Source organism: Megalops cyprinoides, chromosome 23, assembly GCF_013368585.1.
Source record: "Megalops cyprinoides isolate fMegCyp1 chromosome 23, fMegCyp1.pri, whole genome shotgun sequence".
NCBI lineage: Eukaryota > Metazoa > Chordata > Actinopteri > Elopiformes > Megalopidae > Megalops > Megalops cyprinoides.
In genome coordinates this window covers 6,166,514-6,451,842 of record NC_050605.1, presented here as the reverse complement: position 1 = coordinate 6,451,842, position 285,329 = coordinate 6,166,514, and the positions used below count along the sequence as shown (strand labels likewise).

At 46.7% G+C, this 285,329-nt stretch overlaps 13 protein-coding genes across 20 annotated transcripts in view; 7 read left to right on the top strand and 6 right to left on the bottom strand.

The window, feature by feature from the left end:
• igf1 (insulin-like growth factor 1) overlaps positions 1–11,265 on the top strand; it is a 14,631-nt gene extending 3,366 nt beyond the window's left edge. Inside the window, exons 3-5 of one of the 2 annotated variants that reach the window (XM_036517560.1) lie at positions 8,865–9,046; positions 10,264–10,299; positions 10,981–11,265. In XM_036517560.1, coding sequence (XP_036373453.1) covers positions 8,865–9,046; positions 10,264–10,299; positions 10,981–11,040 — 278 coding nt within the window. In that variant the 3' untranslated portion in view covers positions 11,041–11,265. The remainder of the gene's footprint in view (positions 1–8,864; positions 9,047–10,263; positions 10,300–10,980) is intronic. The other variant, XM_036517561.1, reaches the window with a different exon arrangement.
• A 15,310-nt stretch (positions 11,266–26,575) lies between these two features.
• Positions 26,576–36,412, bottom strand: LOC118770652 (PARP1 binding protein). The gene is made up of 11 exons (XM_036518413.1): positions 36,263–36,412; positions 35,192–35,425; positions 34,979–35,089; positions 34,653–34,661; positions 33,473–33,634; positions 32,134–32,288; positions 30,450–30,627; positions 29,959–30,140; positions 29,780–29,861; positions 27,699–27,885; positions 26,576–27,028 (listed from the first exon to the last, which is right to left on the bottom strand). Exons 1-11 carry the CDS (start codon positions 36,410–36,412, stop codon positions 26,631–26,633), a joined length of 1,848 nt encoding a protein of 615 aa, XP_036374306.1. The 3' UTR covers positions 26,576–26,630.
• Positions 36,413–36,848: 436 nt separating this feature from the next.
• Positions 36,849–53,700, top strand: nup37 (nucleoporin 37). Of its 2 annotated transcripts, none has more exons than XM_036518301.1 (12): positions 36,849–36,899; positions 37,592–37,646; positions 39,870–39,938; positions 40,334–40,526; positions 40,799–40,923; positions 42,873–42,945; positions 44,099–44,193; positions 51,606–51,696; positions 52,408–52,589; positions 52,689–52,739; positions 53,022–53,115; positions 53,564–53,700. In XM_036518301.1, the coding sequence occupies exons 4-12, from the start codon at positions 40,371–40,373 to the stop codon at positions 53,675–53,677; spliced, it is 981 nt and encodes a 326-aa protein (XP_036374194.1). In that variant the 5' UTR covers positions 36,849–36,899; positions 37,592–37,646; positions 39,870–39,938; positions 40,334–40,370; the 3' UTR covers positions 53,678–53,700. The 2 variants fall into 2 exon arrangements, with proteins under 2 accessions (XP_036374194.1, XP_036374193.1); XM_036518300.1 differs by having other exon boundaries at positions 39,866–39,938.
• A 3,877-nt stretch (positions 53,701–57,577) lies between these two features.
• Positions 57,578–63,607, bottom strand: th2 (tyrosine hydroxylase 2). Its single transcript, XM_036517772.1, has 12 exons — positions 63,086–63,607; positions 62,737–62,914; positions 62,421–62,509; positions 62,072–62,139; positions 61,766–61,816; positions 61,448–61,593; positions 60,942–61,077; positions 60,530–60,599; positions 60,094–60,150; positions 59,551–59,646; positions 58,473–58,606; positions 57,578–58,051 (listed from the first exon to the last, which is right to left on the bottom strand). Exons 1-12 carry the CDS (start codon positions 63,311–63,313, stop codon positions 57,892–57,894), a joined length of 1,413 nt encoding a protein of 470 aa, XP_036373665.1. The 5' UTR covers positions 63,314–63,607; the 3' UTR covers positions 57,578–57,891.
• Positions 63,608–64,272: 665 nt separating this feature from the next.
• On the bottom strand, positions 64,273–80,189 carry pah (phenylalanine hydroxylase). 2 transcript variants are annotated; one of them, XM_036517758.1, is made up of 13 exons: positions 80,072–80,170; positions 78,266–78,373; positions 74,420–74,603; positions 71,826–71,914; positions 70,455–70,522; positions 69,377–69,573; positions 68,920–69,055; positions 68,631–68,700; positions 68,112–68,168; positions 67,781–67,876; positions 66,905–67,038; positions 65,677–65,792; positions 64,273–65,437 (listed from the first exon to the last, which is right to left on the bottom strand). In XM_036517758.1, the coding sequence occupies exons 1-13, from the start codon at positions 80,114–80,116 to the stop codon at positions 65,382–65,384; spliced, it is 1,356 nt and encodes a 451-aa protein (XP_036373651.1). In that variant the 5' UTR covers positions 80,117–80,170; the 3' UTR covers positions 64,273–65,381. The 2 variants fall into 2 exon arrangements, with proteins under 2 accessions (XP_036373651.1, XP_036373652.1); XM_036517759.1 differs by having other exon boundaries at positions 64,274–65,437; positions 78,266–78,376; positions 80,072–80,189.
• A 5,462-nt stretch (positions 80,190–85,651) lies between these two features.
• On the top strand, positions 85,652–86,968 carry LOC118770593 (achaete-scute homolog 1a). Its single transcript, XM_036518353.1, has 2 exons — positions 85,652–86,438; positions 86,604–86,968. Exon 1 carries the CDS (start codon positions 85,829–85,831, stop codon positions 86,423–86,425), a length of 597 nt encoding a protein of 198 aa, XP_036374246.1. The 5' UTR covers positions 85,652–85,828; the 3' UTR covers positions 86,426–86,438; positions 86,604–86,968.
• A 67,396-nt stretch (positions 86,969–154,364) lies between these two features.
• On the top strand, positions 154,365–168,226 carry si:ch211-244b2.3 (uncharacterized protein LOC557230 homolog). Its single transcript, XM_036518100.1, has 12 exons — positions 154,365–154,416; positions 154,639–154,679; positions 155,493–155,637; positions 155,826–155,973; positions 156,598–156,718; positions 164,503–164,587; positions 164,863–164,965; positions 165,094–165,199; positions 166,679–166,757; positions 167,056–167,128; positions 167,290–167,410; positions 168,029–168,226. Exons 2-12 carry the CDS (start codon positions 154,652–154,654, stop codon positions 168,082–168,084), a joined length of 1,065 nt encoding a protein of 354 aa, XP_036373993.1. The 5' UTR covers positions 154,365–154,416; positions 154,639–154,651; the 3' UTR covers positions 168,085–168,226.
• Positions 168,227–171,064: 2,838 nt separating this feature from the next.
• On the bottom strand, positions 171,065–182,937 carry scyl2 (SCY1 like pseudokinase 2). 4 transcript variants are annotated; one of them, XM_036517982.1, is made up of 19 exons: positions 182,838–182,937; positions 179,742–179,943; positions 179,391–179,548; positions 178,972–179,116; positions 178,168–178,317; positions 177,804–178,025; positions 177,311–177,427; positions 176,623–176,748; positions 176,186–176,362; positions 175,525–175,536; positions 175,268–175,390; positions 174,913–175,026; positions 174,467–174,599; positions 174,147–174,265; positions 173,936–174,036; positions 173,728–173,797; positions 173,255–173,344; positions 172,995–173,114; positions 172,111–172,728 (listed from the first exon to the last, which is right to left on the bottom strand). In XM_036517982.1, exons 2-19 carry the CDS (start codon positions 179,916–179,918, stop codon positions 172,111–172,113), a joined length of 2,772 nt encoding a protein of 923 aa, XP_036373875.1. In that variant the 5' UTR covers positions 179,919–179,943; positions 182,838–182,937. The 4 variants fall into 4 exon arrangements, with proteins under 4 accessions (XP_036373877.1, XP_036373876.1, XP_036373879.1 ...); XM_036517984.1 differs by lacking the exon at positions 175,525–175,536 and having other exon boundaries at positions 171,065–172,728; XM_036517983.1 differs by lacking the exon at positions 182,838–182,937 and having other exon boundaries at positions 171,065–172,728; positions 179,742–179,918.
• A 2,038-nt stretch (positions 182,938–184,975) lies between these two features.
• On the bottom strand, positions 184,976–192,557 carry depdc4 (DEP domain containing 4). Its single transcript, XM_036518412.1, has 9 exons — positions 192,482–192,557; positions 189,967–190,384; positions 189,166–189,311; positions 188,208–188,403; positions 187,667–187,899; positions 187,394–187,536; positions 186,536–186,661; positions 186,040–186,118; positions 184,976–185,175 (listed from the first exon to the last, which is right to left on the bottom strand). The coding sequence occupies exons 1-9, from the start codon at positions 192,555–192,557 to the stop codon at positions 184,976–184,978; spliced, it is 1,617 nt and encodes a 538-aa protein (XP_036374305.1).
• Positions 192,558–199,053: 6,496 nt separating this feature from the next.
• On the bottom strand, positions 199,054–204,432 carry actr6 (actin related protein 6). Its single transcript, XM_036518228.1, has 11 exons — positions 204,254–204,432; positions 203,838–203,955; positions 203,571–203,639; positions 203,253–203,376; positions 202,827–202,962; positions 202,520–202,576; positions 202,320–202,418; positions 201,997–202,075; positions 201,410–201,581; positions 199,745–199,883; positions 199,054–199,366 (listed from the first exon to the last, which is right to left on the bottom strand). Exons 1-11 carry the CDS (start codon positions 204,319–204,321, stop codon positions 199,237–199,239), a joined length of 1,191 nt encoding a protein of 396 aa, XP_036374121.1. The 5' UTR covers positions 204,322–204,432; the 3' UTR covers positions 199,054–199,236.
• tcp11l2 (t-complex 11, testis-specific-like 2) lies at positions 203,913–215,359 on the top strand. 2 transcript variants are annotated; one of them, XM_036518227.1, is made up of 10 exons: positions 203,913–203,969; positions 208,463–208,647; positions 208,819–208,951; positions 209,744–209,864; positions 210,108–210,331; positions 210,758–210,894; positions 211,934–212,106; positions 212,498–212,679; positions 213,413–213,585; positions 213,827–215,359. In XM_036518227.1, the coding sequence occupies exons 2-10, from the start codon at positions 208,476–208,478 to the stop codon at positions 214,081–214,083; spliced, it is 1,572 nt and encodes a 523-aa protein (XP_036374120.1). In that variant the 5' UTR covers positions 203,913–203,969; positions 208,463–208,475; the 3' UTR covers positions 214,084–215,359. The 2 variants fall into 2 exon arrangements, with proteins under 2 accessions (XP_036374120.1, XP_036374119.1); XM_036518226.1 differs by lacking the exon at positions 203,913–203,969 and adding an exon at positions 205,913–206,048 and having other exon boundaries at positions 213,827–215,358.
• Positions 215,360–217,304: 1,945 nt separating this feature from the next.
• ccdc87 (coiled-coil domain containing 87) lies at positions 217,305–229,989 on the top strand. Its single transcript, XM_036518410.1, has 19 exons — positions 217,305–217,461; positions 217,758–217,909; positions 218,014–218,264; positions 219,100–219,325; positions 219,890–219,983; positions 220,171–220,250; positions 220,699–220,856; positions 221,656–221,785; positions 222,022–222,228; positions 222,396–222,512; positions 222,641–222,765; positions 223,294–223,423; positions 223,764–223,864; positions 224,536–224,648; positions 225,525–225,565; positions 226,266–226,418; positions 227,874–227,988; positions 228,266–228,408; positions 229,732–229,989. The coding sequence occupies exons 1-19, from the start codon at positions 217,305–217,307 to the stop codon at positions 229,987–229,989; spliced, it is 2,751 nt and encodes a 916-aa protein (XP_036374303.1).
• Positions 229,990–230,667: 678 nt separating this feature from the next.
• Positions 230,668–276,643, top strand: apaf1 (apoptotic peptidase activating factor 1). Its single transcript, XM_036517826.1, has 28 exons — positions 230,668–230,797; positions 232,393–232,593; positions 233,168–233,357; positions 234,089–234,286; positions 235,137–235,326; positions 235,668–235,780; positions 235,984–236,115; positions 236,587–236,825; positions 237,341–237,508; positions 237,909–238,037; positions 238,420–238,533; positions 238,990–239,174; positions 239,969–240,095; positions 240,508–240,633; positions 241,137–241,277; positions 241,368–241,493; positions 242,307–242,459; positions 245,308–245,436; positions 245,729–245,854; positions 246,256–246,375; positions 247,330–247,455; positions 250,138–250,254; positions 252,819–252,944; positions 253,523–253,654; positions 255,024–255,149; positions 258,292–258,417; positions 259,090–259,236; positions 276,013–276,643. The coding sequence occupies exons 2-28, from the start codon at positions 232,456–232,458 to the stop codon at positions 276,157–276,159; spliced, it is 3,891 nt and encodes a 1,296-aa protein (XP_036373719.1). The 5' UTR covers positions 230,668–230,797; positions 232,393–232,455; the 3' UTR covers positions 276,160–276,643.
• The last annotated feature ends 8,686 nt before the right edge of the window (positions 276,644–285,329 follow it).

Below are 285,329 nucleotides of genomic sequence, written 5' to 3'. Positions count from 1 at the left end.
CGGGGGGCTAACGTCTGCGGCGCTTCCCGTCCACTTTTCAAGGCCCTGGCAAGCGCGCGAGTCTAGAGCCACGGTATCATTCAAGAAACTCCTCCGCGCTCCCCCGGTCTCCACAGCTTCCCCCGGCACTGCCACCTGCGTTCGCATTGATTTTGGAGGCCCGTCAAATGAAAAAATGCACAGAACAACTTTTGTGTTTGCTCGAAAACTGAGCCCGCCAAGATTCGCTCACTTATTCGTGCTGACTCGTATAACATTCTGCACTCGGCGCCACGGTAACGCTCCGCTGTTTTAATCCATGCGTGTCCTGGTACTTTCGCTCCCCACTTTCCTGTTTAAAATACACTCACTTTTTGGAGCTCTGGGGAGGGGAAAGGCCCTGCGGAGCAATGGAGTGTGCATGGTAATGCCCTGTTCCCGCTGTCTGTACTCTCCGAAACGCTGTGCGTGTGTGATCTTTGGACTCGTGGGTGAGTGGAGGATAGGCAGTGTGAGCAGTTTTGGTTGCAGTCAGTCTCTACCTTGGCAGTAGAGCCTGCTTCTGTTCTCTCATATATTGGCTCTGGTAGCACTAGCCTCTGGAAGACTGTGCATTCCTTGAGTCAGGAGAGAGGGGGTGCTCTCTGCAGCTGGGGATACCTGTGGCCTTCCAGAGGCTGTCATGGCAAGTTCAGGACAAAGTGGCTTGGTTTTGTGTTACCATGGTGAGAAAGGGTTCTGTGTCTTTGTGTTCCTGAGGTGGCATCAGGGTGAAGCTCGGGGGTTTTCTGTGCACAAGGTGTGACCAGAACAAGGTTATGTGTATCTGAGTCTTCAGGGTTTGAGAAGGACAGAGTTGTTTTGTCAGGCCTGACCTCTGAAACCTGACTCGTTCCAAGGTGAATGTGCAGTCTAGAGGTGAAAAAGCCAGTGCAGTGCGCTCAGACTGCTAAGTGCAGTGTGCTGAGGGTGTACAGAGTTGAGGAAAAGCCAGCGCAATGTGCTGAGACTACACAATATAGTGAAGAGTGTCTCTCAAGCAACAAGAAGGAGCAAGTGATGAATGAGTTTGTGATTTCCTGTCCTTTCTGGGGTCAGTGCATGAGAGATCTCTCGGCCTTGGAGCACCCAAGCCCCTCTGTGGCATTACTGTGCCAATCCACCTTGCACACGTCATGGTTAAGGCAGCAACGCTCAGGTTTCACGACTTTAGATTTCACTACCCTGACAGAGACATGAGATACTACACAGTGGAAAAAAATCTTTTATTGGGACAAAATGTGGTCTGAAAAAAGGCCTGAACCGTAGTCAGTTTTTCCAATTTTTAGCTCCCCCCAGAAAATTTTTAAAGCATTGCAAAAGACAGGCCCCTGCAGAGGAGTCTCATCTGCAGTGTCTCAGTTAGAGGCGGGGTCTTGCACGGCGGATACCCAATCAGGCACAGGGTTCAGCCTGAGACACTGAGTCGGTGAAACACTTTTCTGAAACACTTTGTTCTATGGGAACAGAGGACCCTCCAGCATCAGTCACACCCAAACTGTGTCCACACACAGCTCCCTCCCCGTGGCAATATGCAATCCCGCTGAGTCAGTGCAGAGGTGTTATTAGAAGATTTTGAACTGAAATCAGACGAGAGTGCTCGTTTCAGTTTACATTTAAGTCCCGGCAAACTGCAACCGTAATTAATAACGAGGCAGCCCCTTAAGCAGTGGTGGGCGGGTTGACTAGCGCGGAGAGATCAAAGCCAGGATACGATGGATCGGCGCATAGCATTTCCTGCAGGCGCTGAAAGTAGGAGTATCTGTCCTGCGAGGTGAAGGAGGAGCCCCGCCCTCGATGCCTGCACTTTCCCGTATCTGCCAACACGCCCACAAACTCAGGATGCAGCTCCAGAGCGAGGGAGGAAAGCGGGACAGTTTCAGCAGAGTAAAAAGGCACTGGCTCAGAGTCAGCTGTGTGGAATTTCAGTCCAAAGGGTTCAATCACCTTGGAGATGGGAAGACATTGAGAGGATTCTGAATCCCTGAGGTGCTATCACACAAACCGAAGCTGTGTTATCAGATGTGAGTGCTGTTTACTGTAAGGGTTTTCAGCAGGGGCTGTGGCTTGGGTTCCTATATGAATGATATCATTGGTTAATATGAAACGACAAACATTTAAAAAACACACGTTGGAGTGTAAAGACTGAGCAGGAAAAATGAGAGGAGCTTGTCTGCAAAACTTAACTTTCTTGGTGTCGTTAGCCTTTGCTGCCTTTGAGACAGCTGGAGAACTCTAGAAAAGGATGCTGGTTAAACAAATAAACAACTGACACACAGGTGAGTGTCTCCCGTAAGTCGCATAGGTCGCCTTCAGTAACCTGGAGTGGTGGGGCAAAGACTGGGAGATGTCTGAAGGACAGGTGTCCAAAGACTCGGCTGCGAGCAGGTGCTCGATTGTGGCTGGCTCTTCCACCAGCCTCGCTGCACTGAAAACGTTCACTTTCTGCTGAAAGTTGAATCACGCTCTGAACCCCCCCGCCCACCCCCATGCACAGCGAGTGCTTAACAAAGAGGACGCCCTACACAGGCCTGCCCGTTCGGGCTGAGCTGAGAGGGGCAGCGGCCAGGGTGGGATTTTAATTGCACAACAAACGGAGGGAGAGCAGGGGGTCTGAAACGCGGAGGAAATTTAGTTTGGCCATAAACACTTTGTGGTACCAGCGATAAAGAGGTAGTTTCCAGGTCCATTGCTGCTTTTATGGCCCCCCCTCCTGCCGTAAATTGCCTGGCTCTCTGCAGGCAGCGGGCTCCAACAATCCACCTCTTTTATTGACCGGCAGCAGCCTGTAAATCCCACAGCCTGGCCGTGGCACTCCGGAGGGAGAGCCGGACCCTTTTTCCACTGCCGCTCCCAGGTGGAGTGTGTGCTTGGTAGTGGACACTGTCTTCATTACATTACATTACATTCATTTAGCAGACGCTCTTATCCAGACCGACTTCCAACACCATAGAGCGCAAGTGTATCCAGCGGTCCTCAGCAGAGATGCGCTCAGATGCAGGACAGCCCACCATCCTGTCCTCGGCACCTACCTTTCCATTGTCGTGACAAACAATTAGTAGCAAAGGAGCATTTTTTATGTGCTGCTCTCCTCAGACTTGAGCCTGTTGGGTGTGCTGTGGTAGCTAGGTGTACTGTTTCCAGGTCTAATTAATAACATGATTTTCCATGTTTAATTGTTTGTCGCTCACCTCAGATGCAAATCCTGGTAAACTTTAGTGTGTGTCATATTGTACTGGCATTAACAGAGAGGTCCGTGTTGGATTTTTTACCATCAAGCTCTACAGGTTCTCACAGTTACATCACTGGACAGTGATGCTGCTGGAAGAATCTGTATTCTCGATCTATTTTACTGATCGCTCCTGTTTCAGAGTTGTCTTGCATGCATTATCCAGAGCTCTTCCTCTAGACAGAAAGTGTCTGTCTTGTTACTGAAGGGGACCTGCTGGCTCCACCCACAAAACAGGAGGAGCCCTGTTTTTCCCTCCCCCAGATAGGAGGGGCCTTTTAACCCCACCCCCACACCTAGAGAACCCTGGTATTTTCATCCCAGATCGGAGGAACTCTGTCAACTCCAAATCCACAAAGACAGAGCCCCCTCTGCACAAAATCCCCTCTCTACCGTGGGCTCATGACAGTTAGAGAACCCAACAACTATTAACCAGAGGAAATAACTGTGGATTGCTAGAAAATGTTATATAGTGTATTTGCCATTTTGTAAGAAGCATTTTTCTCCAAAAATGCCTCCGAAATTTACCGTGTCCTTCAAAACAGCATGTTATATGTGATTGCTGGTGGACTGTACAAGCTTAGGGTTACCTCAGTTATGCCAGAAAGAAGCATATTCAGTACGGTAAAAGCAAGCCCTGATAGGATGTGTTACTCCAGAAGTCAGTGACACAAACATAGCCCTGATAGTTAGCCATGGCTGTAAGCTTGATCTATCAATGGTAAGCATACTTTAGATATAGTTTTGTGTTGTGTTTTGTTTTATAACTTAATATTTATTGCTCACAGTTGCATATACTTGTATACTGGTAAATAAATAAGTAAGAACAACTAAAAACACAGACAGACCACGCATCCCGGTCCAGGCTAAATTTGCGCAAATGGGATACACAAAAGATAGATACTCTAATCTGTGCGGAATCCCCGCGACCTGAGACATGGGCAGAAGCTGCTGCCGATGATCCCGGCGTGGGGAACGGCTGGGTGGCGGGAGGATTGAAAGGTCACTCCCCCCCCCCATGTTTGTTTACCAAAGATTCCGGGACGCAGCCCTTTGTTTACAGGGATCAGGGGCGGTAATCCCCGTAATGGGGGCGCTTTAAAGCTCTCCGCGGCTGATTAGGCTCTCCCTCCCCAGCTGTTAGCGTCGCAGGTCTGCACGTTATCCGAAGGAAAAAACCCGAGGACGGCAGTGGCTTTAATGGAACGGATTGGAAAACAGGCCAAAACGGAAAAAAAACACACGCACACACACACACACACGTACAAAAAAAAAGCCAAAAACCAGCCCACATTGCAGAAATATGGCTCCTGCAACCTGTCTGGTTGTGTAGTCGCACACTGGGCCCTCTCTTTAATGAAACTCCATTGTTTGGAGGCTGATAATGGTCAAACCAGCTGACTTGTCAGATTTATGCACAGCCCGAAGCCACCAGGCCTAAACCACTATGGTTAGAGACCTGGACGCGGGAGTGGAAACCTATAAACACAGCTTGACGACTCTGTATCGGTTGTGTGTGTCACACCACGGGCAGACAAGCGGAGCGTATCGGTTGCGTGTGAGGCTGCGCAGAGGCGGACGGGGCGCATTGCGTGCCACACGCGGGCTGCTGTCCCGCACTCGCACTCCCTGCGGAGAGAGCGTGTTATTTTTAGACCAGGTGTGTTTGGGGTAGATGCGTCTGCGCCGTCGGCCTCATCGTGCAGCGCGGGGCGTCATCGCCGCCTCCCTTTTGTCCGGATAGTTTGGTTGGGACATGCCGTTTGTTTTTCCGTTTTTGGTTTTGTGTAATGAGGTTTACTTAAGGATGACTGGAAATCCAACAGTCTTTGGCAGACGGGGTGACTATCAGTTGCATTTGTGAGCCTGTGCATCTGTGTGTGTGTGTGTGTGTGTGTGTGTGTGTGTGTGGGAGTCTACAGTTAGGAAGGGGGAGAAGAAAGATGTGGCAGATGTTGTTCATATATTGTGTTTGTTGAAGGCTGTTGAAACTGCTGAAATCCGACCCCACACAACTGACTTTGCATCTGTGAATCTGCAGCTCTCAGGAGCTGGCGCTCACAGTGCAGAAGAGAGACACGGGGCGTGGTGGAGACCCAGAACAGAGCCATTTGGAGAATGTTATATGTTAACAGGGTTATGGGGGTACATGAAGCAACGCTTTAAGAGCTGTAATGGTGCATAAATTCTGTCGTTATTATCAGCTGCATTATGCAGACAGCGCACACAGAGGAGCTGTAATGTTCCAGTTAAGGGAACACTGTAAGAATATTCTGCGTCAGCTGGGTTACTGCATATGCTCGCTTGCTCAGCCAGACCGCACCGCACGTTGATCCAGCAGCTCGCTCCGATGCTCACCGCACCGGTGACGAATCTTAAAAAGACACCTCACCCTCCTCCCCTCTTTTTACTGCATGCCGTTGCAGTCCCCCCTCGCCACCTTACCTATGACACACTGCAGCAACACCCCAAAACCCCCGGCCTGGGCTCAGTGGTCTTTGGACTAATCTGTTCCACAGTTAGGGCCCCTCTACTTCCTGAAGAGCATTGTCAGGGCAAGGTGAGCAGGGAGCAGAAGTTAATGCATTTTGTCAGTGCTGGCAGCGTCCCGAGCCAAGAGCTATTAACTCTGAAAGGGAAAGGCATTTCCTCCTTGTAAATGCCATATTAAATTATTATTTCATTTGGTAACAGGGAAAAGCCTATTGCAGCTATATTGCTCATTTTCAAAAGTGTCCTGGGCGAGCGGGGAATTGTAAGTGGAGAGCGGGATATTTCATAAAGGACATTGGATGGAGGCAGGGGAGGGTGAAGGATGGGGGAGTCAGATATCCCAGAAAACCTGTTTCACAAACTGCGAAAGTACGAAGACTCTGCTGCTCCCGTTGTCGTAAACCCTGACTCTCTCTCTCCCCCGGCGGGCTGCTGCAGTCAGGGCATCTGGCTAGGCTGCGTGCCAGTTGGAGGGAGAATGCTCAAAGCCCTGATGTCTGAACAAGCCAGAGGCATCTCCTCTCATTCTAATCTCCTCCATCAATACCTAGGGCCTCTACTGTCATTCAGGTCTGTTTCATCAATGCTTAGTGCTTCTGCTTTAATTTTAATCTCCATCATCGACACCTAGTGCCTCTGTACATTCATTCAGATCCCCTTCATCAACACCTAGTGCCCCTTTTCTCATTCAGATCTCCTTCATCAATATGTCGTGTTGTGGCTCCTCCCGCTCAAATCTCTCAATGATAGCTAATGCCTCTCCTCCTCAGATGTACCTCATCAATACATTTCTTCTTCCCTCTCATTCAGATATTCCTCAGTAACAGCCAGTGCCTCAATGATTCAAATCCCCAGATCAATGCCTACTGCAGCACCCACAGTACACACGCCAAATCCTGGTCCTTCAGGTCAGGGACTATTGCAACACAGCTCAGCTACAAACTCTTCAAATTATAGCTTACTGCAGCATTTGCAGCATTCCACCTCCAACTCTCACTTTCTGAGCACAAACGAGCAGCCATCTTTGATTCAGATTTTTGGCTTGTTTACTGTGCACCCATCGTACAGATGAAAACGGCCATTTTAAAGTCAATGGAAATTATTTATGCTCAGATAATGGCTGGGGGCCTGTGTGCCCCACGTAATGTCTGCCAGCCTCCTATGTTGAAACCCCTAATAACTCTTTTTTGTCAGTAGAAAAGGAAAGTAGCAGGGTTACCATGTTAGATTTTTTGTGAAAGAGTGATGGGCTCCATGTGGATACTCTCCTCTCTGTATGGTGAGCGGATTCCACATGACCTTGCTGGGTGGGTAGATAGATGATCCATATCTTGCACTTTAATGCCAGGATGTGACACTCTCAATGCTGGGGACATTGTGACCCCCTTTTAACAAGGGCCGATATTGTGCTATTAGTGCTATTTCCTGTGTGTTTAACACTGAGGAGTCCATGTCCTTAGTGTTGGGAGTACCATGTTAATCAGCCCAAGGCATGGCTACAAAAACAGGAAAAAGTTATTACAGACCATCAAAATGCTTTGTAAAGCTACAAACAGGCAACATGAGTATCCATATGTGTTGCGTACAAGGGGGAAGAGCACCTGTTGTTCTGCCTATGCCCAGTTTAGACTGCTTCATTAAATATGCAGGACATTTGAATTCCCCCTGAATATCCGGCATCTTGGTATCATAGAGTCAGCACTACTCAGCTATTTCACCTGAGGTCCTCCAGGGCTAGGGCGGAGTAGCCCCGCAGACACAGTAATGATGGGATTGAGAACGCTCAGGAAGCTGTAGTGTTTTTCCTTTTGTCTCTCTGAAAGGAGAGCTCTGGTCCCTGACATCACACTAGATCCCACCCAAGATGTAGTGGAATGTGGGCGTTTGCTGTAATGACAACACAGGCGAGCTGAATTTAACTCTTTGGTTTTGAGAAAAACAAGGAAACTTAAGGAGACCTCTATATATTTATATTCTCCATTGATCTTCCAAAAAGCAGGATGTATGTGTAGAGTTGTTTTTGTTGGGTTTTATTTAAAGGCTTACGAAAAGGTGCGAACAGATGTTTCCCTTGTGTGTTCTGGAATACATGATGATTGAATAATATGACTTTGCTTTGTGCAAAAGTATGATGTGAAAAAATGTCATTTTTTTGTTCCTGCTTAATCACAGGCGTGAATCAATGTGGAGAGCACCTGTATACTGTGTAGCAGGTGTGGCCAAAACATTGAGCAGTGATTGGAGAGCAACTGGAGCCACTGATGGCAAATTTGGCCAACGTGTGTTGCCGCCACATACTGTAATTGCGAGGTCATCACCAAGGATTTGATTTTAAGAATGTTATAAAAGACCACCTATTTTATTGTGCTCTGTATAAAGGAAATAAGACACAAAATGTCAAAACTCCTAAAATCCACAGAGGGTTATCATAGCAGTGAGTGAGACATGTAACAGCTGTGTTCAGTGCTTCTCCCAGAAATGCGTTTACACAGGCCTGCTGATAACACAGCAAGCAGCTGCTGTAGTGATTAGTAACCAGCTGCAGCTGCTGCTCTGTCTTTGCGTAGGTCCGGGCCTGTCCAGTGTCCTGCATCACTCCTGGTCTTGTGGACACACACCAGTATGATGTAGGCACAGATACAACCCTCTGTCTCTTCAGCCCATTCATTGATCCCACGCCTAATTTCCATCATAAATGTTTACTGCCAGAGCCCAGTTCTGACAGTACTATACCCACCCAGGTGACATCAGAAAAAGAAAATATGTGCAGAGCTAAAACAGTGTGGTTATATAGAGCCACTTTGATATTTCTTAGGAAATTGTGTTCTTGTGTTCACCTGTTTCTCTAACAAAACCCAGTCTCTCGGCTTATTCTTGTTCCTCTTCCCGTCCTTTTTTGTAGCTGCCAGGTAAATCCAGCCTCTATCCCTCTCTTTGTCTCCAAGATAAACCTCCCCTCTCCCTCTCTCTCTCACACTCACTCACTCCCAGGTGTCTCTGAACCACATTCCCAGATAAACACATTCGTGCTCCCTCAGTCCCAGGTGATCACTCTCTCTCTCTCTCTCTCTCTCTCTCTCTCTCTCTCTCTCTCTCTCTCTCTCCCTCTCTCTCTGTCTCTCAGGTAAACCCACAGGCTATGGATCCAGCTCAAGGCGGCCCCACAACCGTGGCATAGTGGATGAGTGCTGTTTCCAGAGCTGTGAGCTGCGCAGACTGGAGATGTACTGCGCACCGGTCAAGTCCGGCAAGGCCGCCCGCTCCGTCAGGGCGCAGCGGCACACTGACATACCAAAAACCCAGAAAGTGAGTGGCTGCCTGCACACACAGAACAGCCAAAAATATGGGGGGGGGGCATGACTCCACTTTGGGTTTGCATACAGGGTTCTGGCTTCTTACATGAGGTCTGGTGTTGGAGGCTGGTGGCACAAAGATCATAGGGATGCAATACTCTGTTCAAGAGGAAAGTGACACCAGGGGAACGTTTATGTGCCAACTCAAGCAGAGAAACCTGCTCTCTGTAGATGTGGTGCTTGCTTTAGATGTAGCTGAGCATGCATGTCTTTTTTTTTTGCTAAAATCTGCAACATCAAAAAGGATATCCAGATACCCTGAAAACTACTGCCAACACTTTCACAAACTGAGCTATTGTCACCCACCATGCTATAGATTGGCAGTAGTGTATGCACTAAAGGGAAAGTAGTACTAAAGAGAAGACAAAGACAACTATAATGTGCTTGTTAAGTGGTAAAATCACTGATAACACATTGCAAAGATTTGTTTCAGTGATCTGTCAGCATCTGTTGGGGTTTTAAATGAGCAGTCAGCTTCATCTAGTGGAGTTTTAATTTGCAACAACATATGTTAGATTTTTTTTCCATCATTTCGGATGCATCATTCACGATTCCACCAGAGTCTCTGTTCAAGGCTGCATAAAGTAATCATAAAGGAAATATTTATTCTCTCTGAAAATGAACAGATGCCGCTGCAGAGCGCGTTTTGATGCACAGGACTGATGCAGACACATTTTTTTGTAATATTTCTCTTTTATTTTCAGTCTTATTTAGACTGATAATGTGGGGTTAAGGGTTAAACTTACAAGATCATATCTGTTATATGTGAATTGTTTTCATTCCAGGCAGTATCTCCATAGACATTCTATGTGTTTCTGACCAGATATTCAGCTGTGGTGTTCCTTGCATCCTCTGTTGAGCTTTGTCCAGAAAGTTCTTGAAGGTAACAGGAGGATCTAGTGTTGTCTGCATTGCTATGCTAACAGTGGATGTTCTGATTCAGACCACATCCTTTCATGAATATTTATAATGAGCCTGCAGATGAGGACTCCTATGGCAGAGACTTTTCAATGTCAACCAGACGGAGTTGAATATCTTGTCAGCATATAGAATATCTATGTTGCCTCCCTCTGCTCATGACTGCCACTGCCCAGTTGACCCTCTGGGTCACATGACCATTCTCTCTAGTCCCGACCGTGTGATTGAGCCATTACTGCTCTTTTTTCACAGAAACACATGTCTGGTAATAGTCACCCATCCTGTAAGGTATGTCTCCCTTGTGACATGTGAGTTTTTTAAACCTGCATGCCTGGGCTGTGGCCCAGTGCTCCTGCGGTTGTGTCAGATATGAAGCATGCCAGCATGTCCCAAAAGCACCATGTTGTGTTTCCATGTCAACAGTGCATGCATTAAAGAGAAAGAGAGCAGAGTCGTTGCTATGTGCTCGTCGGTAACTCGATGGCCACGTCCCTCGTCGTGAATCAGACGCCGCTCAGGTGTCTCTGCAGGTGACCTGCAGGGCGATCAGAGGACGGGTCGGGTGATTTCTGTGACAGGCCCTCAGATGCACTCCCTCCGCGTGCCTGCTCGGTTTCTATATTTCATACTCCGGGACTGCGTATGGAGTCACCGCGGGGATTGCATGCCAGACTCCATCCTGGCTCTGTTTTCAGAATTGCGAGTCTCAATGAATTCATGCTCTGGCTCTGTTTCCCCTGCATAATAAATCCCCATTCATTCATGCTCTGGCTGTTCCCTGCGCATTATAAATCTCCATTCATTCATGCCCTGGCTCTGTTTCCTGCGCGTTATAAATCCTCATTCATTCATGCTCCGAGTCTCTTTCCAGTCCGGTATAGAGTTACCATTTAATCATGTCGCAGCTGGGATGCTGCACGCTGCTGCTCGAGGTGCTCTGAACCAAAGCCTTTTCCGACTCTGTTTCAGGAGGTACATCAGAAGAACTCCAGTCGAGGAAACACGGGTGGCAGGAACTACCGGATGTAGAAGAGACTGAAGAGGGAAGGACTGACGGACAGGGGGAAACATTGGGGAAAGGGAAAGGGACAGACACATGGCAGGGGAGTGGGGGGAAGGGGGAGGATTTTTTGGCCTCGGCCTGTCCTTCTTGTTGAGTGGATGGGTATCAAAGCGAAAAACTAGAACTAGGGGGTTAAATCAGAGCGTAGGGAGATCTTGATTTTACACACTGCATCAAATAATTTTGGAGAAAGCGGGGGAGGTGGAGGTGGGGAGGGTGGGGTGGAGTGGGGGCTTAATTATGACCAACCGATATACCAAACCAGTTTAGCTGCTGAGATGTGAGAAACAGCTGTGGGTGCGAACACCTTACAGCCGCTTGTTATTACAGCTCACGATGTGCGCTGTAGCACCCAGATGGCTGCTGGTACCTTCCAGCATACCCATGTAGCTGGCTTTTGGAGGGTAGGACAGTCAGAATGATTAACACTAGGAGGGGGTGTTTTCAGCTGAGGTAAGACAATCCCCTTGAACCCAAGACCAGTGTATATCTAAATTGTGTCAATATGCATCCAGTGTCCATTGGACAAGTCTACTACAGTTGCCTCAGAAGACTGGCTGAGTGTGTTCATGACTGATTGGCTACGTTCAGAAAACACCCATCATTCCTGTGATAAAAAAGTCCAATAAAAATATCGTATAATACCATCATTTCTTGTGAACAGGTTCAAGTCCTGAATTGCCAACATTGCAGCTGGGGCACTGTTTGTGGAAATACCACACATGGAAATAGGTAGTTCACAGCTAAAGGTAAATTTCTCGCCATGCTGCTGTGAAACTGTAGTAATGTTACCGCAACGTAACAGGAACGCAGTTAAAACGTTACGCTTCAAAAAAAGCAGTTCTGAGAAGGCACAAAGGTTTCCAAAGATCTCCATTGTTTTTCTTTAGGCCTGACTTCTCTCTCCAATAGATTTCATAAGGCCAGGCTTGAAGACAGATATCTGCGTTTGAGCATGGTCATGATTGTAACTGGAACCTTGTGCAGATGAGTGAGGGGGTTATTAAAATAGCTACCCAGAGGCAGACGGTATATGATTAATTCCACTTGGTCTGCATTTTTTTTATTCTGCTAGCATAGGGAGGAACGTTTGCTTTTTTCGTTGACAACACGCTTCGTCATCCGAAACAAAAAGATCAAGAGAGCAGAAGCAGTATGCAAACAGCATCCGAACCAAAGCGCTCACAAGCACACACCGGACTGAATGCAAGAGTCAGTTCTCGCACCCAAGCGCACACATTCCCTCATACAGTACTGCAACCCACAACACACACACACACACACACACAATACTGCAGTCCAGAACTATATTGTGAGCTATATTCAGTGGCTTCCAAAGCCAGAAACTGGCTCGGTTCCAAGGGTTGTGGCAGTTTGTGCGAGCTCCCATGCAGATAAAGTGCGCATTGTTGAGTGACCTGAGATTACATCACATCACACCACACTGCCTCCTCTGTGCCTGTGTATAATCCACCAGTACTCCCACTTAAATTATTTTATGCATCGTTCTACTGTCATTGTACATGATGGTGTCATATAGCAAAACTGTATTACGAACTTTTATCCACTGTATAATGGTGCTATTTTGTAGCGTGTTACTTGCAAGGGTTAGCTAAAGCGAAGATGGAGCTAGTGGTTGGAGCTCTTCTCTTTTGCACAGCCGCGTGGCCACGATTTTTCATTTGTGTTTTTTTTTTTATTTTATTTTTTATTTGTAAGCTATTTCAATCAGTTAGTTGTGTAAGTGAGCAAATGTATTTCTGTGAAATCTGTGAATGCATGGAAAAACGTATCTGATATGATCCCAAGAAGGCTAATTGCCAGTTTTTTCTACTGTTTGTAAATTATTATTATTATTTTTTATTATTAATGATATTCAATATTGATCCCTATGCCAAATGACTTGACAAAAAGTACTGTGAACTGTTATCTTCCATTAGTATCGAGGTGTTTAAAGTCATAGTGTACTTTTGTCTGTCGTGCAACATGTGTACTGCATGAATTGGAAATGTTGACTTCAGTAAACACGTGCGCAACATGCAACACGCACAAAATGGACACGAGAGGCGTGGCCAGCTGGACACCACTGATTGGCCACCCTTGGCAACAACAAGCCAATAAACACACACATTCTTGAGTTGTTTCCAAGGGCAGCCTATTGGAAGGTTCCTCTCCTGAAGCAACATAAAGGCTGGTTTATGTGGTACTGAAGACCCATTTCTGCAGCCCACCCTTACTCACCTTGTTGGGTGAGGGGACTGGTTTAACGTACCTTGAGTCTGTATGTGACACGGGGAGCCAATGAAACTTGTTCTGCCTGGCAGTTGGTCATGATAAGGGTGTTCAGTTTGTTTTGTATTTTGGCAAATCCATTCACCCCCTCTGTCAGAGACAGACTTGTAGGTGCAGTTACACAACCTAAAGCTGGAAGTGCAGCAGGAGTTATCTGCTGCATAACCAAGAAAAGAACATCTGGTGCAACTTATTATCAAGTGGCTGTAAGCAGAATTCTGGGGTTTAATCAACCAATTGATTGATCTACAAAAATAAAGAAATGTATGTCTGAATCAATTCACAAAATTTTACACAACACACAAAAAATGCTTAAAATGGTTCTTTCAAGAAGCGCAAAGGTGAGAGTTTGGTCTGAATCAAGCCCTAAGCTAAGTAAATACATTCAAAAAAGAATATAAAGCTGTCCATCAAAGGACCAAGGTGACTGTTTGATTAAAGCGCTTATTATTATTGGTGCTCTATTATATTCTGTAGAAAATGTTTAAATACTGACAGATTGTTCACAATTCCTGCTGAATAAACCACTTGTCAATATAACTCATTTGCCTGGGGTGTGATTATATACTCAAATACTTTCTCATTAGTTGTTCCAATTGTGCTCACCCTTCGGGCTTCAGTGTCTTGCAGATACAGGAACCGCATTAGCAGCCAAATAACACGTACCTCAACATAGACTCCCTTTTGTTCTTGATGATTTGCGCCATTGACAGAACAATTTCTACAACCTGAGTGTACCTGACTCTTAACAGCAAACATATCCCCCTGAAAAGGCAAGTCTTTTCATCCTCCACACTTGGGCTGTGCCTAAATGCTGGTGCAGAGCACAGCAATCTACCAAGCACCGTAATGCAATAACATAATCAAATCAGACTCCCTTAGGTGAACGGAGGAAACCGTTCATACAGTTACCAGATGGAAGATGACATTCAATCGCATATGTCTAGGTCTGAATGGATGTACACATGAATGTAAACTTGTCTTTATGAACCCCAAATTAAATCACAGCAGCTTCTATCATATATTTAGAAGACCAGCCTGTTCAAAATGTGCACCACTCAGCTTGCTTCATTATAGACAGCTTGCTTACCTTTGCTTTCTATCAGATGTTAACACAAGTAACTTTATACCTACAAATATACCTACAAATGTACATATATAAATGACTTGTATAAGGATATTAGTAAAAAAGAAGGCACTAGTGGCACCAAATTGGGAAAAGACATAGTGTGGAAGTTAACAGATGTGGAAATGAGAGCTTACTACAACACAACATGTCTTTCACAAAGTGTCTTTCAGATTCACGTAATGCTTCTTTCGGATGTAATTTTTCCTTGTGTAGCATTTCAGAGTGAAAGAACCCAGGCATTGTTGCTTCTTAAAAGAAATGGTTCAGATCTCTTACCACAAGATTGCAGACCACAGACTGCCAGACATTGCATTTTGTCATTTAGCAGACGCAACTTTTCTGGAGCGACTGACAATGATCGAGATCAAAGTGCATCTAATGAAGATGCATGACAAACAGTTGGCACAACTCAGCATGTGTGAATATGTGTCAGGCCCTTACATAGTGCTGTGACAACATGTGTGTACATGCTCTGATACATGAGAGCAACCCTACAGTGAAACATCACGCCCTACAGCAAAACTACAAAACAATATTATGCCCTACACTAGAACTACAGCATACCTTACAATAAAACTGCACAAATAAGGCAATGTCACTTTGCTGTAGGGAGTTACATTTGAAGCACACAGCAGCATACATGAAAACTATTTTTGCCGACAGGGAGGGCTTAGACTGTGGATCAGCGCCTCAGCATCACTATAACAGAGTTTTTCTGCCACTGCAGAGATCTCCACTGCCCCATATGCCCTTTCCTGTCTAATGCACTAATGCACACATAATGCTGTCTGCTGAGGACATAGGTTTTTGCCCAAAGGGAACAGATGCAATAAACACCCCACAACATCTTTCTCCATGGGCCTCCAGTGGTGCTTACTCCTACCTGGGGAACCCCCACCAGAGGATACACCTGGGAAGCTGGGATGAGAATTAAGTACACACAAACACACACACACACACACACACACACTCACACACACACACACAGTACCAATCTTATAGATAATTTCTAGAATTCATTGTAAATTTGTTTGCAATGATAGAATTTCCCAGCCATATGAACTTTTTTTTTTTTTGAGCGCTTGAAAATGCTCGAAAACGCTCAAAAAGACCCTGAGCGTGCATCCACATATCCGCCTGTTGGAATACAAATAGGTCCCTTAGTTGCCCTTCAAGCTGTTTTGCTTGAGTGGAAATTATCCAAGCAGACAGGCAGTTCAGCAGCCAGGAACATATACACAGGAGACCACAGTTCTTTGTTAAAGCTACATTAAACAACCCTCAAAATAATAAGTAGGAGAGTTGTTTAAACAGGGCCTAGAATCTTACAACACATTTACAAAGAGACAAGCTTGGACATGGCCCTCGTGTTCCTGGGATGAATGCCCATCTGAAAATAATTTAATCTTCCCTTCCCCTGCCCTGCAGCTTCAGTGTCTAAGTTCTAGTGGGTGTCCTGTGGGCTCCCTAACACACTGGCTGAGTGAGCACACTGGCTCTCACAGCTCACCCTTTCAGCTTTGGCGCTTGATGACATCACGCACGGCCACTCTGCACGCCATCCTCTCACTCCTGAGCCATTTCCCACTCTCCCCTCTGCACCCAGGTCAGCATTTCAGAAGCAAAAGACTACCTTATGCCAGCGGCTCCGCCAGCATCACAGGGTGTACCTCACAGGTGCACCTCCATGCTCCCCAGCTCCTATCTCATCACCCCATAATCCTTTGCCCTGCTTCAAGGCACGCTTTTCTCAGGACCCTGACATCATGCAGAGGCAAAAACAGTCAATTTACACAAATTGGACGGGTGAGATTGCATCTCGTCTGCTGTATCAGGTTCAGCCTTATGTCTCGGACTTTGAGCTCCGACGGATCTGTGTCTGCCCTCCGAGGGAGAGATGAAAAGAGCGAGAATGAGAAAGGGGGGCATGTCAGACAGAGAGAAAGAGCAGGCGAAAAGGAAACAAGATAGCAGAAGGAGTGAAGGAGAGAAAGGAAGAGAGCAGACAAAGAGAGGGAGAGAGGGAGAGGGAGAGAGAGGGAGAGATCACAGACAGGAAGGGAGGCTTAAGTGCACAGTGGATGGTCATTAATAAATCAATGCTGCAACAAAAACCTGAGAGGAGAGAAAAGATGTTGGCATCCTTATCTCAGCTTTTTATCTTTCTTCCTCCCCACCACCCCTCCTTCTCTACAGATATACCTCACTGCAGCATTAGAATTACTAGCCTGCGAAAACATCAGACACAAGCACAGATACAGTAAGCTGTGATATTAATGTATTGTATAACAAAGATTTTTTTTCCATTGATGGTTCATATTTTCTCCACCCTCTGTTAGAATGACAGAATAAATATGCATTTCACCCTTTTCCCCTCACATTCATCCATATGTGTCTATCAATGTTAGCTGTCAATGAATGTGTATACTTCAGAGATGCAGCTGTATCTACAGAAGGGGCCCAAGGGTGACAACCATGTCAAATATCATGGCATGCACATGAAAGCATGTGTTATACCACTCTACGTCAGCTGTTATAAGGTATGTTTCTTTATAACTACTTTGTAAGATGATAACACTACTGTCATAAAGGTGTTATACATGCTTTATGAATGCCCTGTGAAATAACACCTAATATAAAAATATGGCCCAACAAGCTTATCTGCTGTCCTTGCTGAACATGGCAGAAAAGGTGTTTTCTTTCTATGAGGCAGCATTGAAAAAAACACACAAAATAAACTGTTTTTTATTAAGGCGCACTCTAGCAGAATAGCACCATCTACAGGTTTGGTGCAGCAAAACGTTGAAGGAAATAGGGTGCAAAGACAATTGCGAAATGTGGAGAAACCAAATGTTCTGAAGGCAGAGGGGAGAAATGCTTGCATGAGCATGTGCGTTATTAGAGAATTCAGCAAATGCAGTATACTAACCAGTGTTGAGAAGGTCACCTCAACCTCTGAGAAGGTTAAAACCAATTCACAAATTAACACTGATCATTTTGCCGCGCCAGGTCTGGTGTGTGTCGTTACGCCGCTTAGTGACAGAGCTGACTAACGTGCACTGTAACAGACTGAAAACTCAGGCCTTCAGGGCTTGTATCCAGCCTGAAACTGGACCCTCTCTCAGTGCATGATAAAGTGATACTTCCTAAAAGATGGGCGGCTCGGCCAAGGCAAACAAAGCAGAGTGTGGGATCGCGGTGGGGAGGGAGATGGGGGGGGGAGTGGTGCGGCTCGGCCCTCCAAAGAGCGACAGGTCAGAGTCTTTGTCCATATTTTAAACGAATGCGCTCGGAAAAGCCTTTTAAAGCAACGGTTGCGGTCATCGTCAGGGTCAGATGTCCTGGTCCTTGTTCCATCCATGCATAGTAGATGCAGTTTGTCCAATTAACAGTGAGACATTTAGGATGTACAGTCCTGCGACATAGCTTACAATGTTTACTTGCTACCCCTTGCAGCTGGGTACTTACTGAGGTGATTCAGGTTAAGTACCTTGGCCAAGGGTACAACAGCAGTGATCCATAAGGGAACTGAACCGGCAACATCTGGGTTATGAGCCCTGCTCTTTACCCCTATACTACACTTCTGCCATTCTGAGTTCTGTAACTATGAGCTCTGTAACATTACAAATGCTGTAACATTCTGAGTGCTGTAATTGTGAGGTCCGTAACATTGCAAGTACTGTCGTATTCTGAGTGCTGTAACTGTGAGCTCTGTAACATTAAGAGCACTACCACATTTGCAGAAATACTCTGGATTCCTGATCTGTGAAGTTCTGATGTGCAAAATCAGTGCCAATTGAATAAATCACATATCTATGAAAGAGGTTACAACGGCTTGAGGGAAGGAGGCTTAGAGGAGCATTCAGTACCAGCATTCTGTGCAGGAGCAGAGCTTTGAATGAAGGCAGGCAGAGTGCAGATCCAAAGCCTCATTTCAGTGGCGGGCTGAGAGGGATTCTGGGAGAAAGCCGTTTCCAATGTTCCTTCGCTGTTGGGTTCTGGGCTCGGTTCATCCGAGGACACGCTTCCTGGACCGTGCTCTGAAACAGAGGCTCCGCTGCTTACGCGCGCTGTTGTCTTTAAAACGACCTTGTGGTCTACTTTAGCACACTCTCCAGTTTCGCAACTTTTCCCTGGGTTGTTTTAGAGTGGGGGTGGGGGGTGGGGGGTGGGGGGGGGGAGTGAAGCTGGCAGAACCTTGCCTTCATCGCTAATGAATGCTGAAGATCATTTACCTTAACTGACTGGCGAACACATTGCCCAGGATTCGGTTCGCTCGCGTGTCGTCCTTCGTGAATCTGAATTCACAGTTCTGAAATGTCTGTTTTTGTCCCTTTCTTTCTCTCATGAGACCATGGACAGTACTTTCAAGAGGCTGCCATTTTGCGATGGATGTGGTGTGTCTGGTGATTTGGAGGAGAATTTGTGTGCACATGTCAAGATTTGGGGAGAGATGAGGAGATACCTGTTTTAGGAGCAAAATGCATGGGTATGTTACCAGATTTGCAGGATGACCCCACTATATTTCACTGCAATGGCAGGGTGATTTCTGCACAATTATGAAATGGGAAAATTTGGAGGGATTCATGTACACATAACAAGACTAGTAGGGATGCCCATATTCTCCTGGTCAGATCTCCACAGAGCCTTCAGCACAGAACATAGAGGAAACACAGTAGAAATGTTTCTGTGAAGGACGTGTCCTTATCCTTCATTTACACTGTCAAAGCAGCAGACTATAGATTCAACGTGCTGTAATAGTGTCCGTCTGGCAGGTTTGAAACGTGTTTATAGCTTAAGTTTATCAGAACTGTCTCAGCAGAACAAGACACAGGCAGAACACTGTGAACAAGAGGACACGTCCCCCCACCCCCCCGAGCAATACTGACCTCCAAATGAGACAGGGTCAGCCGAGCCCAGCAGAGCAGATTGCCCCCCTCCTCCTCTGTTTTTCTCCCACCTTTTCTACCCCCCAATGCCTCCCCTCCCCATTTCTGTCTCCCTCCCTCTCGCTCGCTCTCTGCTGTAGTGGAAATTCACTGAGAGCTGATTGTGGCAGGAGAGTGCTGGCTCAGCTGTGGGCTTTAAGAACCCATGATGTCAGAGCGATATTTTCCTTGGAGTCTCATCAGCTGCATTGTTCCTGGAAACCGGGGCTCATTCACCAGGCAACAAAAGGAGCCTACCCCCATTGCAACCCCCACCCTGACAGGACACAGAGAGCATCCCGGAGCCGCAGAGGCACACAGCCCCCCCCCCTGGGGGGGCACTGCTTTCCCTTCATAACCACCACGACTGTGTTTAAACGAGGTTCCAGCGTCCCCGAGATGAAGCAACAGAGAGCTGTTTGCTTGGTGACACTCCGGGAGAAGGAAATTGTGTTTTTTTATTGCGGGAGTTGAGGGCCGGTGATGAAATGATCGGTGACATCATGGCAGTGGGGACAGGATGTGCGTGGTGCAAGGTGATGCTCCTCATGATGTCGTCCACTTGGCCCTGACTTCTGAGGGTTTCACTGGCCCCCCAGGACGGGCCCTGACAGATGATCCAATGAGAGGGGAGCAGATATGAGATACACTATACCCAAAAGCAGCTTTCCATGGCCTAAGCAAGTCGGCCCTCTGACGCTGACGGACACATAAGAAAACGCCTCTGATGCCTTAGGGCTAGAACAGTTTGTTCAGAGCGCTCTCACTTTTCAACTTGCTGACGAGGAAATGTTCCAACAAGATTGCAACCCATCAAGAGATGGTTTTAGCTTTTCAAGGGAGGGTTTAATATTTTATGTAACCTTCATCTAAACAGGAAATCTCCTGAGAAGAAAATCCACCTCAACAAAGAGAGACATGAAAATGGCAAAAGAAGAGTCAGGAGTAAGAGCCCACTCAGGGGACCCCACTCCATCACAAGGCAGTTATCACAATCCATATATGCGTTGCCAAACAAAGGGGAAGGTGGTTACAGGTCGCCGCAGAAAGATACAGCATCTCTGACTGTGAGCAGCAGAGTCTGCAATTGTCACCGCCAAGGAGCGGTCAGTGTCCTCTCCAAGGAGCAGAGGGGGAAGCTCCCAGCTGATACGCTACACGGCGCAGACAGCGGTCATCCCGGAGAGAAGGGAGTAATCAGAGCCTGGTGGAGCCGGGATGTCACAGGAGTCCAGCGAGACCAGACAAAACAAAGTGGACGGCCCGGCCCAGGAGGGGAGACCCGAGGCACGGTTCAGCTGAAGTTCTCATCGGGATATGTAAATGCTCGCAGCCGACTGGTCGATGGCCAAAGGAAACAGATGGGGGTGGGGGGGCTAGCTAACACACTAACATTCTCATCCCCTCTGCGCTTCAAAGGGGACCCGGCAGTGCATGGCCTGCCGACATGCTGAAATCACATCCGGCGCTTTAAGATTATCTTATGCCCCCTCCTCTCCTGTGCTAATGCTCTCCGTTTGAGAATTATGGTAATGCGTTCTTAGAAATTTATCTCAGAGGGGAAAAAAAAGGGAAAACCGCAAGATAATGAGCCTCACCCTGCAGAAGAGTTCACTGTTAAAGGGGAAACTCTAGAAAGAAGGGAGGATAGGAAAGCACGGCTGTACACAAGCGTAGCACCAGTGTGGCACGGGGGGCTTGGCACAAAGGTTGGGGGGGGGGGATATCAAAAACACCCCACACACACAATAGGGGTGGGGTGGGGAGTGGTCAGGGCTTGTGTGTTGTTGCGTGCGAAGCTTGCAAAGTGGGCCAGAGGATTCTCCGGTTTGAAACAGCTCAGTGCAGACTGCTCCAGGCCGCAGTGCTGGTGGTGGCAGTGGCGGCGGGAGGGAGGGGAGGGGCGGCGCAGGAAAGAAAGCCGCATGAGCAAGTCTTCATTAAAACACATGGAAGCTGTCATTCTCAAAGGTCACGGCAATTACAACGAAAACCTCAGGAAAAACAAGCAACCTGTTCCAGGGGAATAATGCCCCAGTAAGTTGCGCTTTAACTCCAGGCTCCAGCTGTCTGAGCGGCCAGCTGCAACCCAATCAGGGTCTCAAATGGCCTCCAGATGATCCCCGCTCCTGCTCTGACAATCGGCTGTCAGTCAGATGAAAATCGGGGCTCTGGGATTGCTTACCCGTGTCAGCGCTCTTGAGGCCATGCCACACACCTTGATGCAGGCCTCCTACACAGCAGTCAACAGGACAGCAGTATACCGACACCAGCTGGTATCATACACAGCTTCCCCAGCCTTAAGAATGGACACACCTCTCGTGATACAAATTGATTGGGAATGGAAAGAAACTGGGGGATCAGAAAAAAGCCCTGATTGTGTTGAAAGCCTTCTGTGTTTGTGAGGGAGAAAGAAAGTGGGAAAAAGGAACCAGAGGAGAGAAGGAAGGGGAAAATATGGAGAGAAGAGAGGCAGACAGAGTGTGAGAGGAGGGATGGAGATAGAGGGAGGGAGAGAGAGCGGGAAGAAGGGGTTAGAATAACAGCGATCGGTGCGCGTAGGCTTGGTGTAGCTGCCGCTGGAACACACGTCCCCCTTAAGACCAGTTGAATCCTTCAGTAGAGCCCCTCTCTCTCTCCAAGACAAACACTTACAAAATAGAGGCCCGGCTCTCCAAGCAAAATCACTACAGCTGAGCTCAATGACTGTTATTCATGTCCTATTCCTTTTCGCCTGAGCTGTAGCTCCTGTGATGTTAATAAGGCGAGCCCTCTTGTTTTCCTGAGAACAGAAGTGGATCTTGGGAAGGTCAGAGAGCTCTATCAACAGGGCCTTTTGTTTTCTTAGATAAAACGCCTGCCTACCTGACTGTCTAATTAGAGACTTCAAATGAGATGCTTTCAGGATGAAAGGGGATAGCAGTGCCGCTCTTCAGACAGGTGTAGTCTCCACAGGTGCCACTCTGGACCGTGACCAGCAAACCACACCCGGTAAGGACTGTGACCAGTACATCCCATCCTGTGAGGTTTGTGAGCAGTAAAACATCCATAGTAATGGCCGTGAACAGTTAAACACAGCTGGTAATAACCGTGACCAGGAAACCACACCCAGTAAGGACCGTGACCAGTAAATCTCACACAGTAGGGCCTGTGAACAGCAAAGCTTCCATGGTAATGACCGTGACCAAAAAAACAAGTCCAGTAATGACCATGGCCAGGACCTATACCCAGTAAGGATAAGGACCAGTAAAGCACCTCCATTAAAGGCACAGGGTAAAGGCACAACCACCATTCTCAATCAGGGTCAAACTTTCAGGGACCGCCAGTGATTGGTGCTAACCAGAGTCTGACCTGTGTCAGCTCAGGACCCATCTCATCATGACCTTGAACCCAAATGTCCAATGCATCATGTATGTCAGCCCTTGAGCCAACACCCACCTGGTGATTCTGCCTGGATCCAGCAAACGGTCGATGGATCTGCTGGAGGCTTCCCACAGCCTGTAGACTGGTATGTGGAGCAGACGGCTGGCAATAGGAAGTTTGGGCTTGGTTTAGGTTGTGATCATTATGGTGTCCACCTAGGAGATGTCTAATGGCCTGGTGTTCAGTGTGAAGGCCGCTGTGTGGACTGCATCGGGGGGGGGTTGATCAGTTGGATTCATCATCCCAGTTTGTTGTGGCTTTATCTCCTGTGGTCCCACTGAGGTCATCAAAGAGTCATCCCTCCTCAGAACATCCTGTCCAAAAACCCCAGCAACCTCACCTCTCCACAATGACCGGGAGCTGCAAGGGGCTTTGACGTCTACATCCCTCCCAATGACTCAGTCTGAGCCCCTTTTCTCTCAGTGCCGCATGGATACGTGACCACTGACCCGCTTAAGCTTCGTGGTCCCTGAACCCTTGCTGGGCTAGAGAAAAGGTCTCAACCCCTTGCCGAGCCCCCATTTACTAAGGCTATAAACATCCTTACAGTCTGAGTATTCACTAACCCTGGTGTACCCTGCACATATTCTCAAAGGAGAGGTGCACTCCAGAGATAATCCCTTAGATTGGATCCATCGCTAGGTACTCCTCCTCAGTACCTCTCCACAGGGGAAGGGAACTCTTGATCCTCTCACCCAGCGGCCCCTCATTCTTCAACCCAGTCCGGTCACTGAACAGAAGGGCCCGGCCCAGCGTGGGGCCTCTGTCATCGGCCCGCGCCATTTGTCGGGCCTTATGATTCATTAGAGGCTCTTCGTTTCGCCCGTGGGGCTATATAAGGGGTAGCCGTTTGATCTCAGTCACAGATCTCACTCGAGAACGCGTCTCCTCCCTGAAAATGGCAAGGCTGACCCTCTCCTCATACTCCGTCGTTTTCGCCGTGGTGCTCTTCTCTGAGTGCTACGCCTACGCGGTCTCCGTGGCGCTGGCCGCGGGCAAGCTGGATGAAGGTGGGGCGGAGCCGGGCTTTAGCCAGCTCCTGAGCGGGGAGGCAAGATCCGACGACCCCGTCAGTGCCCTCTCCTCCAGCCGCTACCCTGAAATGGAGAATGGTTTGGTGGAGGACACAGGGAGAGCGAAGATCTTCATCATCACAGTAAGTGGCTCTGTCTGAAATGTCATCATCATCATCATCTAGCAAAGCTCACAAATCAAGTAAATCTTAGGCATATCTTTTTTTAGAGAAACACAAAACCATTAGTGTCTTTTACTGAGAGTCAAAACCATCAACATATAGTATAATCTATTGAAGATTATGTTGCGTAAGGAAGCTACACTTGAACATTTAAAGTTCAAGCCTTAAAATGTCTGGATGGAGTCAGCCCACTGCTGCATGGATTAGCTATGACACTGGCTGCTATCCATGAAATACCGTAAAACTTCCAATAATAGCCGAGTCCCCAATAAATGCAGGCCTCTTATAATCGCTGGTATGCGCGACCCTTTCAGTGAAATAAATGCCTGCCTCAAATAAACGCCGGGGAAAATTATATTTATTTTTCGTGACTATAAAACAAAAAAGCAGTTGGTTAAAATGCATACAGTAGTCCTATTTATTTTTTGTGGCTAAAAATGAAATAACACAAATAATTTTACATTAGGCTAAATGAGGTTGTTTTAGTGAATTATATTTGCCTCATGCGTGTTCATCTGTTCAGAAATGGTGTGTAACCATCCATGAATATTACTGAATGAAGATATCAAAAGCTGGATCTATCTCTCACAAATTCATTTGGTATATTTAGATGCTTTGACTGGGTACAGTGTTACTGAGTACATTAGAAAACCATGTACATCAATATGTCAATATTCTAAAGTTTGTATGCCTCAGGCTCCTGACAGCAACTGTCCCCAAAAACCTTCAGACTGTAGTAACTGGCCCTGTCTGTCACACACAAGTATCCAGAAGCATTAAGTCAGTAAAAATACACTACTTTATTCAAGATGTAATGATAAAAATAATAATTCATTTTATTTATACAGTGCTATTCTCACACTCAAAGCACTTTACAAGTAATGTGCCGTGCAAATTCGCATTAATTTGATTGGTGGGTGGTGTTCAGAGCTAGCACGTTACATATTTTGCTGAATTGAGGGATATTGGTGACCGTTCCGGCTAACCGCCCCTGTCCCACAGGACGTGGGTCTGAAAGGCCACTCCAGGGGCGTCCTGACTCCCTCTCTGCTGCTACATAGCCCCGCCTTCCTCCAGCCCCGGGACACGGACCCGGCGGCATCCGAGCGGATCCAGCCCGAGCAGCGCAGAGACACAGACGAGTTCATCCCGGGTGGCAGGAAAGACTTCGACAGTGAGTCCCACCTCCCCGTCCCCCTCTCAGGGGGTCAGAGGTCACCACAACTATATTAAAGGTGGCATAGAGGCGTTGTAGTGGGGAGCAGGTCCCATGAGCCAAAAAGGTTGCTGAACCAATTTCCAGGAGCGACTTTAGTCTTGTACTCTTGGGCAAAGTACACAACCTGAATTGCCTATGAATATATGTGTGTGTAATATATATATATATATATATTACACATTATATATGTATATAATGATAAATATAAATTGTAACCTTTGCATGTAGCTCCGAATCAGAGGGTCTGCAAAGCAAAGTGAACGTAACCCTACTTGTCTGTCTCAGGCAGAGATGAGAAGGTTCATTATTAATACTGAAATGCAGTATTAGGCATCTTGCTTGTCCAGTAGTGAGAGGTAATGCAGGTCATAAAGTTGGGCTATTCCATCACAGTTTTTTTATGGCAGAGGGTGCTGTGCTGTGGATTCTTTGTATTATTCCTGATATAGTTAGCTACTCAGCCAAAAATCTGCTTGTGAAACTTGTTAAAATGGAATTACACATTAACCCAGGACTGATGAGTGAGGAAAATAGGAGCCTGTTTTGTATTCTCATTGGGCACATGTATGCATATATAAACGCATTCATCCCCTGTCCCTCTCAGTGCTCAGATGCATGCTGGGAAGAGTGTACAGACCCTGCTGGCAGCTGTAAGTGTGGCACAGGAGAAGAGCGTCACCTGGCAGTCGGCAGCTGCACACCCCGGTCTCATCATACTTGGACCCATTTTACTCCACTGTGGCACTTATATTACAAAATAAAAGACACGTGTAAAAAAACCATGAATTTAATAAAGTGATCTTAAAGTCTGCAATGAGAGTAGTGCATTGTGTCAAAAGCTCTAAAACCAGGTTTAAAAAGTCAGTCACACACACACCTTAATATTACTCTGCTAAATACTTTCAAGGGCATCTAAAAACACTGTCTGCAAACACAAGTCCAGTATCACTGCAAATACACACAACCGCTACTTTCCATTCTGATTGCAAGCAATGCAGTCTCCTGTCCAATTAAGCAAATTTCTCCATTAAAAGCCTCAATTAATCAATACACAGGGACAGTATCTACATCCTGCATCACATACAGGGGAGAGGGCACATAGTCTGCATCATTTACATAAATGAGGGAACATCTTTGATCGCTCCCTCCAGTTCACAGTCCCAGAGAGATCCGACAAGGAACAACTGATAACTTGTGATGTGATCATCTTGAATTACATTCACCTGCCTGATTCCTTAAAAAACACTGACATGCAGGGAGATGGGGCTCTAATGTAGGTAGCGGCAGATGGGACCCCTGGGGCAGAGGCTGCTGTTCTCTCAGGAAGCCTGATCTGAGATCAGGCGTGGGGCAGCAACTGCTGTGTGGCGCTACAGTCTCAGGAAGCTGGTGAGGGTACCCTGGCCGGCGATCAGCTTCCTCTTCTTGGTGGCGGTGATGCTGCTGCTCCTCGCTGCTGCTCTGGGAGGCTGCTCCGAGCTCAGGGCCTTCGCCACGGGAGCTCTCTTCCGGGGAGGCTGATTCTCTGCCTCGCCCCACCCGCTCCCGTCTGCTTGCTTCCTCTTGCCCGCCTTGCTTCCTGCCTGACCTCGCCCTCCTCCACCTCCTGCATCGGACACAGCGTCCCGGACCCCCCGGCCCCCATTGGTGCGGGGGTTGGCGCACCGCGACCCCAGCGCGGCTCTCTGGACGGCATGTTCTCCCTCCGCTCGCTCGGTCTCCACGCCAAGCTCCCCGGGGTGGACGGGGGGAAAGGGGGCACATGTTCCTGAAAGCGGTGGAGAAAAGACGGGGGGGGGGGGGGGCTTGGGGGGGTGGAAACAATTCTGAGAAAAACTGCTGACGTCAACTGCCTCACGTTTAACAGACAGCGTGTTTATTCTAAGGAACTGAAACTGAACATGTGTCATACAAACTGAAGGAGCGGAGCTTGTTTCCCAGAGAAGGGGGAGAGCGAAGGAGAGAGAGAGAGAGAGAGAGAGAGAGAGAGAGAGAGAGAGAGAGAGAGAGAGAGAGAGAGAGAGAGAGAGAGAGAGAGAGAGAGAGAGAGAGCGAAAAGAGCAAAAGAGAGCGAGAGATGTTTACTACAGAGGAGGGGGCGGCCAGGATTCACAGGATGGGGAACCGTTTAAAGGTTGATGTAAAGGTTGGGTCCCTGTGCAGGGACTGGGCAGGGTTCGAGTCCCTGGCTGGGGGCGAGAGGGGAGAGTGTGGGGGGGGGGGGGCCTGCTGCGGTTGGATGTCTGGGCACCTGCCCGATTGTGTGGCGTCAGAGGAAGCAGGATACGTCCCCCCGAGACAGAGGGGGAGGGGAGGCTTCGTGTGAATGGAAACCAGACACACTTTCAGCGTTTGACTGCTGCTAGTAAAACACAAGCTGCTAAAGAGGCCGTACCTGAGGGCAGTGGTTGGAGGGGGGTACGCGAGGGGGGCAGTACCTGCTTTGCCTGCATCTTGGTCCCGCGCCTCCTCTGTTCTGGGTCCGTGGGCGCGTTTCGGGGCGGGGTGCACGCAGGTCGGGGCCTGGCTGGTGCTCGGGAACTGCAGCACGCGGTTGAGGGGCGGGTCCTCGTCCTCGTCTCTGTACGTGCAGGCGAACTGGGACCGGACGGCCTTCCCTTTCACCTGCAGAGTGGGAAAAGGCTGCTGTCACACCAAGCCTCATTTGAAAGGGGAGGGGGGGTTTCAGTGCCTGAGCAACAAGTCCATTTGACATTCTCCACATAGCTCCCACTAAGAACAACGTTTTGTATGCACATACGTGTACGTGCATTCGGCAGCTCCCCGAACCCAAATAACTCCGGCAGCTCCCAAACTTTCTTTCACCCCAGGGCACCCCCAAACAACTCCTTCAGCTGGCCCCTTTCACCCTGCAACACGTTACTGCCCTTCTAGGATGCCTCCCTTCCAACAAGCTGGCTGTGGCAGGAGAAAGGCGCCTGAGGTGTGACCAGAGTGCCCCTATTTATAGAAATATACCATCAAACATATATACCTCAGCACAGTGTTTATACAAATATACCATTAGTTACACTACCCTTGGCACACAATATTTATACAAACTGGCCATTAATCTCATAGAACTCAAACTGTTTATTCAAATATTCCATGTGGCAGCATATACATTACCATTAAAATGATGTTCCATTAATGTATCATTAGGGTTTCAGAAACAGAAATAAAGACAGAAAGCTAAAATTTGTACAGGTCCTTTTGTGTGAGGACATGACATGATGAAGCTTGTGGAACAGTCAGGTTGCCATCCTGCCCCAGAAAACATGAAGTGACAATTACTGCTCACTAAGCTCAGGATCATTACAGCGAACTGAGACAGCTCAGGGCCGTTACAGCACACTGACACAGCTCAGAACCGTTACAGCAAACTGAGACAGCTCAGAACCGTTACAGTAAACTGAGACAGCTCAGAACCGTTACAGTAAACTGAGACAGCTCAGAACCGTTACAGCATACAGACAGCTCAGAACTGTTACAGGAAACTGAGATAGCTCAGGGCTATTACAGCGCACTGAGACAGCTCAGAACCATTACAGCACACCATCACAGTTAAGGGCCCCATTACAGCACAAAGAAACAGCTCAGGACCCTATTATAACCCCGAGAAAGAGCTCAGAGCCCCTTTACAGCACAGTGAAACGTCTCAGAGCCCCATTACCGCACACCAAATCAGCTCAGGGCCCCATTACAGCACACTGACACAGCTCAAGGCGCATTATAGCACAATGAAACTCAAACAGGAAGACACAGCGAGAGCAGCCAGCTAAACTGACATCTGCTACAGCTATCAAATAAAGCAACAGAATGCATTTCACATGCTTTTGAGATTTTTCGCTTCCTTAAAAAAACGTTTAATGACAAGTGTAAGTTTTAAACGGCTGTATTACATTTTTAATGAACAGGGTCGGTTTCAGATGCACGTTTTACGCGTACAATGAAAAGTGTCAGTTTTGGACGCAGGTTTTACTTCTGAATGGAGCAGGGTGTATTTTATATGCAGGTGTTTCACGTGTAAATACTTTTACAGCCCGAGTGCGATACCTCCCACAGCAACAGGCTCATGTCCAGGAGGAGCTTGGCTCTCTGTGTCCATCAGGTTGCTAGGAATAGCTGTAAACTTAGTGGACTTTACATGTGTGAACTCCCCCTCCCTCCCCCCCCGATCAACTGCAGTTTTACAGCCCCTACTACTGCCTGAAACCTAAGCAGGAGCAAACCATTCTGAGTCCGGGGGTGGGGGAAGGCTGCTTTGGTCAGGATTTTAGTGACTATCCTTGATCACACAGGCCGTTAGGGAGTGAATGATTTGGAAGGTCAGGGATATGAGAAGTTGCTTCTTCCTCTGTTCCCAGATCTGCAGTGTGGGGTCCTGGATAAACAGAACTCCTTGGTGTTTAATAAATGAAGTACATTCAGTCCTAAAACAGGCACTGGCCTTTCAGAAAACAATAGCGGGGGAGTCTAATGTAGTTTAGTTTCTGTGCGCGGAAAGTAGGAGAGTTACCTTGGGCTTGTCTTGGTCCCGTCGGGCCTGGACACGGTGCTGGAGGGGTTTGGGAGAGGACCCTGTGGGAACCTCAGGAGACCTGAGGAGAAGAAAACACAGAGGAGAGAGGTGACATGTGAGTCAGGGCCCCACCGTGGACAGTGACAAGTCGCCAAAGCGGGGGTGACATAACGTACCGGAAGAGCACTAGGGTGCTCGCCCCCACAGCCCCATCGAGGGAGTCCAAGTCTCCGGACAGCAGCGATGCCTTGTTCCTGCAGGGTGCGGCCAGTGCCTCCTCATCCAGGAGAGCCATGAGCAGCTTCACCGTCTCCCGCCCCCCGTACGCTGTGGCGTGGTTTATCGCATACGCTCTGGGCTGAAAACCATAACAAAAATTCACTAAAATTAACATCAGCAGCTCTCTCATGCATTCCCCACAGGAGAAGTCTTAACCTGCTTGCTCATGAGCATCACTTTAGAGAAAGTGTGGCACAGATCAGTTGATCTGCATATCATCAGGATGGGCCGATGGTGGCCACAAGTGATTACATCCACACAATATATAAATCAGTGTAATTAAGGTAAATGGATCTGTGCAGTGCCTGTTCTAAAGTGATGCATGCAGAACATATCTGCTGCCTGCTAGGGAGCTGACTGAGAGAGGAGGTCCCGGGAGGGCTGTTACCCGCGCTGGGCTGATCCCGGTGCTGTGAGCCTGCTCCCTCAGGGCCGTGTGGATCCGCCCGATCCCCTCCTTCAGATCGCGGGCCGCCTCCTCGACTGCCCCGTACACGGGATCCCCGCTGCTCCGCCCCTTCAGCAGGGCTGCCCTGATAACGGACACCATCCTGACCCCTGCTGCACTGAGGGGGGGGCAGGTTTGCAGCTCATCATTATCACTCAAAACCATGGTCACTTCATACATCACCACAAAATGCTTAGGCAACACAAATATGGATACGGTCATGCCAATAAAGCAAACTGAGCTGAACTGTGAGACTTGTAATTACACACCCAGAGAATACATTTTTATAATACCCTGTCCAACAGAAAATAAACCTCATATTTAGCAACATACACCAAAACATACAAGACACATACAGTGACAGACAATTGAACTAATCAAAAACATAGGAAAAAGTATAAAAAGGAAAGTGCTGTTTAAGCAGGGATGTCCCTGAACGATACCTGGAAAAAACATAACATTATAAAGGATAATATTTAATACAAGCATCTTTTTAGTGTTCACGGTTTTTGTTGAAGATGTTACAAATTGACTAGCAAATAGCTATGATCATGAAACATGTTATTAAAATTGGTAAATCCACTTTTATTCATTTATTTAGACTGTATTCATATAATCCCCTTTAAAATTTTATGACCTCATTCTAGCAGAGAACCTTCGTAATGTCATGACTCCTGCATACGTCCCTTCAAAGTGGCGTGGACATGAGCAAAATAAGTGCTCAAATTTAAATTCCCGATGAAAGCATTCTCAAAGTTCCCACAAGTCCAGCGGGAGGGTAACAGGGGTGACATCATTCCACCAGGAGGGCGGAGGCTGGGGTATCCCTTGATGGAGCTCCAGGTCATTTAATCTCCAAATCTCCAAGGATATCAAGTGGGAGCAGAATGAAAGTGTTGGATCTTGTATTTTGTTTGTGTTGCATTAAGAAAACCTCTTTACACCCTGATAGTGCTGCTCCAAGCATGATCTGAATTTTTCCAAAAAAATGTATGAGGGATATGGGAGTAATCATGAAATACTTTAATGTCTGTGGAATTAACCGGCTTCTTGTAATCAAAACAACAGAGGTGGACCAAATGACCACGTTCTGTTTAAAAATGCACTTTGATGGAACTCAGATAACTTTTGAATTGTTAAAACATGTTTATCAAAAGAGCTGAAAGTAGAGTCGGACGTCATTAAGATATCTGAAGAAAGGAAAGAGGGAAAAAAGAAGACAGAAAAAGACCGGGGGTGGGTCAGCATGCGGCCAAGGGTTCAAGGGGGAACAATGTCCCGAAGTGAGGAAATCCTGGAGAGCAGTGTCCCCTACGGCCATCAACATCTCAGTCCTCCCTGCTTTAAGACCAGTCCTACCGACTACAACCACACATACCCCAGTGCTGCCTGCTTCAAGCCAAATCCCGTCCATCCATATAGTGTAGTTCTGCCTTTTACTATAAAAGGTTCTTCTCACTACCACCCAATACACCCTAATCCTGCATGAATGAAACAGTGCCAAAACTCACATGTGTGGACCTGTGACATCCCCTGTTCTCTCACACAGGTCCATCAGGACAGTACGTGGCTCCAGAGGGGACAGGTGTAAGGGTGTGTGTGTGTCTGTGTGTATTGGCCGTACCTGGGGTCAGGGGTCTCGCCAAGGATCTCCTCCAGGTTGTCCATAAAGTGCACAAAGTCAGAAAATCCCTTCTGGTGCTTCCTCAGGGGGTCCGACTCAGGTGGGGCATACCCCTTGCCCCCCAGCTGGATCGCTCGCACAAACGAGGTCACCGCCTTCCACAAAAGCACACCCGTCGCACAATTAACACATCACTTCCTTTAACAAATACCTAACAGCCAATCAGAGAAGCCCACTCGCTACCTTTAACAGAAAAAAACCCACAAAAAAAAAAAAAAAAAAAAAAAAAACATTTTTAGCTGATTAACTCTAAGTGAATCCGCATGTTGACGTTCAGACATAAAACAACCCTGAGGTATGCTGGATTCATATTTGTGTTTAGTAATAAAGCAGTCAAAGGAAACTTGGCTTATTTTCCTCCACACAACTGTAAAATGACTTTCCATTGTGATGGTTCCCTGGATCCAGGCAGCAATTCTGCTACGCAGGTTAATAAACTCCTCACTGGCCTCTGTGCCATAAATGCATTTTCCCATGCTGCTCTGGGGTGCACCTTCATCATCATCATCATCATCATCATCATCATCCATGATTCTTACAAGAGAGCAGTGCTACTCCAGTGCATCACCTACAGCATGTTCAGGCACTGTACTATACTTCTAGTGACAGACTGGGATTATTCGATTACTGTTCAATTTCAGACCGTTCACTCAAACCCTCACAGATTTGTCACACTCCATATAAGTGCATTACACATTGAGGATGTCATCTATCATTTCCAAATAAACAGAAACAAACTGTTTTCGTTTCCTAATGCTACCCGTTGTGCTTGTCACTAATTACACTGATCTATACAGCAAGTCAAAACCAAATGGCACACGGCTGCCACATCGCCCGAGATCAATCTGGAAGGGGTCTGCCGAGGCTTTTGTGACGTCTCTCTGAAGATCCCTTCCACCAAGTCAGCATTGCTCTTCTTCTCTTCAAATGACGGTTCTATCTAAACCAATTTAAACTTGAACAGCTAGACTGCTGTTTGAAGGTGTATCGTATTAGTTGCCCTATAGGCTGTAATTGTACAAATCTGATAGTACTGTGTCCTCAAACAGACCTTGCTCTCAGCTGAGAACTGTCTCATTGTGGAACTGTACACACCCTGTCCCCGTACTGTCGATATACTTGCTGTATGCACTTTGTAAGTCGCTTTGGTTAAAAGCGTCTGCTAAATAAATAAATGTAAATGTAAATGTACAGACTGAAACACATCCTTTGGGGCCCACTCAGTTCCGCCTCCCAAACGAGGGTCTGAGGTAATAAGCAGAGTGTCAGTGTCTCTTACCAGGAAGAGGGAGGTGCTTTTAGCGCGCGCGGCGTGCTTCAGGTCGGTGAAGGCTGTGCGTCCTAGCGCTCTGTTGGGAACATCCAGTGCGTGTGCCAGGGCCAGGTCGTTCCTGGCGTTCACCAGGAGGTCAAAGTAGGCACAGAAAAGCCTCCTCACCCCCTTTTGTAAATGAGACAGAAAAACAATACTCACAACACAATGCACAGTGTAGCTTAACGGTAAGGAGTAGGGCTCATAACCGAAAGGTTACTGGATTGATTCCCCATTAGGGCACTGCTGTTGTACCCTTGGGCAAGGTACTTAACTCAGTTCCCTCAGTGAATATCCAGCTGTATAAATGGATAAAATGATGACCTATGTAAGTCGCTCTGGATAAGAGCATCTGCTAAATGACAATAATGTAATGCAATGAGAAAAAGTGTTCACTTAAAAAAGGCCTCACGCTTGCCCCCCCCCCCCCCCCCCTCTCCACAGCCCCACACCCTATTATGTCACATTAAATAAAACTAAGGGAACAACACTTCAAAATTTCTCTTGCTAGATTTACAGCAGGTTAAAACCAGTGACCACACCATTAACACAGTAACACCATTAACAGATTGTACTATTTTTTTTGGGGGGTGGGGGGGTAAGAGAAAGGGGGGTTTTTGATTGGGTGCTGATGGGTAGCCAGGTCACACTTTTTCATGTACCCCTGTGTGGAATGCTGATCAAACGGCGCAAAACTGCTTGTGCACCATCGGGTCAGCAGAAGGGGGGGCGGGCAGCAGCAGCCACATCGCACCCCGCTTTAAAGCATCCGCCCCGTAATTGAATTCACATTTCCCTCTTAAATCTAAGCGATGTGATTTAGCGCCGCGATTAACGGGAGGGGGGGAGCGAGTGCCGGGCCAACCTAGGGGTGGGGGGGACGAGAAACGAGAGAGCTCAAAGGGCCAGTATTCTCCTCAGCTTCACAGTTCACGGCCCGGCGGCAGAGAACGGTCTGTTTCTGTGCTTGATACGTTTCGGCGGAGTGTGAAAACCAGCTGTGTGAGAGCGCGCAGCGTGGAACTCCAAAGCCAGCCCAACCCCAGACTAACCCAAACACACGGTCCAGCGCTCTAGGCAAGCAGCGCTTGGTTAAGACACAGTAAGGGGAATGAGCTGCTTTACCTTATATATGTCAATACATAACACGGTTAACCTGCAACATGATCTGTGACAGCATGGGTTTACTTGTAACATAGACTGAAATGTTTAATACGGCTTGGATTGTGATAGTATTTGGTTTACCTGCATGTACCCTGCATTATGGCAGTACGGGCTTTCCCTACTGTAACATGAACTAGATAAAAATGTGGTTTAGCCCTCTGTACCATAGACTGGATCAGAATTTAGGTTACTTACCTTCTGACCATCTACTAGGGAGCCTACCTGTTTCTGGTGTGGGTAACTGCATTAGAATATGGCTTACCTGTCCTGTTGACCATCTAGCACAAACTGGAGTAGGATGGGGCTTACCTGTGAGCTGCACTGGGTGGGCCTGCGGGACGGAGTTGTGGGACACAGGGGAGCAGGATCCTGCTCTTCGCAGCTCTCCTCATTGCCCAATAGGAATTGCAGCAGATTTACCTGGATGGAGGAAGGAGACATGAGAAAGATCAAATCAGGTGAGCCTGATGGCAGCATCGTATTAGGCGGGCCATACCGTCAGCCAATCGCAAGGCCACTCACAGCATGCAGAGGCTCCTCTGGGTCAGCATCCCCTCTCAGATGTTCATACATGCTGTGCACATCTACCAGATCCACCGTGTTGGTCCGCTTCAGGAAGGCGTCGTACTCCTTCCGGATGACGGCATAATTCAGGGGACGAGGGGAGCCGTCTTGAGGCAAGCGCAATTTATCCCACAGTAAGTGTTTCCAGGCCCCAATGACATCACTTAAAGACACACCGAACTCTCCAGTGTCCTACAGAAAGGGAAAAGAAAATAGACCCTGGTGCATAAAAAGGCGGAAATTTGCTGTGAAAGAGAAATCTGCGACCCCCAAGAAGAAAACGGAAGTAAATTAACTTAAAAGCTTAAAGCCCCACACACTCTGTCCACTGAAAACTATCTGGTGTTTTTTTTTTTTCTGTTTAACAACAGCCATTTTTTTCTCTCATTTGCAGTCAAGAGTCACTGACGTTTCTCTGGAGAGAGAGGGGAACCTGAGGCAGGCACCAAACTGGACTAAAAACACGGCTGGGACGACAGCGCACTGCTAAAACACAAGACTGAAAAACAATGACTGTAACACATTCAACTTTCAACGCCTGCTGTGACCTTTAAAGTCACGTTTGGTGGTAAAGGACATCAGTTCCACTTTCTTCACGGCTTTTTGTACTGCAGCCAAAATTCTCTCTTTCCTTCCCTCCACACAAGCACACGCCCAGAGCTTGTTGACATTACCCCTACGTAGCCAACGACAGGGGGGACTCACAGTGGCCACTTCTATTGCAGGGTGACTTTCAACACTTTCAACTAAAACAGCAGGTAAGCATAGCTACAAAATAACGAAGTGCAGCTGGTAAAACAGTTAGCGTGCTGGCTGGATAACTATCTGGAACGTTTTTAACCGTTTCCTCCAAAGCACAGTTATGGATAGCTATTGCAATGATCCCTCACATTACTTCTCCCAATCTGGCAATATCCTGGGATAGCTGTGATACACTGTTTCGCTCGCTAGCTAGGTAATCTAGTGTATTTATCCCCAGGCAATTAGGTGGTGCTTTTGTTTAACGTTGTTAACGAGCTAGCTAGCTACCTCTTTGTTTAATTCCGCCATCACCAGTTGTAGCACCACAAGCATCCCGTCTGCTCCGCGGATGGTGGTCCTCTCGGACTCCACAACTCGGTGACACTCTCTCCTGAAGATTCTAACCACGGTCTTCAGATTTTCCTTCAATGTCGCCATTTTCTTGTTGTGTAGTTAGCTATACATTAAATGTGAATGCAGTATTCAAATCGGCAGCAGGACAGCTTTAAACAGCTGAAAACCAAGATGTGATAAAGTAGTTTAGCTAGATAGGTGTACCTATGTATTAAATGTCCGACTTGCTGGCTTGTAAGGAGTTATTTCACAAGAAGCTAGACGAGCTAAGATATTGGTCTGCATAACATAATCAACAACAAATCAATATCGTCAGAAAAGGTAAGGCATAAATGGATCAAATGTACCTCGACAGAACTGCAACTATCAGAAGGCAACTACTATTCTAGCCAGCTTCCACTGTCCACACTGACCTGTACAAGGACGAATAATGTTTTGAAAATTTAAATCTCTCGTCCTTTCATTTTCTGACCAATAAGAACAGGATAACCTTTAACCCGGAAAGGAACGAGCCGACCAATGACAGAGTTGCAATTTCAAGCATGAATTCCAGGCGGGTATAGTTAGCAAGGTACCGCAACGCTCCGATTGCATTAACCGAAAGAAAGGAAGAAATTGCTTGATTTTAATACAAGTCAGTTGGCGACTCCGCCAGTTACATAACGTGTTATATCTGGGGGAAATCGTGTTTTTTATGGCACTTGTTATGAATGACCTCACTGAGGATAACCGCTACCTAGCTAGCAGTGTGGCTAGCCAGGGTGCCGAAGGTGGTGGTTTAGAGAAATGCCGCTTCGATGCAGATTTTTTAAACAACTAATTAGCTTGCTGACATAGCTAAACGTGTTTCTGTCATTGCAGTGAACGATAAGCAGCTTCCAAAACGAGCATCTAGCTAATTCCCAGGTTGCTCGTTTTGTAGATTACTTCACCTAGCAAATTACAGTCATATACCGAGCAAACAGATTTCTTGATGACGTGCCACCGGTGTACTACTCCAGTACTGTCAGCTGTCTGGTTAGTTAGTTATGTACCCAACAAATTACATCCATTCGATTAAATGGCTGACTAGCAGCAGATTGTTTAGCTAATGATGTGCATGACACCGGGAAGGAAATTCTACCTCGCTATCAAGTAACAGGTTCGGTTAGGTAGATAGTGGTATTGGCTGGTGGTTTGATGTATGGCCGCATCAAGGGATGATAATTGATGCAGTAGTAGTTTTGTCTAACTCAACTAATACAACATGTTTGTGTCCATCAGATTATTTCCATTATCCCTGGAGCTGCTGGAGCTGAAGTTGGCTGCGTAGTGAATTGTAAGTGTATTCTGGATGAACTTCTGTGTAATAAACTGCGAAGGTTTACACGTTCTTGTGAATACACTTAAAACACGTACTGTTCCCCAGCTCTTTTATTTCTGGGCAGCTATTTGAACATTTCGCAAGATTGTTATAGCTAATTGAACTGTCAGATGAGCTGTGGTTGTGAACCATACAGCCCGTGATCTCTGTTCAGAGTTCGTATCGGTAATCTGGCCTTGCCTCATTATTTTTCCGTCTGCTGCTATTCTTGGGCGATGGGAAGAATGGTAGCCGTATGCCTGCGTAAATCTTCGGTGTCTTTCCAGGGTTGTGTTCCTGTGGGTGGGTGGTTGTCACATGGATTTTTTGCGGTCTCAGACATGGCCAATTGTGGATGTCTTAAGAAAAAAAAAAGTGTTTTTGTGTTCTTACTGGTTACGTGGTGAAGTATCTACGTTTTTATCTTTTTTTCTGTTGCGCGTTTCTAATTACATGTTCATTGCTTCAGAGAACATCAATTTTGCACATGTTGCAGTCTTGTCTTTACATAATAGATGACCGTGTCATGTGTCCACCGGTGCTAGTATACCTACGTACCCCACTTCTAACTTCCAATTCTTGGCACTCTGGTGATGTTATGAATCCCCCAGTCCTAGTTCCTGTTCTGTTCTTTTTGAATATTTCCATTCTGGCTGGGCATAGTGACGCATGTTGTTCCTGGCCACAGCAATGTCACATTTTCAAATCAATCCATCAGCTGGTGCTCGTGACCCCTTTTCACACTTCTTAAAAGCTTCCATCTGTCTGACCCCTGACCTCCTTTGGGGGTGGGAGGAAGGCAGTCTTACTCCATGCTCCTGGAAAAGTTTCCTCAGGCAGCGCCTGTGTTGGGTTAGGCTCTGTTTCCATGGCGATGGCTCAGAGTGGGTAAGCAGGTAGGGGTGAGGTGTGGATGCTGTTTGCCTGGGCAGTATTGGTAACCCTCCAGGGTTATCAATTCCAGGGTTCACGTGCCTGGAGTGGCAGTGCTCCTTGTATAAAAGACTGAAGGGTACCTTGACTATCTGAGACCCAGGGACTCAGCCAAGCCCTTAGCGCAAGTGGAGCGCTGGACGTGTGTAACACAATGCAGAACCCCCAGCCGTAATGATTTGTTTGACATTTAGCGCAAACGGCAAATGTTTTGTAATGGATTGTTTTCCCGAAAGGTTCTGTAAAGTCCTCGACTTTTTCCTGGTAACGGGTCTGGCCTCTGGGTTGCATGGACGCGGGCCGAAGCGTGAATTCTCAGCAGGGTTTGGGCTGCGTTTCCGTGTGGCTGGCTGGGTATGAGAACAGCAGGTCGCACATGCAGGTTGTTTCCTGTGCAAAAATGGAAAAAAAAAGCAGTGAAGTAACTTTACTCTCTGATCACATCTCTATGAGAGTTCAGTACAGTGTGTATGTTGCAAAGTATCATTACATAGCAATTGCAAAATTGGATTTTAAAAAAAAGAGTGAAGGTGTCTTGGACAGGCCTTGTCTTGTTGTCTTGTTTGATTGACAGATTTAGATACAAACCCTTGGTGTTAATTTTGCGTAATTTTGTCAGCAGGACAGGTCTGGGATATGAGCCTGCGGCCATGCTTAGGCCAGCATCGAAGCTTTGAAGCAACAGAAACTGTGTGGAACTGCACACAGACTAGAGCAGTTCTCGATATGTAAGAGCAGTAAGGTAGCCCTGTCAGAGCAGAGACACAGTAGTTCATGTTAATCAGTATTGGGATCTAGACTTGTAGCTGTATTAAGATGGGGGAAAGTACTGTGATGTAGACCAGTAGCTGTGTTAAGCTGGGGAACAGTATTAGGAGCTAGGCCTGTAGATGCATTAAGACTAGGACTTAGTCCCGTAGCTGTATTAAGCTGGGGGACAGTCCCAGGGCATGGAACAGCAGTAGTAGGAGTAAGGAGTGGACAGATTTGGATAACGATCTCAATAATTCAGTTTTTCCATGCTTTCGTACAGTTCGCACGTATTTGCCCTAGGTGTCTAATGATGGCCAAAAGTTTATTAAGTAAAATGGATTTTGCACTTTTTAACACTAAAATGAAGACAAAATGTGTTATTTGTGTTCCAATATCATGACAGATAGAAGTGCAACAATGTACAAGCATTTCAGTCGACAAACTGCCAACCTCGACAAATTGTCACGGTTTTTTTTGTTTGTTTGTCTTGTTTTTTGTTTTTTTGACAGACAGGAAGAAACTACTGGTGTAGGCCAACGTGACGAGTTGGGAACTTCCTCTGTAAGGTTGTGGAAGTATCAGGTTGGTACAACATTTCAATGATGTTGCATGGTGTGCTCCGTTTGCAGTTTGGCAAAAAGAAACCTTTTTGACCAGTTGCAGTGAACTATTTTCATGTTGCAGTTTTATCCAGTATCAGACAGCAGCTATGGAGGGTGTATTTCAAAAAGCAGTTCCTCTTCCTCATCAGTATGTCAGTTTGTGTCATGGCCACTACATGCAAGGGATGATTGCTCCAGTCAGGGTTTTTTTAGAATATCAGATGTAAAGATCACATTTGTATTTTCTTTGACTTAAACTGACACAGCTGACCACATTGGAACATGTGTCAGCCCCTTACATAGTGATGTGTTATGCATTAGACATTTGATTTCATGTCAATCACGTGTCTCCTCCCCTTGTTCTTACCCTGATAGGTGAGATCAGGTGCTGGAGGCGTGGCCTAAGATCAGGATGAAGCCGGAGGACAGTCGTGGGCCCAGCTACACGGTGCCCTGCGAGGACTACGTGCACGTGGTGGAGTTCAGCCCCTTCGACAGCGGCTCACCCGCCTCTCTCCTGGCCTACGGAGGGAACCAGTACGTGGTGGTGGCCACCTGCCGCTTCCAGGTTTGTCTGAGGGAAGAGTAGCTGAGTGGGTCTTCTTTAGACACATGTTTGCTTCCTGTATGTTCTGTATTCTATGCGTGTGTGTATCTGTGAGTGTGTGTGTGTGTGTGTGTGTGTGTGTGTGTGTGTGTGTGTGTGTCTGTCTGTTTATCTGTCTGTCTGTCTCTCCATCCATGTTTTCTGTGTGTTTTATCTGTTTGTCTGTCTATTTCTCTGTCCGTCTCATGAATTCTGTGTGTGTTTTATCTGTCTGTCTCTCTCCGTCTGTCTAGGAGGAGGACACAGAGGTGGAGGGGGTGGAGTTCACCACTCTGCGTGTGTTTCATCACGGGTTGCGCGTGGACGCCCTGGCCTGGAGCCCTGAATCCCGACTGGACCAGCTGCCCCAGGTCATCAGGTACCCAGCTCTCCAACCGCACCCCTGCTGTACACACCTGCCTATCAGGTACCACACTCCTGCTGCACCCGGGCATTTCTGACCACTCCATTTTGTTTGGCAAGCTGCACCTGGGCTTCAGGTCAGAGACCCAACTCAGAGCGGTCAGGTCTGTTAGCCACCTGGTTATGGTCTCTGTCACCTCTGTCAGGGGGATTTCAATGCAGTCAGGGTGATTTCAGTGCAGGAGGACTGAGGATACACTCCCTCACTGCATTCGTCTCAGTAGTTAACCCTGCTGGGGTTCTCTAAGGGTCAGTGTTAGGGTTTTGCAGACGGTAAGGCTACCAGGGCAGCTCTCTGTCTCTCCCTCTCTCGCTGTCTCTCTCTCTCTAACGGTTAAGCTCGCAGTGCTTGCGGTGATGGCACCCCGGTCGCGTTCCTTCCAGGAAAAGTGCCGCGTTCCCGCAGGCATGCCTGAGGCTACGGGGAGGCCTGCCTCTGGGAGAGGAGGCCCCGCAAGGGGGGAAAACCTGGGCCCCGGCCAGCTCTCCTCCGCCAGCACACAGTGCAGCCCACAGCGCTGAGCACCAGTCTGCAGAGAGAGAAACCTCTGGTCTCACACGCGCAGCCTGGGTTTGACCGTAGCAGGACCGCACCGGGGAGGTCCAATCGGGAGCCAGAAGCAGCCCGACCAGATCTCTGCCAGCTGGGACTGCCGGTGCAAAAAAGTTACCGTCAGCATCGCTAACACAGCATCAACAGCATCGCTAACACAGTCTGAGCAGTCATGGTTGTTCTCCCGGCTCGTACAGTGATGGCAACAACACAGCAACGTGACAATGTCAAGCTTCTCCTGGCAGAACCGAGCACTCAAGCAGGCAAAACAGCAGCTGTGACAGGCAGCACTGCGCAGTATAAAACGTCCGGCACCTAACCGGGGAGAATCGGAAAGGGACCATCTAACGAGAGGGTGCAGTTTGACAGTCTGTCTCACAAGGCTGAGGCCTTCACTGCACCTCACGTCCCGAGACGCTGAAGGTCCACTCTAAATTCATTCCACGCCATGTGATTCTCCCGCCCACCTGAGCCAGACCTGCAGATAAAGAACAGTTTCAGCAGCCTGTTGTATGGGTTCATGTGGTAGTGTATGTGTAACACTGTGGGTTTGGCCATATGTGTGTGTGTGTGTGTGTGTACAGTGACCCTGTTCGAAACCTATCCACCCCTACAGCTGCAAATGAAACAGGTATGCATATAGTGTGGGTGTGTGATAGTGGTGGTTTCTGTGTTTTTCTTGCACAGTGTGTGCTTGGCACTGTGTTTCTTTTTCTGTCTGTTTGTGTGTGTGTGTGTGTGTGTGTGTGCGCGCGCGCGCGCGCGCGCGTGTGTGTGATTGTGGGTGCTTGGGGGTTTGTGTCTCTTCCGCAGTTTGCAGTTGTCTGTTTCTTTTTGTGAGTTTCTAAGGTGTATTGTGTTTGTCTTTTGTTCCTCTGGTGCTGTGTGAGTGGCTTTTTGGAGTGTGTCCCTCACAGTATGTGTGTGTAATGTGTAGTGTGAGTGTGTGTATGTTTTGTACAGTGTGTAGTACTAGTGCAGTGTGTGTACAGTGTGGTGTGAGTATAGAGTGCAGTATGAGCGTGTGTACAGTGCACTGTGAGCGTGCGTTCGGAGCAGGTTGAGTGATGCAGTGAGTCGATTTTGTCGGAAGTAGCCATAATTGTGTGAGTCAGGACAGGCTTTGGCTGATTAGGAGTGGCATGAATCATCATGTTTGCAGGAGTCATATTTATCTTTGCAATTAGAATCAATGGGGCAGTGTTTCCATTGATAGCTGCCCAAGTCATTAAGACACACACGCACACGCACCATGCCTCATATGCGAATAAGAAAGGCTTTGTCCAGGCTTGTGAATCCTAAGGCCTTGTTTTTAAAGAGGTGTGTTTAATTACCGTGCGTCCTCTCTCCAGGCTCTGCACTGCAGCAGCAGATAGAAACCTCAGACTGCTGACCTCAGATCTGCAGGACACGAACGAGGTGAAGGTAAGCAGTTCTCAGGCCCCTTCCGTCCACAGACCCGGGACCTGTGACGGTCTCGGGCACTGGCACAGCGATCTTTGTGTGACACTCGCCCTTTGAACTTCTGAGAGGAGAGGCTCCCAGTTCAGCCTTAGGTGAGAGGCTGGCGTTGCAGAGACGGTCGTGCCGGGCTGCACGTTCTCCGCCACGCTGGACGGCACATTCTCGGTCACGCTGGACTGAGTGTTAGAGGAACATTGCGCAGAAATATTAAAACGCCCAGTTTGAGATCCTCCAGAGGCAACATTTTGGTGTGCCCGCCTGCTCCATGTCTCACCAAAAAAAGAAAAAAACAACTTTGATTATGTACTACCCTCCAGAAACGTAAAAACCAAATGTTAATTGAGTTAATATTGGGGTTTTATGTTGTTCTAATGTTATAATATAATATCATAATTGTAACCTGTCAGTATTCCATTGGCCATAGTTTCTAAATGAAAACTACGCTGGGTTTTCTTCAGGGCAGCTGCTTCATACATAACTGTGTTATTGGCAGAATGTGGCGCGGCGTGTTCAGATGGAGGGCTGTTATTTCGTGTTTATAGAGGAATAATTACAGCATTACCATTTCAAGTGAATGTGGTGTCCAGGCTAGAGCTGGAAGCTAACCTCAGCTGCTTGGACGGTGGTGCTCTGAGGGACTGGTGTTTAGTCTGTCACACTGACACACAGAGATACACCCACAGAAACGCACTGACTATCACACACACACTGTCACTACATACTGTAGATAGAGTGACGCAGTGTCTGCTGATGGTGGTTGTCTTGCATTACATGCATTTAGCAGATGCTCCTATCCAGAGCAACCTCCAGCATATGGGTAACAGTCTCAGATCAGGTTAACAACACTCACAGACCAGTGAGTGTGAGTATAACACCATGCAAGCCCTACCATAAGTTAAGATAGCCTAGATACTATGGGGGTTGTTAAGTACATACTACATACATACTATATGTTACAGTGTCACACAATAACCACATAATATCCATTACTCTTGGTATTTAAGCTGTGTTAATTGTAAGCTGTCTTAAAGCTATGTACCTGCACGGTCTCAGGAGTGCATCAGGTGTCTCTCCGTCAGACCTGGCCATTACAAACAAGTTGTGTGTTGTGTAGGTGTTGGACGGCCACACCGACTATATCAATCATTTGGTTTTCGAGCCCACGGAGGGGAAACAGATCGCCTCTGTCAGCGACGACCACACCTGCAGGTGAGTCCCGCCTGTGGAGCACGCGCACACACACACCCGAACAGGAGCACGCGTTCAGGCAGAGCGCACCTCTGAGCACACAGTCATGCAGAACGCGTAAGCGTCAGTTCACCCTTCGTCATGCAGGCGCACGCGCTCACGCCCGCCCGCGCCCCGCCCACACACCACGGGCTGACCCCGGGGCGAGGGTGTGGCGCGTTGAGAGCACGCTCTGTTCTCTGCTAATGGTGCAGAAAGCCCCTGACGCCGCTCTTCCACAGCGAAACCCGAGGCGGCGAGGAGCGCCCTTCCTCCTCTACACACACACACACACACACACACACACACACACACACATGCTCTCACACGCACACGTGTCGCGCGGTGCCCCCACGGCCCCATCGGCCCGTCTGAGTCATCGCCCAAATGTGGAAACCCCAATCAGCGGCAGGGTCTCCGGGCCCCCGCTGTTCCGCTGGGTAATTGTTACCACGTTGGTCAGATGGAGCATCTCACGGAGCAGCAGCGGGGCAGTCCGCACCCATGAGCCCACCTGACACCACAGTTCTCTACCTGCTGCGCTCCGAAATCTCCGGGCAGAGGCGATGCACAGCATGCTTGACTCCCCAACCCCCCCCCAAGCTTGGATCATGAAATAATTATTTGCTAAAGCGTATTTAATAATGCATTTTGGCTATTTCGGAAGTGCCTGTGCTCATCAGGAAAAAAAAAAAAGACAGGGAAGGCAGTTTTCAAAAACCTGAAAAAACCAAAAGCTCAAAGCCCTCCCCTTATAACGCCAGCCAATCAGGTACAGCACCGAGAGGGGTATGGTCCAGGGATATGACCTGAGATTAGCTGTGTTTAAAGAGAAACTACTTTAGGCGAGCAACAAGTGATTTGAAAGGTCAGATTTAGGCAGAAGCTAAGTATGTTGATTCATAAAAACGAGAATGTTATAGTCCATCAGTACTCAGACTTGATTTGATTGCTATTATGTCAGTGTAGAAACACGTAAAAGGGCTGTTACAAGAACATCAGGAGTATAACTTATTTTTATGGCAGAAGATCACATTGGTAGCTCATAAGCAATCGACAGCACCAAGCCAAAGACTGTAGGAAACTTAACTTGGTCAGTGTTCAGAACCAGATGTGGTTCGTTTGGTTAAGCATCCATTTCCAATTCCATGTTCCAAATGGCAATTAAAAACAAGCTCTTTTGTAGACTATTAATCATATGTTATTTTATACCCAATATTTGTCTCAGAGTCATTGTTCACAATTGGGTTGGCTAACGTGATTATGATTATAAGCTGAGATTTTTGAAATCCCATGCAAAGCAGCGCAGTACTCTGACAAAGCAAATTACAGAGAATAATACCGTTAATTCCAAAGGACGACTTGTTTTGATTTGGGGAAAACTACAAGTTAGGTTGCCTGTAACGCACATTTGGGGAAAGCCACAGCAGAGATGGCTATTGCTAGATAGCCTAGCTAGCTAGCCTGCATTGGATCACACTTGAGTGTGTTATTTTTGTCCTGGCAGGAATATTTTTGTGGGTCCGATTCCTGTGGACTTTAGATTACAGTTCATGCTGGAGCCAGCGATTGTTCTAAAAGCCTGGCCTGGACTAATCGAGGCGGCGAGAGGCACGTTTCTGCCGTTTGGGGAGCACGGCCTCACAACCACTGGAGTGGATGGACCCAGAATTCTGGGGAGACAGCTTAGCTTAGCCTGATTCATTACAGCACTCACAAGCTAGGTGAAAGAGCCCAGCGCCGTACATGGATCGTAAAAACAGAGGCACACCTGTCGTTAATGATTAAACTGTGGTGAATTCTCAGCGTGCGAGCGTCACACTGAAGCGCACCTCCAGAACAAACACTCTGGGCGTGCAGTCAGCAAGCAGGAGTATTCCTAGTTCTGTTAACTTCTGAAGCCCACTGCTGTTTGTTAACGCAAAAATGCAAGTACAAACAGTATAGAGAGACTGATACGTCCAGTCGTGGTTGTGTTCACCGTACGCTGGCGATGCTGCAGTTTGCATTTCAGCCCTCAAGTGTTCAAAGCTCTAATAGTGGGCGGTTGAGTTAAACGAATCTCAGTGACGTAGCTGGCAATTAGCAGTCGCGCTCAGCCTGAATGTATAAATTGGAGTATCACAATGCAGGTACTGTATTCCTCGATTAATTTTTACATCAACAAAAAAATATCACTCATGAGTATCTTCAGTAATTAGTGACTGGTCACTGTTCCATGTGTTTGTTGCGGAAGATAACAATAACATTGTATCGAATTAATTATCCAGTCTTGCATCATCTGTTGTCATTTTTGCTTTATGATTGATTGACCCTGCTTAGCGTCCAAAATGTTTGTCGACAATTTTCAGCAGTTTGTGCAAACACCTTTTTATCTGATCGAAATACCGTATCATCAATATTCATTATACTCCAGGCTCTTCCACTTTCTGCTGAAGTCAGCCAGCTTGTTGACAAGTTCTGCAGCCTCATAAGTAAAACAGAGAAAGTAAAGTGAAGTTTGTGGAGGCTTCAGGATCAGTACGGAACAACTGTTGTGTCTTCTGCCATACTTGGTTACTGTGGCTGGTGGTCATGTCCATACTGGTTTTAACCTTTCATTCGATTCAACGTGTTTCAACTCTGGAAATCCACAGTACCGAGACACTGCAGTTACTCAGAGGGCCTCTCAGAGCTGCCAAAACCTCCACATAACCCTCCACTGAGAAGACTGACATCAGCCCCAGACGGGCCCTCTGAGGGTCAGAGCCCTGTGGTGGGCAGTTCAAAGCTCTTGTGTTCCCATCTTTGTGGTTTGTAGTGTTTCATCCAGGATCAGTCGGATAGAGGTGACTAATATTTTCTCGCACTTGACGCCTAGGAGGGGCAAGGTGAACCCCCCCCCCCCCCGCCACCCCCACAACCATTGATGTGGGTAACGTAATGAGAGAGGGATGAAAGTCTTCCCTTATTGTTTTTGGTTGGGCGGGGGGGTGAAAACATTACCGTTAATGGGTGTCGGTTTAGTGGAGTGGCCTAGCGATGGCTGCTCTTTTGCTTGTAAGATTTTGCAGGTTTCGATCCAGGACACACCCTAATTAACCCGCTCATGAACACAAATACCCACAATGCCACTGTCTGTCAGATTATCCACACGCATAACCTTAATATTACTCTCGCACTTGACCTGATCCTCATGGCCTGTGTGTGTACCAGGACCTGTACAGATACAGATGCCTCTGTCCTTGAGTGGTCTCTTCCTTGTGGAGGAACAACATAAGGTCAAGTTTAGAAGGTCACACAGGAGGTCAGTGAGGGTTCTCACAGCCAGGTGAGGTCACAGGGCAGGGCCCCGCAGACACCGCCCCGGGAGACATCGACCTCTCTGCCCCTTCCCAGCCAAAAAAAAAAAAACAGCTCCGCTCCACCTGCAGCGGGGATTTCAGTCTCTGGCACTGAGAGAAAATGCGGGAGGAAGGAGAAAGGAGGTGAGGAATCAAACAAGGATCAGGTTAACGGAACGGCTTCCAGCTCACCCCGAAAAAAACAGCCTGTGCTGAGCCTTTAATATGGGGGAAGAAACAGGACTTCAAGCGGGACAGACAGGGGCAGTTTGTGCATGTGTTGTCCTAAATTCCTCTCCTCTTACCATTGATTCGGCACAGTCCCCTGTGTTTACCATATGCACATCAGCATTTACTGCAGATCATAGCTCTGTCTTTTAGGGTTACTTTCATGTTTGCTTCAGTTTGCATTTACTTTTGATTCCGGTCAGTCAGCATTTGCCATGGACTTATCCCAGTCTTCAGTATGTACCATAATCACATTAGTGTGTACTGCGGGTACTGCTGAGTCACTTTCTGTCAATTCAAGTCAGCATTCACATAAAATTCAGCTCTCAGTATCTGCGGTGGGTTCATCTTAATTAGAGATTGACGTACACCTCAATTGCTGTAAAGCTGTTCAGCAGAGCATTTCCTGTCGGTCGCTGCTTGTCTAACTCCTCTTTGGGAGTCATCTCTCCGGTGCAGTTTTCGCTCCTGCATCTTCGGCTCTTAATTATTCAGCCAGATCTCTTACTCTGCCATTTATTTATTCAGAAGCCCGGTCACCATGCAAGAGATGGCTGTTCCTCCATTTTTTTTTTTTTTTGTTTCCATTTTTACAAATGCTAAAACAGCTGGAGGCTATCCCCTGTGCTCAGGAGCCGTTTCGCTGCGGCGTCTGTAGGGAGATCCGTAGCCGTAAATGTATAAGGCTAATTAACAGCTTGAAGCAGGTGAGCCAGGGGAAAGGGCCGGAGCAGCAGCGGGGCAGGCGCACCTCCGCTGCGGAATAAGGCCGGTCGGCGTTCGCCTCAGGTTTTACTCAGTCTGAGCTCACCGTAAATTTAGCTCAGTCAGTATTTACTGCGCGCTCGGATCGGAGCAGTTTGAGGGATGGATTGATGAAAATGTGTTTTTAATTTGTGCGTGTGTGTGGTGGTGGTGGTGGTGGTGAGAGGCTGTGCGGGGGAGGGGGGGGGGGGTGGAGTGGGGGGCTCCAGGCTTCGGCAGCCAGTTAGAGAGCAGCTCTTCTGCCTCTCAGAAGCCGCACCGCAGGGCCTGCTGCGAGCGCTAGCTCTCCCCCTGTTACATCAGGGAGAAGCGGGTCACTCCAGGCCGAGTTCAGCGGGTTCATACCCGCCGCCGAGCGCCTGCGGAGCACAGCGCTGCCTGGTGGCGTGCGGGGGGGATGCAGATCGCGTGCCGAGGCACTGCGTGCTAACACACACACACACACACACACACACACATGCTCTCTCTGCAGTGCCCGCATACGGTTTGACCCTTAAGCAGCCGAGGCTTTTTGCTTAGCTGCGAAGTTTTCTAATTTACGGCCTGCCCCACAGTGGTGGTCTGATTGGTTTGTGCCCTATCCAGAGGTGCCCCCTGATTGGCCCGTTCGTCCGACAGCGGCGATGACAACGGTGGGACTCTTAAGTTTGTTTTTCCGTTGAAGCTCTGAGGCTTTTTTTTTCCGGAAAATGGAGGTCTCGTAGACAGCTGGCCCCGTCAGAGGGAAGAGCCGGCGTGATTCGTGCCAAAGATAGGCGACGCTCGGCCAATCGGAACGCCGAGCGCTAACGATGATAGATGCCGGAGCCTCTTCACACGGCTGCCGAGCAGATGAGTTATGAATATTATTTATCTTGCGCTGTCGGATAAATCAGCACATCTCTCGCATGCTTACACAACGCTCTCCCGTTTCCCTTTATTCTGGAAAAAGCATTTATAAAGCAAGCGCCCTGGCAGTGGGATCACCCGGGCTCCCGGAGTCCTCTCTCCATTCAGCCTGCAGGTTCAGGGGCCATATTCATAAAAATTCAGAGTGTTGAAAAGTGCACTCCAGGGAATAAAAAAAACGCTTTGTATGAACAGGACAGTTGGATGTAAGGAACAGTACATTTACATTACATTTAGCCATCTAGAAGACGTTCTTATCCAGAGCAACTTGCACTTTGCACTCCTGCTCTACTGAAGCTGGAGGAACTACACAACATACTAGACATGGCAGCCACTTCAGAAAATGCATCAGTCCTTCACACAGTGCTGTGGTAACTAGCACCTACAGTAAATACATGTTACAGTAAATTCATATGTGCAACACATAAGGGCATACATTTAAATGTGCAGTAAAGCAGTGCCAAAAAGCCTTAAGTAATAGGAAGAACATAAATGAGAGGTGAGTTGTGATATGGGTGCCAAAAACCAATCCAAAGGGATGGGTCTTCAGTGCTTCACATTTGAATCTTTCTTTCTGCTTTTTCTTGTATTTTGTATCTTTTCATTCAATTACCTGTTCTGAGCATTTTCTTCCTATAAGCATAATGGCCAGGTATTTCAGCCTCCTCCACCGTTCTCATACGTTGGTCCTGGTATTGAGTGGGTTTCAGTTTTGACAGCACAATATCTGCATGGTGTTCATCACAGAGTCCTGCAGCAACATAGTTGTTCCTCTCCTATTGGCAGATAATGATGGGTCATCATGACTTTCCAGGGCGACAGCTTTATTGCCTCGGTTTGGCAGTGTCAGAACAGTGACCCCACCTAGATCTGTTTCAGACAGCATGCCTGCCTAGTCTAATCAGTACTGTACCTCCTCAACCATCTCCCTGTCCTCGTACGCATCCGGAATGTTCTTTGAAGGAAATGCAAAACTTGGCCCTCTCCCTTCTGACCAGCTGCAGACTTAAATGTGTTCTTTCGGTAGTTTGGATTCCTTATGAAAACTCCTAACTCCTTGATGTTTCAGAGAACTTCAGAATTGGTCATTACTGCTGCAGAGCTGCACCTGCAAAGCTGCTTTTGAATTACCTTTCAGACAGTATTAAAGTGGAAGCAAACCTAAGTGCAGAGTACCCATTATCTCTGGAATATCCGCACTTAGGTGCTATTTTCAGTGCTGTGGCCGTGATCATGGGTCCCGGTCTAAAACCACGCGAATGTTCACGGTCCTGGAATTTGCAGAACCTAGCCCTGGCTCGGGGGGGGGGGGGGGGGGGGGGGGCTTCTGCTGTTTAATTCTTGGAAGGGAGTAAAAAAAAAAGGCTTTGTTGGTTCCTCATTATTTTTAGCCGGCATGAATCTGTTTAATCCTTTGTTCTGCGAGCTGTCAACACCTAGCCCAGCGAGCGTCGCCGTCCTTCCGCGGGACCAAACCTGTCTCCGGAGTCCTATTTTTAGCTGCGACAGACTATCCCCCTCACCTCGTCTCGCCTCGGCTGGCTGAGCACTCCTCCGTTTTTTCGGGTTTCTGTTTGATTCTCGAACATCTGCAGTGCTTACATTCTCAGGCTTGAACTGTTCTTTCAAGCGGTTTATTTCCGCACTTTATCTCCAGAAAATCCTCTACATCAAAAATGAGTCAAAACGGCTGGGGATTGTAGAGGTCATGGCCGCTGGGTGACAGTGTAGTACACTCACACACCTGTATATAGTCTCAAATATCTATACTCTATTCTGTACTCTACTTACATACTCACACACCTGTATATAGTCTCAAACATCTATATTCTAATCTATACTCTATTTACATACACTCACTCACCTGTATACAGTCTCAAACATCTATACTCTATTCTGTACTCTACTGACATACACTCACACACCTGTATAAACTCTCAAATTTCTATACTCTATTCTATATTCACATATACTCACACACCTGTATACAGTCTCAAACATCTATATTCTAATCTATACTCTATTTACATACACTCACACACCTGTATACATTATCAAATATATTTGCTCTGTTGAATACCCTTGTTGCATACACTAACACCTGTGTGTACCCGCATATGCGCACTCTTGCATGTGTACGTTCTGAATGCTCTGTCTGTCCCATACATGCTCTTTCTGCTCTGTGTGTAGGCTGTGGGATTTGGAGGGGAAAGAGACGGCCTGCCTCCAGCTGCGTTCTCCCGGGATGAGTGTGTGCTGGCACCCTCAGGAGATCTTTAAGGTGGGCTCTGGTCCACGCCGTCCCCGTGTGACCCCTCCACACCCCCCCCCCCCCCCCCCCCCTTCAGAAACTCCCACCTCACCTGTCAGAAGTGCAGAGCCCCTCTCCTGTCCCGGCCCAGCCATCTGCCGGTGGGGCTGCAGGCATTCGGGGCCAGCTGAAATAGCCCGCCTTGCTCCTATTTGTAGTCCCACCGGTTTGCGTTTGATCAGGCAGGAATGTGGCAGGAGCTGGGAGTGAAGCCTGTCGCAGGTTTAGCCATCTGTATTTTCGACTGTGTTTCACAATCGCGATCAGCTTCTGACAGAGGCTACTGTGGCAAGTGGGCTTGTGAAGAGGACGTGGTCTCTCTCTCTGTCACTCACACACACACACACACACACACACACACACACACACACACACAGAGTTATCTGCTCAGAAACTACCAGAATCTACCATAATTTCTGCTTCTGGTCATTGACTGCAGGCTACACAGTTTGAACTTTCCAGAATGTGTGTGGAACAGTTCTGCTAGATTTGGGCTTCTGTAGTGCACTACCAGCAGACACCTTGAACTACAGTGTGTATTTCTGTATGAGAGAGGGAGAGAGCTTCTAGATATCCTCCGAATCCTCTGAATGTTTGTTCTAACTTGTTGGAATACGATGATACATACTACTGTTTAATGTGTGTTTGTCTGTGTGTGGGTGTACTCTCGCTCCTTTCCAGTTGATGGTTGCAGAGAAAAATGGGATTGTGCGTTTCTATGACCTGGTCACCCAGCAGGCCATTCTCTCCCTGGACAGCGGACAGACCCCTCTCATGTCTGCCGACTGGTGCCTCACCAACACCATCAAGGTGGGCGCTGTGACGGGCAATGACTGGGTCATCTGGGACATCACCCGCTCCAGGTAACCCCCACGATATTGGGCTCTGATTGGTTCTGGCTTTTAGTTGTTCGGGGTTAGGGTGTTTTGATTGGCTCTGCTAAGTGTCCGTGTTTTCTCCAGTTACCCACAGGAGAAAAGACCTGTCCACGTGGACCGGGCCCGACTCTTCAGGTAAAACATCCATTAGTTAGAGTTGCCTGTTTCCTGACTTTCATTTCTGCATCAAAACAAATGGCATCACCAACAATCTGCTCTCTACCACTGCACGTGAGGGGAGAGCGAGAATGAATTTGGGTGTGGATATGTGAGAGTATTAATACAAATATTTGTGTGAGTGGTTTAGCAGAGTTTGCTTGAGCACGCATAGAATTGAGTGGATGCAATACAGATGTATGCATGAGTGTGCTGTAGATGTAATGATGATGATGGTACTGGTGATGGCGGTTCTCTCAGGTGGTCCCGGGCCAGTGAGAATCTCTTCTCTACCACTGGGTGCCCTGGAAAGATCAGCAGCCAGTTACTGGTGCATCACCTAGGTCACCCACAGGTCAGTGTTTCGTGTCCATGAGCCACTAGCTGTGTGTGTGCGTGTGTATGTGTGTACAAACACAACTTACTTACGTTGTTATTCATGTTCCTATTTAATAATTTTGTGTGTGTTTATGTGTGTGTGTGGGTGTGGGTGGGTGTCTGTGTCAGTTTGTTTGTTTGTGTGTGTGTGTGTGGGTGCGTGTGTGTGTGTGGGTGGGTGTGTGCGTGTGTGGGTGCGTGTGTGGGTGCGTGTGTGGGTGCGTGTGTGGGTGCGTGTGTGGGTGTGCGTGTGTGTGTGTGTGTGCGGGTGTGTGTGCGGGTGTGGGTGCGGGTGCGGGTGCGGGTGCGGGTGCGGGTGCGGGTGCGGGTGCGGGTGCGGGTGCGGGTGCGGGTGCGGGTGTGGGTGTGTGTGTATACGCAAATTGCTTGCCAGCCCAGCCTCACCTTGTTCAATCTTGTTGCAGCCTGTATTGATCGGATCGTCCTGTGTTGGAGCGGGGCTAAGCTGGCACAGATCCCTTCCTCTCTGTGTTGTTGGTGGAGACCGGAAACTGTCCTTCTGGGTGACGGAGATGTAGAGGGAAATCATTCAGAATCAAAGGACCAATATTTATAGCCGTAAATTTCATGCCTTTTTCCTAATAAAGTCTTATTTTCGGTATGCCGCCTCTCCCGTTTTGTTAACGTGAACATGACAGACAGACACCCACACATGCAGAAGCACACACCCAGTGCTCAAAATCAGGCCCGCGTTCGGGTGAGTTGTTTTTCCCAGAAGCGTGATTCTCAGTACTCCTCTCCAAAGTCCTGCCAAGCCTGTGCAGGGTGCTCCACAGGGCAGAGTGTTTGTGCTCCCAACTGCCAGCATAGCACTCTGCCAGCCAACAGACAGAACAACCCCCCCTTAAAAAACAAAAAGCACACACACTCACGCTAACACACCTCCCTGTACAGGTGTACCCACACACAGTTTCTACACCAACAATCAGGTCTTTTTATATGTCTGTATATATCGATGTAGTAGTGAACATTTAGGATTAAGTCCTTGTCCTCCTTCATGAAGTCAATGTTTTACAGGAATCTGTGTGCTGTAGTAATTGAATAAGGCTAAGAGAAGTCTTGGGACAGCTGGCCATCTCTGGCGGCCTGGCCTGCTTGGAGATACTGAGATACAGGTGTGAGTGTGTCACTGCGTTTTGGAGTTAGGAGGCCCTATACGGTCCAGACGCGTTCGGCACCAGCAGGTATCCTGGGGCCTGTTATCGGCGTGCTCCTCGGGACATGTCGTGTCCCTTGGAACGCGTTCACAAGCTGCCTCCCGCCATTACGACACGCCATCCCCGTCCCACTCGCCCCTCTTTGTTTGGACAAGTCGAAAGCGATCTCTCTCGAACATTAAAGGGGCCGGACCCGACCGGAGCCGAGACTGCTCCGCTCACCGCAAAGAAATCATCGTCAAACGTCAGATCTCTTCGCGCGCACACGGAATATTTTCCAAAGGGTATAATAACAACTTTTACAGAGATTTAGATTGGGGTAGAGGGAGATTTTCTTAGAAAAATGAGTCATTGAATATCTGTCTTGAGCAATATTTCCATGCCAATGCAGCATCCTAAGAGCGCCATCTGGTGGCGATCATAGTCATTTTCACAGTTGTCCAGGTCACCTACTAACTTCTTTTATTCATCAGAACTTTGCTGTGAGGAGAAGTGGAGGCTGAAGGCATTCAAAGCAGCTCTGGTTGTCATCTTTACTACAGAGGTGCGGGTACAAGGATACCTATGATTAGGAAAGGCTTGCGCTCTCAACATAAAAAGTTGTCTGTCAGAAATTTTACAAAAATGAAAATTATTTACGCTTTTAAACATACACGCAAAATCAAGTTTTTTGTTGCTGTGAAAATTTACTATATATGCTGCATAGAAAAGAGGTCAATGAAAATGCCCTTCCTCTATAAGGGAACCATGTCCTGCAGCACCATGGATTCCTCTTCTGTCTTCAGCTGTCAGTGGATTCAAGTGGCAGGAGAACCAGGAACCTAAAGGGACCAGACAGTCATGGACATTACTGACATGACCATATTCATCAGGCTAAAGGGTACCAAAACAGTCCAATCTCAGAGACAGACCAGAGAAGACCATTAAAGACATGAGCTGGACAGGACTCACAGTGGGAGCCCTGAATGAATTGTGTGGGCTTTACCCCCTCACGTTTTAATGCTGGAGTGCCGTGCACTTTGGATTTTAAAAAAGTGCAAAAGCATGACTGTGAAATGAGGCATACTGCAGTGGGAGAGAGCGCTTCGATGGAAGCGCATATGCAGAGCTCTGATCCGAGGTCAGTGCTCTTTATGCAAGAAGGGGGGTGAAGTGCCTCATTTCCCATGTTCAAAAGCCAGCAGAGTCCTCTCTGAAAGTGTAATGACGTCCATGCCCTTTTTCGAAGAAGAACCGTGCGCTTCAGGCCAGAATGATGTGTGTTTGCCATTGGTGCATGTGCATTACATTCAGGATTTTCGGGAAAACATGTTTGTTATCGGATTGCTACGGCAACACACGTGTATTCCGAACTCTGCCGCCTCGTTTCCAAGAAGTGGTTTCCGAGCGAATTCATGGACTAATGTGGTCTTTGCCTTGGAAAGCATGACTGGACTTCCTCCGTTTGATCAAAAACCACACTGCTAGATTTCACAGTAAGGCGTAATTCATTTGAGCAGATTAAGACCGAATCCCCAGAAGCTATTAATAACGAGGGGAGGCTGGGAGCATTCGGGACGTTTCCCCGAACAGGAGGGCAGGGACACGGATGCAACCTGGCCACCGGTGTGTTCCAGACATTTATCATCACGGTCTGTCTCAGATCCACAGTGAAGCCCTGTTGACTGGATCTACTGTTAAAGCCACGCTGACCAGATCCACTGTGAATCCCTTTGAGGACAGCCACTGATCCGGCATCCTTATGTTCCTGGTTGAAGTTGTAAGTGTGGTAAAGGCATGCCTCTGGCCTTTTCTCATTTATGTACACACACCGCTTCAATAACAATATTCTGTTCGTCTTTTACCATACAAACGCTATGGTATCACGCCCATCTTGAACAGTAGCATATCACCCTTTTGACCAGGTTCACAGAGAATTAGTGCTATCCCCTATACTCGGTGAAGCCCTGCTAACCCCGATACTTAATGAAGCTCTGCTAACCCCGATACTTTGTGAAGCTCTGCTAACTCTAATATTCTGTGAAGCCATGCTAACCCCTATACTCTGTGAAGCCCTGCTAACCCCAATACTCTATGAAGCCCTGCTAACCCCGATACTTTGTGAAGCTCTGCTAACTCTAATATTCTGTGAAACCCTGCTAACCCCTATACTTTGTCAAACCCTGCTAACCCCTATACTCTGTGAAACCCTGCTAACCCCTATACTCTGTGAAGCCCTGCTAACCCCTATACTTTGTGAAGCCCTGCTAACCCCTATACTTTGTGAAACCCTGCTAACCCCTATACTTTGTGAAGCCCTGCTAACCCCTATACTTTGTGAAACCCTGCTAACCCCTATACTCTGTGAAGCCCTGCTAACCCTGATACTTTGAGAAGCTCTCCTAACCCTGGCACAGCTCATTGCTGGCAGAACTCACTGCTGGCTGCAGGCTGGAGCCAACAGAGGAAACAAGATACTTAAATAATTCATAATTAGCTTCTTCCCTTTGCTTAATAAGACAAATTGTTTCTAAGAATTTCCCAAATGAAAATATCTGGTCTGGAAAGAAATTTGGATGAGGAGCACTATGGTTTTTACTCTAGGAATCTCTTTCTTTCTCACTCTCTCTAACACACGCACACTGTTTTTTTTTTTTTGACAGAATGTGATCATTTGGGTAGGGTAAACATAGAATTTTAAAAACAAAGGAAATGGGATTACTTTCTTTAAATTTTCAAAAGAAATATTTATTGAATTTTATTGTCATATTTATACAGAATGAGGGAGACATTTGCAGGATGTATTTACAGTACTGTTCTATGTTATATGTATATAATATATATTTAGTATATACAAAGTATTTTTACTATTTCTTGTGCTACAAAGTCACTCCTTAATTTACGACAAAAACGCAGAAAACACTAGTGGATTACCTATGCTGAAATATTACAATAAATTCAAGATATCAAACATTTCCTTCTCAGATTTACTGTAAGCTCATCTTTCATTTCTGACTATGGAGGTTTACAGAAGGAGAGTATGTGAGTTAACCCCCCACAATTTTTTTTTTTTTAACCACTCACAGCATTTGATTGTTTCCAGTGTACCACAGCCCATCTTCAATGGGCTTCAATGGCTTTTGTGGTGTCTTCACCACAAAAATTTGCATTGCCTCAGTGTAACTTTCACTTTCATGACTGCTTCTTCCTCTGACCCACTAACTTCTGAGACTGCCACATAGCTGTCAGTCTGTCCAGAATGTGTTGTTGGTGGCTCTTCTCTATATGTATTGCCCAGTCATGCTGTCTGTTGTAAAAGTCTCATACTGTGGAATCCCACCACAACCACTTTGTGGGGCTACTCAGGTACCGCCCACCCTGAGAAAACTCCACCCAGTCTCCGCCCACCCACCCACTCCATTGTGCTGTTCGCACATGCTCTCTAAGCAGGGATGAGATGAACAGAGATGAAATGACTTGGGTTGTGTGTTCTCTCCCTCTGTAAACCTCCACTGTTGGGCCTTTTCTGGCTGACATTCTGTGCTTTGGGCCCGTTTCTCCACTGTGCCGTGCTAAATTCTGGGCTCGGTTCTGATTCAGACCAGCTTCTCCAATGCGCTGTGCAGCGTCCTCAGGTCCTCCTTCATCTGGCTAAGGGTGTTCTGGATCTTCCCTGGCTGGTCCAGGACCTCCACGCTACAGGTAAACGGGTCGTACTGCACCATGAAGGGCTTCTGGATTGACAATGAGTACCGCCTGCAGTAGAGGAGGCAAATAATTTAAACACTCGGGTAGATTCTCTGTAGGTACGACATAATACTACATAAAAGCATCACGCTAATTTGATTAGCTTGCTCCTAACACATTACTATTTATATACATGTTACGTGTTATATGTTAGCTAGCTAGCTGTTTACAAAGATAACTGACTAAACCTTGGCTAAACAAAACAACAGCCTGTATTCTAATTGCTAGGACAACCATGGTTTCAAACTCATTGGGTGATAATGTTCACTTCAGTGAAACATCCAGTCTGCACACGAATCAGAAATGTAACACTTCCCAAGTTTGCCTCTGAGTGTGTCAGAGGCCAGCACTGTGATGTCACACACAGAACCCTTACAGTGGAAAAAAAAAAAACTGACCTGACACTCATTCTCCCCCCAAACACCCCTACCTCAGCTTAGCTTTGGCGTCCTCAAAGCTCTCTGACACGAAGTAGACCGGCTGGTAGGTCTGGTCTTGGTACGGCTGGACTGCGGCCTCCTCGGCATTGAAGGGTTTGTACTCCGGTTTGTTGGAAAGAGCATACTGAAAGAGAGGAGAAGCTATCAGAGGGATGGTATTACATTATATTATTGGCATCTAGCAGATGCTCTTATCCAGAGAGACTCACATTGGTTACAGTGTTTTTAAAATGTTATCCATTTATACAGCTGGATATTTACTGAGGCAATTGTGGGTTAAGTACCTTACCCAAGGGTACAGCAGCAGTGCCCCAGCAGGGAAACAAACCGGCAACCTTTCAGTTACAAGTCCTGCTCCTTAACCACTATGCTACACTGCCACCCTGCCAAAATGGTAGCCTGTCATAAGATATGAGACATGATAGTGATACTAGATAATGCTGGGGAGCTACCAGAAGACATGGTGTGGTATCGGGACATGGCAATGTCTTCATGAAGACATCTGGAGTTTAAAGAGTTTACAGTAATCATTAAAGCCACTTTTTCCCTCTATGCACCCCTCTTTTTGGAATCACCAACTCCACATTATCATCTCTCACTGCAATGACCATTGTACTGATGCAGGACTGCTCCCATACACTCACAAGCCATCTGCTTTTGACTGTTTTACACACAGCAAGTCGCCCAGTGCAGAATGTATGTCCTTCACACATGCTGCAGAGGAGCTTATAAATGGTTTTGTAAAGTCTTGTGCAAAATGAGAATTCCTGAGTTATATCAGTTTGCATATTTAGTTATTGCAGCTCTTCTGTTCATGAGTGATGAGTGTGCTAGTTTGAGCAGTAACCTTACTGTGTGAGGTCACCATATGACCGAGATGTCATTAGCACTTTGACTAAACTGGGCAACACGTTTGCCAGTGCTGCTACTGGCCTAAAACGCATTTAAAAGTGAGAGAATGTGCCACCTCCTAATTGGATGGAGTAAAACATAAGCAATATTGGACTGGCTTGATTGGATAAGACAAAAACATTATTTTGGATGTAGGTTGTTTAAACTGTAACTCACCATGAGCTCTCCATAGGATGACAGCAGTCCGGCTCCATATGCCTTCACTGTTCCATCCTGTTTACAGAGCCCAAACTCTACAGTGAACCAGTAGAGCTGAGAGAAAGAGGGAGAGAGGGACTGTCAGACATTCTTCCTAAATTTACTCCCTACAATTGTACAATTGACTACAGGACCTCGTCTTCAGACTTGAAAATCAACCTTTACCCTTGTTTTTTGGACCTTTGTTCATTTGGAAGTGATATGCTAATTTTTAACAATACGTACAATATAGACCAAAAAGCTTTTAAAAATAGTAGAGACTATGATTTCAGTTCTCAGAAATGTTTAATGTTTGTTCATCAATACTAATCCTGCCACTAGAGGGCAGTAAAGATACATAAATGTCTGCTGAGGCTGAAACACTGCTACTTAAATTCTCCTGAGCAGCTTCTCTCTGTGGGAGTTTCCCCAGTGTTTCTGCACTGCTGCACTGATGAGACTGTAACCGTAGAGCGAGAGGAATTCATCCGAAGCCCATGCCAGTGAGTAAATCTCACTTACTGTGGACAGCCTTTCAATGTCCTCATCCGACGCCCCCAACGAAGCGAGACCAATCTCCTAAAAAACAGGGTCAATGTCAGAAACCAATCAAATGTGTGTTTTGAGACAGGCAAGACAGAACCCTCTCTGAACATCTCCATGCACCAAGAGATGAGAATACTTCATCCAGGATCATATTGTCTAGACACATTTCTTAACCTTACCTTAACCATTACAAGCTAAACAGTAAACATACTGGTCCTAAATCTGCTCTTCCGAGTTGCTCCTCCCTGAAGTGTGCACAAATCAACTGTTTGCCTTTTGACTACACTCTTCCTGTTATTCTTCTCCTCTTCCCAGTCAGGTTAAATGAGGGTTATATTTTGGATGGTAATAAGTTAAATAAAGTGAAAATAAAAACATTTCGAATGTAATACGAACATGAACACATCTTTACCTGAGAAAACTGAGCAAACTCCTTGTCTGCCAGCATGGGAATATGTCCTAGCAATTCATGACAGCAGTCTCTGAGCAGAGGCGGACAAAGAGAAGGAGAGAGAGAGACTCATTTTTAAACTTTTTAAACTCAAAAAATACAAAGCACATTCAGAAGTCACAACAGGTATTCTTTAATTAATTAATAAATATTTGTTCCAGAATTTAACAAAGTAAAATTAAGTATTATAGCAGCGCTACCACTACTAATATACAATAATAACAACAATTATAATTGATGCATAAATGTTTGTTCTAAGATGGGGGAAAAAACCAAATTATTATAACTAACAGGGCTGTTACTGCAAATACTACCACTACCATTACTACTGTTACTACAAATAATAAAAATATTAATAATGATAAGGACATACGGCTCTGGAGAGTGCATCGGTGTGGAGGAGTGCCGGATATATTGAGTGCACTGGAATACTCGGAATGCCAGGCTGGCCAGGAAGTCTCTGGCAGAGAGCAGGCCAGCCACCGGACGCAGCTGGAACCCTGTCCTTTCTGAAGGGAGACAGACCATCACTGTCAGTACCACACACCTCACACACGTGGTGACTTAGTCCTTCGTGTTTATAAAAAGGGACGTCATCATCGTTTTCTGCTCGGTCACACACACACACAACTGACACCACAAATGCACGAAGGCATATAACAGGGTTTACCATAGATATGAAGGGTGGAGTAATACTACTTTAATTTGTGTTATTTCTTATTGATATAGGCTTTGTGGTCAGTGTTCTACCTTTGAGAAAGGTGATCACTTTTTACTTAATCCTTCAGGAAGGAGAACACTTGATCTGTACATTTCAGGAAGCGCAGGAACTCTCTACTATAACTTTCAGACAGTCGGGGGACTCTCTCACCACTGTACCTTTCAGAAAGGTGGAGATATCTCTCAGCTGAGGAATACAGTCCTCCCCGTACCCACACTCCTTCTCCAGCTGCTGCAGGGTCTCAAAGTACTGTCTGCAGGCATGTGTCGGGTATATACTCCTGAGAGTCCGGTACACTTGTCTCCTGCCAAATCATCACCATCATCATCATCATCATCATCATCATCAGTATCTGTATCATGTTCTTCCTAATCTTCATCACCATCTTTCCCTTCATTATAACAGCAACAGCACTGTTCTAGATTTCATTGTTGTTTTTAGGTTTGGAGAGTAAAATGTGGAAGCCAGGTTCTCACCATGTAGCGACCTCCTCAGGCGTGTACTCCACTACAGGCAAAGGGTCTCCTCTGCAAGGCAAACAAACCAAACTCATATACTATGCGGACATGTAAGCATTCTCCAACACCTGCAGGAGCCTGACAAATTTACTTCAGAACAATTACGTAATCACATATTCAACACCATCATCCGCTAATAATATAACAGGCGAGTGCGCCCGCTACACCGAAGAACGGAGCCTAGATTTGAGTCCGTACGCTTTATCTCGCTGTTACATAATCTGACACAAACTGCGTAACCGGAAAATCCTGGCGTGAACTCACTGTTTGTAGTTAAACGCCAGCTCAGAGATGAAAGCTCTCCTCCTCCTGTACTCTGGATCGCTGTAACCCTGACACAGAAATGCACAAGATAAGAATTTATGTTTTTAACAGTTGCATCCGTATCGAAGAGGTCATGCAAGTGACTAACAGCAATGCCAGCAGTTCGGTTGCTTTAAGGATATCCCAGCTGCACAATTTCCTTTGCAAACATGCGCATTTGAATTAATTTACTTAATATCAGGAAATACAGATCTAATAAATATTTTATCTCGCGCTAAAAAGGCCATAACCACGCGTTATCGTCAAAGATGATTGGGATATTAACGTATGACTTGGTTAACATACTTACAGGATGATCTTGGTCCAAATCGGGGTCGTATTTTGTTATTAAATGAGTGCACTTGTCAAGATCCCCGATCTTCCGCGGAAACCAAGGAACTAGAATAGAAATCACGAACATGAAAATAAACAGTTTAGAAAATTGACTTTGCTCTTAAAACAGCGAATCATTAAAGGCATTGATTCTAATATAACAAACATTAAAGTAAATTAGATTTCTCTGAATAATAACAAAAATAATAGCAACAAAGGTACTAATTCTAATTGGCTGTAAATAGTTATATTTTAATAAAAAGCAATGGTGACGCGGCATAGACATTATATACCTTTCTCCTCTGGGATCGTGCGGACATCATCTGCGACTCTTTTGAGGGAATTGATTAAAACGTCCGTGTCGGAGCTGTGAACTTCGCACCTTATAAAGTATTCCAAATCTGCCATCACGCTGTCCTTGGTCCTCCTACCTGGCCGTGTTTCAATGTGATGAATCTTGGCCTCAAAAGTCTAAATTACAAAGACAATCGTTTTAGAAAATCGTATTTTCTACAAATTTCAGAAAAACAAAATAACAATATAGCCTGTAAATGTTGTTTCCTTAAAGCATGCTATATCAACTTAATATCAATCATAAATCCTAACAGCAGGAGTCTCCATACAGTTGTAGATGTAAATTACCTCAAAAACCTTGCCGGTCTTAGATAGCCCTGAATTCTTCTCGCTGCTGAGAATGAAGAGGATATTGAGCGTGACTTTGCCGTCCTTCTCCTCGAACACGAAGTTGTCCGCGCAGCGAGAGGGACCGGGCGATGCTGACCCGCTCTCCCGTTCCCTCCGGGCATCTTCGATAAGACTGCGCTTTCTGCCGGTGAACTGGACGTTCTGCACCGTGCCCTCCGTCTTCATCGAGTTTTCCTTGTCTTCGTGGAATTTATTGATAATATTACGCTTTACAAACGTGTCTACAGCGAATGATAAATTTAGGCGGAAAAAAAACTTGAGAATGATTTGATTTTGCAGCAAGAAATTTTCAGAAATTCCCTATCTACCAAAATGATGGAGAACGGGTGATTTGATTTCAGAAGTATGTGTCTGGAATTTAAACTCCTGTAAAAGGACGCATAAGCTGTTATCATTACCACAGACAAGCAGCAGTCTTTATATTGGCTCCTCCAAAACTCTGTATGTAAATGAGTTGCGCAAACGTTTACGTCTGATTTTCAGGTGTAATGCGTCATATCCACACACTTTTGTATGGAATAAAAATAGCAACCATTTATTAGAATGTCGCTGCAAAATTACTGTAATAGTTGAGAAAATAGGCTGCAATAAATTCAGTGCGCACAGAATTATTAAAATCGCGGTGCACAGAATTAATTTTTAAAAGGAGCTTAAAAGAGGAGATGATTCAACAAAATTAATGAGTAGGTTAAACTTTTATACAAATGAATATTAATTAGAATAATTTATTTGTCTTTCGTACAGGCGCATTCACTCATGATTTAAACAAACCTGTTTGTGTGCTGTCCAGGGTACTGAAAAGACTTGTTATGAAAGAAGTGGCGAGGATTGTGCGTTCTGTAATATGGAATGCACTCACCTAATTATAATTTAATGACATTACAGTAATAGTAATAGTAATAGTAATAATAATACTTTAACACGTAATCACATAATTGGATGTGAACATTAATGTAGACAAAACAAAAATGAATATGAATAAAAATTAAACATGCAAACAACCTGTTTTAACCTTTTTCATAAAAAATGTCGTTGTGGTTTTTTTATGAATACGATTATATATGCTCCGTATGCATACTCAATAATCTCATGTATGCTGTAGAATTTTGGGGATGGCATGTAAACGGTAACGGAATGGGCGAACGAAGGGAAATGGGCACGTATGGCGTGCATAAAGAGCTGATTTACAAACTTATTATAATTACATTATTAAAAAACAAATAAACAAACACACACACAAATCGAATGACAAAATAAGCCGTTCATTTATTGGTCAACGCTATTATATGTCATGCATCTTATAAAGTCATCACAAGGGGATATGTTAATGCATATAATGGCTTGAAAATACAGTCATTGACAGTTTAATTAGCCGAATTAAACCAATGTTCAGCCTCATATTCTGTAAATGTTTACCCCCGTGTCTTCCCTGCAATAGGACATATGTTCAGTGGTGTTTGAATCGTGAATTATTGTCAGCCCTTTTTTTGTTTTAGTCCCCAAACACACTAGATTTCCTTATATTTTAATGTAATACGTTTAGCAATTAAAAAAGGCAAAATAGTATTTCAGCTCGACACTGGCACACATAAAGTGGTCCAACATACAGTGGTACTACAGCATACAGGTTGCAATAAAATATAATCTTCAAAGGGCCATAAAAGCTCTGGCACGTCCTCTCTTCTGATTCAGACGGTCTCAGCTGGTTCCTGCAAATTACGGTTATTATCTTCTAATAACGCGCAGGCGGTAGAAAGGTTTCCTCACACTGGAAAGGTAGACTGACTCACCCTGGACAGACTTAAACGACGTACACTTTCAAAAATTATATTTATATACTTTATACTTTATATACTTTATATTTATACTTTATTTCGTAAGCATTCCTTGAATATTTCCCCTGAGATCGGCTATATTTTAAAAATATCGGTTCTGAAATCATGTATGCAAATGTGTACTTGGCAATTACCCGTCTGTTGATCGTTCTACTGTCTGAAATACAGCACCAGTCAGAAATATTCTTGGGCTACACATCTGGGAATTCATTGTACAACGTCACGTTTGACGTGGGTTTTAAATTTCTTTCACTGGTGTCATCGTATTTCTTATACGGAGAAATAAATCAAATATGGGGTTTAACAGGTATAGTTGACCTGCATGCAAATGTTACTCCAAAAAAAACTTCACTTCAGGGGTCCGACAGGCAGATGTCAGTCATCTCTGCAGCACCATATTAATCTTTTCCGTACTCCATTTTACGGAGGGCGCTGCACAAGATCCCAATCTCACCTGAAACGAGCCAAAACGAGTGTAAGATTTGTCATTAGTGAGATCTTTGCAAGACAGGTCCTTAAAATTTTTCCTCAACTCTGGTTTAAATAATAAATTCTTTGAACTATATTTGTTTTAACAGTCCACCAAACTCTATTTTTGAGATTCAATTCAAGAACAATTTAAGCCAAATTTGAAACAAACTATTTAGTGTGTCTGAAAACACATTTTAGCGGAATTAAGTCCTGTACTCGCACCATTGATGCTATCGGCCAGGTTTCTGAGCTGCTGGGTGCTGTCCAGAACCTCGATGCGCTGGGTGTACGCATTGTACCGCACCGAGAAGGGCCGGGGTATGGTCGCCGCGTACTTCCTGAAGGGGAGCCACAAGAACAAACAGACGGGTGAGATCGGGCACAGGATGAGGAAAAGCGCACGGTGCGGGACACCAACGCTTAAAGGATCATCTTCGGTCCAATAGAGAAGCAGGACTTCGGTTATCAGCCACGGCCTCTGTTGGTTATGTCACCCGTGGACCGTATTACCTGCGGTTTCAGGAAGCACACTTTTTCATGTAAGATTGTGTCGACAGTTTTCAATAGCATTGATGTAATACCACGCAATGTTATTTTAGGCTGTGTGTAAAGCCTCTTGACTTTTTAGGTGATTATATAGTGCAAGCAGTAAGTGCACAATAGCAACGATACTGCCATGAATTTGTCACTGATGACTGCATTTAAAAGGTGAACTACTGTTGTGTGACGGATTGTATTTATACCTGATGGCTAAATGTAAGAATGACTCTGATGTGCAGGCCAATGTTCAATGTTATAATCATAGGGTACACATAAAGAGACCAGAGATGACTGTCAACCTCTTGAGCCTTGATTACATTATTTTCTGCCTCATATTTTGCTAGGCCATGCGCCTCATGAAATAAATAAAGAACATCCAATGTACAAACCAGTATTTTTGTGTCAGGTGAATTCAAAATGCAGTTCTTCCAACAGACACAAAATGTGCTGTGACAACCTACCCTTGAGGTTTCCCTTCACATGAGCTGGGGTTGATTTACCCTGGTAATGTAGGTTTTTTTGACAACTGAAATAAGACAATTATCTAAAAACAATATTTGCATTAAATTACATTACCAACTTCACTTACTGGAAAGTAATGTTATATGCAGCCCCCACTCCAAAATATGAGACCAGCATTTTTTAAACAAGAGCAAAACATAATAACAGAATTATAAACATAGTAACAATAAATAAAATGCAAACTTGTGTTTTTATGCAATTTCTCAAAGGGTTTGGTTTAACATTAAAAATGTTTCAATAGTAAATGACTGAACAGTTATGAATGGTGAAGTTTTGCAACTCCATAGCTGCTTGGATTTTAAATGTTTGGTCTCCCACTGCTGGGCAATGATTGATTTTTAGTCGTAATGGCTCCACTGAAGCACTGCATTGCTGTGTGGGGTCGTACCTGACTTTTTCCTTGGCATCCTCGAAGCTGTCAGCCACATAGTACACAGGCTGGAACTCTGTGATAGGGTACTTCTGAAGGCACGTCTTCTCGGGGTCAAACGGAAGGAGCTTCGGCTTCTCTGTCAAACTGTACTGAGGGGGAGAATCACGAAGCAGCCGTGTCTACTCAAGGTTTCCCTTCACCTTTCAGCATGCCGGACTTTTAACATTCCCCTCCATTGAGCGGGAGTAGGGCCGTATCTCTTAAGGTCAAACTGCTGCTTTGATATTACTGCCTCATTTGTCTAGCAGTGAATGAATTGCATGATGCTCCAAGTGATCTTTGCCATTTGAAGACCCAGACCCAAGCTGGCAGCTGTGACATCAGCAGAATCCCATGGGACCAGGAATGAAATGTACTGTAAAAAATCCTCAATGGATTGCCCATTCCCATGAGGCTCTGGTGCGGCGGTAAACAGGAAGTGCAGGAGCAGGCAGAATTAGGGCACAGTGTGAGACGGTCACGAAAACCCTTCACCCGAACATCCTCTGCTGAAAGGGTGTGATATAACTCCATCCAACAAACCTAATTCCCTCCTCCCATTCTCCTCCCTTTCTCCCCTGGTGAACTGCTGGCACAATCTCCCCATTTTGGTCAGTGAGTCACTAGTTCAACACCCCCTGGTGAACCAGTGGCCCACTCTGCCCCTAATTCAGTCAGTGAAATGCACAAAATCCAATGGGGTTACATACGCACTCCACTGAGTACCTGACACAGAGTCCTGTGTGCCTGAGAAACACAGTTACACTTGTTGATGACATACAGTATATCCCCCCACAGCAGAAACAGAGTCAGACACACCTGAGGCACGGTCACCCAGCACCCCACTCTTACCTGTAGCTCCCCGAAGGAGGACAGCAGTCCTGCACCATAGGCCTTTATCTCTGAGCCCTGTTTGCATAGGCCAAACTCCACCGTGAACCAATATACCTGCAGGAGAGGAACAGAGGATGGGCCAGGCTAATGATGGTGATAGTGATGATGGTGATGATAATGACGGTGATCAATGTGATGATGCTGAGGATAGTGATGATGGTAATGGTGATGGTGATGATAATGCGGATGAGGATGATGATTATGATGATGATGATTATGATGATGATGATGATGATGATGATGATGATGATGGTGAAGTCATTGTGATGAAACTCCTTTCATTACTCACAGTTGCAAGCTTTTCAATAAACTCGTCAGGGGCCCCCAGGGAAGCCAGACCAATTTCCTGCCAAGAAAAAAAATGTTATTCCCACCAGTAAATCCCAGACAGTATTGTCAAAGCATTGTTCATTACCACAATGGCCACAATGGCCAATAAGAACAACATAAAATACACTTATTTAGATGGCACCAAGCCATTCAGGATTAGACAGTACCACAGCATTGTCCTTTTGTGTGGTGGATTGTTTCCATGCCATACAACTCCAGACCTGGCACATTATCAGATCAGGATTTCTGACCCTGCATCGTATTATGAGGCTTAAATCCAGCACCAAGTGTATGTGACTATGTCTCATGGTGATGTCGTACATAGTGATGACATTTCACAAGGATTGCTTCTGTGGTGATTGTGGCCATGGTGATGTTATTCTATGGTTTTGATGTCAACAGTGTCGACTTGCGTCCATAGTGATTTCCCTGTGCTGCCCCTGTTAGGCTATGCCCGCTGGTCCAGTGAATGACGTACCTGTGAGAACTGGGCAAAGCTGGGGTCTGCAAACAGAGGCACGTGTCCCAGCAGCTCGTGGCAGATGTCTCTGTGAAGAAGGGCTTTTAGCTTTTTGCAGACCAACTGTAGTGCAACTGCATGTCTTCCTTCTATTTGTTAGCCGTGCTTTGTTAGCCATTTCTGTTTTGATGAGTCATGCCAACACCCCCATTTTCTATGTGCTTATGAAATAACCATGAGATGATGAGTTGAAGCCAGTTTTACCCATAATCCCCTGGTTCTGACAGGAGTGTGTAGGGGTACTCACGGCTCAGGCGTGTACATGGGCTTGGACCCGTGGCGGATATACTGTGTGGAATGGAAGACCCGGAATGCCAGTCCAGCTAAGAAGTCACGCGAGGAGAGCAGCCCTGCCACAGGGCGGAGTCTGAACCCTGTGCACGCTGGGAGACAGGGAGAGGGAGCTTCTGAGTGTGTGTATGAGTGTGTGTGTGTGTGTGTGTGTGTGTGCGTGTGTGTATGTATGTGTGTGTGTGTACTGGGAGAGAAGGTGTGTGTGTGTGTGTGTGTGTGAGAGCACTGGGAGAGAGGAAAAGTGTGTGTGTGTGTATGTGTGTGTGTGCTGGGACAGAGGGAGAGTGAGTGTGTGGGTGTGCGTTTTCACAGATGTCAGCCAGTCAGGCCTGCACTGCTTAATAACCCAATAAACTGTCAGACACAGGGACTCTCCTGAAATGATGGAATCGGCCTGTGAGGTCTCTTACACTGCAGGAAGCGTGAGACGTCCTCTAGCTGGGGGATGTTGTCCTGCCTGTAGCCGCAGTATTTCTCCAGCAGGGGGAACACTCGGTTGTGCTCATGGCAGGCATGTGTTGGGTACAGCGTTTTCAGCTCCTTAAAAACAGTTCCCCACGTCTTCTTCTCCTCCTCCGTATACTCCACAGTGGGAATGACCTGACCACTGAATACAGACACACATTATCAATCATACACATGCCCACACACAGGGTCACACAGACATAGACACACACACATACACACACACGCACACACACACGCACACACACACACACACACGCACACACACACACACACATATACACACATACCTCCCCACACATGCTTACAAATACACATACCTTCATGTATCTGCAAATGAGCAGATGGCAAGTAAATAAAATAAATAATTAAAGAATAAAGAATAGTAAAAAAATATATATAATAAAGAATAATATAAAAAGCATATATGGCAGACAGACAAACACAAAGTCACACCCAGATCCCCTGCCCACACACACACACACATACTGTCTCATCCAGCACCCTGCCATCCACTTTTTCCACACACACATATACATACACGCATACACACACACACACACACACACACACACACACACACACACAGCTGTGCAGTGAGTGAGGACAGGGCAGTCGGGACTGAGAGGGTCTACTTCATTATTCTATTAGTGCGCGTCGGCTCCACTCCTATGTAAATGTGCTCTTTTCCCGGGAGCGTCTCATTGAGCACTGGTGCTCTTTGTAGTGCCACAGAAGAATACACCTCAATTATGACAACAAAGCCACAGGCTCAGAATTGCACACTGGCCTCCTGCAATTTGTGGCCCTTTGTTTGGGGGGTAATTTTCCATAAACAGGCTCGGTCCACCACTAAGAGGACCGAGGAGAAGTAGAGGAGAGATCTAGCAGGGATGACTGGCTCCATACTTCTGAGCTGATGTAAGTGAGTGAATGACAGAGAAGGAGAGAGAGAGAGAGAGAGAGAGAGAGAGAGAGAGAGGACCAATGTTAAGATTAGTCCCTGTCCCTCTGGATACTTACTGTCTGTAGTTGTAGGCAATGTCAGCGAATTGTTTTCTCCTGGCTCTGTACACCGGGTCTGTGAAACCCTGAATCAAAGACAAAAGCAATCGCTGTCAGATCTCAGGATCAATACCTGCACACGCTCAGAGCTCCACAGAGCAATGTTCAATAAAACTGAACCCCCATTTTTTTTCCCCTGCACGGCAGGCGCCACTCACTCCCACTCCCAGCAATAAAACACAAATTCAAATGAAGCCTTTGTAGAGTGCTTTGCTGCTTATGCTAAACACATTTCAGTTTAATGGTGGAAGGAAAGGGAGTAATTATTTATAATTACAGAGACTCAATTGAAGTAATGACATCAGTCTGTGAACCCCGAGCGTTTACATGAGAATAGAAGCAGAGAGGGGCGCGATCAAGGCGTGAGTCACACACATATACACGGTGATGCCACAGGGACAGAGAGGACGGGAAGTCACGCTCGACCGGACAGGAAGTCCATCCACAAACCGCCCACGCAAGCCCTCGCGGTCAGCAGCAGAACGGCTCCAGTTCTCCACAACACCTGTTCCTCCCACCCTAAGCGCCAAGGCGAGTGCTCACTTTGCTAAAGGCGTGGTGGCAGGTTTTTGTAGTGGCCTAATTCGGACAGTTCTGAAGAGCTCTATGAACCCTGATGAGAGTTACAGTATTTTCTGTAACTGTGATGCAGTTCTGACCTCCCAGGTGGGATTTTGCTCTTGTGCCCTGGAGTGAGGTAATTTACCTGGACTTATCTGGTAAAAATCTAGCTGTTTCAATGTCATCCTAACCAGGACTGCTGCAGTAACAATCCAGCTATGCAAGTGTTTTAAATGTAAACTTGGTCAACAATGTGGTGTAGTAATTAAGAAGCTGGACTTGTAACCCAAAGGCTGCTGGTTCAATTCTCATTTGGAGTAATGATGCTACATCATTGATCAAGGTATTTCACTCAAATGGCTTTAGTAAAATGATACATAAACAATGTAAACTACATCAATCTGGATGAGAGTGCCTGCTGAGCAAGTCTTATGTACTTAGACTTCCCCAGTAAAACCCTTTATCTGTGTAAATTAGCTACTTTACATAGACTGCTCTGGTCCAAGTCCAGGTTTGTAGATGGGTTAGAAAGTGTGGAATTTGTAATGTAAGCCTTTGATCTTGCTAGCTGCTAAGGAAAGAGATTAGTAAACACATGCAATTTAAATGTTTAAGGCCAAAGCACTGTCATACTATAAACATTGTGTCTGTGTTCAGACTTCACATGCTTTCTGAGGTACACAGATCTCTTGTTCAAACCGATGGGGAAAATAACCCTTGGGCGGGGGTTATGGTTTTATGGGAAATGAAGAGCTTTCTCTTTCTTACAGGGTGGTCAGCATCCAGCTCAGACCCATAGCTCAGGATCTGGTTGGCGAAGCGATCCAAGTCCTGGATGTCGTTGGGAAACCAGGGAACTGTGGAGACAGAAATGACATCATCATACATAATCACCCAGGCTTGCCGGATTATCCCTCGGTCACCACTGTGAGTTATGGTAGCAGCAGGAGCTTTAGCTGCAGTTAGCCACAGTGGTAGCACTGGCAGTAAGAGTGGAAATTTCTGCAGTTATTGGGGCACTACATGAAATGAGTCTGCAATACTTTAAAAGGGCCAAGGTCTCACTTTGACCAGCAGAGGTCAGTGTTGCTGCAGTGTTGACAGACCCAGTGGGTTCATGTGTCAGGATTATCAAACTGCCTGGCTCACACACACAAGCCCTCCAGTCCTATCATTAATTAAGGAATCCTGTCATCTCTTCTGTGCGAAGAATGGGACAGCATCAGGGGCTGACTAATGCTGGACCAGCTCTACTCGGAAAGGGTAAAAGCCTACACCTCTGAAAGTTTTGAGAGGGGTCAGAAAATGCCAGCATCACAGTGTCATCTATCTCATCACCAGCAAAACACCGTCCTGCAAAAGATATCTGCTGTCATGCATAAATTCTGTTTCAGCACTGCACTGGGAACGAAGAGGATTGTCCCTCTCACAGAATAAAATGAACTTTATCAAAATAGCATAGACTAGAATATACCTGTCTCTTATTGTGGGGGAGAGAACTCTGCCTGTCTCACAGTATCTAAGATAGGACTCAAAACAAGCAAAACTATCTCTCAGAGCCTCAGAGAGGACTCCTGACCATGCTGATCCATAATGTCTGATCCAAGGTGCATCACAGTACCAGTCAGATTAGGCCAGGCTGAGCTAAATCGGGCCTAGCCACTTCATAACTGACTTCATATACCCCACCAGGACTACCCTATCCTCCTTTCCAATCCCCCTCTTTGCCATGTGTCAGTCAGAGCAAGGGAGTCATAACTGGCATGGGCTTTGGACTATTATGTGGGCATGCCCAGTGCAGTTCCCAGAAGAACAGAGAGGCGGGGTCGAAACATTGCAGAGTTTGTCCAGAGCCCTCGTCTGACCAGGTTACCCAGGGGTCAGCCAATAAGGTCAGCCCACTTTTACAACCGTTATGAACGGCGGGTTCTAAATCCCTAAACACATTAAACCAGTGTGGTCCACCCCGAGGCATGGCACACAAAGGGCTCTTCCCAATAGCTCACCCCCCCCACACACACACACACACCAGCCCCCCCACTCCAGCAGCTTCCCCAACCACAGACTGTCTCCACGACAGGCCATAAATATCCTCCCAGACATGTTTTTTTTTTAAGTCCCACAGAACAGTGGATGTTGCTGTCTGCAGGAGCTGTGGTCAGTCTGGCCCTCAGTAGCTCTGAGGAGCCTATGTGTCTGTTTCCTGGACGGGGGACTGACCTCATTAGGGTGTCCCTCTCAGAGGCCTGTCACCCTGGGCCCGCGTTCCCCTCCCGTTGGGCCTGTTTGTCCTCAGTGACCAAACTAATGTCATTTGGGGAAATAACTAATAACCCGTGGAGAGAGAGAGTGGCCGGCACATACATCTCCCTGGTGACATTTATTGCCTCACTGAAGCGCCACCCGGAGGTCTCCGCCCTGATTAACAGGAGAGCTCTGTTCTGCATCTCTCTCTCCAGGCCTGTGGCTGACTGCTCTCCATCCAGACTGGCCCAGCCAGACAATGCGAGCTGTAGAATGCCTAAACTGGCCGGGCTTCGGACATTACTGACTGCTTTCTTACACATTGATGCTGCAGGTTATGTGCACTGGTGGAGAACCAGCAAGACTCCATGAGCGCAGTTTTCAAGAACTATAAAAAGAATTCACCAAAACCTGAAGTGTCCACATCACATAAAAACTGGTGGCTCTGTCCTGTGTCTGCTTCGGGCTGATCATCTTGAAAAAGCAAAGCCATTCCTGCTCCAGGAGACTGTTTACAAGGCTGTTTGAAATCTCAAGTACAAAAAAGGGGAGGGCTGTGTGGAGCCCAGACTCTGAACGGAAAATCACATTTTGAAATGAAGTTTCCTTCCACATATCCACCTGCAGCAAGGCCGGTTGAGACATAATGACAAATAATATAACAATGGAAGAATAACAGCCATTTTGTCTGAATTGTAGTTGTGCATGTGAAGACGCTGTTTGACACTGTTTTGCATGTGAAGTTTGCTGTTTGAGGGTGTATCGCACTAGTTGCCCTATACGCTGTAGCTGTACAAATCTGAGTACTGTGTCCTCAAACAGACCTTGCTCTCAGCTGAGAACTGTCTCATTGTGGAACTGTACACATCCTGTCCCTGTACTGTCGCTATACTTACTGTATGCACTTTTGTAAGTCACTTTGGATAAAAGCGTCTGCTAAATAAATAAATGTAAATGTAAATGTAAGACACAATTAGGCATTCAAGTACATACCTGTAGGAATAACTTAAGTAAAAACAAACATTCCCACACAGGCACACACACACACACAAACATTCCCACACAGGCACACACGTGCACACAGACACACACACACACACACACACACACACACACACCTGTGTCCTTCTGTTTGTTGCGGGAGAGCTCGTGCACCTGCCCGCTGATCTGGGTGCGGAGGCCGTCGATGACCTCGTCCAGCGCCTTGGCGCAGGCGGTGTCCACGCTGATGAAGAACTCGTACTGTTGCTTGTTTGTGCGCGACGGGCGCGACTCGATGTGCGTCAGGTTGATGCCCTTTTCCTGCCGTTCACAGAAACAGCGGCCGGTTACTGTCAGGCCAGACGACCCGTCGCCACGGCCCTCCTGCCCTTGTGCGGCTGAAACTATTCTTCAATCATTCGTTTGGCCGCCAAGATGTGTGTCCGTATGTGTGCATTTTTCACCCATCGAAATCTTCTGTGATGTATGATTCTAGGTATCCCATAGAAAAAATAAGTCCTAAATAAATTCAAGCAATAACCCTTAACAGCTCTGAGAACCTTTAAAGCTATTATGTTGCTTTATATACCAATAACCTGTGCAGTTCTTTTGCTTTTTAGAAGGTCAATCATAACATCATAGCATAAACCGCTATACGTGTTGGCTTTGTCATTTCTGTTGGTAGTTGGTGCAAGATTTGGTTTGGATACTGGCGTACATTTAGACATTTACTCTAACCCATCAACAGAAGCAAGCGGAATGACACAAAACAGAAAGAGTCTGAATGGGAGTCACAGAGTAGAATATCAGACATGGACATGAAAACAAACATTTCAAACTCAATGAAAGAAAAAACATGGTAAAAAAGAAGGCATGAACATTTAAGTAGTTAACTAGATGTACTTTTTTCACGTTCACCACTAGGGGAAACAGAAGTGAAGCACAAGAATAACTGTAACAGAACAGGTCTTTTTTTTACATTGCAAGCCACTTCATTGTCTTGTTTTGGTGGGGACAGCACGCTGATACTAATACTGTCACAAGAACAAAAGCTGTTAGTCTTAAATGTATGTGAAATGAGATGTCTGCTGAATGAGTCACAGTGAAGAACTACATATTTAATGTATTATTCAGGGCTGCTTATTGAGGCATACTTGAACATTGAAGCAGCATTAAAAAGGAATGGGCACATTCCATACTTTTTGAATGAGAGTCTGAAGAGAGTCTAGTTATAAATCCTAAAAACTCCTCTCCTACCATTATCTGCAAATACAGCAGTCATTTTGCTACTGGACAAGATGGGCTGAGCCCATTGGATAGTTTGGCCTTCAGCAAAACTCGTAGGCTGAAGCCCTGCTGAGGTCATTCCTGGGCTGAGTATAGAAGCATTAGGGAAACGACCAGTCACATGACAGCCTGGTTCACAGCGAACTGTGTGAGAAATGTGTTCTCTATATGAGAGACGGTGGATGTGGGATGCTGCAAAAGGTGGTTGGATGGAAGCTGGTGGGGGTGTGAGGGGTGTTTTAGTGGGGGCAATGTGGGGAGAGAGAAGGCAGGGGGTGGAGTGGGATCTTGGGAGCTCATAGGCCCAGAGAAACGTTCATGTTTACTGCAGAACTGGGACGACAGCAGATTCTTGGCAGATACTTGGTGTTGATCTGTCAGAGAAACGCAATGACCTTTGCTCACCACAACGTTTACTGCACCAGCACCAAGCTAAAGCACAATACATATGAAAATACTCATCCAAATGAAAATGAAATATATTGAGATACATGTCATTCATATGAAATACATTTAAAATACATTGATATCGCAAGGCGGAAATAATAATAATAATTTATATATTTTCAATTTAGTCATTGAGGTAAAAATGCATTCTCTATGATGTATTTTCAATATATTATTTTTGTACAGGTAATTTCCCCTTTCACACACATGCACAAACGTGTTGATACACACACACACACACACACACAGTCCATTTCAGCAAACACTCCAATACACTCAACCAAACCGTATGGTCCCACGAAAGGGGATGGTCAAATTCAGATTAAAATTTTACTTGTGAGGGCATCACAAATGGCAGTGTCTGTGCTGTGAAGCACGTAGTCTAGTTTAAGAGCAGACAGGCAACAGTAACGGGATGTACTTTGATATCAGACGATTTTCAATTCGTACAGCAAATTCAGGCCCTGTTGACAGAGCGCAGCTATGACTGTTTGCTTAGGGGCACTGCCCACGTGGCAGACTTCCACGTCAATATTTATTTCACAAACAGAAACTTCAGATCGGCACGTGGCTCCCCACAGAGACACGATCTTATGGGAGCCCTAAACACGAAGATGTAATTATACAGGAGTGCTAAACACCGAGGGGTGATCTGACTGAGGTCAGAGTAGAGGCAGGTAAAGAGGACACAAGATACAGGTGAAGAGGAGATGGGCACAGAATGCAGTGAAGACGGATACAGAATAGAGTAGATAAGGATGCAGACTAGAGAGGAGACAGGTAGAGAGTAGAGTCAGATGGCCAGCAGCCACACCACCCTGCAACTCTCTCCTGTGTGATGGCTAAAGATGGGCTATGATGTGGTTAGTACTTGGATGGGAGATCTGCAGTGATGGGGACACTGTTTTTAGGAGGTTGCATCTTTCATAGGAGACATTAAACTGACAGATCCTGGCTCTTTGGTTGTTTTAAATCCAGGGGCACATATTACAAAGGTTGGGGGGCTAAATTCCCGGCCAGGCTCTTTCAATCTGGCAATCCAACAATCCCCCAGGTTTACTAAATAATTCCATTCCCAAATAATTCCCTCCCCCACATTTTTGTTGTGAACAAGACCTGGCTCTCATGTGACATTTAATGGTAAAATAAAGATTAAAAATGCTGCAATAATGTGAAATATCAGGGCAGAAATTCTATGGTTTTTCTTCTAAGTATAATAACATTGCCTGGTTAGGAAGCTGCTGAAAGTGACACAAGGTGTGTGGATGCAAGTATATTTCTGCTTCTTTTCATTGGAAAAATGCATTTGTAGTTTAAAGGATTCAAAGTCATAAACTGCCACCCCTACCTTTCCCTTAATGCTATGTGTGGGCTACACAGCCTCCTACAGCTAATACTTCATGTCTAATTTATAGCACATAAAATAACATCTGCTTCATGTACTGTTTTGAATATCCTCACTGCAAACCCCTGATAACATCAATTACTTTCCTCCTGACAGATTCTGTTCAACTTTCCTGTTGTGGTCTCAGGTAGGTTGGAGAGGAGAAGCTGTAGCTTGTCCATCATACAGTCACCACTGGTAATATGTCTGATTATGATACACCTGTTGCAAGATCAGAATGCTGACAGGCACCATAGCTGTTCTCTCACAGGCATCTTACAAGCTCGAACCAAGCTGCTGGATAACTCCTCATAGACTGGCCGGAACTTCAGCTTTGCAACGCTTTGTAAAAAACATTAATATCAAGATTACAGCAATAGAATCAGTGTAGGAGCATGCTCCTAGCAGGATGACAATCACAATGGGAGCAGCTACCAATCAGGTTGATAATCACAATTAGGGGTGTATTTCTATTGGGCAGAGACTGTACAGGTTTCTGCCCTCTCACTACACCTGTTCTATGCCCTTAACCTTTGTTGCTCGAGATAAATATGAGAATAAACAAACCGGGGTATCCAAAGCCTTTCACTGATGTGCGATGCGAGGGACACTTTTCCTACTCTGAACATTCTGTTCAGAACCACTGTCTGGTTCAACATGTCAACAGAAGTCTTCAACCAACACTGATGGAATGCTTACAGCTCTACACAGACTCTGTGTGTGTGTTGTGTGTGTGTGCGTGTGTGTGTGCATGTGTGTGTGTGTGTGTGTGTGTGTGTGTGTGTGTGTGTGTGTGTGTGAGAGAGAGAGAGAGAGAGAGAAAGCATTGATCCACATACGCATGTACGCACAAGAAAGGACCAACCTCAAACAGTCTCAGGGCCTTGGCCAGCGCCCCCACCTCCTCCTTCAGGGAGAAGATGCAGGACAGCACCCCGGTCTTGCTGGTCTGCTCCTCCAGGTACATGGAGCCCTGCTGGGAGATGCAGCACATACACGGGTCATCACCTGTGACGCACCGCTCTGGTGCATTCCTCACCTCACCTGTTCCAGGGTCAGTCGACCATCACACTCATCCACTCTGAGTATCGCTCTGTACGCGTTCTGCCATTGATTGTGTTTCTAGTGCTTTATCTGTCCTTTAGTGAGTAACCTGGGAGGTGTTCATTACACAGGAGCAAGAGAAAGCTCCACCACCACCACTAGAATGTGCTATTTTCCTTACCAGGGGAAACAATCAATGAGCACCACTCCAAGCAATTAATTATTAGAGAATCGTTGACTCAGGCGCAGTGCTTTGAAATATTTGATCAGGGAAACAACCTGGCTGCATCCCAAGTGCAGTGTTTGAACTCAGATCTGGGTGACTCAGAGCCTGGTCTTTGCACAGTGGAATTATTTACAGGGTGGCGCTGGTGGCTCTCCTAAAGTGACCCTGCTGCAATTTGGTGACCTTCAACCTCACCAGATCCCTGGAACTACAAACATGTTGCCTCTCTCTCTCTGTCCCTCTCTTTCTGTCTCTCTCACTCTCTCTTTCTCTCTCTCTCTGCCCTCAGATACCTCAGAAAAAAACCAATACGCTGATTTCACCGCAGTATAAGAGCACACAAATGTGCCTCTGAAAATACCCGTTTAGCAGCTCAGAATGCAATGTGCATACGAGGATGTAGTCCAAAAGGGGTCATTAAATCAAACCAATGGAATATCCATTTATCATAGTTTAATGCCCTGGGGGAGGGTTTCCTCATAACATCAGTCACATTTTACTTTCCTGCGTACTTATCCTACAGTCTATAGACCAGGGCATTTAACCTCCAACCCCTGACCTCTCTTCACGTCTTTCATAAGGGAGGAAAACAACATTCCTTGCATTCAAACTACTAACACAACATAATCCTTTTCTTCTTCCTCCTTTTTCATTACGTTTTTACATTAGTATTATTATTACTGTTGTAGCAGTAGGTGTACAAGCTATAATAGTAGCAAGGGCACAGGAAGATCCAAGTGCACACAATAATATTTAATATAATTAAATGGATGTTATTAATCTGATTGGTTACTCAGTGCATGTATCAGCTCTGTGTAACCAATCAAATTAATAACATCAGCACTAAAGCATAGGCACCCTAGCTTCCATCAGCACGTTAGGGTAATTGCTTATAAATTTGAGAGAGCATATGTCTATTAGATCAATGTTAATGAGACAGGCAGGAACATACAACTAACCATCTATCCATCTGTTTCTCTAAATTTCTCACGAGGTATGACTGATTTAGCAGTTCACTAAAAACATAACTGCTCATCGTGGTCAGAATGACATCTTTATTAGGTTACTTATGAATAGATGTTGATACCAATTAAAAACACGTAAAAAAAATTGTGACGACAGAAATGTTGAGTGGTGATTCCCCGTGGTGTCCACAAAAACTATCGCTAATGACGTTCGTCAAAGGGTTTTTCCTCACTTACGAGAATACCCCAGTTAGGATAAGAATTATGACAATGGTAATTCCTCCCGTGGTCTTTCTCCACGTTACAAAATACTAAATACACTTCATCATTAGTAACTTATGACGTAACGATCAACAACTTGATCGACGATAATATATATATTATTATGCATTTTTGTTTTCATGTCAAACATTATTATTACATTATTATTAATCACCTGGGTGCCCTTCTCCCCGTTTATTTTACGGAATGCTGCGTCCATCCTCTTTTCTTCTCGCTCTGCAGGTTTTCTCCGTGTTGTTTCACAGATACTCCCTCTTTGTTTGTGTAATACTTCCCAGATTCGTGTTTTATAAACGGGACCGCGTGACACCGCACCCCCCTCAGTGTGGCGACGGTCATGCTTGGCATGCGACGGGTTTCAGATGTAGTTGATGCTAGCAAGGCACTTTTGATTGTCCGCTTAAATATTTTATAGGAAGAAAATATTCACCGCGAAGCTTCCTGTTCCTAAGCCTCAAACTCAACAAGCAGCACTTTCCACATATTTCCTATTTCTGCGTAAATGGTGCATATCGTTCTCACCGGACAGCAACGGGGCCTATATCTGATGCATGATTTTTAAATAATATATTATAAACGCTAGATGTAATTGATTCACACTTTTTGTAACAAATGTGTGCTCTGTCTTCAATATAGGCCTACTCGTGTAGTATATGAGTACCGATATATTTCCACCGTCTGGTTCTTAGATGTAATGGATCTCAGAGATAGCTCTACCGGGACACTGCCCTGCAATTCACCCACTGCTGTGTGATTGAACGAGCGGCGGTTGCCCCTGAATGCCACCTGGTGGCAACAAAAAAGCGTCAAAAGAGCTCAAAGACTGGGGGTGGGGGGTTTGGGTGGTGGAGGGGGACCCAAAGCCACGTGCCCAGAACTGCTTCCCTCGTTCAAAAGTGAAACAAATAGATCCAGAAAAGCAAAATCCAAAAGCAATTAGTTGTCTTTCCTCTTAACTGAGGTTCCGTTCGCGTTATTTTCCAAAATATTTGGACAGTTTTCATCTTCACTTTCATGTCCAAGTCATTGCGACCTCAACATTACCAGCTACATACACTAGATGGCGCTAAAGGCCACATTTGTATAACTTTTCCGTGTTCAATCGCACACCGCAAGAGTTGTATTTGTAAGTGAAATTTACCTAGAAACACCTGGATATAGGTACCATATTAGTACTATTTCCACTTGGCATGTTTTACCCTCAAGATCAAAATTGACTGGTGGTTCCATGGTTTCTACAACAGAGGTCTCCATATTCTTGTGAAATCAGTAGCCTAACTTAATAAATGTGTAAAGATTAATTTTTAAACATAGCGCGTTACTCCCAAACATGAACCTTGCTTGTTCAATCAGCCTCAGATAGCGTTTACGCCTGGTTGTACTGTGGGAGTTATCTCCAATTAAACAGCTGTACGAGAAAGTGATCAAGTGAGACAACACCCGGGCCGAAAGTCAACAACTGAATACATTTTGAAAGCCAATTCATATTAGTGCGTCCCGCCCTACTTTGGGAAGTCAGAATCGAGCGTGAGGAACGAAAACAACCACCGTAAGCGAAGAGAAGTGAACATCGTTGACCAACTGGAAAACTGCATGTGTAAAGGTCTGGAAAAACAGTAACGAAACGGTTGCGCCACAGCAACTACGTATGAGAGTCATGTCTTCGTTCTGTCTTGCAATGCACGTCATTTCAGTTTAGAAGGGTTTACATGATGTCGCTTGTCTCAACTTTAAATGTTCTATCACCCATTTTTAGATGTGGGATGAAAACCCACAACCATCAGGTTAGGAACAGTGCACGAGCCACAGCCTGCTCCAACTAGCCCAGAGGTTCTTGGTAATAGTAGAGATCACTGAAAAAGCTAGTATCTGAGAGTAAATTTGCACTGAACAACGCTGCGGGAAGATTCACTAACTAAATCTTTATGTGTAGTCGTAAATAATAATAAAAAACTCTCCTTCAAGAAGTGGACCTTGGCCACAAGTATGTCTTGACTGATCGAGTGGGCAACATCCTGTGACGCTAGCCGAGCTCTGCGTCTTTAAAATCCCCCAAACGCCACAAGCCCAAGCCATTTTTGAGTATCGCATGACATTCAGAATGGAACCGCGACGTATGACATTTTCCGTTTGACTGCCCTCCGTCGTAGCGCGTGTGCTGCTGTACGCTGCGGCTCGTTCATAAATTCTCCATACCAGTGGCATGTCATTGTTTCCCGCAAATTGTCAAACGGCGCCCGAGCTCTGTGTAAATCTGCTGTGCCTGTTTCAACAAGTGGTCGGCTATTCTTCAGGCGCACAATGCCGCAGAATCATTTCATAATGCGTTTCGGGGACAGGGAATCCCGCTCGTGCGCACCTGGACTCGCACCTGCCGCCTCTCTTTACTGGTTAACAAAGTAAATAAAAGACAGTTCCCTCTAAGCGTGGCAGCGCGTTAGTGTCCTTTCTCCGGCTGTTCCGTCAACTCACAAACGATGGTACCGTTATCAGTTACCAATCGCGTTCTGTGAAAATTATTCGAACTAATTCAGCTGAGTGATTCGCTTAAACACCACAGGATGCGGTTATCATGTCAATCGAAATTTGCGGAGCAGTAACGATTTGTATTAGCACGTTCTGTTTTTAATCAACCACCCAAATGTATGGAATGATAATCACATGATGCTGCGTGGATATGGTTTTCTGCCCCGTTTTTGTCACTCATGGGGATTTATATTTCCTTACAGTTATTAACAGGTCAAACTTTTTTTTCCATCCTTGAATTTAAAACAAATCTAATTGGTACAAAGACGCGTTCCCAGCTCTAGTTCTGTACTTGTTCCACCAAGTGCAGTCTCGAAACTACAGTATCAATATCTTCCATATTAGTTAGGCGATGCTCTTCTCTGCTTAGGATCAGAGCACACGAACGACGCGAGCGCACTGCCAGACAGGGGGCGCGTGGCTGCACAAAGGGACACACGACTGGCCGCAGCCTCGGCTCCCGTCGTGTCCTCCGGTCCACTTTCGCCAACAATAGTCCACTATTTAAAACCGACCTGCTCCTCTGGCTTTCTTCAGCCCATGTTAGTTGTGTCTACCAATGGTACCAATGGTAACCGGTTTAGTTGGTACCAATGGTAACCAATGGTACCAACTAAACCGTTGTAATCAAAGAACATTTTCAGTTAAATGTTTGTTCACATTTATCTGGATTAAGCTACTTCTGTGCAACTATGTGCATTGTCTGTGAACAACATCACACTGTATTAACAGGGATTCAAAGCATTGGACAGTAGTGGACTCCTCTGTTGATATTAATGACTCGTGGGAAGCTGTTCTTGACAGCGGAAAACAGACTTTATCAAAATATATCCCACACACTGATTAAACCAAATGCATATGGTCTGGTGTTTTTAAATCAGTTCCCTTTATTCTGAGCAACTGCGTGTTCAAACAGGTACTTAATTCAGCCATATGTAAAAGTAAGCTGTACAAAGAAGTCTTAATAACAACTAAATTGAAAACGAATCCCGCACATCAGGCAAGGATTATAAACCGAGCGGCCAGACTCTGATGAGTTCTGTTTTCTCTCTCTCGATCGTCTGCAGCGGCAGTAAACTTTCCAGAGAGCTGCAAAGGAAAAAAAGCCGAAGTGTTTCTATACAAACTTGGGCGTCCAGTTGTCATATTAATTATAACACCGAGCGATGACTGGACCAGTCCGAATGGAGGGAGCTCTCTCGCTCTGTTTCTGGAAGGCCGTGGAAGAAAGAGTCTTTACAAAGCGCTAATTGGACCCTGGAAGCGCACTGACAGGGCGTGTAGATAGGTTTCAGAAAGCCCGGCGATGGCGAGAGAGCGGGGGGAGGCTGAATAGAACCCACGCTTCTTTTCTAAACTCTCTTGCTGTGCCAAAAAAAGACGAAAAAGAAAAGAAAAGAAAAGTTGAAGGGTGGGGGGTGGTCTTCAATGCTGGCCCGATCTTGAATGCCGTAGCCAACAGAGAAAAATTGCGCTATTTATTGTATTTTTTTCTCTCTCTCTCCCTCCAGTCATTCATCGCTGCTGTGCAGGAGAGTCGGTCGGTTTTGTTTAGAGTGAAAGACCTCTTCTTTTATTCTCCCTTTAAAAAAAAGAAAAAAAAATGTCGAAATACACACTGTCTGGCCTACTGTAACAAAACGGGGTGTTACAAATCATGCACAAAACCTCTCCGAACACACGGCTCCTTATGAGTGCGAAGATTTAACCCTCCGTTCCGCCTCTGCGGCCGTGATGATTAGTTCTGAGGGAAGTGGAAAATCTGCCTGTTCTGCGGAACACCAAGCGCTGCCGTGTTGTTGTGAAGTGTTAACAATAAACGACGGGTAACCTTAGACAGTGCGTCTATATCTGCGCTACCGTGACAAGTGATCCGCCGTGAACGAGGAATTCAGGACCAACTTGCACATGTATCACACTTGTGGGGGGGGGGGGGGGGGGGGGGAAGCAGTACAGAGGTTATAATTTAAAAATCGCAAGAACTATCCAGCGTTTTATTGTCCTTTTTTCGACTCAAGAGGAAAAGAGAGCTGTCTTTCAGCACTACCGAAGAACTGTTCCCTTTCCAAAAAACTTCCCAAGTAATTTCGAATACTCTAAGGCTTTTGGAATTAGACATACCATCCCCTGCATACGCCCTTCTTTATAACACACTATGTTTAAAAAGTACCTATTTGATAATGGAATGTATGGAGGGGACCCGATTGAGTTTAACTACTTAAACATGTCAGAGTTGCATAACTTTGAGAACACTGTCGCAACTATGCCGGGGTTTAAGCACGAGAGCTTAAACACTGATAAATCCTGTCCTGATGTTTACCACAGGACAACTCAAATGCATTGCTTTAACCATGTCAGACCCTGTCCTGAAGACACAAAATGTGGTTGAAGTGTTGGTTAGTACCCCTGTATGTCGTAACACAAAGGAACATTCTATTATGACCGGTTTTCAAGGGTTAGTTTGTAGTGAGGGACCTATACATTTGTGAGGAACTTTTTTCCGCTGGGTCTTAGTGAGTTTAAACATAAATGATTCTATTTCACGGTTTTTAACGAAAAAAAAAATGTTAGGTACACATTGACATAAAATGGCAAATGGATTTCAATAAGTCTGTTTGAATTACCGAAATACCACTCGTGTTTTCTGTATACTAGACTTTTGACCAACAGTAACAGATCGTACAGATGTCAATGACAGGCATTTGTTATTTTTTTTACAAGAATAGAACCATAACGTCCGTGTTTTAGTGTCTCATGGACCTACGACAAAAAACTTTCAACAGCTTTCTGATACCACTGATTCATATTTTGCATTGGTATCCATTGTTTTAAGTTGTTATTGTTTTGAAAGTTGCACTTCTGAGAAAAGAGAATTCGTGGATACACTGACGTTGTGCAAGTTTTTGTTTAAAGAGAACTAATTTCGTTTAAACCACCGAAATAAACATCGGTGACAACACACACGCGCTTTTGTTCCACACAAGTAAGGCATCTGGTAGAAACCTGGAAGCTGGTCCCAGTTGTGCTTTGGCGACTGTTGTTTATTCAGTGGCTGGAGTGGCACGCGCCAGGCGCACGCATTGCTGCAGAATTTGGAGCCCAAGGTGAATACAAGCGCGTGGAGGCGTGGTCAGGTCCAGCGCGTGGGACTGCCAGTGTATTGAAATACCCCCGCTGCAGCCCGTTCACAGCACACATTGCAGTTTCGGGAGCGTGCGAGGAGAAAGCCCACGAGATTGCTTATTTAAAAAAAAAAAAACGAATAAAGTGTGCACATTAAGCCACACGCGAACGCCACGAGCTGGGCGCACTCCCTTCAAGCAAGCCAGAGGACTTTGAGTTTCTTTTTTTTTCCGCTTCTATTTGCTCCCAACGCCCACTGCCGATGGACATCACTGCCAAGATGGAAATAAGCGTCAGCCAGCAACAGTTTGTGCCGCCTGCCTGCTTCTTCGCTGCTGCGGCACAGAACATACAGCTCAGCCCGGCAGATAGCCAGTGCAGCGGTAAGTCCGCATCCAAGCAGGTGAAGAGACAGCGTTCCTCCTCACCCGAGCTGCTGAGATGCAAGAGGAGGCTCAATTTCGCAGGGTTCGGGTATAGCCTGCCCCAGCAGCAGCCGCACGCGGTGGCCAGGCGGAACGAGAGGGAGCGGAACCGGGTGAAGCTGGTCAACAACGGTTTTGCCACGCTTCGGGAACACGTTCCCAACGGCGCAGCTAACAAGAAAATGAGCAAAGTGGAGACCTTGCGCTCAGCAGTGGAGTACATCCGGGCTCTACAACAACTCCTGGACGAACACGACGCCGTGAGTGCCGCCTTTCAGTCCGGGGTCCTGTCGCCAACGATGCCCCAGAGCTACTCAAATGACATGAACTCCATGGCCGGCTCCCCCGTGTCATCTTATTCTTCAGACGAAGGATCTTACGATCCACTGAGTCCTGAGGAGCAAGAGCTGTTGGACTTTACCAACTGGTTCTGAGCTTCTGCAAAAGGTTTGTATAGCCTATTATTATTACTATTATTTTATAATACTGTTCCATTTGGTGTTTAATATTTTATTAACATTATTTCCAATGTTTCATAATTTGTAACCCGTTCCAGATGTTGATTGGCTTAATTTAACGACACGTCTGACTCTTTCTGTCTTTATTTTGCAGGTATATGAATTATGTTTTGAAACGAGGAATACTCTCAGAGCGCGCGAAGATACCATACAGCACAGGGGAGGTCGTGCGCCCTCCAGTAATTAAATAAATAAACCGAAGCACTGCGTTTGCGCACCGTTCCGGTAACGGGACAGGGTGCGCTGGAACTCACGGCGCTTACACCGGCTCACATCGCCACAGAGCCAAGTGCCTCGGGACCAGGGAGAGGACAATTCTCGTGCCAAACGTACACCACTGACAGCGTGGGAATCCAGCCTCCTCGCGCGATGGTCCACGAAAACAATTATTAAAAAGTGACCTTTAACAACACGATAGCACACAAAACACTTTGTAAAGGCTGTTTTCAAACTATGCTACACCCAATCAAAGAATTTCAGAAATTTCAGTACACTATGACGTTTGAATTCTAAAATGCTTCCAACTCTGTGGATTTTATCATAAATTCTATTTGTATCAAACATGTTGCTTTGAAATATATTAAGCTATTTTTGTATATAAGAGAGATTTATAGAAGTTTTGTACACAATGTTTTACCATGTATATATCTTGATGATATATTAATATGTTGCTTATTACCTCTGCCTATTTAGACTTGTAGTCTACATTGTTTTGCAACTGGCAATGCTGTGTATGGTGTATGAGGTTTCAAAGAGGAGTTTGACACTCCACAGTTTTACTTTAGTACCAACGTGTCTTATTTAATAGGAAGTATGTGTTATAATAATATGTCACGGAGTTCACTATGAACAAAGGTTATGCAGCTATTTTCCAAACGCAGAGTACGGAGGACGTTGCCTTGCCCCTGTACTGTCTGTTCCACACTGCCTTCAATGCTATTGGGTTTATATGTAAAACAAGAATATGAAAAGCCTATAACCATGTTTCCATGATCTAGTTTCATAATAAACTTTTCTAAAGTATTTGGGCTGTTTGCTTCATATTTTGTTGGGGGGTTATGGCTGACATCTGTGGCGAGTGAGTGGACTGGAATGTGTCAGGACCTTACTGGCTTAAAACAAGTTTTCGCCTTTCCAGTCAAACTGATCATGGTACTTGTTACCACTGATGAGATGAAACATAATTAAAACACACACACACACACACACGCACAGACACACACACAGCACAGAACAGGAGATATTTTCAGTATAAGGTACCTAAATGGGTTATGGAGACTGTCTTAATTGTACCTATACTTGTATACACAGCAAATATGTACCTAAACTTGTAACTGAGATTGAAGTCTTCACTGGCAACCAGGGATATTGAGCACGCAGTAGAAAGTTACGTCAGATATTCTTTTGGCCAGCATCCGACTTGAGTGTACTGTTCCAAATAAATACGATTGCAAGACTAATGAATAGAGATGGGTTCCTCAGCGCGTTCGCTTGTGGTCAGGGTAGCGGGGACGTGACATGAATATTTGCGCTTTTTGTCGGTTTGGCTTAGCTTTCCCCTCAAATGCATGGAAATTCTGCTTGCATGCATTGCCAAGTCAGCCAGAACCATTGCACAACACAAATATAGCTACACAAGTAAGTCTCGACAGCAAAACAACACGGTATGATTGATTAGCGTCCATCACCCCGACCTCCATCCAAACAATTCTTTAATAAAATAGTAAATGTAATTTGAATGGTTATTGTGAGGGCAGACTACTTAGATTCAAACTGATAAACCGGAACTAAGTCATCCAATAAAGTGTTTTGTGTTCCGCGATCGCCGGGCGCTGGAGAGAGATAAATCTCACCGCACCGCTCGAGACAATCGCACTAATCGCGCGGGACAACAAAGACCGCGCTTGTTTAGGGAAGCCCTTTCATGCTCATTGACATGACCTTGTGCTCCTGCAACACCTGCCGAACTCAAGACCCTGTCCTCTGGCACCAGGCGAGCTCTTCTGTGTCATAGGAAAAATATGACAAGCTGGCTTCAACGAACAACGCATGTTTACTATTGAAACGTCTTTTTTTTTCTTGTTGCTGTTTGACGCTGCTTCAAAGTTCTGAATTTACTCGGATCCAGTCAAAGAAATCACTGCTATCGGTTAGACCCCCATAAGGGGTGACGGGCTTATCTTTACAACTTTGACTAAAGGTTAAAGAATATAAAATAAACTTCAGAGCCACGAACAGGCGACTGCAATATGCTTTTTGTAGCAATCTATAAAACGGTTATCTTTGAGTAAACATTGCAAAGTATGAATAGGCTAGAACAACCAGTTTAACACTGATTTAACTCAGATCCAGTATTAGGCTATTCGAACGCATCTCCATAAACCCTGAACATGCTCAAATTGCAATAGATTTTTGTGTAATAGGTTTCTTGTAATACAAAAAAAAACTGTGCGGATGTGTTTCTGTGTGCATTGCAGGCGTTGCGTTCTGTGTGCATGTGCAAATAAACAGAAGCAAGTATAGCTCTACCTGTTACAAGAAATTTGTGTACGTTAATAAATATGTTTCTTTTTCCTAAAACATACCCATTAATATTCAAACAAATAGTGAAATCATTATATGGAGCATCGTCGAGCGCAACCTGCAAGGACACGCGTTTGCAGCTGGGCGCGTGGCCCGTTTAATGAGTGATAGTGGCTGCACTCTGGCTGAGTGGAGTCGACGCGCTATATTGGCTGATGGCGCGTGCCTTCTGACAGCAGCGCGCGACCACCTCTCAACAACTGCCCTTGGAAAACGAGGGAGCGTTTTCCTGGAGGTGCGCCATTCGCTGCGTGCAGGCAGGTGGCTGCGAGAATCATCAAAGGACAAAGTAGCACCAAGTGCTGCTCACCTGTTATCTGAAAGGAGTGTTGCACAATACTTAGCAACGCGCCGCGTTGTTTTCCTGCATTTATCCAGTACAAACACTTGACGAGAAGATTAATCTTCACTTGCTTTTCTTATTTAAAATGAGCGTGCTGCCGTAAGCGTACATGCATTTAAATAACACTGTTACAAATACCGTTTTGGTAATGCAAATGCCTAACAACATAATGCATTTGGTGCCACTTTCGTTTTCATTGGTATTTTTCATTTCAAAAATGAAAAAAGAAAAAAAAAAGGTTTCGAAGTAGTTTTACTGGGACTTTTCCAACTTTTGGGTCAGTACATTTAGAGAGTCGGCACTCCTCCAGAGTAAAACTGAGAGGCTGGTCCAGAGACAAAAAAAGGCTTTTTGAACAACGTATGAATAATGCGTGCTCCCCTTGGCTCCCTACTGCGTGCGCCCCTATTTCAATGCGCCGTGCGCCGATGCAAGAATCTCATTGGAATACTGCAAAGCATAGTGACAATTACGTGATCGTCTGTCAGAACGCATTAACGCCTTCTTTCCCGACTGCGTCAAGCGAGATGGAAACATAATCTACCTTATCCACTTGCTCTTTTCTCTCGGGATTTTGTCAAAAGAGTTCATAGATCTGCTGGTAGAAGGGTTACTCAAAACCAAAAAAGCCCAGAGCAGATTTTTGTACGTTTATTTATTTAGAAAACGAGCAACTGCATTTTTTGGCCCTTTGCTATTACGTAAATTGAAGGAAATTAGAAAATACCAGCAATCAGTACTATTGTGGAACTTTCCAACTGAATAGTCAATTTGTCAAACGCCATATGACAACAAGGGAGAAGCTTATAAATATGAAAAGTTTTCTGTGCAGAGATGAGATAGGCTCGAACGCTGAGTGGGCTGCTTAGCAAATCAATTTTGTCTCCCTTCGCCCGGCCCCTCCCTCGCGCACGAATCGATTAAAGTGGCGTATCGTCCTAATGCTCAAGGAAGGGAGTGCTGACTGAGCCATCCCAATAGGACCGGACCTCGTACTGATCAGGTGTGAAATTCGGTTTTGATTGAAAAGGGACGCTCTTTCAGCCGGATTACTCCACATGATTAAAAATCAAATAGGGCCATATGGCACGGTACACGTTCTTTAACCTTGCGGTAACAATGCCCGTCTATCTGACCGACAGAATTCATGATTAATTTATTGCCATATTATTTTGAGTGTCTTTTAAAGTCAGATTATAAGGGAATTGTGGATTGCCGGACAAAATTTATTTTCCCATTTCTTCAACATCATATGCTCTAAGATGTGTCAGACTTAATATTTTAGTGGAACACGGCACGTTGTCAAATGCAGTAAATTTAAGCCTCCCGTAACTTCCACTGAGTAGTCGCATTTTTTTCAGTACAGGCATTGGTGACCGTTGGTTCGAGAGGTTAGAGAAGCCTTTTGTCATTCCCCGGTGTATCAGTGCAGACAGAAGTGGCTTTACATTTTGGTGGACATAGAAGACTAATTTATGAGTCAGCTCCTTGAATGACTCGGTTAGACAGCGTTTTTATTCAAGGAAAATACGCTCGTCTGCTGTGACAGCTAATTCGACATTTTGTAGTGCAAGCAACGCGAACCGCAATAAAATAGTTACGTAGGTCCGATACTGTATGGATGTCCGATTCCAGCCAGCAATGTGTTCCAGAACCAAATGAATTAAATAACAGGCTTAAGCGCCTTTCAGACTGGCGGACTGCGAATCAGTGATAAGTACAACTTTTTTTCTTTCTTTGAACGCCTCTTTTGTTCATTTTCCCTATCTCGACAGACAGCACCTGAATGTTAAGTATTATTTATGAGGCTTCATTTCTCTCGCACTGTGTTAAGAACACTGCCCGTTCTGACCGGGGATTATCAAGCGTCGTTGGGGAAAAGAGTAGAAATGGATATTGACACCACAAGCATAAACCAGTGGGTTCTGGCGCATTCCTGCCGCAAAACTTCCGATCTGTTGCCACGGGAGACATCTTAGCGCAACGGCCATGGACGTTATCTCACATAAAAGTCCAGTAGTCATGGCTTGCAAACACTGAAACACAAGACTGGATGGCTGCATACAATGCATCCGTTTTCCAGTCTCTTTAATCTAATTGATTTGGATTGTTATTAAAGCACATTGGTAACCACAGGTCACCTTATCAAGCCCGCACACAAATGAACAAAACAGGCTCCGCAATCATATACAACCCGTTCTCGCGATAACGCCCTGAGCGACGAAGATAAGGCCGAGTACTTTATAGTTAATAAGTATATTCCAAGGAATTCTTGAGGGAGAACCATTGCTGCCGGTCCTATTTTTCTATATCCTCTATATATGAAGCATATCTTTAATGATTTTCCCCTCCATTTATCAGTGATATACAGTATGTGTTCCAAGATGGCAAACGACTACCTTTAAAGCTATTATTATGCACAAGCAATGCTTCAGACCCTCTAAAATAATGTACAGTCCTTATATACTCACCCCCAACTATTTGAAAATGAATTTATGATTCAATTTTAAAATGCAACTTTGTGCCACATCAAACAGCAAAAACTACATCAGCCATGTTTGTGCTTTTTGTTTAACTTGTAATAATATTGCTTCTTATGGTTTTACATCATCTTTATTTGTCATAATGCTGATTCTTAGATATCATAACAATTATCACAATAGAGTTTTTTCAGTGTTGTGTCTGTACAGTAGCCTATTATAAAATGATATCTTGGAATCCCCATTGCTAAGGCCTACCTGGCAACACGAAAGAGTTGCTGTTTTAAAGTGCCCTTTGCGAACAGCAAGCAGAGTATGGTGTTTGTGGGATTGTGTGCAAGTGTGCGCATGTGTCTTGTCCTTTATAATGGAATGTTATCTACTTCACCATTGTCATCTGGCATCTTGGACTGACCCTTCTGTTTTATCTTTCATAGGATGTCCTCATCACCCCAGTACACCATCCAAAGTCTTCACATATTAGTCCCTGAAACAAGGATTCTGTCCCTCTACTTCAAATAGCCCCCCCCCCCAAACACACACACAAACATTACTGTAATACAGCTTACCAAATTGAGAAATTAAAAAATAGGAAAAAAACAATATTAAAGCAGATGCCTGCAGTGGCGTCTTTCAGAGTTACAGTGTTCCTCTGTGCTGTTACACAGTTATGGTGAGGATGGAAAAATGTGACATATTTCAGTACCACAGACAGCAGTCAGGGCTCACGCCTCTATCTGCACACCTGCCGTTGATTCTTTTCCTGCGGTTGAAACACTTGACAACTTCTCATAATTCGTCATGTTAAATGGTGCGTGCGGCTGCTGTCTCACTGCCTCGGAGTGTGTCGCATTACGTAGCCTCACGCGTCATGCAGCCATCCATCTGGAGGCATTTGGGGAAGGGTGTCACAGGCCTGAGGCTGCGGCAGGATCGGCCCGCGGGTTCCGTGGTGGTGGAGCTGCATTGGAGATTCCCAGAATGCCCTTGGGCCGTAATCTGGCCGTGTCACAGGCTCCTCGTGTCGTCCAGGGGGTTGGTGACGACGGAGCTGTGTATGAGGAGGAAGAGGGGGAGGTGGGCGAGGAAGTCCAGCAGGTCGAGGGACCGGACGCGGCGGAGCTGGGTCCTGACGGCCTCCTCGTGTTCAGGACGGATCCCCCCCGCCCTCAGCTCCACCAGCAGGTGCTCTGCGCCCAGGACGCCGCTTTGGGCCTGGGGGTCCTCCGCCTGCGTCTCCAAGAGGAACAGGAAGAGCTGCTGCAACAGCAAGGCAAAATCAGCGGTCAGAGCAGCACCAAAGATCACTGGTTAGAGCAGCACCAAAGATCAATGGTCAGGGCAGCACTGAAGATCAGTGGTCAGAGCAGCACCGAAGATCAGTAGTCAGGGCAGCACCAAAGATCACTGGTCAGGGCAGCACCGAAGATCAGTGGTCAGAGCAGCACCGAAGATCAGTGGTCAGGGCAGCACCAAAGATCACTACTCAGGGCAGCACCGAAGATCAGTGGTCAGAGCAGCACCGAAGATCACTGGTCAGAACAGCACTGAAGATAAGTGGTCAGAGCAGCAGTGTGGAGCAGTGGTCAGGGCAGGAGTGGTCAGAGCAAATTACAAACCCAAGAACCCAAACTGACAGAAAATGGCCAGACTCCTTTGTAATCCATCTGCAGAGCAGAGATAATAATCATAGTAGATAGCTATTCATATGCTAGCAACATTGAAACAAATGCATGTGTGCATGTGTGCAGGCGTGTGTGTGCATGTCTGTGTATGCTTGTGTGAGTGAGTGAGTCAGCGTGTGTGAAAGAGAGAGGGAGTGAGTATGTATCTGTCTTGTGGGTGTGTGTCAGTTTACAGTGGCCCATTTGTAGTCTTGTGTGAGTGCACCTGTTTGCACAGTTAAATGCATTCTGGTTAATAATAGGGGGGTAATCCTTTGGCACTTACCCACCCAACATCAATCCGATCTCTACCGGCTCTGTAATTACCTCCCCAAACCCCCCCCCCCCCCCCAGCACCACCCCCACCAAAGTTGGCCAGGGCACTGCACACCAATATCAATACGCATTCTAGACCTCCTTACTAATTACATCCACCACCCCCCACCCTACCCTACCCCCCAACCCCCCCTTCAAAATCTGGCGGTGGCTTTCCACATCCATATCAATATGCTTTCAAGTCCGCGGGCGGGGGCGGGGCGGTGAAAGTGGATCTTTTCAATAGGACGGGCTGCCTTTGGTTGTGAATTGCTATGCTACACTCCCCATCCATCTGAGAGGAGCTCCACATCTCCCCGTGATTACAGGGCGTAGGGGACGCCACGTACACGACCAGCCGGGCGCTTTAATAAGATTAGGGCCCTTTAGTGCGGGAAGGAGGAAAAGCACTTTTACTTTATCACTTCAATGCAGGGGGATTCGGAAAGAGCTAGTTTTACTGCCCTCCCGTCTGAATGGCACTTCAAAGTGTTCAACGGTCTTCATTTCACTATAATTACTCCCCCCGCTGTGTTGTGTTTCACCGTGTTGTGAGTGTGTCACGATGATACTGGAGTGTGAACGTGGGTCTGCTGCCTGAAGGAGGGAGGGATGCAGATAAAGAGAAAGAAAGAGAGTGAGAGAGAGAGAGGAGAGAGAGGGGGGGAGAGAATTGTTCTCAATTCATAAAAACTGGATCTGCCGCAGAGACACCATTTGGGTATGGCAGACTATGGCCGAAGCTTCTGAGGCATTTGAAAAGGAGCAGTCCTCACGATCCAATCACCTTCCACAGAGCAAACCAGTTCATCCGCTCTGCTCTGAGCAGCTGCAAAACCTGCCCAAAAGCCCACTGTCTGTCAGGTGCAGACTATCGGTGCTGTGCACAGCAACGTTGGCTCAGTCAGATGAACCACAAAGTCTATAAAGTCCTATTTGGGGCTCTGGGATAAAGACAAACTTTAAAAGCAAACTGAACTGGTAGACTACCTTTAAAACGGTTTATAGCTTAGCAGGATAGCTGAAAGCAGCAGCATTTCCTAACCCTACTTTTTGGATCCTTACCAACCAAATTCTTCACCCATTACCTTGGCTCTGTGAAGCTGCAGTTCCACTGATCTGAAGTCCATCTTCACTATCAAGGAGCGCATGAAGTCACTGAGAACACACAAACGCATCTGCTGTGAAGAGCTGCTTGCACTGACATCTTACACATGTGTAATTCGCCATAACATTACATTAGTGTCATTTTTTTCAGTTTGTAACATAGGTTACAGATTTTATACATTTACACAGATGAATATCTACTAGCAATTGTGGGTTAAGTGCCTTGCTCAAGGGTACTATGGCAGTGCCCCAGCAGGGAATCAAACCAGAAACCTTTCAGTTCTGCTCCTTACCACTACAACACATTGCTGTACATACAGTTAAGCGTTACATGCTTTACATGTGTTAAATGTTACAGAATGTGTGTGAGAAAATGATAACATATTAACCTGCTTAGTGAACAGCCATGTATAAATCACAAATACATCTAATGTTATGAGCCAAACTGGTCTGTTTCCCCTGTTATAAAGGCAGAGAGTGCTGGGTGTAATGGATATGCGTTTTAGAGGACATCTGGCTGGAGTTACGGACGCATTTCATGTCTCTGTTTGTATTTTAGAACATTCATCTTCTCCCGTAATGAAGTGGAACTCTCTTTGCACAGCCTGTTTACCAGCAGCAAGCATCGCTAGGCTCCAGAGCCCCCACAGTGCAGCAAGAATAAGTGATCATCCCTACCCCCCCCCACCTCAGCATGTTTCAGAACATTAAAGGGTAGAGCCAGAGTTAGAGGACTATGTGATCAGCAGGTATGACGCTCGGAACATTCAGAGGACTGAATGCTTGACGTGTGTCTTCGCAACTGATACAATATATATGGGGTTTAACCTCTTCAGACTTGGATTCTTTGGCCCTAAACACATTGCCTCTCTCTCTCTTTCTTTCTCACTCACACAAACTTTGCCTCTCAAATTCAAATTCAAATTCAAATTCAAACATGCTTTCTGGCATGACTACACAATATACAATTGTGTGCCAAAAGCAGCTAAGACTCAATACATTTACAATATTCATCTTAGTAGTACAAATAACACATTAATTGGGATTAATAATAAAATCATAAAAATTAAACAAATTTTGACTGTGAAACTATATTATTGTTCCACCACTTCCTCTCTCTCTCTCTCTCTTTCTTTCACTGTCTTCCCCCTCCCTCCCTCTCTCACTGTCTGTCCTTCCTTCTCCACTTTGGATTGGCCTGTCTATAAGTCATCCCTCAGGACAGTGGAGTGGGTTGGGTCGGTGGTCAGGTTTTGCAGTCCCAGCGGCCCGCTTTGTATCAGCGTCAGAGTGGTATCGGAGTGGTGTCACAGAAGGTGAACGGGTCAGCCCGCTCGCCCAGCACTGAAGCGGGACTCGGGTCGGAGGAGACGCGCGCCGGAGAGAGGCGGCGTTTCTGGCGGGCCCGTTTTGGCGGGGACCTCTCGTGGGGTGCTCCGCTTTGAGAGCGGTGATGGTAAAGCATTCTGAGCCCATTGTGGTTGCTCACAGCGCCCTGTGACTCAAACAATTACCCCCGGACACGGGACGTCCCGCTACAGTAACGGATAAAACTGCTGTGGGGTGGGAGGGGGTGGGGGGTGGTGAGGCAGTGAGGCAGTGGGTGGTGCAAAAGATGGGGGGGGCAATGTGACCACTCATTGACCAACACAAAACACTCAGTTCAGATAATTACACACAGACAGAGGGGACTGTGTTCAGACAGTGCGGCGTGTGGCACGGCGACGGCCGGCCCTGGCCCGCGCTCTCCTCCCCCTCCCGACCCCCCCGACCCCCCAGCTAACGAGGGCTGAATAGCCTGGAAAAGGGTGATGCTCCCAGCGCTGCGCTTCCAGGTCGAGAGCACGCTTGAGTGCCTCCTGCTCCGGGATTGGCCCAGGTCCCTGGCGAGAGCGCCGGAGGGGGAGGGCCCGGCAGCCACCGAGGGGGACAGAGCAGCTAATGATCATTAATCGCACTTGGCCTGCATGAAAAGAGCCCAAATTAGAGCCTGGGAGGGACATCGCCCGGGAACACGGCAGCCCGGCGCGCAAACGTGGCAGCTCAACGCAAAACTACCACAGCCCAAATACACAGACAAGGCAGCTCAACACAGAAACCCAGCAGCCCAAATATAGAGACAAGGTAGCTCAACACAGAAACTCAGCAGCCTAAATACACAGACAAGGCAGCTCAACACAGAAACTCAGCAGCCCAAATACACAGACAAGGCAGCTCAACACAGAAACTCAGCAGCCCAAATACACAGACAAGGCAGCTCAACACAGAAACTCAGCAGCCCAAATACACAGACAAGGCAGCTCAACACAGAAACCCAGCAGCCCAACACAAGAGACAAGGCAGCTCAACACAGAAACCCAGCAGAGAAACATGGAAACAGAGCAGCCTAAAGAGGGAGCAGTGTCACTCAGTAAGTGTATTATGCTCCCCCACAGACACAAACAGAAGCTGTGTGGAGCCCAGACCACTTGCTTATGCAAAGCCTAAAATTTGGCGGTCCCCTACTTTGGGGGAGGGTGGGGGTGTCCTCATTTTAAGACACAATCGCCTGCTGACCCAGTTAAAGAGTGGGGGAGGAAGAGTGGGGAGTGTGATTGGAATGATGACCTAACAATCATGTGTCCTATGTGGTCATGGAGGCCCGTACAGAGTGGGAGCAATGCATTGTGGGCCTGAGAGTGTAAAAAGGGGAGGGAGAGCAGTGCAATGTGGGTCTCAGCGTGTAATGAGGAGTGCAAACAGTGCATTGTGGGTGCGGGGTATAACAAGGGATGAAAGTGGTGCATTGTGGGTCCGGAGGTGTAACGAGGGAAGAGAGTGGTGCATTGTGGGTCTGGAGGTATAGAGAAGAGTGAAAGCAGTGCATTGTGGGAGTGGCGGTGTAAAGGGGAGTGAGAGCAGTGCATTGTGGCAGTGGGGGTGTAAAGAGAGTGTTGCATTGTGCAGCAGTGCCTCTCAGGTGTCCTGGCTTTTGAATAGGTATTTCAGCCATCCTTGTGCTTTCAGCCATGGCAGAGAATTGACTGGAACAATGCTGGGGGATTTACTGTGCCACTGGGACATCTGCAGTCTACACTGCTCTGATCTGGCTCTGCTTTCCCCAACCTGCAGATATTTCACAGAGGAAATACACTGGGGCAAAATGCATTAAAATGTATCTCCCGCTTACATACGCAGGGCAGGGAAAATATTGCTGTTTCACACAAGGCAGGAAAAATCTGCCTCTCTTATAAATGCAGGGGTGAAAGCGTTCACGTTTGGGATCACAGAAAAACAGCAGGTGTGTTCTGTGGAGCTCAGGTGACTATAGCCTGCACTCAGGAGAGTTCACCCCATAAGATTTACAACCTGGGAACACAAGAGTGCCTCACACAGTCTTATAATCCTCCCCCCCCCCATCTTGACTATGTTAATTACTCTTCCCACGTCTTTTCTTGTGCATCATCGCAGCTATAATTAAACCCTGACTTTCTCTTCCCCCCGCAGGTCTGGGGTCAGTTGCGAAATGAGAGTCTGAGTATTTCAAAGCAAGTGCCTATTCCCCGGGGGCAGCTCTATTGGAACTCGGGTCATGTGATCGGCAGCGGGGGAATGCCTGATAGCATATGGCCAGAGGGACAGATGCACTGGATCAGAGAGGGACACATCGAAGGGTAGAGAGTGAAGGGGGAGGGAGAGAGAGAGAGGAAAGACCGAAGAAGAACACACACACACACACACACACACACACACACACTGATTTTATATCTATTTGCAGCTTTTTATGGTGAATTCTTAATACTTTCCCCACACTTTTCTTGTATATATGCAGTGACTGTTGTTTTAACATCTATATATCCAGTGCAGATTGGTTCTTCAGTCTTGTTATGTTATTGTCGTGGTGTTTGTACTACAGTGGTTAGGCAATTTTTTGCTAATATTTGATTGATTTGTCCCTTCACTTGAACTTGAATCATATAATTCAAGTTCAAGTGACAGGACAAATTAACAAAAAGTTATACCATATATATATTTATTTGTATGTGTAAGTATACATACATGTCCATTGGGACATGTTTTTACATGCATACATTTACTGGATATGTTTCTTGGTTGTGTGCTGGTGTGCACACACACACACACACACACTCACACACACACAAACACGCACGCACACCCCCCTACTACTTACTCCAGAGCAGCGATTTTCTGGGCCAGGCTGGCAACCACAGCAAAGAGCCGGAGGTCTGTCAGCCCCTCCGTCACTCGAAAGTCCACCATCTCCAGGATCTGAGTCACGCACACAATCACACGCAGTCATAAACCAGAGACAGCTGGTGGGCCACAAACAGCAGAGGTGGAGGACATTTTAAACTGATAAAGGGCTTGAGGTTCTTATACACAATTGACAAGCTTGCAAGTAAGAGCCATCCATCAACTGCAACATTTACTTGACAGTGCCTAATCCAGTGACATTGCCCTTCATAACTTTATATTAAATGTTTTTATAAAATTATAAAATGTCTATATTTTTATAAAACAGAGCTTGAGTTCAACAATAAATAACTGCCCATAAAGAAAACACTACAGCAATACATTAGATGCAATTGTGTAAAAAGGGAATTAGCTGATAATGATCCTTTATATACTTCCGTTTGTTAATTGTGTCAAATAATCATTTAAGAGGTTCAAGTCAATTATCAAATGAAGATTAAGTTCTGTGCTCTCACTGAATGTAGGTAAGTGAGCACCACTGTAACTGATGGCACAGGTGCGTGCTGGGTTTACAGATACTGACCCTGTATACATATATTTCCTCTGTGTCGGACAGAACCTCTGCAGGTATGATCTCTTTCAGAGCCAGCAAAACCTCGAAGCAGGTGAGGTATCCGTCACCATTGCTGTCCACCTGGAGAGAGATGCACACTGCATACGTGATCATCATCGCTATCATCATCGTCATCATCTTCATCATCATCAACATCATCACCACTGTCGCTGTCAACAACACCGTCCAATTAGAAAGAGACGCATTCTGTGTACATGATCATCAGCGTCATCATAATAACTCCTGTTCACCACCACCATCATCATCATCACACTTGTAAGAGTGTCTGCTAAAAATGACCGACTGACCATCATCACGATCATCATCATCGGCCAGCCAGCAGAGAGATAGAGAGGAAAGCCCTGGAAAGATATGTGAAATCCAGCCTGCTGTGAACCTGAGACACAGCACAGGAGGGAGGCACTGCAGAATCTGCGGGCTTGGCACTGACACTCCATGCCATACAACTGGGGATTTGTATTGCAACATTTTTCACTGCCCAAGGACTCAGTGAGGATTTCACCCATACTATATTGCCCACTGGAAACTAATGCTGCTCTGTATGAAGAATCGGCAGCACTGAACATAAGTCATCTGATATTTTTGACAAACTAGTCACGCAAGTCATCTAATGTTTTCGTCAAGCTGCCCAACTGTTATCTACTTATTGTGCTTCCTTTGTTTGTCATCATAGGTTGAATGGATCAATAAACCCCCATGTTCTTGCCACAGCTCAATGCATTCCTCATTTCAGCTTCCAGTATGTCGCTCTGGCATGGCACACGCAGCTGTTTTCTCTCTCACTGATATGTAGCGGTACAAGAGGCAGCGCTCAGAAAACAGCTGTGTCCTGTTGGCAAACTATTGAGTGTTTAGTTTTCATTGGCTGTTGCCAGTCACTCATGGTTCTTGAAATTCGACGCTGAACAGGAATTGTTGAAAAATTCAGGCCTGTTGGAAATCCACCTGCAGCTCATGGTCACCTGACATACTGCATAATCGGAGACATTCACTTGATGATTCCAGCATGCATGGGACCAATTTTAACCAGAACAGGGACAAACCCCTATTTTAAATGCCTAATAAGAAGGCTAAATCAGGGCTAAAACCGTAATATGTGTGCTGGGCTAAAAGGCTGTCAGTGAGAGGATAGGATATTCTCAACACTCACCGCTTCAAAAGCCCTTTTGTACAGAGCCAGCTCCTCTTGGCTGAAAATGCAGTACTTTGCCAAGAAGTCAACTGCAAAAGGAGGCGAGAGAAGGGGAGAGAGGAGAGAGAGCAGATGCTATCAACAAGAGCAAACACGCTTAGGTTTGAGTACACATAAATGCTGTGGACACAATCATTTTTATTTGATTCTTAAATCCTCAGTTTAATCAATGACCCCATTTCAGGTTCTCCTGTACCTGGGCCTCCCTCCTGCTCAGCTTGTGGAAAGGGATCAGGTGACCCTCTGCTGGTGTGCTTTGTAAAGTTCCAGAGAGGGACCTTTTCTTAGTCTATGGAGTGCTTTGTGACATTTTGCTACAAAATGCTCCATGTCAGCCTAAAAATGATATGATGATCAACTGAGGCAGAATGTGAAGGAACACACACACACAGGCAGGCAGAGTTCTCTTACTTCCATCAGTGATGCTATCAGTCCTGTGCAAGGGCAGATGCTTAAAGTTGTGAAAGCAATGTAACTGTTTTCTGTGACGATACTGAAGACTTTTGTGGCGGCTGGTGGAAGAACCACACTGACAGACTGGTTATTAGTATGTCAAAGAGACTCTCACAATTTGTGCATATATGTCAACACACCTATACTCCAAGTATATATAACTATCATGATTTATATAGCTACCACAATAGTGTAGGTGTCTCGATATTATATATACTATATACTACATACTAGAAGTTGTTGAAGTCCGCCCTTTGAAAGTGTATCGTATTAGTTGCCCTATATGCTGTAATTGTACAAATCTAATAGTACTGTGTCCTCAAACAGACCTTGCTCTCAGCTGAGAACTGTCTCATTGTGGAACTGTACACATCCTGTCCCCATACTGTCGCTATACTTGCTGTATGCACTTCTGTAAGTCGCTTTGGATAAAAGCGTCTGCTAAATAAATAAATGTAAATGTAAATATACTACTATACTGTACTATATTATATATACTATACAGTATATCACCATCTTGACGTATATAGCTATCACAATAGTATGTTTACATCAACATACCAGCAGTCCTACATGTAAAATTGTCAGGAATTATATTTTTATATTTATACCAGGGCATCTGTTACACATAAATCATAATATGCAGAGTGTGGTTTATGAAACCATTACAACGATTAAGAAGCAGGAAAGGTCAGAGAAGGAGAGAAGAAGAGGAGATAAAAACATGGAGGAGTAAAGAGAGGATGAAGGAAAGAGGAGAAAAGGAGAGAGGAGAAGAGACTAAAGCTGTACTTCCAGCAGCTGCTGCGGTTCGGGCGCAGACGATAAGAGAAGAAAAGCCACTTTAAAATGCATGTATTCATTCCTCCCAGAGGAAAGGAGCGGGACGCCTTTTTAAATCAGTCAGGACCCAAAGCCCTGGACCTGTGGGATCTTCAATCTGCTATTTACCCCGCTCCCTCCTCATCAAAAAACCAGACGTTCCACAGCCCCCCCCCCACCCCCCTTTCAAATGCAAGGCATCATAGTCACTTCTACTCAACTTTAGTTCTTAAAGGTTGGTTGATCAAAACCTGGAGCCCTGCGTTGTACATCTGTTTGCAAATATGTGTGACGGGGCCAACAGCCACGGAGTGACCCGCAAGTCCCCCGAATGCCACCCTGATCCGGCTTTAGCACCTCCTTCAACCTCCCCCCCACCAATGCCCACCCCCCACCCTACACAAATCTGCGTCCGGGGCCAATGGAATCGCAGCGCTGATGGCTCCGGTGATTGGGACTGGCTCAAGCATAACCCCCCCAATACACACACACACACACACACACACGCGTGTGCACCATCTTCAGGACGGCCTGCTGCCGGCACACCGCCGGTCCCGTCCGAGGCGCGATAACATCAGCAGCACGGGGGCCACGCTCCGCCGGGAAATCACCCGGGACAAAAGGTGCGCTGGAGTGAGAGATTAGGGAGGAGGAGAGGAGGGGGCGGGGGTGGGGGGAGCGGGCGGCAGCGTAGAGGTGCGGGGACAAAGCAGGCACACTATATCCTCCTGCCTGATAGCCTTATCTGATTCCACCCCGAAAGCTTGACGGCTTCTTTTACCGGCGCTTTAAAGCGCACTGGCTGCTCCTTTGGTGTGAAGCCTAGCAGAAAATGTTCATGAGGCGAGGAGGGCTGGGGAGAGGGCAGGGAGAGGCGGGGGGGGGTTGGGGGGGGAGTCGTTTGGCCGGCGCTGTAATCTGTAATGAAACGAGGCCGATTCAGAGGAGAAGAATGGGGACGTGATGATGAGGACTGCGGAGGTTTACTCTTTCATTCCTGTTTGTTTTTCTTTCTTTTTTTTTTTGTTCTTTTGTTTTCTTTCGTTCAACTCCGAGGACCGCCCTCGCTTCTGACACGCAAGAGGACCTTGGATAGTCATTCACCGAGCGAGTCATCGTTACAAACGTTTCCCGTGGGCGGACTCGTATAGCTGATCTATTGGTCTGTGTGTGCAGTAGAATGAACAACATACTCTGACAACAACATTGTGCATTTTCACCAGTATACATTCATGTTATCATGAGAGGGTTGTGCCCCGCAGAGGGGAATAGTCCAATGCTACATGTGGGTGATGGCTCCGAGACAGTGAGGAGGACACAGGGCGACTAACTACCAGTGACACAGGGAATGTTAACAATAAAGGAGAATACACACACACACACACACACATAGGATCATACACATACTACACACACACAGACACACACACACACACACACACACATGGGATCACACACATACATACACACACATACACACACAAACATTAACACATGGGTACAAATACATACAGGGTAGCACACTCAGACATGCACACAGGTCAAAATACATATACAGAGACACAGTCAAGCTATCGCGCGCACACACACACACACACACACACACACAGACACACACACACACGTAGGATCACACACATAGAATCACACACATACATACACACACATACACACACAAACATTAACACATGGGTACAAATACATACAGGGTAGCACACTCAGACATACACACAGGTCAAAATACATATACACAGACACAGTCAAGCTATCGCACACACACACACACACACACACACACCAAAAAAAAACAACAGCCCAGTAACAATAGCATCCACCACAGCCCTAACCACAGAGCGCAGTTCTGCAGCGGCATAATGCACTGACAGAGCGACTCCTCTCCTCCTTCTCCTCCCTGTCTGAGGTGGGGCATGATGCCACGCTGCTGCCGCACACGGCCAGGCTGCTGTTTGTTTACCCAGTCTCTCTGAGCTAATGCCAAGCACAATGAGCTATCCCTGAGAGAAGGCTGAGCAAATACAGCTTCCATAAAGGCACTGTATCTCAGACACACACACACACACACACATACACGTGTGCGCACATACTCTCGCCCTCTCTCTTTCTGTGTCTCTAATTCTCTCTCTTTCTTTTTCTCTCTCTTTTCTCTCCTCTCTCTCTCTCTCAGGGGTGGGACGTGCTAACCAGGTGTTCCACATCAACACCGGCATTCAGTTTGAACAAAATCTCCAGCAGCCATGACCTGCTACCGCAGGTAAACCTCTGCTTTCAGGAAACAACAATGCAGTGTTCTGTAAAAGCTGAAGAATTCCCTGCAGAATAGAAACCAATAACAAAACGTACTTGAATCCTGAATGAGCTTATGACTCTGGACCAACACAACAGGGACAGGGGAAGAAATATTTGGAGTTGCAGTGGAGGAAGAGTGAGTGAGTGAGTGAGTGAGTAAGTGAGAGTGACAGAGAGTGAATGAGTGAGAGTGAGAAAGTGAGTGAGAGTGGGTGAGTGAACAAGTGAATGAAAGAGAGAGTGACTGAGTGAGAGTGACTGAGTAAGCGAAAGAGTGGCAAAGAATGAGTGAGTGACAGTGGGTGAGTGAGTCAGTGAGGGGACAGACCAGGGCAGCTCTTTGAACTCTTGTTCATTCTCTGGCGGGCAGTCAGTTTTCTGGGTGCTAATTATGCTCAATTAGTGCCTTACTGCAGAGCTGTGGTCTTGTATTAGAGAAAAGCACAAACACATAAACACACCAGTACACAAACACAATTAGAGATGCACATACACTTCAACACAGATACACACACACACACATGCACATAGGCGCACACAGACACACAGACACACACACAGTATGTGCTATAAATGATCTGGCAGTACTAATGCATCTCTGTCATGTCAATAAACCAAGTGAACAGAGACAGAGCAGGCTGTGTGTATAGAACTGAGCTTGTTCAGCAGTAATCAGCCAACAACTGAAGCTCTTCACTGCAGTAGTGGTATCAACAAAACAATTCTGTGTGTGTGTATGTGCCTATGTGTGTATACACACACATTTGTGTGTGTGTGTGTGTTTGTGTGTTTGTGTGAGCATTTGTGTGTCTGAGCAGCTTCAGCACTCTCCAAAGTGGACAGCAGTCAGTAGGATTCCCATGCTGTTAAAAAGTGAAACATTCATGAGGAAGCTCAGACACATACACACACACACACACACACACACACACACAGAGTTGTTCTGTTGATACCTGTTCTGCAGTGAGGTGGCCCAGCTGTTGGCTGATTACCGCTGAACAAATCTACCGCAATCAGCCCTATTGAAGCACAGCCAGACCCGCTGACATGCCTTCAGCCAGGGTGACAGCTGGCTGCAGAGTGCTTCTGTCCTGTCACAGTGCACTCAGACTCCCTGTCCACCCTATGGCCTATATACCACAGCAACTCCCTTCACCAAGCACCATTACAACTCAAGTGTAGGACTGGAGAGTGTTAATATACAGTGAGGAGGAGGCTGTGTAAAACCACAGAACAGACAAAACAGTGTTAATATACATTGAGGAGGAGGCTGTGTAAAACCAGAGAACAGAGGAGACAGTGTTAAAATGCAGAGTAGAGGAGGCAGTGTAAAACCACAGAGTGGAAGAGATGGTGTTAATACGCTGTCTAGAGGGAATAGTGTAACATCAGAGAGGAGAAATGTCGGAGTGTAAAAGCAGACTCACAGTCCTGAAACCTGGACAGATTCTTGTGGCCATTTTGGTGGATTTCTGTAGTCCCGCCCTCTTGCAGTTTGGAGTAGATGTGCAACACTTTGGCCCTCCTCTCCTCCTCCTTTCTCCTCCTCTCCTGGAACAGGCTCTCCAGCCTCCAGGACCTTCTCCTCTGTCCCTGTAGCTCTGCTTGCTCCCCTATGCCCAGGAAGCCTGGCTTTGGGGAAGACTCCTCTATCCCCAGGTCTTCCCTGTACTTACAGGAGCCTGATACAGAGAAAGAGAGAGAGAGAGAGAGAGAGAGAGAGAGAGAGAGAGAGAGAGAGAGAGAGAGGGCCTTACAGCACTGCCTGGAACAGAGAGAGACAATGCCTTTATAGTATTATATTTGTCCACTCTCTATTGTTGATATTGAAGATTCCCAAGGAGAGTCCTCAGAAATCCTTACACACCTAACCAAATCTAGGTAAAACCAGTTTTTCCTTCAGCTGTTCATGGCATCCTTCCCCCACCCCATTGCCGCCCTTTTTCTCAGTTTATTATGTTCTAATAAACAGGTGAGATGCCTTCATCTAAGCCAGTAATTACTGTCTCTATCCTCTCCAACGGATACATTTGCATTGCCTGATAACTCTTGACCTGAAGCTCATCACAGCTGTATTAAGTCTGCTTACTCAACTCAAGAGTCAAAACAGCCCTTCTTTTATTTATAATTCATACCAATTCAACCTTATTGGTTTGCTCTTATTTGTTCTTATTTGACATTTTACTTGCATTGTAATTTTTTTATTCATCAGTCAATATAATATTTCAGTTTGGGTGACAAAATGTTGTATAAAAGGGGTGCTATATAAATAAAGTTTATGATTATAAATGTTATTATTTGAGCTTACATTAGTAAGTGGAACTGGATGGTCGTGATTTACAATAAAGAGATGAACCTCCCTTCCAATGCTCACCATTCACCAAGCACAAATTACAAAAACCAACGGCATGTGAAAGGCATTGAGATGAGCACTGTGTGTTCGAGTTACACAAACAGTTAACTCATGTATCTCTTAGGGCTCTTTAGGGACAAAGACAGGGCTGTTTCTCCATCGTCCAATAGTCCCACATTGGAGTATTTGCTTCGGTTTTTGTGGTCCTAAATCATGTCATACTGCCTCCTGAATTTACGTCACTCAAAGCTGTATCCGTTGTCTTGAAGGAAATGACAAAACAGTCATTTCTGCCTTTTGAAACAACAGAGAAAATGAGCAGAGATTGCACCTAGTACAAAACTATAACAGCCAGCTTTGCTTGTAATAATTTCTCCTAAAACCGTGTTGTGTGTACATATTTGTACATCTCACTCCAAACAGAGAATAAAGCGAAAAGACTGTTGGCCATTGTTTTCAGGTTTTTAATTACCGCAAACAGTAGAGCATGTCAAGCCCTTCAGCCCTGCCCGTTAGCACCCTTTCTGAAAGGGCCACACTCCATCTCAAGGGTCCAGCCTGTTAATGTGTCAGTCACCCGGTAATGAAGGAGCCCGCTCTCTTCCACAGGAGCTGTTCACACAAAGCCCGGTCGAGCCCGGCGGGGGCGGAGGGACATGCATAAAGAGAGCGACCACTGATGGCTGAACATTCAGGAGAAGGGGGGGGGGGTGTGCTTGTTTGCTTGTTTGTGTCCGCTGGAATTACAGCGGGGACAGCAGCATCAGCGGCACACTCAGCCGAGGGGGACTGAACGGCCCCATCGATCAAAACACTGCGCCTCGACCCTGTTGGAGTGCCCCCTTTTCAGCTAAAAAGTCATCGCTCATCGTCCGCGTGTTCTGTCCGGCATCTCATTGGTCAGCCCTCCGGGTGGAACGATGTTCCGTTCTGCGGTTCTCCGTCAGGAGTGATGGCTCCATCTCTGGCCTCAGCCCATTAGCTGCCCGAAGGCCCCTGCAGACCAGCGCAGCCCCACCTGCAGAGGACCCCCCCCCCCCACCCCCCCCTGAGGAGGGCACACGTGCTTACATGCTGTGGATTCAGATGTATTTCCAGTTCAAGGCATCCGATACTGAAAAGTCGCGAAACACAATTGCCAGTCACACAGTACAGATATGACACAGAGATATGCTTTTTGTGGACATCAGGGAGAGTTATGACAGTTTTGGCATCAAGACAACAGGGATGAGAGTGTGCTAGATGCTTATTTTCACGCAGACTGATGAGGATGCCCATGTGAGTGCCTGCATAAATTTTTTTGAATGTTTGGAAAAAATGAATATGTTTTTACAACAGTCATCCACAAGAATGACTGGCATTAGTAAATTCTCTGGTGTTCACACTACAAAAATAAAAAATTGGAAATATTCAAGATTTTCTGTCTTTCCTTTAGAGTTTTTGTTCGTTCTTTCAAAATTAAATCCTTGAATGGCTTGCGGGGGTTTTATTTGCCCGGTTAAAGCTGGAAACAAGGCAGCGAGATGCTTGGAGACCATCTAAAGCACACAAACCGGGTTACCATACCAACAGGACCCGCTGAAAAAGGTAGATAGCTGGATTTGGCTGAGGGAGACCTCGTCAAATCCCTCGCGCATGCACTCCCCGATCTGGAAGGCCAACAGAAACAAAAACACACACACAGACACGCACACACATCCTCCCTCCCTCTCCGTCGCTATGAAACCAAAAAAAAAAGAACAACAAAACACACACACACACAGGAAAGAGGACAGAGGAGGGAAGATGGAGTTTGTGTCTCTTTCTTTGTGTGTTTGAGAAAGGGATGAGCGTTTGAGCATGGGCGAGGCAGCTCACTGCAGAGATGCCACCCAGCGTCTCCTCTCCTCCATCCCTTCTGAAGGAAGGATTGGGGGGGGTGAAGAAGAAAAGAAAAGCCACCCAGATTATTTATTCATGGGGTGATTGTCCTTGCCCTGAGCCTTTTTGTCCCCATTTTCCCAAAGCGCTGTCCTCTCCATCAGCCTCTGACAAGTGCCAATCACGGGCTTGATGTCCTGGGTTTTGGGGGGCGAAGGTAGAAAATAGAGAGGATTTGGATACAATGGCCACTGAACCCACAGTGTCAGTGGTTTAAAGACAATGGCCATGGAAATCTGGGGGGCCAGTGTGTGGTCCCCTTTCGGAGATGGGGGGGGGGGGGGGGGGGGTTGTGAAGCCAAACTGATCCTAACACGGCTAATCTCTGTCCCAGAGTCTCCCCTTTTTTCACACCGTTAATCTGTCCAGCAGAACCCAAAGCTTCCGGAACAATCCGCGGGGGTCAGTTCAGATTAGTCCTCTTTGTGCTCCGCAGGTCGTTACATTTATTTACACTTTAACATCTTCAGTAACAGCTGAATGCTAAACACGCTGGTGAACACTCTAAGACCCCCGGACCCAGAGAATTACACAAACCCATGAAATAATTACTAGGCCGAGGACAAAGGCCCACTCACTGATCCTCGGACACCAGGAATCTGCTTTCTGCTGTTTCGGGGAAAAAAAGGCATTGATTTATCAAGGAGACGCAACTTTTATTGTTACATCGCGACTATCTTCTATCAGAGATGCAACAGAGAGGTACCAATGGTGGCAGTTATTAGAATAGTAAGACTTGTTTGCAACAAAAAGGGAAAGTTATTGAATTTCCATCTTCACAAAAAAGTTTTGTCTCAGTCTATTCCTGCTTGTATTTCCCAGTGTCTTAAAATGTGCATTGCCAGTCAGTGTTGACAAATGTGCAGTGCTATGTTAAAAGATATACTTTCATACAAAGTTTATCATCTTCACTTTGTGGGAGGATAAAACATATTTATTTATGGTGCCACCTCAACCCCCACCACCACACTCCTGTACACAAACAAAACCAGGGATCATGAACAGTAGATACAGAGTAAAAATGCAGGATCATGTGAAGTCAATGCGCCTCACCTCACCTCCCTACATCTCTCTCTCCCTCCATGAATAACAATCAGGTGTCCTGCTTGTTCAATGCCTCCCCCCTGCCTTCCTCATTCCCCTCCAAGGAGGTGCTGTCTTCTTAGATTGCTGACCCCAGGAGTGACCCCCCCTAAGTGACCTCAAGCTGACCCTCTCCCGGGGGACTGACCATGCCTTTGGCCTCTTAAAGGTCATTGTGCTGGAACAACTCCAACAATGGCCAAGGTTAGTTCAAGTTGTGACATCTTCCTTTTTTCCACCCAGAGATGGCGTAATTAGTGAAACGATCTCTTTATCCCGGCTTCTTGTGACTCTTGCTAAGTGCTTTCCACAGTGAGCAGCTGATTGACAACCTCTCCGCAGATCTCACTGGCCAGTGAGCGTGTGACATTGACTGATCGTGGAAAAGTGTCATCATACCACACTTTACCGGAAAAATCACTTCTTAAAGGGAATGAAGAGAAGTGTTCTCACTGACAGAAAATCCAGCCACCCAGAGAAATCTTGTAACCACAGAAATCCAAGCACTCACTTATAGATCTGTTAACTCATAGGGATATGCTCCATCAACCAGAGATCCACTCACCCACAGGACTTTCATTCCCAGTCAGGTGGGTACTCTGTCCACTCCCCTCAGACTCCTCCCCATCTGGAAATAACAGTTAAGAGGTGATCCCAACTGTATCAGATGTCAGACGTAGATGAGTGATTGCATTATTTGCATAACAGTGTTATTCAGAACAATTCACGTTACTCATGTATAATACATTTTGGAGCTGGAAATTTTCTTAAAACAATTCTGGTTAGTACTTTACACAAGATTATAACAGCAGTGCCCCACCTGGGGATCAGTATCCTATTGTGTTTGCTTCTTACCACTATGCAGCAGCACTACTGCAAACATATTATTTGAAGAGTAGGACTCTGCATTGTAATTACATGAGCTAAAAAGTATATTACATGAGGCCTACACTATAACCCTCAAGGCTAAATTCAGCAGCAATCACCCACAGGCCCCACCCCCATACCTTGGCCCCACCCACAGATGCAAACACTACCCCCAAGCTCAGGATCTTGGTCCTCCTCATATTGAAGTGAGTCACATGTGTGCATGCATGCACGCAAACACACAGACACACACACACACACACACAGACACACACACACAGACAATGCACACAATGAGAGAATGAGAGCAATGCTAAACCAACAGTCTTTTCTACCCTGCAAATCCAGTTCTTCGTGTTTCAGATATTACTGTAAGCTGGACCTTTCAACAATTATTCATCTGTGCACACAAGACATCCAAACAGAGCGAAGATCAGCCACCTGATATTATTCCACAAAAGATCACGGGGCTTAAGTGCGCTGGAGACAGAGGAAAGACAAACAGAGGCATGTCCGAGAGGAGAGAATTGCTTTGACTGGCCCCTGCTCTCAGGCAAAGAGAACGGTTAATAACGAGCCCGGCTTTTATATCACCAGCTCTTGCTATTGTATTAGGACAGATGTGTCTGTGTTCACCTCTCCCCCACTCCTCCCTCTCCACACCCTGTAACGCTCGAGGGTCCACCCCACCTCAGGAGAGAAAGGGTCAGAGAAACAAAATCCGCCAGATAACCCGCCTTTGGATAAATGGCAAAGTAGGAACAGGGTCTGGACATTCAGCAAGAAGCAGCCAATCAGAGAACACCTGACACTGCCCCCATATTATGAGGATAAGGGCAATGACAAAGGGAAGGAAGAGGAGGAGGGTTCTTGGTGCCGATGGTGGACAGTACATCCATCGTCAACACCGGAGAAGGAAGACCCAGAGAAAGAGAGGTAGGATGATGGAATGAGGAGGAGAGGACCTGAGGGCTGGCAGGAGGTGCTTCCCCTCCCAGCAGTACCCAGAGGGGAGCCAGTCAGGACGTTCTCTCTGAATCGTGGAGACGCTGGACTGGATCGGCCATCAAAGTCGGCCTGTGAGAAATGCACAGACATGGATAAGAACCTGTAGACTATACTCTTTACTGTGACAAAACTCCAGTGATGTCCCATGAACAACAGATGACAGTGAACATATGTTTAATTTACCTGATAATTTCCCTGAACCCGTTTTTGATGGTTTTACACGATAAACAAGCATGTCATTTGAAATGAGGATTGCCATCAGCCCTTTTCACTTTAATTGTGTCTGAGGCTGTGGCATCACATATACCTTTTCTGTCTTCACAATAAGTGATTATGATAGATATTTGGTTCAGTAAAATATCCAAAACTGGTTTGACCTTAAATTCAGTTGTTACGTCATTGCAATTAAAACCATTTCATGTGAAGCACTCAAAGCTAATAACATCATGTCAGGTTAAACCAAACAAGGGGGCTATTGCTCATTGGAAAGTCTTGTTGAGACATGTTGATGGCTGTTAAGGGTGCAAATCACTCAAACTCGGGGTCAGGATGTTTATCATTTACAAGTAAGTTGCCTGTTTCCCCTGTTTATAGCTGACCAGCTGTACCTGCAACACCTCCACACTCCCTATATATTGCCGGGCTTCAGTGATAGCAACAGGCACTCTAACTCAAATAATCCTCCATGAGATATGCCTGTGCTTTGGCCATGTCTGTCAGGATTTTTATTTATCCAAACCACAACCAGATCTGAGATCAGTAATGTTAATCCCACATCTGTTAGGATTCGCACTTAACAAAACCAGAGCCAGATCTGAGGGCAGTGTCATTTAACCAAACATATGTACAGAGGTCAGAGGTTATCTAAATCATTCTTCTGTTAGGATTTTTACACAGCCATACCTAAAGGTCACTGTAAATTCTATGAGAATAGTTTTTTTTCCTCCTTTTTCCCCCCACACAATACCTGCAAGATCTCGCTGCAAACCCACATGGTCACAAGAATGTGCTTTTGCATGTTGTAGTTGTATATAATTAAGCTCTCTCTGGTCAATTGGACCACTGAGCCATGTTCAGAGTATTAAGACCATGGGCAGGAGAGTAGAGGAATCATTTACCCTTTAATTTGTACACTGTCCTCTGTCACAGGGGACTGATTTCCTCTCTGCTGAAGCACTCACATCCATTCCACAAGCCTCAGCCTACTGCTGACCCATGGCTCTTGACACTGTCTGATTCGCTCAACAGCGCACCCTACTGACAGCAGCTCAGAATGCAGTGAGTCACTAGAGAACAAAGAGTCAAACTGCTCCTGCTTCTGCTCACACTGATAGACACTCCTGTGGGCTGACAAACAATCCACCACACCACTGCTAGCAAGCTCTGTATGCCTCTTTTCCCCTGTTTTCCTCCCTCTTTCTTCTCTCTCTTTTTCTTTCCCTTTTACTTTTTCTGTCAAAGCTGGTTGTGAAACAAACACAGTTTTCATCAGGGGGCCTAGTTAGCAGCTGCAGGCTGAGGAGAGCACAACTTTTTCCTCTTTTAAAACTGAAAATGTCTACATCATATAAATTGCATTTTCGTTATCAACATCATTACATGTATGACTTTCTACTACAACCATAAGCACACATTAGGAGGAAAAAAATGTCCATGTTCAAAAGGGCGGGACCATTGGGTCTGGGTGTGAGAATGTGAGGCACAGTCCCAAATGCAATGTGAGCTACGCTAAATGCCCAACGGTAGCTGGGTCTGAGAGAACATTTCTCCTGTGCACTTTTCCAGTTTGTGCACATACACAGATTCTCTGCAATAATGTATCAATGGAGGACTCACCGTCGCACAAAGGCCCTCTGCACCTATGCTGGCATGTCTTCTCACTCCCTTGCCCTCTCTCAGGCCTGAGGGAGAGTGAGGCTGCAGGATTCCTGCCAGGAGAGACAAAGCACAACCTGCTGAGAGAGACACTAACTGACTTCTGCAAAATAAATAAACACAAATCACTGATTTGATTCATACACTACATTCATAAACTACCATACTTCCAGTAAGTAGTATTGTCTGGTGCAATTTGCCTAGAGTGTGCATGTAATGTGTAATGCACATAGATTTTGTGGAGAGCGTATATTGTGTGTAGAATGCGCATTACTGTGTAATCTGTGCTTTCATCTGTGTAACAGGCCATATTAATGATACATTTTACATCTACTGAAGACCTGGTTCCTACTGAGCTAATCAGCTAACCAAACATTTGAAAGAAGCAATGAAAACTGAGCATTACTGACCCAAATTTGAAATCAAATTCTAGAATTCTCAAATTCTATGACAGCAGTAATTTTGAATAATGCTTTTAACTTATTTTCAGTTTAAGGTTGTATCCTTATCAACAGCAAACCAACTTGCTGTTTCTGAGATAGTATATCAGTGCAATATCTTAACATAAATCGTGTTTGGGGAATTTTCCCAAATACAAGAAAAGAGTTCAAGTTTATTGCACATTCAAGTTTCATCCCATTCTCTACCTGAGGTGTTCACATACAGACACACACAATCAGTACCACAGACTGATGTTTTCACCCACCGGTTGGGTCATGTTGCCTGCATTCTGGCCAGTGTGGAAGTGCTAAGGTTCACAGACTGGTAATAAACTTGTGTGCTTTGGCCAGCCCCATAAAGCCTCATTCCCCTGGCAGAGGTGGGCCTCTCCCCACCTCTATTGTCTGACAGGTAAAGACCTGCAGCTGGCTGCTGGCGGATGACTGACAGCCTGGCGCTGGCTCAAAGCCAGAAGTGACAGAGCGCCGCTTTACACCCACTGTAAAAGGCATTAGTCTCAAGGCCAGCCAGCCGCTGTCACACCCAGAATGGTGTGGTATTCCCCTGGCTGGCCAAGTCCCAACACAAAGTACTGAATGGAGTCCCTATGTGTGTGCTGTCTCAAACCTTCCCTTTATTCAGTCATAAAGCAATGACTGTCAACACTGCTCTGCTAATACTGCTACCTGTGCTGCATTATCAACACTTTTATCAAAACTGCTCTACCAGTTCTGTTTCAATAATACTACTCTGCCGATAGTGCTGTAGCCACACTGTTTCATTAATACTACTATACCAATATGGCTCTTCCAGTACTGTTTCACTAATACTACTCTACCAAAGCTGCTCTGCTAAGACCAGCCACCAGACTACCAAGTCCGCTGTGCTAATACTTTCACCGGCACTGCACTATCCCACCATTTTAACAAAACTGTTTTTACCAATAGTGTCTCACTAATACTACTCTACCAAAACTGTTCGGCCAAACTGTTCCACAAGTACTTCACTATCTACACTGATTAACAAACTATTTTAACACAACTGCTCTACCAATACTCATTCACCGGTGATATAATATTCAGTTTTTGTTTTTTTTTTTGTTTTTTTACCAAAACTACCACTGTTAACCAAAACTCTTCCACCAGTATTCTACCACACTTGTTCCAGCAGTACTGTTTCACCAATGCTGCTCACAGCTCACTGCTGTGAGCTGCAGTAGGGTTGTTATTTTACTTAAGAGAATATGCAGGAGCATGTCAAGTGGGTTTAAGCAATCAATTTTCGCTTTGGTTTGTGTACTCAGTGACCCAACAGCTTGTTGGCTGAGAGCAGGTCAGATAACTGAAGTGATATCAGGGAAAGTGTGTGCCTGCTTGTGTGGGCACAGCTGCCTGTATACACTCAGGGCTCTAAATTACCACCACTTCCTGTGGACACAGGAAGTCCTACAGCTGCCTGCACTGGAGGGAGAATCACACACACACAGCCATGCACACCCATGTGTATTTAAATTACATATATTACACACACTGCACACACAGCCTCATACACACTTTTAGAGAAAAGTTTAGAAAACTGTGGGATCACTGATCTTTATGTTATAAGAATTGGCTGATTTAGGGGCCTCAGGTAATCGCATGAGCCATTGACATCGTATAAAATTCAGTGAATATGCCATGACTGGAAAGAACAAGCCCGGTACATGGAGTACTGATGTGCGGGTGTTCAGAGCAGCGCTGGAGAGAAAGAATACCTGTGGGCGTATCACCCCCCTTCATGCTGTAGATCCCGTTTTCACCCTCAGCCTGATGTCCCAAGCTGTCTGCACAGGGTGACCCCCACTGCAGGCCTGGGGACAAAGGCTCCTCACCGCCAGGGTGGTCAAGGAGCAAGAGTTGTACACGGGACAGGGACCCCAGATCACCAGAGTCACAGCCCAGCCCCAGGGAGGCTGCCCGCTGAGACAGCACTGCAGAGAAACAGAACATTTAGCATATTTACTCAATCAAAATCTCAGGGAGACAGCATAATCATTCTTATCTTTTATCGCCTGAATGTTGAAAAGTGGGCGAATCCAGCCAATTTAAAACTAAGACAGACAGCATAATCAGGGTGTGACAGTGTAAACCAGAACAGGATAACCTGGGGCTGCTGTAGTCCCAGGCCAGGCCAGGCCCTGACAGGTGAAGGATAACAGTTGCTGGGTACTGGAGAGCTGTTGATTGGAGGATGAGGGGTGGGCGGACATGACAGGTGACACTGGGCTCCAGCTCTCACAGTCACACCTCATTAAGACTGTAAAACTGTTTGAGGAACGCTGCTGGCCCTCTGCCCATGCAAATCTCGCCATTTCCTGCCCCCGTCTGTACAGGCGTGGCCCCTGCGGATCCGCGGAAGGGGATTTCACAGACCTGCTACCGGGGCCACGCTATACCACCTGTCTCCCTCTTCACACCCCTCTCATCTTTCTCTCCATTTCCCTCCTTCCCCACGCTCTCTCCATCTGCCTGTTCACGTCTTCTCGGGCGGATGCCTGTGTCATGGATCCTCTGTCAGGGATGTGTGAAGCATTTCGTTATAAATGAGGGAATTTCTGAAATTCTGACAGGAACAACGGCCGAGGACAGCGTCAGGTCAAAAACAGGAATGAGAGGGCACGGCTCCAGGTGAGAGGCAGAGGAGCTGTGATGTGACTGGTTGATTGGAGAGCCCCTGGCAGGAAGTCCCTGAGAGCAGTTACAGGTGAGGCCCAGTCTTAGGGGACCCAGTTCCAGTTCTGGCTGGTGTTAACATCAACATTAGACCATTGGCTACACTGCTACCTGGGGGCACCACCTGGACCCAGAGTACTGTCTTCATGCATGTTTCTACAAAATCCAGAGGGACAGCACAGAGTATACAGAGCCTCTATGGCGACACACTCAGCCACATCCTGACCCTGTGTGAATAACCTCTCACACACCTTTATTATGCCCATCACTTAACCTTTGACCGTTCATGTAGGTCACATGGCCAGATCCTCTATGTTGCCAGCCATGCCTCATACAGAGCTGGCCTCTCACAATGGTAAGCATTTAGAGAATGTCTACCCTGTAGCCTGGGTGGATGTGAGAAAATACACTAGTAAAATGAGAGAAACCAATGAACAGGTAAACACTGTGGTGTGGCAAGGAGCAGTGCCCTCTGCTGCCTGGAGGACAGGCCAGGGGAGGGAGGTGGGGTTACCACCTGATCAGGGACGAAGAGGATGAAGGAAATCTAGGACCTCTTGAGGGAGGAAGGTTTCATTGGGTAATCATTCTGCACGGCTCACAATCTCAGTACTCAGGGACACAGCTCATTAGTGTGCGTACATTCAACATAGCCCACAAACCATTTACATTTACATTTATTCATTTGGCAGACACTTTTATCTAAAGTGACTTCCATGTGAGGCAGAGTACAACACAAGCAAATAACCTGCACAAGACAAACCACCGCACACACACACAGACACACACACACACATGACATTAAAGTCCACTGCAGAGCGTGAAAGGAGACCTTGTCTCCATGAGGGCTTTCGGAGAGTCAAATAAACATGACCCTACAACAAAGTCAGTGACAGGGTGGTGTGGCGGTTAAGGAGGAGTGCTCATAACCCAGAGTTTGTCCATTCGATTCCCAGGTGGGCCATTGTAGCAGTAACCTTGGATAAAGTACTTAACCTGAACTGCCTCAGTAAATAGCCAGCAGAAAAAATGGATAAAATAAAAAAAACCAAACTGTATGTCATGCAAGTAACAGTGTCTGGGGGCAGGACCTTCTCAGCATGCTAACTGCAAAGTTTACAGTCAGATATTTTTCTTCAGATTTGATCAAACCAGCTCAGCACACAGCAGATTAACAGGTGTGCTTGGAAAGGTGTGTCAAGACAGGAAATGTGTCACTGAGGTGCACCTGCAGCTTATCTAAATGAGGTGAGTCAGTACTTTATGAGTGTCACTGATGTGTAGTGTCAGATGTGTAGTGCATCCAAGCCAGGTATGTCGGTACAAGTGAGTGTCAGTGAGGTGCAGTACCTGTGTCAGGTGAACTGCAGTCGCCGTGGGTGCTCTTTGGATGGCCCTGGGACAGACTTGAGTTTACTCGGGGGGCGATGGCGTCCAGCTCGTCAAAGACATCAGACTCGGTGCAGCTGACCTGAGAGGAGAGGGACTCCCCCCTCTCACTGCCCCCTGGAACAGTCCAAAAACACAGTGAACACACTGGGCATGTACCATGTGAGGTGTGCTGGGGGGGTAGGGGGAGAGGAGGTGGTGGAGATTACATCAGAAGGATGTCAGGTCTTAACAAGACAGCAATTTAAAGATTAGCTACAGTTACTGTTTTCAGAGAGGTTTGGTTTTTAAGTAAAGCCTCACTCTCCAATGCCCTGCAGAGATTGTTCCTCCTCGGTGTCCTATCCCATCCCTGTACCTCAGACCCAGAACGCCCCCAGGGGGTAGCCCAAAGAGGAGCAGCGAGTCAGTCTCTGCAGCAACAGCAGCGCTTATCGTCCCACCTCCCCCATTAAACACTAATCATACTAAACACGCAAATGGCTCCCCTTCCCACGCCAGCATCACTGAGTCTATCATTACTGCACACTCCACACCTCTCTGCCCAGAGGCCTCGTCTCTCTGGGAGGAAGAGTCACCCACACAGCATTTCTTTCCCTTTCACAGCAACCTGCACGAAGGAAAAGGTGACGGTTCCTGGTGGTGCTACGAGCCTCACCTAGCCGAGTCACATAAGCACACATGCCCACATACACATATACGTAATCACCGACATATTCACACTCACACTCTCACACACACACACATACACACAGTGCTGTGTACTCCAGCAGCTCTCCCCCACTCAGAGAGACAGCAGGGGTACGTGACTACACACTCCAGAGCATGTTGCGGCTGTCAGGCCAGTCATACTGATCCCGGGAGTGGGAGGGGGCAGAGGGGGAAGGGGGGCGGAGCCAGTTCCACCGTTCTGCTCCGCGTCCCCCTTCTCTCACGCCTTAATGCGACGGCACCCCTTCATTGTCACGGACAGTTACACTCCGAGGTTCGCGCTCGGGGGGAGGGGGGGTGGGGGTCGCCTGAGGTCACCCCGAACGCCAGGCCTCCAGTATCGGGCCACACGGCGGGGGACACAAAGGGCTCGGCCATCTGAAAGGGCCACAGAGGGGCGGCCGGGCGACCCGCACGCCCACTCCGCGCGCACCCGGGAGAGAGGGCGAAGCGGCCCTCAGCAGGAGGGTACGCAGGGAGCAGGAGAGGGACCCCAGAACAATCACCCCATTGTTCCCTTTCTTTTCGGGGAGCTGATTCAGATCCCATCGCTCATCATCCTCCGTCCTGATTCCGAACGCTAAATTAGTGGCCTGAACAGATACGGTGTTTCATATCAAATCTGCGTTATAATGGCTCTGTCTCTGTGCTGCGGTCTGGGGAGATTTTACTGTGGTCAGTGCAGATTTATGACTACGATTTGAATTCATGATTGTGGTAATTGTTTATTTACAAAAATGGTCAATTTGAATGTAAGACTTTGTCAGAGTAGATTTGTGACTAGTCAGTGCAGATTCACGACTGTGGTCAGTGTCTGTTTACAGACATGGCCAATTTGTATTTGACTCTGCCAGTGTTGATTTATGATTGGTGCAGTGATTGGTGATTGGTGATTTATGACATGGTCAGTGTGGTTTTACAACAGTAGTCAATGTTTATTTACTGGTCAGTGTGGATTCATGACTGTCAGAATGGATTTACAGTTATAGTCAGTCTAGGTGATCCACTGTGGGCAGCACAGACTTTTGACTTTTGACTGTGGTCATTTTGGATTTCTGACATTGGTCAGTGTTTATTATAAATGTGGGCAATGTGGATTCATGACTACATCAGAACGGATTTACAGATGTGATCAGTCTAGTTTTACCACAGTGGTCAGTACATACATCCATGGTCAGTGTGGATTTATGACCGTGATTTGCATGGATTTTTGACCATGGTCAGTGTGAATTTATGACCATAGTTAATATAGATTTATGGCCTTGTGGGATCCCTTATTATAGTTGTGGGATCCATTCCTGTTACAAATGTCCCATGATCTGAACCACTGCAAATCAAACACTACCAGCCCTGCATGAGAAGACTCTCAGAGTGGAAAATTTGTCTTTGGGTCCCTTTCATCTTTGGATCCATACACACTTATAAAAACCATTGCAACTAACTATGTACACACCTACTGGTGTTGAGAGTAGTGAATATACCAGCCATCTGACTTAAGTAGAACTGTACCCCAAAAAGCCATAATTGCAAAAATGATTGCCCACTCCACTGCATGTCACATTTAGCCCACTAGCTGGTACTTTCTCCTTGCTGACACTAATAATCTCATGAGGTTTGACTGTGAGGTCAAAAGGCATAAAGGAACTCATGCCATTGTTATGAAATAATCCTTTTGCACTACCTGAAATGCTAACATGTTGTTCACACACAGCTAACATGCATTAAAAGCCTAAAATGCATTGACAGCACTGTTTTTAACAATTGCTCTGAGGTGGAGTATCCCGTGTCAGCCCTGATGTGGTAGTGAGCGCGGACAGCACTGTGTTAAAAGGCACAAAGCCGTTAAAAGGTGATTCAAGCTTGTTTTAAAAGCGAGTGTGTATGAAGGCTCTGTCTCTCCTTGATTGAGTGTGAAAAGACTGTCTCTGATTGAGAGGCGAAGCAGTGTCCCTTGCTGATGCGCCGTGAAAAGGCCCTCTGTCTCACACTGATTGAGTGGAAAAAGAAATGCTTGCATGGATATTTATTATGAGAGAGACAGAGGTGGCTGATGGGAGCAGGAGCCGCACAATGAGGCTCTGAGGAGCGGAACATCTGAGGGCTCTGGTCTGTGCATCTCTCCCTTTGTGTGGATATCCGGGCAGAGATGGGGACAATCGGCCCCCCCACCAGGGGTGTGGGTAAATAACTCCAGACTCTGGCAGGGGGGTGTGAACGGTCCATATGGGGACAGGGGGGACCCCTTCTCACCTCTGAAGGGGGAGATCGGGGGGAGGACGGGACAGCGCTGTGACATCTGACCCCGCCGGTCCTCCACAGAGGGCGGGGTCACCCCCGGCCGAGCGGGGCTCCCCCGGGGGTCCGGGCCGCGGCCATCCCACCCCGCCCGGGTCGGGCTGAACCCGTGCCCATCGCTATGGCGACGGTGTCCCGTCATCAGGGCCGGCCTGCTGGGGGTTTGAAGGGAGTCCAGAGGCTGGTCGGGGAGGGGGTCCAGGAGCTGGGCTGGGAGCGGGTACAGGGGCGAGCAGGACGAGGCAGGGGCGAACAGGCACACTGAACCGGATTGGAGCTGGGACAGTGTGCTCCTACTGTCTATTTCACTCACACCTGTGGGATGCAACAGGGAAAGGGAAGCCATTGAGGGCACACCAGAAGAAAAAGGGAGAATTCTGCAAATATAGCTATCATCATTGTAATTGCCTAATCGATATTATTAGTACTGTTAAATTTCACCATTAATTTTTGTTATTGGTAACAATAGTTTTGATTGTGATTGACTGTTTGAATGATTGATTAAATGGTTGTTTTGGTTTCATTGTGTATCTAGTGCAATACTGCCAATGAGAACAAGGAGTGTGCTCTGGAACAAGGCCCTAATCTGGTATTTTGCCAACCATTTTAACCTTATAAAGCTGCTTTAGATCAGTACTACTGCAAATGTGGCACGAGTGGGTGAATTACAAGTGAGACCTCCATGCCAGAGACAGGGACCACTGGAGGAGACAGTACAAGCATGTGGGGGTGGCCTCCCCGGGTTACAGTAGCCTCATACCCGACAACATGCTGCTCCTTCCTCCAGAAAGGTCTGTGCTGCGGCTGAACTGGCTGGAAGCCGGCCGGCTGAAGTCAGAGAGGGAGCCCTCAGAGAGAGCCAGGTCCGGGGTCACCGGGGTGGCAGGGCTGACCGCCTCCTCAAACTCAGAGCCAGGCCTCTGACGCCTCTCTGGAGGAGCAGGGGTTGCAGAGGTAACAGGGGATCTTCCCTCCCTCTCATTCCTCTCCTCTGCTTTGGCAGACCCTGCCCGGACAGGCGATGGCACAAGCGGGGTTGGAGGGGGCAGTGCTGGGGAGAGTGAGGAGCTCAGAGTGGCTCCTTTCAGACCTCCTCTGGAGGGGTGCGGGGAGGGTAGTGGATGGGCAGGGGATTCAGGAGAAGCCCTGCTGGGAGCGGGAGATGGTGGGGTGCAGGGCCAGGCTATACCCCACCGAAGCGTTCTGGGGCTCCAAAGCTGCTGGGCTCTGTGGGAATCTGGAGAGCAGAAATATGGACAGGAAGTTCCAGAACATAAGCATTTCTGGAAGCTAATATCCTATGACATGAAACAAGCACATTACAGTGCAGATCTGTGACAGGATGTTACCGTCAAATTACCATTATAGAAGCAGTTTGCTCACAGAGCAAACATCCCAACTCCTGGATTTTTCTTTTTTTCTGTTTTTGATCCAGTCAGATCAACAATTAACTTGTTTGGAAGCTAAAACTACCATTGGGTAAACACATGTATATTATTGTTATGTTGCTACGTTATTGACATATATTCGTCTGTATTTTCCAGTCCATGATGGGCCCATATATCCATTACCAAAAAAAGATCCAGTGCATCAAAGGACAAATAATGCCATTCACACTACACAGAACTCAGTAACATCTCCAAAATTGTAATCCTAAAGCAGTTCCCAGTTCTGAATTGGATCACATTTATGCTAAATTCAATTTGTAATTGACCCCAAAATCTGCCTTCCAATATGTATTAGCTGTCCAGTACCCCACCACAAATAGCACTGTAATCCTCCAACCAAACACGCATACACATACACACACATACACACATAAACACACACACCATATTCCTTAGCAGTTGCCTAACAGACCTCCACATCCTAAATGCATACAGTTCCACAGCTCCCTGAAATACCTAGCCACACCATCTCTACCAGGCCCCACATCTTGCTCAAAACGCCTCTCCCTTGATTAACCTTTCCATAAACACAAGCCAAAATCATTGCTGCCCCCCCCCCCCCCCAGCCAGGGCCTGAAAAGTAGGATCCACGGCCGGCGGGAAAAAAGACAATCGTCTCTTGTTCCAGACCATGTGGCGGAGTGAAGTCAGGCCAGGCAAATAAAGGGAAGGAGTCAGAGAGCACATTTCTCCACTGCTGTCCCTACAATGCTAGCTCCTTCCCATCTGTTACTCACCGGAGGATCGGGCTGGGGGGGGCATATGAATGGTCAATGTACACTACACCCCCCCACCCTCACTCCCCACACATACACATACACACACACGCATACACCCCCTCCCCGAAACACACAACCGCACAGCATGTTCGCTGGGCGGGTCAGGGGTGTCAGAGATGCTTGCGGCTGAGACGGTCGCCATATGGTTGAATAATTAGTTTCACAGGACAAATGCCGACACATTGGAGGCAGAGTTCCACAGGACACTGCCAGGACTGCCTGGGGGGAGCCTTAGAGCCCAGATACAAGCAACGCGGAACACGCATTCAGACAAAATACGCAACATAAGGAGACGTATGAAAACTAACTTCTCATGCCTCATGAAATCTCAGAGCAGTTCAGCACATATAACAGTGCTTTAATTAATATCCATCAAGAATGTTAGTATTGCTAAAATGTTTAGCTTTGACCCACGTACTTTAGGTTTAAAGTGCATCGTTTGGTGCAGGAATCCTCAGTGAATGTGGCATGCTGACTGAGGGACGTTCATGGTAGATGTACAGCAAAATACAGAGCAGGGGCGTGTTGTGGAGACACTCAGGATAGCATAATGATGTTGTTCAAATGAATGAAGGGAGATTTATGAGGGAGGGCTGCATTACATACAGGATGCTTATCAGATGCTAGGCAAACTCACATAGCTTACCATTTTGACACATCCATTTACACAGGTGGAAATTTGTTGAGACAACTTGGTTTAAGGACCTTGCCTAAGGGCATAACAGCGGTGGCCCATCTGGGACCCAAACCTTAGGGTAACAGGTCCTTCCCCCTACCACTCCTTGCCACTATATGACAATGGAGCCCTAGGTGAGGCTGAAATGAAGAGCGGGATAAATGAGGGTTGTTCAGGCTCCATAAAGGGCGCCACATCACCTGGTCCAGCTCACCTGCACACCTGCGGATCCTGGGGGCACTCAGAGCCTGTCTCCCCTGATTCTGGGCCAGGTTAGGGAGTCTCCTGCCCGGGCAGCTGCTCAGGAAACGAGGAGGCCTGAGGTCTCCGGGATAGGCCTTCATATGGGCAAGGAAGCGATGGCATGGGGATGGTGGTCCATCAGGGGAACACGGGTCCTGTGAGAGACAGGGGTAGGGGTGAAGGAGGGTAATCATTATGAACCCATTTTTTAAATGTTTATTTTTTTATTTCATTGTTTTGCATATTTTTACACATTTCAGCTGTTATGCTGCAAAACTGTGAAGTGAAAACAATTGTTGTCCTGTTCTTTTCAGAACAATGGAGCCCCTGAGAAAGTCCCCAGATGGACATCTATACACAGGTCAGGGGAATGCTGGGGAGACACTGGACAGCATAACAATGTGGCTCAAATGAATGAAGGGAGATGTATTAGGGAGGGCCAAAGTACATTTGCCCCACAGAAAAGGAGTCCTGTAAAACAGGAGGATAACAAAAGGATTAAAAGCGAAAGCAACAACAGTAACAGACTGGAGATCAAGATGCATTAACACACCATGCATCACTTTGACTGATGGACTGTGAAGTCCTCTCTGAGCTTCTCTGTACTGCTTTTCTACCTCTGTCCCTCACCCTCTTGCTCTCTCCTTTACTTCCCTTCTTCATCTTCTGCCCTAGATGTGGCTCCGCTCGTTTCCTTTCCCCGCCCACCCCCTCCCTCTTTCCATAAATCTCTCCTTCTCAATCTCTCCCACCTCTCAGATCCTCTCTCTCTCTCTCTCTCTGCTCAAATCTTAGTAGTCTCTCTTTCTTTCTCTCCACACATAACAATCACACACACAGTCATTCTCTCCAGCCATTGTGCTGCCAGGGTCCTGTAGATTTCTCTCATTCTCTCTGCTTGGCACCCTGCATGCTTAGGGTGATATAAACCCCTTCACCTGCTTAGCGCATTGTGTACAGTTTCTGACTGCACTTCAGACAGGGCCGGTGCCATGTAAACGATGCCGGAATGGTAAATATTGATCCGTGTGATTGGTGGGGCCGTACCCTTCCTCCCAGCACAGATCCAGTGCCAGGGGGTATAATTCACCCGCCTGTGCCAGGGGAATAATGTGCTGCCTCTCTCTTCTCTCTGGCCTTTAGAGAGCAAACATCTAAATGCTATAAAGTGCTCCCGCTGACTTACACACACGCAACATTTATTTGTGTTTGACGGTGGCTACCTCTCGCTTGCACCAAAGCAAAGTTCACCTCCTCTACTTTCCACTTCTTGTCTTTCTTCCAAGCAGCTGGCTGTGAGGGCGGGCGGGCGGGCGCTCGTGGTAAAACAGGGCAAACACTGTTAAAGTCTCGCTCTGCTCTGCTTCCTCCCAGTCTGTCTGCGGCACCGCAGGTACGTGTGCACACGCACTCACCCAGGACTGCAGCACACGCCTGCTCTGTGGTCTCACGGCAAACGCGCTTTGTGCTGAATGCCTTTTGGGTTGCATGAATTACCTGATGATTTCTGACAAAGGCAGCTCTTAATGACAAAAAAAGTGTCAACCAACATATCAGAGTGGCTCGCCAAAGCATGCTTTTTTATTGGGCCATCAGTGTGGTCAAATATCAGTGGCCCCACCTATTGGATAGGGTGTTTTGTACTCAGAATGGCTGAACCAAATTGGGATAATGCGGCCACACATCTTTTCTAAATTACAGTTACAGTACACTCATCTTCATTCACATGGTGTTTTAAAAAAATACTATTCCATTTATTATTTTAAATCAAGCATTTCGCATTCAAATTGGTTATTGTTTGCATCTGTAAACCAACAGCTCAAATCTACAGCTTTTATCTTTTTTTATCTTTCTTCCTAACCAGTTTAAAGATGTCGGTGGAATTTCATCTATTATTTCTCACTATTTGCCTTCAAATAATTCCTTTGTCCCAGAATAAAACATCTGGCTTTTCTGATTGCAAACTGCTTTTCTATCTGGCTTTTAGATAACCAACTAGTTATCTAAAAACTATCTAGCCACTGGTTTATATTGTTTATAATAACAATATAATAAGTGTTATTTTATAATATATAATATATATTGTAAAATATATAATATAATTTATAATATATAAATATAATAAGTTATATTTTCATGGTAATTAACAGCTTGTATTACTGAAGGGCAAATCATCATCCACAAAGCAAGATAAAATGAAATATCTCAGAAGTTCCCCTGAGACAATTAGCAGACCAAAATCACGACGTTAATACAATTTTGGAGCAGGTCACTGTGGGTTTATCTGTGAGGCTGCTGAATGATTACTATCCAGGCAGGACAAAATTTGGCCACTGACGAGAACAAAACAGTGCCAAGCTTGGGAACTGATTATAGTCTAAAAAGCCGAAGTGCACCTCACTGTTGTTTAAAATCCAACGTGATTACATTTTTTTAAACCATGACAAAATTTCTCATTGATGTGATAATTACGTAACTAAACCGTTAACCTCCTCTTTTGAGGACACAGTGAAAGCAGTAGCTATTTGTAGAAAAAACACCCCAATGAGGGACAGAAAACCGCCATTCCCAGGGCCTCACGTACAGTAACGATTTGTGAAAAAAGACAATGCGACCTGATTCGTCATCCATAGGCGCCATCACAGTGGCCTCACCTGAAACTGAGCAAAGCCGGTACGAACAGCACCGCTCCTGTTTCTGTAGTTGTCTTTGGGGCTTATGAGACACAAGCACACTGCAGTTGAGAGGTGTGTCCTCTGTGATCAAATGAGAGATAAGATCTCAGAGCCTGACACACACACAGGATCATCTCTAATCCAGCCCTAATCCCCACAGATTTCTCCTCTTGAGATCTGACAGGGAGGAAGATTTCCCCTCTTGTGGAATAAAAAAAGGAACAAGAGAGGAAGGCGCAGGGAACAAAGCCCGCGTCTTCCTCCCGACACCCTCCCCTCGTTACTCCTCTTCCTCGGCACAGATGCAGGCAAAGTAGGCAAAGCAGGCAAAGAGGGTCCGGCCCACGTCGTTTTCACTTGTCAGTCACAGCAGTGTGGGGCTTTGTGTGTGTGTGTGTGTGTGTGTGTGTGTGTGTGTGTGTGTGTGTGTGTGTGTGTGTGTGTGTGTGTGTGTGTGTGTGTGCGTGCAGGGGGCATATCAGTGAACAGGCCTCAACCTGCTCATCACTGCCATCAAGACTACCTCCTACCACCCCCCTCCTCCCGCCCCACCCCACCCCCTAAACAACCTGTCACCCTATTACTTTGAACTACTTTATTGTTAAAACTGAACTTTGCAAACATGGCTTTTTGAAATTGGTTGGCCTGAACTGGAAACTGCAGTCACATGCAAATAGCCTTGCAGAACTGCAGTGATTGTTTTGACAGGCTGGTACATTCATTTTTGACCACTACAAACAAAAATACACACACATACAATGACACACGCACACACACATACACACACACACACACACACGCACACACACACACACACACAAAGACACACCCCAACAGATGCAAACATGCACACACACACAAACACACATACAGCTCTGTACAGTGATACCACCAGACAAGATGTGAACTCACCACCCCCTAATAGACAGCATACCCAAAAACCCTACCCCTCATTGGGGACCTCAGCACCCTTCCCTGCACCCTCAGCCTCATCCCTGCATAAGACAACCCTCCCGGAGCCTCACGAACCCTGGCGGTCAGGAAACAGAAGGGACCGCGCCGTCGCCCGGGTGTCAGTGTGGGGGCGCAGCCTCCCTGACTCTGGGCTCCTCTGGGTCCCAGGAAACAGACCGAGGCCATGGCGTCACATTAAACATTAAACACTCCACATAATGTCCTCATTACTGTATTTGTGATGGGCAGCCCGCTGATGGGGATGGCTGGGAGATGAATGTAGGAAGTATATTAGCCAGCCCTGCAGATGGCCTGCAGAGGAGATTCAGAGCTTAATGACACTGACACAGGGTGAACCCTCCCACTTGGAAAACAGAGAGCCCCCAAAATGAATCCGGGGCCGAACAGAGGACCGTTTCTGTCCCTCTGTCTTCAGGAACAGTGAATTCCTCACAGCTCTGACGGGTAAGAAAGCCAGGCTCAGCGCTAACAAGGTTAAATCCTGCGCAGGACTGCCCCTGAAAAAAAAAGCAGACCTTTAAAACATGGAGATTTGTGTTTCTGTGGCCCGTAATTATTTCACTCGTGGAGAGGAGGGGGTCTGAGGGGGGACAGTGGGGTGCATTGTGGAGTCCAGCAGATTCAAAGGGGGGTGGGGGGGGCGGCAAGGGGGTAAATCTGATTATCAGCTCGTGTCAGAAGCCAGGCTCAAATTCAGCTTAGCATTCAGAGCCGCTCTCTACTTTCACTGGGAGACAATGACCCTGCTTTCCAGATCATCCAGGCCAGCAGCCGTGCGACACCCCCGCTGAACCAGACCGGCATCCCCCTCACTCACTCACTCCCCAATTCCCCCCCACCCCCCAACCCACCACCCCAATAAAACAGACACAAGCCAGGCATCCCCTTAACCCTACAGATAACGGAGGACACAGTCCATACGCACCCTCCATCAGAAACAGACGCAGAAACACAAAAAACAGCAGAGAGAGGCACAAACAGGAACGAATAGTACGCAAACATGCACACGCACAGAAACACATACACCCGTATGCATTCATACATGTATAACCATACAGTCGCGCGTGCAAGGTGTACAGAGTTCCACAAACTCCAAGGAATCCTCTTTCTGCCAGCATCTGAAGATTTTAGACCATAATCCCCTGCTCCTAAACCCATTGTCTACTGAGGGCAAGGAGCTAAAGTGATCCATCGCTATCTAGAGGATCACATCCACTACACTTTTAACAGGATTCAATGCAAATACAAATTTGAACAGCTTCATCAGTATGACCAATACAATATCGGTTGCCAGTGGCATACATGCACGTTTAGCGGTTAGGTGCTTCCTTGTTTTATATTGGCCAGACAACACACGTCACTCCTAAACACACACACACACAATTCATTAATACACTTATCCTTGAAAACACAATTTTTAAATCCCTCTTTCAAGCTGCTTTTTAACAGCTGCTGGCAAGAAGGAAGTATGGTATTGTTTTGTTTCAATCCTCTGCTGAAGCCAGTGAGAACTTCTAATGTTTCAAAGGAACCTCAAGTGAAGTGAATGGTGATTGTCTGATAGTATTGGTATAGTATTTCCTGCTTTAGATTCCAAATGAGTCATCAGTGTCAGATAGCAATATTGTGTATTTGATTAACTTGAAGTACTCCCCTAGTAGGAACATTTATAGGAAATGTTATTTCATTGTAGAATGAATGTCACTAGAAAAACAAATTGTCTTCCTGCATGAATGAATGTAACATACTGGAAATAGGTTCAAGATTCTAGGAACAGTAACTGTTGCTTTAATTTTACTGATCCTGGTACAGTGAAACAGTGAGGTGAGGAAGGGCAGTCCTCTGATCTGGGCACATTGATATATTAATCTGAGGCAGGGCAGTGCCCTGATTTGGTGATATGGTGAGCTAAGGAAAGACAATCGCCTGATCTTAGAACAGTGATAGAGCCAAATAAAGAGGGAGAGAGCTATAAAGAGAGTCAGTCCTCAATGCCATATTGTGCCACTCTAAACATCCCTCTTATGCCCCCCCAATGCACCCCATCCCCCTCAGGAGACAGGCATAGCAATCTGGCACATCCCGGACAACCCCAACACTGGCACAGCATCTGCGCTCAGACATCGCCCAATAGGATAACGAATCGGACTCTTCCCGTAAATCGCCCTGTTTGAACACCTGTGGGGTTTGTCTTTCCAGCGTGGGACTGCTCTGCCACCTATCTCGAGGTTCTGCAGCTTTCAGTACCCCCCCCCCCGCCCCCGCAACAAACACACACTAACACTCCCCACCGCCACCCCCCCCCCCCCAACCGCCCATCCGCTCCCACTTTGTGTCCAGGGTGACAGAATAGGCTTTGAAATATGGCCAGCGCGTTGGGTCAACAAGCTCTCCGCCTCATTCAAGGGCCTGTTTGGATAGGGAACTCCAGTAAAGTTCATCTGGAGTTGAATGTCACGATGCGACATGACCCGCTCGCCGCTATTCACAGAGCGACCGCGGGACCCGCACTTCATCTCTGTCCTGTGTGCGCTTGTGATGGTCCTGTGTGCTCATGTGGAGGGCGTGTCTCTACAATCTACAAGAATATGACCGGAAGGTGATGCAAAAGGTGCAACAGAAGAGGAACTGGAGTCTCAACGTCTCAGGTGCTGAGGCAATGTAAGCGAGAGCACTCGAAAAGAGAGAAGCGACAGAAAAGCAGAGAATGTGACAGTAGAGAGAGAAAGAAAGGAGGGAGAGACAGAGTGATATTACATCATATCACATGTGTTTCGCAGACAGTCTTATCCAGAGCAACTTCCAGCTCAAGAGGACAGTGAGTGCACGCTCAACACCATTTAACCTTCACCACAAGTTAACCTCTGCTAATCTGAAACTAGACAGCCTGGTACATTGAGCACATAGGCAACCATATATTAAAATGTCAGTGAATTACAATATCCAAAGAATATCAGAGAAAGTGTGAGAGTGAGAAAGAGAGAGAGTAGAAATGGAGAGGATTTAAGAGAGTGTGAAGAGATGAGTGAAAAGAGGCAGTATTGACATCCCAGATTGTTTAGGACTGTGTTCTGCCTCTTTGATCCGCATCGTAGTTTGCCGAAGCTCTGTGCGCTGTGTGACGGGAGACTCCGCCCGACGCTGTGCGCCTCTATGCCGGAGAGGAGGAAACCAGGCCGCTGAAGACCGTTGAGGATGTGAATGAGGCTTCTGAGGAGCGGCGGCGGGATCTTTGTCTCCTGCTCGCCGCTCCTTCGACCAGAGGCCACAACAGGAAGCTGGCCCACACAGCTCCACCGTCGCCACGGCAACCCCCTTGTTGACCGAGGCTACTCCCAGGTTTTTTCAAAGAGATCGAGAGTGTGTGTGCGTGTGTGTGTGTGTGTGTGTGTTGGGGGAGGTCCTTTCTGAGAGAAAGGTCGTGTAGGTTAAGCTCTGATTGTGTAAAATTAAGGAGCAGGGGGCGCTAGTCATGAAAATTAAGACATAATAGGTCAACCACTGCCCTGGAGTGTTTCATTATGTGTGATTTAATGTATGTATGTATGTGTGTGTGTGTGTGTGTGTGCGTGCGTGCGTTTGTGTGTCATCAATGAATGTTCAACCATCATTTTCCCAGGAAATCAATGCAAATCATCACCACCATAGCAATGGGGGATTCCAAGCTGCGCATTTTAGCACTGGCAAACTGTGAGGGCATTGCACTGTCAGCGCTAAACTCAGAGGAATGCCTTAGTGGTAAACTCACTATGTAACTGAAGAGTAGCGCCGGTGAACTCACTGCCTGATGGTAGGGCATTACATGTGTCATAGTATCAATAAAGAGGAATGAAAATGTATTGATACTATGTCTGATGTGTATATTTGAGACATCTGCTCTACTGTTACACGTGTGTGTGGGTATTACAGGTGGACTCAGTGCCCAGTCATGGAGTAGTGGTGGTGCACTCATTGCATAGTAATGATGTAGTGATGGTGTACTCATTGATTAGTGATGTGGTAGTAATGGTCTCCTCGGTGCTTAGTGATGTAATGGTGGTGGTGCACTCACTGTGTAGCGGTAAAGTCCTCGGTCCCATAGGATGGCCCCACTGACAAAGGAGAGGTAAGAGGAAGCAGCCTGAAACGCAGAGAGAACAGTCAACACACCCACACACACACACACACACACACACACATACACACCCACACACACATCCGCTGTTTGTACACCATACTAGCATGTCTCCTGTTAATGCAAAAACACCTCTGTCAGTACAACTCTCTCAAATCTTAAATGTGCTTGAGAGTAATGAATGTCAGAAAAGATCCTCTTATAAAGTTCGAGGCTGTTCCACAGAGATCAGTGCATTATCTCTCCACGTGGCTCCTCTCACACTGACAGAGAGAACAGAGAGAGTGTGTTTTTCTTGTTTCCTCTCCTGGCCGGCAGTGCATTCCATACTGCCCTGGCACTCCAGAGCACAATAGCACACCCCTCAGAACGACGAGTGGCTCCGCTGATGGATGGACCGCTGAGACTTATGGTTCTCAAGGGCCCAGACCTCCCTGCTGCTCCTCTGTGTTCTCCGAGTGAGAACAATATCCACACCGAACGGGACAAATAAAAAGCCACACAGAGAGCGTCCCGGCCCCTCCCAGGGACCCTCGGGCTCCTCAACCCCAGTGCCCCCAAACTCTTCTCCCCAGTGTGTCAATTCCCCCTCCATGTTTTTTTGGACTACCCTAACCAGTGTGTCAGTTCACCCTCCATGTCTCCATGATGAGCAGTGTCCCCATTGCATTACATTACATTATTGGCATTTAGCAGACACTCTTATCCAGAGTGACTTCCATCAGTTACAGTTTTTGTATATTGTTATTCATTTGTACAGCAGGGTATTTACTGAGGCAATTGTGTTAAGTACCTTGCCCAAGACTACAACAGCAGTGCCCGAGTGGGGAATTAATCCGGCACCCTTTTGGTTACAAGTCCTGCTCCTTAACCACTATGCTACACTGCCGCCCACAGAGTGTCCCCATCCACAGAATGGATCACAGGCAGTGGTCACAGCCTGCAGAGCTCACAACCTATGATCCTCTGCTTTCGAGTCCCTGTGACCCACTTGTGTCAGCTTGTATCTTCTCATAATCTGTCTGTATCTGACCTGTATTATCCTGTATCTACCTGTAACCACCTCCATCCTTCTGTGTCTACCTGCAACCTGTTGGCAATTACCTACATTTGCATGTATCCCCCTGTATGGACCCTGAATCCTTCTGTGTCTACCTGTACCAGCCTGTATGTGTCTGTGTCCTTGGGTGTCTACCTGTATTTTCCTGTAATGTTTCATTAGCCTGTCTGTTTCATCTATGTCTACCTGTGTCCAGCCTGCCTCCCTCTGCCCCTATTCACACCTGCTTAAATCTTTCCTCCTATCAGTGGCAGAGGAGCTGGTGGCTCCTATCCCAGCAGGCTTTGAGGCCTCAGCAAGAGCAGCTGAGTGTGAGCTCCAGGGAGAACGTAAGCGAGAGAGGGATCGAGCGACATCATTTCCTCTCACCCTCTGGAGCTTTCCTTACGTGGCCTTCATATCCACAAAACCACCTCCATAAGCAATATTTTTTTAAAAAGCTCATCCCATTAGAAATTCATTGCAATCTCTTCAGATTTAATTGCGTCCCCCCCAAATAATAGGCCGGAGATGAACGATGACCAATTATGTAGTAAATTGTGAGCACTTAAAGCCACAATGGCCTTGCTGTCACCAATTACACATTCAATGTGAAATCAAGTACGCTCAGACACCACTGGTAGGGCCTCTGGATGGGGTGCCGGGACGGGGGGCACCACACGCACTGAGAGTTTAAGGTGAGAGGAGAATATGTGAGGGATGATTAAAAAAAAACAAGTGGGTGTTAATCATTAATGAGTCAGAGGTAAGGATGGGGGAAGCTTGTCTTCTGTCCCTGGTTAACAGTGAAGTATAGACAGGTGGTCACAGCGGAGCACAAAGCGTGCAGGATGTGCAGGAGAATGCAGCCGCCTGCATGAACTCTGTGTGTGTGTGTGTGTGTGTGTGTGTGTGTGTGTGTTTTTGTCTCTTCTTTTCTCTTTGCATCCATAATTATGTCCTGGTGAGCTGGACTCCTTTCGGTTCTGCTACAGTGGAACAGAACCATGGCCAGATATGAACCCTTTCGGAATAGAACCAACCCCAGCCAATGACCCAACACAAAACCCCTGGAACAGACTCCCAACCAATCCAATGAAATAAACAGACATAACGTAAATTTTTTTCTATGCATGCAGTCACTTTACAAACTGAATCGATTGAAAACAGCCTTACTTTTTATGTTGGTCATTGACTTTTCATAGAGAGGGAGCGCTTAATCCTATTGAGGGTCTGATTACACTCATTGCTGTGTCAGCTTTCCCTGGTAAATTTGGAAGAGGGAGACTGGTCAATAGCAGACAGGTTGGATTCCCGCTGCTGGTCTCATGAGGACGTGCCCCCCCCCCCCACCGCCGCCTCCTGAGTTCCTGTAATCGGGGACTCTTCTTAGCGTCGCACCGCGTGGGCGGGTGGAGTCACCCCGTGGAGGCAGGAAGTGTGGGACAGAGGAAATAAGGCCCAGCTTATTAATAATGAGAGGGTGGAGGCACGGCCATCAGATTACCCATTTACAGCTAATTGCGAAACTGATGGCTATTCTTTTTGTCTCTTCTTCTGTTCCTCCTTCTCTCTCTTCATCTCTCTCTCTGTCATCTTTTCTTTCTCTCTGTCTCTTCCTTTGTCCCCCTCTCTCTCTCGACTCCTACACTGGGGATGTTCCATTAATTCACTTTGACATGATTACTCCCTCTCTCTGGACCAGCTTACATTAACAGGCATTTAATCAACATTTAATCAACGCAGCAGCAAAGCACAGGGACCGGTGCCGTGTGCTACACCAGGTTCATGCTTATGGAAGCAGGACGGGAACACAGGAAATCACCTTGAGACAGTACACGACACAGAAAATCACCTTAAGTGATTACGCAACACAGAAAACCACCCCGAGATAGATGACACAGAAAAAAATACATCAGAGGAAATCGCCCAAAAAGAGCAAACAACACTGCATAGTACACAGCACAAGAGAAAGCTTGGTTCAGTGAGCATTCAGCATTGGGCATTGATATAGCTCAATAGGTTGGGTTACCTCCATGGATCACCCCAGGTCTGGGGAGAAAAGAAAGGAGCCCTCAGATTCACCAGGACAGAACCAAGGGTCAGCTATAATGAGCTGTGAATGTGTGCAGCTAAATCCACCCTGTGTAATGGAGTCTCCCCCAAAGCAGGCCTCGGTCCTGACAAGCAGGGGGGATCTCAAGGCTGAGCGGGTTTCCTGACCCCCGAAACGAGGTTCCGGGAGGTAGACAGAGCCTCCGCGGGCCAGGGCGACTCCCCTCCCGCTGTGAGCTGGTGGCGACAGAGTCAATGCGGCAGCCGGCGGGGTGACAGCGGGATGAGCAGGGGCGAGCACTCGCGCCTGCGCGGCAGGGGGGACAGCAGGCACGGCACGAACCACCCGGCTACGTGTGCGCCGACCTCCGACCTCCTGTGCCACGAGCTGACCTGCTTAACATTCATCGGCCTGGGAGCCGAACAGATGCCGGAGTCCTCTGGATACCCCTTACTCTCATTCGCACAACGCCAAGGAGGTCAGCACACGGCTGTCTGCGGGGACTCTATAGCCTGTAATGGGGGGGTCTGTTACGGTCCATGTTAGCCCGGCGTGTGTTAGCTATGCGCTAAAGCCGAGGGATCAAGGATCCTCCTTCGCAGAGACTCTCTATCTCCTCTCATGGCAGATAAGAGCAGTGGGGACAGGTCACCATGGGAACAAGTGCGGCTCAGGTCAGCGCATTTGACCTGACCCTGTGAACGGCCTCATGCAGAGAGAAAAAGAGAGGAAGCACTCATGCTGCCCTCCAAGAAACAGATCCTGGATCAGTACACATCATTTACACAGACTGGTTGGGGTTAGGATTAGAGGTCTGTAAACCGATTGGCTCTTGGGGTGCAGGATAAGCCCAGAGCCCTTTGCTCCATTGCACTGAGGTCACCCCTTGCTGCCTGGTACTGGCCAGTCACTTTAAAACAGGAGGGCAGATTTTAGCAGGTATTACTGATTAACACTGATATGCTCAGTGTCTTCAGTTTAGTTAATCATCACAGACATTACTACCAGCAAGAGACATTGCCAACAGATAGAACAGCAAGTATCGGACATCACCAAATGATCAAAGAACCACTGAGATACCAGACATCGCTAGCTAGCTTGATGAACCCGGATCCTTAATCCAGTGGGTGGAGCTCAGAGTGAAATAACAGTGCCAAGTGAGCGGAGTTCAGAGTGGATTGACAGTGCCCTGTGGGCGGAGTTTGGAGTTGATTGACAGTGCATCATGACGCTGACTCACCTTGTCCGTATAGAGCGCAGAGTTAGAGTGAGCTGGGCGACCGGTCCTACCCAGAAGCTGTGGAGGGAGGTTCTGACCCCATGGACCTCTGCTGGACCTGTGTCCCTCTACAGGCCAGCTCAGGCCCATCCTGTAGGACAAGCCTATTTCTCCTCTGCACCACACTGGTGCTCTTCTGTACTGCATAACCCTGACATGGCCTCCTCTCATTTCAGCCATTCCTACTTCTCTTTCCTCTATTTCTCTTCCCCCTCTCTATCTCTCTCTCTATTTCTGCGTCCCCCTATCGCTCTCTCTCTTCTTCCTCTCTTCCTGTCTGTCTCTTCCTCTCCCTACCCTCCCTGCCTTTCTCTCTGTCCCCCTCTCACACAGATATAACTCTTGCACTCCCTGACTGTCTGCGTGTCCTGTGACTGCCTCTGTCTCTCTGTGTTCCTCTGCAGTTAAAGAATGAGAGAAGAGCCGAGGTCTGACAGTCTGAGAGGAGACCAGCTCGATGGGCTGGGAAGCTCCAGTCAACCGGTGCCTGTGCAGGAGGGAATTCCTGCGCTTGTGTGTGTGGATTATTGCTGTTAATCATTACAGGGTCTACATTATCCTCCTGACAGCGACGGCTCTCCTCCGCTCTTCAAAAGGAGGAAAAGTCGCACAGAGGTGAGCTCAGACTAACTGAAGTCACCTTGACCTCCACCACCCTGGCCCTCCTCAGCCTCCATACTCTCCCACCTTCCATTTCCACATGTATAGCCCTTTAACCAAGCCCTGGCTCAGTTTAGCCTGGTTCAGACCACTTCGGCCCCCCTGCTCCTCATTCACGGGCAAAAACTCCGTCCTCCAAAGCGCCAAGAAGGGAGCGCCTGAAGCCCCGCCAAACCTTGGCCCCCGCCCCCCCCCCCAGCCTCCAGCCTTTCAATCGCGGTAAACAGAGACAGCTGGACTGAAGCCTTTTCACCGCTGTAATTCTCTGTAATTGAGAATGAGCATGGATCAAGTTCAGGCCTGCTGTATTCATAAATCTTCAGTCCTTAATTACATTAAAGTGGACCGTGCGGGCAGGCTCTATGGAAACAACACGCCCTATCAGCTCCTCCAATCAGAGCTCATTAGCGAGAGTGTGTCTCAGGATCAGTGTGTTTTCCCCAAATCTGTCTTCAAAAGGGCACGCAGAGAGAAATAGTCCGCAGTGAAATATTAACAAGGCCCTTTGAGCAGTGACTGACAGCGGGCGTCACCACTGGCGACCGCGTTGTAAGCAGGGGTAATGATGTTTGTGTTGGCCAAAGAGGGATTTGACTAAATAACACACACAAAGCATGCTCTCTCTCTCACTTAGGCACACACACACACACACACACACACACAGAGCATCGATGCATTCTGTCACACACACTGTGCAGCACACACTCGAGCACACGCATGTGCAAGGACATTTACACAAAAGCAACACCCACGCACACGTGCATCCATGAGCACGCACGCATTCACACCTTCACACCTTCACAAAAGCACACATCTATCTCATCAGTAGCACACCGCTACCTCATGTGTATCACGCTGGTTTAAGGAAGTATGAATGGAGGTTTTTCCATGAAGCGCGGACTGGAGTCTAATGAGGAGATCCTAGTCGCTCCTACTGGTGACATGTGACACAAAGGTGAATTTGAGGATGGGGGAGGGAGATTTGAGCTGCCAATCACACAGTGGTGAAACTGGCTGAAGCCGTCTTTAACAAACGGAAACAAAACCGGCAACCGTCAGTTAAGAAATGGCAAAACAGACCCAGGAAGCTAGTGACACTGTGGAAAGAGAAGGAATTGTGGTAAATGCATGATAAAGCATGGTATTGCCTCAGGAATACCTGTCGATGGCACTAACCATCTAACTCAGGTGATCATATCACGACGACACAACCTCTCCTCCCCATGTTAAGCTAAGATAAACTATTAAACAGTTCAACGTAAGAGGCAATGGCAACTCTGTTTAAATTCAACTCTGAAACTACAATATCCTGCAAAACAATAGGAAAACATGATAACTCATGTTTGAATTTTGTTTGCAGTTTGACTCATAGTTAATGATGCTAAAATCAATACCTAACATCTTTACAATGTTCAATGAATCCTTTTTGAAGGCAAAATATATTTTTAACATATTTCCAAAGATACTTTGTGAGATTTATCAAATAAACTGTTCAGTTGTATTTAAGAACTTGACTTATTCAGCAACTCTACACCATTGGCTTGTTCATGACTTCCTCTGTTCACAATAGGGGTTGCAGCAGTGTACCCTGGGTAATCCAGATGTCACAATGGTGGTTGCCAGGACACAGCTCAGACATGCATTACGGGGGGATGTGCAGTCTGTTAAAGCTCAGGACTGTGTGTTTATCAGTGTAATGTAAATGACTTTATGTAACATAAGTGTGTAAACTAAACTAAACTAAACTCTTACATCAGATCAAAATGATACAGTGCATTACTAGACCACATAACATCATGTTATAATAATATAGAGGGTAATCACAGATCACAACATAACAGTGTGTGAGTAAACCAGGATACAGCAGGCTACATCACTGCTGGTAATTGAACAAAGCCACTTTATGTCACTACACAACAAACAATGATAATAATGACCATATTACCCAAAGAAATAAATCACTGAAGTTACTGTTTATTGAAGTATCATAAGGTAATCAATAGGTAATCTCTCTGCACAAGCGGTAACAATGACAACATCACAACATCTTTATACATACACACTGTAGTGTACACAGACACACCCACAGACACACCCACACACACCCACACAACCAAACCAGACACATACACATTCATATACGCCAAAGACACATGCGCACACGCACACACACACACACACACACACACACACACACACACACACACACACACATAAACAAATTTCCTTCCAGTCAGTGTGGGGGTTATTGGATGCAGGGATAATAAAGTGGCTTCTGACCTCACCCTCAGAGCTCAGGACCCGTCTGGCTATGAGAGTGGTCCATCCCACAGGGCTAACAGACAAAGAGGCCTGACCCAGGCCTGCAGGGTCCCTGCCCCGAGTGCTCACTCCAGCCCCAGGCTTTATCGCGGTGCCAGGCCCCACGCTGGGCTGCCCCCAGAGAGCGCCACTATTTACCCCTCCCGTCAATCTGTCAGCTCCGCGCTCCGACACGGAGCACAATATGGTCCCCACATTTCTCCATTAGTCCTTCCCTGCCGGGCTGGGCCAAGCTCTCTGCACCTCATACCGACCCCAACCCCCCCCCTTCCCCCACTCCCTGCACCTCTGCAATCAAACACAATCACACTCACAGCCAGGGAGTCATCTCCACGCTCCTCCACCCCAACATATAAAACCCCACACAGCTATTCATCTAGACAAAACAATGGAAACCAAACAATATATGAATAGTTATTAACTAGAAAGGAGTTGGGCCCTTTGTCTTTGCCTTGAAGCTGCCTTCAGAACAGCTTCAGTCCTTCTTGGAATGCCATTTACAAGAACTGTTTCTGGTAGGGTGTTAGGTCATTCTTCAAGAAGGAAATCTCCAGTTCTTTAAGAAATTAAGTAGGTACAAATCTATGGCACACTCTACATTCCAAAGCCTCTCATAAAGGTTCAGTGATGTTTAGATCTGATGATTGGGAAGGACATGTAGGGTGTTCGACTTCATCCTGGTGTTCACATATAACCACTCTTAAATCCATTTCGCAGTGTGTATGGAGAAATTAACATCCATAACATTCATCAACATATTCCATAACACTAGAATATGGGAACAACTTGAGGAAACAATGTTTGCGCCATAAGATAAGATAAGATAATCCTTTATTTGTCCCACAGCAGGGAAATTTGCAGTGTTAATAGCAGCATAGGGGATAGCGCAACCGTAGAAAAAAGAACAAGAAATAATAACAATAAGTAGTCAAACAAGAATAAATAGTAAATAAATAAAAACAGACAGTACACAGTTTAGTAGTAGTATTAAACAATAGACATTAAAACAGTAATATTGCACATGAGTGAGTTGTAGACATTAAACAGTAATATTGCACATGAACAGTAATATTGCCCATGAAGTAGTTATAGACATTAAAACAGTAATATTTTGATGTGAGTGGTCCGCTGGGAGCAGTGTTGATTGTCAAGTCTGATTGTAAAGTCTGACAGCAGCAGAAAGGACCTACGGTATCTCTCCTTCACCCATCTCAGGTAAAGCAGCCTGTCACTGAAGGAGCTGCCCAGTGCTGCCAGAATATCCTGCAAGGGGTGGAACTTGTTCTCTAACAGGGAAGATAGCTTATCCATCATTCTCCTTTCTTCCACCACCTCCACTGGGTCGAGGGGGCATCCCAGGACAGAGCTGGCCTTCTTAACCAGTCTGTTAAGTCTCTTCCTGTCAGCAGTCGAGATGCTGCTGCCCCAGCAAACCACTCCATAGAAAATGGCTGATGCCACCACAGAGTCAAAAAAGGTCCTCAGTAGTGCTCCCTGCACTCCAAAAGACCTGAGTCTCCACAGCAGATAGAGTCTGCTCTGTCCTTTCTTAGATAGTGCGTTTGTATTGTCAGTCCAGTCCAGCTTATTATTCAGGTGAACTCCCAGGTACTTGTAAGATTTCACCATCTCAATGTCCGTTCCCTGGATGTTCACTAGTGTAGGAGGAGAGTGTTTGCACCTGCGGAAATCCACCACCATCTCTTTGGTTTTCCCTGCATTGATCTGGAGGCGGCTCTGCTGGCACCAATCCACAAAGTTCTGGTTCAGTTCTCTGTACTCCCTGTTGTCTCCACCCATTATTAGGCCAACAACTGCAAAGTCTTCAGAGAACTTTTGCACGTGGCTGTTAGCAGAGTTATGCGTGAAGTCTGCAGTGTAAAGGGTGAAGAGGAAGGGAGCCAGAACTGTTCCCTGCGGGGCTCCCATGCTACAGACAACCATGTCAGACTTGCAGTCCCATATCCTCACATCCTGTGCTCGGTTGGTGAGGTAGTCCAGAATCCATGCTGTAAGATGGTGATCTACCCCTGTGCACTCCAACTTTTCCCTCAGGAGCGAGGGCTGTATGGTATTGAAGGCACTAGAAAAATCAAAAAACATGATTCTCACTGTGCTCCCAGCCTTTTCCAGGTGAGAGAGGGATCTATGTAGGAGGTAGATGATAGCGTCTTCCACCCCAATGCCAGGTTGATAAGCAAACTGTAGCGGGTCCATTGATGGGCTCACCAGGGAGCGGAGATGGACAAGGACCAGCCTCTCCAGGGTCTTCATCAGGTGCGATGTCAGTGCCACTGGCCTGTAGCTGTTAAGGTCCTTGGGGTGCAGAGTCTTTGGCACTGGTACCACGCAGGATGTTTTCCACAGCCATGGCACTCTCCCCAGCTTCAGGCTCAGGATGAAATTGTGCCCAACTATCCTGCACAGCTGGAGCCTTGGACTGATGCCACCTGTATGATAGTATGATAGAGGATGTGGGTGGGGGGGGTAGTGCATTGGACAGGAAATGCAGTGGGTGTGCAGGGTAGCTGTGAGCTGAATGTTGTGGGGGGGGGGGGGGGGTAGTGGTGGGGGTGGGGCAGTACACAGGGGGTGAAAATGATGGAGGTTGCAGCCAGGAGGACTGGACAGGGGGAGGGGCAGATGACTGATCAAATCTATTAAAGAAAATGTTCAGATCATTCACCCACTTTCAGTCCCCCACAGGCTGATATTTGGGTTCCTTGTAGCCAGAGATGGTTTTAAGGCCCCTCCAGACTCTGTTGGCATTGTTCTGCTGCAGCTGATCCTCCATCTTCCTCCTATAGCTGTTTTTCCTCTCCCTGATCCTCCTCCTCAGCTCCCTCTGCACATTCTTCGGCTCCTCCCTGTTTCTAGAGCTAAAGGCCCTCCGTTTCTCCTTCAGGAGAGCCTTTATGTCAGGAGTAATCCAGGGTTTATTGTTGGAATATGTGTGTGTTTTGTATATACATCCATGTATATATCCTTTCTTCATTTACTCACCTATACCCCACTGTTGATCAGGTAGACACATCTTAACACTGTGTGTAGGAAAAGTTCATGAGGCTAAAGCAGAATGAGTCTAGCATGAGCACCGCAGCTTAGCAGAGAGAGAAACAAAGCTGTGTGGTTTATTCCAGCTGCAGGGGTGCTCAAGGCCGGGAGGTACCTAGCGACTGACCTGTCAGTGTTTAGAAACAAAACTCACATCCAAACTCATCTGTACGGACATAGGAGAGGGACGGGAGGTGACGCCAAAGCTGCGGATGCGGGGCTGTCCGCCAGCAGCGTCCAGCAAGAGCCCCAGAGTACAGTTCCTCCGCACACCTGTGCCCCGGGGTGAGAGCTGCCCCCCGGCCCTCCGCAGGCCCCCGACCAATCACTGTATCTCCTCAAGTAAAGAAAACAAGAAAACTCTGATCTAAACATAAAGGCTTTCCATGGCCATTTGTCTTTAATGGCGAAAAGACAGAGGGCTGGGTTTTGGGGGGCGGGGGGGGGTTTGGGGGGGAGTTTGGGGGGCTGCATAAATTCTATACACACAAGATAGAGGGGTATACTGATTGTTGCTTCCCAAAAACTTTTTTCAAAGAAACCCTTTTCCTCGCTGAATAGGCGCCCATTAGTGAATGTGTTAAAGGCGCGGGGCGTCTCGATGGCTCCTCGCTGGGCGTCTTTATCGTGGGCCAGGCTAGGCATTGAATGCAGACGCCCCTCCCCCCCCCATAGCCCTGGGGAGGTAGCTGCAGTATTTTGGGTAGACGGGGGTTGCTGTTTGACGCACTCCTTCCATGCCCCCCCCCCCCCCCCCGTCCTCGGGAAACTCCAGGTGTGGATGGAGAGTGCTGCACACCGTCCCCAGCACTCTTTCTAAGGCCGAGACATGGTGTTCTACAAGCATTAACCAATCTCTACAAACAGCCCCCCCCTCCCCGCACCCCCTACCACCCCACCACCCCACCGACTCCAATCCCAAAAATGCACCGCCCTGAACACCCCCAGCACGGTGCACCCCCAAGGCGAATTGCTGCACTCCACTTCAAAGCTTGGCATTGTTTCTGGATTATTCAGGGGATAGAGGAAAGAAAGAGAGAAAGAGAAGGAGAGGGGGAGAGAGCGAGAGAATAAGAGAGAGGAGAAATAATTCAGACGTAAGGGGGGCCATTTCCTCAAATTTAGACAAAATACTGCAATTTAAGGTCATTTCAGACCACAGAAAGATCTCCATCCTACTTGATGAAGAGGAGCAAACCGCAAATCTAACAGCTGAATATGTGTCTGTCTGCTATAGTCTGACAGACAGTGCGATTACCTGGAACAACACTAGCACAATTTCTTATTATTGTAGTTGGTGTTGTTGTTATGAAATTGTTATTATTGTTACAGATTATAAAGTAAAGATTAACTATTGTAAACTATAGTTTGTAAACCACAGGGATTTTGACTTTATCGCATATATCTTATATGGATTTGGGCAATATTGTTTGTGTCAAAGTCATACCAATAAGGCATATCTGAATTTGAATTACAGAGGGACCCAGAGGGAGAGTAAGAGGCTGTCTTTATTTTCAGTGCAGACAGGGAAAGAGAAGGGGAGAGAGAGACTGGGGAGAGTGTGTGTGTGTGTGCGTGTGTGCGTGTGGTGAAGGGAGTGGAGGTGGTTTGGGGGGGGGTGAGTGCATGGGGGGTGCAAACTTGCAGAAAAACTCCAGAGCGAAGTTGGAGAAAGAGGAGCTACATGATCAATATGGAGCCATTGTTCGCCCTGCTTACCTCGTCGGGCCACCATCTGCTCCCTGTCAATGCGTCACCTGCTCGTCTGAGCCGTCTCCACGGAGACCAGGGGGCGGGGGATTAGGAGAGGTTAGGCCCAGGAGAGGGAGGGGCTGAGGGAGGCGGGGGGGTTGCCAGGGGAGACACAGGAGAGGGCCGCTGATTAACTGGAAGAATGTCGCCCCCTCCTGCCTTGTAGCTGCGGGTGTTTCGGAGGCAACCCCTGCCTGAATCTGCCCCCCACCCCCGCCCCACGCGCCTCTGATGGGCAGTTCGGCTCACCCCCTTTCAATTATGGAAAGGGAAACCGATTTTAGCTTTAACTGTCATGCAGATTACAAGGGAATTCTGGGAAAGAATGTGTCCATTTGGATCCCCACAGCTTTCAGGGATGCTGTTCCGATGGAGAGTTGCCTTCACGAATACCAGCTTCCCTTTCTCCCTCCCTCCATCTCTCCCTCTCTCCTCTCCCTCTCTCTTCTCCCACCTTTGTGCGTGAGGGCTGGTCTAGCCATTCTGTCTGGGTGACGCAGTCAGACGCTGAGAGGTATTTGCTGGTGCCGAGTGATGTCCCCTGTCTGTTTGAGGGACACTGAGAGATGGGTGTTGTGTCACCGGTGGCTGTTGGCTTTCGTCAGTGGGCTTCCAATCACCCCTCTATTCTGCAATGGCACACAATGTGCTCCGCGCCCGCACCCCTCAGCACAAACAGAGGCCGCCCGGCGGCCGCGCGTGGGAGTTGATTAAACTCTGGCGATGAAACAGCCGACAGCGACAGGAAGTTCCGAAGCCTCTGGCACTGGGGCTGCTGAGGACGCCTCGGAGAACCGGCTGACCCCAGAGCAGTGACACCGCGGGCCCTTTCAGAGGCTGCGTCAGACCCATTCAGCGCAACAAACAACTCCAGGCCCTTTCAGTGTATAACAGAAACAACTTCAGGCCCATTCATAAACAGTATCAAACCCATTCATAGGCGCCACAGAGACATGAACGCTAGGGCCCAACCCCCCTCCCCCCTGCCCCCCGAGCCACACGCGCATGAAACACTGGGGGCCAAACTCACTCCTGGCAGGAGTCGCCCCACAAGCACTGATCTAGGGTCAGATTTCCCTACCACGATTCTGCCACTATTAAGTGATCCTCAATCAGCATTCAGGGGCAACTGCTGCTCATAGCACTGAGCTCAGATCAGGGCTTCCTGGATGCTGACCGCCAGCCAAGCGGACCCACAGGCCCTGCCAACCTCCCGCTGGTCTCAGACATCGGCCTCTTTCTCCCACTGGGCAGCTGACCAACGGAGAAGTGTGGGTGTGTGTATATGTGTGTGTGTGTGTGTATGTGTATAGCAGGGGCAGCAGCGGCCGGCGGTCACGGGTGGACGCTCACCTGAGACCCTGCGGGGCCGCGGGGCACCCTGAGCGGCAGCTGAAATCCTGAGTGACAGGTGAAAGTGACCAGGTTCTGGAGAGGGGGGACACCTTTTGTGTTTGGTCAAGAAGGCGGCCGACGGCCAGAGGGGGGGGGGGGGGCCCGAGGGGCGCGTGCACCCGCCCATGTCCTCCCGCTGAAGAGATAATCAGCTGATCAGCATCACTTAATGGACTGAGGGGGCGTGGCTTACTGACACACTTCACTTAATCCCCCCCCCCCACACTATCCACCCACCAGTTAGAGACCTTAACTTAACACCTCCCAAGGCAGGCACTCAGTGGAGCCTGCCACCCCCAGAGCTGTCTTCTGATTGGACACTGGACCCCCCCCCCACACCAACAGGAAACACAGCAGACCGCTGAAAGTGTGTGCTGGATGAAGACCTGATAATGTCCTTCCCCTTTGTCTCTCCAGCTGAGTTTGACTTTGAGAGGCAGCACCTCTCAGCTTCCCGGCGGCTGTGTTCTCCTTCCCCAGATCAAGCTACTTAATAATCAGTTACTGCCATGACCGATGTAATGGACCTGCACAATCTGTTGCTTCTCCCTAAACAGACAGCTTCTCTCCTGTTATGTTCTGTCTCTTCCCTTTTGCTCTCTTTCTCACACACACACACACACATACATACAAAGACACACACACACACACCCTCCCTCTGTCTCCTCTCTCTTTCTCACACACACACACACACACACACACACCCTCCCACCCCCTCCTCTCTCTGCCTGTGTGTGAGATCTGGTTCTGGGAATAGTTTCTGTCAGAGCCACGTGTAGCTGTGGGCCAGACTGAGCGATTTTAGCGAGTGTAAAATTCAATTGTCCAGCAGGGGAGCGGGTCTGTTGTGCCGTGCTGGCGGCTGGCTGCGGGGTTCCCAGCGTGGGGCTCAGGCGCCGGGCGCGGGGTTAAGTGCTGTAGAAAGCCCTCCTTTATCCCGAGTGGGAACGGCCCATGTGTTTCCCCCCTCCCCCCCCCCCCCCCGCCCAACACCCAAACTCTTTCACTCACCCCATAGTCCAGGGACACTGAGAGCCTCAGAAAGTTTTCGTTTTCTTTAGTCTCACCCCCCTCTCTTCCTTCCCCGCTCCCCTCGGCTCTCTCCTCTCTCTCTCCCCCAGGCCTCACGCTGTGAGAGGAACACCGGCCGAACCTCGGGAGCCGGGTCACAGACCGCGTGGGCACGTCAGCACGAGCAGGCCCGTCGGGCCTCTCCCCAAACTTCAAACCCCTTTATGTCCACCACCCACCCTGTACAAACAATCCCCTTCCTTGCCCTGTATGAAATTTTGCTCTCACTTCCACTTTATAATCTCCCACACTTCTCTGTAAGACCCCTGTAAAACTCCCCCAGCACCACCAGCACTGTCTCATCCACACAATCTCCTCTCTGGAGCCTTCTACACAACATTCCCTCTCCATTGCCACCACACTTATGCCTTTGTAGCAACTTTCCCACCAGTTTGTAATTATGCAGGACACTCCCGTAAACAGGGTATTCATACTGTCATGTATATTAAAAAAATCCAGTACACAACCACCCCCCTCCATCTCCTATACACAATCTGCTGCTCTCACCTCCTCCATAAAATCTCCCTTCTCAAATCACACATATCCCTTACCTACACAGTCCCCTCTCTCACCTTTTCCGAGCAATCCACCCCCTCATCTCCTGTACTCTCTCTCAACACAATCTCCCACATCTCCCTCAAAACAATCTCCTATATCTCTCTCAAACAATCTCCCATATCTCACCTCCTAAACACAATCCCTGTCCTACCTCCTCAACGCTATCCTCTCTCAGCTTCTCCTCATAATATCCCCCCTCACTTCCTCCACATTTTCTCTCTTATCTCTTTGTGATAATCACAGCAAAGCGATCTGTAGACTCCAGTACGGTGTGGCAGTCTTGGCCACAGGCAGTGTTGTTTAGGGACACTGTGTAAAGGAGTAGGCAGCACAAAATAGCTCATCCTCACAACAGTAGCAATGGACACATGAATCCCACAAACCAGCTCAGCAAAATATAGACAGGAGACAACAGGGTGCTCTAGACATCATGCTCTTGTGTACCATAATAATAGGCTACATTATATGCATTCATCAGATGCATTTATCCAGACTGACTTCCAGCACAAGAGAGCAGAAGTGTATCCATCCAAGCTATATGAGCAACAGTGCAAGACCTGCTTAACAACAATCCCAGACCAGCAAGTGCAGGCATATCACCATTCAAGCATCACCACGATTTAACTAATCTGAAATTAAGACAGCCTAGAAACTATGGGAAGTCCTTAAATACATACACTGACATATATCACATAATGCCACTAAATCACCTGATATCCATAACTCATGGCAATAATACTAGTAAATAAGTGTGGTGTCGAGCAAATGAGATGACCAACAGCCCCAGCAACCGGACCAAGAGAATGGATCCACTGTGAGAATTCCATGAGAGAGAGAGAGAGAGAGAGAGAGAGAGAGAGAGACTCAGACACAGTGGAGCAGGCAGCCATTGGTGGACGTGTACCCTGACATTTGCCCATAAACGAGCGATTGTACCCATCACCAGTCTAATGGCGGTTAATGACACTGCAATCATGCCACTATCGTCATGGAGTTCAGCTGACACACTGCAGCCCCTAACAGTGGCCTTATGGTCCGTAATGAGACAGGAGAGCAATGGGGAGCAGGGACAGGGAATGGGGGGCAGGGATGGGGGGGGAGCTGGGGGCTTGAAAGCGGCCCTGTTCGTGGCCGTGAATGGGGCATCTTACAAGGAGTGGGGACGGGCGACCGGATTCCCCCTCCATCAGTCACCACCTGTCACCAGAGCCACGCTGGTCATTAGGGGGGCGGCCATCATGCGTGTCACCCTGGAATCACGCGAGGGCGGGTTCAGACGGAGCATCATCGCGGTGGTGGGGTTTTCCTCTTTGTGGCCGCTGGGTGATGTGACGCCAGCGCTCAGGCTGTGATTGCCACACATGGTCATCTGTGTATCAAAGCATTTGTGAAGAGACAGAGAAAGGGAGCGTGAGAGAGGGAGGGAAAGCCTTCACACCCATCTCTATGAAATATCCTCCCGCTGACCACAGCTTATAAACCCAGGTCCTGCTCCTAGTATCATCTTACACCTAGTGTTCCCAGTGCAGATTGAATGTAAATTCCTGACCTAACACAGACTGAACACTTATGATATTTCCCATACATGTCCTAGAGGAAACTCTGCCTGCGTAGCAGAGGTGAAGTGAAGAACTCGTGTGAGTCCTGCGTAAAAGCCTTGGTAGCAGGTAGCAGGTAGCCGAGCGGTTGCAGCAGCTACGTCACTCCCCGAGACCTGGTTAAGTGGTGTTGTTGCCAACAAGCTAGCGGCAATTTGCCTTCAGCTCAACTGGCAACGATGCTGGCCGGAAGGGGTTGGCAGCGAGCAGTGAGAACCTCGGTTCGAAACTCACTCGCTCACTGACCCACGTAACATCTAATACACAGTGCAGCAAGACCCCACCCGTTACACGTCTTGTAGTTCCAAGTCGTCCCACTGCTCATTGAACATTTCAGACAGTTTTTAAGTGTTGCAGCCCAAATTGGTCATTTCAGACAGATCCCAAAACTCTTGCTGGAGACTCTATGAGGCTCAGAGCAGCTGCCATCTGTTTTCACAGTCCTCACCCAGAGAATGTAGCTGCTCAGGCTGGCTGTTCCAGAGACTCAGGTATGAGAAAGACAGGCCCCCCACTCTCTCCACCACACAGTGCCAAAGCTAACGAGAGGTTAGGCTCAGGGAGAAGTCACCCCCTCCTTTGCCAAGAAAAAAACATCCTGGGATCGTCATAGAGACAGGGGTGTCCCGGGGGGATTTTGGCTCAGTGTAATTACAGAGTCTGTTAATTAGGGGATGATTCCAGAAGAGAAGTCTTTATTGGATTTTCTCCTGAATGGAAAGTCCCCTGGGCAGTTAAATCCTAAGATGGTGTGTGTGTGGGTGGGGGGGTTCGATTGGAAGGGGTGGGTAAGTGGGGGGGGGGTCTTTTGGGATGGCAGAGGGGTAAATTTGTGCTGACAACAGGCCCTGACAGAGAGCCCGAGGACAAAAGCGTGGTGATTGAGCCCAGGACCGTCTCCCCACGATCGGTGGACTGGGACCGCTTAATGGAACTTCACTAACCGCTCTGCGGGTCTGTGTGTTTGCCTGTTTGTTTGGGGGCGGAGGGACAACATTGGCAGCCCGCAGGTCGACCCACAGGTGCAGTTGGGACTTTGGACTCCGAAGGAGGAGGCCGACTGAAAGGAAAAAAAAAAAAATCAGTCACTCACTCCAGAAAGTAGTACATCACTTCAGATTGCACCAATCACACGCGCAGAGCAGCAATTGGTCAAATGTGATATTCAGTTGTGGGCAAGGGCTGATGAGAGCAAGTAAAACATTACCTCAGAGGTTGTGGCCGGTCATGCCACGACATTAAACACATGCATTTTATGATTTATTTATCACTGAGCTGAATTCAAACTGTAAATTGGAGGGTTGTTGTTTTATAATTAATTTTACTTGTACATTTTGCACTAAAAATGTATTCATAAGTTCATAAGAATATTGAGTTTGAATAAATTTGCACAATACATTTATGCATTTATAATATAATTCAAATGAACACACATTGATTTTATCTATTTATATTTTATCCATATAACTAATTTAGAATATAAATTGCGAATTTTGTGATAATGAATTTCTCTGTGTGTGAACACGAACTCTAGATTACACATTTAATAAGATGTAATTACAATAACTCACATTCTAATTATATCTATTTCCCCTTGGTTTGAATATAAACTGAAACTGTAATTGTATTTACATATATGTGTGTAAATTGAAATGCTTTTGAAATGATGCACATGCACTTTCTTCTCAGGATTCCATTAGCAGCTCAATAAGAATTAAAAGCTGTTAAATCCCACAGCCCAAGATACAAACCCCGGGGTCTTATGATACTATCTCAGTAAACAGCAGTCACCCCTTCAACTGTAAGAACTTCATTTGGTCAAGGAACCACAAGGAATACACATGCATGGTCATGTAGAGCCCCCTAGAGGATATCTGTGTGCACTGCAGGTGAGGACAGGTTTTATGCTGTCAAAATTTGAAAATTGCCTGTGCAGTTTGCTTCAGAAATCTAGATGTTATTATTATTATTATTATTATTACACATTATTATTAGGTGAAATTAAGCAAAGGTGGAATCCGAAGTATTAATATGTGAAATGCATTTACTAAACTGAAAAATCAGTATAAGGCTTTTTGCTTGTGTTGTACTCTCACTTTTAAGTCGCTTTGGATAAAAGCGTCTGCCAAATGAACAAATGTAAATGTAAATATACGTGTAAAATAGAATTTAAATAGACGGAATCACTCCACCTCTTGAATAGTGATAATTAAAATCAAAATTCGCTTACATTCACTTATAAAGTGGTGATATTGGTATTTGTTCATCTGGCATTTGATACTGGAAAAGTTGCCTTCCTACCAAGTTGTGTCATAAAAGACATTAATTTGTGAAAAATAAAACCAAGTTTGGGGGCAAAATCAAATCACCCAAGTCACCATTAATGTTTGATGTTTTAATCAAACATTAAAAGTACGGCATCAGGGAATCTCCTCTCCTTAAATAAAGTGTTAAAACATCAAAACGTGTTCGTATCCCAGACCGTCAAGCAACGTGACATTTGTTTTAAGTCCATGTGTCGAAGGCCATATCGTCCTCCTTGAGACAGATGGGTCGAGAGTCGACTCCTAGTTGTAACTAAATGTTTGGTTAAAAAAAAAAAACATGATTTTGATGCCACCTCAATAAACGAATCACTCCTGCAAATAAAACAAATGCATAAATTTGGCTATTTGGTTCAGGAAAAACAAGGAGTGCTGTATGGATACCTGGTCATGCAGAGCCCCCTAGAGGGTATTTATGAGAACTTCAGGTGAACAGAGCGCTATGTCTCGATACCATTGTTATGCTCGACTTCCTCCTTAAACACTCATTCTTACAATTTACCAGGGCTCTAGAAATCTGCATGGACATTTACACCGACTTTTAAATCAGAATGTAACAATCCGCCATATTTGTATAAACCCACATATTATCGCATGTAATATGGTTACACTTATCAAACAGGCTAAATGAATACAGTGAATTAACAAAGGCAAATGGGCTACCAAACTACTTCACAGTTTTTGCTCTGCGTTGATTGTATTCTCAGCGACCTGTAAATTTTTTGATAAATAATTACCAGCTGATGCCTAAAGGGCGGGCACTTATAAGAGTTTCTCTTTGCGCTGTTTTCAAAGAAATGAAACCAAAATTTACTTCCTGCGTCTACCGATCAATCAGCTACGGTTTCAAACGGTGCCAACACAAACCGTAAGTTACATATAAGTATAAAATAAGTTGTGATGTATTTGCTTTTGACTATCAGTTGGCTCTGCTAATAGAATGCTCCTTCTGACGAATCTATTGCTATTTCGCAAGCTGTTTCTTTTTAGCCTGCCGTCATATCTGTCATCATACTCTCATGACACAACCATATTCTTAATAATGGTTTGGCTTCGTTGTTGATGTAGACTTTTAAGTTAATATTTTTTAAAATGTCAATGTATGTTTCGCTTCACCCGGTGTAAAAACGGATGGATGTCATTTAATCCATTTAAACATTTAATCCATTTAATGGCATTTAAACTGACAAAAGTAAGCTATGAGCGGGTTTCTTATGTATGTTTGCTTACTTTGTTGTGGAATGACATGAGTAAGCCTACTTTATGGACGCTGCAGTTAAACAGAGCACCATATCGACTGCGTCGGAAAAAGGCACATTTTACAGTACACCAACAGCAAAAGCCAGAGAGGATCAGGGATTATATGGAAACTGGTGGTGCTCTGAAAAAACGAGGACAGTGACCGCCATAATGTAATATGCAGACTATTCTCTCATGGTCAGGTCGTATTGTCTCTTACGGCTGTCTTGTCCCATGTGGTGGTCTCAGACTCTCCCCAGAACTTCCAGACCCCATCCCTCAGAGGCCCTATGGACCTTCCAGAGCAGTACAGCTTTTCAGAAAGCAACAGCGTCTTAAGTGCCACAAACAGCCAATCGGATAGCGACTCCCTGTCTCAGCAAGGGGCTGCAGCCCCGATACAGGTGAGCTTTACAAGGTGCTGATGACTGAGTGGAATATCTTTTCTATTGGCTTACAAACAACCCATCTGGCCTGCACTGTATTGGTTTAGACAGTAAAGCTCAAACCCCTGTCTGGTGCATGGGTGTCCCTTCCTTCTCTGTGTGTGTGTTCCATCCTGTACTTGTCTTTAAAGTGTGTCCCAGGATAGGATAGCCCATGTGTTTCTGTGCAGTGAGGCTAGTGTTCTTCAGCCTTCCTCTCTGACCCGTCCTCCTTTTACCCAAGCGGGCTTCACCTCATAGCCAGCTAATGATTGGGATTAGCAGTTTCCACAGAATTTACTATTCACTAGCCTGTAGCTCTCCAGTTTTCTGTCTGTTCATACATTACATTTTGCTTAGGTGACTTTCTTGTCCAGAGCAACTTTTCAGATGACTTTACATGCTATCCATTTAAACAGATATTTACTAAGGCAATTTAGCTTAACTGCTTCACCCAACGTTACAAGAGCATTGGCCTTCCAGGGAATTAAACCTGTGATTTCTTATGTTGACTCCTCTCCGAGGGTTATTTCCTCTACTGGTAAAGCAGCAGTCAGGTGGGAAATCTAACCAGCAACCTTTGGGTTACAAACCCTACTCTTTAATATTTCCCTGTACCACTGGTAGAAAGAAAGGCATATCTCCTGCTAGACAGGCATGTGTGCTCACAGGTACTTGCTCACCACTGTGTTCGGCTGTGCGTTTGTTCCTTTTGTCCTCTGCTCAGGCCTGCAGGGACTACAACCAGGGTAACTGCAAATACGGGAAGAAGTGCCGCTACCTGCACGTCTGCCAGCACTTCCTGCAAGGAAGGTGTCGCAACGGCAACAGCTGCCGCCTGAGACACATCACTAACTCTGAGTCGGGGTCCTCTGCTGACGAGAGTGAGGGCAGGACGAGAAGGAGAGGGAGGAGGAGGAGGAGGAGAAGGCAGAGGTCTTCATCAAGAGGTACACAGTAGCTGAGGCTGATACATACAGAGGGTCTTACACTGTTAACACTTTAGCTATGTAAAAGAGTTTGAATATATACTGTGCATTTTACAATGATGCAATAATCACGTATAACATCAGCTGCAACAAAAAACCTGCCTGACGTTTCACCTCAGGTCAAGGAACCACAGACATGTGCTTGGTCTTGTTCTGTAGAGCCCCCCGGGTCCAGGGGATATTTTTGTGCACTGCGGGTGAAGAGAGTGATACAGATTTCATGCTGTGCTTGAGTGCAACTCCTCCTCCTCAAACATCATCGTGTACAGTTAACCACTGCTGCAGAAATATGAATGTAGGGTTGTGTTGTTGTTGTTGTTCCTTTCTGCAGTAAGTATATCTGGTCATGTAGCGCCCTCTAGAGAGTGTTATGTGCACTGCACTGTAAGTGAACAGAGTGATCGCGGTGGTAAGAATCCGCTTCCTATTGACACGCCCTCGTTTGCAATTCAGAAACTTCAGAAATGTGGATCAACGCTTACACAGACGGTAAAATAGAAATGTAACAATCCGCCACATCGTATAAAGTCATGTATCATCGCACGAAATACACATACAATTAACATACAGGATCTACGTAGAACACGCTGTATCAAACATATCGATAGCTGAACGCGGTGTGCGTTGAACTTAATATAAGGTAACTGTACACTTATTGCATATTTAGAAACTAATGCTAGAGGGCGCTATTTCCCTTCCCCTACCGTTCAGGCAGGAGTTAGCTATGGCTTCGAGCAGTGAAAGCGAGAACAGTAAGTGTGATAAAAGTAGAGCATAATTTCTTTTCTTTTGACTGTCTTGTGAGTTTCTTATCATAATGTTTCCTGGTAATGAATCGATTGTTTGCTCGAAAGCGGTTGCTCGCTTAGCTACTGTCATAACCGTCATCGTCTGTTCAAGGCACAACAATATGCGGCTTACTAATAGTTTCGCTTTTGATATTGATTTTAAAATGATTATAATTTAATTTAATCTAGTATAATTATATGTTAATAAAATGTTAATTGCAGATGTGGATCCCCGGTGTAAAAACTGATGTATATTAACGCGTTTAAACTTGATAAAAGTAGGATTTGTTTTCATACTTTGCGGTTATTTATCTGTAGTGCTTTATCTACATTGCTCTTCAACCGGAGGCAAATTATTACTTAGGAATTAATTACTTGAAAAGAGCACATTTCTCATTACACCAACAGATAGATAGAGGGTATCAGAGATTGTTAGGAAACTGTTTTAAGACTTTGAAAGATAAGGTGAGAGAGAGAGAGAGAGAGAGAGAGAGAGAATATCAGATCTATCCTGTCATGGTCAGGGCGCATAGTCTCTCCCGACTGTTTCTCATGTGGTCTCACGACCTTTCACATGTAGTCTCAGACTCTCCCCACTGCTTCCAGACCCAATCTCGTAGGCATCCACAGGGGATGGGGGTGGGGGTGTTGGGTATGCAGAGGGCTGTCACCAAACCTGGAGTCAGAATCCAAAATCGGTTCACCTGAATGAATGGAGTGTGCTTTCTATTTTACCTACATGGTCTCTCACTCCAACCTCCTGTACCTCGCTTTCAGACGGTGAGGCTGGTGGCAGCATGCCCTACAGATGGCAGATAAAAGGTGAAAACGGCTGGATGGACATCACTAACTGCCACATCATCGAGGCCCAGTACTCACGTCCCAATGCCAAAGGCATAATTCTGTACAACACTCAGTTTGGGTAGGTCAGCAATGCATCGCTCATTGTGTGTCTGTCCAACACTAGTGCCATGTGCTGTGTGTGTGTGTGTTATGCAACTGAGAGCCAAGAGAGATGGAATCTTGACTGGTGGCTGAATGGACTGATGGAACACACGAGCTCTGTGACTGACATGACAGTGCACTGCTGTTCTCTCTCTTTCTCTGCAGAGCCATCTCCATTGATTTCAATAACATGAAGGTCCTCCACAAACACGGACTGCGGGTCAGACGCTTGAGTTCCTCCCAGCCCGGCCTGGAGACAGAGTGGATTTGGTACTACAGTGGAAACCGAGGCTGGGTGCAATATGGAGAGAAGGTAGACTGACCTGAGTGCAGGGAGCAGAAAAAGCAGACAGATTAGGGTGTAGCATGATGAGAGGGTATTCTGATCTTGGATGAGCGCAGAAAGAGGGTAGGCTTGCTAACTCATTTTCTCAGCATTTGCTTATTAAACTTTGACTAAAACTCAAGGTCTGGCATAACCTCTTAACAGGTGTTAGTTAAACCCCCATTTAATATAAAAGGACCCCTCTTTCTCTGCTCAGGTGAGGTTACCTGTTTGTAAATATTACATGTTCAATATGTAGCATAATCCAAATATTTGCCTTCCAGTCAATCAAATATTTTCATACTTTTCATAGTAATGCCATTCAATGACAGGTAGACAGACAAGCACACACAGGTAATCAAAGCTTGTTCCGCTTAGTTGCAGAGGTAGTAATGTAGGATATAAATACTGTAAAATGTTTTCTAATTACAATGTGAAGGTATATTTCGTGTAATTACAAAAAGTTGAGATGGAGAAAAATGGGGGGGTCACATCAAACCTTCGGAATATAAGCAGTGTTTCACATTTTGAGGTAACCGAATGTCACAAGCAGCAAATAAAGGTGTCTGTGTCTGTGCTGAGACTGAGGGCCTCTGACTGTGTCTGTCCCAGGACTCCAAGGGCAAGGTCTCCTCGGTGCAGAGCTCCAGGATCGAGAGGGAGTTCCAGAGCAACCCCAACGGCTCTATCCAGTTCTCCGTCGACACGACCACCTACCAGATCAGCTTCAGAGGTGTGGTGCGGGGCTGTCAGGGGGGGGGGGGGGGGGGAGGAGTGCCGCTGACAGGAAACATCTCCTCTGTTTCTCAGAATCGTCGTAAACCTATCTGGGCGCATTCCTATTGTACCGTTTGTCTCTTATCAGAAATGCGTCAGGAGAACTTGTCGAGCGGAGAGAAGAGGAAGGTGTCCAGGCGCCCGCGGCTGAAGGATGCAGCGAGGTGAGTGAGTGGGGGGGGGTGCAGGGGGGTCAAATTAATGGGGAAAGGGCCAGTGGAGCACTCATTATGCCAACTCATCCCACCCCCAGTTCTCCAGTGCCGTGCACTTACCCTACACTCCTCTGCCCATGGAAAGAAGTTAATCCAAAAATCTGTCTCTCATTGTTTCACAATCATGTGAGTTGCGGTGTAAAAACCAGCATTCGTGTGCCTGAGAAAAAAAAAACTGCAGGAAAAGTGCAGAGATAAAAGGATGAGTAAATAAACAACAGTTGCTGATTGGTTCTTGTGTGAATCCTTGTTTTGTTGTGCTCTGATGAAGATCTGTATGGCCAAAATGTCAGATATTGTCCTATAAAAGAAGACAGTAATTCATGCTAGAAGCAGGGTGTGAGAGCTGTTTTTGCAAAAACCCTGCATGTTGACTTCCAGGTCACGGGGAATCACAGTGACTGTGACTTTTGACCCTTTTCTGTAACTGTGATAATGGATAACTGTGATAACAGTAACATTACTGTGGTTCAAAGGCTCTGAGTTCCTGCTGTACAAGTCATATATCAAATCATTTAGTATATGCAGTATTGTATACTGGTATGTATTGCAGCTCGTGATTTGATAAGGGACCGAATACAGGCCGCCTTCCATTTTCTCTTTCACTGGAGAAAACCTTGAAAACAAAAAGTCTTCCCTCAGTGTGATATCTGTTATACCCAGAAGGGGGAATTAAGGCACTCTTTGCATATGCTGTCCTCTGTAGACCCACAAACTCCATTCACTTCATTCATTTATGGTTGTTTTCTCATCCTTTCAGCAGCGTGATGCAGGCCTTGCCAAGGGTGAGCATCTCCACCCCCATCTGGCAGTTTCAGGCAGACAGTGGGAAGTGGTACAACTTCAAATACAGGGTGAGAGACGACAGTGCTATGGAGATGGGATTCTGAGGGGCAGGTCAGCCCTCTCTTTTTGAAACCAATGAGCACAGGAAGTGTCAGTCAGGTAATCGAGAGCTAGAGATAGCGGAGCTGTCACTCAGAGATATGACAGGCGTAAGTCAGAGATACAGAAGACCATCAGTGAGAAACAGAAGAACTTTCAGTCAGGGGCCTAAGAGCTGTCAGTCAGACACCAAGGAGTTGTCTGTCAGAGATGTGAGAGCTGTAAAACAGAGCTACAACAGCTGTCAGTCAAAGATATAAGAGCTGTCTGTCAGAGACAGAGAAGCTGTCAGGGCCTGGACACTGGTGATGTCTTGTTTGTGTCTCTGCAGAGAGGGACAGACACTGAGTCTTCGGTCTCCAGTGCTGACATAGAGGCGCAGTACCAGCGCAACCCACGAGGCTCCATGAGCTTTACTGTCAGCGGTCGGCAATACACCTTGAACTTCTCAGGTATAAAAGCACAAGTGACCATCACTACACAATACAAACACACACACTGAGCAGCTGTCATTACACCACAGATACAAAGAGAAGAGCCATCACTACACCCCTACAAACACAGAACAGCCATTACTACATCCTGCAAACACATTACCTGCAAATACAGACTGAGCGATCATTGACCAGCCACATGAATCAGAACATAGGCCCATCCAGGGGTCATGATTAAGACCCTTTAAGAAGATTCAGAAGATCCCAAGAGCACAGCCCTGTACAGGACATTGGTTGTGATCAGTTTATCCAAAACTGAGCACATACAGTAAAAAAAAATAAAAGTAGATTCAGTGGTACGTGATGTACAATCCTGCCTGTGATTTCCACTGTATGCACCTACCTGTTGAACAGCTGTTCCTTTTCCATTCTCTCGGTTCCCCGACAGACATGACTCAGAAAAACCTGACCTCACAGAAGATGAGCCACGTCAGACGGATCCAGCAGTGAGAGCAAGAGACTCTCCCACAATGCATCGGGAGAAACCTGCTGATCACCACACTAGACCTCCCCTGCCGTTGTCTCAGCGCTGCCTGAAGATGAAAATAAGACATTAATACAGGATGCAATTAGATTTTCAAAGAGATTTTCAATGGCCATGAGACTGCGGTTTAGAGCAGTCAATCCCAGAGTGCGTATCTAAAGTGAAGGGGGTTCATATGCCAACAGCACAACATCACAACGCCTGCAACTGCCTGTGGACTCATCTGTCTATGCTTTAAAACCACACTAACACAGGCATGCATGCACACATGCGCACATACACACACACACACACACACTGCCTCTTTGTTATCTCTCTTCCAGTGATTTGAGCTGCCATGTCTAGATCATTATGATTTAATTAACTCTTTATTTCCTGTTTATGCTTGGTACTGGAAGCCAGGCTATAGTACATTTACATTTACATTTATTTATTTAGCAGACGCTAAATAGTCTGTATGAATGATCATTCAGTAGTGTGTAGTGTACCTAAATCATGATGTACCGGGTATCAATATTTTAAGATATTAGAGGAAACGTGAGGTGGATATACTGAAGACTAAATGTTCTCAGATGTCATGGTTTAAAACACTGAAGTGAATTGCTGCAGTATGTGAAATACTGAGGCTTTGTGCAATGCAGATACCATTTAGTCTTATCTAATATGCAGGGATGTTGCACACATATGCACAGAAGCAGTCTTTGCAGAAATGTAAATGACCTCTCATTCAGGAAATCATGACAAAGAAAAGCATGTGAGAGACTCTGAGATATACCACTGAAAACTACTTCTCCTTGCTGCTGTTGTATTGAATATCAGCTATAATTTTAGCAGGACGTTACCGTAACACACACAGGAAAATAATTGAACAAAAAAAGAGGAAACCAAAGAGATAATGTTGATGTTACTGATTGTGGCCACTCACATGACCAAACCCTGATTACACTCCTATTACCAGCTCGTTGAATATTAACTGATGTCTTTACTATATACTGCCTTCATGAAAATGGGTATTGTCCAATGGGAAAAAGGAGATGTCCTGACTGCCATAATGCATGAGCAAATTATGACTACTGTAATCTTCTTTAAAATGCTCATTATTATTTAAATGTATTAAGCATTAACAAATGTGAAGGGAGATGTCTAGACTGCCATAACAGCATGTTTACTCAAATGTTCTTTCAAATGTTTGTTCTTATTATTTTTGAATGTGTGAATAAATAACTTCATTAATTTGAAGTCAGGTTTGATAGTGATAGTAATTATTCTGCTCTCTGATGGATGAAGTCACCTTTACCTGAAATCCCTCAGCATCGTAGAGACAAAAATAAGTGATCAGTTATGTCAGGGCTGGCCCTACGTGTAAGCCATATTGCATAGGGCGCCATGTCCCATTATTTCTGTTGTTTTTTTCATTCGTCTTTTTTGGTGAGGCAGTTTCACTGTTCTTTGGGTAAAAGTATGTGCATGAGGGGGGACTGCTACTCTATTGAGTAGTTGAGTGAACCAGAAAAAAGCAATGAGATCATAGGTAAAATTGCCCCTATAACCTGATCCAGGATCAGTTTTGATTTTAATATTTGTAAACCTTTTTTGTAATTGTTTATTTAACTTAATGCTAGGATTTAAAATAATAAAACATGTTTTTTTGGGAAATTGCAACCAGTGTGTTTGGTGTTTGTGTTATTATGGTGGGGGCTGGCTGGGGTCTTTCAGGGGCAGGGCACTCCACCTAAAATCTTACACAGGTCACCAAAAATGAAATGGTCGACAGGTTGTTGTACCAGATTTGGTTTCCTTTAGATTTCAGTGCATCGGGATGATTGTTCACGCACTCTCCTATGCCTGTTATATTGTTCTTTCTACCTATAACAGGTCAGCAGTGTGGTGTGGTAAGGAGTATCTCTTGTGCCTGAGAGGCTGCTGGTTCATAAATGGATAAAAATGTAACCCATGTAACTCACTCTGGATAAGAGCTTTCACTAAATGACAATAAGGTAATATAATGTAAATCTATCCTAAACCATAACCCATCCCCTAATCCTAACTTTAAATGTTGCAGGCCCCACATATTAGACAGATTACTTTTATGATAAAACAAGACAAAATAGGAGGAAGAAAAATGTTTGGCTTCTATTCATCAGAGGTCCTCTTAGCAGAATGAGAAGTGTCAACAGTAGTGCAAAGAGAGCCCAGGGCAAAGCCAGATGAACTACTGCCTCCTACTGGTAGCAATCAGTAAAATTATATTTCAATGACAAAATCTTGATGAACTCAAGCCATACATAACCACCAATGCCTCACAATCTCAAGTATTTTTCTCAAATCGAAAACAAAAAAATATACATAAATGTGATCATACATTTTGTGCTTGTGTCATATTAACCTTAGAGGGAAATGATTCTGATAGGGAAACCTAGTCTGATGCGAAAGCTGTATTGGCCATGAATCACTTAATTAAACACTTAATTCCCATAATTTGTTCTACTGGTGTCATTACCCGCTTATAGCGCACTCATCAGCTGTGTAGGTGTGCTGTGGGGATCTGCTGCGTATTTTTACAGCCTTATGTTATTATGAGTATATAGTAAGTTTTGGTGAATTGCCAGTTTAATTACATAATGAAAAGTTATAATAAAATAATAAGTAATCAGAAGGGTGCAGTATTGTAATGTCACGTGACTTAAAAGGCACCGTATAGGTAAGGTATTCTAAGTCAATCTATGACATTGTGGACATGTGGACATCACCAACACGCGGTTGAACGTTACCATTGTGCCAGGCGCCCGAGGTTTTTGTTCTTCCGTCTGAAATTTTAGATTTGTCGTCTACATTCAAGTGTTCTTACAAAAGCACTGGAGTCAAGCAAGCGAGATAGAAATTATAAAATGAAGCACAGGAAATCCGTGTGGATGATTTAAATAGCCCCACTCCACGCATACACAGTCCCACTTTCTCACATAAATGTCTTTCAGTGCTGGGTGTCCTCGGAAGTGGCGGCGCGTAGCGTCATTTCCCAGAACAGAAACCGAAACTACCGGGCAGTCAGAGAATCTGCCAGCTGACTGCTAGAAGGATTTGATGCGGCTATTCTTTGAGTCGGACGTGTCATCAAGAGTAAGTCCACCCAATCCATAATACAATGATACGCTTTTTCGTCGGTTTTATAATTTGGTGATCTGAATGTGAAATTAGTGAGCGATTGTCTACTAACGAATCGGAACTAGTGAACTTTGAGTAGAAGACCCTTTATGCATCGAAGCGAAAATAGGTCAGGATTTGTGTTCGCTTGTATGTTTTGTTTGGCTTGGGTGTAAACAACTTTAGCTACATTGATGAATCTATAGCATCGTGTAATATATTCAATCGTCGATTGCTTTAAAAAAGCAAGTGGTTTTAGAGCAACAAACTAAAACAGTGCTTTCTTTTTTTACAGTGTTTCGTTCATTTAGCTTCGGAAATCTATTTCAGGTGAGCTTATCCAAGTTCTATCAAAATATTCATCGCCGTTTCTATTTAGCAGATAAAACGGATGTTAGTTATGTTAGTTAGTTACGACTGTTAGTTATGTATCTAATAATGTTCTCCCACAGAATGCTGGTTTTGCAGAAGAGGAGCCTCAGTCTGCCCCGGGTAAATGACCGTGTCACGGAAACAAAAAACACAACTATGGCTTAACTACAGGCGGTAGATGATTACATTTGCACAAAGCGATTGGCCACCGTGTATATTTACAGATTTAATGCACTGTACTCAACAGCATATACTGTTAGCAATTCATACCGGCACAGCCGTGAGGAAACTGATTTGTTGATAGTGTTGTCCTTTCTCTTATCTCCGCATTTTATCGTATTTTTGGTTGTTTTATTGCAAGTTCCCATACTTAACTAATGCCTCTGTGAGCAGTGGGAGGACAACGGTACCAGTGGCAGCTGTCTGACGGGCAGATGTGGAAGCCCATTGAGAACGACCACGTGATCGAGAGTCACTACTGCCAGCCTGGGGCCAAATGCATTAAGCTCTTCACTTCAGACTTTGGGTGAGTTTCACTTTCAATATTGTTTGTTTGCTTGTGTTTTAATCACATGGGGTATAGTCTTGCAGTTGAGGTACTGAATTCACTCAGACTCAGCATTCAGCAAATGTTCAGCAGTTTTTTCCTCATCTTAACATACCATAACTCCTCTTTCTTTCAGACCGATTTTTATTGATTTTGACAAGATGGAGGTGCAGGGGGCGCGACTCGATGTCCGTCGACAAACCTTCCTGGCCCACGACGAGAGACAGGAGTTTGGGTGGTATTACAATGACAGCAGGCGCTGGTACGAGTACGGATCACAGGTAAGAGGCATTCCGGGACCAGCCCAGGTTAGGTTGTCAAGTACTCCTTTTCCACTGTAGAGGTGGAAACACGCTAGCCCAAGCTGGAGCCAGTGCTGGCTGACCCAGAATAGCTTTTCCCAGAATAGATTGCTTTCCCATTCGGTTACCTGTAACCAGACCTGTATCACATGATTCCTTGCCTCTACCCAGATTGAGATGACTTTTTGGGCTTCTCTCATTGTTCAAGGCCAAGATTTTCTAAAATAATAATAAAACAGACTCAGTATTACTATTGTCTAGCTCACCTTATTTGCTGTTATCAGCAATGGCAACATATTCATATTTCACTCCTGTGTTTATCTCTACGGCTTCTTGCGCCAGTATGCTCGACTCAACCCACAGCTAAACTGCAAGTTGCAGAGTTGTACATGGCACTCCCAGTGAGTATCAGTTTGACCCATCCATCCCTGCAGGGAAACAACCGTAACAAGAGCACAATGAGGTGACAGGTCAGCAGGATAAAAAAAAAGAGATTTGAAAACCACTTGGAAACCAGAACTAAAGGGGCCAGACTGGTTCCAGGTGTACAGTGGAAAAGGGGTAGCACTAACCAGTACAGAGGTGAAGTGCAGCATCTCCCCCTCCCTCCCTCTCGCAGGGGTCCTCCAACAGCAAGGCCTCGGTTACCAGCAGTGATGTGGAGCAGCAGTACAGCACAACCCCACAGGGAAGCATGCAATTCAGAGTGCGCAACATGTCCTACAGCATATGTTTCACAGGTATAGCACCTGCACCTGCGACATCATACCTTCATCCCGACTCACATAATGACCCTGACTGGCAGATATCACACTGCTACTGTGACTCACAGCAGCTGCACATGACTCACGAGTAGAGCTCCTGGGCTGTGACTCACCATCATACCTTAACTTCTAGGTATCGCACTACTCCTCTATGCTAGTTTTGCATTAGTGGAATAAACATCCTGTTCTAGTTGAGCAGAGACTGTTTTCCTGGAAGTTTAGGAGGGGACGTTTTGTACAATCTTTATGCAGTTATCCAAAGTCAGCTAAAAGTCATCTCACATGCCTCTTCTTCCTGCTAGTTGTTTTTTGGCACCCCTACTCCCCGTATGCCTTTCAGTTCTGCACTTCCTGTTCTGTCATGTAAGCAACGTCTCCTTGACAACCAGGTGTGATCTCTCCCACAGACTCCAAGATAAAAATATCTTTGAACTATTCCTGCACCAGACCGCAATGTCTGTTGGATTTAAATTCATATATACAATGAACACGTGCCTGGAAATGATTTTGCATTGAGATTCCTTTGTGTGTTCCAGCGATGACTCAAAGAAACCTGAGTACAAATATGAGCCGAAGGGTGAGGCGGCGCCCTAAATTCAACTCTGTCCTCAAAATCAACAGGTAAAAAAAAGATCTATCACCTATTCATGTTCAGGATGCAGTAAATGTGGGAATTCTGGGGAAGACTCAGGATAGCTTTTAGTTTATGTGAATGAAGAGGTCCACTGTGTCCACTGTGAAACTCCATATATTTGACTGTTCCCAGTATATGAGGCTCTCTAGATATGACTTCTCCCAGTGTGTGTGTGACACTCCATGGATGTGGCTGCTCTTAGTGTGTGACTCCGTATTCCTGTTCACAGTGTATGTGAATCCTCTGTACTCTGTCTCTACAGCCCTGCAGTTCCCCCTCTCCTGCAGAACGCTGCCCCCGTTGGAGGCAGCTGGAAATGGCAGTTCATGGCAGACGAGGGGGTTTGGACCGACTACATCTCCCCCGTGAGTACCATTACACCACACTACATGCCGCATTGCATCAGTGTACCAGTCTATATTCTTAGCTTTAGAAGCTTTATATCACTCCTCTCACCAGACTGGCCTGCGTTTGTGGGTTTGTGCCTCCACAGGACTGCTCAGTGGACAGCGACGAGATCGAGAGACGCTACCAGAGGAATCCTCAGGACCAAGTGAAGTTTACCTCCAGTATATTCAGCTACACTCTGGACTTCACAGGTAACATGCACAAACTTACAGAAACACCTTATAAGAATATGCACATGTGCCCTTTGTGTCAGTCAGTAATCACCATGGACCACCATGGATCATGATAAAATGGAGAGAGGTAGTTGCTTTCAGCGGTGTGCCGTATCTCCGTTTCTTTCAGGAATGTTCCAGATTAATGACCGCACAGGAACCAAGCGGTCCCTGAGACGGATACCAGCGGACGGGCAGCCCACTTCTCTACGGTAAACTTAGAGACGATAGGGAGGGAGGGAGAAGAGCAATGACCCTTATTCTAGGGTATTTCAGGAGTAGTATGTCAGAGCTTGCTCAATGGTGTGAGACCACAGTATGCTGAGATGACAAAGGTGTAAACACACTTAGCGGGGGAGGGTGTGAAACCATAAGGAGGTATGCAGTGTGTTTCAGTGCCTCTCTATTTGGTGTTTATCATCCTTGCAGTCAGCCCAGATTTGTGTTTTCCTCTCTGGCCCGTCCTTCGACTGCCCCCCCCACACTCTCTCTACCTCCCCCTGTTGGCTGCACCTGGGAGTTCATGGGCAATGAAGGAGTTTGGACACAGTATCAGATTCCAGTAAGTAAAGTGTCTGTTCTACAGTCTGTGTATTCCAGTACTGGATTTCAGTGGGAGTATTTGGTATACGCCATTGGTACCCCAGTAAAAGAGACAGCTATGTTGTCACATAATCTGTGGTAACAATGTAGGATAGTGGTAACGTGCAGGGCTTATAACCAAAAGGTTGCTGGCTCAATTCCCTGCTGGGGCATTGCTGCTGTCCCCTTGGGCAAGGTTATTAACCCACAATTGCCAGCTGTATAAATAATGTAACAATTACAACATATGTAAGTCTCTCTAGATAAGAGCATCTGCTAAATGACAATAATGTAAGAATGTAATGTAATCTAGAAGAGGCTTTAGCCTTAGACACATGGGCCCGGACCCCATAATAGAGAAGATGAATGGAGTACAACATACCTAAGTAGTGTCTGTAACCGTGTTGGTAACACATCTAAGACCCCAGCACACAGTACGCACAGAGTATCTGTTTTTGCAGAACAGCTCAGTGGGCAGTGTGGAGATTGAGAGGGCCTACCAGCTGAACCCACAGGGTCAGATCAAGTTCGTTGCCGGTGGATTCCCCTACACACTCAATTTCACAGGTGACAATGTACTTCTGTGCCTTCCATTTCAAATTATAGCGCATCCATTTCAAATTATAGCACCATATTATAACCCATATACATCACAGATTAGAATGCATCTACACCTTCCAATTCGCTGATTAGACTACATCTGCACACTCCATATAAAAGATCAGAATACATCTGCTCCCTCTACCCCACAGATTAGAGTGCACCCACACCCTCCATTTCACAGATTAGACTACAGCATTTCTGTGTCTTCCCCTTCCAGATGTACGCTATGAGCAAATGTCAGCCAGTGGAATAAAGCATATTCTCTCCCTGTAGGGATGTATCAGGTAAACAACACCTTTGGGACCCAAAGAACTGTGAGGAGGGTGCAGGCGGGTAACCCACAGCAGAACAGGTACGACTCAGGCAGGCAGGCTCAGAGATGAGAGGAAGGTACTGCCAGAGCTGTGATAGCACATCTTTGTTAAGATTCCCCAAAAGGACTTTGTTGTCAGAAGTGACTCAGCATTAAAAACCAGGGCACATCTAGAAATGGAATATTTTTTATCCAAACCATCCTCCATTCTGTTTCCAGAGTATGTCTGCCCATTTAAAATGATCTCCTTACACAAACAATGGCCAGCAAAGAGCAGCAGCAACTGCAAGCACTATTATTAAGAGCCCCTGTGGATGTACCCCGTCTTTCCCCACAGCTCAAGCTCTGCTGGGACACAGCACAGATGGCAGTTTAGGGACGTCAATGGGGTCTGGAAAGACTATGTCCAGGTAAAATGAACAGTTCAACTCATCTCTGTACAAACTCCCCTGAACTGTTGACTTAGATTACACATTAAACTTCAACACAGAATAACCTGCTTTACAGCCACGTAGAGAACAGTGTGTGCTTTTCACCCGGGCAGTGGTAACAGCACCTTTGTGTGTTACAGAGTGATCAGCAGGGCGGCTGCAGTGTGTCAGGGCAGGACATAGAGTCGCAGTTCCAGCAGAACCCCAGCGGAACCATGAGGTTTACCACAGCGAGCTTCGTCTATGAGCTGGACTTCTCAGGTAAGTGGGGCTAGCAAACAACATGTGTGTCCAATAAGACACGGCGGGGTGGGCGGGGACTGTGTACACTTATGTGGGCGTGTGACCCCCCTTGGTCATTCCATACCCTGAGTAAACAGTGAATTGGTGGCAAAGTTCCTTCACAGGAAAATGTGTTAACATTGTCAAAGAATAACATGGGTGAGTCACTCACTGCAGCCTTTGGTGTTTTGTCAACTGAGGCAGAGATAGTTGGCGGGAAGATGACACCCATTGCAATAAAAACTTACTTACAGATTTCTTTGGGTGCAAAAGACAAACAAACAAAAGCAGTCAAGCCAGCACTCAGAATAATGAATTAAATCGGCCTGATGAATGCATATTGGTCTGGCACATCCTAAATGCGTACTTATTCTTCGGCATGACAGTAAAAATGTTTCTTTCTCCGTGAACCACAACTGAGATTAATTTAAAACAGCAGTTTAGATATCCTCTATTGTGCAGAGTGCAAGCCTTACTAATTCCCTCCATAATTGAAGTAGACAAACTCTTTAAATGGCATATGTGTTCTTCTCTTCCTTTTAATGAGCTGGGAGATGTATTGTAGGCTGGGAATGAATTAATTGTGGTGTTTTGCAGCCATGACACAGAGAAACCTGTTGACTGAGACGACCAGACCGGTACGCCGTCTCTAGCCACGAGGCTGCTGCCCTGACACCAGGAGTCTCTGTCCACTGCCTGTTCACCAGACTTAACTCCCATTTGCCAAGCTGCCAAATATCAACCGCAGATGTGGAATTACAAACTGACGGCACACATATGCAAGTTTGAAGGAAACGGAACATGTTGGGAGAATTGTTGGGTCCATTAAGAGTCTGGAACCTGGGGCAAGGGGTCCTTGTCCTGCTTGGAGCTCGGCTGTGCCTGAATGAAGCCGACCTTCTGTCCGATAGCCATTTTTGTACTTTAGTACTGCCTTCTATGGGGGGGTGGGATACATATTTGGCAGCAGACTCTTGGCATCTTTATTGGTTGTTGGGCTCTCTCTCAGGTTTGACATACTGTTCTTCAGAGAAACCTCAAATGAAGAGTCCAAAAATGTGGCCTTGGTCCTCCAAACGCAGGCTAACCTGATTTACTGACGTCTTAGTGAAGTTCTTACAGTTTACACTTATGAACCATCTCCAATGTCAGTCATTCTCTGCTCCACGCACTGCCAATACCTGATGTCCATTTTACCCAAAATGCAAAGTGTCTCTAATAAGCCTGCCAACTAAAGCAACCAGTCTACGCCAATGAAGAGCCAGAAGACTTCGGAGACCTTCATTACTATACATAGGAAGTGTCTGCCAATCAGGGACGTTGCAATGACTGTTGCACTGTGAAATATACAACTTCACAATGTTTACAATTAAACTCTTGAGTTCGCCTGAGGTTCTCCCTGTGATTTTTTCAACACGTACCTAGCTTCTTCTACGTGACAGTACAACAATGACACCAAATGCAGTGTACAGTGTTTACCCAATTAAAAGTAAGGCACTGGGTGCACAGGAGGTACAGGAGAGATGGCTTCATAGGGGCAGGAAGCCCCTGTCTAAATCCATAAGAACAATAATACCTGACCTGTATGCTCTAATAGATACTGCTTCTCAGTAACTTCCTTTTACTGTACCCCTGTAAAAATATTTTCCTTTTCAAGCAAACTGTTCTTGTCTCATACATTAATTACTGCAGTCATTTCCAAGACTTGGAAACTGGACTCCTGGGTACTTTCCAAGGTTATCTCCGTTTCAAAGTTTAATTTATGAAACGTAAACAATACACATACTGTCATGTACAAGAACGATTGTAAAGGTCCTTCAAGAGCACATTATGATAAAATGATAAAATCATGAATGTAAAGCTGATGTTTAAGAGCTGCTCATTACTCTTGTTATAAGAAAGTGTGTTTGTCTACTCGAGTTGCCAAGCAAATCATACATGATGTTCACCAGTCAAATCCTTCTCAATCGCAGGTCACAACACAGTGCTCAGAACCACAAGCATAATTCAGAAAAAGGAAGCCAGAGCCAGGGTAAAGAATACTAGAATGTATATTTTATATATATTTACAGGATTTCATTGAAGACCAGGAATGATCCAGTCCCCAGTCTCAATTGTGAGACAACACAAACACCCCATTCACAATACAAAGTTCACAAAGACTCCACAGTGTACAGTTATAACTCTTTGTATATAAAGGATCAGAAGTCTCGTAGAAGAATAGACTTTTGCTCATCTCTGTTTAAACAAACATGTCGTGTGACAGAACAACCTTATCATGTTGTGGGAAATGCAGCAATCATGCTCAGAGGGTCCCCCAGGTCACCATTCTTAGAATTACATAAATACGGCTGCCAACAAAGTGATGAGGAAAAGAAAGGATTTTTCCTGTTGGAATTGAACAGATCACATGACTCTAAAGCAAAGTCCATAGGGCCAGATCCTACAGCTCCACTTTACATTACCCAGCCCTAACACTACTGCCCCCCAGGGGTGACCTTCACTAAGTATCCAAATATTGCCTGTAAAATAAATCTCAACAAAATGTGTAGTTTGCGGCTGGTATGAAACCAGCCCTCACCACAGATCTACCAGTGCTAAATGAGGAATCATTGTGAAACGAAAGCTCAGAAGCAGCAGTTAAAATCTGGCAGGCTGACCCTCCACCAAATCAGATTATTGCAAACATCTCTTAAGGCCTTTCATTCATCATTACATTAACAGCAGGAAATAAAAAATAAAAAAACAGGTCCCCTTAAATTAGCACACCACTCAGGACATAAAGTATCAAGTATCTTCATTCAAACACTTCCTTCATATTCACATTATACTGTTCATTGTACATCGTTTGCGGCTCACCCAATATATCACACCGTTATAAATACCTTTAAAACCTCTTTGCGTTCACTGTGATATAGGGCGCCTGTAACGTTAAGTGGGCGGGAGAGACGTGAGCTGTGGCGACTACACAGAGCGTCACCCGTCTGACGGAGGGGGAGCCCTGCAGACCGACGCTGGAGCAGAGAGCTGCATACAGAACCAGCACAGGGGGAAGAGACCCACAAAGCTGCACTAAAGGCTGACGCACACACAAACACACACACACACGCACACAGAGCAGAGAGGGGGAGAAAGACAACTTCTGCAAAGAGGCCACCAGTGCACCCAAACACACACACACACACACACACACACACACACAAAAGGGAAAAAAAAAAAAAAAAAGACACCACATATTTTCCTTCAGAAACTCAAAGTACAGCCATGGCAGCTTCTGTTTGACCAGCCAGTCATGGCCACGTTATATGCAGATCACTCGCTTTGTTTCCCAAGCCAAGAAGTCAACCCTCAACCCATCAACCCTCTCAATTTCCCACACCATAATCCAAAAGCATTCACACTTTTATTCTCACAGCACAAAGAATGCAAAAGCATTCACCCTTTCACTCTCACATCGCAAAGTCAACAGTACTCACCCTTTCACTCTCACATCGCAAGCAAACTAAATGCATGCAATCTCCTTCTCTCAAAGCAAGGCCGATGGGATTCACCCTGTCACTCACACTCTGCAAGGAGGCCACTGACAATCACCCTCTCACTCAGCAGGGAAACCGACGGCGCTGGACAGAGAGGAGGAGGAGGAACAGGAAGAGGAAGAGCAAGAGGAGAGTGCCTGCCACACAACCAGGGCCACACCAAACGGTCCCAGTAAACTGACAACAGCAACAAAATTCGCCCTCTACCTTCAAAAGCAAAGCTGCCAAGAACAGCAGCACGACTGGTGGGGCTCTCAGAGCAAGGCTGCCCAACGTGTACAACCAGTAACCAGGCCGCTGCGTCCACACAAGAGAGAGAAGGTCTGCGGGTCTGTCATGCTGTAGTGTTCGGACAGCTTTGCTTTGGTGCGGAGAAGGAAAGGTAACAGAGATGCCACGTGGCGGTGGTCCAGAGCGAACGAATTGGAGGGAGGGAGGGATGGGAGGGAACTCCCGTTGCTATGGAGACTGGCAGGCAGGTCAGGGTCTGCTGTCTGCGTCTGCCGTGGTTACGGGAGTCTAACCGTACCCACTCGTACGCCACAAAATGTTGATATGAAAATCTACAGCACAACGAATACTTCATCAACCCATCTTGACCCAAACCTCAGGGCTACTGATGGGATTCAGAGCAGACCCCAGAGGTATGGGCTGGAGATGGTACCTAAACCACAAGATTATGGATCAGGCATGGAAACCTACAGCCCAGGGAAGTAGGTGGGAATGGTATCTAAACCCCAGCAATACTAATGGGACACGGTAGTTAAACCTCAGGTTTGTGATCAAACATTATACCTAAGCACATGATTTGTTGATCTACAAGGCATTTAAAAGGGTTTGTGGCTAAGATATTGTATCTGATCAGATGTGGTAGAGAGGTCTTCTTCTGCCCTGTGAGATCTGAAGAGGAAGCGGTGCCAAAGGCTGAGGCTCCACTCCGCACTCCCCACCCACAGTCCGAACCGACCTTCCACCCTCTCGATCAGATCACGTTATGTTTATCAATAAGCTCAGGTCCTCGCTTGGATTCAATCAACGACACCGCGTTTCCGTCCACCCAAAGTCACCCCTCTTTTCTAAGCTTCCTCCCCCGCCGGTGTCAGTGCTGAGAGAGCACAGGCGCGCGGGCGGCGCGACGGACACCTATCCGAACAGGTCCTTCAGGTCGTTGTTGACGGAGGCGCTGTGCCGGACGGCCCCGGGGTTCATGGCGGGCGCGGCCGCCGGGGTGGGCTGGGCGAAGTTCTGCGGGTTGAAGAAGGGGTTGGCCTGCACGCCGAAGCCGCCCTGCACCCCGCCCATGGGCAGGGGCGCGGCCTGCGGGGGCTGCTGGGCGCCGAACTGGTTCAGCCACGGGCTGGGGGCCGACATGGGGGCGGACATGGGGGCCATTTGGTTGAGGGTGACTTTGGGCTTCTGCGAGGTGAAGAGGGAGTCGAGGGCGGACATGTCCGGCTTGCTGGGCTGGCTCTGGGACAGCGCCGAGAAGTTCGGGGTGCTGGTGGTGGTGGCCATGCCCCCGTACATGCCGGGGCCCGCCGGGCGCACGCCCATATTCACGCCCGGCGACGGGAAGCCCATCCCGGAGCCGAAGCCATTGGTCATGGTTCCCATGGCGCCCACCCCGCCCATGGGGGCCGCTGAGGAGAGGCCGGAGGAGATGGTCCCGGCCTGCGTGGGTCCCGGCCTGGTGCCGGCACCGAGTGACAGGTTGCTCAGTGACGTCATGTTGTTCAGCAGGCTGCTGGTCAGATCCTTTGCCTGGCAGGTATGGAGAAACAAAATCATAATTACATTTACATTTATTCATTAGGCAGAAGCCTTTATCCTTAACACATGACGCAGAGTACAACACAAGCAAAAAGCCATATAAGAAGACAATATTAGAAGCACTGGGAATGACAACACTGGCAGGAGGGGGACACGGTGGGCAGAGGGCTCTGCATCCCACCCAGAATGGTGAACAACAGCTTACTTGTGACTGCCTGTGTGGGCTTTATGTACGAGTGGCGGGTGTGGTCAGTTACCTGGGAGGTGGGCGTGGCTGGTTTGATGACCTGTGGGGCGAGGGGTTGCTGGCTCCTCAGTTTGGCCGCCTGCTCCTGCTCCTTCGCCAGACGCTGCTTCTCCTCTAGGGTCAGAGACACCTGGAGCACAGAGGGACCGAGAGAGACGTTACACAAACAGAAACGGGTCACGCAGACACAGGGAGACAGACTCAGTCTAAACCCTGACACAGACAGACGGTGTACTGACTGAAAGACAGAGGCACACAGACAGTACTTACTCTGGACGGCTGGGATGCAGTGACAGACGATCCATTCTCTTTCCCCTGCGGTGCGCTACTCACAGGGTTTCCTCCAAAGATTTGGTCAATCTGCAGAAACAGATAAGCCTCAATATCCAGCACACATATCACTGTGTGTGTGTGTGTGTGTGTGTGTGTGTGTGTTTGTGTGAGAGAGAGCAAAAGGTACATTAGACAACTCCTCATTGAGACGCGTATCTTCCTCGAATACACAAATACATAATGAGCGCAAACCACAAGCAGGTGCCCAATACACACTCCATTCTAACAGATGAGACAACACTGCATATAATCAGTAAACCAGTTCGCCCCATTAACCACATCTACATACAGATGACTGCTTTGGAGGGGGCTGGAGAGGCAAATATCTCATCTGGAATGACTTCTCGCTTTATTATTGGGGTGTTTGTCATGACCTATGTCCCAATGTTGCCAGGGCGACGCGCTCTCACCTGGTTGACGGGGCTCGGGCTGGTCTTGGGCTCCTCTGGTTGGTTCAGCTGGTTGGATATGTTCAGCGACCTGAGGGGAGGAACACAGGACTCTGAGTCACCACTCTCACACAACAGAGGCGTTATTCCCCTTTCACGCGAACTTCCCTACGAGACCGACGTCATAGCTGATATCTCTATGGCTACAGACTAGAGGAATGACAGGTACCTCTGTTGCTCCTGCATGACATGCAGCTGTTCCAGTTTGGTCTTGTGCTCCGCCTCCATCCTACTGAGCATGTCTCTGATCACGGCCATGAAGGAGTTAAACTGGGGGAAAAAAAAAAAAACATATCCAGATCAGGACATCTCTGATTACGACTACGAGGGATTAAACTGAAAATCACGTGCAGTTCGCCATGTGGGAGTGTGTGTTTCACCTGGTTAAGGTTGAGGTTGTTGTCGATGCTGAGGGAGACCAAGTGAGGAAGGCTCTTCCCAGCAAGGTGCTCTTTGGGAATACCCAGCTTCTTATGAGAAAAGGTGCACTTGTAGATCCCTATGGAGAACAATCAATTAGTGTAGCTGTTTTGCTGCTGCAGGAAGATACAACCACAGCTATCCTACTGCTGTAGGGTAGAATTCACTATTAAAGCTATTCTACTGCACTGTACTGGTCAGTGGAGAAATATCCAGCAATTCCTTTGCGAAAATAAAACGCGGGCCTAAAACTGTATGTAAATGAGTGGGAAGATCTTACCCAGAATCCCCATGAGCACAGCAGGCTCTCTGGAAGGAATCTGCTGTAGGAAAGGCAGGATCTCATCGATGACAAACCATTTATCCAGGTACTCTAGAATCTTCCCTAGGCACACCAGGGAATTTACTCGTACCTAGACAACAGACACAAACAGTTATCCAGGCGCACCATGCAGGTCATTTGAGGCTGGCCCCACTGAAAGCTTCCCCAAGCATGAGCAGCTGTTTATAAGTATATGGGTGGAAGAGGCTAGTGACACAGGAAGCTAGGCTTTGTGTTATGAATCAAGGGACACTGCAGAGAGGGTCCTTTGGTTGCTAGGGAGCAGGGCCTGTGGGTTGCAAGGGGGCGTGGCCTATGAGGTGCTTCACAGCACAGCAAAATGGCTGCTGTGGGAAGAGACTGGTATGGTGCTACAGGTCTTGGGTCATTATTGAGCAACTCACCGCGAGGGAGGAAGTCTGTAGACACGCGGATTTGATGCGTGGGATCAGGGAGTTCTTCATGGACGGGTAGTCAATCAGGTTGGCGAAGGTTGGGATGATATTTAGGCACAATTCCTGTGGGGGGGGGGGGGGGGGGTCAGAAAACCCTGTGCACATGGATCACTGAGAGATGATATACTGACCCCTCTGCCTGCTCCGGACAGACCTTTCCACCCTCCATCGGCATGTTCACAGCTCACAATCTCCTTACATTACAAAGACCTTGAGTCTGCCCTGTTCTGCCTCAGCCATTGTACTTCAGTACTGCCTCCAAGAGCTCCTCGTTTTACAGTACTGCTGTCAGACCCCAGCTCACCTGGATCTGCGTGGAGGGGGCCTCCAGCGCGCGGTACACCATGGGCAGCACGCTGTTCCTGATGTCCTCCGCCGGAGTCTTGGTCAGCAGCAGGTCCATCTTTTGCAGGAAGATCAGCAGTATCTGCAAGCAGAAAGGGGACTGCTGACAGTGGGGCCCGCGACGGGCAGCGCGGCAGCTTCAGAGACAAGCAAAGGTTAAGGCGCGCTTATTACGTCAACACTGCATGCATCACTGCACAAGGCTACGCCACTCACCATGTTACCGGCCTGGGAGCATGGAAAAGGAACACACAGAGAAACAGCAACACGACTGAGTTAAGCAGCGTCTCCACCAGAGCCACCCCTGTGGCACCAGCGCATTTCAGTGGGCGGGAGGAAAAGTCAGTTTTGCTTCATGTACCTCCTGACTCTTCCTCCAGTTCCCCTCCTTTCCTCATTTTTGGACGTTCTTTCAACTCACAGATCAATGATCATGCATTTTGTGGACAATAACCATTACATTTGTTTACATTTTTAGGGAGTGATAATTTGAGAAACACAAGCACACACTTACACACAAGCACACACATACACCCCACAGCATGTGATTAGTTTACATTTTCAAATCAGCTGTTTGTTGTGGGAACTGAGCCCTGAAGCATTTAGTTTTCTCCTTGGTGTTGAAGTTACAAACTTCATGGCATGGATGATGGATGATGAGAGTGGTGAGTGTTCGGTTGGTTAGGAACAGTGAGGGGTGGAGTGGTTCAGCGCTACTAGGTAGAGAGTGGAGCTGTGTGGTTGTAGGAGGGTACAGACAGTGCAGCTGTGTGTTTCTGGGAGAGTGAGGACAGTGGAACTGTCTGGTCCTGAGAGGGTGGAGAGAATGGAGCTGTGCGGTTCTGTGTGGGATAGCGGTGGTGAGTTATGGTGGTACCTGCACAGGCTCTTGCTGTTTGAAGACCGGATTGAGGTCCGGCAGGATCAGACGCACGTACTCCTCCTTGGTGCACTCCTCAGCGATTAGCAGCACGTTGGGCAAGACGAACGGAACCATGTCCGGATTCACAAACTCAGACGTCAACGCGGGCAGGATCCGGTGTATCACCACACGCTGAGGGTGACAGAGGTTAAAGCTCAGAAGTAGGACTGATCGCCACATGACAGAGGTCAAAGATCAGGGTAAACAGCCTATTTCACACAAACCGCAGTTCATACCAGCCTGACAAATATTTTCAAAGGCATCTCTTATTTTTCCAATCAAATATAAATGAACCATCAGAGTTCACAATGCAGGGTCAATCCTCAAATAGCCTTTCAGCCAATCACAGTTAAATGTCTGCCCCTGGCAGCCAATGACTGTACACAACTTACCTTGGGCAACTTGGGCAGGACCTTGGGAAGGCCTTTGTAGAACTGGGACTTCTGCAGGTTGTCCCTTTGAAAGAGCGAGTCAAAGTACTGCAGAGTCACAGCTCCCACGTCATCGAAGAACGGCACCTGCAACCAAAACACACCAGCACTTCACAAAATAATCCACCATAACAATAATACAGTTTCCAAAAATGAACACCTCTACGTTCACAATGTATCATGAATGCCTCTGCTGATCACACTGACAGAGGCACACAGGAAGCAGAATCACTCTGTGTTTCGGTGCTTTAATATAAACATCAGACTGTCTCTGTCAGTGTACAACACTGTAAAATGAACAGAACAGACAATCTCTGTTTCAGCAGACTACCACTGCAGACTTCACTGCTGTAATATAAACACAGCCGACTGTCATTGTTAGTGTTTCAGTACTGTAATAATAACATCCCTGCATGCAGACATGCTTACAACCACAGACAATAATTCAATATCAGTAGAAATGTGGCTTCTGGATCGTGTTGTGGCTGCCACATCCTTCCCTTCGAACCCTCTCCCCAGTGTGTGACAGTCAGAGGACGGCTGCTGCAGCTGCTGCGTCAGGCCCTGGACGGGGGTTGGTCACTCTTCTGTGAGGAGGGTGGGGAGTGTAAGTCACATGACCACAGGGGCAGACATGGTTGCCACTTGCCTTGGTCATCTGGTCAGCATCGGGCCGTACGTTGGGCGTGACGCTCAGCAGCATCTTCACGTGCTCCCGTACCGCCTCCGGGACCTTGGTCAGGGCCCCCGGGCTCAGCCGGCTCAGCTGGGGGAGCACAGTACCAACGAGTCAGAACAGGACCGCAACGCGACCGCAGCATGACCACAACACAACCATAACCTGATCATAACCACAACCTATATAAGGGGCAGGGTTTGATACCCAGATGAGGCACTGTTGTTACACCCTTAAGCAAGGCACTTAACCCAAACTGCCTCATGAAATATCCAATGGTGCAAATGGATAGCATGTAAAAATGGAAGCTACGCAAGTCGATCTGGATGAGAACTTCTGCTAAGCAAATGTGATATAATGTAACAAACTGAACATGGCCACAAGCCATGGCAAACCTGTACAGAGTGAAGTTTGGAGATGTGCTGAGTATGCAGGCCAGAGAGAGAGGCGGTGCGGTCAGGCTCACCTGGTCCAGCTGTCTGCTGAAGCTTTTGAAGATGTCCTGCTTGTTAACCTGGAAGACGGGCTTCCCCTCGCTGAAGACCGCGTGTATGACCACGCCCAACGAGTACATGTCGGAGGCGGAGTCGCAGCTGACGGACAGGATGTACTCGGGGGCGAGGTACTCCGGGTTAGGCAGGCAGAGGGACGGCAGGTTGGGGTCCCACTCCTTGCATGTGTAGGTCGGCTGATTCACACACAGATGAGAGAATGGTGAGTCTAAGCAGAGACAACCACACCGCTCTGTCTATACCCTCCTACTCTTCTCTAGCCCACCCACCCCAGTCAGGCACTGGACCAATCAGCCTGGGTAAAGCGCTATGTCTCACCTCCTGTTCTGATGGGTTGTTGGATGAGATGCTGAAGTCGAAGCCCATGATCTTCCAGGAGCCGCTCTTATTGATGATGATGTTCTCCAGACACAGGTTCCCATGGACCATCTTTACCCCGCTGTGGAGGAAGGCCAGGCCCTCAGAGATCTGCCAACGAGAGAGAAAGACAGAGGAGTGACGCAGAGTCAGACATTAGCCCTCTATGATGTATAACCAGAACAATGACAGAGAGACAGAGAAAGCACTCAAAAAGCCCCATACCACCAGACACAAATTTCCTTTCAACAGCTCCACAGGAGCCCTGAAGACTGCGACTCCACACCGTGGCATGGTGTGATGAATTTTAAATGAGACTTAAAAACAGCTCACAGCCTTTAATGGATAAAACACCTGCGCTCTCAGCTGAGCGAGATGCCTCAGTAATACACTCCAACATTATCCAAGTGCAGCGGTGCGGTATAGCCGTAAGGAGCAGGGCTTTTAACCCTAAGGTTGCAGATTTAATGGTTCAACTCCCCGGGAGGCCACTGCTGTTGTACCCTTGGGCAAGAAACTTGCCAGAATTTCCTCAGTAAATATCCAGCTGCTTAAAGGATTATATTCAGAATGTCAGCCATGTAAGTCACTCTGGTTAGCAGCATCTGTGTTGGGTAAAGAGTATGTTCTGTGTACAATTCATATCATTTCCTGTGGGCCACATACAGTGTAAAGGATCAGTGTTTTGTGGTATGAGTGTGACAGGCAGCATTGTTTGTGATTGGTGGACTCTTTCTACATGTGGGTGAGAGGGTGGAGTCTCACCTGCAGTAGGCCATACTTGGTCTCCACGTCATACAGTTTGTACTCTTTGATCTCTGTAGGAACCGGGCTGGGCAGGTTCTCCCACTGACCCAGAACATTGGCCAGGCTGGCAAACACCGGCTCTGTACAGAATGCCAGGCAGTCACTGAGAAAGAGAGCGAAAGAGAGGGAGAGAGTCATTCTTACTTTGCATCCAGACTCATGTATTATTCAGGGACCATATCCACAAAAACGACTCCGGCCTTTTTGATCCTGTTTGGCAGCACAGTAGTCAGGGTGGGAAAGCAGTCTCAGAGCAACTTGGTCTCTTTAATCAGAAAATAGACTGTGCTACCCCTCCAGGGGGGTGCTGGGCAGTGAGGGGGTGAAGAAGTGTATGTGTGTGTGTGTGTGTGTGTGTGTGTGGGCGCATTATTCACCGTGACTCCTCCAGGGGGTGCTGTACTGTGAGCAGGCGTGGGTGTCGAAGGCGGGTCAGCTGCTGCACTCCTTTCTTCAGGGAGTCGATGATCTGGTCCTTTTCAAACTTCTGATACTTGTCAATTATCTTCTTGTCGAAAACAAACACAGCTACTTCCTGAAAAACAGAGATACTATGCTGTTATCAACTCCTACAGGGACAGCATACTGGTGTCATGCAAATTCATTCTACGGAAATGAAGTTACTTATTTGCAACGCCATGCTATATAACAAACTTAATAAATATTAGTTTTTTTATCAATACAGGCAGGTTATCTGTGTCTGCCTTACACTGAACTGGGTCTCCTACCTGTTTTGTGGATTTCTTGGACCCGCTGTAGATCCTCCATGACAGCCCCGGACCACCACTGGCAATGTGCCGGCCCACTTCAAACTCGCGGGTCACTGGGTTGCCCATGACGGCACTGGTGACATCTGCGGTCACCTTGGTGACGGTGCTCTTTAGCTTGTTGAGCATGGACTCCATGGTTTGGCTAACGGTCAAGCTGCACCTACCCCAGAACATGTGAGAATATTACTGTGTCACCTGAGAGCTTGATCTATTGAAGAACACATCAAAATGTCACCATCTACCAGAGAATGTCACCATCTGCTGGAGAACACACCAGAATGTCACCTGCTACCTGAGAACAAATTAGTATGGACAGGAAGTGCCCGGTTCTCTGAAGACAGAACACCAAACTTCCTATAACCCCGAGAGAAACAAACACACGCACACACGCGCACACACGCGCACACACACGCGCACACACGCGCACACACGCGCACACACACGCACACACGCGCACACACACGCACACACACGCACACACACGCAAATTTCCTTCCCTTAAAAAACACATAGGACATCCACAAAAAGGTCCACCTTACACCTCTGACCGAACAAACACAGTTTTTTCCTCTAACGCATACATACATATTCACCCTCCCACTGTGCGTGTCCCTCTCTCTCTCTCTCTCTCACAGAGACCCACACAGACGCACACACAGCAGCGGCCAGCCTTATCTGAGGAGCACCGAACTGTGACAAATCAGGGCTGGGCAGGGAGGAGACGAGACAGAGGAGAGGTGGAGAGTTTGAGCCAGAACGACAGGAGGAGAGGGTTTAATAAAACAGAGAGTCTTTACTCCGATCCCCTTCCCTGACAATCACAAACCCTCCCAGGCACCCTTCAAACCCGGCTGAGTATCCTTTAATTCAGCTCCGTTGTTACAGCCACGCAGTAATGACTCTCAGGCTGGCTGTATTAACATTTCAAACACACGCTTGTGGGCTCAGTCTAACAGGCTTTCCAAGGCTCTAAAGGTTACTGCCTGCACAACGCTAATCACACTCAGAAACGAAGGTCTCGTCTGAATCAGGCGGACGCAGAAAAGGCCGTCTTTGCTCCTATTGTGCTGGATATGAAAACGGACCAAAAAGCTTAGATTTGGCCGGAGAAAAGAAACCGGTCAAAAAAAGCAGGATTTATCAGCTGCCATCTTCTCTCACAGCCAAGGCTCACATTTCTTTGTCTGTCCTGAGCCTGTCCTGAAACAGGACTGAGACATTCCCTGGGATACAGATCAACACCCAATTAGCAAAATGCACAGACACATCCACCACTAACTGATCAGGGAGGGTTTCCTTCATCAAGATCATATGACTCAAACTGTCAGCTAAAAGTGAGCTGCTGTGATTCACATTAACTGCCCCTTCTGTCACATGCTGAAATCTTTCCACGAGGGAAAGGCAATCACAGCAACCCTACAGGAATTTTTTTTTGGGGGGGAGGGGGGCAGGTGAGGATACGTGTGACAGTCCCTCAATGGGTAAATGAGTGGGATTGGGGACTCCTTGCTGCTTGGTTATGAATGAGAGTCTAGGCTCCTGATGGAAGCTGACACTCATTCCATTCCGTTCCAATACAGAGCATTAAAGAGGAATCCCTTCGTCATACCATTCTACCGGGTTCTACCACGTCTCATTCTGGCGTCGGAGACGTGGGCACAGTCTCAGACGCCAGTTACTGTGCCCTGAACGTGCCCCTGCATTTCAGTGAGGCAAGGCCAGAATCGCTTTCGCTGCATGCATTTCAATAATGATGCCATTTTTTTTAATTTTCAAAAACAATTTAAACAAATTTTCCAATTACAACAAACATGCAAAGTCTCAAAGTATCGTTACAACGGCAATTTGATTCCTCTATATTAGTCAGGCAACGCCGAAACAGTGTAGGTAACGTTACTAGCCTGTACTGTCGCTGTACCTACTGTATGCACTTTTGTAAGTCGCTTTGGATAAAAGCGTCTGCTAAATAAATAAATGTAAATGTAAATGTAAATTACTTTGACGTGTCTTTAAACGACCGAAAGCTAATGCTTCTTCCACACACCCTTGCCAACCTAAGCTGGACGGAGGCACATCACCACTGGCCGAAAATAGCTACTGCAAAGATATTAAAGGGTGGACATTGTGGCACAAATAAAGGCACTGGTAAAGTGGAAGTAATATGACTTAACGATCAAATTAAGTACTGGATGACAGCCCGGCTACAACCAACATTTATCGGGATCTATTTCCGACTAGCCAAACGGCTAAACGGGCAGGTAGATGGGTAGTTAGCTGGCTAGCCCGCGCTAATTCAACCTGTTACCAACCTGCCTTCGTGATATAGCTAATGCTCTGTAACGTTCCTAGCCTGTTTGTAGCACTGTATGATTTAGTCTACAGCACCACTGTTGCACATATGCCACTGCTATGCTAGTGTTATACCGGTATTAGTGTTGCACAATCAAGAAGCCAGCTAACAACTCCCAAATATTCTTGTTGCAATTTCCTGAAGAGCAACTGATGTAGACTCGGTAGTCTAACTTAGCTAACAGTTAGCAGTTCAAACGTGACGATTAACTAAATGAAGGAATGACCAAATGCCAAACTCAATGCTGTAATTTACACCATTCTGATTAGGCAGCCATTCTAACAGATGACACTACACTGAAGGGGGAAAAAACATTTCGGCTTTGACTCATTTAGCCAGCCGGCTAGCTAACTTGCTAGCAAAACAATGTTATTACAGTTTTGTCACATCTCCGGATGTGTAATCGACAGGCTACTAAAAGGTTACAGAAAACCATAAACGTTATATCAGCAAATACTCGACTTAATTATGAGTACCTAGCTAGCTACCTCATTTAGCTAACGCCTTTTTGTGTATTTCTTGAGAATTTAACACCTCCGTGGCTAGCTGACGTTAGCTAGGCCCTTCGGATGTCAGCACCTGCCTGGTTTGTTCGGCAAGCTCTGTAGCTAGTTAGCTACAGACGTCACTTTCAAACAAAATGTTTAAGCCTCTCGGGTTTGGCGTATGGGCGCTCCTTTCTAGGAAAAATATATCAGGCTTACCTTCGTCTTGAATAAGGTGTCAGTGTCTTGTTGATATCAGCTGGTGTTTTATGTCTATTAAACTATCAGCAGCGGCTGTAGACCCCTGCCTCCATGTCTACCAGCGTACAGAAACTGCCTTCTACCTGTCCGGTGAACGTCACATCCTACGACGGTCTCAGGGTTGTTTTTTTAAACAGACATCCAGCGTATTCCGTTATCATTGGTTATTTTGCTCAATGAGCCAATGGTGGTCAAATGCGTTGCCCTCTTTCAATAAAACCGGTTGTTCATCTCCACCCTTCATTCGTCATGTGACCAGCGAGACAGTCTAGTCATACAATTGACTGCGCGTCCAATGTGCGTTCCTATGGTTGTTTTTGCGGGTTGACCGCTTCAAGACCAGGGTCAAGAGTGTTCATCCTGTGGTGAAGTGAACACTAAAATGTATTTTGGACAGTGCATAAGCATACTATTAAGAAGGGTTTTATTTGATTTGGTTTGACAATATTCTTTGAATTACACTTTATGTGATCATAAAATTGTGGACGTATGCCTTGGTTTATAAATATACACACATTTATTTGCGGCGATGCTACAACTTACTACGTCACGAACTTATCTGGAGTCCTGGTGCTCAACAATATGGCCTATAGGCTACATGCATCCTTGTTATAGGCCTTTTGGTTTAGGAAATGTAGTAATGATGATTGCGTGATATCGTAGGTCATAATGGAAATATCGTATGCGCTAATTGTATATTAAATGTGATAGTATAAATGGCTATATATTAAACTTTGTCTGCTCCAGCTCTGATCGTGCGGGTACTTATGAGTGCATATGCAGTCGACTCACATGATCAACTTGATGATCTCACAGCGAAATCAATAACAGCCAACATACACTTAAAAGTTTATTAACACGTGTTACCTGTGAAATTACACTCATTAGTTTCAAGTATTTTAAAAGTGCCTTCCAGTATTAATGCTGAAAACCAAACAAATTTAACCTGAATTCTAACAGTGATCATGTCATTTTTCTCAAATCATTTCAGCAGCTGCATCAAAATTCCAGTCATAACATTCAACAAATTGGATTCAACTGCCAATAATTCCTAATGCCATAAACACCCACAAACCTAAATGCATACAGCTTGTCAGTTTCTTTTTAAATAATCAAAATATTCAGTCATGCTTTGCTATATACGAAACTACAAAATTACTTTGACAATGTTCCCTTTTCTCCGTAAAATATGGTACGTACTTCACCTCTCTGTTTTACTGTTCATATTTCATTACAGAGCTACATTTTCAGGGTGGTTTTCATAACCACTGGGAGACATGAATTCCTTTACGTTTTAAGCAGAAATATGCCCCGAAGTTAGCAAATGGTGGAGTTATTAATAACAAATGTCAGGTACTTTGTCAGAAGAACCATCTCCTTTGTTTCCTTTCAATCTTCTCCTAAAAAGGCCTAACTGTTAGAAAACTGAAGTACATACATGAAAATCACTCTCTCAACACAAACCCTGCTTGAGTTTGAGGGTGCTCTTACAAAGAAAGCCAGCATTTGTAGAAGCATCAGTCATGCGAGTCCGGTGGCCCAGCTGGTACCCTTTTATGCAGCAGATGCTAGACCACTCTTTCCACCCGTGATGCTCCACTGCTGTAGCATAGAGATTCAATGATAAAGCACTTGAGTACACCATTTCCCCCCCTCTCCTATAAAACCATGCACTAGCTGTTGAACCCAATAGTACAGTCACCCAGGTGAGAACATCGACACATTAACAGTGGCACTGACAAACAAACAAATTATCAGTTAATTTAAGGTAATTAAACACTATTGCACTTAACCTTATGCAGTTGGCAGCTTAGCTACAGTGTTTGGACTTAGTGCTACTTATTTATATTAAACATTTAACCATCAGCTCTAATGGTATGGAACTATACTAACTATGGAATATCATTCTCCTCCAAGGTTAACATTTTCCTTGTCAAATTCTTCGTAACTCTCCAAAATAGAACATCTACACCGATCAGAAGCGCATTTGCTGTGTCTGGTCAGAGGAAAAGAGCGAAAAGCCTATCCATGAACATTATTTGGTGCTGGAGTACCGCTTGGGCATGGCCACCAGATGGCGCTGTTCCCCCCCCCCCCTACAAGGTGCTGGAAAAATGCTGAAGGAAGACCACAGGGTGGTGTTTCTGGAAGTCCTTCATCAGCCTCCTCTTCTCCCTCAAGGGCAGGGAGGCATTGAGGCTGATGGCACGGATCAGCTGCTTCAGGCTCTCCAGCGTGGCTTTCTCCCTCTGGTCCTCGTACTGCTGCACCGTCACGCGCTGGCAGAAGGAGAACGCTGCACAATGGCCTTACTATTACTGCAATTATACAGCTGCAGCAACCGCTGCTGTTACCAGACTAACAATGTGAAACATCTTTGTTTTATTAAACATTCTCATTTTAAAAAATCAGAACGATTAGTGGCACGTACAGCATAAAAATTGTTAAAGGATTAACAGCGTCACTGGTTTTACACTCTTTACACTCGCTGGCTTTGCGCTTTTCACAATGTGCACCGGTAAAAATTGACCCGGGTTTGCTGCACACGGTGTGCTTGGATCAATCCCTGAACAAACAGCATAGCGTTTCCCTTTGGAGTCTGCTGGTGGAAAGAAGTTATTCTATTCACAAAGGAGCTAACCTTGCTGAACAGAGATTATGTAATTTCCACACAGACATATCACACCTGTTACATATACACAGGAAAGCACATAACATTGGTGCCTGCTTTCTCATAAAGCTACTGAAACAGTGTGGTTTATCAGACTTCTGATTCAGGGAAACTGTTAACCACATGTGACAATGCTTAGATGCTAAGTGCTTAGGTCCTTCAAAGGTGATTTGTGAATAGCAGCATATTGATCAGAAGGAGGATACACACCATAAAAATTAAGTATTCTCCAGGCTTCTACTCAATAACATCAGCTCTAATATGAATACCACATGCAGAGACCAAAGAGGGACCAGGATGTCCTAGAAAATTACGCATTTCCACTATGGGTCAAAACACAGTCACACTGATTCAGATAAAGGCAGGTATGGTTTCACAGACAGGAAAGAATCACACATTCCTCTACAAAACAGAACTAAATCAGAATTCTCCAATTCCTGTTCTCTGTTCCTGCCCCACCTAGATCCACTCAGTACAGATCACACTTACTCGCTGTTGTGTCTAGATCCCCTCCCTGCTGTAAGGACTGAAGCCTCTTGCGCACGGCCTCAATCAATGATGTTGGAGTCTGTTTCATTACATCAAAAAAAGATGATCTAACATATATTACGTACATATATTCATCAAGTACGTCAATGACAGCATGGCAATTCACATAAAACGTATTCCCAGAAAAAAGGCAACCCTGCCTTTAAGACCTGGCTCTGCGCCGATAGGGCGGCACTGTGGCATAGCAGTAAGGAGCAGGGCTCGTAACTGAAAGGTTGCTGACTCGATTCCCCACTGAAGCACTGTTGTTGTACACCCGGCCAATGTACTTCATCGACAGTCAATTGCCACAGTCAAGATCCAGCTGTATAAATGGATAAAACTAACTTATGCAAGTTGCTCTGGATAAGAGTGTCTGCTAAATGACAATAATATAATGTCATTTCTGTAGAAATGCTGGGAACCTGTGAGGAGGAACAGGTAAGAAGGCCCTTACCTTGAAGAGGTGCGGTTGGCTGTCCATCAGAAACAGAACCAGCTGCTCGCTCTGAGCCCGGGTCAGTACATTATTCTGCACAATGGCCTTCAGGAAGGTCCGGCAGACCGTCACACGGTTGTCTGCCTGCCTCCAGCAAGAGGGACACAAGAGGGACATACAGCTCAAGTCCCATATTCGTGCAGGTGTTACAAAGCAGACATACAGTACTAAATGAAATTTTCAATTACCATTTTTATTATTGCAATAATTGTTACGCTGTCTGACACCGTGCTAAAAGGTTGAAGCCAATTTATTATGGTTCTCACAGGGAGTTTTAAAATCTTTTCAGCTATTGTGACTTGATGCTGTGAGTGGCTGTGGGTGAATGTAATGGTAATCCAGCCAACCTCAGCTGTTGTGTGCTGGGGTAAGTCAGTCAGACAATTTTGCATCTGATCCATCTCTACCAGTGCTGATCATGTGACCATGCTCCATGCCTGATTATGTTCTATAGAATAACATTCACTTAAGAATAACAGAGTAGTCTGACATCAACTTGGATGGGTTGTGCCTTTATGCTTAAAGTTTAGCTCTTACAGAGGTGGGTGTTGCTAGTGGAAACAGTGGGACAAGTAGAGGGTAAAGGTACAGCACAGTGGTCGGTATCAGTGCAGTGAGGAGGTGAGGGTAAGTTGCAGTGCCCATTTCTGCAGGGCTGTGATCAGAGTTACAAACCCATTTGAAGAGTGTTAGGGACAGATTTAAAGTGTAAGGGGTGCGGTTATAACAACCAACACCACAGTGCACGGTACCCAATACAGCCGTGTCGCATGGCAGCGGGCTGTGCCAGTTATACCGCAGGGTTCAGAATGGCACCTGTTTATGCAGCCGGACGGCCTCTGGCTGCGCAGCCGCAGCCATGAAGCCCAGCAGGCTGCGCAGCTCGTCCCTGGTGTTGGGCTCCAGCAGCCTCAGGCACAGCTGCGAGGCTGTGAGGGCGTCCTCCCGCTTCCCGCGGTCTGAAACGCAAGCAGGGGCCTCAGAGCGGGAACACGGCAGCGGCAGCAGCTTGAAGACACAGATCAGGTGAACGTGGGGAAACGTTGTGGGCGAATGTTGCGTGTCTGCCGTGGCGGACAGCGGCCTCACCTAGCAGCTCCAGGATGGCGCAGTGGATGTCAAGGTGGCGGCCGGAGAGAAACGGTGCCCTCTCTTGGCCGCTGTAGTACTTCGCGATGGTGTCGAAGAGCAGCCTCTTCTGTGGCCCTAGGCTGCTGTCCCCAACAGCGCCACCCTGCTGGAGATGTTCCCCCGCAACTACAATCAGCTGGTCCGGGAAGTGCTCCAGGCAGTCAGCGGCCGCAGCCAGCCAGGAGTCCAGTCTACGGGGGGGGGGGGGGCAGAAAGGAAAAGGGGACAACCAGAGGCACAGGTCAGTCTACAAGAGAGGGTCAGAAGGGACTGAGAAATACAACACACAGACTGTAGATACTCAAAGTCAGAAACCTACAGTAAGTTAATGACCCCTGAACCAGTCAAATGCGACACACATGCCTCAACAGTCAACAGGTATGTCTGCCATGTTACATTGTTACTTAAGCGGTTTAATGCAACAATATCCCACTACGAAACTTCATTCAATTGCAATACAATTACTGTACTGTATGTGTTATGCAGTTCTGGTACTGACTCAGGGAGGTTCAGGCTTTGGGTGACCTCCCTGTCCAGGTAGGTGTTGGAGATTACAAGGTCATCGCGGTTACACAAGGGGGCGCTCCTCTGTGGCTCAGTCTTGGTCGGCGACATCAGGATGCTGTCCAGGACGGGCAGCTCGACGACCTGCAGCAGCTGCAGGAGTGTCTGCTGCTTCCACACCTCCTCCACCACTGGGGGGCACAGAGCAACTCAGCGACACCAGCTAAGCTCAAAATGACCAAACAGCTGCTCACAGCACAGAGAGAGACCAGTGGGTTGCAGCAGAGCGACCAGCAGCTAACTAGACAGAAATAGACCAGCAGCTCCATTCACTGCTCATTATGTGAACCAGTTGATTACGTTATCTGCAAAAGAACAGCTGGCAGATTAGCAAAACAGATTGCCCATGTGGGCCTGATTAATCACTTATTCATGCATCTCTTGGGTTTATTAAGTGTGCCTTTTATCTTCAGTGTTGCCTTACCACAGAAACCCCTTTGACTTCTTCCCCCAGCGTGCTTATGATCACATTTTATAATCTCAGAATGGAGAAGCTGATTTCTCAATCTCACATGCTGAAGAAGACACAGAATCGTTCAGTGTTCCGGACAAACTTCCCAACTCACCCACCAGGATGCCATTTTTCCAAACTGATTCCAAATGATTAATTATTTCAGGCTGACTGAGCCATCCACTGACCTCCAAGTTGGCTTTAACACCACCTAACAGATATCTGCTGTGTCTTCTGTTAAAGAAATATTGTATGTAATTGGAGGTCATGGAGGCATAATTTAGAACCCTGGTTTTACCATTCTTGACACTGGTGGGAAAGCCTGTTTCTGTGGATTAGCTAACTCACATGGACAAGAACCTGACGACCAGGTCTGGTTCTGGGTATTACCTCTCTTTTATAGAAAGCTGGTAGCTACAACTGGTTCTCAGTATTACTGTACCTCTCTTTGACAGGAAGCTGGTGGGTGGGGATCTTCTCAGGGCTGAGGGGGAGGACGGGTGCAGGTTGATGGTCTTCAGCAGTTTCTCCACCCTCCTGTCTGAGGACTCCACGGCCAGAGGGTTGGAGATGGTCGTTTGATCCAGTCTGGGGTGGGAGAGGGTGACATCACAATTGCAGCAACTGTGCGCGGTCCAAATGGGACCCTTCAACTGAGTCACAGATCAGCACAGAAGCATAAAGCTGTCTAAGCTTCATCTTTACCATGTGATCAAAAAACATCATACATTTATGACATTAAGTCTGTCATTTCCCTGAGAAAATTCATAAATTCCCTTTACATAGTTTAGCCAGACTTACATAACATCCTCTTGATGTTACATACATCCTCTTGAGCAGCAGTATCCCAGCAGGGATTCAAACCAGCAACCTTTTGGTTACAAGGCCTGCTCTTTACCACTATGCTACACTGACAGTGCTCTTGTGCGCATTTCTTTCAGCATTGTTGTGATTTAGTACATTACAATAACGGGCAGCAGTGTAGCATAGTGGTTAAGGAGCAGGACTCGTGACCAAAAGGTTGCCTGTTCAATTCCCCGCTGGGGTACTGCTGTTGTACCCTTGGGCAAGGTACTTAACCCACAATTGACTCAGTAAATATCCAACATTGTAACTGATGTAAGTTGCTCTGGGTAAGAGCGTCTGCTAAATACCACTAATGTAGTACATATACACCCATAAGAGCAGCAAAATCATAGTAATATGGACTGTTGAAAACAATACACAAGAGCTGAGGCTAGACCTGGGCATCTTCCTTCTCCTCCAGCCAGCCTCCTCAGGTGTTACACTCTTTTCGGCGCTGCTTTTCTCAGCAGAACCAGGCAGGGCGTCGCGGTCCAGGAAGCGGTACAGGCTGCAGCTGGAGTCCTCGAAGGCCGTCTCCCTCTGCCGGCGGAAGAGCTTGACCCCGACGGGCTCGAACACCCGGGCCTCCATCAGGGCCTGGCAGAGACGGGCGGCCTTGAGGCGCGACACCTCGCTGGAGCAGAAGACCACGCTCTGCATGAGGTGGCTGAGCAACGCGTCCACCGCGTCCGAGCCCGTGAAGCAGTCGGCGTGCGTGCGCAGGTGCTTCCGCCGCGGCCGCACCTCCACCTGCGCGTGCAGCGCCAGGATGAGGCTCCGCCACAGCTGCGTGGCGCGGAAGGGTCCCGAGGAGCCTGCGGGGGGGGGGGGCAAACTCCGGTCAGAAATCGCCTGCAGCAGCTGTCAGGCCAAAACACCCAATACTTCAACTCTCAAAGGTGAAAATTCAGAACAAGGCCTGAATTTTTTTTTATCAACATCTCAAAAGACCATGGCCCCCAGATCCTCTGGAGGTCTTCTTTTTTTTTGGACTGAAAACAATTAATGTTTTTCGGGATTACTCCAATGGTAATATTAAGGATTTCCGACAAGTGCTTATAATTCACATTTATTCATTTGGTAGACGCTTTTATCCAAAGCAACTTACAAGTGAGGCAGAGTACAGCACAAGCACAAAACCATATAAGAAGTCAACAATATTAGAAGTGTTGCATGACCAGGTTTCAATAGTTAGCCAAACAAGGTAGCAGCCAGCTGGTAGAGACACAAGTACGGGGGAGAAAGCTCGGGGTAGTGATTTTGCGCCGCAATGTGACGAGACCACCGGGTCGGGTGGAACATACACTTGTAGTAGTTCAAGTAGGTAGTTGCAGTTTTGTTGGATGTTCTTGATGCAAGCATCAAGGCCTTGACATTGATGCAGGCAGCTACAGGGAGCCAGCGGAGGGAGACAGAGAGAGTTGTAACATGGGCATTTCTCGGTAGGTTGAAAACCAGACGCGCAGCCATACTTGAAGGCAGGCCAGCCAAGAGAGCACTGCAGTAGTCCAGTCTTGAGGTGACAAGAGCCTGGACAAGGACCTGTGCAGCATAGTCAGATAGGTAGGGCCTGATTTTCCTGATGTTGTACAGCGCAAGTCTGCATGATCTGGCAGTCATCAAGATGAGGTCAGTGAAGTTTAGCTAGTCATCAAACGCTAACCCCAGGTTCCTTGCAGACCTGGATGGAGTGTCTTTGAGCCAAGCTAAATGGTTGAGTTGAGCTGAATCGAAGGGCTGGCTGGGATGATGAGGAGCACCGTTTAAGGTTAAATTGTAGGTGGCGCTCCTTCATCAAGCCTGAGATGAGAGGCAGGGGGCCAAGCACCAATCCCTGAGGTACCCCGGTGGCTAATTAATCTATGTTGCTCACTTGAATTTGTCTGTTCTATGGCAATTACCAATCTGTAGTAATAATAGTGTTAATAAATATAGCCAGCATGTCAAGTGCTCCTAAAAATGTATGGAATTATTCATACACCACAAATCTCATGCATTGACTACAAGGGAGACTGACTTGTGCCTGGGGACTACTTTTTTCTTACCTCATTTCTGGTGAACTCCATTTGACAATAGCATTATTACTACTACAGCAAGTGTACAGGCTGATATACAATTACGTAATGTATGTAATCTAAACCAGTAGTGTGGAAAGCGAGTAATTTACCTGGGCGAACTGGATACCCTCACCCCAAAATCAATGACAGCAGAATGACGCATACTGGACTACAAATGTTGTTATATCTACATTACATTAACCTAATATTATGTGGGTTAAAGTTTCGTGTTAGACTATATAAAGGTGAGATTAAGTTTATGGAAGGAAGTATGTATTTTTAGAGATGTGGTTTTGGTTCGAGAGTTGCATGACTGATCGAAGTTGCCACTGACATAACTCTTGTGAGCATTTAGCCAGGTAACTGGTCGAAGTGGCACGTATTCCGTCCTCAAAGTAACCGAGTCGATGGGACATTCCCTACAGATCTAAAAGAGACAACTGTTTCAAGTGCCCTCCCCGTCCCGATTCTTTCCAGTCCGGTTGTCTGTTCTGGCCCTTAGATTACTTAAGTAATCGTCAGATCATGCAATATAACCATGCTATCGCTAGCCAGCTAACACAATATTTAGAGACAAGTCCTAAGAGACTGTGGTTATGACACAGTTTGTTGAGATGAATAGCTAAGTTATGCTGCCAGCTAGCTAGCGAACTACGTAAAACAATCAGGCTGGCTAAGGAGTTAGCTAAGTTGTAACCGGTGGGATATTGTCTGACTGTGGTAAACCAGATAAATTACCTCGCTAACTAGCAAGCGTCTTGGGGGTTTTGGTCTAGCTAAACTGCAACATATAAACTGCAATAAGCATTGGCACGTTTGAAAATTGAAATTAACACATCACCACAAATTACTCACATATCTGAGCATTTTCTCGAATGCTTCTTGTTTGGCTGTTTAATCTTCTAAACCTCGGAGTCAAATCGACCGCCATCACGAATCCGGAAATTGCGTCATAGGGTCTAAATTTAACTGATCCAATTGGACTGTGAAATCCGGCCTTTGAAGATTAGTATTCTATCAGTATGTGTTAAAGGAAGCACTGAATGGTTTTATATAATCTAGTCTACTCTGTTGCATTATCATTATTAACTTTAAATTTTAATGTTAACTACAAAGTACTTGCCTAACTTACCCAGCTGTCAATTGCAGATGGTTTGCTCCATTGGCTATGGGCAACTGAGTTAAACGCAGAATTTGCGTGCCGTGTAACCGTCAAGCAATTTTCTGTGGGTGTAGGGGGTCATGTTGACCTTGAAAATAAGGCTGTATGCTCCTCAGCTACTGTGTTTGAAATTCAAAAAAAAAAAAAAAAAACCTATTGTGCAAGTTAATTATTTTTGGTACAGAACAGTAGCCTAATATACATACACACACACAAATGTAGCCTACTATCTATTTGCTCGTTGAAAGTTCAAAATACTGTAGCCTACAATACAAATAGCCTACTGAAATTCATTTAAGCAAAAAAAAAAAAAAACATAGCTTCCTTCAATGGTAAACTATACACTTTTCACAATTTCTTTTGCGCCTAATTTTAAACAGTAAAACGCTCTATAAAAGTAAAAAGTAACTAAATTTAGCCTAATTGATGATGAATTTAATAATGAACAATGAATTTAAGACCGACGCTTACTGAGTGTGACGTGACTCAAAAAAAAAAAAACACCACAGCTTGTAGGTAACTGGGCGCCAACAATTCCGTAAGAAGAGTGTGATTAACCACATCCACTGAGACGGAAAGAGAAACTGTCTCGCTGAAATTCACGTTACTGCGAAATGATAATTTTTTTCTAAGGATTACTGCCACAGATTCGGGTCCTATCGAAATGCAGCAGATCTTCCTTTTTTGTCTTTACCTGGCAAAGGGTGAGTGAAACTGTTCTGATAAAACCTAATTTCAGGAACTGATGTTTATAAATCCTTAGCCTACAGTAGCCTACACAGTGTGCCTTTTTCATTTCATATAAAAGTAGAGATTGTGAAACCATAGAGATAAAACATTATGTTACTTTTATCTAGGTAGGCCTATGTGTGGAATGGTGGGCTTTGTGTTGAATCGTGCAGATTAATTTTAAGAAGATACACTGATGACATCTGCTGAAAGTAGTCTAGCTGGCTGTTTTCCGTCGAAGTCCTGAGACCTCTACCAAGAGAACCTGCAGAACAGCAGTCAAAACGATCTAAATCCCCTCAAATATATTCATTTTAAACTTTTCTGAAAATTAGAAAAAAAAATAGGTAAAATCATAGAGCGTGCGGAGCTCCGCCAATTATTCATGGTAATTTGTAGTGGAATTTGCATCGATGCTTAAATATACACTTGCACATAAAAATGTATTGTATTGGTCACAAACAGTGGCGCAAGTTGCCTAATTTTGTCCGATAAAAATAATAATAATAACCGGCAATAGGCTAATATAGAATAAAAAAAAACCGGCAAGGATACGGGCTTAGGCTACAGGGAAGACAATGGAATTTTTTACATTACGCTGCCAAGCTATAGGATTTTGATTGGTGTTCCTTTAGCCGACCATTGTGCTATGTTGTGACTTGCTCAATTTATGTTCACTCGACATTTGAAAATAGTCATGTGCGTATGCAGCAATATTTCTTTCTGAAATGACTTCGAACGTGCGCAACTCATGTTTCCTCACTTGTGAAATTAGTCATGTGTGTAACCTATTGAACAGTATGGTTTCATACCTCGGTAAAAAAAAAACTACGTGTATACTACCGGAATAAACTTTTTGAACTTTTTAAGTTTGGAATTTTGTGCATGAAACTATACACTTTCACTCAGCTAAAACATAATTTAGGATAAATGAGGTGTAGAAATTAAATCCACTGGAAGGCAATTTTTTTAGCTTAGGCTACAGGGAAGACAATGGAATTTTTTACATTACGCTGCCAAGCTATAGGATTTTGATTGGTGTTACTTTAGCCGACCATTGTGCTATGTTGTGACTTGCTCAATTTATGTTCACTCGACATTTGAAAATAGTCATGTGCGTATGCAGCAATATTTCTTTCTGAAATGACTTCGAACGTGCGCAATTCATGTTTCCTCACTTGTGAAATTAGTCATGTTTGTAACCTATTGAACAGTATGGTTTCATACCTCGGTAAATAAAAAGTACGTGTATACTACCGGAATAAACTTTTTGAATTTTGTGCATGAAACTATACACTTTCACTCAACTAAACATAATTTAGGATAAATGAGGTGTAGAAATTAAATCCACTGGAAGGCAATTTTTTAATACCCCCCAAAAAGCGGGTTCTTTATAAAATATAAATTTCATTTGTCCTCATTTGAAGAATTGATGTTTATAAATAAATATATACTATATGGACAAAATTGGCCATACCTGTTAATTATTGAATTCCGGTGTTTCAATCAGACCCGTTGGCACAGGTGTATAAAATCAATACAGTCTCCATTTGCAAACATTTGTGATACGAAATGGGTCGTTCTGAAGAGCTCAGTGACTTCAAGCGTGGTACTGCGATAGGATGCCACCTTTGCAATAATACGGTTCGTGAAATTTCGTCCCTGCTGGATATTCCACGGTCAACTGTAAGTGATATTATTAGAAAGTGGAAGCGTTTAGGAACAACAGCAACTCAGTCACGAAGCGGAAGACCGCGTAAAATCACAGAGCGGGGTCAACGACTGCTAAGGCGCATGGTGCGTAAAAGTCGCCAAAGCTCTGCTGATTCCATAGCTGAAGAGTTCTGAACTTCCACTGGCATTAATGTAAGCACAAAAACTGTGCGGCGGGAGCTTCATGGAATGGGTTTCCATGGCCGAGCAGCTGCATGCAAGCCTCACATCACCAAGTCCAATGCCAAGCCTCGGATGAAGCGGTGTGAAGCACACCGACACTGGACTGTGGAGTGACGAATCGCGCTTCTCTGTTTGGCAGTCAGATGGGCGAGTCCGGGCTTGGCGGATGCCGGAAGAACGTTACCTGCCTGACTGCATTGTGCCAACTGTGAAGTTTGATGGAGGAGGGATAATGGTGTGGGGCTGTTTTTCAGGGTTTGGGGTAGGCCCCTTATCGCAAGTGAAGGGCAATCTTAATGCTTCAGCATACCAAGACATTTTGGACAATGCTATGCTTGCAACTTTGTGGCAACAGTTTGGGGAAGGCCCTTTTCTATTCCAACATGACTGTGCCCCAGTGCACAAAGCAAGGACTATAAAGACATGGTTTGATGGGTTTGGTGTGGAAGAACTTGACTGGCCCGCACAGAGCCCTGACCTCAACCCCATCGAGCACCTTTGGGATGAACTGGAACGGACTTTGCGAGCCAGGCCTTCTTGTCCAACATCAGTGCCTGACCTCACAAATGCTCTACAGAACGAATGGGCACAAATTCCCACAGAAACACTCCAAAATCTTGTGGAAAGCCTTCCAAGAAGAGTGGAAGCTGCAAAAGGGGGACCAACTCCATATTAAATTATATGTATTTGAATACAATGTCATTACAGTCCCTGTTGGTGTAATGGTCGGGCGTCTTTTGTCCATATAGTGTATTTCACGGTGTCTTTTTTTTCTTTTTGCATAAAAGAGCCGAGTGTGCAGCCAAAGTGATGAGATTTTGCTGCTTTTGTCCATTTTGTGGAATGGTGTGCTTTGTGCTGACTCATGCAGATTCTGATCATTTTAACAAGAGACACTAGTATTATCACTGTATCACTACTGTTAGCATGAGTTCTGATGGAAAGGAGATGGGTGTTTTCAGCTGAAGAGCGCTAACACCTCTACCTAGAGGACCTGTAGCGCAGGTTTTGATTTATGTATAAAGCAAAAAGTTTGAAAAAAGATATTCCATCTTGTCTAAGACAGGTTTATTAGCACCCTGCAATCCAATCCTACATTTTAAAATATGAAAGACATATCCTTGTGTGTTGTATAAATTCCTGCCTTTGCTAGGCGTGGCTACTTACTCAGTGACCATACACAAGAACTGCTCAGACCTCTCCGATGGAAATGGATACAAGATACTAACAGAGAAGGCGCTGGGGAGGAGTCTGCAGTCATGTGAACAGGAGTGGACATTACAGGTGGGAAGCTCTGGATTCTTAAGCTGTAGAAGAAAAAAATTAATACAATAAATCATTTGAAATTCTTGTTTAGCCGTATTTTTTTTCTGGATATGATATTTAAGAGCTGGAGAAGACAAAACTATTATGGTTCCACTCATACTTTGATCCTTATCGTTATCTATTACACAGTTCGGCTTCAGAAGTTATCACAACAAGTGAGCTCATCGCGTGGGAGGGGAGGGTTGCTTTTCAAAACCTGCAGCAGACTACAGCTCCAGGTGCATGCATTTAGGTGTGTGTGCAGACAGAGCCACCATGGCTGGTGCTGGTTTGCTTTCCGCAGGGTCCTGGGAACCAGTCCATCCAGGTTGGTTTGTACCAGGAGCAGCATGCAGAGACTGCCCCTCCTGTGATGTCTCTGACCCGGCAGCAGATTCAGACGGCCTCCTGCGTCAACCTCACCCTAACCGCGCACTGTGAACAGGTGAGCAAACTCTATCACTGTGGCAACAGACTTTCGCATTGTCTCCCTCTCACAACCCTGATGAAGCTCTCTCTGCACTGTTGTGTTACAGGTGATCTCTGCCAACTTCTGGGGTAGGAGAGAACATACAGTATATCTATTAACCCTTTTCATAACATCAGTGGAGAGGTGTTTCTTTTTAGTGTGTGTGTCACTAGTAGTATAGCAAGGACTGAACTACACCTCTCCACAGTGCGGTTGCACATTTTACCACTAACATGGTAAAAACCTTTAAAATATACAGATTTATTGAAGCAAATGTTCCAATGTTTCGGAATCTGTTTTGTGTCAGGGCAAGGCTGTTGATCTTAAAACAGATTATCATGCTAAGTCTAAATAATTTTGCTTTGTTTGATTAGTAATTCCCAGTGAGACTGAAAGTACAGGTGTTGGCTCAATAGTGGGTAAGTATATGATTTATTGTTTACTTTATATAACGTCAGAACAGCACAGATCTGTAAACACTTCATCTTTCTCTCATGGCTGCTGCTGACATGCTATATCCTCTGCCCTCTAGTGGTTGCATCTGTTCTGCTGATCTTAGTTATCATCATCATCATCATCATAATCATCATAGCTGTTGCCTGCAAGAAAAAACAGGTGAAATTAACCTCTTGTTTCTTATATTTTGTTGACAATTTTTTTAAAACGTCTACAAATTCATTAATTTATGTGAATCAACCGACATTGATAATGCAGGTTGCAGGTTTTACGATGTTCAAGTGCTGTTGGGTCTTCTCCACTGTCAGAACTATAACCAAGGAGAACTGTGGAGTTTTGGTTCCAAGTGTTCTCTGGCTTCTGTAGAAACTCTATCATTCAGTTTAGCCAGAAAAGAAAAGGCACTTACCTCACTGCTTTGGCAAGCAGAGAGTTTAAACACCAGGCTAATACCTCAGGGATTGACAGAGGGAGGTCCTATATGTTTACTCTTTTGTGGTAATCTGTAGTAGGCATAGCAAACCATGAACTGAAACACTCATTAGATGAGGTGGATGTGAGGGCATTTTGTAATTCTGGAGGTTGTGTTATGACGGACGTTGTGGAAACTGAGAACAACTTGACACTGGAAGGCAAAGGGTGAGAGAGTTGCACTGATTCAAATATGACTGTAAAATCACTGACTGTTTCATTTCTAAAAGAAATGCCACAGACTGAGATAAGTGTTCAGTCCGGTTTCCTATCTGAACACTCCTGAGCCAATAGAATCGTTTTAAAAAAACTCAATGGCCCAGAAAAAAAGAGCCAAATAAACCAAAAGCACGACCATGCCAATATCATGTGACAGGGTGACTATAAAAATCAATTCTAGGCAACATGTTTACTGCTAAATCATGTGCTGAATGGTACTGCCCAGTCTAAAAGTGGTCAGCTAGACATTTTTCCCAGTGGGTCGATTTAATGGTCTGGGATTTTTTTTATACTTAGTAGTATGATAGTAAACAGTGCACTGAAAGGTCATTGGCTAAGTTCAGACAGTTATGAAGTGAATGTTACAACTGCATAGCTAAAGTTTACCGCAAACTGCTTGCACTTCTTAAAATTCTACGAGAACAACACTGTTGATATGGTTTCTGTGGCCTGGCCACTTAAGGTCAGGTTCAGCTGCAGTCTTAACCCCATTTAGCTTTTACTATATACTAGCAACAGTCATTTGTGGCACAAAGGAGCACAGGCTTTCTCATGAACTGTCCCTGCTAGAAAAGACACACACATCAAAATCGCAAAAATGTGTCTTTATCAATCCATTATGTACCACGGACAGCCGATAAAAGTTTATTTACAATTTTATTTTATTGGAATGAAAGACAGAAAGAGATCTGATCACATCAAAGCAAGATGTGGCTCCCCAGTGCTGTATGGACCCTCCTTTTAGTTATGAAATGAATCCAGTGACCTACATTATTTACATCTGACACAGACAGACTGGTTTTGAAATGCCCACTATTTACATGGCAGAACTACATTGTGGGAGCGCTCAACACGTTGTTCCCCTCCTTTCTTGTGAGTGCCATGCAGGAGGAGTTTGCCGCATTAAATATCAAACTTCTCTTCGCATATGAAATGTCCGTTCTCCTCGTAGTCCTCTCGAGTGACCACCATCTCGTCAAAGTCCGGGTTCTCTGACAGGAGCTTGCCACCCTCCCATGAGTAGCAGATGGGGCTGAGGGAACAGAAGAGGGTTCAGAAAGCACATCAGGCAGCCTTGGGTGATAGGGTGCGCCCTCTGTAATGAACACAGGGCAGTAGAATGGCCAGGTACTGAGAAGACGACTGAGCATCAACACTTACACACTGCATTAAGAATATACCTCCAACCTGTGCCACAGAGGAAATATTTACAGTATAATATGCCAAACACACAGCTAAAGTGTGGTACCCTAACAGTGTGTGACGGGTGCATCATAAATTCCCCTCCTATTGCTGTGGAGTTTCACTATATGATGGCAAAAGGGCTGTGTGCGGGTTTCAACTCATTACTTTTTGCTTCTGATTGGACTAATTAGATGTCATCACCCTGGCGGTACGTGTGCCCACTCACTTTTGTGGCAGCACCACAGACACATCAAAGTCAGTGGGAGTGAGAGAGCGGACGTCCTTGTACACCCGGTCCCGGAACCCCGGAAACAAGGTGTTGCCGCCCGTGAGGACGATGTTTTTGAAGAAGTGGGGCTGCATCTCTGGACACAAACAAAACAACCAATCATACTGCATGCTGGAAATGTACCAGTCAGTCACATTACATTAACAGGAGTATTTTCTGGACATAAATGTGACACACAGGAAACTTCCCACTGACCGAAGAGGCAGTTCACCAATGTGTTAAACTACTGCACAATACACTGTATGCTGGTTGCAACTAGGGCTGCAGCGATATAGAAATTTCCTTACCGCAGTATTCGAAGAATGCCACCTTGCAGTTTGCGGTAATACTGCAACCAAACCCCCTGTGTTTAATTATTCGTTCATTTGACGTTACTTGTCCTTTAACCCTTTCGCGCCCTACGGTCACACCGGTGTGATTTGCCGTTTAGCGTGTATGCTAAAACCAGTGTGATTGGAACACTAGATTGGAAAAAATTCTAGCTAATTTTAGCTTTGAGGAAACAGATTTAACGTTAAAAAAATATAGCAAATGCTAACTGAAAAGTATGACAAGCTTAACGCTAATGAAAACATAAACCATGTAATGTAACGCGCTACATAGCATAAAAATGTTACGTGCAAAAGGGTTGCATTTCAAACACCATATAAAATGCTAAGTATTTGGTTGATTAACTTAATTATTACACACATTTAAAAGCATTTTACGTGAGTTTTGTTACGCATTGTAATTAATAAACATGGGTACAGACAGGGGTTATCATACACTGAATGTTTTCCTCCATAACATTATTTGTTGACAGCTGCAGTTGCTCACTAGTTTTCAACACCAGACTCACAAACCGCTTCTCCTCAGTGGCAGTCCTCTTGATTGATTTGATTGGTCAGTCGGACCAGAAGGTTACAATGACGTGATGTGCTTGCTAAATGTTATGTGTATGCTCAGTGCAGAGGTCAGGTCATTTTAGAATCATTTTCTCATTCTCGTGTGGAGAGGTTTGGAGAAAAGAAAAAAAAAACGCATGTACTGTGGACGTCATCCTTCTCAAAACTGACAGAAAAAAAGTGACGGGAAGGCCACAGACCAAGCCAAAAGCTACATGAGGAAGGCAGTGCACTCAGATAAGGGGGGAAAAAAAAAAGATGTTATGATGGTAATGGCGGTGACCGTGGTACACCTCCTAATACCGCGGTTTGGCTGTAATGCGGTTATTGTTGCAGCCCTAGTTTCAACACCATACCTGTTTAACAAATACCGCAACACTAATTTCTGTGTGCAAACTGGTACAATATTTTCTATGACTGTCATCACACAAACTAATAAACAGTAAATCCTGTGATTTCTGCATAAAGGACTTCATTTAAATTGCACTGCTTGATTATACCGATCGCTGTGTAACTAGCATGGCTGACAGTTCATATTGATCCTAAATTTGTCTTTCCTTATCAGAACACCTGCTCTGTGTAGCTTTTTTGAATTCACAACACTGAGGATTGCTCTGAACCCTTCGATGGCAGACGGGGGCGCGGCCATTTCCACGGCAGTGACAGACGGTCTAGGGGTGCGGTTAAAGGTGTGGTTAAGGGTGTGGCGCTCTCCTACCCTCGGGCAGATTGTTGACAGAGTGGACCAGGGCCTCTGGAATGCCCATCTCCTGAATGCCGATGTCGGAGGGGTGAAAGAGCATCTCTGGCACTGCGAACCTCTCATTGGCCAGGCGCAGGATCTGCTCCCCAGTCTTATACTTCCCTGTGAAGTTCATCTCCTCCCGAGGCTACACACAAAGTCAGATTAATGCTTCCACATAACGCCCAGTCCATTTCTGAGGCTAGGGAGGAGACGGCAAGGCTTCAGAGGGAAGGAAAAGGTTTCACATAGCTAATTTAATCTGTAAACAGCAACAGGCTCAAAAATGTTACAGAGAATCTGCGTATTCGTTCAGAATATTCATGTCTAACACTGTTATATCACAAGACTGTTTTTAGCCTTTCCCAGAAGAAACATGCACTTATGAGATTAAATGTCCTCTGTTCACAGAAATAGGAAAAATCTCAACATGAACCCCAGAACTTCACACCTGATCTCAGTTTAATCAAGTGTAAATGAAAATGTAATTTTTACGTTAGCTAATGGTTTAGATGCATAAATTGACAGTAGTGATGAAACGCATGGAGAGGAGGTGTCCTGACCTTGCAGAAGCCCTTTTTGATGGCACTGAAGTCCGGCAGCACATAGTCTCTCATCACCGTGTTCTCCTCTCCTTTTAACCTGCAGGGAGCAGCAGGTACACTGCAGTATTACTGCACTGCATCACTGGACACCCAGCTTTTTCTAACCAGGACAGGACAGCTCAAATGACTGATCAGTGATCCTGTCGGTCCAGTTAAGTTTATGTTACGTGGGCCGCTGCAGCAGAGTGTTGAACTGTGATGTTGTACTGGTTTCGAACTTTGACAGAGAGGAGGGCGATGACACCGGGGTAAAAGTGATGGTAGTAATGAATGGCACTCACTGAGCTATTTCCATGTCCTTGTAGAAGTCCTGGGACACATAACACACGTCTTCCTTGACCTGATTGATCACATACGTTTCATCCATAACATGTAGCTGCCTGCCAGGGATGATATTACAACAGGAGTCAATGACGAGACAGTCCAATGTATTAGAAGGCTATCAGCACTACTAGTTTTTAGATCATTACTATATCCTTACCTGTATGAGATGATCTCCTTTAAATGATTGGCCAGCAGCTTCCCACCCACATTCAGCCTAAGGTACAACAAGATGCAACAAACATCAGAAATCAATACAGTTCAGCATAATGTAAAAATTGTAAGCAATGTAAGTCACTCTGGGTAAAAGCATCTGCTAATCATCAGTTATGTAGTTGTGTTAAAGGTATTATGATGTAATCCACAATGTATAACAATTCATGTTACAAGCCAGTCCACCATATATTCGACTTATATTCTGCACAACGTGTAACATCTATTCACAGGTTGTGTTTAAATACTGTTACCTGCAGATTCCGTCTTTCATTTTCTTCCCCCTGCAGTAGGGGACAATGTGAGTGAAAGAGAACCCGCTGTCCACAACGATGCAACACAGCTCCGAGCTGTTCTCCTGGAAGTACCTGTGTGCGCTCAGGGACCCAGCTGAAACACACAACGCAGTCAGACCAGAGTAAAGTAACACAGAGCGCATCGAGACTCTTGAAAACGATCCCAGTGTATAAAGATCACTACAGAAGAACACGGAGCCCATTCACACCTAATAAAACTATCATCTCATGTTGAAACCTAGGAAAGGAACACCACACACTAAAAATCTGCTAAAAAGCAGAGAGCAGATGCAGACCTTGGCCTGAGGTCACATATCCAAGCAAGAAGACAAGCTCATCGACAAGTAGATGGAACACACACAGTACTTCCTATATTTAACATACCGTTGATTCTGAGAGCTGCATGGAACTGGTACTCTTCAAACAGAATCTCATTCATAGACTCCTGGATTGAGGTGAAGTTAAAGTATGGTTCGGTGATCACTATACTGGTGTCTGCAAAATCCACCTGTGACAATTAACGGGATAAACCACAAAACCGTAAGTCTGGCATGTGATATAATGACATTAATGTTCCTTTATAGATCCAGACTAGCTTTATTCTCTATGGTTCTGAACACGTTGTATATGTGTACCATATTTAACGAAGTACTTTGATCTAAAACAATATCTATGTTTTAACTGATTTACACGGAGCTTCACCTTGAACATTTCCTTTCCGAACAGATGATCCCACACCTTCCGCTGCACATCCCAATTCACCAGGTATCCCTGAAAGAGAGCACATACGCACATCAAACGCTGCACCCAAACACAAGCGCGTTGACATCAAACTTAGACACACCAATATTTATCGTATGAAACTTGTTTGGCTAATTTGTCGTTCTTTGACGCTACAGCGGAGCGAAAGGACAATAATAACACGTAACGTCCGGCACGAGGGGAGTAATGAGCATGTAAGCGTCTCACCTTCTGAAAAGGCAGGATATAGAACAGACCAGATGGGTCCTTGATTTCATCCAACTGGTTGGCCGTAAAGGTTTTCAGTCTGGAGGTTTTGGAGCGGAACTGGCAGTTCGGGATAACGCTGGGAGAAAAATGGTAATTACACGAAAAACTCCGAGAACTTTCCCCAACTGATACAGCTGTGCGATTAGTCTAAATGTAGATATGCAGACTAATCCGCTAAACCTTGCCAGCTATTCTAAAACTCCAAAAATGTGGACTTGTAACTATTTCATTCTGAGATGAAAATATGTTTTTTAAATGCTATTCATTACAAACACGTTTGATTTAAATTAATTATTTAGCTGTATCACAGGCAAGTTTAGGCAGCGAATCAGGCAGTCGGTTACAAGCGGTTAGCACTCGTACTCAAGTTTTACCTGACTTTTTCGTGGCTGTATCCAATTTTCGCCGTGTAGGCTCCATTATCAAGAACGAGCGTTGTCATCACTAGTGGCGGTTATTATTATCAATTAATTATTGTTAAATAAAAGATTTCTGGCGCACATACACATTATCCTCGTGTTTGTGTACGCGAGCTAATTCCGCTTGCACATGATTCGGCCAATCGCGTTTCAGAATGTTGTGCTTTCTTTTTCATGGCCGTATTGCAACCAATGTTGTGACTGTAGTTCCATCATCCAGTACGGCTGTGTTATGTGCTTTAGTTACCGAGTTTGGTGGAAAATGTCTCTCATTTTCAAAACACAGTATCAGTAATACTGTATCACGGTATGACGCTAACGTTGCACTATGCACTGTACAATAAACGAACACATCTAAATATGACTGTTCTTCGGTTTCTTCATATTTGCGCTGTAAATAGCTAGCAATGTTTAAAGTTTGAGCTAACACCATTTCAGTAGCCTACCTGATCAGCTCTTTACTAGAGCACGTGCATGTAACTAAGTGTGAAACCTGATCGAAGCACTTTACAGCGTATTTTAGAAAAAGTAACAATTTTAATAGCAAATATTATAGATGGTTATAGATGAGTAGTCGTTCATTCATGTACCATGGTATCATGAAGGTGTCTATCCAAAAAATACAATGAAATAAAATTGTAACTGGGCCCTGGGACTGAATAGCAACTATTTGCACTGTGATTGTTTATGGAAATTCGCTCACATACATGGTTCTCCGGACCATCTCTGCTGTTTAAATTAAATTAAGTTTTCCGTGCATTTTTTCATGTTATTAGAGGAGCGTAATTTAAAATAAAACAAATATTAGAAAAAAACGTGCAGTGTTGGTAAACAGAATGTTAACGCAAGGCTGTTTCGGTTTCAGAGTTGTATTCAGTTTATGAAAGTTTGAACCAATCGGTCCTTTTTTTAATCTAATCACAATGTGATCCCGTAGGTTAACTTTACCAGGCGCACATTTTCCCAAAACTTTTTCGTTGATTTTAGAAATTCACAATTTAAAAAAAGAAAATACAGTTATACCAATACACAAAATAATTTCAGGCCAGAGAACACTGAATGCCACAGACGGTAAGACTATTGAGACGAAGCCCCCATGAGAAAAGAACACTGCAGTAATCTCTCGCTACCCTAACATGCTTTGTGTGAGAGGAATTTTCCACTGAACGCTAGCTCGCTCGTCAGCGACAATTCTCAATGCCCGATTGACAAAACGGTGAGAAATACTTATCTGAACAACGTATGTCAATATAAGTAACCTTATAACTGTGAAAGGACAAAATAATTTACTTGGCTCGCTATATTTATATGGATTTTTTTCAATATTTTATTTCGTCACATCCGTAAACAAAGAAGCCCGTGTGAATTGAGACGTGCCATGGTATGTACTGGAAAGGGGGTGTCAGTACCCTCTTAATCCATAATTTTTAACTATTTTCTTCATTATTATTTCAATACATGTCCAAGACATACCTGTTAGGACGTATTTGCCACATTGTTTGTTTATTTATTCAATGCTCTTACTGTCTACTCATACGTTAAAAGTATTGTTTCCCAAGAGTTTCCTAAAAGATAAGACGAATGGTTTATTCCAGTTGTAAGAAATACTGCTGGCCAGCTGGTAGCTTGAGACCTTTAAAAGGCTGTAGTTAGGTAAAGACAGAAAGCAATTGGACCAGAATTCTCTTTACACAAGACCAAAAACATAAAAGTGTGTGTGTGGTAGTCTCCTCTCAGGAGACTTGCAAAGGTAATAAATATTAATTTATATTTCGTTTTGCCATCTAGCCTAACATTTACTTTCTCGGAAGCTTTCAACATCCTGTTTTGCTAGTTAACTAGTCTAGTTAGCAAGATAGAGAGACCTAGATCACAGTATTCCGCATTTATGTCTTGCTAGCTAATTCATACGCCTAATGATTGGAACTTGTAAATTTACACTTAGTGTATCTAGCTAGTCTAGCTAGCCTATTCAAACCTTTGACATAGATAAGCTCGCTAAACAAAGGTTACTTAGGATTACTACTATGTGTTTTAAACATCACAGTATTCGTTTTAATAAAAGGCGTTTTATAGTTTCTAGTGTCAGGGCGGCAAGAAACGATCTTGGAAGAGTAGCTATTAATAGAGTTTTCTAAACGCTTTAGAGGGAGACGATAGGCGAATTTTAGAACAATGCTAGTTAGGGCTAGCCAATGTTAGCTAACTTGCATTTCTTTGCTACAGACTTACTAGTTTAGTGACTGTTCATCTGTCTAGCTGGCTATTGATCTTGCGATATTGTGTCGTTTGAAGGGCTTTTTGGATGTCCGTTTGCGCGTCAGTGCAGTCAACCAGTGAAGCCACACATTGTGTATTGTTTTAACTGCCGTTGAATTTTCGTTGGCACGACTGTAGCTCGCCCTTGTTTTGGTGCTGGAGCTCGGATCACGTGTACTAATCGGTGACGCGTGTGTGGAGGTCTCCGTGCTGCAGCTGAGACACACGGTACTATCTGTACTGGTGTAACAAGCCATCTAGGGCCGAGCGACGGCGAGCCCTCAGCCAATGCGAGGAGAGTTGCTATGCTTAGCGCTTTTGCTGACAGCCCCACTTTGCTCCAGTGATCATCCTCCGTGGTTTATCGGTTGACAGCGTTTTTCAGTTGGGGGGGAAGGAGTCCTTTTTTATCTGAAAAGGACTGTTCGCGCTGTGAGCAAGGACGGCGCTCGCGAGCAGTCTGCCCCTAAGGTCAGAAGTACTTTTGACATTTCTTTTTTTTTTTTTTTTTTAAATCGATACGGGCTCAGATGACATGACACGGTATGTCTGTCGCCCCTCCCCCCATAAAGTCAACGCTCTTCTTTCATAGATCCGAATTTGACCTGTAAGGGCTGTCGTTTGGAAATTTATCGTAGCCATCCTGACGTTCAAATTGCACTTCTAATCTCGTTGAACTTTGCAAGTATCACAATTTTCATGTGTAGGAGAAGGATCGATAAATGTTAAACGGGATTTGTCACAGTTACAGCTAGAGCTAGACTATCAGCCCCTTTTATAATTTAATTCCACTCGTCACAATTTGTTCTCTCAATGGATCTGATTAAATTTATTGCAAGTCCACGTAACGGACACGCCTCCAAGCTGAACCTCTGAATACTATGAGGTCGACTGTCCCCACTCTATATTTCAAATTGATCTGATCTTTTCTTTGCTCCATTTGTTAATGAAATGTCCATACCTTAGCCGGCGGTGAATGTTTTCGCACTCAATGGCGTGGAGGTCTGGGACGACAGAGGTCAGTACAGTAAACGCCAAAGTACCTGTGATACTACAGCTATAGAATTTTGAAGGGCTTCCAAAGTGCATCTCTTTGATTAGACTGTCAGTGTGCTGTTCACATGTTATGAGCGCACTATCCGCAGTCAGGCGCAACTGGACGAAATTTCCTGTTGCCTTTCCATTGCGTGCGCGGAGTAGCTGGCGAGGGAGATGCGTTCCCTCGCCTGCTCAGATACTGTAAGTGTAACTGGATATTCTTTCCTTTGAGAGGCCCGGAGTCACTGCGTGCACCCGTGAGATAAACCCAGTCCACTCAGCTCAGAGCGCCGTGTCCCCCCGTCACTTTCCTAAACGTCTAATTGAATATTCGTATCCCAATGTTCTTGTGCGCTGGTGAATTAGCGAGTCTTTATTTATGGGTTTCATGGTATTAGCGCCAATTTAAATTGAGAGGTTACAGGGTTTTTCCTCTGGGATGTTCCGACGGGTTGTTTACTTGAAGCATGTGGAGCACTGTCTCAAACTTAAAATGTTATCAGCTTTTACTGCCTTGGCTAGAACACAACCGCATACACATTCCGCTGTTGCCGTGGTAACTGCCTTCCGAGCTGTTAAACCAGTCCCCGATGTTTTGTAAGTTCTCTGGTGTTGACGACTTCTTCGGAAAACCTCATATTTTTTTTTTTTTTTGCTCCATTTTCCCCATTCCATTCCTCAACACTCCTGCCTAGAAAGTTAAACGGCCAATTATCATAAATGGACAAAAAACCTGGAACTGAATTTTTAGTTTCCACATTGCAGTTCAGCAAAGATATTAGTAGATGGGATTGGTACAGAAAATTCAGATTGGTCCTTTGTGAATTGGAAAGCACTGTGAAATTGAACAAATCTGCTCCCCCCCAGCTGATTACCCACAATGCCGCTGAACAATGAGCGCCCCACCTCCACGTCTACGGCGAGAAGCGAGGACCAGAGCAGTGACACGGAGTCGTCGGACCGATGTGACAGCATGACGTCGACAAGCGACTTTGAGTGCTCCCGCCAGAGCTTTACCAGCGACTCCTCCAGCAAACAAAGCTCTCCATCTTGTAAGACCGTCATGCACAAACACACATACACGCATGCACACATGCACATACAGGGCTTCACTTTAGCTTACTTGGTCACAGTGGGAGCGCACCTGTTTATAAATTCATGCAGAGAAATTGTCAGTTGGTCAGTATATATGTCATTGTTTGTGTGTGTCTGTGTCTTTTTAGCTAGCCCTCCCAAAGTCTTAACACTTGATGAGGTCATGGCCTCTGCCCGGGACCTGTCCAACTTGAGCTTGGCTCATGAGATTGTCACAAACCGCAACTTCCATTTAGAGCAACCGGACCTCCCTCAGAACAGGTACCATTGAGAAATGTCCAGCCAGACAAAGTGTCAGCATGCCACCTCTTGTAATAAGAAATCAAATGGCAATTTATTAATATAATGGGTATTAATAAAAGACACAACTGCACATAGGTCATATTTAGAGTCGGTTTGTATTAAATGTTTTGTTTGCGAAGGCAGCCCCAATTTTTATTTCACGTTGTCTGGTAGTATAATATACCAAGTGTTTTTGCAGAATATCTGTTGTGTTTTTTATGGAGGTCCATTTCCTTCTTTTCATAGGGCTCTGCTTACTTGTGTCTTTATTGCTAAATATTTCCTAGAATGGGATATTATTTCATAATGATAAGTATGTGATGTATGTGATATGGTTAATTAATTTCCCATTCAAACATTGATTGGGCGGCAGTGTAGCATAGTGGTTAAGGAGCAGGACTCGTAACCGAAAGGTTGCTGGTTCGATCCCCGCTGGGACACTGCTGCTGTACCCTTGGGCAAGGTACTTAACCTAAAATTGCCTCAGTAAATATCCAGCTGTATAAATGGATAACATTGTAAAGAACTGTAACCTATGTAAGTCGCTTTGGATAAAAGCGTTTGCTAAATGAATAAATGTAAATGTAAATGTAAATTGATGTTCAAGTTTCTCCAGACTGACCACATAGAGCTCCATGTTCAGATCCTTGGAGGTGAATGCATGCTTGCAAACTGCTCCCAGTGAGGCCTCCATCATGACTGCAACAACTAAACTGGCATAACATCACCACCATACACTGCACAAACATTCCCCATTTTTACCCTCTCTAGTTTAGAGAAAAGGGTGAAAGAAATTGTTCACAAGGCATTCTGGGATTGCTTGGAGACGGAACTGAATGATGACCCTCCAGAGTATGAACACGCCCTCAAGCTTCTGGAGGAGATCAGAGATGTGAGTGCAGTTCTGTCTGTCATTCAGTCAAGAGGGTAACTACCTGCTTAGGTGTAATAAAATGATGGTCACTTGCATCATGGGTGCATAAAAAGCATGTCTTGTACAATTTTGGGAATTTGTGATTGGTTCTTGAGTAACCTGTGTACTTGCATGAACAATATTAAGAATCCAGTATCTCACAGCAGAAGGGACCAGAGACTGTCTTGAACAAGTTCTCGTCTCTCTCTGATCCGCTTAAAGATTCTGCTGTCGTTCCTGAACCCCGGAGCGAACCGCCTGCGGACCCAGATCTCCGAGGTCCTGGACATGGACCTGATCCGCCAGCAGGCTGACAACGACGCGGTGGACATCCAGGGGCTCGCCGACTACATCGTCACCGTGATGGGCAAGCTGTGCGCCCCCGTCAGGGACGAAGAGGTCAAGAAGCTGAAGGAGAGTCCCACCAACGTGGCGGCCATGTTCAAGTGAGTCTGGGGGGGGGGGATAGCAACCTTTACACGTGTATGGAAACACGTGAACCTTCCACTGGCTGACAAAACCGGGTGCATGAAAGTATGCTGTCTAATCGTAACTGGAGGTTTTCCAGTGGAAGCTCCAGCTCAGTCTTCCCACCGCTGCTCTTCTTACACTCAGACGGCAGGTGCTGGGGGCCAGTTATAAACTGCGAAAGTTGGCCATGTGTAAGCTATTCCATGTAAGCCATTCAAGAACTCCGCTCTTGTCAACAACCCCTTCCAGATGCGGTGATTCTATCTGTACGCTTGTGTCGGAGTGGGGGATGGTCCACGCATTTTTAGAGCAGATTGCAGGCGCATGAGAACTGACGATGCGCGTAATTGCTGCGTTTGGGGATGGCGGGTCACTGTTGACGCTGTTGCTGTCTTTGGCAGGGAGATTTTCCGAGTGCTGGACCTGATGAAGATGGACATGGTGAATTTCACCATCCAGACCCTCCGGCCAGAGCTGCAGAGACAGTCTGTGGAGTACGAGAGGGCCAAGTTCCAGAGCATTGTGGAGAGGACCCCCAGTACGTACCCCCCCACCACCATGTCCAGTTACTGCTTTTATTTTCCATTTTGTATCACGAATGCCAGTAGACTAAATCAGGTAAAGATATCTCTAAAATGGTTACCTCCAACAATGGCCAAGGGAGGAGTTTTATGGATAGGCTCTTGGCTGCTCTGTTCCGTACAGAGTGAAATGAGACAGTCTCCTCGCTGGGAGAGAACGTAAATCATGTTTCAGAGGTGTGAAAATCGGATGTGGCCCAGTACAGGGTATTCGATTGGCTGGCGGGGAGCCGTGCACAAACCTGCCCCGCTCCTTGCTGCATGCCCAGACTCGAGGCTTTTTGTTGCTGAAAATAAGCTGCAGGGTGCAACAGCTCAGTGGTTCATTCATCAGCAGAGCCAGTGAATGGTGTAGCCAAGTGTTGATGATGGCGTGCTTTGCATAGCTGTGCATGTTGCCTGTAGTGGTTTAGTAGTAGAGACATGGAAGTAGTGAGGGCTTCTGTTGAGGGAGAGGCAAGCGTGAAGAGCAGGGCAGACAGGTAGATAGGAATAGAGGCAGGAGTATGAGAGAGTCAGCTGGTGAGTTTCCACAGTGAGCCTGTTCTAATCTCAGGATGTCCATCCAGAAGGCTGGTCCGATATTAGCCCGTGAAATTTAAGTACATATTCAATAGATATAGATGTTTGATGTACATTTGGCATGAAAGACAAAATGACTTGAATTAGTTTGTAAATGTATAGCACATTTTACTCACAGGCCTCAGCAGAATGTGGCATTTAACAGCTGTAGTATTTTGAGCACACAAAATGATGCTGCCCCCACCTGCTTCCTGCATATGTGAAGGCTCATCGCTGCGTTCAGCGTAACGCATTGAAGGCGTTTGGGTGTGGCTGTGGCGAGCTCAGTGTTATGCTCAGTGTAGCGTTCCGAAGGCGTTTGGGTGTGGCTGCGTAACGCTCGTCGCTGCGGTCAGTGTAGCGGTTCGGAGGTGTTCGGGCGTGGCAGCGCGGCAGTTAAAAGGCGCCTGGGCGCGGCTCTCTGCCCCTCCGCAGCTGCGCTGGACCACACCACGGACTGGATCAAAGCGTGTCTGGAGGAGCTGCTGCTCTCTGTCCCAGCCGGACCGGAGAAGAACGTGCGGGCGCTGCCCAGCCCCGCGCTGGTGCTGAACACGGCCTACATCAAGCTGCTGAACTGGGACCACCAGAACCACCCTCTCCCCGAGGTCAGTGTGTGACACGTGACACACAATATGCATGATACACATCCATAGGCACATATACACAGGCATAGAGTGTGTGTGTGTGTGTGTGTGTGTGTGTGTGTGTGTGTGTCTGTCAGTCTTTCCTTTTCTATTAGCATTTATTGCATTCTTACTCTAGTTGTTGATATTTTTCCATTGTGGCACCTGTTCTGTATTCAGTGTGGCTCTGGACACTAAAACACTGTGTGGCAGACAGATGTGGTCAGAAGTGGCATTTCATTGCCTGTATGCTCTCTTGTTCATGTGGTCTCATTATATGTGCTGTTGTACCTTTGGCTTTGCAATACGCTTTGAATAAGCCGGTTGAGGGAACGATTGAATGTAAGAGTGTGTGTGTGTGTGTGTGTTGCAGACCCTGATGACGGACGAGGCGCGGCTGCGGGAGGTGCAGCGGGGGCTGCAGCTGCTGCAGACGGTGGCGTCGGTGCTGCTGATGGTGCAGAGCGCCGTTGGGGGGCCCGCATCCGGCCTGCCCGCCCTCACCGAGCGTCTGAAGAGGATGAGCAGCGTTCTGCTGGAGGGCATGCACAGCCAGTGGGTCCCGATCCCCGCTCCACCCCCAAATCGCACCCCCCCGCGCCCCATCGCTCCGTCACCAAATCGCACACTGCGTTCTGCGCTATCATAGCGCCCCGTCAGTGCAGTCCCAGATCATGCTCTGTGTTCCCGTAACACTCTGTCCCAAATCGCAAGGCACATCATGCTCCCATAGCACACTGTCTCTCTGTCCCAGATCACATCGTCTGCTCCCATAAGGCCCTGTTGTTCCCATCGCAAATCATACCCATTTTCCCATAACGCCCCATTGCTCCATCCAAAATGACACCCTCGCTCCCATCACACTACAGCAGTCATACCACCAGTATGTGCTGGTAATACCTGTTTTGTACGAATATCATCAAGGCAGGCGTTTCTATTCCATTTGCATGTTTTGGGGGGGCTCCAGAAAGTCTAGTTTTCACATGATTTCAACGCATTTGAACCATAGACTTGGATTAGTAATAAATGTGTTAATATTTGCATATAACTCAATTTTTAGAGGTCAGAATGTGTGCTTAGAATGTTAGGGCATTTACCTGCATATGATTTAAGGGAATGTTGTGAGCTGAGCTGGTTGGTTTATGTGGTATATTAAGTGGTCGTGGTAAAGTGGGTTATTAAAGTCCCTCTCTTGTGCTATTACTCACCTGTTCTGTGTCCCTCTCTTTCTCTCTCCTCCTCTCCCCTCTCTTTCTCTCTCCCTCTCTGCCCCTCTCTTTGGTGGCAGGAGCTTCAACCTGCCGGAAGCTCTGGAGAGCGTGAGCGCTCAGGTCTGCTGCGAGCTAAACAAGTCCCTGACGGAGCGCGGTTACCCCCCTCTCTCCCCCGAGCTGCAGGCCACCCTGAGGGGACAGATCCTCGGCGTTGCCCAGGAGAGCAACCCTGTCCGCAGCCTCGTCGGTGAGAGCGCAGATCCTCCCCCATCCCTCTGTCCTCCTGCTTGCAGGGACCAATGGCGTTTATTCCTCACGAGTCTCTGTGCGGCTCCAGATGGCACCCAGCTAAGGCACTTATCAAATGTGTGTGTGTCTCTCTCTCTCTCTCTCTCTCTCTCTCTCTCTCTTTCTCTCTCTCTTTCTCTCTCTCTTTCTCTCTCTCCTCTGTCTGCCCCGTGTGCGCATGCTCTGCCGGGGCCCCCCAGAGGAGAGGGTTCAGCTCTATTTCAGGAGCTTCCTGACCACGCCCAATCCCCACATGACTCCGCCCCCCACCCCCGGCGGCCTGGCGCCGATCCAGCATGAGCTGGCCGCGCTGGGGGCAAGCTTCGTCAGCATGGTCAACTTTAACAAGCAGGTGTACATCCCCTTCTACATGGGCATCCTGAAGACCCTGCTGTTCAGCGGGGCGGCCCCGGCCCCGCCCAGGGAGACGGCCGACGCCCACGTCGCCTCCCAGTGAACGCCGCTGGAAGCAACGGGCCCACTGTGTGCGTGGGCCTTTCGGGCTACGGGTGCTTTCTGCCCATGACAACAGATCCCAGATCAGCCCGCCAACCCTCCGTTCGTAACCCCAGCCATTTAGTGTTGAAGCTCAACACCGATCCAGGATCAGTTGTTAAGGGCAGAAAGCTCCTCCACCCCCCCTGTCAGTACTGTCATCTGCATCCTGACGGCTGTTGCTCGTTGTGTTTTTACAGAACATTAAACTGTAGGTCAGCGCGCTGTAATGTTATTGCAACGTATTCTGAATGTTGCGTCAACGCGCACATAATGGTGCTTCACAGAGAGGAGGGAAAAGTGAGAGGAATAAAGAACCTTCCGTTGTAGCTCATTCCAAAAAATGCGCTACCTTTGCCTGCAACAATGACCGTTATGTAGATTACTGAAACATGGTGTTTATTCAATGAAATCATTTATTGGCAGACGTAAAAATTATCATTACATAATGAATCTATTTTTGTGCTTTTGGCAGTGTGATTGTGTGATGTTAAATAGTTTAATAATGGCCAATTCTCCTGTTGTTTTGGAGAATGTTAACTAAAGTAAGTAAACTTTCATAAATGACTATGATTACGGAAGCCATATATTAATATTTCCTAAAGGGAAAAAAAACTATATTTATAGACATGTCACCCATTTTATAGAACAAGATTTTTAGACTACATGTCTAGAGTACACGTTCCTACCTGTGCAAAGGGTCTTGATTGTTACCTTTTAGAGAGAACAAATGAAAAAAGTATATTGTATGTCAGTTGCTTATGTGTTTGTAAGTGCCACCATTTAATAACTATTTGTTGAGTCCTGAGTCAAGAAAATATTGGTACAAACTCAATCACAGTATACAAGATGTAGCGTTTATAGGTTATTTCCTGGATTATACATTCAAATAACTTGAAATGATTGAATCACAGTGTCAAGAGAGGGACACAGCTGTAAAGTGGATGTGGGAAATCAGGTGACCAGGTTTTATGGTTTTAATCAGAACCGTTTACCGTGGATCTATTGGTTCAAGATGGTAATGTCATCAGCTAATGTGTGTGCTGGCCAGTGAAAAGTCTGACTGAGGGAAATCAAAAGGGTATAACTATTTTAATGAGTGCATGGTTTTCCTTTTATGAAAGTGTTCCTGAAAATATTTATATAAATATTGTAACAAGTTGAAATGTGCAGTGGAACTTTTTGTTACTTCATTTCCAGATAGTTTTGTTTCCTGTTAAGTGTTTTTTGACAAAAAAGACAAAAAAAAGTATTGTAGTGTCTAATAACTTCGTTGGTTTTGTAGAGAAATTTTTATATTGTATTATGCCTGCTTTGAGTATACTTAATACCCTGTCTAAAACGATAATGTACCAAATCTATCATGAACAGAAACGTTTTAGTTTGGTTTGCAAGCTGACCTTTTCATAGACTAAAACTGGTTTCCATTTACAATGTGTACAATTTCCACATGTAATGAAGCTGTATTGTCATGTCGAAATAAACTTGAAGTATCCAATTGCTGTCTGAGAACTCTTGTCGATTTGCCTTTGCTGGTCAGTCTGTGATCTTAAACTATTATCCTGGGCTAAGCCGTGTTTGTGTTTGCAGATACGCGGTGGGGCATGTTTATTTGGGGAGGTTGCCATGGTGGTGGCATTCAGTAAAGAAATCCACTACAGTACTGCCAGTGGTTACTAGGGCGGAGGGAAGAGGGTTGCTGGAGGGTGTGGAGAGTATTTTCGCGGCCACAACAACTTGCTTTTTCATATTTGGGAAAAGTCGTGCTGTTCCCATGACCAAAGCGGAGACGTCTGCCATGAAATGTAACTTTTCTGACAAACACAAGCGCGACACCGTGCGCAATGAAGGAGAATGTCAAAAAAAGAACGTCTCAAAAACACTTCACAAGTCTCAGAAACATTTCTGCATGTGTTGTAGCAGCTCCCCATAACACTACTGCGCTTGTCAAAAACGGGTCACTTTGATAATTTGCATATTTCGGAATAAGACCTTTTTCTGCGATGGTACGTAGGCAACATCTCCATGTGTTCAGATTCAGCTAAACGCTCAGATTTAGCCTAAATTTTCTATAGAAATGCACTTATCGAAAATTTAAAGCGTGCCAGACATGCAAACGAGTTTTCTTGGTAAATTCCACTTGCTTCTTTCCTTGTCTACAGAGCGTTTGAGTGGTCTGAGTGTCGCCTGCAGGTTTCCAAGCAACGCGTTTTACAGTGTCTGGCGTGCCAAATACGAAAGGTCAGTTTTGCTTGGTTTGCCGAAATATTTTAATTTACATTCGCTTTAAATTGCATAATATAGCCTGTAATGTTTATATAGTGGCATGTGGTGTCGCACAGATTCTTTTAGCAACTGTTCTAATAGTTTGCCAGTTATGCCCCTGCGTAAAATTACTTGAGTAAGTCACTTACAAGTCACTTGTAAGTCTTGACATTTTTAATAAATAAGCAGCCGACACAGTCGTGACGTAACCCAACTATTGAAGCAAAACGAGGATATGTCGAAAACATTTCTGATGTCAGCCAGAAACTCAGCTGACCGATGACAGATGAAACATTGTTGAAACGTTCACGTAGTCTTCTTTAGTTCAAACTTTTAAACGCCAGTTTGACCTAATTAATACTAACATCTTTTGCCTTGCACATACGGCACAGATCTGACTATGATAAACTGACAGTGTTTCTTGCTGGTGTTCACTATCCTGTATAGTGTTGTCGCGTTTCACCGCGTCATTTTCCGCAAAATGATGCACATTTTCACCTAATTTATATTATTCAAGTCATGTAGCTCCACTTCTGTGTCACAGCAGGGAGACGTTAGCCGTAACTGCGGATATAGAATCAGTCTAGCTGGTTAAGGTTAGAATTCTAGTTGGGGAATCTGGACCTTGATGCGTGGTCAAGCTACTGTACCACTGCTCTAGATTTATGCAGTAGAATCATCATTGTTATTGAACCGAAGAGCCCACCTGCCACCTTTATCTTTGTATTAATTCTAGTAATGTGATCCATCATCATAATGCACTGAACAGGTTTAATCTTTCACTACACTGTAAGCAGAACTGTGTTGGACTTGCACTTCAAGCTCTGATTGGTTTGTTCTGAGCTGGTCAGGCAGGTGAAGGACCTGGCTGTCTGTGGTTGGTCAGCTCGGTGTGTCTGTTAGACAGGCAGGCTGAGGATGACCACAGAGGGCGGGCTGTGGAGGCGCGGAGCAGGACATCCGGAAGAGGTTGTCCGCAGGACTCAGATGGGGGTCTCTGCACAGAGCATCCACCAGCGGTACCACAGTGTGCTGGGGCCCCTGTCACTGTTCTCTCAGTGCAGGGAGAAGGAAGGTAAATGAACTAGAAGGGAACAGAAAGGCTAATATATGTGTGAGTATGGTGACCAGAATAAGGGGGAGGGGGCATCATAAACAACAAATCCTGTATTGAATGATGGCTGGGAGACAAACAGGAGCTGATAAATAGGATTTTCAGGGTGGTTTGCTGGTGGTGAAAGTGCCATGCCATGATCATGATGCAGTGCCTCCACCTCCACAATAGTGAAAGAAATCCAACGTTTCTCCCAGAAGTGTATTACAGAGACACTGTACATCTGCGGACTGTGTCTGTGAATGGCTTTGTCTCAGGCAGGGATGAGGAGCAGTGCCCTGTAGCACCTGGCTCTGAGGGGCTCAGGATGTGCCCCAGCTCCCTGCAAGAGCTCTGCCGCCTGGCACAGTGCAGGATGCAGGCGCGGTCTGTCCGTCACCCCGCATCCCAACAGGACAAGCAGGCACTGGTGAGACCCATACACACACACACACACGTTAGGGCATTCACAGACGCATGCACGACACATACATACACGTGCAACGGCCATGGTGTCGCCTTGTTTTCCCATAGACGGAGGTGCTGATGTCGAAGCTGGGACTGCTTTGGCAGGATCTGACATCGCTGACTGGTGACCCCTCCCTGACCCAAGACGAGAACAAGGGACTTCACTGTGAGGCTTTCAGGGAGGTCATCCGGATCTGTGAGGAGCTCTACCTGCACTACCTGAGCCTGCTGCACACTCTTAGGAAACGTGCCATTTTCAGTGACCAGGCCAACCTCAGCCGTGTCAGAGCGCATATTGCCTTGGACTGTACCACTCTGTGAGTGTATGGGGTGGGGGGGGGGGGGGCGTGGACTGTACTACACCATGCACCTGCAAGAACCCAGCTTGCTTTGTCTCCACCAGATGGCATATGTTGACAGTTGTGTACATGCATCTGTGTAAGGGTTTGTGAAACTGATATGTAAAATTGTATATTTTTCTGCTTCTGCTCATGAAATAGTTTCTTAAAACTCAGTATTCCTACATGTATGCAGAAACTGGCAATTGTAAGGCCATATGCAAAGCAAGCCTGCTGTGGTTTCAGTGTATAGATTTCCTTTTCAGGAGATGCTCACACAAAGAAGAAAAAAGATTTGCATAATATCAGAGAAGCAGAGGACAGATCAAAAACCATAGCAACAGTGACTGTTTACCTTCAGGTGACATGGAAGCCAGGCTTCTTTTTCAACTTTGTGAACTGAAAGACAGATCAGCATAGGATAGTGAGCTATCTGTCTCAAGACAATACTCAGCTTGTGTATGCTCTGGAGAAGCCATATTTATTCTGAAATACATAAATATAACATTAAATGGATCAAACTGTTTAGTAGAAATACAGGTTATATTGTACCCTACAACATGACAACATGATGTGACAAGTAACAAACAGAACATAGAAAACTTGCTAATACTAGCCTGCCTAGCTTGACATTGGTTAGCGATGCTTTTGAGCCTCAAAATATGTTGATCTGGGGCCTCAGGGTCAGATGGGATTTACATTGATGACGATTTTGACCTCACTATGATGGTGTTCTGCTGTCCTCCATCCATACATTGACAATGGAAGAGTGAACTCCTTCAGCTCTCCGTAACAGTGCTCTGATTTCCTCCAGTCTGAACGTCCATTCAATCAAGGACTATCTGATCGAGAGAATCAAGGCGTTGAGGACGGAGAGGCTCGGTACTGCGAAAGGCAGCGGTGTACAGGGGCACGAGGGGGCGCCAGACACACGCTCCACCACCCGAAAGCTGAACTTCAGTCTGCAGCCCCCGTCAGGCAGGGGGAAGAGCAGGGCGAGCAGACAGCATAGGGACTCCATAGAGAGGGACCTTCAAGAGGTACGGTCGTGCCCCTGCTGGGGGGTTACTGGGAATGTCACCGTGAATGTCAATCGTTGGTGTCACTGTGGAGGGCAAGAGGTCAGTATGAGTCATTGGGGTTCGGTCCTGTTGCATTGCTGGGCTGCGGTGTCCTGGAATGAAACCTCAGTGCTGTAAAACTCACCATCTCTCCTCTGTGCAATAATAGAGTCAAGGAATGTAGTTATCTATACTGGAATACTTTATTCAGTGTAGCCTGTTATCACCATATGCTTCTCTCTTTATTAATCAACCCTTAATATATAAGGACTGTCTGTTATATTCATAGCCAAGTGTATGCCAAGGTGTATGTCAGAATCCCAGGTATAAAGCTGTTTTAAAGCCTGCCATTACATGTCTAGTTGCAGAAGGTGACATTTGTTCTCATGTGTTTGACTCTGGCACTGGATTCTTATGGAAAAGGGCACTCCTGAGATGAGAAGTGAATCAATGTTATAATGATGTCACTCTGTGAATGATGTCATTGTAGTGTTAACAGTGCAGTTGGGGGGGATAAAGACTTTATGTCCTTCTCCTGTGCAGATTAATGAGGCAATTGGAGCGCTTGACCTGGAGCTTGTGTATGACCTCACACCGTCTCACGTGGAGCAAACCACCAACAGAGGAGGCACACAGTGTAAGAGTGTCTCACGCGTGCATGTATATACACACACACACATGAAAACACATACACACACACGTGCTTTATGCAGTCATGAACACAGTTGTCCACACACAATGGTGATGATGCAGTGGTTTTCTGTGTGTGTGTGTGTGTGTGTGTGTGTGTGTGTGTGTGGGCGTGCGCACGCTTGTGTTTGTAGGTACTGAAGTCAGCGGGCCTAGAACAAAAGGACAGAGGGAAGACCAGCGCTCCGCCAGTCCGCATCTCAGTAGATTGAAGGTAAACACAATGATGTCCACACCTGCATCTGTACCAGCAATGGCTCTCAATACACCAATGACACGCTGACGTTATTCTGCTGTTACCTCACAGGTAATATTCTGACATAGTTTTCACATAACCCCACCAAGGCTTATCTGATTTCACTTCTCTGTTGATAACATCACCAGCAGGTTTCTGATTTTATTCAGATCTGTGACAGTGTACTCCTTTAATTACTCTGACATTTATGATGGTGCCATTTTTTGGCGTTATCTGACTGCAGTTACTCTGCTGTTACCATAGTGTCATTGTGACATTATTTTCACTTGAAACCTGACTAATCATATTTATCGTGGCATTATTTTGGCACCATCATGTAGTTATCTGACCATAACCACTCTGCCCTGTAATTGTAATGTATCTGCTGCATTCTCTGACTGTAGTTGCATGCTGTGGTCCCTCTCAGGGTAGTAACTCTGTCCCAGAGCTGCAGCAGCAGATGCTGTTGGAGGAATTCGAGAAAGGCGCGTCGCCAGTTCGGCCCCAGACCCCGCTGGTATTACAGGCCACAAGCTGGAGTTCCAACCTGGATAAGTCCATCAGCCCAGCTGAAGACCTGAAGAGGTGCTGGTTCCATCTGCAAGGCATCCACTACATCTACACAACATCTAAACCACACCCACAACATCATGCAAATCCACTACATATACACAACATCTAAACCACACCCACAACATCATGCAAATCCACTACATCTACACAACATCTAAACCACACCCACAGTATCTGCCATGCATGTCATGACTGTCATGTATGGTAGCGTGTGTACTGGCTTCCATTAGTTTCTAGGCTGTCTAGTAAGGTTAGCACAAGTTAACTTGTGGTAGTGCTTGAATGGCGTTGTGGCCAAATTCACTGGTCTGACACTGTTGCTCATTCGATGGATACACTTCTGTTCTCTTGTGCTGGAAGTCACTCTGGATAAGAGCATCTTCTAAATGAATGTAATGTAATGTAATGTAATATCTTGCAGATCCACTACATCTACACAATATCTAAACCACATCATCATGCAAATGCACCCACCATGCAGTTTCAGCAGAATTTATACAACATTCACACAACATGTACACAGCACCCATGATGTTCATACAAATCCACACATCTCCTCAGCACCCTCCACATTAATATAACATCCATACAACAGCTATGTACAATCCATAATATTTGCATAATGTTCAAACAGCATCTAAACAACATCCACTAAATACAGTCAACATCGACACCACACTCCACACCACACCACAGCAACGCAACTCAATTGCATCTATTCTGCACCCACACACTACATCCACAGTATATCCTGTTCAAGGTGACTTACGGTGTTAAGGACGGACTACACTGGAATGTGATGTGCCTTTAGATTGTTACAGGACAGTGTTCCACAGGAGAAGTTGGGGCAGGTGGACCCTGAAGCAGACCTGCCACCTCTGATTAAACCCCTGACCCACAGTAGCACCACAAAGCTAGAGCTCCTCCAGCAGTCCCTGCAGGTAAGAACACTCACCTGTCTCTGCAGAAACCTGTATCATTTTACAGGGAAAGTCATATCTCTCTGCAGCAAAACCAACCTTTGTAGAAACACTCACATATCTAACTCACTCACAGTCACACTCACTGACAGTCTCTCTGCAGGTAGGGATTCTTACCTGTCTCTTCAGATAAACATATCTATCCCGCTATAAAGGCAGAGACATACATCTGTCCCTCACCCCCTCCCACATTACAGAGGCTGAATGAGGAGGAGGATAAGGAGGTGGTGACAAAAAGGGCCCCGGTGGAAGAACCGGAGCACCCCCAGGCGGACGTCGATAGCATCACGCTCTCACCAAATCACATCGCCCGCATAGCGGCCTCTCGTGTGTCCGACAGGGTTTTCACTGAGACCATAAAAATTCAGGCACAGTCGCCTGTCTACAATGACCTTACTGGAGAGGTAACAACATACAACAGCAGCAGCAACTTGCTGTTGACACTAGGACTGTCAAGCTGTTAAAACAATAGAATGAAATTCAGTCTCTCTACTACCTATAGGACTTTCTTGAGATTAGTTCATCTATAAGGGATTCACTCTGTGATGTCATCTCTCGACTCCACCCACAGATAGAGCAGTCCTCAGCGCAGTGGATGGATCGGAACCTGTTTGCGGGGGCAGAAGTAACAGAGCTCTACAAGGAGCTATCAAAAAGCATTTCAACCCAGCACCTGAACTTCGATGAGGTGAGAAACATGTTTGTGTGTGTGTGTGTGTGTGTGTTCACGTACACATGTAGTGGGAACACTCTTCTGGATCAATCATGTGGGTGTGTATATTTTTACCTCTGACACTGTTTTGCTGTCTCCTGGAGGATCCAATGTTTGAACCAGCCCCAACAGACATCAACTTCCAGAACTCACTCTCATCCAAAGCTAAGAGCCCATGTCTTATCAACCCTGAGCTAAAGAGGCCAAACATCAGCAATGCAGCCCAGAGGTCAGTGCCAAACAGTATTAATTGAAAAAAGCTAGTTCAGACTGGGACCTCACACCAATAAACCGATAAACTTACGTAAGCTTTGAACCAGTAAAGAGTAATGTTAGGTAAACTTCCCCACTGTCATCTGATCATCTCCACTCGTCTCTACTTCCAATCAGTTAAAGCCAAGTATTGTGATATTTTAAATGTTTATTTAAAAATCACAATTTAAATAAAATACTCTTTTTGATTTGCTTAACATATACCCTTATCCAGAACAACTTACAGAGCTTAAATGTCATCCATTTATGCAGCTGGATATTTACTGAACCTTTTTGGGTTGAGTATCTTGCTCAAGAGTACAACAGCAGCCCCAAGCTGGGAATCAAACCTGTTCCTTTCTACAATGCCATGCTGCTGTCCCTGTGATCTTCCATTAGTTTCATATAGTGGTCTAAATTCCTCACTAAACAAATCTTTCTTTACCTCAGTCTGCGGTGTGTCAGTGTTACTGATCTTTGTGTGTATGTACACTTGTGCTGTCAGTAGGAGGGCTGAAATTCCCAAGGAGCGCAAGAGACCGCAGGATGTGACATCACGGGAGCACGCTGCCTGGATGCAGTGGTGGAAGTCCCACCTGTCCCTGGGCGATTACCTGAAATTCCTCTCGAACAAGGTAGGGCTCTGACGATTAATACAGCCGCTACCGCCTCGAACAACTGTTTCAGCTTAGCCACGTTTTTAATGGCCCGCTGCTCCGACCTGGATGTTTGCCCAGGTTATCTAAACATTGACATAATCGCTGCTCCCTCATGGCTCCAGGACTCCAACTCAGTTATTGCTTTTGATATCTATAAAACTGCAGTATGTCCACATCAGGGGTTGGATACACACTGGGTTGTTTTATCATCTGCAGCAGAATGTCTTTTGGATGTTTGGCCGATCGCCGGGCTCGATTAAGTCTGTCTGGTGCACGCAGGCTGCTTTGATTGTGCGGGTGTGAATCATTTCCGCAGGACCTGGATTACCTGTCAGTGGTGTTTCACCTTCACGACAGTGATGAGGAAGGCGATGAGAAGAGCGGGGATCATACCCATCAGCAGGAGGAGGAGAGACAGTGAGTGACATGACCTGCTCTGTATTCAAGTCCGCACGTCCGCTGTGTGGCCTCAGACAAGGCCGCTGAAATGCTCTGTCAAAGAATACCAATGAAATACTCTCCACAAGGCCGCTGAAATGCTCTGTCTAAGAATACCAATGAAATACTCTCCACAAGGCCGCTGAAATGCTCTGTCAAAGAATACCAGTGAAATACTCTCCACAAGGCCGCTGAAATGCTCTGTCAAAGAATACCAATGAAATACTCTCCACAAGGCCGCTGAAATGCTCTGTCAAAGAATACCAATGAAATACTCTCCACAAGGCTGCTGAAATGCTCTGTCAAAGAATACCAATGAAACACTCTCTGCAAGGCTCTTGTGCTTATAGAACATGCCATTTCACAGAAAAAAACTGAAGTACGCTGTCACACGGGGCAGCCGAAGCTACTGCTAAACACTGAGAAAAATCTATAAACCTGCATGTCTGTAAGCCCTCTTCGATGTAACGGCCCATGATAATATTCTCCTCTGTCTGTAAAACTGGATTTTAATAAGCTCTCTCTGATATAAAGCCCCTTGTGGAGCATCTAAGCAGAGCTAGGTATAGACAGAGTGATCAATAGCAGCCATGCAGAGCTGGTAGACACTGTCCTTCAATAATTCTCTCCCCTGTGTCTCTTCTATGGAGGCGAAGGCAGAAGATTGATGCTCTGAGACGTAGAAAGCAGGAGTTTGCAGCTGGGGTGTGGAACGTGAACTCCGTCCTGCTCGGGGGGTTAGGGAAGGATCCGTCACCAGAGGGTAAACCCCGAGATCTACTGCACCCACACTAAATTCACTGGTTTCACCCCAAATACACACTTGTACTGAACTGACTCACGCTCAGTCTGAATTCACGCATGCAGGTTTCAGTGCATTCGCATTGAATTTGTTATAATCATACTGTTCATATTCTGAATTCAGTGCAGTCACACCAAATATACACCAATACCAAACTCACAGCACTCATACTGAATTCACAGAGGTCACACTGAATTCACAATTATATGTACTACATTACTAGCGTCTCAGTTGACTGTCAGTGAATTCACGTCCACACTGAAGTCATTGTATACATATATGTAATGAAGTCACCTTCACTCTAATTTAACGTACACATTGAATTCACTCTTGCAAGGAATTCCCTACACTGATTTCACAACTCTCTCTTCTAATTCATTACATCAGCTATGAATTCACGACACTGACTACAGTCTCACAGCCTTCTGATTGTGGCCTGAAGAACTCATTACACATCTCTCTCTCTGAAGAAGCATCTGCTCTTCTCACTAGAACAGAGAAACCCTTGGTGTTTACTCACAAGCTTAGCTAGGCACTAGGGGTCCACTGTGTAAAGTATTAGCCTCGGGCTGTGTCTGTAGTGTTCTTTCTTCTGTGCTTGTTTATGAATCTTTCTGTTCCTAAGGTCTATTTTGAGTTCCATGCTGTTATGCCAGTGAACAGTGTTGAGGTGAGGTGAATTTCCCAACACCCTCACTGTTTTGTGGGTTTATGTGAATGAGTAAACTGTGCTGTCTGAGGGGTTGCCCTCAGTGCTGTACTCTGCTGGGATCTGACCTGCAGGGATATGAGCACCTGCCAGAAGCCTAACATTGGCTGTTGTCTGCACTTTCACAGATGTTAGCTCAGATGAGGACATGCCTCTCAGCTCCAAGCAGGTGAGCAGTCCACATAGTCATCAGAGCACAGCTGCTGCCCATCAACTGCATATTCTATCTTCCGTTCAAGGCAATGCATGTGCATTTCAGTTACCAAGAAAGAGGCATGATCTGTACACATCCAACATAGTTACAAGCGCAGGGCAAAAAATTCTACCACCATGGTTTGTGGAACTGTGGAAGTGAAACATTTGTTTGGTTGCACAATAAGCCGCCACATTAAGGGAGAAACTTCCGTCCAGGGGTTGGAGCTCTCTGTTATTTCAGGGACCAATACGTTCATATTTTACTGTTCTATTTCAGCTGTGTAGTGTGGGCATGTGTGTATGTGTGTGGTTCTGGGTTGGCACTCTGTGTGATTATAGGGTTTTTTCTGGGAAGTGATATTAGTGTGTTTCCATATGTGTGTGTGTGTGAGATTGTGGGTTGGCACTCTATATGATTGTGAGGTTCTTTGTGTGGAAGTGATATTGGTTTGTTTCTGTGTGTGTGTGTATGTGTGTGTGTGTCCGCTTGACTGTGAATTGGCACTCTGTGTGATTGTGGGGCTCTTCGTGTGAGATTGGTATTGGTTTCTTTCTTTATGCTGTGTGAGGTGAGATTGACATTGATCCGTTTCTTCACGGCTTGTTGTGGTGAAATTGACATTAGCCTGTTTCTTCATGGCTGTGTTTGGTGTTGGGTCTGCTTGTCTGGGCAGGAGCAGCGTGGCGCGGCAGCGGGGGGTTCGGAGGGAGTCCAGCTGCAGACGCGGCTGGAGAACATCTGGAATGTCCTGTGCTTCCCGGATGGACTGAGGCAGGACATGGCCCTCAAATACAGCTCAGACGCTCACAGGGACCAGCTTGAGGAGGTACTGACCCTTATCACGTGGCTGCGACATCACTGTGGTGGTTACCAACATTACCATAGCTTGCAGGCAATCAAATACCAGCTGGAAGAGATACCACACCTCACACTTCACACCATCACAATGTTGTACCATCACTCTGCTATACAATGCTACATTCAAGAGTATTCCAACTGAAGAGACTGTTCACATATGTACAGCAATTACAACAGGTAACTTAGTGGGTGCATCACAGTGATGAAACTGTTTACTGGTCTGGGAGCCATATTTGTAAGATAATTCAAATGCTATATATAGGGGCTGTTAACCAGAGACAGGTTATTAACCGAGTGTACAGCATGGAGAGGTGATAACCACTGAAATTTAATGCAGAGAGAGAGTATTAGTAAATGGCTTTACAGTAGAGGGATGTTCATTATTTATAGCAGATTATATTAAGATTTGGATTTATAGCTGAGACATGTTATTACCATTGGATTTTACAGCATAGAGATGTTATTACCTTTAGGTTTTATAGCAGAGAGAGGTTATTAATGGTGTTTCACAAGTCATTAACTTGGGGTTTTACTGCAGAGAAGGTAAGAGCATAGGTAATTTAAATTAGACAGATATAATGATGAGGGTTATACAGCATATGATTTCCCAGCAGAAAGGTTATAAACATGTGGTGTAGCAACACAGAAGTGTCGTTATCATGTGGTTTTACAGGACATTGAGTTTATTATCAGGGGGTTTAACATCAAAGAGAGCCTGTAAACATATGGTTTAACAGTCAATGGATGATATTATAATGAGCTTCACATTGCAGAGCTTATATACATGTGGGGTCATAGCAGAGAATGAACAGTTGTGCGGCTTCACGGCAGAGAGAGACTATTGATATGAGGTTCTCCATCTGGAAGAATAAGAAACAGGACATTCCAGGAGAGGAGCTGTCTTGTTGAAATACCGTGTGTGGATTGTGTATTTCTAGCTGCAGTCAGAATGGATCTTTAACACGGGGGCCTGACGGGTTATGTAACCCACAGGCAGGCCAGCTCCCTGCAGCTCCTGATCTGTTCCAGCCCGCTGCATTCGTTTAAAGCGGGGATGTTGACTGTTGTGTTCGCAGCGTTTCTCTGAGAGGTGCCACGCCTCATTGTGCAGGCTCCTTTCACAACACGATTAATGTCATCTGAAGTCCGGCTCTGTGACGTGTGACAGGCCCCCCTTGGCTGCTGTGGCACGAGCTACACAAGGCCTGCGTGGTTTCGCTGTTTGTGATCGGTACTGGCGAAAAAAAAAAGAAAACAAAATGAACACACATCTAAAGCCACTGTTGCTCTGTGTTCTCTTAACTGGAAATGCATTTTGGGTAAATTTGCAAGCCCTTTGCTCCCATTCCAATTCTAGCGTCTTTGCCTCCCAGCCTGCTGTCCTAAGGTATCTGATGACAGGCATGATATGTTCTACCTCCAGGCAACTGTGGCTTGGGAGCGCGCTGCCCAACTGGTCCAGCAGAGGGAGACATTGCTGCACCAACTGGAGGTGTTTGAGAAGGATGCCTCTGATCCCAACAGATTCTTCCAACATGGTAAAACTGGTCCTTATTCCAGTCACACAATTTCCACATGATCCACAACCCTTCCCTGAAACAAAAGATGTATTACACACTGCCCAAATGCAGCAGGTCTATTACCCACAATCCTCCTCATATTTGACAGTTGCGTTGTCAACAATTATCATGTACACATATATATCAGTCTGGATCTTCCACAGATAACACCCGCTACTTTAAAGATAACAGATGTCTTTCAAGCAGAGAATGAAATGATACACAGTGCATGATGGAGTGGCACAAATTCCTTCAGGTTATGGAGGCACATCAATGGCAAGGATGGACGAGTCCAGGCGCAGGGAAAAACTCAACTCCCAGATATCAGTTCTGGAGAAGGAGCTGCAAAATATCATACAAGAGGTTAAACGCCGTTTCCATGACACTGTCACATACAGGGTGAGTAGACTATCACATCACTGCTCCTCGGAGCACTGTCTAATACATACTGATTCAATAGGCATGTATTTTAATACAGTGAGAAATGTAAGCGTTGCTGTCGATGAGAATGCAGGGGTACTGATCTTTGGCTTGCAATCCAAAGATTAAAGGATCAAACCTGGCTGTGGGCCAAGGTTGTTGACCCCAAAATTTGAACATCACAAACGGAAAAAAAAAGGTGGGAGATTGGGTATAGGAGGGATGCCATGGCCAGCAGGCAGTGAAAGGAAGTGGTAAATGGGATTTTTATGGTAGTGGATGGGACTGGTTTGTTAATCGCATAGGGACTGTCTGAAAATTCTCTTCCTGTGGAACATCAGTAAAGAATAAGCAGACATGGACATGTTATGTAATTATGGTCTTCCCCTCCCTCTCCTTCTCTCTCCCTCCCTCTCTGTTTCCTTGGGCAGTAAAATGTCAGACTTTGTACACTGCATTATGTGATGGGTCAGCAGATGCCTTTGCCTGTGATTCACAGTGCCTGCAGTATTCCACATTACACACTCTGTTACACTCTGCAACCTCTATGTCCAGCTGCATGTTGTGTTGGAGCAGCTGAAAAAAAGTGCCTTACTCTGGTGTGCAACCAATGTGTCCCACATATGATCCTAGCATATGACCCTCTTACCGCTATATCACACTGCTGCCTCTGCCTGTTTCTCTCAGGCAGTAGTAATGCTATACAACAGTCTTTTATTGTTGTCTGGGGGTTTTAGGGCAGTAAGGCACGGTCTTTAACTGCTGTTTATGTCATATAGGCTGTAATGCAAGGTCTTTAACTGCTGTTTGGGGCAGTAGGACAGCAGGCCTTGTAACCCAAAGTCTGTCAGTTACCTAGACAAGTCAGTTCCTTCTCTAGTCTGTCACTTAGAGTACCAACTGGGGCACTGCTGACAAACCCTTAAGCGAGGAACCAGAACTGCTTTATATCCAGCTGTACAAGTAAACACTGTAGTATGTAATAATGTGAGCCACATAGGTTGCTCTAGCTAAATGTGTCTGCTAATTAAAAGTGTAATGTAATGTAAAGGAGGGTCTGTCAGTGTTGGCTGAGAACAGTATGGAAGACTCTCTGAGGGCAGGCTCTCTCACTGTTAGGTGGAGTATACTTTTGACTCCTTATGGTTTTTTGCTTGTGTTGTACTGTACATCACTTGTAAGTTGGTTTGGATAAAACCCTCTGCCAAATGAATAAATGTAAATGTAAAAATGTAATTTGTATAAGGGCAGTGAAAGGGCAGCAAAGCCGGGTCTCTCACTGTAGTTTGTGGGCTGTTGCAGGGCAGGCCCTATGGGGAGAAGATGCGCCGGGACCGCATTGAGATGCTGTACTGGCTGCAGCAGGAACGTCGCGTGCAAGCCTTGGAGAAGGTGCTGGGCAGCTCAGGGACTGTCCCTGCCAGACTGCCCCCACTGGAGCCAAACCAACAGACTCGCGTGCTCACCCCGCACCCTCCACGGAACCCCCACCCACCCGGTTCTGCAGTGAGAAGAAACTCCCGGCGGGATCCTAACCCACGCAGCCATATTATGCACTAACACTATTTCCAACACTGTAAACAAATAAATAAAATATTTTGAAATAATTTTGCATTCAGTGTGAAGAGAAATATTCATGGTGGTTGAAGGTTTCACTGCTCAAAGGATGGTAGGATGGAATCATAAAACCTACACAATGCTCTCAGGCCACCATTTTATAGACCTCATACTGACTCACTGCTGTGAGTGTAGTGCTATCAGGAGAACCATACTACAAAAAAAACATACCCCAGGCACAAGTTGCACGTTAGAGCTGATCACGGACCAATTTTCTTGATTGGCTTATAATGGTTTACCTTATAAAGGTTACCACTGTGGTTGGAGAAGCTGGTCCTAGATCAGCAAACGTCAGTAATGTACAGTTAACATATACCTATGAATATTGTGAAGAAATATTAGTAATAATTAATAAATATTATTTTGTGATTAATTAATATTGTTTTAACAAGCAGTGAAAAAGACACGTCGCATATATTCCACATTAACGTAATAATACGTTTATTAACTCAGGCAATGCCGACCAGCACATTCCAAGGATCACTCCCCACTGGCAACCGAGGAGAGATCTGCCTGGTTACAGCAGCGCGAGATACGAATGTGTCTACCACGTGACAACAGAGTGTGACGCCATTGGCTGAACAATGGAACAAGGAACTTGTTTTTTGGAAGTCAGGAAGCGCACGTTTAAAAAATAGGTGGCTACCAGTTTCACCAAACCCAGCCCATAAACGGGGAAACCAGCTGCCCAGGGGTTGCAACAGAAATTGTGAAAACACAACTGGTTCCCGTGTCGAAAAAGTCGAACTCCGTAAGTTATTTCTCTGCCTAGAATTTTCTTCGGCGTTTGTTGGCTGATGTAGTTTTTACACGTAGCAAAAATGAATAGCTGCAATAAAATAGACAAGGTTCAGCTGGCTACACAACTTCTTTGACTCATTTCGCACTTGCGAACTAAATTTAGCACACTCTTTATCTGATGTAAACGGCAAAATATGCAAACTAGTTAGCGAGCTAGATAGCTATACAGTCCGTAAGCTAATTTCATTGAAACACACGCAAACACATTGACATTCGTTGTTGTCATTTAGTATAGCCAGGTAACTAACGTTAGTAGCTAGTAGATATTTAGGTGTCTACTATCTGATGGATTGGGAAAATGATAAGAATAATGTCAACAGGCCTGTCTGTACATGTGTGCAGAAGTTAACCAAAATGGGCAAAGTTACAGTGAAGTGTCAAGCCAGACCTTATACTGACCATCGCTTAAAGCGAAAGTGCCTTATTTAAAAAATTCTCATGCTGGGCAAACCATACGCTGACTGGGTCATGACAAACATCGAGGCATTTAACTAGCCACATTAAGTCGTTTAAAGAAACCTTTTATATTACAAGTGAAATGTTAAGAAATTAGTGAAATTAGTCTATGCTTGCCATACTTCTATGCCTCCAGAGCTTTACCTGCTTCCACGCCTCCTTTTTTGGTATCTGATTCATACTGTGAAACCGATACCATCGGCGTTGCCAGGTTGACATTAAGGTCAACCCAGCGTGACGTCATCCGTCACTAAAGGAGGGAAAAAGGCTTGACATTACACCGCCAATATAAAAGCCAAAAATCTCGAGTTTTGGAAAAACAAAGCTAAGCAAAAGCATTTTACAACAAACAATTTAATAAGATAACAAGTATGACTGTTACCTATCATTAACTCCATCACGCAATTTTTAACCAGAAGGGGGTGTTAGGTTGAAAAATTTTGAAAAGGACAAAACAGTAAAAATGCCAGCTTGTGTTTCAACTTCAAAAATGCTTGCGAAATCAGTGACAAAGTGACGATGGCCAAGTGTGAGAATCTTGGCATGCGCTTGCACAGACAGCTATATTGCATTACATTATTGTCATTTAGGAGACACTGTTATCAGAGCGACTTTTTTTTTACAATTTTATCAATTTGTACAGCTGGATATTTACTGAGGTAAGTGTGGGTTAAGTACCTTGCCCAAGGATACAACAGCAGTGCCCTTGCAAGGAATTGAACAACCTTTCGGTTATGAGCCCTGATCCTTACCACTGCCACGTTGCTCCGTTACGTCTGTTTTCATGATCTTTCAGAATATTGTAACACTAGGCCCGGTGCTATGGAGGTGCTTAGGGGTGGATTGCAACATCAGACGGACCTCAGCGCACCCCCACTTGTCTCCATATATCCCAATGTCTGCATAGTACTTAAGACTTTTTGTGTCCCCTGGTGGATTGCAGTTGCACCCCTCTGTATTTTCCCCTGGCGCCGGGCCTGATCCATGCATATATTGCACAAAAGAAGATTATAGACTTCTTCACCACTGTGATTGTACGAATGTTGTCAAACTTCCCCTTCCTCCTTTGCGTTTCCTGTTTCGGTGCAGTAGCCTGACCCGGCGTTACCTGTGGACAGAGCTGCATGTGTCGCTCCGCCCCTGCAGCCCGCGATGGAGGAACAGGCGCGGAGCTGTCTGCTGCGCTTACGGCCCACCCTGGAGCAGGACATCAAGGCCGCCTACCTGATGGATCACATGGTCAGCGACGGCGTGCTGGCCGCTGAGGAAGAGGAGAAAGTCAGGAGCAAGGTAGCGGGTCTCTGGGGACCGTGGCCCAGTCAGGAGCAGACTGGAAGTTGAATGGCGGCATGACACACTACAGCATCTGGAGAGATGGGTGCTGGTCTGGAGCGTAGTACAGTATCTCAACGGATTGGGTTTAAGCAATAACACACGACAGTATCTGAAAAGATGGGGTCGGTCAATAACACACTACAGGATCTGAGGAGATGTGGGTTAGCCGGGAGCAGAGCAGTTGTCTGAGGGGAAAAGCAATCATTGTTATTGATCCCTACACTCCAGCAACAGCCTCTTGCGCTGAATATTTAATAACACGCTGACCTTCTGAGCTAATGAACGATCATTGTTATTGCAAACACAATTACATTGTCTTACGTGCATGTTCACTTACACCTCAGGACTAGCGTCCCCATCGTTGGCGTTGAGGAAAGCACAGACGTGAAGGTCATTAAGTGCCACACCGTCCCGGCGTTTGATTACAGCACAGATCAATTACCGTAAAGTATCCCAGTCACTGAAGGCGCCTGCAGTGCGCCTGTGTTTGATGTCGTGTTAACCCCCGGGGCTCTCTCTTTACACCCAGTCCACCAGGAGAGAGCAGGCAGCCGCCCTGCTGGAGCTGATCCTGAGGAAGGACAACCGGGCCTACATTTCCTTCTACAACGCCCTGATCCGGGAGAGCTACGGGGACCTGGCGTCCCTGCTGCAGAGGGACCTGCCTCTCACGTCCCCCGAGGGGGAAAAGAGCTTCTCAGATGGAGGGACTCCCTTTGGTAGGGACTGACTTCATTTCATATGGAAGGCGTTTATGTGGCACTTGGTGCATATAATGAAAAAAATACCTTAAAACACTTATCCATTTTAAGTTCTGAAAAGGTAGGGAGAACTGTAAACAGCCACAGACCTATGAAAAAATTCCCATCACTACAAACTGAAATATAACCATAACAACCACCGTAAAATCATGCCTAACACACGATGTTCCATTGGTTGTTGTATTGATGTGCAGCCAAACAGATAAAAATTGCTTGCAGTTACTGCACATTATCATTCTGTGAAGTATATGCTATTTCTTGCCAAAGGCAGTATTGTGGCAGTGCAGTGAAGCACAAGTCCCTGCATCTGTGTATCTGTGTCCCAGTACAGCTTGTGCAGAGATATCTCTGTGTCCTAGTTAACACTGTGCTTAGTGATGACAGTGTGCCTGTGTTCTGATCGAAGTTGTGCTCAGTGATCTCTGTGTGTCTGTTGCTGAGTCAAATGCCACAATGCTAATAATGTAGTCAAGGCTGCGCTCAGTCATCTCTGTATGTGAGTCAACACTATGTTTAGTGATCTCCTCTTGACTGTGTCAATACTTGGCTAAGTGATCGTGGTGTGTCTGTGTTCCAGTCAAAGCTGTCCTCACTGTCTGACAATGGCACAATCAATACTGTGCTCAGTGATTTCTGTGTGCCTGTGTCCCAATCAGCACTGTGCTCAGTAACCTCCGTGTGTCTGCCAGTCAATGCCGTGCTCAGTGAAGGCGGGGTCCCCCAGAGGCCTGTGGTGTTTGTCAGCCGGCCCGCCCAGGTGAACCGGATCCGGGAGAAGCTGTACAAGCTGCAGAAGGCTGCGGGCTGGGTCACGGTGTACGGCATGGCGGGGTCGGGGAAGTCCGTGCTGGCGGCTGAGGCAGTGAGGGACGACCACCTGCTCAAAGGTGCGCAACCCCCGTGGTCTCCCAAGCCCATTTCTCTCTGTGTGACTGCACAACTGTTTTTCTCGACAGTGATCCTGGGTGAACTCTGTGAATGCTGATTTTCAGTCAGACTGAGCTCTTACATGGTGAGGCTGATTGACCTGTTAGCTGGGCGCTTGTCTGGGTTCTACAGCACTGAAAGAAATACACTATATGGACAAAAGTATTTGGCCACACCTGTTTTTCAGGATTTGGGCTAGGCCCCTTATCGCCAGTAAAGGCAATCTTAATGCTTCAGCATACCAAGATATTTTGGACAATGCTATGCTTCCAACTTTGTGGCAACAGTTTGGGGAAGGCCCTTTTCTCTTCCAACATGACTGTGCCCCAGTGCACAAAAGCAAGGACTATAAAGACATGGTTTGATGAGTTCGGTGTGGAAGAACTTTACTGGCCCGCACAGAGCCCTGACCTCAACCCCATCGAGCATCTTTGGGATGAACTGGAACGGAGATTGCGAGCCAGGCCTTCTCGTCCAACATCAGTGCCTGACCTCACAAATGCTCTACAGAATGAATGGGCACAAATTCCCACAGAAACACTCCAAAATCTTGTGGAAAGCCTTCCAAGAAGAGTGGACGCTGTTATAGCTGCAAAAGGGGGACCAACTCCATATTAAAGTATATGTATTTGAGTACAATGTCATTACAATGTAATGGTCAGGCGTCTGAATAATTTTGTCCATATGGTGTATGTAGCTGCAAAAGTAATTGTGCTAAGTGCAGCAGAAAAGCAAATGTGCGGGAGTTGTTTTTGTCCTCTTGTGCCCTTTTAACAGAGCACAGTAACGGTACTGTTGCTCTTTTTCCAGAGTGCTTCCTAGGAGGGGTGCACTGGCTGTCCGTGGGGCAGGTGGACAAGCCGGGCCTGCTGGTGAAAATGCAGTCCCTGTGCTTCCGCCTGGAGCAGAGCGAGGACGCCGAGTCGGGCAGGAGGCCTCCCGGCTCCGTCGAGGAGGCCAAGGAGCGGCTGCGCTTTCTCATGCTGCGCAGGTACCCCAGGTGTGTAGCGTCCGCCCCTCTTCACTCCGCTGACGCGCCTTGCGCAGACCTGCATAGGCACCCCCGGGCCAGCAGCTTATGAGCGTGTTAATCTCAATGGGCTTGTAAGGACAAAGACTACCAGTGGCCCAAGGTCAGGCGATATATTGCGGTGACATCATTTGCTTGTGTGTCTTCCTCCGCAGTCGTTTGTGTATCTGACTCCCTGTGGATGAACTCTGGGGCTGTTTGTTTGTCTTACTGCATAGCGCTGGCCCTGTTCAGACCTGCTGGCGATTAATGGAGCGCCCGATTGTATCTGCTTCCGCTCGGACTCCCTTTTTCTCTGGCTTGACCTGCAGGTCCCTCCTGATTCTGGATGATATCTGGGACAGCACGGTGCTGAGGGCCTTTGACATCCAGTGCCGGATACTCCTCACCACGCGAGACAGGAGCCTGGCGGACTCTGTCAGCGGTACGCTCATCCTTCGCATTTGCGGTTCTTTCAGAGCCTGGGGGGGGTTTAAGTGTGGCTCCGATCCTCGAGCTGCCAGATTACAGGCTGCACACTGAGGTTGGGTGGCCCCACATCCATGGTTACATGTGTCTCCTCAGCAGATGTTCCTTATCCAGGGCTGCTTGCTTGTTAGTGTTCATGTGTGCTGCTCTCTCTCTCAGGTCAGAAGTTCGAGGCGCACGTGGAGAGCGGATTAGAGGAGGACAAGGCGCTGGAGGTCCTCGCTCTCTTCGCGAGCAAGAAGACGCAGAAGCTTCCGGAGCAGGCGCGCAGCATCGTCAAGGAGTGCAAGGGTAAGGCCTTTCACACCTGCAGTGTCTTCATGCCACGCCTTAACAGCTCTAAGTCCGGGGGCTCCTGACCTTTGAAGATTTTATGGCAAAAAAGAGACACCCAGAGCAACAAAGGTGAATTGTAAAATTATTCAATAATACAGGTGCCCATAATAGATGTTTTTAAAGTCTTTTTAAAAGCTTTTCAGGTGAGACTCACAACCTTTCCTCGTTCAGAGCTGGTGTGTAAGACTAAGAACTAGATTCATACCCCCTGAGGCCTGTATATGAAAAAGCTGACTGGTAGCTTTTAAGTGGCAGCGAGCCACATTGAGCCTTATGGGTTGGACTGTGACAAGCCCTGGAGACAGCCAATATTGTGGTCACTGCCCCCTTCCCCCCCTCCATCAGACCACCTCCTGGTAGTGACAAACCTCCACTTCCCCCATCAGACTGCCCCCTGGTGGTAGCTAACCCCCACTCCCCCCCCAGGCTCCCCCCTGGTGGTGTCTCTGATCGGGGCGCTGCTGAGGGACTTCCCGGACCGCTGGGACTACTACCTGCGGCAGCTGCGCAACAAGCAGTTCAAGCGTATCCGCAAGTCGTCGTCCTACGACTACGAGGCCCTGGACCAAGCCATGGACGCCAGCATCCAGGACCTGCAGGACCAGCAGAGGGAGCTCTACAAGGACCTGACCGTGCTGGAGAAGGACGTCAAAGTGCCCCCTCAGGTGAGACACACCCTCTAGCCCAGGGTCTCAGAGAAGCGTAACTATAGTGTAATGAAGGTTTGTGCTTTGGAGGAAATTTAGATATCCGTACAAGTCTATGTCTGTAGAATGTGGAAGTACTGTCAAGGCATTGCTCAGACTGTGGAGTAAAACTTCTGATCTCTTATGCTGGAAGTTGCTCTGGATAAGAGCATCTGTTAATGAATTTAATGTAATAATGTAATGTTATGTAACATGTGGAAACTTAACTGCCTAGTGGAGGTGAAGTGGGGCCTCATGTTATCAGAGGTGTTTGGAGCCTCATTTTATTGGTCGTGTTGGTACCCCATGTTATTGGGGGTGTTTCGAGCCTCATGTTGTTGGAGGTGTTTGGAACTTGCAGGTGTCGCAGGTATTCACCTGCTGCTGGGTGAATGATTTCTTTCTGAGCTCTCAAAGGCTGCGGTCGCCCCTAATCTCTCTCTGTCTGTCCTTCATCCGGCTCCTGATCTGCTGCCTCTGCGCCTGCTCTGAAGGTCCTCTCTGTCCTCTGGGACCTGGAGCTCGAGGAGGTGGAGGACGTCCTGCAGGAGTTTGTGAACAAGTCCCTCCTGTTCCGCGACTGCAACCGCCGGCCCTACCTGTACTACCTGCACGACCTGCAGCTGGACTTCCTGGCCGAGCAGAACCGCTCCCGGCTAGAGGTGGGTTTGACAAAACACCGTTTACACACAGCAGAACCTCTCCCAGTTTTTATTTCTTCCGTCTGTAAAATATGGTTGTCACACAGGAGAACCACTCACAGTCAGTCACAAGAGCAAAAGTAGTAATACATACATCTGGACCCCTTGTTTTTACTCTCCTCCACTTGGCTGATGCATTTGTCTCTCTACTGTTGAGGATAGTCTCTGCGGGTGCCTCTGGGTTGTGGCATGGAGCAGATAAAGGCAGTGAAGCCATCGGACAGATCTGTGCCACCATCCAGATGCTGTAGAAACAGGAGTCTGTAGGGACGGTTGTAGCTAATGGTGCTGCAGGGCTTTCGACTCTGATCAGGACATTGTTTCTATTCCTGTGTTGTGTGTGTGTGTGTTTGTGTCCCAGGAGCTGCACACCAAGGTGGTGCGTCAGTACCAGAAACACTACCCAAAGGAACCACCCACCTTGAGGGAAGAGAGCCTCTACTGGATGAGATACCTACCCTACCACATGAGCAAGGCCAACCTCACACAGGTAGGAAGCCTACACCTGCCCTATTGCCCAAGTGAGGCCAACCTCACACAGGCAAAAGACCCTATACTTGCCCTATTATAAAAGCCAGGCTAACCTGACCTAGAGTGGTGCTGTTCTGTTTCTCTCACACTTGGATCCTCTCTCTCTCTCTCTCTCTCTCTCTCTCTCTCTCTCTCTCTCTCTCGCTCATTCACTCACTTCCTCACCTGCCCCCCTCCCTTCCCTTTCTCTCTTGTCAGTTCAGTTAAATTCATCGGTGCTTTATTGGCAGGGCAAACAAAAGCAGTGCTGCCAAAGCAATAATGTGAACGGCATTAAATCAAAAGTACATCAAGCTATAATATTCTCTCTCTCTCTTTCCTTGCCTCTCCATCTCCTGCAGGAGCTGTGTGCCCTCATGTTCTCGCTGGATTGGGTCAGAACCAAAGCTGAAATCATGGGACCCGCCCACCTCATCAATGACTACGTGGAGTACGGCCCCATACTAGATAAAGAGGTCAGCACGGCAGTGTTTCCTTAATCGTGTGGATTTGGTAGGTGGAGGGGTCAGCAGCGGGACCTCAGACCCCCAGCCCCTCTCTCAGTGACAGTAAATTAGGGGGCGCAGTGGGTTGATCGGAGCAGAATGGGAGCAAAGCGGTTGCTGTGGTGCTGTTCACGGCAGCGGTTCAGAAATGCGCAGTCCCCTCAAGGAATGGCCTGTCACAGCGGTCATTGCGGAACAGTCGTATATCACAAAAGTAAAGGTGGAACGGTCAGTCGCCACGGTAGTGGTAAACGCTCCATCGCAGGCGTAATGATCCATTGGTGGGGTAATGACCGTGAAGTCCGTCGCAGCGATAATGACCGCGCGGTCCATCGTGGCGGTAATGAAGCAGCGCTCCGTGGCTGTGCCGCTGCTGTTTTTCCTCCGAGGCGGGGAAATGAGGAACGCCTCTCCCTGTCTCTGCAGAACAGCACCGTTCGGGGCCAGTTCCAGGAGTTCCTGTCTCTGAACGGACACCAGCTGGAGCAGAGGCCGCTCCCGGACCTGGTGCAGCTCGGCCTGTCCCAGCCCAGCTCCTCGGAGGTGTACCGCCAGGCTCTGCAGCAGGCACAGGAGCGGGCCCGCAGGGGGGAGCTCTACCTCGACTGGGTGTAAGAGCAGCAAGGGCTTTACTCACATACTACTCACATACTACTCACACTCTACTCATAAACTATTCACACTCTCCTCACACTCTCCTTGCACTTTACTTACACTCTACTTGCACTCTACTCACACACTCTACTTGCACTCTACTCACATACTACACGCACTTTACTCCAACTCACTTTAGTCATCTTTCTACATACCATAAAACAGATTTCAGTGTTTGGAAAAAAGGCAACATTGTTAGAAAAGAGTAAGGTTCTGATTGGACGCACTGACCACACACTAGGTTTGTGCTGGCTTAGATACTCTAATTTAATTTACTGTAGGACACAATGGTGTACTGTTTTGATTTGGGGTATCCAGACTAGAAGCAAGCTTGTTTTTTCAGAGGCATTTTCCACAGTTAGAAGCATACGTGCAACCGCCCAGAGGTCACATCACAGCAGAAGTCCTGTTTTAGTGGAAAAGGGATTTCCTGGTGCCAATTAGGTCTGCAGAATTGCTGTATTTGGTAACTCCCAGTTTAGTCGCTATTACGTGTTACATCTGCGCATCTGTTGGGGTCTGATTAGCACCCAGCAGAGCCGAAGGCAGGAATACCACGGGAGCATTTAGCGGAGGGTCTGCGGCTGCTAATGGCTTGGTGTGACTCGATAGCAGTGAACAGCCCTCTTTGACAGAGGAGACCCATGCTGAGCGGTGCACTCTATTTCTGGAGTGCGTTAATGAGTTGGAGTCAGTTTATGAGGGCAGGCCCTGCCTGCTGGTGTGCTCATGGATCATCTGTTTGGGCCAGGAATAAGAGCAGCCTGGAGAGCTTGTCTCGTCTGGTGGTGCAGCCTCATCAGGGGTCCATCTACTACGCCTGCTTCTCCCGGGACGGGAACAAGATCGCCTCCTGTGGGGCGAGCAGCTCACTGCAGGTGAGAGCTACAGACTTGGGAGGGTACGATGTCTCTAACCACATGGAGATTATGACCGGACTCTCATTGGTTCTTTTCGCACAGACAGCAGACTCTGATTGGTTCATGTCAGTGTTAAAACTATGACATCACAATAGCCTCTCAGATTCTTCAGTGCGCATCCTTACTTTCCTGCTCCCCCTCAAAATACATGCTGCAGAGAGAGAGTGTACAGTTTCATAAATGACCACTAGGTGTCACTCTTCTGAAAGGTAGGGAAGACCTCACACAGTAAATGTTTTTGTTTTTTGCTGATGAGAGTTACCGCAGGATTAGTCTGGCTGAATTCACTTGCTGCAACCTGTGTGAGCATGAATGTGAGTGTCCACTTCCAGGTTAGTGTGTGTACCATGTGTGGTATCTCTCCCTGCAGGTGTTCAAAACCACTTCAGGGGAGAAGATTCTTGAGGTCCAGGCCCACGATGATGAGGTGCTTTGCTGCGCCTTCTCTCCTGACGACAAGCTCCTGGCCACCTGCTCCAGCGACAGGAAGGTCAAGGTACGATCCGTCAGAGCATCAGAGCAGGGAACACAGGTCAGCCTGGCCAGAGCGGAGCGACTGGCTGGCTCCCTTAGAACTGAGTGAATCTGTGTGTTCACCTCATTACCGGCTGAAAGGACTCCTCACTGTCGCAGCCATGTGATCCAGTGTCTCTTGCCAAGCGAGCTTGTGTGTGTGTGTGTGTATGCGTGTGTGTGCGTGTGCGTGTGTGTGCGTGTGTGTGCGTGTGTGTGCGTGTGTGTGTGTGCGCGTGTGTGTGTGCGCGCGTGTGTGTGTGTGCGCGTGTGTGTGTGTGTGCGTGTGCGCATTTGTGTGCTGAGGTTATGCCAATCCTCAGTTGCCTCTGTGCACTTGTGTATGTGTCTGTTGCTCTGTGCCTCTGTATGTGTCTGTATGTCTGTGTCTGTGTGTCTCTCTGAGTCTCTGCATGTGTCTCTGTGTGTCTGTGTGCGCCGAGGTTATGCTGATCCTTATTCGCCTCCACGCGCTTCCCGCTCCAGATCTGGAACGCGGAGCGAGGCACGCTGATCCGGGTGTTCGAGGAGGAGCACGAGGAGCAGGTCAACCACTGCCAGTTCACCAACACCCGGCGCCGCATCCTCCTGGCAACCTGCTCCAACGACGCCTTCACCAACACCAAGGTGAGACGCCCGGCGCCCAGCGCCCGCCCGCTCCGGCGACCGCTCCGCCGCGCTCACCCGCTCACCGCGTGTCCATCTGTCCTTCCCCAGCTGTGGAACCTGAACAAGCCCTCTTCTCAGAACACCATGTTTGGACACACCGAGCGCGTCAATCACTGCTGCTTCTCACCTGATGACACCTACCTGTCCACCTCCTCCAGTGACGGGACACTAAGGGTATGGACTCTTCTTCTGTCTGTCTGTGTCACAGCTGTAGGAGTAATTCCACCCCTCTCTGTGTCTGTGTCCCAGCTGTGGGAATAACCCCGCCCCTCTCTGTGTCTGTGTCCCAGCTGTGGGAATAACCCCGCCCCTCTCTGTGTCTGTGTCCCAGATGTGGGAATAACTCCGCCCCTCTCTGTGTCTGTGTCCCAGCTGTGGGAATAACCCCGCCCCTCCCTGTGTCTGTGTCCCAGTTGTGGGAATAACCCCGCCCCTCTCTGTGTCTGTGTCCCAGATGTGGGAATAACTCCGCCCCTCTCTGTGTCTGTGTCCCAGCTGTGGGAATAACCCCGCCCCTCTCTGTGTCTGTGTCCCAGATGTGGGAATAACTCCGCCCCTCTCTGTGTCTGTGTCCCAGATGTGGGAATAACTCCGCCCCTCTCTGTGTCTGTGTCCCAGATGTGGGAATAACTCCGCCCCTCTCTGTGTCTGTTTCCCAGTTGTGGGAATAACTCCGCCCCTCCCTGTGTCTGTGTCCCAGCTGTGGGAATAACTCCGCCCCTCCCTGTGTCTGTGTCCCAGTTGTGGGAATAACCCCGCCCCTCTCTGTGTCTGTGTCCCAGTTGTGGGAATAACCCCGCCCCTCTCTGTGTCTGTGTCCCAGCTGTGGGAATAACTCCGCCCCTCTCTGTGTCTGTGTCCCAGCTGTGGGAATAACCCCGCCCCTCTCTGTGTCTGTTTCCCAGCTGTGGGAATAACTCCGCCCCTCTCTGTGTCTGTGTCCCAGCTGTGGGAATAACCCCGCCCCTCTCTGTGTCTGTTTCCCAGCTGTGGGAAGTCTCTTCTGCGAATGAGTGGAAGTCCATCGACGTCAAGAGTTTCTTCCCCGACCAGAACGAAGAAACAGATGTGATGGTGAAGTGCAGCACCTGGTCTGCGGATGGGACATGCATCATCTGTGCAGCGAAGAACGTAGTCTTTGTGAGTGTGTGTGTGTGTGTGTGTGTGTGTGTGTGTGTGTGTGTGTGCGACTGATCCCTGTGGAGCCAGCCAGGAATCCCCATGCACTCCACAGTTGTCTCTCTATTCTTAGGCTAGGTGATGCTCACGTGTAGAAATCAGTGGTTATCTTTGGATTCTGGTGTGAAACACCAATGTGTGAAGTCTCACCAAGTTAATGTTTGTTGTGTTTATCAGACGAGCTTTCGTCTCGAATATGCCCCATTACACAGAATTAAATGCAAGCAGCTCATTGCAGAGGCATATCCACAGTGGTTCCCTAATCCTAAAAAATAGCTTTTTTCTTCTGGCACAATTTATATTTCCGATGGCAAGCAGAGATTACATTACATTATTGGCATTTAGCAGACGCTCTTATCCAGAGGGGCTTACAATGTTATCCATTTATACAGCTGGATATTTTAGAGGCAATTGTGGGTTAAGTACCTTGCCCAAGGGTACAGCGGTAGTGCCCCAGTGGGGAATCGAACTGGCGACCTATCGGTCACAAGTCCTGCTCCTTAACCACTACGCTACACTGCCACTGCTATCGACTGTGTACAACAAGGGAGGCTCTCAGTTGAGGAGGTTATACAATTGTATAATTATACAGGATTATTCATGCATACAGTTACAAACAATAAAGGACAGGTACTTGCTGCTAGTGTATGCGGCAGCTGCTTAACTAGCCTTGTGTTGTTCAGTCCGCATGGAACCATCCTGCAGTCATCGCCATTCCATTTGAGTTTGGTCCTTTAGCAAACGCACCCTCACATTTCTGATTCGCATGCTTATCCACACTGCACAAATACACTGAAGGCTCTTTCAGCGTCCACGCTTATCAGGTGACCATTAGCTTTCCAGCCATTGTGTGAAATTGAATTCTGGCCTTTGGAGGAATGCAAGTGTGTTCTTTTTGATGAGATCTGCGGCCAGGTGTCATGCAGTCCTGACCAATTGCTCCTGGTTGTGAGTGATATTGTCCTTATCTCAATCAGCCCTCTCACGCTATTCTCTTTTCTCTTTTGCTCTTTCACCTGCTCTCTCTCGCTCTCTCTCTCTCTCTCTCTCTCTCTTTCTTTCCCTCTCTTTCTCTCCCTCTCTCTCGCTGCTCTTTTTGCTCTCTCCCTCTCAAATTCAAACTCGAACTGAATTTTAGCTTCATTAGCATGACCATACAGGTTTACAGCACTGCCAAAGCCAGATATACATGATAAACTATTAAATTTATACACACACACATATACATACACACACACATGTATAAAAGGCATTCACAGGTTAGGGGATGCCTCCTGCTCACTGTCACTCATGCTGTGGCACCCGGACACATACGTTACTGCCAAAGGCGCCATGCTTTTCCTCACCCTGAAGAAATTTCAGATTTCTCTTCATTACCCCATTTCTTAAATGTGGGGAGGGATAATCTCTGTGTCTCCCTCCCTCTCTCTCCCAGCCCCCTCCCCTGTTCCTCCTGTGAGGTTCTTGGGGACAGAGTGGGAGGTGTGGAACATATGGCAGATGAGAAAGGGCTGTCTCGCTCTCTCTCTCTCTTCTGTGCAGTTTTTGTTAAAGCAGAACTCCACTGAAAACCTCTCCTGTGAGAGAGAACCTGCGCAGCAGCCTCACAGATACACCCATACCTGTTATCTAAATTGGCTGAGAGTGTGCAGTCAGGCAATTCAGTATGTATGGCAAAGATTGGCTATCTAAACAGGCTTGTCTCGTCATAGCAGGCATGTATTGACAACCTACGGCAGCTCAAGTGATGACAGACGGGGGGAAGAATTGTGGTTGTCTTCAGTGAGAGAAATTGTTTCAAACTGAAGTTGTTTTAAGTTTCCTGAAACAAATGATTTTTTTCAGTATTTCTGTAAGAAAAGGAAAGTCAAGGAAGATGCATTGAGCGGGCTCATATGAAAATTAAATAACATATTTCTCATTGTATTACAATTTAAGTCCAAGAATGTATTGCAAACACATTGAAAATGTATTCATGCAAAGTAGAAATATGCAGCAGTATACCAAAATGGCAGTAATTTACATATTTTCAATATGTTTATTGAGCTAAAAATATACTGTCTAAAATATATTCTCACTGTAATATTTTTGTGTGGGGAGAGGTCAGGTTGGAAGTACATAGCGACCCAGAGGGCCAATATTTCCCTAAAACTTTCCCTAAATGACAATGTTAATGGCAAAAGTCTTGGTAATACTGAAAGGTCAAAGTACATATATATTTTTCATTTGTCAAACACAAACTAGGAACCTATCTGAGTACTGACTCTGTCTCAGAGTAGCTAGCTAGCTTGTTAGCTAATATTTATGCAGTGCTTCCATGTGCCACCATCAGTGCTTAACTGTCAGCCTCTCTCTGTCAGCACCAAATGCCAAAAAAGTGCTTTTGAATGTTACTGATAACTACACATTCCCGTCATAACATTTTTGAATAGTGTCAGCGCATGCATACTGCTGGCTAATATTAGTAACAGGCGAAAACGGAGAAAACAACAGCATTTAGCAGGCTGTTTATTCATGCAAACATGTCTGAATCCCACAAGCGGTGTCTGTCAGTAAGTAGCTGTGTATAACTTAGGGCTCGTTGTGTCTCGATTAAAGCTGACCCAAATTTTTACCCTGTACATTTTCAGTACGGTTGTAAGAGCCCTCATTTACAGTGACTGTGACGGTCCTTAGTGCAGGACCGTCACAGATGGGCCGACCGGACTCTTCTCCTTGCTTTGCCCTCTTGTTTGGCCCCCGTCCCGTGCCGGCGGGCTGAGGAAGGGGCGGGGCGGAGTTTGACCGGAGTTTGCGCTTCTCGCGGCAGGTGTTCGACGTGGCCACAGCGGACGTGCTGTCGGAGATTCGGACGGGCCACCTCAGCACGGTGCAGTTCTGCGACTCGTGTCCCAACAGCCAGCTGGTGGCTCTCGGACTCTCGCACTACGCGGTGGAGGTACGTTAAACCATCAGCTGTTCTTATACGTCCCACAGGTAATGCCAAGAGATCACAGCCTATAAGAAAGGCCAGTATGAGTCACACGCAGCCTACAGGAAGCAGCATCGTGAGTCGCGCGCAGCAGTGAGCCAAACCCCGTGGCGGTTTGCACACGGTCGACTTGTTGGCTCGCTGTTGACTCACGGTTGACCTGTCGGCTCACTGATAACTCACAGCTGACCTGTTGGTTCACGCTCCACTCACGGTTGTCACACGGTTGACCTGTTCTCCCCGTGTGTCGCTATCCCAGCTGTGGGACTTTGGCTCAAACAAGAAGGTGGCGGATTGCAGGGGCCACCTGAGCTGGGTCCACTGCGTGCGGTTCTCTCCTGACGGGTCGCTCCTCCTCTCCTCCTCCGATGACCAGACCTTCAGGGTGAGCACCGTGACTGTCCTCCCCCCTCCTGTCCTCTGCTCCTTCCGTCTTCCTCCACCCTGCCTGGGTTCTTCCGCTTCCTACAGGGTAAAATGGGGAAACCCCTTCCCTGTGGAGTTGCACACAGTCGCGCAGGAAGATGAATTATTCACTCTCACTACAACCTGCCTGAGCCTCCCTCCTCCCCCTCTCCTTCTCTCTCTCTCTCTCTCTCTCTCTCTACAACCCATCAGCCATTGGTACAGTATCCTGTTAAGTTCTATATCTGTGTCCCCTGCTTCTGTTGTGAGGGGGAGGCGTGTGGTGTGTGGTGTAGGATTCCCTTTATCAGAGGAGCATGTGCTTGGGGTGCTTAGTGGGTTTAAGCAGTCACACCACTTCCTGTTTCCTGTCCCATTCAGCTATGGGAGACCAAGGAAGTCCACACCTCCTCTGCGGTCTCGCTGAAGAGGGACTATGACGTGCTGTTTGGGCATGATGACATCACAGTGGTTGCCGCAGACAGCAGAAACCGTGTACAGGTAAGGGTTTATGTGGTTTGCTCTGTGCATGCTGGGCAAGCATGTAGATATGTTATAGATGGAAAGGCAAGCATGCAGGTGTGTTACACAGGGAAGGACAGTTGTGTAGATGTGTTACAGCCAGAAGGACAGGTGTGTAGATGTGTTACAGGCAGAAGGACAGGCGTGTAGATGTGTCACAGGCAGAGAGACAGGCATGTAGATGTGTTACAGGCAGAGGGACAGGCGTGTAAATGTGTTACAGGCAGAAGGACAGGCGTGTAGATGTGTCACAGGCAGAGAGACAGGCGTGTAGATGTGTTACAGGCAGAGGGACAGGCGTGTAAATGTGTTACAGGCAGAAGGACAGGCGTGTAGATGTGTTACAGGCAGAAGGACAGGCGTGTAGATGTGTTACAGGCAGAGGGACAGGCGTGTAGATGTGTCACAGGCAGAAGGACAGGCGTGTAGATGTGTCACGGGCAGAAGGACAGGCGTGTAGATGTGTCACGGGCAGAAGGACAGGCGTGTAGATGTGTCACGGGCAGAAGGACAGGCGTGTAGATGTGTCACGGGCAGAAGGACAGGCGTGTAGATGTGTTACAGGCAGAAGGACAGGCGTGTAGATGTGTTACAGGCAGAAGGACAGCCGTGTAGATATGTCACAGGCAGAAGGACAGGCGTGTAGATGTGTCACGGGCAGAAGGACAGGCGTGTAGATGTGTTACGGGCAGAAGGACAGGCGTGTAGATGTGTCACAGGCAGAAGGACAGGCGTGTAAATGTGTTGTAGGCAAAAGGACAGGCGTGTAGATGTGTTACAGGCAGAAGGACAGGCGTGTAGATGTGTTACAGGCAGAAGGACAGGCGTGTGGTTGTGTTACAGGCAGAAGGACAGGCGTGTAGATGTGTTACAGATGGGACAGGTGTCTCGCTGCATGGCGGATGGAAGGATGTGCGTGTTGTGTATTCACAGGTGCAGAGTGGGAAGACGGGGGCAGTGCTGTTCCAGTCAGAGGAGCAGGAGTCCCGGATCCGCTGCACCTGTTTCTGCCGGGACCCCCTGGCCGTGGTTCTGGGGCGCGAGGACGGGGCCGTGCTGGTAAGAAGGGCATCGCCGTCACACCTCACACCCTTACCTGTCCCAATTAAGCCTCACCTGCCTCAGCTCACTCTAATCTGTCACATCTTATCTTCCCATGCTACAACTCGCTGTCAATCGTCACAGCGTAGCATCCTCTGTCGGAGCTAATTCTCACCTGTCAGAGCCGTCCTTGTTCTGAAGCTTGTGTTTTGTTGGCTGCTGTCAGTACAAAGCTTTCGCTCTCGCTGTTTACCTGGGATTAGGTTTTATTTCTCTGAACATTGCCTCCGCGCCCTCTTTGAATATGAAGTCGTCAGATTCACGCTGGTTGCTCTGAGCTCTGAGTAATTCGGGGAAATAAAGCCGTGTGTATTTTCTGCCCAATCTGCCTCCTTGCTTTACGAGCTCTGCCTTGTTGCTTGTTGTGTTCTGTGTTACCTGTCTGGCTGCGATGTGCTTGCTAAACATGAGGCAGTATATCGGAGTTTGATTTGCAGATTACAGCTCGGAATTTAATAGCCATGAATGAAACTTCTGCACTCTGCAGTCATTGCGAATAGCGTTTGATTAGCAAAGCTTTTGGACAATGAGGAGTGCCTTCATCAGAGCATCAATTTGGCATTTAATACCATTCGACAGTACATTATGATTAAGAAACTGTATAATTTTAATGTCCCTCCTACTTTAATGCACTGTATCTGTCAGCTTGGCTCCAAGCAGGCAAAGTGGGCCAGGTGACAAGACCCCAGCGTCGAGCCAAGGAGCGCGGCGAAAATGAGCGAGAATTTATCACAGCAGTAAAATTTTAGAGAACGGGAAGTGTTGTTCTGAAGAGGAGGGGGAAGCAGGGAACACTCTCAAGGAAAATAAACCCGAATGGAGCGACCCTAAAGGGGAGTGATCGGGATGTAAATCAGAGCGACCGCAAGCTCACCTGCCGCAGATACGGAGAGTCGTAGTGTCACAGCGCTACTACATACGTGTTTCCGACTCCAGCTGAAAATCGCAAGGCTCGACGCTGACCATTCCTGAGAGGAAAGCTAAAGGATATCTGGCATAAAGCGCGCGCAGAGCACAAATCTCTGTTTCGGGGAAACCCTCAATGCCTCTGTTCTGAAACATTGCCTTCGGGTCCAGAAAGGTGCACTCCAAGATTCATCCCAGTTGACATGTGCGTACGGAATGAAAAATGGTTTTGCGTTTGAGTGGGAGTTTGTGGCCATTAACTGATGTCCTGTTGAATGATGCATTTGGGATGAATACTTCCTTTTGCAGTGTAGTCAGTATTGTTTTATTGTCTTTTTCTTTGAGTTGTGGATAGAGTAATCCTCTTACAAGGACGATTGAGTCATAAAATATAATCTACTGTAATGAAATGACTGGCTGTTTGTATTTTGGACAAGGACACTGCCAAAGGGTAACAACAGGAAACAGGAGAACGTAGATGTATCTGTGCTCGTTTTACCTCCCCCACAGCTACGAGGGCAGTCAGAACCTATGATGTCACCTCATTCTCATCCAATGGAATTGATCGCCCTTCCCACATATGCTGGGCAATGCCCTGGTATGTCTGCAGATACAGTGTTGGCAGAGGCACATGGGGGAAATGCTTCTCACCTTGTTTGAGGGTGCCTGTGTCACACCCTGTAATGAGCTGGTGACATCTACAATCGGTCCCAGGTCCCCGGCAACTGTGTGACAGACATTCACCTCCACCCTCCCGCCTCTCCCTCCCTTCATGTCTTTCTTCCTCGATCCTTTCTCTGTCCGTCCTTCCTCTCTCGTCCTTCTCTCCGCCTCTCGTGAGTCACGGTTGATTAACGAGCGTGTGCAAAGGTTCCTCTCCCCTGGTTTGGCGCCGCCCCTCCGAGCGAGTGAAGGGTGATGTGTCCTAACGCGGGAGGGGGTCGGGGGGGGTCCCTGCAGGCTCATTAAATTTGCTAAACCCCTCAGCCTCAGAAACAGATGTTTGGTGTCTGACGCTCGGCAGAGAAAGATGGTGTGTCCTGAACTGCAGGTAAGAAAGCACAGTGGGAGACAGACTGCTCGTGCCCTGAAGAGCAGGTGAGACAGGTACTGCTGTTCTAATGCCATGTGAGAGAAAGGCTAACTGTGTCCTTAAGCACAGATGAGAAAGAGACAGTCTGTCCTACAGCTCAGGTGGGAAATACATGGCTTCAGTTTGAAGGGCAGTTGACAAACTGAAAGAAAAATGGAAAAAAAACCTTAAGCCCAATATTAGCTTTTTTGGCCTAAAACAGTTAGGTCTGTTTTGTTTCCCATAGCCCACCCAAATTTTCCAACTCCCAAAAACAAATGAAGGAGGGCTTGTCCCAGCTGGGGGTGCACTGACTTTATTCCTTTGAGTCAGAGATTGGGGTGACTCTGTGGACACTGTGACTTTAAGGATGTGACTCTGTGCTCCACCACAGACAGGAGAGATTTGACACTGTGCTCCACGACAGACAGGAGAGATTTGACACTGTGCTCCATCACAGACAGGAGAGATTTGACACTGTGCTCCAACACAGACAGGAGAGATTTGACACTGTGCTCCATCACAGACAGGAGAGATTTGAAACTGTGCTCCATCACAGACAGGAGAGATTTGACACTGCGTGCTCCACCACAGACAGGAGAGATTTGACACTGTGCTCCATCACAGACAGGAGAGATTTGACACTGTGTACTCTGTCACAGACAGGAAGGATGAGCGCTAGGCAGGTCCTGAGGAGCATCGGCTACTGGACCCTGGAGTTTCTGAGCCCGCAGAGAGTCTTCATCCTGGCACTAGGATTAGAGAGGGGCAGGGTACAGGTGGGGTACACCCCCTGTGTATGTGTTTGGGTGTATCTCTGTATGATTTTTCTGTTTGTGTGTGTGTGTGTGTGCCCTCCACTGGGGGCTGGTTGTAGCACCAGTACCAGAAAGACGCAGACAGTTTACTGTAATCCATCCCTCAATCTGTCTGTCTGCTGCTCACAGACACCGTGAGACTCACAGCCTCCCGTACCTTTGAAGCTTGCGCCTGACGTGCTAACGTCTCTCTCTCACTTCAAACGCCACGCACCGAATATCCTGCAGCTGCCTGCAGGCTCTTCGTTTCCGAGGTGTGGGGGAGAAGCTCTCCTGCCCTGGCCTCTCCCAGCGAGCCGTTCAGGGCCTCTCAACGCTCATACATTTCTGATCAGGAGAAATCTATTCACAACGCCGTGGAAAAATACCAGAAACCTCACGGTCAGCTTCCAAACACATCAGGTCATCGAAGTGTTAATGTTTCTATTTGAGACTTTTCGCGAACGCGGAGAAGAGCCTCTCTTTGAGGCGTGAAACACAGCTGGCGGACAAGGTTTCCGGCCAGGAGTCGGACAGACCCGATCAATCGCACGCAGAGTTACAGGCCGTTTGATGCGCCTTGTCACCGTCAGCCCCGCTCACGCCAGTTACTTTCCCTCTCTGTCTTTCCGCCTCTACGTCTTTATCTTTCTCTGCGACAGTCTTTCATCCCTTCTTTTCTTTGTTCTCGTCAGCACGTCTCCTCGTGTTGCATCTCGCTTGTTTACAGAGGATTGATGAATAAATAATTTTCTTTAGCATCACAAAGGCATTCTAGTTGGATTCTGTTCTCATGGGTTGTGGGTTCAGTTTCCAGAGCAGTCATATGAAAGCCTTCAAACACAGCACAATCTGCCCGTGTTAGACAGTCAGGATTAGATAAGATGGGCTACAGTAATGGTTATCTGATAGGCGTGTTGCACACTGGGTCTAAGACCTGCTTTGCACCACAGAAACTCAAGAAAATCAAGAAACTCCGCCCCCCTGAGCCTTCCAGGTTTGGGCGTGGCCTCCAGTTGGGCATTGGGGGTGGGGTGGGGGGGGTTTGGTGGGGCTTGGTCAAGTAAAAGCATAAAAGTGGTTAACGATGAAACCTCTTAGAAGTGATTCCAAAGAAATCTCTGCAAAGTAAACTTGGCTTTTGCAGTGCAGTCCCAAAGGACAGCCCACGTTCACCGGGTGACAAATAGATTTTGTCTCCAAGGTGTGAGGCTATGACCCAGCCCGGGGGCGGATGCCATTCGAACGTTGCTCTAACGTCGCTCTAATGTCTTCCGGTGGTCTCTCTGTGTCATTTATTCCAGCCCTCTGTCAAGGGCACGAACAGTCTTTCTAAGAAAAATGATCAACACTTCTATCAGGTGGTGTGTGTACAGTGGGAGGTGGAGGTGGATTTTATCTTTGCTCGAAAAAGTGAAGTGTTTGAAAATTAACCCTGCTGTGTTTACCAAGCACACATCAAGTTTGCCTTTACTCAGTCGATTGACAAGTACGCCGGTACGTTCAGCCAAGTCCCCACTTGTCTTTAAAGAACAACCGGTGACGCCCTTGAAATCCTGCTTCCTTATTAATGCAGGCGTACACGTGTGTCTTTCTGTCATGCTACACCTGGGTGATTGCCCTGTCTGTCTGTGCAGGTCTGTGAATGCCCTGTCTCTCTGTGCAGCTCTGTGAATGCCCCGTCTCTCTGTGCAGCTCTGTGAATGCCCTGTCTCTCTCTCTGCACCTCTGTGACTGCCCTGTCTTTCTGTGCAGCTGTGTGACTGCCCTGTCTCTCTCTCTCTCTCTCTCTGCATAGCTCTGTGACTGCCCTGTCTCTCTCTCTCTGCACCTGTGTGACTGCCCTGTCTCTCTCTCTGCACCTGTGTGACTTCCCTGTCTCTCTCTCTCTCTGCATAGCTCTGTGACTGCCCTGTCTCTCTCTCTCTGCACCTGTGTGACTGCCCTGTCTCTCTCTCTGCACCTGTGTGACTTCCCTGTCTCTCTCTCTCTCTGCATAGCTCTGTGACTGCCCTGTCTCTCTCTCTGCACCTCTGAGACTGCCCTATGGCCTGTCTCTCTGTACAGCTCTGTGAATGCCCTGTCTCTCTCTCTGCACCTCTGTGACTGCCCTGTCTCTCTTTCTCTCTGCATAGCTCTGTGACTGCCCTGTCTCTCTTTCTCTCTGCATAGCTCTGTGACTGCCCTGTCTCTCTCTCTCTCTCTGCATAGCTCTGAGACTGCCCTGTCTCTCTCTCTCTGCACCTGTGTGACTTCCTTGTCTCTCTCTCTCTCTGCATAGCTCTGAGACTGCCCTGTCTCTCTCTCTCTGCACCTGTGTGACTTCCTTGTCTCTCTCTCTCTCTGCATAGCTCTGTGACTGCCCTGTCTCTCTTTCTGTGCACCTCTGTGACTGCCCTGTCTCTCTCTCTCTGCATAGCTCTGTGACTGCCCTGTCTCTCTCTCTGCACCTCTGAGACTGCCCTATGGCCTGTCTCTCTGTACAGTTCTGTGAATACCCTGTCTCTCTCTTTGCACCTCTGTGACTGCCCTCTCTCTCTCTCCAGGTGGTAGAGGTGCCCTCAGGGAAGACCCTCTGTTCCCTGTCTGGTCACACCAGGACAGTGCTCTACTGTCAGTTCAGTGCTGACGGACACACGCTCGTCACGTCCTCTGAGGACACCACAATCAGGGTAGGTCCTCTCTCCTCTCTCCTCTCACCCCTCTTACCTCAACTCACCTCCCCTCTCCTCTCCCCCTCTGGGAAAAGTTAAAAAATTCCTTATTGGCATGAAATACAATACAGCAAGTACCAACAAAGCACAGAAATGTGCCAGGCAACACACAAAAGAAAATACAAGTACATCAATTAGACACACGCATGAACCAACAACAGTGGGGAATGCCAGGGTTTTGGAGTACAGGATGAAAATAGTCACCCCTTTATCTCACTGCATGGTGCATCAGAGGTCAACTGTCCCTCAGGCTGTGACAGGCAGCTGTGTACTCCGCTGTCAGTGCAATGCAATTTCTCTCCTCAGCAAGGAGGATGGACAGTTTTTCTGTGTTTGGCCGGATCACTGTGGTTTTCCCCCTGAGAATCTGCCACTCACACTTTTTGAGAAAGTGCAGCTCTGATTCGGCCCCCCGAGGCGAGCCGAGTGACATGGTCTCCGGTTCCCCTCTCGTCCCCTCGGACCTTTTTGCGTGAGTGTGACAGGTGCACGTTCCCTCTGCTGGGCTGTAACAGGCGTGTGATCGCCCCCTACAGGTGTGGAGGTGGAGGACCGGGGAGTGCCAGGTGCTGCGAGGTCACACGGAGCAAGTGAGGAAGTTCTGTCTCCTGGACGAAACTTCCTCCTCCCCTCGGCTCCTGTCCTGGTCCTTCGATGGCACTGCCAAGGTAACCCCACCCTTACTGACCTCTGACATCTGACCCCTCTCTGGTGACCCATGTTTGTGACTGTGGCTGGCAAAATCCGATAGAGACAGGCTTTTGTGGAAGGTTCCAGCAGAGGATGTGAGACTGTTACTGTAGGTGTCGGCTCGAAGGTGTCATGTGCCACAGAGACTCGTAACTTTCACGCAACATTGCTGTAATGTTGTGGCTGTGTTGCGTTAATGCAGGAGGGAGGCTGTGAGGATGTTAGGCCTTTGCCAGGAGGCTTCTTACGCCTGGCTCCAGATCTCTTCCAGCATATTTAGCTTTGCACAAGCCATTACTCATTATTATTGGCGTAAAGATCTCGGGGGTACGAATTATGGACTTATGAATGCTACTCGGAGAAATAGAAGTGTCTCATTAAACTGTTGAACTGATTCCATCTTCAAGACCTGGTAACCCTTGACCATGTGTGTGAGTTTGCCGTCCAAGGAGAGCTCTCTGAGAGCCAGCACCGAGAGCCTCAGCGTGACGCCAGGGACGGTAATTAAAAGCGTTGGCACTTCCTGGCGGTTAGCTTTCCCATCGCGGGTCAGCTTGGCAGTAGCAGGCCTGCCTGGGAGCGCTCGACGGAGCTGGGGGGGGGGGGGGGGGGGGATGTACTTCTCCAAACCTCCACTGTCTGCCCGGGGGGAGGTCTTCTGAAGGTCGGGGGCTGCACCCCAGAACGCCTCTGTGATGTATTTTCATTGGAGGCGGGGCCTTCGACGGACTGGGAGGTTGGAGGTGGGGGGGCCATAGTCCTTGGCGGGAGGGAGAGAAGAGAGCGGGCCGCGCTGACGCTGGCGAGTGTCAGTCACCGGCGATGACATGCCAGCTCAGGGATGAGCGATGGCGAGGTCGCTGGCTCTGACAGAGACGGAGGAAAGCTGAAACTCTGCCCAGCCCCCCCCACCCCACAGTCAGGAAGGAGCGGGGAGAGAAATGGGCATGTCAGGATAATGGTCTCGGTTTGATTCACGAGCTGCCAAGAGGCACATGCGCGAACGAGACCTCCGGGACCCAACAAAATCCGCATTTCCCAACGTAGAAGAGGAAAATACGCTGTCCGCATTGTGCTTTCAAACTCCCAGCCAACACAAAATGCGGGGACTGTGTTCTGCTGTCAAATTGCTGCATTAAAACGAGACAGGATTAGAATACTCACGTACAAGGATGAGCATGTCTCTGTGGTGATGAAAGTGCATGTCATTCAGAGCGTGATGCAAAGGCGGTGGTGGTGTGATGTCACGGTGTCTGTAATACCTATGGTACGTACCTTTGACGTGGTGAACGTGGTGTAATTGTGATGCTTAGCTGCTGTTAAACGTGTCACTCTTCGCCGCGCCAGGTGTGGGACATGGCCAGCGGCGAGATGATCCGAGACATGGCCTGCCACCGAGGAGCGGTCCTGTCCTGTGACGTGTCCCCTGGCAGGAACATGTTCGCCACCGTGTCAGCGGACACGACCGCCAAGGTAAGGGGAGGATCAGCAATAAGCAAAAACCATTCCCGACGTCTCATATAGAGATTATGGACACGTTTATTAAAATGTTAAGCTGATTCAGGTTTTCATATCCTAGATGATACAAATCTATTTTCATCTGCATAGCATTGTCAAAGTGAAATTATTGGTATTTTTACTGACAGAAAATGCTGAGTGCATGATGGTTTTAGAGAGGATTATGAGCGTGGGTTCTGTGTGATTTCAGAGTAGACCATGACTGTGGATTCTGTGTGATTTGGGAATGGACCATAGTCGTGGATTCTCTATGATTTCAGAGTAGACCATGACTGGATTCTGTGTAATTAAAGTGTGGACACCCACAACAGAACATTATTGACAAATAAGCAACACTACCGTAGAGCAGCCAGGCATCCAAAATTTTCATGACCTATTAAAGCAGAATTATTGAGCTGCAGATCTGAGAGGAATCTCCTTGGTTACTGAGACTGTCACATCACATTGGACTTTAGTGCCTTAAAGAGGGGAAAACAGAATTGATTTGTTAGTTGAATTTTGAACAATTTTACTGTGAGCTGAGGCATTAACATTGTTTTCTCTGCATGTTCACTGGGTGTTATGCCATGTGTCAGGAATAGAGATGTACGGGGGGAACTTTAGCCTGAAGTGTGAGGAGTTTTTTTTGGCTTTTGGTTTTTGAAAGGGGGGTTTTATGAGGAGAAACTCACACCCTCCTTTTCTGTGCTGGTTAGAGTAGCACCCTTTGCAGGACCAGGGAGTAGAGATCACAACCTCACACTGCAGCGGTCACTCTCAACCAGCTGCGGTCACACGCCCACACTGCAGCGGTCACTCTCAGCCAGGTGTGGTCACACGCCCACACTGCAGCGGTCACTCTCAGGCAGCTGCGGTCACGCTTAGCCAGCAGTGGTCACTACCCCACACTGCAGTGGTCACTCTCAGCCAGCTGCGGTCACTCTTAGCCAGCAGTGGTCACTACCCCACACTGCAGCGGTCACTCTCAGCCAGCTGCGGTCACTCTTAGCCAGCAGTGGTCACTACCCCACACTGCAGCGGTCAGCCCCTCAGCTGGCAGCGGTCACCCCCTTAGCCGGCAGCGGTCACCCCCTTAGCTGGAAGCGGTCACCCCCTTAGCCGGCAGAGGCCATTACCTCAGCCAGCAGAGGCCATTACCTCAGTCTGCTGCGGTCATTACCTCAGGCAGGCGCCCACAGAGCAGCTGCTCTCTGCTGAGGGCTTGACTTTGCTCGACTTTGAGGCGGCTGTGTGCGGACGGCGTGCGCAGACAGGCTGCTCTCGCTAAGCTGGCTCGGTTCACAGCTTCGCAACAGCAGCACAATGGCGTAAACACCGGCAAGCAGCGAAACGAAAAGGGATAAACACGACACCACTCTGCGTAAAACACATCTCAAATAGAACTGGACGTACACAGTCAGTACAGAGATTGTTTACTTGGCAAAATGGGATGCGGAGTGATTCAGTAAAAGGCCAGCTCCCTCAGACAGACGGGGCTATATAATGATGGGATGGAATGGGTTGGTTTTGGATGTCTTCTGCCTCCTGTTTCCATTCTTTTTCGCTCTGACGTCTGATGGACAGCCGGCTGCCTCCATTCCCAGCAGGCATCGCTCTCCCCAGTGTCCCAGTCCCAGGGCTGCCTTCCAGACTGTACCAGGGAGGGTGACATGGAAGTACAACTACTGGACCAGTGCTATTCATTACAAGCCTGTACACACTAACCCACTGGCCCCCTTGGAGCCAGGACTGGCCGTTCTTTGGGTCCTAACACCAGTCTGTTAGAGTGAAAGGCAGGCCAGGTACACACTCTCTGTCCTTTCGTGAGTCTTCTCTATGTGCAGGGAAAGCAGGACAAGTCCTCCAGAACTGTATGTGGCACTGAAGCATAAAGAATAAAAGAATAAAGAATGGGCTAACCATTTCTTCCTCTTTGTTTTTGAGTATCTATGTAAAAGCCCTGCACATTTTTGCTTACTTGTATTTTTAGTGTACTTCAGCGTTCCCTCCCTTCATTTTTGGATAGTGAATGCTGGGCTGCCTGTGAATGCTAGTTTCATGACAGTGTCTGCTTCACAGCGAGGCCTAAGTGGTGTCTCTCTCTCAACCAGTTTAAAAGTCTTTGCCAATAACCAGAATTCTCCATGTTAAATCAGGAAGATGGCTACACAGTCGGCCCTGTCTGTAGTAGCCTTAAAAGCTTGTTGGGAAAGCTAGTGGAGTTTGTGTTGTGAGGTTTGGGTAGTCTGTGTGATTGGATGTCGGGGTTTTGAACTAGATATTGTCCATTGGGATTCAATGGTGGCATATGGGAATAGATGGTGTTGTTTGGGTTAAGACAGTGGGCTTTTGTATTGGATAGCGCCACATAGGATTAGATGGTGGAGTATGGGTGGGATTATATTGGGTTAAGAAGTCTTTAGGATTGGTTAGTGTGAGTTTGGGCAGTATAGAGGGTGGGATAGTGGAGTTTGGGGAGTGTTGGGAATTGGACGGGGAGGATTGGTGTGGCATTAAGATTTGAATGATCAGAAGTGTAACCATTGTCATTAATCACACTGTGCTTTTTAGGCAGTGTGAGCAGAGTCTTTGCCATGACACGGGGCATATTAACAGCTTTTTGACAACAGAGTTGATTTAACCGAATGATTAGCCATGGCACAGTTTCCAAATGCATTCGCTGTCCTTTTTCTTTTAATGCTGAGGTCATTCTGAGGCCGGCATCTGAATTTGTTTCATTAGTGGAGAGAAATTACATCCTCTGTGATTACTATCTACCATCAGATAAGGCAGTGGTTTGATTATGAGACGCGTTTCCCAGGACGTAATTATTGCACTGCTATGTAAAATGAAGTTCCCCTATCTGCCATGCTAAACCTCACTTATCTCCCAGGCCCCTGAGAGGGAGAAGCTAGGTGCTCTGAGAATACGGTTCCTTTGTGTTCTGTAATCGATGCTGGAGGCCTGGGTTTTTGGGTGTAATTTAGGCGCCGTGGCTGCGTTTCGAAGTGGAGCCCCGCTCTGGAGTCACATCAAACCGCTGATCCCCCTCAGGTCTTGAACTGTCTGCCCTTTGCCCTGGCATGTTGTGTTCTTATCGCCTCCTTCACCCCCCCAGATCTGGAGCTGTGAATCGTGGGATACCGCCCACGTGCTGAACGGACACCAGGACTGTGTCCGGAGCTGCCGCTTCTCCTGGGATGGCGAGGTCCTGGCGACCGGCGACGACAACGGCGAGATCCGCGTGAGTGCAGGGTCCCCAGGGGGAGCAGGAGCAGGGGGACACCCCCCCCCCCATGAGCGGCCATGGTCCTCTCAATAGCTAGGCAGACAGAGGAGAGGAGTGGGGAGGGGGGGGGGGGGGGGGGCAAGTGAGGGAAAGAATGAGAACAGGATGACAGAGAGGAAAGAGTGAGAGGAGAGGAAGTGGAAGGGGGAGGAGGGAGCACCCTCAGAGCCCCTGCAGCTCTGACAGAGAGGGCGTCTTCTCCTTTCTCCACTTCAGATGTTCGCAGCTCATTCACACTAAGGCTGACAGCTGCTGCAGTAGTACTGGCCAGACTCCCCGCCCCCTCCATGTAGGCTCTCGCCTCTGAAGTTCAGAGGGAATCCTCGCTTTTCCGCCGCTCGCCCTATCTGCCGCAGCACTCTTTGTTAAAAACCCCATCACAGCTCAATGGCTTTAGTACCATTATGCAGCATCTAAAACGGATTGACAGTGGGGGTTGTGCAATGGGACTGAACATCGATGACAAATTGCGTTCCAAAAATTTGGGGAATTAGCCATTTCAAATTGGGGAGAAAATGGAAAAATGAAGAAAAAAAAAGCATTATGCAGCATGTCGCTGCAATCTCCTCAGCCGTCACCCCTCTGTCTCCCCTGTCTCACACGCCTCGCGTCTCGTGTCCCGCTCAGCTCTGGAACGTACGAGACGGCTCGCTGCTGCGGATCTGTTCCCGTGGCAACAAGGACTCCATGGAGTCTCTGCACGGCGGATGGGTGACCGACCTGCACTTTTCCCCAGACAGCAGAGTCCTCGTCTCCACCGGCGGGTACATTAAGGTAAGAGAGCCCCAGTCTCGTGAGCCTCACCCATGCCATGGTGACATGGCTATACAAGGATGCTAGGCCCTGAGTTCAGGGCATGCTTTCAAAAGGCAGACTGCATGGTGACTGCAGCTCTGAACTGATCTGACCACAGTGGACTGCAACAGACTACTGTGACTACAGACTGTGGTCTGAAGCATGATGTAATACAGATTCGTCTAATGAGGCCACACACTGGTGCCCTGTGGCAAAGCTCTGTGTGTGTGTGTGTGTGTGTGTGTGTGTGTGTGTGTGTGTGTGTGGGTACGTATATGTGTGGTTGCTGATTCTTTATTCACAAAGGCTGCTGTCTAACAATGCACTTTGTGCAGGGATGTTGAGGACGCCCCATTTTGGATTGGGTGGGGGCGGAGTGCAAATGGAACATTTCATCTCTTCGTTTGTAGAGCTGTCTGCTATCGACCTTCTGGAACATTCTGCACACGCGCACAGCAGAATAGAGCAGAGCAGTGGGGCTGTGCAGGTGTGGATAAGCCCGATTCATCTCCCTCAGACGGCCTGAAGCGTGATTTGTAGGAGTGGGTGAGGGGTGGATGAGAGGCGAGGGAACTGGGTGTGAGACAGGCGAGAGGCCATGCCAATTTACCAGCTGCTGAGGCGTTGCACATACAGCTCCACCCCTGCTCCACCCCTGTTCCACTCGCCCTCCAAACACATACGACTACACCAATACAAACACTCACACACACACACACACCTCTATTCCACACTGACTCAAACCTGTCGTACACACTCACACACACGTACACCTCTTCCTCACTCACACATACACTCTCATACACACACACACACACACACACACACACCCCTCAATTCCTCCCTAACACAAACTTCTCTCCCTCTCACACACACACCTATCCCCCCCCCCCCCCCCCCCCCCACACACACAATATCCTGCACACACGCCCACAGAGCTGCACAAAGCAGCCGTTCCACCATTTTGGTGAGATCATAGTGAGGTCCTTGGTGAAAATTTCATGAGTACACATGGGTTTTCGTGCTTGCAAGCATACATAGAGCAGTGTGCTCTTTGGCAGGTGTTCAGAGCCCGGCCCCCAGGCTTTCCGATCGCGTACAGCCCATCGAGGCAACCGGCCAGCCCCCCTCAACTGCAAGCTGGCAGCCTTTGCGTAAAAACATGGTTCCATTTGTCACGCCGCGAAGGTGTTTCATAAAAATCCGCTTTGGACGGAGGAGAAGGAAGCTTCGTGGGCAACACCTGTCCAGCAATTTCTATATTTAATCTGAACATTACAACGAGTCAAACAATAGATAGTTCGAAAGCTAACGTTTCTCTTCCAAGCTCAAGAGCGACTACCGTATTGCGTGCGAAATTGAAAAGTTAAGATGGGATAGACTGTGAAAAGGGGCCTGGACATGCAGACTCTGGAGGCACCTTTAAGCTTGGCATACTAAAATGCCTTTGTGTTTTTATCTCCAGAGCAGCTAAGCGTCTTTTCTGGATGCTGTTTTGGATTTTCTGATTTTGTATGCATTTCTGTGGTTCGTTCCATTGGAATATGACGAAAGCCCTCACGTTGTCAGCGGGATAGCTAACATCTGCTCCATACCATATATAGAAACCATCTGCTGTTCAACACGTTCACAAAGTGAAGGAGATAGGTATTAAAGTAGGTTAGCTGCTCAGGAGACTCTGGATTGAAATGCACTTCTGTTGTGTTAGAAACAGAAATGTAGAGTGTTAAAATGAATTATGTAGAATTTTAGATTTGCCTGCAAATCTAAATTGTTTGTATTCCACTTGCAATAGTCTAATTCTTTTAGATACTAAATTCATGTCTTGAAAAAACAGGCCATTGACTATTTATGGACTAACATAAATCATTGCATGATGACAGTGTTCAAAGAGGACTTTGCCAGGACTGTGTTCAAAACCATTATAACCCTGCGTGCTTACACACGTCCACACACTAACCTGCATATACACATCCACTGGCATGCACACGCCCACACACAGCCTTGAATGTGTATGCATTCAGAGAGACCAGTGATACCAGTAAACACTACACCTAGTGCAGAGTGTAATAACTGCAGAAAGGAAACCATTGAACGGGTGTAATGCCCAGTTGAGGACCCAGTAAACATATTATGCCCAGTACGGAGCATTGGAAAAACCAGTAGACAGATATTATGCCCAGTACAGAGCATTAGAGACACCAGCAAACAGATATTATGCCCAGTACAGAGCATTGGATAGACCAGTAAGAAGATATTACACCCAACAGAGTGCATCAGAGAGACTATTAAACACACACCAAACCCAGCACACTGTCAGAGAGACAGGTACGCACAAATATGACAAGTACACCTATTTTAGTGTGTGAGAGAAATCAGTAAATTGATTTCCTCCAGCATATCTGCCTCTGGGGGCAGCTCCCCTTCCCTGCTTTTCTTCTGCTCAAAGACACAGGAATATCCAATTAACTGGGAATATAAATCCCAGCCCTAATACCGTCGTTTTTTTTAACAAGAGAAAGGGTCACAGAGAGTTCTGCAAAGAGCCGCCAACCGATTGGCTGCTTTAATGACCCGATGAGGTAATGCTCTAAGGACTTGCTCAAATCGATCGCATTTGAAACAACTGTGCGTTCATGTCATTGCGCAAGTAGCTTTTTTAAGGATAGGTTTTTACATGCCCGACTTATAAAAATTGCCTAAAAGCATGTCTCCTTCTTTTCACAGTCAAGTGTTAATCCAAGATCAACAGTACGGCCCACCTGCTGGTACCGTTCTTTCTCTCCTTTGTCTCTCTCCATCCCTCCATCTATCTCTCTCTTTCTCTCAATTAGCATAAAATTTACAAGGTAGCTCGGCATGTAATTATCTTGTAAAGATTATTCAGCGTGTATTCCGGCAACAGTTATGAAATTCAGTGTAAATTGGTGCATAGAAATGACTAATTTCAGTGAGATTAAAAGCAGTAATTACCTACCTTTCTGCCACATCCCATTTTATGATGTTGCCGACTCTTCTTTTCCCAGGATGCAACAGTGGGTTAGGAATATTGAGGCACATCACCTCAGGAGAAGGGATGCTGAGATGTCTGATAGATTATCCTGCGCGGATATAATGTATGATGATGAATGGTGATCGATCGGCTAGTCAGGGTGGCGGTAAAGGTCATTGACTGATTGATAGGACTGTGAGGATGTAAAGTTGTTGATTGATTGATTGGCCTGTGTCGAGGTAAAGGCTGTTTATAGATTGATCAGCCCGTGAGGATGCAGAGGTCGTTGATTGATTGATTGGCCTGTGTGGAGGTAAAGGTCAGTGATTGGTGATTAGCCTGTGGGAAGGTAAAAGTTAGTGATTGATTGAATGGCCTGTGTGGAGATAATGGCTGATAATCAGTCTACCAGGGAGTGGAGCTGCCTGTCAAGGCTCCATGTTGTGACTAGAATGACTCTGTAGGCTGTGCTCGTCCAGTATGCTGCAGACGCATGCAGCACAGGGGCCACACAGAAGCATCACAAGGGAATCTTGTGGCCCACAGTTTTCCCTTTACCATATTTGATTTCACACTTATGGTTCCCTCTTCAAGATGCTGCAGACTGGGAAAATCCCAGCATCCTCTGGGGTATTAATCAGTGGAAGGCAGCCTTGTAATCTGTAGTGGGCCCTGGGACAGAGGAGCACAGCACTCTGGCACTCTGTGGGCCTGTCTGTGGACAAGCTGCTGTCCCTTTAAAGGTCAGATTGTCTCGCCCTCCTCAGATTTTGAGGTGACATTTTGGTTTATTTGCCATTGATGCATGGTGTGTCGTTCTGGCCTCCGAGCGAGGGCTGCTGCTGCTTCTGCTTTTTGCGGCTTCCTGTCTCACCAGTGCCTTCGACCCATTCATGCCAAACTTCAGGCTGATACCTGTCAGCAGAGTCCTCACCACACACACACATGTGCACACACACATACACATACACAATACACATAAAGGTGGCAGTTGGTGGAATGTTTCCAGTAATTAATGCCTTCCAGCAATTAATTATCAATTAGTGGGAGTGATTGATAATTGACTGCTGAAACATTACTTATTACTGATGTAACAGCCTTGCCTGGGGCACCTTGCATAACTCCAGTTTCATATTTTTTCCATTCTCCAAACTGGCTGTTCCCTGGAGTTTTAGTTTCAGTTGTAGTGCCTTGCCCAAGGGTGCAGCAGCCACACCTTGGAATCGAACCGGCAACTTCCTGGTAACAAGCCTAGTCCTATTTTCCATACTGCTGCCTCAGCAGTGTCCCACGCATCAGTACACATCACATGTAGCAGTGCGGACAGGAAGGCAGTCATAATCCCTTCAGAAGCGCCCAACACAGACACAGGAGTAAGAATTACTGGGTAAGAATTACTTCTGGAATGTTCCTCACACACAAGTAGTGAGTAATAATGTCTTATGGAATGTTCCACACATAGAGGAAGTGAGTAATACTGCCTTTTGGAGTTTTCCACACACAGAGGAAGTGAGTAATATTGCTTTTTGGAATGTTCCACACACTCCACTTTCTGCACACATAGGCAGGAGGTCAGCAGTTATCCCTTGCTAAAAGTTCTACACAGAGAGAGTAAACTCTTGTCAGACTATTATACATACTCAGGGAGTCAGCAATGTCCTCTGGAACATTCTAAACACACGCAGCCCTCTGGAAAGTTCCATGCAGTCAAGCACGGGTTTGGGGGCTGGGGGCTGCAGTTCCCTGTGGGATCCTGATGGAAGTGCAGAGGATCCTTATTGCGTGGGTCGAGAGGATCAGTGTATCAGCAGCATCACACTGATCTGCTGTAAGGAACCAGTCCTGATCCCCCCCCTTTTTTTAGAGCCATGGTCTTTGCAGTCAGAGTTTGAGTGTCAATCACAATTCTGATATCATCATTTGGAGACGAGGCAGGGTTCCATCCAAATCCTCTCTCTGATTGGCTGTTTTTCAATGGCCTAATGCACAAATGGTCAGTTTAGATCAATTGCGTTCTGTGTGGGCAGAACGCTTTTACACAAAATAGCTGAAGATTGTCTCATCCTGCAGTGATTTACAAGCCAGTGACGACAGCATGCTTATCTTAAACACCTCTCCACACGGTGTCGTAATACAAGCCCCAGTACTGCCTGTGTGTGTTATTCTTTTTGTCTCTCTCTCTCTCTCTCTCACTCTCTCTCTCTCTCTCTCTCTCTCTCTCTCTCTCTCTCCCTGTGGCTTTTATTCTTTGTCTCTCCCGCTCCCCGTTGCTTTGATACAATTAACAGGTCCTCTCAGCCCATGATAGTCTTGTGAAGATTATTCAGTGCATATGCTTGCACTATTGGGTATAAGATATTACATATTCAGTGTAAATTAGTGTATCAAATGACTTGCTTTACTGTGACTGATGGCATTAATTACCATTTTTCTTGCTCTGAGTAGGTGGGACGAGTCTGTAATGTATGCTAATTGATTGATTTACCTACCTGTGTGCATGTAATGAATGGTAATAAACAGATTAACCTGTGTGGATGTGACGGATGGCGACTGATTGATCAACCTACATTGGACAACAGATCCAGGATCAGCTTTCCCCGCCATCGACTCTTACTCCAACCATTTAGTGTAAAATTTTCATTCTGATCCAGGATCAATTGCTAAGGGTGAAATGTGCCTTCATCAGCTTCATAAAGAACTGAAGCAATCTAGTCATGTTGCTACTTGACTCGATCCCTTGAAAGCTTTTGTATGAGGCAATCCAATGGAGTGTGATGAAAGCGTGCTGTAAGTTTTCCTTCTACACATCGACACAGCAGTCTGATTACTGTTAAATGTTGCGCGATGCAGCTAGGTAATATGTAGAAGTATGGCACTACACTTTCCTGAGGATTTGCGTTTGGCTGGATTTTTTAGTCATAAGTGATAAAAAGCAGGTGATGTAATACTTACACGAATACATATTTCTTGGAAATCTGTAAAAAAAAAAATTAGATGACAAAATGTTTAACAGGCGGAATCAAGTTAATCAGGTTAATCAATAATCGGTAACAGGCGGAATCAGTAGAACAGTCAGCTCTAAAAGAGTCACCCAGAGTTAAGCGGGTGGGTTAAGACCAAGTACTCCTTGCAGGGTCTGTGTGTATATTACTCTGTGATGGTTTGTATAACGCATTGGTCTGTGACTCTGCCATCTTCGAATGTGGTTTGTTGCTCTGATCTGTGACTCCAGTCTACGGGTCTATTCCGTGACATTTATTGACCCACAGATTGCCCACACTAGGACCGCAGAACACCTGGGTAGATGCTGATTCTCCTGGTTAGCAGGCTCTCTTGATGCCGCCCCTTTGCTTACAAATTGGCGCAGCAGGGAGTCAGCTCCGGGGGCAGACTGAAAACAAGGACACGCAGGTTTGTTCAGCTGTTCCCACCCTGGTGACACATTTCCTGTAGGTGCTGTTTTTCCACGGGCTGTGTATTAAAAGCACTGCACCGCAGCCTGGAGCATGCGGAGCCAGTAGTGTCCGGACTGCGATCTGGAGCGATACGGCGGTATCACCGGGCGGGGCCGGACCGGCCCGATAGGAGCGGCGGCCCGCGGGAGCGGAACGGCGGTCGTAAATCTGCTTTACGTCCCGCCGGACGCCCCCGGGGGCCACTCTCCCCAGCACGTCCCCGGCTCCGCCAGAGCCGCTAAGAGGCACTAACGAGGCGGCGACGGCGGCGGTTGAGGGATTACGGTGGCTCCCGGTGGCGCGGGGAGAAGCCAATGTCAGTGTGTCTGCGTCTCTCTCTCTCGCTCTCGCCCCGGAGAGAGCTCTCTCCTCCCTGCACCTGAGCTGAGGAGAATGCATTAGCGTCTCTGTGATTAAACGCAGAGAATGTAACAGACTTTCCCGTCTCCTCTCCGCTCTCGGCTCCGGTGGTGGGAGGTGAGGGGAGTATATCGTATTCTCTGTCATCTCCCAGCACATTCTCCCTTTCGCCTTTCATCTTCTCCTTCTTTATTCTCCCCTGCTCCCTCCCAACACACACACACACTCACTCCCCTCTGCTAGTCACCTGTGTCTGTGTGTCTGTGTGTGCACGCCTCCAGCTCTGCAATGCAGTGTGTGTTTGTTAGGCTGTGGTGTCTCTCTCTCTCTCTCTCTCTCTCTCTCTCTCTCAGCACATCCACTGTGTTAAAAGCATTTACTTCTTCCAAAAAAGAAGAACACATTCTAAACCACTTTCCCCCAAGTGCCCAGAGTAGAGCTGTGTCAGAGAGCGCAGGGTCAGTCAGAGCAGCATCCAAGAGCACAAGGTCAGTCAGAGCAGCATCCAAGAGCACAAGGTCAGTCAGAGCTGTGTCTGAGAGCACAAGGTCAGTCAGAGCTGTGTCTGAGAGCACAAGGTCAGTCAGAGCTGTGTCAGAGAGCGCAGGGTCAGTCAGAGCAGCATCCAAGAGCACAAGGTCAGTCAGAGCTGTGTCTGAGAGCACAAGGTCAGTCAGAGCTGTGTCTGAGAGCACAGGGTCAGGCAGAGCTGTGTCTGAGAGCACAGGGTCAGGCAGAGCTGTGTTTGAGAGCACAGGGTCAGTCAGAGCAGCAGTGTCTGAGAGCGCAGGGTCAGTCAGAGCAGCAGTGTCTGAGAGCGCATGGTCAGTCAGAGCAGCAGTGTCTGAGAGCGCAGGGTCAGTCAGCTGTGTCTGAGAGCGCAGGGTCAGTCAGAGCAGCAGTGTCTGAGAGCGCAGGGTCAGTCAGAGCAGCAGTGTCTGAGAGCACAGGGTCAGTCAGAGCTGTGTCTGAGAACACAGGGTCAGTCAGAGCAGCAGTGTCTGAGAGCGCAGGGTCAGTCAGAGCAGCAGTGTCTGAGAGCACAAGGTCAGTCAGAGCTGTGTCTGAGAACACAGGGTCAGTCAGAGCAGCAGTGTCTGAGAGCGCAGGGTCAGTCAGAGCTGTGTCTGAGAGCGCAGGGTCAGAGCTAGTGCTGTTTTGAACACTACAATCAACGTGTGTTGTTTTTTTTTTTTAAGCAGGCTAGTTTCCTCTCACACACACACACACACACACACACACACACGCATGCACACAGATGCCTGTCTGCCTGGCTGAAATATGGAGCAGGGCATTATTGGGTCCGTGGGGCTGCAATGAGGGATAATTCCACTAAGCCCTCTGTGTCTCATTAAGGGCTGTGATTCTAGCTGAAGAGCACAATAAGATGCTTATCCGTTCGGCGGGGCGCAGTTTAGCGCTAATTACACCAGCCAGCACACAAACATTTTGCATAAGGGACCGATTTTGCTCTGTGATCTGACTGTTCTTCTGGAGTCCCACTTCCTCCCCTGCTCCCGTTCCCCCCTCTCCCTCCTCTCGTCTAATCATCACTCTCCCACTCCTCTGTTTTGACTTTCTCCCAATCCAATCTCTCCCACCCCTCTTTCACTCCCTCCCTCGCGTCTCCTAATCATTGCTCTCCCACCCCCCCCCTTTCCCGATCAAGTCATCATTCTTCCCGTCCTCCCTCCCTCCTCCTTCCCGTCTCTCTCTCTTTCCATCCCTTTCCCACCTCCTCTCTCCTAACCCCTCCCCCCCCATTTCCTCTCTGTTTTTCAGTTTGTGCATTTCCCTGTGTGTCTGCTCTCTGCATTGCTCTGTTGTCTATCATTTCAGTGTTGGGCCAGTGGCTCTGATGCACCCCTCTTTCCCCCCTCCCCTCTTTCCCAATCCAATCATCACTCTTCCACTCCTCTCTCCCCCCTCCTTCCCATCTCTCTCTCTCCTCTGTTCTGTTCTCCATCGTTTCGGCGTTGGGCTGGTGACTCGCATGCACCCTGCTATGCACCCAGTGGCTTTCAGAGCCTCTCAGGATTCAGAACCAAGTGCATCACAGTCTGCATTGTTAGACTCTGCGCTATTGATTCCCGCCCCCTCCTCTCTCCCCCCTCTCGCCGGCCTCATTTTCCCCGCTAGAATAGGGGATGTAAATAAAAATTAAAAACAGAATTAGTTAACCTTTTTCAAATGTTAAAGATCAGCCGATCAATCAGGCTGTTTAAAAACGAAGGCGCGGTACTGCACCACCTCCAGCTGCATCGGCTTTGTGGATAATCGGTGTGTATCGACAGCATATTTCTAATCTTAATAGAAAACTGAATTCACAGCCGAAGTTTTAGAAGAATATTCATTTAGCCATTTCTAAAGCTGCTGTTCCTTAACTAAGAGAAACATTGACAGCGTAACCAGGATGTGGTATCCATGTGATAATGTTTGACATTTGTGGCCTTTGCTCATCCATCAGACATTTACCTTAAAGACAAGAGGAAGAAAATACTTAACTCTGAGTTACCACCTCAGGTGTCCAATCCAAACACTGGCCTCTAAATGCATTAAATAATTGATGTCAGGTGTCCCCTGAGAAACACTGGCCCGTTTTTACCTTTTTAAAGTACTGACATTTCGCTGCTAAAATAAACCTGCTTTCCAGCGAGGCTGTTCTGCCCTTTAGAGGGTGTCGGATTTCATTCAGCTGAAGCAGAAGTTTCAACAGATGAAATGCAGAGAAAATGCAGAGAAACTGTGCAAACTGTACTGTGTGTTAGTGTGAGTCTGACGTACCTGCTGCTCTGTGTGTGTCAGTGTGAGTCTGACGTACCTGCTGTATGTGTGTGTTAGTGAGTCTGACGTACCTGCTGTATGTGTGTGTTAGTGTGAGTCTGACGTACCTGCTGTATGTGTGTGTTAGTGAGTCTGACGTACCTGCTGTATGTGTGTGTTAGTGAGTCTGACGTACCTGCTGTACTGTGTGTGTTAGTGAGTCTGTCGTACCTGCTGTATGTGTGTGTTAGTGAGTCTGACGTACCTGCTGCTCTGTGTGTGTTAGTGAGTCTGACGTACCTGCTGTATGTGTGTGTTAGTGTGAGTCTGTCGTACCTGCTGTATGTGTGTGTTAGTGTGAGTCTGACGTACCTGCTGTATGTGTGTGTTAGTGAGTCTGACGTACCTGCTGTATGTGTGTGTTAGTGTGAGTCTGACGTAGCTGCTGTATGTGTGTGTTAGTGAGTCTGATGTACCTGCTGTATGTGTGTGTGTTAGTGAGTCTGACGTACCTGCTGTATGTGTGTGTTAGTGAGTCTGTCGTACCTGCTGTATGTGTGTGTTAGTGAGTCTGACGTACCTGCTGTATGTGTGTGTTAGTGTGAGTCTGACGTAGCTGCAGATTTTTATTTAAGATGCTCGGTGTGTGGACTCGCTCCGGCGTCGGCGGGGTGCAGGGTGCCGCCCGCTGTGTGACGGGCAGCGCAGTCCGACCCGCACAGCGGGCACAGCTGTTACCGGAACGCGTCGAGCCCCATTCGCCCGGCTCTTTAGCCTCGGGAGGTGATCTCCGCCGACTCTCATCAAACGCGGTAGGCCACTCTCCAGCAATGGAGCAGCTTTTCTCTGAATTAATCCCGCGCGCCGTGCTTGCCCGCGATCGGCGGAAGTCGAAGCGCGGTTCTCATTAAGCAGCACTGTAATCATGCATGTGCTCTCTGCTGCCGGGGTTTGACATTTTCTTCAGGCCCAGATTTGAGCCTCACTGACCTGAGGTTCAATGCACATGGTTTTATTTTCCCCACTACAAATCATTAGGTTCCAAATAATCTGGTTTTCGCTTCTTTGACCCAGAATGCAATGTGGATGTGAAAGAATAATTGTTATTGTGGCTGTCTTACCGATAGGCCTTAAAGATAACCTGGTTCCCTGGGTTACCTTTAACATACCGACCTTTTATTCTTCCTTCCCGGAGCTGCAGAGCGCGATAGTGTGGATGGATTCTGTGCTCAACCACTGACTGTAGATCAGTACTAGCTTTTTACACATAAGGAAAGGTGTTAGCATTAGTTTCCAGCGAATTGACCCATGGTCAGTTGGAAGTACCCATCTTTCTCATGAGCTGTGAGATCAATCAGCAGTATTGGGTGGGGCTTAAGGGCACTGAACATGTGACCAAAGTATTTAAACCACATATTTAAAGGATCTGGGAGTAGCAGATTTGACCTGGCTTGCTCCAGTGTTGAAACAAACAGCAGCATCACTGAGAGAACAATGCCAGTCTCAAACCATAGAGATTCATCATGGTTGTTAGCATTAATTCCAGCAAAATCCCTACTGATAGGGTGGCATAGCCATAGTGGGTAGTGGAACCGGGCTTGTAAAATTGGAGCTAACGTGAGTGCTACGCACTGCTACATCATTTGTTGTGAGACACAAAGGACCACACTGCAGTCCTTATCCAAACGGCTGGACCACTGACCCCTTTCATTTGTGTCCCGGTCCCATGAAACTGGATGCAGTTTCTTTATGTACAGACACTCTGTGCCTCTGTCGCTGTGCGCCTTTCCAATTATTTAGTTCCCAGAGATGCTCCCCTGATAATGAGTTCTTTTTTGCCAATGTTGCACTTCACCACAGCAGTAAAGGACAAAACAAAACCCCCAAAATGCGCGCACACTCAGTTCTCACTCTAGTTATTGTGATAAGAATACCAGCCCACTGTTAATTTTGAAGGAGGTTCTTTGTTAAAATATTGGCTGGCTGGTATGCTGCGCATTGCTACATTCTGATTGGCCCAATCCACAGTGCAGACTCATACTGAAATGGCACTCACTGTTCATTTGACCGAGTGAAGCCACGAGCTGGAGCAAACCGTGGGGGGGGGGGGGGGCTCCGGAGGCGTGTGTGCGAGTCCCCCTGGAAAAAGGGCATGGGCAGAATTCATGATTTCAGCGTCTGCTCATTTGCAAAAATGCACTGAGGTAGATCAAGGCTGGAAGCACTGCGTTAAGCGTGCGGGTAGCCTGCCCCTCTGCCTGTACCCTGTGAACTCTCATTTAAGGGCGTGGCTCTCCAAGTGTGTACTCTGTCAGGCACGTGGAGGCTTTTGGTGGGGAGAGAAAGAGGGGGATAAGCAAGAGGATCCTCAGAGGGAGAGTGATTGAGGGACGAGCACGAGGACCTCGTTGAGAGAGAGAGGGGGCTGACAGGGTGCACTTTATCTTAGAGAGGGAGCGGGAAAGAGAGAGAGAGAGAGAGAGGGACAGAGATTGTGGGATGAGTAATAGGACATTATTGGGAGAGAGAGGGGGATGACCAGGGGGATTCTGTCAGGGGAGAGAGAGAGGGATGATCAAGAGGGACATTCAGAGGGAGAGAGCGAAAGAGAAAGAGCGGGACGATCAGGATGCAGGTGTCTGTCCTTGGTGCTGTTCCCTCCCCTGGCCGCGGGCCAGCAGAGGAGAGAGATGAGTGTGTAAGCGGGACGGTGAAGTACTCAGGGGAGAGCTGGGTGTCAGACGGGAGAGTTATGCCACCCTGGGCCAGTATTTAGTGGTGCTTTATTACCCTGAATGGTTTGTGTTGCTTGTCTCATCCAGATTGATTTTTTTCATTTTGGCAAGATGTTGGGCCCTTGGCCTGCCGTTCTGAAGGGGCAAAGAGCAGCTGTTATTGCACAATGAGTTATTTACACATGCCACCTGATTTGTGGGGTGTTGAAGTTGTTTTTGGTGCTTTTCCACTTGGATTATGTGGCCCTCGATCAACTGTCACTGCACTGATACCATGCTGTGGTGGGTTGGGCCTGTGCCACTGAGTGGGTTGGGCCTGTGCCACTGAGTGGGTGGGGCCTGTGCCACAGAGTAGGTGGGGCCTGTGCCACAGAGTAGGTGGGGCCTGTGCCACTGAGTGGGTGGGGCCTGTGCCACAGAGTAGGTGGGGCCTGTGCCACTGAGTGTGTGGGGCCTGTGCCACAGAATGGGTGGGGCCTGTGCCATGGGGTGGGCAGGGACTGTGTCACAGTATGAGCACGCAGTGTGTGACTGACAGTCACAAAGGCATGTTTTTAGCTATTCTCTCCCACTCCGCTGGGGCCCAGCACAGAGGCCATAGATCCCTCAGTACGGGGTCAACAAACAGCACAAAGAACACAGCACCCCCAGCAGCGCAATCCTTCATTGCTTTGCTGGCATTAGCAGGGCATTGCAAGTAATCCCCCTCTGCAGTCCTGTCCATCCCCTCTGGAAACACACTCCCATCAGTGATGTGTTTGTCCTTCACCGTGGGACCGAATTGGTGTACAAACTGGACCAGCTACTGCAGCAGGAGCCAGTAGCAGAACCGAGGACAGGCAGCGGAGAACATTCAGCCGGTCACAGCGCTGAGCAACAGAGAGAGGAGCGCTGTGAATTATTAAATATCATCTCGCGCTTCTAGGACACTTTCAGGTTGCGTAACTCCGAGCTCCACGCACAGACCGGAGCTTCACTGGAGATCTGAGGATTGGGGCGTCGCTCCCGACTGCAGCAGCTTTAAAGTCTCTCGCATTTAAGTCTCTCTCACCAATGAAGAGCCGCTGCAGTGAACTCTCTCTCGCCAATGAAGAGCCGCTGCAGTGAACTCTCTCTCTCGCCAATGAAGAGCCGCTGCAGTGAACTCTCTCTCGCCAATGAAGAGCCGCTGCAGTGAACTCTCTCTCTCTCCAATGAAGAGCCGCTGCAGTGAACTCTCTCTCGCCAATGAAGAGCCGCTGCAGTGAACTCTCTCTCGCCAATGAAGAGCCGCTGCAGTGAACTCTCTCTCGCCAATGAAGAGCCGCTGCAGTGAACTCTCTCTCGCCAATGAAGAGCCGCTGCAGTGAACTCTCTCTCGCCAATGAGGAGCCGCTGCAGTGAACTCTCTCTCGCCAATGAAGAGCCGCTGCAGTGAACTCTCTCTCGCCAATGAGGAGCCGCTGCAGTGAACTCTCTCTCGCCAATGAGGAGCCGCTGCAGTGAACTCTCTCTCACCAATGAAGAGCCGCTGCAGTGAACTCTCTCTCTCACCAATGAAAGGCCGCTGCAGTAAACTCTCTCTCGCCAATGAAGAGCCGCTGCAGTGAACTCTCTCTCGCCAATGAAGAGCCGCTGCAGTGAACTCTCTCTCGCCAATGGGAAAAGCACCAGCTGTTCTGCGTTGCTCAGAATTTACCACTTGGAATTACTGTACCTGTGATAACTATATACAAAATGCCCTTTTAAAATCCTTCCAAACAATTAAAAAAATTTTTTTTCTCCCAACATGCCAAACATGCAGGGTGACCCTTTGCGGGGACATGAGATGACGGCCATCACGTGTGTCACCGGTGGAATAGATGTGACATCTGTTTCTTTTTTTTTTTTCCCTCCTAGACAATGGAAAGCTTCTCCGGGCTGTGCGCTAATGCCTGTGTTTCTGCCTGGATATCCTAGTATTTTTATTCCCTTGTTTGGTACAGCCTGTCCTGTGTCTGCAGGATTACAGCTGTTCCACGCTTCCCTCTGCAAAAACACAGTGATTATGGGTGCTGAAGAAACCTAGGGAGGGGGAGTGTGTGTGTGAGAGACACAGAGAGAAGCAAAAGGGAGATAGACAAAGAGAAAGAGAGGGAGAGAGAGAGAGAGAGCCTGAGAGGAGAGAGAATGAGAGAGGAGAGAAAGAAAGGGATGCTCAATGATTTTTTTTTTTTTTTAATTTGGATCCAACATTCAGTCCTTTTACAAATTGACACATAATGCAGATTACCCACAGACCCATTAAAAGCTGTAGAATGTGTACAAAGAAGCAAGTACCGTATTTGCTTGCCTCTACCTTCCTTAAAAAAAAAAGAGAGAAAAAGGAGTTAGAGGAGGGCATTGGTGTGTGGCGAATGCAGGCAGGAGAATTGGGGGAGAGTGGGAGAGAAGAGCGAGAGAGGAGAGGATAACTTTGTGTGCAACAGACAGGAGAGAGGCGTTTTCGTCGCATGCGAGCCGACAGAGACACAGAGGAGGGCTGGGCAGACATCCGCAGTAGCCTCTCTGTCTGTGTCCTTAAGTAACACGCGGAGCTGTAATGTCACTTTCCTGCAGTCCAAACATAATCTGTTCCTGTCCTGTCCCTTTGTCCTCAGCGAGCGTGTATGTGTTTGAGAGCGAGAGAATGCTTTATCCGCAGAATAGAGGGAAGAGCTTTTAAACCCCACTCCTCTCTGGTAATCCAGGCCATGAAGCAGCAGGTGGTAAATGCACCCCCTAAAGAACCAGCCTTTGATTGAACCAGATTCTGAACTTAACCTCGCATTGCAATGCTGGTGCAAGCAGAGCGCCCAATGTTATCCATTTTGCTGAGAACGTACTAGAGACGTGTGAAATGGCATTTGTGCCCGCAGTATAAGATCAGAGTCAACTGCGTTCCTTGTCTCGATTGCCACGTAACGGGAAAGGGAGGGGAGAGTTGAGTTCACGCTCTCTGGAGATAGGGGGCGCTGTTGGGTGCGAGGCCGTTTATTGTGTCTGGACAGGAGGTGCGCAGCTGAGTTCTCCAGTTAAATGCAGATGAGGCGCATTCATTTCTGTGATTAATGAATGTGTTGGAAGTTGTGTGGGCGGTGGAGGGGGAGCAGGTGGATATGTGGCCTCCTTTTTCTGTCTCTGAGCTGAGGGGGGTGAGTCTGCGGCAGGGTGCAGAGCAGTACCTCCCTCCAAAGCTCCGGGGACATCTGGGTCTGGCAGAGATTCCCCCACTTTGGGGGAGGGGGGGAAACCCAGGTGCGCGAGCAGGAGATTTGACCCAGGATGCTGATACTGCACAGACCCCTCAAAGAAACGCCCCAGAGCTGTGAGATTCTGCTCACAGAAATGCCCCAGAACCACGAGATTCCGCTCACAGAAACGCCCCAGAACCACGAGATTCTGCTCACAGAAACGCCCCAGAGCTGTGAGATTCTGCTCACAGAAATGCCCCAGAACCACGAGATTCCGCTCACAGAAACGCCCCAGAACCACGAGATTCCGCTCACAGAAACGCCCCAGAGCTGTGAGATTTTGCTCACAGAAATGCCCCAGAACCACGAGATTCTGCTCACAGAAACGCCCCAGAACCACGAGATTCTGCTCACAGAAACGCCCCAGAGCTGTGAGATTCCGCTCACAGAAACGCCCCAGAGCTGTGAGATTCTGCTCACAGAAATGCCCCAGAACCACGAGATTCCGCTCACAGAAATGCCCCAGAACTACGAGATTCTGCTCACAGAAACGCCCCAGAGCTGTGAGATTCTGCTCACAGAAACGCCCCAGAACCATTAGATTGTGCTCACAGAAACGCCCAAGAACCACAAGATTCTGCTCACAGAAACGCCTGTGATCTGAAGAAATCTGCTCACAGAAACCTGGGGGAATTATGGGAAAGAGGCATTATGGTACCGTTGTGTGTGAGGGGGTGAAACTGGCAGCAGAGGGCAGACAGCCTCTGCATCTTCCACTGCAAATGTGTGGAACGACTCCATCCGTCCTCACTCCCTCGCGCCCAGCGAATGGGAGAGCCCGCCGGCCCACGTCAGGGGCCTGTCGCCACGGCGCATCGTCCGCGAAAGGACGGGGAGGGAAGCTAATTAATCTGCAATGGCATTTTTTAATTAGAGCGGGATTACTCGCGAGTCTGAGGAGAGATTCCATGGAGACACTGATTCGCCGGGGGCTGCGGGGAGAGACGGAGATCAGGGACCTCACTCTGTGCAGATGCACGATTTCTCTATATATTACCATTTATTACCGCACTTTTCCAAGAGCTGAAGAATGTGCCATTCCGGTATGAACGTTGTGTTGTATCAGCCCAGTAGGGTGGCCATTAGCGCTCTGCTAAAAGTGAGTTTTTGTCATATTTCTTAGCATAAGCCATGTGAACTGTGCACTTTGTGTTAGCGACATGAGCATCAGTTTTGTGTGTTTTTTGTTTGCTTTTCAGTGGTGGGATGTGGAGAAGGGGGAGGCCATGCAGACCTTCTACACCACCGGCACCAACCTGAAGGGGGTCCACGTGTCGCCCGACTTCAGGACCTTCGTCACCATCGACAACATCGGAATCCTCTACATCCTGCGGACGGTGGAATGATGGGGGAGGGGTATGTCTCTCACACAAGGGGGGCGTGGCTGAAATCCAAGTACTTAATTAACTGTGAAGATGATTCCTGATAAGGTGTTTTATGCACACTATTACACTGCTAAATATATTACGATAGGAATGATAATGGAGGAACATCAAAAGCCAATGTGATTTTTTTACTGCATTAGATTCAGTGTTGATGTAAGCATGCATTAGGGGGATTTATTTGTACTTTATAAATTTCTGCTGGGATTTTTATTTTGATGATTTACTTGAACTATTCATGATAAACCTGTGGAGTGGCCTTATTCATTAAGTTATTTGCAGATTTGAGAAAGTTGAAATTTCTTTCTCCAAAGAACGGATTTGGTCTTTGGTGTCTGCTTGTACATTTTGGTGCTTTATATCATTCGGAAACCAGGGCTGTTTAATTAATCTACCTAAGAATTCCCTTTCCCTTTCCCTTTCATTCTGACAAGTTGTTCCAGAACTCTTTGACCTACACTAAGAATTTAATTTTTTAATAGAAAAATTAATGCAGCACTTTTTCAACTATTTGAGAAATGTGTTTGCTTTTTGAAATGAATGAATAAATTTATACCTTCTTTTTTACAAAAAATGAATAGCTAAATTTTTTATTGATAAAACCTATTGACTAATCAATTTGATATACAGCCCTCTGGGAAACATGAGTTTGTGATTTGTCTAACAAATATTGAATATAGTTGAGCATTAAATATAATTTTATCATTCCCGCAGATTTTCATGTTAGGGATAAAACCTCTTAATCTCTGAGGGGATTTAGCGAATGCATTAAATAGCTTTCCTGTGACAGACTACACTTAATTGTCAGAAAGTGTTGAAGGAGATTTCAAAGCTTTGTGTTCTGGGAACGGTACTTTTAGGGTAACGTTAGTTGCACGGTTGATGAAGCATCTTAGAGTAACTGATGTTTAAGCCAAGACAGACCTGGCTTCCCAAAGGACATTCCTCTGATTCTGACAACTTCTCACACCAGAACAAAGAGTAGGACATTGTATCTGAGGGTGTGTTTGCTGATTTGTTTGTCAATTCAGTCAGATTCTAAACCAATCAGATGAGCGACTGCTACATTTTCTTTTCTCAGGAATAATACCAAATGGTGCAACCTACATGTATGCGTTTTTGTTTTTGTTTTTTTTTAATAAATCTGCTTGTGAAATCTTGGCTGTTTCAGTGAATGCTTGCACAAATAACACATAAAATCAGCAATCATATTGTCATACCAAAAAGCATGAACATTAAAGATTATGGAGTGTTACATCATGTTACAAATGCAGCAAATGGCAAAATATGTATTTGCAGTAGTAAGGAATGCCTAAGCACTCACTATATACGGGTTGAGGTTTGTGCATCCCTGACTGTTGAAAAATATATGAATTTTACAGCTGTCTTTTTCAAACACCCTTCTTTTACCAGAAAACCCATGCAGGAGCCAAAGGAAAGTGCGTTTTTTTTCTGCAAGACAATGTACACATTACCATTTATTTAGATTTTTCTTCACTTCTTGGAATAGATTTCAGTATTCTTAACCATGCTGGTAGTGTGGTGATGTGAAAATGCTGACTGTGGAGCTGGTGGATTTTATCATGAAGTGGCAAACTTTGCCGGAATCTTCTGAGCAATCGGTTACAGGGCAGATTCCCCTCTACTCGTTTTTAAGGTGTGGAGGCTTGATCCGTTAGACGCAAAAATGAACAAAGCTACAAATGCCAGCAGCTTTAACTTCACCAAACCTCCGATTCACGTGCAGCTAGACGCTGGTGATTGGTGAGAGAGGTGTCCCGCCCTGCTTAACCCGTGTGGAACCGCTTAAGCTAATTGCTTAATTAACGATCAGCAGGCGTGAGACGATCCGCCCTCCCCTCCGTCCAACGCTCAGCTGCTCACCGGCAACGGAATGATCAGCTCAGACAGGCGCACCTGCGTTTGCGCTTCGCAGAGCATCGTTAGCCTACCAGCGCTAATTACAGGGGAAACCGGAGAGGGTGTCAATTACTTGTCATTATCTGCGAGTTTTGTTTTGGAAAACAAATCGTGCCGTCGGTGCGAGAGAGCCGGCAGCGACGTATGTCTAGAACTAGACAAGCAAGAATTGAACTGTGACGCAGATGCCGGTCGAACGGCGCCGGACCGACCGGTGATGGAGACCTTCAGCAGGTTTGGGAAAAGCGCATTATCTCTCCCTGCAGTGATGTATCGATACGATCAGTAATATATTCCGAGCCGAGTGAGAGAGGATTTCCAGCGAGATTTCTCATTCTGTGGGCCTTTCGGGCCCGACCCGGTTCTTCCGGAGATGCTTGTGCTGAGATGGTGTTAAAGTTGCCACAACGTGATGGAAATGTTAAGGAGAGATTGGGCGATGACCGGGTTGATAAAACCACCGTCAGTGATTGGCCGATCCTGGCCCATGCCAACCTCTCTGTGCACTGCATATTCTCTGATGGGTATGGGCGTTTTAACTCGTGGTATAAAATGATCATGCTGTACTTTTCAAGCTGAAAAGCATTCCAGACACCACCTGTTTGTGCACTTGCAGATGTTACCTCTGTGGTGATGGAAAATGCACGGCCGCTTTCAGGAAAGGTCTCCGTGCCTTTCGGTTCAGTGTGCTAGCACATGCGCGCAGTGCGGCTGGATTGGCTTGAGAGAGGCGAGGCGTTGCAGCTGCGTAGCGCGTTAGTAATCCACGCTGACAGCGATTCTCTGCATCGTACTTCATGTGACGGCGTGCTTCTCGTGCAAAGCGCCTTTCGCCCGAGGCGTTTTCTGTTCAGTGTCTGCCTGCATGGAGGTTTCATTGACCTCCCCCTTTGAAGGAGGGTGGGGTCTGTGACCTTTGTGTCACTGCTGCTATGTGTGTGTTCTTGCAAGTACGTGTGCCTGTGTGTCTATGAGTGTGTTTACATCATATGTGTATGTTATGTCTGGGGTTGCATACAGTATGTGTCTGTATCTGTGTGTCCTTATGGGTGTGTGTGTGTCCTGTGTGTATGCATGTCTGCGGTTGCATATGTATCTGTATGTCTTTGTGTGTATGTTAGCTTGTGTCAGAGCCATCATGGCGTAGCAGTGGAAGTGAAGAGGAAGTGAGGATGTCTGTCCACTGTTCCCGCTCTCCCTGCCAGAGTCGCCAGCTCTGGCTACGTGAGTGTGGCTCTGACCACTCTGACTACCAGCTTCTGCTGGGCAGGCATCGGTCAGACGCCTTGACTGCAGCGTCGCACCCCTACCCCCCTCTCCGGTTCTGGACACCGCACACGAGAGGCTCAAGAGGCTCCTCATCCTCTGCTGATGGAAAGGCACGGCCTGGCTGCTTGGATCCTCTGTCTTTCTCCAGCAGAGTTTGTACTGCCTGGCTGATTGAAATGACAGAGTGATATGCTGGCACTCAATACAGGCATCCTCCGACTCTCTGTCATTGAAAAGGCTTAAGAGGAAGTGGTAGGAGGTAATGTGTGTGTGTGGGTGTGCGGCGTGTTTGTGTGGATTAACTTGACTCCCACGACACTGCAGGGGTTGTGCTTATCAACCCTGGGTGCTCGCAAGCTATAAATAACGTTCCGTGTTTCAGGTTATTGTAGTGCTAAAAACTGATGGTTTCATCATGTGTGGCCTACTGCTCCCATCGATCCAATTAATTCTAAAGCGCAATCATCAAAATCCTTTTCTTCTAGTGTCAGATGAGGCCACATGAGTGTTCGCCATGTTTTGCCAAGCAGCAGATTTTACCTGGTTCGTCCTTGGCTGCAGAATATAACTTTCTTGTTGTCCATTCGGGCACAATTATCTCTATTTTTGTCTCGGCAAAAGATTTTTCTTCCTTAATTGCTCTGTCTTTCCCACAGATAATCTGGACTCTGTGCTCTTCTAGAGATCATTTCTCTAAAAAGTTTGAGACAATGTAATCTGTGTTTTTTTTAACCAGTTGTGACTATTTGGAGGCATAACTTTGTAATAAACTTCAAAGCATGCTGATTGCAAATTTTGTAAAGTTTGTGTGGGATTCAGGCTGCGACTGATTCTTACATTGAGTTTGTGTACATACAGGTATGGATTGAGACATTTCCTACATCCAGAACTGATCTCTGGTCTGTACTTTCTTAACCTAGACACGGTGCTGCTGTCATAATTCTGTTTCTGATCCAACAGAATCCAGTACTGATTCACACAACCCTATTTTTATGGTGTATTTAACCATGCTTGTATATAAGCCTTGTTTTCACAATCGATGAATTTCTGTGAGCATTTCCTTCCAATGTTCTGATGATACAGTATGTCCCAGTCCTGATTTATACCACACAGACTTCAGATTTGTACCTCCCTGGGTGTGATTAATTGTTTACACCATGCATGTTGTATAATTAAGAATGTGGGGTTATGCGTTCTATACAGTGTTAAAAGTGCGTGTTTACACCACAGCGTATATTTAAGAGGTTTATGCCGTGTTTTTTGTGCAGCCTGTTTCCACAGGTCTGTGTTGGCTGCAGTTGTGTAGCCCACGGTGCGTTCACTTATATACTCTCAGCCAAGAATTCATGCCTTTGTAGTTTCTTCCTGGTTTAGCACTTCTGCCAGTCCACAGGGCACAGGGCCAAGCAGTTAAGACATAAGCCATTGAGATAACCTTTTGGCTTTGCGTTCCTATGTATGCCTCAGTACTGATGTGCATCTTCAGTTCATTTTGTTGTGCAGTCAGTTCATGATCTGCTCCGCGATCCTCCCCGGTCTCCCAGCTCCAAGCTCGAGTCGCCAAGGACAGATTTGCGTCATAGCAACATCGCCTCACAAAAGCATCCATTCATTCCTCCTTCTTGCGGATGGATGTATATTTAGACCTGTATCCAGGGTATGGCATTTTTGTGGGATCTGTAAAGAAAGGTTCATTTGTTGTTCTCATTAAGCGCGGTTCTGTGATTAATCACTGTCAGAGGCGGCGGTAATTAAAAGTAGTCAAGTATCCAAGCACAAAAAAAAAAGAAATCAGCACACAGCCGGGCCGCCAAGGACCGCCGCAAGCTCGACTTTTAAGCAGACTCCCTCAAAGATGTAACACTCGCTCTGCCTCTCTACTGCTCTCGGCCCCTGCATCACATCGCCCCACCCCCGGGCACGGCAGCCGGCGCTAGCTCAGCGCTAACTAGCCCCGTGTACTTTCAGAGCGGCATACTCACACCACCGAGCAGAGAGGAGCCTGCTCTTTTTCCCAGCGGTCTATCTGCAAGGCGAGTTCAGAGTTAACGCCGCGGGCTCCCGGGCTCTTCAGCTCAGCAACATTTTTATTCAGCCTTTTGCGCCATCGCATGAATTTTTCAGCGTTTTCCGTTTTCAACTGGCTACTCATGCGAGCTCCATCAAACCCGGAGCGGAGATCAGAGTGGAACAAGTTTAACATGCACACACACACATCGCACTCACACAGTGTCTGTAAGTTTCCTTTATCGGTGTAAATTGAGCATGACATTTTTCTCCACACACCACCAATAAAAGAACAAAACCATTATTGTGAATTAGGTACATGTCTCAGGAGTTTGTACGTTGCTACCTTTGTGTACTGTAATTCAGAATGTGCAATCTATACTTACAAGTCCACCAGGAATACCTGCCAAACCACACAGGTGCAGCCAATCTGTGGCAAAATGCTGTTGGTGTCAAAGAACGAGCATTCCCTGTCAGTCTCCAGCGAGTGTCAACGGTAAACAAGTCCGTGTGACCTTAGGAAAGAAACACCGATTGCACTCAGCACATGGCTAGAATACAGGTGCGGTAAATGTTACATGGCTTACGATTGCCAGTGTGAAATGTCTGTTTGTCTGAGAATGTGAGAGATGAGTGTGTGTCATGGAAGGAAAGCTGAGCGTGTGTGTTTGATGGAGAGGGAGCGCAGTGTGTGATCATTGTTTAGGGTTTCCTAGAGACTGAGTTTGATGTCAGGTAAACTGAGGATCAGGAATTGGACTACAGATTAAATCATCTGGCAGTACCACCATTTGTGAGTGGAGGTGAAGCTTTCAGAGTGAAATAATGTGTACCTTCACTTTTAGTGCTCTTCCTTGTATGACATCCAGCCAAACATTGGTTCCTGGCCACTCTGAGCTCTATCTCCCCACATTAACACACTCCTTCCTGCTGACCCTGGTAGAATATTGTTACCTATCACCTCTGTGCACTTGAATTATCCTTCCCTCCTGTCCTTGGCCAAACACTGGTTCCCGTCACTGCTGCATGCTGCTTTAACTCCCTGCACACTGGGCTTAGTGGCCCAGGGCCTGAACAGGTGCCACAGTCCCCCCCCTGCAATGACACCCCCAGCACTGTAATAACTCACTAAATATGGCCGCAGGTAGGGGAGTGATGGTGCAATAACTCACCCAGTATGACCAGTATGGCGGGGGAGGCAATGGGGGTAAAGGCCATTGCTGCCCCTAGAGTGAGGAGGGCATGGTCTATGGTGCCCCCCTCTTCCTGGGCATGCGATGGGACAGCCACTGGTCTGAGATACTGTGAGTGGATTGGGTCGCCATGGTTTGCATGTGAAAAACATGAGCATGCTCAGTCATGGGAGTGTGTTAGAGCCTCAGACTCACAGAGACAGGTGGTCCAGGGTTTGTGGTAGGAGACTGGCATAGACTGCATGGTCCAGGGTTCATGGTCACCCAGATATGAATGGATTAAGCAGCTCACGGCCACAGCAATGTCACACAGTCCACTCTGTTCTGGAGGGACATGATGTCAACACCGCAACGGGTAGGTAGTTCACCTCTAGGTAGTTCTGATTTTGTGTTAGAAGCAAGATTTGCTGAGTCAAAAAAGGAGATACAGTACATTTAAAGTCTTCAGTTGCACAGTCTGTGTGTGTGTGTGTGTGCGTGCTTGCGTGCGCGCGCGCTGTGGGTTTAAAGAAAGACAGAGGGGGAATTCTGGGTTCAAAGAGACAAAGGAGTAATGTGGGTTTAAATAATAGAGGAGCACATCCTCAAAGATGGTTCGAGAGAATGAATTGCAGTAAAGGGAGGGCACTCTGAAGAGAAGATTTTAATTGGTATATGAGCTGAGATTAGCTCGCTTACCTGGGAACAGCCCTCTTCATCAGATCGATCAGCTGACCGCAACTGGGCTTGATCAATACTTGAAGGGAGCCATTTCTGGTTTTATGGTCCCCTCCATTAGGTAGGACTGGTAGGACTATTTACACGTTTGGTGCATTTTATTCAATTCAATATGTAGGACTTGAGTGTTTTGGGAATGATTCTGAGTGCTCTCATCATCCATCATTCAGGCCGTGGCTCAAAGAGAGATGTTACAGCCCCAAACTTGACAAACAGAATCAGCACAGCTCCAGAGGCTGTGGGCGCCTCCTTCTTGCACATGGATGTATGAAGGCCAAACGGCTTTGGGGGCATGATATTAATGGAATTATAAGGAAATTACTGGAAAATAAGAAATAAACTGGGGTTCAAACTTGCCACCTCCTGGACACCAGGCAATGCACTCTGCTCTGTTCTGCAGTACACAGTTACTTTGTTTTAATAACTGTTGTGGGCTTTTGGGTGAAATGTTATATTTTGTTCTAATAGCTGTGGGCCTCATAGGCCCTTATTGTTCTTCTATATGCTTCCTTTTTCTCCAGCTGAAATGTCGTTAGTGTTCTAGCACAAAATGGCCACCATGCATCACCCAGGACAGGTATTGCACATTGCTAGTGGTTGACATGAGACTGCACTGTAAATCACTTACAGTTCCATGAAAGTCAAAGTTCAATGTATTACTATAATTATTAACGAGTACACCAATGCATTCCTTGTAATTCACACATTGAGGCGTGGAAGCGTATCCGTTTATATACAGCAAGCAGTTCAATCCGGTCAGAACTTGACTTTTCCCCTCATTTGAAGTCAAAAGTTCTCTCTCTACAACCTGATGGAAATAAGCTGCTTTACATGCAGACAGATTTATTTCTCTGGTTCTCCCTGAGCACCTCAGGAACCGGTCTCCTTAGAACAGACTTGTCAGAACAGCAAACGGTATTAAAACTAATCCGAATGGAATGACAGGTTTTTTTCTCCCCCGGAAGGAGACTCACAAAAGTCTTCTGAAGACTGTCCTTTCTGTGTTCTCCCAGAAAACATACATTATCCTCTTATCCGGGGCAAACTACAGACTTCATCTCATGCGTCTTGGTACTTTAAGGGGGTATTTTGGGGTGCGGCACAGGACTCCTGTCAGGCCTGGGCCAAGGGCGTAGGAAGGTTCTGTCTCTGCCGGGAGGGGGGGGCTGCATCAGGATGAGAGAGAGGAAATTCACCTTAACTCAACCATAGCCTCATGTTCTGCTGGCCCCTCCCCCATCCTCTCATTCCCTGGCTTCCGCACAGCTCCTCACCAGCTATCCCCTGCCTCCCCACCTCAGCGGATGTGTGGTGAGTGTGCTGGTGCAAAAAGATAGCTATGCTGGTGGGTTCTAAACACTATTGGTGGCTGAGGTGAGCCCCCCCCCATTGTAAAGCACTTTGAGAACCTTGCATGGCACAATATAAATGTAATTCATTATTATTACCCATGTTTCAGTGGGAGAGAAACTGAAGACAGATTTGAGACAGTCTTCACAGGCAGAGGCATGGAGATCTAGGCACGCGCAAAGGCATGAACAGGTTGGCATAATGGTGAGCACAGGTCTGGGCCCGGAGGAGTAGCACACAGGTCTGGGTGCAGGGTTGCACAAGGTGAGTGTGTGCGTTTGCTCACAGTCCTCCCTTCTGAAGGAGACGGGTCCGCCGCCCGCTCAGGCGGTTCCTCTCCAAGCCTCATTATCTACTGTATCATTACATAAACGCTTACATACAGCACATTTAATCAATGGCTGCAGGACACGAGCCATCTGGGAAAAGAGCTCGCTCTAGAAAGTGACCAGCCAAAGAGCCTCCCTCATTTCTCTCTCTCTCTATCTCTCTCACACACACACACGTGCACGGCCAAAGAGGAACAGTGGGTTACTCCACTGCTACGGAGTAATATACAATAATACAGCTCTATGAAAAGAAATATACTGTATATCTGCAGCACTGAAATGATATACACACACATACACCCCCCTCTCTCTCTGCCTCTCTCCCCATCCCTCCATCTCTCCTTTTCCT

What these genes read in the sequence shown, in the direction of transcription:
- actr6 (XM_036518228.1), bottom strand. Translation starts at nt 204,321, where the DNA reads ATGACAACGCTCGTTCTTGATAATGGAGCCTACACGGCGAAAATTGGA. An exon ending in TACAGCCACGAAAAAGTCAG is followed by an intron (nt 203,956 to 204,253) that starts GTAAAACTTGAG and finishes TTTTTCTCCCAG; the next exon opens with CGTTATCCCGAACTGCCAGT. An exon ending in AAGGAGATCATCTCATACAG is followed by an intron (nt 202,419 to 202,519) that starts GTAAGGATATAG and finishes CATCCCTGGCAG; the next exon opens with GCAGCTACATGTTATGGATG.
- scyl2 (XM_036517982.1), bottom strand. Translation starts at nt 179,918, where the DNA reads ATGGAGTCCATGCTCAACAAGCTAAAGAGCACCGTCACCAAGGTGACC. An exon ending in TCCTGCCCAAGTTGCCCAAG is followed by an intron (nt 176,363 to 176,622) that starts GTAAGTTGTGTA and finishes TGTCACCCTCAG; the next exon opens with CGTGTGGTGATACACCGGAT. An exon ending in GTCATGCAGGAGCAACAGAG is followed by an intron (nt 173,798 to 173,935) that starts GTACCTGTCATT and finishes TCCTCCCCTCAG; the next exon opens with GTCGCTGAACATATCCAACC.
- LOC118770593 (XM_036518353.1), top strand. Translation starts at nt 85,829, where the DNA reads ATGGACATCACTGCCAAGATGGAAATAAGCGTCAGCCAGCAACAGTTT.
- th2 (XM_036517772.1), bottom strand. Translation starts at nt 63,313, where the DNA reads ATGAAGACGGAGGGCACGGTGCAGAACGTCCAGTTCACCGGCAGAAAG. An exon ending in TATCTCCACCTTTCTGAAAG is followed by an intron (nt 61,078 to 61,447) that starts GTACAGTGGTGA and finishes GTCTCCCTTCAG; the next exon opens with AAAGGACAGGGTTCCAGCTG. An exon ending in CATCCTATGGAGAGCTCATG is followed by an intron (nt 58,607 to 59,550) that starts GTGAGTTACAGT and finishes CCTCTCTTTCAG; the next exon opens with TATGCTCTTTCCAACAAACC.
- LOC118770652 (XM_036518413.1), bottom strand. Translation starts at nt 36,412, where the DNA reads ATGGCGACATTGAAGGAAAATCTGAAGACCGTGGTTAGAATCTTCAGG. An exon ending in CAGAGGAGCCTCTGCATGCT is followed by an intron (nt 35,090 to 35,191) that starts GTGAGTGGCCTT and finishes TCCTCCATCCAG; the next exon opens with GTAAATCTGCTGCAATTCCT. An exon ending in GGCGAGACCCCTGACCCCAG is followed by an intron (nt 30,628 to 32,133) that starts GTACGGCCAATA and finishes CCCCCCCCTCAG; the next exon opens with TGCAGCAGGGGTCAGGATGG.
- si:ch211-244b2.3 (XM_036518100.1), top strand. Translation starts at nt 154,652, where the DNA reads ATGGCTTCGAGCAGTGAAAGCGAGAACA. An exon ending in GAGCAGTGAAAGCGAGAACA is followed by an intron (nt 154,680 to 155,492) that starts GTAAGTGTGATA and finishes CCTCGCTTTCAG; the next exon opens with ACGGTGAGGCTGGTGGCAGC. An exon ending in TCTGTCCTCAAAATCAACAG is followed by an intron (nt 164,588 to 164,862) that starts GTAAAAAAAAGA and finishes CTGTCTCTACAG; the next exon opens with CCCTGCAGTTCCCCCTCTCC.
- ccdc87 (XM_036518410.1), top strand. Translation starts at nt 217,305, where the DNA reads ATGACCACAGAGGGCGGGCTGTGGAGGCGCGGAGCAGGACATCCGGAA. An exon ending in TCAGTGCAGGGAGAAGGAAG is followed by an intron (nt 217,462 to 217,757) that starts GTAAATGAACTA and finishes GCTTTGTCTCAG; the next exon opens with GCAGGGATGAGGAGCAGTGC. An exon ending in ATCAGCAATGCAGCCCAGAG is followed by an intron (nt 222,766 to 223,293) that starts GTCAGTGCCAAA and finishes TTGTGCTGTCAG; the next exon opens with TAGGAGGGCTGAAATTCCCA.
- depdc4 (XM_036518412.1), bottom strand. Translation starts at nt 192,557, where the DNA reads ATGGCGGTCGATTTGACTCCGAGGTTTAGAAGATTAAACAGCCAAACA. An exon ending in CAGCTTCCTGTCAAAGAGAG is followed by an intron (nt 188,404 to 189,165) that starts GTACAGTAATAC and finishes TGTGCCCCCCAG; the next exon opens with TGGTGGAGGAGGTGTGGAAG. An exon ending in CCGTCCGGCTGCATAAACAG is followed by an intron (nt 186,662 to 187,393) that starts GTGCCATTCTGA and finishes TGCTGGAGGCAG; the next exon opens with GCAGACAACCGTGTGACGGT.
- pah (XM_036517759.1), bottom strand. Translation starts at nt 80,116, where the DNA reads ATGGACGCAGCATTCCGTAAAATAAACGGGGAGAAGGGCACCCAG. An exon ending in ACGGGGAGAAGGGCACCCAG is followed by an intron (nt 78,377 to 80,071) that starts GTGATTAATAAT and finishes TGCATCTCCCAG; the next exon opens with CAGGGCTCCATGTACCTGGA. An exon ending in AGGCCCTGAGACTGTTTGAG is followed by an intron (nt 74,604 to 78,265) that starts GTTGGTCCTTTC and finishes TGTGAACGGCAG; the next exon opens with GAAAAGGGCATCAACCTGAC.
- tcp11l2 (XM_036518227.1), top strand. Translation starts at nt 208,476, where the DNA reads ATGCCGCTGAACAATGAGCGCCCCACCTCCACGTCTACGGCGAGAAGC. An exon ending in CATTGTGGAGAGGACCCCCA is followed by an intron (nt 210,895 to 211,933) that starts GTACGTACCCCC and finishes GCCCCTCCGCAG; the next exon opens with CTGCGCTGGACCACACCACG. An exon ending in CCCTGTCCGCAGCCTCGTCG is followed by an intron (nt 213,586 to 213,826) that starts GTGAGAGCGCAG and finishes GGGGCCCCCCAG; the next exon opens with AGGAGAGGGTTCAGCTCTAT.
- nup37 (XM_036518301.1), top strand. Translation starts at nt 40,371, where the DNA reads ATGAAGCCGGAGGACAGTCGTGGGCCCAGCTACACGGTGCCCTGCGAG. An exon ending in AGGACACGAACGAGGTGAAG is followed by an intron (nt 42,946 to 44,098) that starts GTAAGCAGTTCT and finishes TGTGTTGTGTAG; the next exon opens with GTGTTGGACGGCCACACCGA. An exon ending in GACCGGGCCCGACTCTTCAG is followed by an intron (nt 52,740 to 53,021) that starts GTAAAACATCCA and finishes CGGTTCTCTCAG; the next exon opens with GTGGTCCCGGGCCAGTGAGA.
- apaf1 (XM_036517826.1), top strand. Translation starts at nt 232,456, where the DNA reads ATGGAGGAACAGGCGCGGAGCTGTCTGCTGCGCTTACGGCCCACCCTG. An exon ending in CCTGGCGGACTCTGTCAGCG is followed by an intron (nt 235,781 to 235,983) that starts GTACGCTCATCC and finishes TCTCTCTCTCAG; the next exon opens with GTCAGAAGTTCGAGGCGCAC. An exon ending in GCGAGGACGGGGCCGTGCTG is followed by an intron (nt 247,456 to 250,137) that starts GTAAGAAGGGCA and finishes ACTCTGTCACAG; the next exon opens with ACAGGAAGGATGAGCGCTAG.